Here is a 288,358-nt window from a genome sequence, read left to right on the forward strand (position 1 = left end):
AAGTCGACAAATCTTAAAACTTGCCAAGTTTGAAGAGCCTTGCTATAGTATATAGCAGGGGTCTCCAGCTTTGGCAACTATAAATCCTGTGGACTTCAACTCCCACAATCCCTCAGCCAGCAAAGCTGGCTGTGGAATTCTGGGAATTGAAGTGCACAAGTCTTAAAGTTGCCAAGGTTGGAGACCCTTGGTATATAGAATGTATATACTATGATATTTTCCCCATAATTTCCACCTGGTGCATAAGGGAACAACTAGGTGAAATGGGAGCCTCCAGATTTGGCCCAGTTTTACCTCTACCCCTCCAGAAAACCTGAGGGCTTCCTCGTGGTCTCCCATCCCAGCACAGGTTTTGACCCTGCTAAGCTTGCTGAGCTGGGTGCTGTCACCTGAGGGAAACTCAAGCTCACCTTTGGACCTCGAGGAAGCTTTCCTTGGAAACCAAGCCCAGCTCGTGCCGGGAAAGCTGGTGGTAATCCAGAGCAGCAGCGACACACCTCCACCGGGCAGGTGGGATCTCCAGGTAAAACAGGTGGCCCTCCTCACCTGGCCTGGCTCGGCCTGCCCTCAGCCCCCTCCGTCCCGCTTCTCCCTGCCTCCCCGCGAGCAGGGCCTTCCCGCGGCGGCCAGCGGGCCAAGGGTCCCTCCTTCCTCCTCCTCCTCCTCCCACCCGGATGGGCAGGTAAGGAAAGGCGAGACGGGACGGGCGCGGCGCCTTCCCTGGCCGGGGCGGCGGGCAGAGAACGAGCCCCGACCCTCGGGAAGCCGGCGGGGATCTGAGGGGGCGAACGCGGACAAGGCTGAGGAGGGGCTTTCTCGGCTTATCTTGGCCCGGCGTTGGGCTTTTAGGAAACGGGGAGGGTGGGGAGCTCCGTGCAAGAAGGCAGAGGGAGACCCCAGGAACAAGACACCTCCCGGGGGGTGGGGGGGTGGACGGACGTTAAAGGCCCCCTCCGGCTTCCTAGGAAGGTGCCCAGAAGAACCTGGGCGGCGCAACCAAGAGTGAAACCGAAGCAGAATCCGAATAGCGCCGAGGGAAGAAAGACACTCGGGAGTGGCCGACCTTTGAGTCTCTCGGTCGATCCGGAATCTGCTTATGGTAGCTGAAGAGTCCCTTACAACAGTTCGTTTAGTGACCAAAGTTACAAGGGTACTGGGGAGGGGGAGGGATTTCTGGCTGCTTTTTTCCCACAGCTGCCACCTTTGCAGCATCCCCAAGGTTAGGTGATCTGGATTCAGATTGGCTTGGCGAGGGTTCCCCATTTATGACCATGTCCCGATTTATGACCGTGTCCCAGGGTCATGCTACACCCCCCCACACACACCTTTTTCTTTGCGACTTTCCAACAGGCCAAGTCCATGGGACAGACTCATTCGCTTAACAACCGGGCTTGCTCACTTTATCAAGCACTTGCAAACGCTTTGCTTAACCACGGTGGCAAGAAAGGTCAGGCGAAACTCAGTTAATGGACGGCTTGCTTAACGACAGAAATGGTGGCCTCAATGGTGGCCATAAGTCAAGGACTGCCTGTAGTTCTATAGCGCATCCTCCCTGACCTAGCCTACTTTGCAAGGGTCACATTGTTCTCCTGATGACCACATAAGCTACACACACACACACACACACACACACACACACGTGTGTGTGTGATTGGGTGGTGATTTGCCAAGTCTTTTCCTGTCTCTGTAGCCATGCTGTAGTTGGTTCTTCTCTGCTTTCCTTCCACACCTCCACCATCCCTGGGTCAGAAAAGTCAAGATGGCCATCTCAATTGCAATCAATTTTTTATGTGTGGAAACGCATGCAAAACAGAGCCCAGGATCTTCATATATTTTGGAGGATTTGGGGTTTTTATAATTTGAAATTTGAACATATCTGAAGGAGTGAAGTTAAGTTATATGTTTCTCCAGACTGGTCTGCAGTTATTCTTTTTTTAAAAAAAAATAACAATGCAATTTTATTGAAACTGTTTTAAAAACAAGAGTAAGAATCATCTCTAAGAGAGTAAGGAGGAAAAAAACAAAGAAATAAAAGAGACAGGGTAGTGTAAAAAGAAAAGTAAAGAAAAGAAAGAAAGGCGGTAAAGAAGAGGCTTCCAATCTTCTTTACAGCAGTTATAGGAATGATTATAAATTTACCTCTTTCTCTAAAGCAAGGGTCTTCAAACTTGACAGTTTTAAGACTTGTGGACTTCAACTCCCAGAATTCCTGAGCTAACATGACTGGAGGAGAAATTCTGGGAGTTGAAGTCCACAAGTCTTAAAACTGTCAAGTTTGAAGACCTCTTTGAAGACCTCTTTACATTGTGACTCTATAATCTAGCTTGCCTAATTGTCAAATCAAAATTATAAATTCATTTTTTCCTGCTTTATGCAAAAAGTCCAACAAAGAGTCCGTAAAGATTTCCAGTCGGCATTAAATGTAGATTTCTGGTTGTAGTTGAACTACTGGCACACTCACAAATCATGATACTGCATAAAAATTGGCTGTACTTAGAAGAATATCAAAATGCAAACTCAGAGTAAAAATTCACATCAAGAAGCTGAATTGGAAAGCCAGCATTTATTAGAGCAAACGTGAGTTTATTCCACATGCACAAGGATTCTTATCTGATCTGAATGTACTTGCAAAAAGAGATTTTATCAGAATTATTACTAAGAGGAATGCACTGTTATTTCAGTTTTTTTCCAATCTGGACTTAGTCACCCCTGAATGACACCAAAGAAGCACATAGGTTATTTTTTATTTTAATGTTTTTCCTGCTTTCACTTTGAAGGACCATCTTGACTGTGTTTTGTAATTTAAAATTAGATCTTGCAAAGGAATTCCTTTCATATAACATACTGCGCAAAGATGACGTTTGTGATGGAATCGAGGGTTAAAAACAGGCATTGGTAAAATAAAAAATAATAAGGCAAGGCAAGGAATTAAATCTACAAGTCTTAAAGTTGCCAAGGTTGGGAAACGCTGAAATAAACAATAAAACTATCGCCACCACCCCCGATCAAGATGCAGTTATCAAGAGAATCGTACTAAGGTTCTGCAGGTAGTCCTCAACTTACAACAGTTCATGCAGTACCATTCAAAGTTACACCACTGAAAAAAGTGACTTATGACCATTTTTCACATAATCATTGCACTATTGTGATGGACTGGCAATTGAAAAATGATGGGAGACGCAGGGAAGACGTCTGAGCAACTGCCAGCCCCGAGAGCCCTCGGGTAGCAGTATTTATTAAGAAAATGCAAATACAAAATCAAAACAATGACTTCAACATTAGCTCAGCAACATTATCTAGCTAGGCCTCAGCGAAGGTGATAAAGTTCCCGTGAGAAAGCAGGGCACCAAAGGTCTCATGGGAATGGCTCGGATAGGTACTGTGAACTCCCACACAGATTCCTGGTCTCTGAGCTTTAGCAGATCATAACAGGATCAAACTCTCATCATAAAGACACTACTGCCCTCATGAGGAGCGTTTGTGATACCCCAGATCTTACAAAGCTGTACAAGAACTTGCAGAATATGATGGATATATTACCACATTCCCTCCTTTTTTATTTATTCAAAGATAGGGGGTGTTTCAGTGGCAAAATACACAGTTCCTCGCAAACTTGGTTTCGTACACTTAAGGCTGAGGCACACATTTGAAATAGATTAGGAATACATTGAATACAGCAACATAACATAATAAGTGTAATAACAATTATTACAACTAATTGAAACAATAAACGTAACCATGAGCTGTCAGGAAGCCAATCCCATAGCAAAGCCCAAAGTGACTTATTGAAGCCATCTTTTCCTGCTTCGTGTTCAGCTATGCGGTCTTCCATATCATGAACAGTTCTTGTAATGTTAGGCTCATAATTATGTATAAAAAACACAACAATGTAAATGAATTAAAGCACAAACTCCTAACATTATATCTAAAGCATAAAGTAACTTGGCGAATTTCAGACACTTCTTCATTTAACATCTTAATATTCTCAACAGTATCATAAAACATAGCAACAGTAAAATTATTTAAAATATGAATATCTCTATAGTTCATAGCTATTCCAAAAAGGTGGGTACATGCATACAAAGCTAACAATTAGTTACATTTAAACTCTTTGCTGCAATCCGAACGTCCTTGATGTAGGAATTTTCCTTCCATAAATTATCACCAAGGTCTCTAGTTTCTGAGATAGTAGCAGCTCTCCGCCTCCGCATTAGAGTCCGTGGAGGCATAAGACGAATGGAAAAAGAAGTTGTGTAAAGTAACTTAGGCAACTCCAATTGACACCAATATTGTCCATAGTCTGAAACAGAAACATTTAAAAGAATCAGAGTTGTAGCACAGGCTGAAGATATAATATCCTTATCAGGTCCCGAGTAAAGAATGTCTTGACCCTTATGCCAGGACCAATATGCTGGAAAAATCAAAAGATGCCGCTGTTTGCAGATTAATTTAGTCCGATTCCCCAAAGGAACCTGCTGCATACAAGTTGATAACCTCGGATAAGCAGTCATCTTTTCCCAGCTTTCACAGCGCCACGCCTGGACTGCCGGCATCAAGAGAATCAGGAACCACGGAAACGCCATCCTGAGAATCAGGAACCTCAGGAACGGAATCAGGAACCACAGGAACGCCATCCTGAGAATCAGGAACATCCTCACTGGCACCTGCGAAGGCGCTTGTGAATGATCAGGCCGGATACATCGACCAGGAACCCAACGAATTTGACCAAGATGTTCGACTGCTGCATAACCACGTCCCCACGTAATCAGCTCAGCGGGAACCCATGCCGGATCCGGAAGGAATCGCACCAACACTCGAGGCCTCACTGCATCTGTAGAAGGGGAAGAAAAATGCCTGCTGGCGCGCTGTAGGGGGTTACCAGACAAATTTAAAAAATTTAAAGTATACAAAGCAAGATTTAAATGATCTTGAATTGCGGAAGCCCCAGGAGCTTCCCTCCTTTTTTATTTATTTTAGCTAACATGTTCTTGAGCGTGCCATTATAACGCTCCACAATAGCTTGTCCTGTGGAATTGTATGGAATTCCAAATTTATGTTCCACGGACCACTGTTTGCAAAACTGATCAAAGACTGTGCTCCGATAAGCCGCACCATTGTCTGTTTTTAAAGTTTGAGGCGTACCAGCGACTGAAAATGTCTTAATGCAATGATTGATGACATGTTTAACCGCTTCACCTCTTTGAGGAGTAGCCATTAGAAATCCTGAATAAGTATCCACAGTCACATGTATATACTTCCAAGGTGCAAATGATGGATACTGAGTAACATCCATTTGCCAAATCATTGAGGTTTCAACCCCTGGGGTTGACTCCCATAGGAATAGCTGTGCCTTGCTTTGAACAAGTTGGACATTGTTGAATTATGGCAGCAGCTTCTGCAGCAGTAAGCTTGAATTGATGTGCCAACGCTTTAGCATTTTGATGAAAATAACTATGGCTGTCCCATGGCTGGACAGTGAGAACTGAAGTTACAGCACTGTCAGCTTTGGCATTGCCTTGTGATAAAATTCCAGGTAAATTACTATGACTACGGATATGGGCAATAAAACACACATTCATACGCTGCTCCAAACATTCTTGCAACAACAAAAGCAAACGTAGAATATTAGGTGATATTCCAGGAGACAAATAAGAACCTGCTACAAAGGGTAACAAATTATATACATACAAAGAATCCACTATTAGATTAAAATCCTGATTTTGAAAATTTTGAAAAGCCAAAACCACAGCAGCAAGTTCTGCCTGCTGGGCAGACTTCTGCTCTGATGTCACTTTTGTATGCCAAATTCCAGATTTATCTTTCCAAACACAAGCACCAAAAAAAAATTTTTTTTTTCTCCATCAGTAAAAACTGTAGGAGCATCTGATATACTGATTTACTGATTTAGGTCACACCCTGTCCCATTGATCTCTCATTTTGCTGACTTTGACCCCCAGGAGCCTGACATTGCGCTTTAAAATGTCCAGGCTTCCGCAATTGAAAAAAGTTTCTTTTTAGCATTTCCTGCCGGAGAGCCAGAACTAAAGTCTCCATGTTAAAAGTCTGACTCCCCACCTTTTGGCAATCTGCGTTAGCCTGATCTACTGCTAACTTCAAAAGCAATTCATTCCGGGCAAATTGATTGTCAATTTGCCTTTCAATAGCCACTTTCAATCTGCTAATGAAATTTTCATAGGGTTCATTGTTTCCTTGTTTGATGTTAGTAAAGGTCTTCTCACCACCTTCGCCGTCAGGGGAGGGTCCCTACGGCTTGTAAATTTAACTGTGGGAGAAGAACGAACCCCTCCTCAGGCATTCCATCTCTCTGTTGATTTAAAGCAACGTCCACACCAATTTCTACTGGATTAAGTTGAATCTCCACTCCAAAATCTACCAAATCATCTCCTGATAATTCCCCTCTATCTGTTGCTTCTTGAATAGCTGCAGTAACTGCATCTACTTGAACTCTTAAAGGCAAACTCTTCTCTTCTGACAAAGTATTTTCAGTGCCTGACAGCCCTCTGGATTTATCTGGAGGTGCTGTCGGTGGCAATATACGTACCGCATTGTAAGGCGGCAAACCTTCTTCGGGGGTGCTAGGAGCAGTTGTTCATGCGTAGCTAATGCATCCATAACCACCCTCCAGGTTAACAAAATTGAAGAAGGGCACGAGGCTCCTCGTGCAAAAATTTCCCTATCTTTCTCCAGCGCTCTACTTTAATACTACCTCCCTCTGGATAACACGAATATGTTTCCAAACATACTGTAATAAATCCTCAATTTCTTTCTTTCCTACTTCATGTCCTCTACTATGAACTCCAAACTTAAAACTATTCCCAGCGATCTCTCTCATTTCCCTAAGGTGCTTTGTCTGAGCTTTCGAGAGACCTTCCCCCATACTCACGAAAAGAATCTGTCTCCGTCCAGCGAAGAAGATGAGGGCCCAGTCGGCGTCCGCGACGATGAGTATAGGATGCGGGAAGCGTGTAGCTTTCAAGCTATCACGCCAAAACGTATAGCCTTCAAACTATCACGTCGGGGTCACCACTTGTGATGGACTGGCAATTGAAAAATGATGGGAGGCGGGGAAGGCGTCTGAGCAACTGCCAGCCCGAGAGCCCTCGGGTAGCAGTATTTATTAAGAAAATGCAAATACAAAATCAAAACAATGACTTCAACATTAGCTCAGCAACATTATCTAGCTAGGCCTCAGCGAAGGTGATAAAGTTCCCGTGAGAAAGCAGGGCACCAAAGGTCTCATGGGAATGGCTCGGATAGGTACTGTGAACTCCCACACAGATTCCTGGTCTCTGAGCTTTAGCAGATCATAACAGGATCAAACTCTCATCATAAAGACACTACTGCCCTCATGAGGAGCGTTTGTGATACCCCCAGATCTTACAAAGCTGTACAAGAACTTGCAGAATATGATGGATATATTACCACAACTATCCCCAAGTGATCAAAATTGAGATCCTTGGCAACTAACTCATATTTATGATGGTGGCAGTGTCCTGGGGTCATGTGATCCTCCTTTGCAACCTTCTGACATGCCAACCTTCTGACAAGTCAATGGGGAAGCCAGATTCACTTAATGTTCTGATCGAGGCTTCCTGAGACAATAACAATCACACGCTGTTCCCAACCTCCCCCCCTTTTTTTGTTTCAATGGCTGTGAATTAAATGAGTCCCCAACAGTTTGTGAATAGTCTAACAGAAGTTTACCACAGTCTTTTGGGGATAAGGCTGATAAGCACCCACCTTTATCTCCCTTGAAATGCTGCTAATGACTAAATTGCCAATTAGCTGTACAAGGCCAAACGGAGCACAAAGTCAACATGGAGCTTCAGAGTTTAAACCAACAGGAACGAACAAAGTTGCTTCCTGCAAAGGGCCATGTCCCTTTGCTACTCCTTTATGGGAGGGGCCAATCATCTCCAAGCCTTACTCCCGAGTTGCCCCCTTTATCTTAACTGTTCTTGCCTTCTGGCAGCTCTGCGCAAGTACACGCTGGGAACAGGCTCCCCCTGTTCTTCGGCCTCGCTGCTGTCAGATTCTGGAGGCTCCGGAGTCAGCACATAACTCCCAGATGGCCCTGGCCTCATCTCTGTGTCAGATGCAGATCCCTCATCTGAGCCTTCCCCAGACTCCAGGACTGGCCCATGTTCCTCCCCACTGTCCGACTCTGCTGCCAGCTCCGCAGGCCGCCAGCGGACCACAACACTTAGCAATTGTGTGACTCAGTTAACAACTGCAGTGATTCCTGTTAAAAACTGTGGCAAGAAAGATTCTAAAATGGAGCAAAAGTTACTTAAGAAATGTCTCACTTAGCAACAGAAATGTTGGGCTCAATTGTGGCCATAACTAAAGGATTACCTGTACCATAAGTACAATTAGCCTCCTCCTTGGATCTCACGGTATAGGAGTAAAGTTTGATTCATGCATTCTCCCGTCATGATTGACTGTTCCAATGTGGACAGCAAGATAAGATCTGACTGCACCAAACAATTTGTGTGCTTGTTAGGATTAATGTTTTTCAAACTTGGCATCTTTAAGGTAAGTAGGCTTCAACTCCCAGCATTCCCTAGATAAGCATATTCAGGGAAGTTGAAGTCAATACATCTTAAAGTTGCCAAGTTTGAAAAGCACTGGCTTAGACAGTTCCTTTATAGTGGATAGATGTGGTCTTATTTGTCATCTTTCTGAAAAATAAACTCATCAAGATAGTTTGCAATTAGTTACATGGTGCATATTAACCTAATTTTTTTTACCACACAGAACTGTTTAACCTATGATTGGTGATGTTGAGTTAGGCTGACAAGCAGAATTAGTTTTATCAAGTAAAATCTGCTGTCAGATTTTTTGCAATGAATGAAAGTTAACTACATCTAATTGTGGGAATAATTAAAGCTACAATTGTGCTGTCAAGTCTGTCTACCTTGTTATATCTCCCTTAATATATTACATATGCAGACACATAGCTCTAAATATTAGGTGTAGTGTATGCTACAGCAATGATTCTCAACTTTAGCAACTTTAAGATGTGTGGTAGATTTCCCCAGCATGCTGCCTGGGGAATTCTGGGAACTGAAGTTCATTCATCTTAAAGTTACTGAAGGTGAGAAGGCTACACCAGAACACCTGAAATTTGCAAAGTTGATGGAGTTTTGGTTGGGGGCTCTTGTAGCTATACCTCCATCTCTCTCTCTCTTTCCATAGTTAATGTGAAAGATATCAAGTTTCCTTCTCCACATATATATCTACACTTATCTGCTGGATTCTTGCTGTTTCCAAGATCTCGGAACATACAATTTTAAGGCTTGTTATATGCAGCAACTTCCTTCTACCATATAAAAACATTCCCACCATAATGCAATTGTGAAAAGTATTGGCCAGTTCATCATGAAATATTGAGGTGCCAAATGTTGAGGTGTTAGTCTTTCATCTCCATGATACCTGTATTTCAGTAATCTTCTAGAAATCTACCACCCATCTTCAGTCGTTTCTGCTGGTTTCTTTAGCTGTCCTTCTAAACAAGCTGTCACTTGGCAACACAACCTAAAACTTTTGAGGACAATCTTGACGTAGACACTGCTCACTATAAATTAGTTTTTCTTTCCTTCTGGATAAATAGACCATAATTTTTCAATCCCCTGTGTTTATCTTGAGGATGGCAAGCAATACACCTCTGTAGGAACTTTCTGCCCTTGGTGTCACTCCTCTTCAAATAATTGCCCCTTGAACTAAGCATCACACAATCTTTATCAGGTGCTCTGCAGCCTCTGACTTTATGGGTGCAAAAGTGAAGATTTTATGGTTCCATAACAGGCCACTTCTGGATAGTGGACATACCTGCACCAATAATGATCTATGAATTAACTTGCTAGTGAAACTGGAAAGATGCTTTATTAACAGGTCACAAAATATCAGCAGCCACCAAGATACCATAAAGCCATTTATTTCTGTTCCTTTAAGCTGGATTCTGAAAAACCACATTCAGATTAAATTCCACAAAGAATCTCTTAGCACAGCTGCAAAAAGAAAAGGCATGGCATGATTAAATAATGGCAAGAGACTTTCTAAAATTTAGATACTCACTTTTGTCTCTGTTTAGGTCTGATAGAGCATTATTGGAGCATCAGTCAAATACTAACCTGATAAATGAATTTTGTTCATCCAAAGGATGTCTGCAGCTGATTTTGAAAAGTTAGCAGAAATAGGTAAATATATCAATATCTCTATATTTTTTGAGCCATCAAGTGGTGTCTTCTGAGTAATTTGGAACATCAAAAAATTGTTTGATGGAATTGTGTATTATATTTGAGTTAACAAGCTCTGCTGTGGCCATATTATCAAAAGCTATTTGGGATGAAATTTAGTTTGATGTGCAGAGTGTATATGAATTATTGGTATGCACATCTTGTGAAATTGTAGGAGATAATATTGCTTTCATTCTAAACTGTGGTGCAAATGAAATGATTACTTTAAACAGGAACTTCAGAAAGCTGGAGATGTCACTTTCTCAATTACTTTGGATGGCATTAAGGTGAATTTAGCATGATGAATGGCCCATCATTTTGAAAAATTGCTCTTAACGTGTAATAATGCAGACTTTTGACTTCTTTAAAAAAGGCATCACTGAAAATTTAAAAATACACGCATGGAAAAAAGAGCAAGGGTGAATTCCAATGGTTTAATGAGAAAAACAATTGCTTGTGTGGTACCCCAAAACTATTGGATTTTATCCAACAAGATCACGTTCATGTTCATTAACATATGTTTAATTCAGACATTCAATTAAGAAGAGATTTTGTATTCTCCTTCATAAATGATAGTCAAACCAATCTTAAAACAAATTGAAGTAGATTTTCAGTAACCTCAAGTTTTTCCATTAAAACTTTACTCAGCAGTTATAAAACATATTTTTGCTTCAATAAGAATTGAATCTTTCTCATTATTAAAATATGCCATTCTGAATCTTCAAAGCAGTGGTTTATACTTTTAAACTTTCCACACATTGTATTTCTTATTTCTATTCAGGGCCATCTGGTACTCGGCTGTTTAAAAAAAAGGCAAGATGGCTGCTCTGATTGTACGATTGAAGTCACCATCTTGACTTTTTTGACCCTATTGTAGCTGCAATATGATGTGTAATAACGGAGGTGGTTAAGTATCCCTGGAGCCAGAAAATAGTCTTTTTAATGTTTTCAGCAGACAAAATACTGTACTGGGGACCAAACTAGATGAGATAGCTACCATGTTTCACTTCTCTGGTTGACTTATCTGAGCGGGAAGGCCTGCTTTGGAGAATAAAAAGAGGAGGGGGATATGAAAAATGGCCAGTTTGTGGCACCTACCACTAGCAAGATTAACAAAGATGTTTAAAAACATGTCTGCCAAATGTTGGAAATGTAATCAGACCCCAGGCATGTATTACCCACATGTGGTGGACATGTGAAAAAGCAAAAAAAAAAAAATTGACCACATACATGGTTAGAAAAAAAATATTAAAGCAGCATATAGATTAAAAGCAGAAATATTTTTGTTGGATATAGTACCAGAAAAATATGATAAAGGGAATATATATTTAATAATGCATGTTTCGACAACAGCAAGAATTATATTTGCACAGCACTGGAAAAATGGGGAAACAGAAGGAGACATAATTTTAAAAAATTATTAAACTATGCAGAAATGGACAGATTGACGTTAAAAATAAAAGAAAAAGAAGACACAATATTTTCAAACATGGGATTCATTTTACAAATGGATGGACAATAGAGGTAGAAATTAGGAACTGGAAAAGTATTATTATGTAAGCAAATTGATACAGACAATACGCTGTTCACAAAGCATTTATGTGCGTGAAGAGAAAAGGTATAAATAAACTGTTAAAAAAGAGAAAAAATGCCAGTTTGGTCAGCAAGATGAGAAGCAAAATAAAAGAAAGTCAAGAAAATCATAAGAACCTACTGTGCTGTCATCCAGTGGTGGGATTCAAAAAATTTTACTACCAGTTCTGTGGGCGTGATTTGGTGGGCATGGTTTGGCTTGGTAGGTGTGGCAGGGGAAGGATACTGCAAAATCTCCATTCCTTCCCCACTCCAGGGGAAGGTTACTGTAAAATCCCCCATTCCCTCCCCACCCCACTAACCTGCTTTCCAGCTCCATTCTCCTGTGCAGGGCAACCAAAGCAGATCCCAGCCGATCAGCTGGGACTCGGGAGTCAGAGAATAGATGGGGGTGGCAGCAACCAGAGGTGGCATTTGCCGGTTCTCCAAATTGCTCAACATTTCCACTACTGGTTCTCCAGAACTGGTCAGAACCTGCTGAACACCACCTCTGGTGCCATCTCGAGTCAAGGGAGATACAGGTAGTCCTCGACTTATGATCACAATTGAGCCCAAGATTTATGTTGTTAAGCAAGACATTTGTTAAGTGAGTTTTGCCCTATTTTATGAACTTTCTTGCCACAGTTGTTAAGTCAATCAATGCTATTAAGCTAGTAACGTGGTCATTAAGTGAAGCTGGCTTCTCCCATTCACTTTGCTTGTCAGAAAGTCTCAAAAGGGAAACACGTGACTCCCGGGACACTGCCACCACCATATATATGAACCAGGTGCCAAGCATTTTAATTCTGATCACCTGACCATGGGGTGGCTGCAACATGGTGAAAAATGGTCATAAGTCATTTTTTTCCAGTGCCGTTGTAACTTTAAATGGTCACTAAATGAACTGTTGTAAGTCGAGGGCTACCTGCATTAAGTGACTCTTCAGTGTTTGGTGTCTATCCAGTTCCTCTCGGGAAACAAGTCTTGTGTGGAGAGAACAGCTTTCCCTCGAAAGTTGTGGGAGCTTCATCACTTGAGACTTTCAAGAAGAGATTGGACTGCCATTTGTCAGAAATGATATAGGGTCTCCCGCTTGGGCGGGGGGTTGGACTAGATGACCTACAAGGTCCCTTCCAACTCTGATGATCTGTTATCTGAGGAAAGAAATTGAAAGGAAACCTGGAAACCATATTAGATGGCTTACTTTTGCTTTTAGGAAAACAGATGGCCTGTCAGCATTTGTAGGAATGAGAGGTTGCCATTTGCCCTTAAGGTGGTGCTGTAACAGTGAATCCACTATTATATATTTTATATAAAGGTATTCCACCACCCCCAAAAAAAATTTTTAACAGGAGGGGGTGTGGAAATTGTGATTATTTTTCTCACTGGAAAAGACAGTTGAGTAATCTCATAATCTAGCCTTGTCAACAGCTGTAAGGAAGTAGAAAAGTATGCTAAAATATTTTACTGAATGGACAGCTGCAGATTATTGGATTATTAACCGTCATTTTTGTCTTGTTTCCAAAAATGCGTCTCCATTTCGGTTTGCTTCAGAACTGCAGAAAGATGAAGCTGAATATACAGCAATGGCAGAAATCAGGAGCTTTTCTGCAACGCAGTCAAACCGAGAATTTGGAATAAGCCTCAGTCACCCATTCTACGATGTGGCTCGACACGGTATTGTTCACTCTGCAGGTACATTTGCTGCAAACATCACAAAGGTTTTTGCATCCTTTCTTGCCCCTTCTTTTTCCAGCTCAACCAGGAGTGGGAGGCAGGAATCAAATCTGCAACGTGGCAAGTGTGGTACCACAATTGAAAACATGCCTTTTGGTGTGTACGGATATATGTGAAGCACACAAACTTTTATCATTGATTCGATTTAATGTATTTGCATAATGCTTCCAATGCTGAAGCATATTCATATGCTTTGTCATAAAAACAACTAAAATAAAACTCATTTCTTAAAAAGATGAGAGGATATTGGGGGGAAACCTCATTTTTCTAATATCCATACCAGGAAAGTTCAGGATGAATGTGTGAGTTTTAACACTTACCCAAGAGATGTTACAATATTTGCTTCCTGAATTTTAATGAGAAGCAATCTAAAGACTGTGGCTGCCAACTCACACATGTAGGAAGACTTCCTGGATCCCCTCAGTGACCAACCAGTTCAATCAAATGCCTGAGTTTTCGTTTTAGAACTGGGGTAGATCATGTGGTGCTTCAGTGGCTAAGACTCTGAACTTGTTGATCAGAAAGGTTGGCAGTTCGGCGGTTTGAATCCCTAGTGTTGTGTAACGGAGTGAGCGCCCGTTACTTCTCCCAGCTTCTGCCAACCTAGCAGTTCGAAAGCATGTAAAAATGCAAATAGAAAAATAGGGACCACTTTGGTGGGAAGGTAACAGCGTTCTGTGTGCCTTCGGCATTTAGTCATGCTGGCCACATCACCATGGAGACGTCTTCAGACAGCGCTGGCTCCTCGTCTTTGTAACGGAGATGAGCATCGCCCCCTAAAACTGGAAACTAGGACGTATGTGCGAGGAGAACCTTTACCTTTACCTAGATCACATTGACCTACCTAAAACTAAAATGAAAATTCAGATCCTTGGCTGAAATCTGAAGAGAACTCAGTTACATATACCATAGCCAGCATGGTCTTTGCAGTCACATCCTTCATTTGAGGAGTAAGGAATGAAGAACAGAACTAGGATTAAGAAACATCAAAGAATATTGAAGAAGGTAAAAAAAATACCTCATGGTTTACCTCATGGTAAAAAAAAAAACACCTCATGGTTTAATCGAGATGAAATCTTGCCAACATACCAACCAAGGCATATGAAAGCAGGGAAGTTCTGCCAAAACTAGAGAAAGTGATAGAAATGCAAATATTTACTATCAGTTCAAGCAGAGATTCTCTAACAACAGTTAATAACTTTGGGGAGTTATTAATAGATTATTATCTTACATCTTCAATGAGCAACAAAACTTCTGATTGTTTAAAAAGCCAAATCAGCAGAAAATGAGTGTCGCATTCAAATCAATAGCACTGATTGCCTTCCATAAAACAAATTTTCTCCTTAATTGGGCCTGAACAAGGCAGTTTCCCACTCTATATTTTATTCCCATAAAAGTTCAGAGTTTGAAGATCTGCAAATGTTTCCATATCTGCAAGTATCCAGACACCTCATGGTTGAGGACTATTAAATGACACTTCCTGGCCTTTGATATACTCTCTCTCTCTCTCTATATATATATATATATTGTAAAGATCTTTGTAAAATGTGTGATCAAAAGTTGATTGTGACACTTCCAGGCCCCTGTGAAAACAATCAATGAATTGTCCAGGTTTAGCAAAACCCTTCAACACAGAACAATCAATATCCTCAGTATGTTTTGTGTTGTATTCAGTTGCCTGAATTGAGAAACGATTAGGGCTGCTTAGAGAAGTTGACTGAAGCCCATACATTCTCAAATTGCTTTGCTCCCAAAATGTGAAATCAGATAGTTGGTCACCCCAACTATTTTAGGGTCCAAAATATCCAGACTAGGGGCTGCAATGGCATAATCAAATATTTTAATATTGTTTTTAATATTTTTAATATTTTATCAAATAAAGGTAGTCCTTGACTTATGACTCGTTGCTTAGCCCCAATTGAAGCTCCGCCCATTTATTATCTGGTGGAGCTTGCCTGTTTGTGACCATCATCTTGACTTTTTTTTGAAACAAATTTTATTAATTTTAACAAGAAACAAACAAAACAAAACATCATTAAACATTAAAAACATAAACTGCTTTCCATCATAGATCTTTACAAATCAGGTAACACATTATTTTATGTCACATTTTTCTGGTTTATCCCATTTCCATGTAGATACATAAATTCCCTTTAACAGATTTCACATTATTTCTCTTTACTCTTATTCAATAACATTTCTTTTCTAGTTTATCTGCTATTCAATCATCACACTTATATTTTCCTCTGACTTATTTTTGTTTTTTTGTTTTTAAAAAAAAACAAATTTTGTTAGCTTTACAAAACATACAAACAGTCAAGGCATATTAACATAAAGAGTCTTTCTGGAAGAACCAGTAAAACGTGCCAAATGTAACATGTACATTTACATTATCTGCTCATCTTCATATCTTATCCCAATTTCTCCTTTTCATTCTATTGTCCAGATTATATTTCTTACTAATCAAATTTTTGCCTTTTAAAAAAACAATAGACAAAACATACATAACATAGAACATAAAAAACCTCATTTCTGAAAGCTGCTTAATCCTGGGTTAAAACTCTTCGCACAGACACAAATTCAAAAATCATATTTACTTTATATGTCAATCCATATCTTATTACCATTTTCAATTTTCTATATAACTTCTTCCCTCTTTTATCTTTCTTAATTATATTTTGTTTATCTTATCTCAATACAATTCATAGTACTTATCATTTTTTGTCTGTTCTTTTACAGTTATCCATTCATCTTTTTTCTTTGAATATACTTCTCCTGTACACCAATTGGAGTAACACCTTTAACTCTTTTCCCTAACTTAACAATACTTAATATAACACTTAAATCATATTGAGATTCTGGTTAGTACATTCTAGAATTACACAAAAAACTTTATAAGAAAAGCAAATACACTACAATTACAAAATGTAAGCCTATAACCCAGCAGAAATACCAAAAAAGAGCAAATCATACATACTAATACACATTTTACTCTAAATACACATAGAAAAACACACTTTTATGTACCTTCCAGAATCCCTTTTTCAATTAAATTTACCCATTGTCTCTAAATAAATTTTGTTTCTTAAAGTCTTGCTTCCACCATTAAGGTTTTTCATCCCCTCCTTTCTCACTTGTTTGTTTTTCTCCTTGCCTTTTTTACCCCATTGTCTCTCCTCCTCCCTTTTCTTCTTCTGCTTACCCACTTTCTGTTGTTTTCTAACCTTATATCCACCTTTCATCTCATTTTTCTCTTTTTGGATTGTTTTCTCTACCCTTAAGATCCCCTTTTTCTTTTCCTCTTCCTCCTCCTCCCCAAAGTAGACCTATTGCTCATCCAAAATGGCTTCTTCTTCTTCTTTGTTCCAGTCATCCTGCTGCGTAGTCAATTTTTCATAAGTGCGTACCGCCATTTCTAAAACTTGAAAAAGAGTGCCCAAAGTATCTTTTCCATCTTGCTCTTCTTTCTTATATTTTTGGTATTGAATTTTTAGTTCGTCCAAAAGCGATGCCATCCTGAAGAGAAAGACTTCTTCAAAAACAACCACCCAAGTATTTTTAATCAAGAGTAATTCCAAAAGAATTCCAAAGTCACTAAAAAGTCCAAATAAACTATTTCTTTCAATGCTTTTTTTTTTACCTTCTTCAATTTCTCTTTCTGGGGTTACTGATTGATCAAAAGGTTCCCATTAAAATGTATCTTTCTTTAAAATTCTAGGTAGTCTCCTCCTTTTTCAAGCTCTGCTCCAAAAAGTTTTTTTTCCTCTCTCCCCAATTGCAACAACAATTTCCCTTTAAACGCTCAGAAATCCATACCTCCAATGCGGGCTTTCCAATTTCTGAGGGTGTTAAGTCCAAAGTCCAAAGTCCTTTCTCTGATAGTTTTCAAGTTAAAATACCTTCGGTGCCCAATGCATTTTCCAGATCTGCATTTAATGTTTCTGTGGGGTGGGAGAGTAAGTAGAAAAAAAGTTTTCCCTTAGCGGCTTTCTCCGCCGCTCTTCTCTTCTTAGGGATACAATGTATCTTTCAGGCAATAAACAATTCCACTCCAGGGTTTTAGAAGCTGTTATTTTCCCGGCACAGCCAGCACTTTCACTTTTGAATTTTCTTTCTTCTTCTTCCTCCAGCACAATCTTTTCCAGCTGCCGGCTTCTTTGTGGCGGCCATCACTGACCGCCGCTCCACTGCCTTGAGAAAAGGAGGTTAAGCTGGGTGAGGAGGGGGTCTGCGACACCCCCAAACCCCTTCCCAGATCCTCCCTATCTTCGGCTGCCTCTACGGGGCAGCCTTATCCTCCAGATCCATCTGGATCGGAGGCACCAAGACGGCGAGCACAGCAGGGATCACGGAGAGACACGAATCCCTGCTGTCGCCGAAGCCCAGCAACCCGGAAGTTCCACCATCATCTTGACTTTTGTGGACCACATCCATAAACATCCCTTCTGTTGCTTCCACTGCTAACAACAAACACAGCTTTAATAAAGTGTAAAATTGACTTTGTGTGCAAAGCTGAGGTTTTAAACCAGTGTTTTTCAACTTTGGCAACTTAAAGGTGGCCGGCTGGGGAATTCTGGGAGTTGAAATCCATCCATCTTCAAGTTGATAAAGTTGAAAAACACTGCTGTAGACTTAAGACTCACCTTTCAACCAGCCCTCCTGAGTAGAAAACTTAAGCTTCTGACCACGATTTCACCTCGATACCCTTGTTGACTTTGCAGGTGACGACTCTTTGGGGAGAAAAGTGATCACCTTTAGTTCATGCCGCCTGCCTCCTTCTCACCAGATCAACCACTGCCAGTTATTGGAGTAAGTCTATATATTCTTTGCTTTCTGGTCCTTTCTGCTTTTTGCTACTGCACAAATCCAGTGTTTGCTCAGGTACTTCTCTCTTTTATTTTTATCTAGGCATTAGTATCAGCTTCAAGTCAGGCAGAAATAACAGTAACATAAGAATGTACAGAACACATCCCATCCAGTGGTGGTTTTCCAATTTTTTTCACTATCGGTTCTATAACGAGAGCTTGCTTTGTGCGCGCACGCTGAAGGCGCACTTTGCATGTGTGCGCAGATCTCAAAAACTGCCCTCTGTGTCTGCTAGTGAGGTGAGTAGTTTTTTAGCTCAGCTGAGGCGCGGCAATCTGCTCTACCACGCAAATCAGCTGAGCTAAAAAACAAGGAAATATAGGACAGGAAAGGGTATGGGCAGGTGGGCGGGGCCAGCCAGAGTTGGTATTTGCCGGTTCTCCAAACTAGTCAAAATTTCTGCTACCGGTACGCCAGAACTGGTCCAAACCGGCTGAATACCACCTTTGATCCCATCTGCTTGATTGTCTACAAGTTTTTATATTTTAAAAAAAAATCCCTCACATTTGTTTTCATTTTTGTTTATAGTTTTCTGTATTGGATGGAGTTTTGTACCCTGTACCTGAATTGATGTGTTAATATCCATTCCCATAAAAGCCATTTTTAATTTCTTTGACGTTCTTGGTTATATAGGCATGTCAGGCACCGACGGTGTACGTTTTCTGTGAAAAGTTTCTTATGTGCAGGTAGTCCTCGAGTTACGACCACAATTGAGCCCAAAATTTATGTTCTGAAGTGAAACATTTGTTAAGTGACATTGCCCCATTTTACGGCTTTTCTTGCCACAGTCGTTAAGGGAATCATTGCATTTGTTAAATTAGTAACATGGTTGTTAAGTAAATCTGGATTCCCCATTGACTTTGCTTGCTGGAAGGTCGTAAAAGGGGATCACATGACCCTGGGACACTGCCACTGTCATAAAAATGAGTCGGTTGCCAAGCATCTGAATTTTGAACCACCAGGATGCTTCAACGGTCATAAGTGTGAGAAAAGGTCATAAGTCATTTTTTTCAGTGCTGTTGTAAATCCAAACAGTCACTAAATGAACTGTTGTAAGTCGAGAACTACCTGTACATATTGGTTTTGTGGAGATTTTTGTCTGGAAGAAGAGAAATGAGAACAATCCAACTTGTTTTAGGAGGAATTGTAAGGATTTGAGGGGAAAGTCAACATCAGCAAGAGGGGTGTTGGATGTGGTGTCATAATAAAAGGCCCATCCCATTGGAATACGTACACCTAAAAGGAATGGGGCTTCAGTCAAAGTACCACAATGTCATCTTGCAGGTTTTGATGCTTCCCAGGGGTGGCCTTCAAACATTTTAGCAAAGGGTTCTCTGCCCAGTAGCTGGGCGGGCGTGGCCATGGCGGGCGTGGCCTAGTCTGTCTCCTGCACCATGTTGGGGGAGGCGTTTTTGCCCTCTGGGCTCCAGAGGTTTTCTTCGAGCCTCCAGGAGGGCAAAAACAGCCTCCCCCGAGCTCCGGAGGCCCTCCAGAGACCAGAAATGGCTCCATTTTCGGCCTTCCCAAATTTCCAGGAGCCCCATTTTCCCCCTCCCCAATCCTCAGTGCGTGCCCTGCACTTACCTGCATCCAAAACGGACCACGTGGGGACTCCTGGGAGGGGTAGGCAGGGCCAGCCAGGACTGGGATTTGGGGGTTCTCCGAACTGCATAGAATCTTAGTTAGGGGCTCTCTCGAACCCCTCTGAACCCCCAGCAGCCCAGCCCTGACACTTCCCCATCTCATCCCACACAGGGGGTCCCTGAATTGAGGGTTCTTATGTTCTCAAGAATGCCCTGAGCTCTCCTCTGCTAAGAAGGTGTCCGTGGCATTTGGCGCTTACTGAAATTTACCTGCACAAGTGTGTGAAAATGGTAAATATTCAGGATCAAGTACATTTCTTTCCTTTCTTAGATGGAATTGTTTTTAATCCCTTTATAAACCCAGAATGCGTCTGTTAATGCTGCATGTTGTTTTCTCCTTTTCCAAAATCCTCTTTGTAGATATTTGAAGTACACGCTGGAACAGTATGTGGAAAGCGATTACACGCTTGTTTACTTTCACTATGGATTAAACAGTCAAAATAAGCCGTCTCTCAGCTGGTTGCAAAGTGCCTACAAAGAATTTGACCGGAAGTAAGTTTTCATTTGTTTGCTTGTTTGTTTTGCAAATGGATTGCCTTACTTGTAAAAGCACAGTTCAGCCAAACTGAAATATTAACTTAGAACTAAGCAACTCAGAACTAAGGAGAAATTTCCTGACAGTTTGAACAATTAATCAGTGGAACAACTTGTCTCCAGAAGTTGTGAATGCTCCAACACGGAAAGTTGTTAAGAAGAGACTGGATAACCCTTTGTCTGAAGTGGTGTAGGGTTTCCTGCCTAGGCAGGGGGTTGGACTAGAAGACCTCCAAGGTCCCTTCCAACTCTGATATTCTATTCTAATTTTTACTGACTATCGAACTTCATCCTTTCTGCCTTCCAAATTGCTTTGGTCTGTCTCTTGAGATCATCTCAACATCCTTGTGAACGGAAGAGATGCTGAGAGGTAATGGTTAGAAGAATCCAGATTCCAAGTCCAATATTCTTGTGGTTACAGCTAAAGTGGCTCTTACAAGCCACAAAGCCTACAAACCACATGTAGTTTAAAGAACACAGGATCTGTATCACTTTTACATCACGCTAATGCTGGGTTGCTTCACCTCAGCAACTTTTAAACTGTGTGGATTTCAACTCCCAGAATTCCATGTTGACTTCAAGCCCCAGAATTCCTCAGGCTTCAAAACACAAAATTTGTGGAAGAAATGCTATATGATTGCTTTAGGTTCCCGAAGGAAGACTGGATATAAAATCTCATAAATAAGAGAAGTTCATAATCCTGCCATTGGGCCTTGTCATGTGTGCTTTTTCAGCTCTCCTTTTGATATTATCAGAAGAATGTTTGATTATTATAGGGCTGTTCTCTATAGAACTTGAAGGAAGAATCTTCCTGGGGTTCCTGACATTTGGAATATGAACTACTGAGCTTCCCTTCCATGCCTTCTTCAAAAAACTCATTTTCTTGCCCTTCTGTGTGGATATAGAAAAGTGGCAAACAGTGACTGCCAAAACTGACTAATTCTAAACAAGGATATCTTATATTTATGAGTTGGACTTCCAACTACCTTGAACTTGGAAAAGTGTGACAATTTTCACACTTTCAGATGTCAGATGCTACCAAAAAACATTGGCGCTTTTTTCTACTTTTTCCCCTGAAACAAAACCATAAAGAGGTTTAGCCGCCTCTTATCTGTTAGCATGAACAAGAAGGCCCTGAAAATGCCCGGCTTATCAAAATGCCAATTAAAACCAATCTTTTTAAATTGATTTTTTTATCAATTTAAACAAAATTGATACTATTTTCTACGTTATTTTTGCCCTAGTATGCAATCACTTTATCTTGTGCACCCGTGTGATTGTCACCAAAAATTTGACACTGACTAGAAGTTACATAATGATTCATTGATGCCGCCATTTTAATTGGCAGGGTTTTTTTTCAAGAGAGAGCAATTGGCCAACCTTGTCTGGTATTGGAAAGGCCGGGTTTAGTTAATAATTGGATGGAAAACCACTAGGAAATTTCAGGACTATAAATTACATTGGGAATTTGAAATACAACTTGGAAGAAATTGCTGGGAATTGCTGGATTCGTGCATTCAAATACCAGGAACAGGGCTTCTTTAGCACAAATCTTTTTTAAATATTTGTAAAGTAATAATTGCTACAATACAACACAAGTCACAGTATTTCTATAAAAATGAATAATAATGTCTAATATGAATAACAACTGTCACACTATCCAGAAGAGGAATTGTAGCTTTCTTTTCAGAAGAATTGCAACAAGCAATGTACAGAATCTTTTATACAGATAACTCACATCTCTTCTTAGCCTTTGGCTAAGATCGTGTGTAGTCACATATATTTTTAATAATTCTATAAGCTGAAGCATTAAGGCGTTCAATGTAGTCATGTAAAATAAAATATTAATATTATACTGATCCATTGCAAGGTTGCAGAATGTGTTACAACACAGTGTTTATAAAGTGTGTGGATAATGTTAGGCAATGTTTTTCCACCTTGGTAACTTGAAGATATATGGACTTCAGTTCCCAGAATTCCCCAGCTAGCATGCCAACTGCGGAATTCTGGGAATTGAACTTGTCATATTTTCAAGTTGCTAAAGATTGAGAAACAGTAATGTAAGTATATGATATAATAACTGCAGTCATTATGTCATTATTTTAAACAAAGAGGCAAATTTATTAACAATCTTTAGGGACCCACCAATTCCTGTCGAGCTCAGAGTAGAATGTATCTAGAACAATCTCCTTCCCGAAGCCAAAATGGACGTGCACTTCCTAAAGCTGAGGGAAGATGGAGTTATAGGGTGGAACCACTGTGGACTGCACAATTCAGCAACCACTCTAAACTTAAAAAAGAAATAAGGATTCTATGCCAGGTCGTGGTTGACTCTTAGTGACCGCAAAGATCAATTTTCTCCATAACAATTTATCCCTAACTGGCCCTTCAGCTCAGAGGTGGTATTCAGCAGGGTCTGACCAGTTCTGGAGAACCAGTAGTGGAAATTTTGAATAGTTTGGAGAACCAGCAAATCCCACCTCTGATTGGCCCAACCCCCATCCATTCTCTGCCTCCCGAGTCCCAGCTGATCGTCTGGGCCTTCTTCTGTTGCCCTGCACAGGAGAACGGAGCTGGAAAGCAGGTTAGTGGGGTGGGGAAGGAATGGGGATTTTGCAGTAACCTTCCCCTGCCACGCCCACCAAGACACACCACGCCCACAGAACCGGTAGTAAAAAAATTTGAATCCCACCACGGCTTCAGCTCCTTTAACTGTCACTGTACCTAGTCCATCCACCTGCTTTTCTTTCTTTCCATCTTTCTGCCTACTAGAACCTTCTCCAGATAAAAAGAGGAGGCAGCATTCACAGCAGGCTAGAAAAAGCAAAGTAGCAGGCATGCTTATCTCTCCTGAGCAATGTGTAAATGTTGACCCTCATTCTGCTTCGTTCCTCTCTGCTTCCAGCACCGTGGCAGAGTTCAAATTCACCTTGAAGGCAGGAGAGAGCGATCGTGCTCATTCAGCACGGCTTGGTTACTGAGTTCTCCCATTTTGTGGGTTGACAAAAGATCTTTGGATCTGCCAAAAGGGACAGGTTGACACGCCTAAAACAAGTAAAGTTTTTGAAGTGACAGGTTTGGGCTTTGAGCTATCCCAAAGCATCCTGCTTTCTGCAAATAACTGCAGGCCCCCCAAAAACATGGGGTTTAGGGGGCTGCACCCCAAAGACATGGGATGATTCTTCCAAGCTGATTTCTTTATTGTTCTCCCCCCGTGGACCAAATGTTGCTGAACTGAAGCATCCTATTATCTACAAGAAGCATATACTCTGAGGACTATGAGGGAGGACAATCTTCACCCTCTTTTTTCCACATAAACTAGAGATGGAGAACGATGGCTGGCTCGGGAATTCTGGGAGCTGAAGCCCACACATCATAAAAGGGCCATCGTATCCCACCCCAGACATACCCTGTTGAGCTGAGATGCTTCATAAGCTTCAGAAATTCCCTCCTGGGAATCCTGACTATTGTGGGAAGCTACCCCTCTCCTAGAAGAATTAAATATTTTGAGAAATATTTTTTTAAAAGGCAGGATAAAATATTTCCCCTAAAAGAGAAATAAAAATCTTGAGGGAGGCAGAAACAGAGGTGGTATTCAGCAGGTTCTGACCAGTTCTGGAGAACCGGTAGCGGAAATTTTGAGTAGTTTGGAGAACTGGCAAATCACACCTCTGACTGGCCCCGCCCACATCTATTCTCTACCTCCCATTGGGTCCCACCTGATTGGCTGGGTCTTCTTTTGTTGCCCTGCACAGGAGAACGGAGCTGGAAAGCAGGTTAGTGGGGTGGGGAGGGAATGGGGATTTTGCAGTATCCTTCCCCTGCCACGCCCACCAAGCCATACCATGCCCACCAAGCCACGCCTACAGAACCAGTAGTAAAAAAATTAAATCCCATCACTGAACAGAAACTTAGAGCGCCAGCTCTCCCTCCCAGCAGATATTTAGTGCCCACTAAAGACTAGGCCAGCCTATCTACAAAACAAAAGACCTTTCAGCTCTGGGGTGATGGGATTAAGACATGACCCTCTGGATAGGATTATCTAACAACAGAGTTCACTGCGTTGCAAACTCTCCTAAGGACATTGCATCAGCAAACTTCAACCAAACCTGGGACTCAGACAACCTCCAGAGCTCTGACCTCTACAACAGCCAGTAGAATACATGTTCTTGCACAGGAACAGGAAGCTCAAGTGCAAAGCCCAAGAGGAGGTGTAAATACCCCCCTCATTCTCTCAAACCCATGTGGCCGGCTGCCTAGAACCATGTGCTTGGTGGTTCTGCTTCACCATTAAACCCGTCTATCCCATCAGCCTCCATGTTTCAAGTGTCTTTCTCCCAGCTTGGAACTGAAGCAGGTGGATGTTTCTTCCAACACTTCCCTCCATCACAATAAGAGGGAAGAAAACAGCAACTGGACGTCAAAATTCTAATTTCAATGCCATTACAGCTGCACTGAGAAGTAATTCCCAGTTATTCAGCAGACTATGGTGATGCCAGCCACCAGTAAGGACACAGTACATCATTTACCTGCAAGGATCCTGGCTGGACTTGTCTACAAACACAGATACTGAAAAAAAAAATAGAAATGTCATAGAAAAAAATCGCTATACTTTGTTACTGCTGAACTGGCAAAACAAACTTCTCATTGGTTTATAAGGACATATTTTAGGGACATGCAGGGGGCTGCAGCCAATATCTACAAGATGGCAGGCATATCACATTGCCAGCTGTTTTGCAGATTTTGAGTCTCCTTTCAGAATGAAGACTGTGTGGAGATCAATTTATTTGTGCCAAGTTGTTTAGTTTTCATCACCTTTCTTCATTTTCTCTTCCAGCTCTCTTTACGAATTCAAAGCACAAATACGTCTGAAACATAAACATTAAGTCAAATTGTGTGTGTGATATTGTGTGTGTGTGTTAGCTGCATTTATAAAGATATTTTTCTCTTCTTCCTTTTTTTCTTTCTTTCTCCATTTCAGGCACTTCGCTCTTATCATTTGGAGAGATTTATTTTTCCCTCTGTCTTCATTATTCGCACCAAACAATTTAGGTAGTGGTTTGTAATGTAATAGCTGTATAATTTTCACCTACTTGAATTCCATCTAAAACTGACCATTTCCTCTCTTTATTTTGCATTCAATTCCCTTTAAATGAGATGTACTTGGAAGGCAAGTGCATAATATCCCAGTAATGAAAACTTTTGCTTTCATTCGCTTGGCAGCTGCTTCGCGCCACACCATTTGGAAGCCCTCTAAGCCATTTAATTTTCTTTTCTGCAGATACAAGAAGAATCTGAAAGTGCTCTACATTGTACACCCCACCAACTTCATCAGGATAATTCGGAACGTTTTCAAACCTCTGATGAGGTACAGAAGGAAAGCTAAGTTCTTTCTCTTTTGCCATTCTTCGGGGGGTGTCTGGAAACATCTGCATGATGTGAGAAGTACATAAAAATGAATCAACAGACTTTTGATAATCTGATCTCTTAATGTGATTTATAATGTCAGGGCACCCCAGCACATACCTCTAACTTATGCCAAGTACATAGTTTTGCAATCTGCTATAATTGTCCAGCAAAAACACATTTCACAACTGTTCTGAGCTTTAAAAGTTCAAACTGCAAACATAAAATGGCTTCAGTTCGGCTCTTTATATTCTCAGGTGTAATAACCAAATTTTTACTTATAACAATGATAAAAAATGAAGACTGAAATTGTTGGGGGAGTCAGTAGTCTTTAAACAATAAAGATGTGGTTTTCCTTCCAAGTTTCCAACTAAACCTGTTTAGACTAGATGTTTTTTCCCCATTTGTATGGCCTGAGCCTTCCAATTTCATTTGGCCTTTGCTTCCTGGCCAGGGGTGGGATTCAAAAATTTTAGCCACTGGTTCTCTGCCCAGTTGCTGGATGGGCATGGCCATGATCGGTGTGGCCTAGTTGACCTCCTGCACCATGGCGGGAGGGGAGGAAGCTGGTCATTGGAACTACCAGTTTGCCGAACCAGACGTAAAATTAACATCTGGTTCACATGAACCAATCTGAACTGGCTGAATCCCACCCCTGTTCCTGGCAATCGCCAAAGAGATTATCCCCAGAAACCATTTGAACAACAGCAATGCCAGTTCTGTTTTTTTCAGTATGGTGGCTCTGAGCTTCTGTAGCGGCCACTGGGATTCACCTGAAAAATGTGTTGTAATTATGGAGGAAAAGAATATCAGGTGCTTGTTCAATTAATTGAGCGAGCAAATGGGTTTATTGCATTGTGTTGCCACTATGAGGGCCACAAAGAACCTTGTTAGTCCTGTTCTTCTTTTTATGTTGAGGGTTAAAATGAAGTGTCAGCCCTCAGGAATTCCCTTGGCTGGTTGTCCCAGCAGGACTCAGTGGTGGGATTCAAAAGATTTTACTACCGGTTCTGTGGGTGTGGCTTGGTGGGCATGGCAGGGGAAGGATACCGTAAAATCCCCATTCCTTCCCCACCCCACTAACCTGCTTTCCAGCTCCATTCTCCTGTGCAAGGCCACAAAAGAGGACCCAGCCAATCATCTGGAACTCAATGGGAGGTGAAGAATAGATGGGGGGCGGGGCCAGTCAGAGTCAGAGGTGGGATTTGCCGGTTCTCCAAACTACCCAAAATTTCCACTACCGGTTCTCCCAAACTGGTCAGAACCTGGCTGAATACCACCTCTGCACCAGATGCCTTTTACCTCCAATTCAGAAGAGTAGGAATGGCAGAAGAACCTCAAAAATATCAGATTCCACCCATAATCTAAGCCATGGTTTATGGTCGATGCGTGCAGAGCAATAGGAGGTCAAGCCAATTGGGCTTCTTTTTCCTTGCCTTTAAATAAAACCATGGGCCTGAACTACCTCACATTCAGGGGTGCCTACAGAGTATGGATGAAAAAATCAATATCAACCTAGTTTCTGTGACATTAGAAAGATGTCCTGACCATCTTCCAACGATGTTATTCTATTCTGTTCTTTTCTGTTCCATTCCATTCCATTCTTCCTTCTGGCATCCTCTTACTTAAACCTGAACATTGACTTCATTTCTCCTCTCCATCTTTCAGTTGAACTTCTCAACTTCTTTCAACCTGTTCTCCTAGGACACATGTTCAAGTCTCTAGATCATTTTTTGATTAACCTGTGAACTTTGTCTAACTTGTCCCTCCTTACCTGGATATGCGTGTGAGATTTCCTAGGCGTTAATGTTTGGCAGAACCTAAAAGCACTTCCAAGATGAATAACAAATTACAGTAGAACCTCTGGTCACGAATGCTTCTGACTACGACCAAATTGGGTTCCGACCCAAAAATGCACCAAATTTTTGAATCTGGTCACGAATGCACACTTGGGTGGCAATCAAACCCAACACCTGACTCAGAAATTCCTGAAGGCAAAACATTAGAAGATGAAGAAATTGCCAAAGTTATGGAACGAATTATAATTATGACCAGAGGTTCTACTGTATCTGAACTGGATTTGGTTGATTGGATACCCATTTATCTGGAACGGTTTAGGGTCTCCTGATTATGCAAGAGTCTGGACTAGAAAACCTTCAACATCCCTTCCAACTCTGACACTAGAGATCTTATCTCTAAGGATCAATTTGGGGGCAGAGGGAACTAATTGATTAGAAATAGGTATTGGAAGGCTTATATAGGATTAAAAACATTGAAAATCAAGAATATGAATTCTGCAAAAGTGCTTCTTTCTAGCATAAACCTTCTCTTTGGGTCAATTAATTCTGTCTCTTGAAAGAATGAATTTTATTTATTTCATGCTACCTTCCAGTAGAGGGAGCTTGGATATACATATTTTCCACTCTACTCTGAGTAATTATGAAAGGCTTTTCTTCTCGCTAAGCTTTTTACAGAATAATTTCCAGAAAAGTCAACAATGCTTAAAATCCATTTTAATTCCAGTTTATGGCTTTTCTGATATGCCTGATATTGTAGGGAAAAATGGCTGTGTTTTTTTTTTTTTTAAAGACAATTTTTAAAAGGTTACTTTGACTAGTAAAATTAATGAGCTTGTTCTGAAAATGGCATGTTAACTTATAGCAGCTTTGCACATTCCTGACCAAATATTTGGGCATAGCTACTTATCCCCTCGATTTTATTTCTGGAACTCATAATAGCATTTTTAAGGAGGAAAGGAGACACATTTTCAAAGGACTTTAGTCTGAACACTATATGTGGGCTTTATAAGCAAAGTGTTCTAATGCTTTTCCAGTACTGCTTTTTATCGGTCCTATTTTTCGTTACTTTTTTCCCTTTCATCATAGATTTGTACAAATTAATGCATCCAAGCACTTTGATCTTCAGAGAAAAGTTTGATGATGAGCTGTATTACAGTACAGGTAGTCCTCAACTTACAACAGTTCATTTAATGACCGTTCAAAGTTACAACAGTGACTTACAACCATTTTTCACAATTATGACCTTTGAATCATCTCCAAGATCATGTGATCAAACTCAGGTGCTTGGCAACTGGTTCATACATATGACAGTTGCAGCGTCCTGGGGCCATGTGATCATCTTTTGCAACCTTCTGACAAGCAAAGTCAAGGGATAAGTGTTGTGGTTAGCTGGCAGCGGGTGCAAACGGATGAGGAGAGCGAGGACTCAGATGAGGGGCCAGGAGCATTAGGGAGTAGACTGCTGCCTTCAGATAATGTGGGGGCTGGCAACAGTGATGAGGAGGTTCCCGAGGAGCCTGTGCCAAGTGTGCGTGTGCGCAGGATTGCTCGCAGGAAAGAGCAGCTACAACAGCACAGGCGACTCGGGAGTAAGGCTGCAAGGTAATGGCCCTTCCTTCAAGAGTATAAAAGCCAGCTGTGAAACAAACCTTTGCAGAAGGCAAAGACATTTTGAAACTCAGCCTCGTGAACATTACAGTTAGTATTGGAAGACTCTTGGGTTTTAACTATTTCTGTTGGTTTTTGGCAGTCTTGTAAAAACTTGGCAAGGCTCTTTCTTGTCGGAGCTAATTAGTTGGAAGCAGCCTTTTTATCAGTGAAGAAACAAGATTCATAGATGAAACATTAAAAGGTTGTGCTGCTGCCTTTGTCTTGGGTTTGCTCTCTGAGAAACAGGTTGGGTCAGAATAGTAAGCCAGATTCACTTAACAACCAGGTTACTAACACATCAACTGCAGCGATTCACTTAAAAACTGTGGCGAAAAGATCATGAAATGAGTCAAAACTCACTTAACAAATGGCTCACTTAAGAACAAAAATGTTGGGCTCTATAAGTCGAGGACTACCTGGATTAATAAGAAAAGGGAGAGCAAATGTAACATTTTCTCAAAGAAAGGGAAGTTTCTTGGTCGCCATCAACTTTCTTTGAGTCTTTGGCTCTAATATGAGTCCATCATTTCAACATATCTTTTTGGGGGAAAATGATAGAGTTATGCACAGTTATGTGACAAATTATTCAAAATGATTGGTGTTTTACTACATTGCTTTGGTTCTGCTAGAGATAACATGTGGAAGGGCACTGTGGAATTGTATCTTCCCCATCAGCTGTGGTGGCACAGTGGTTAGAATGCAGTACTGTCGGCTAATTCTGCTGACTGCCAGCAGTTTGATTCTCACCTGCTCAAGGTGGGCTCAGCCTTCCATCCTTCCGAGGTGGGTAAAATGAGGACCCAGATTGTTGGAGGCAATATGTTGACTCTGTAAACCGCTTAGAGAGGGCTGTAAAGCACTGTGAAGCGGTACATAAGTGCTATTGCTGTTGTTCTGTTCGCTTTCCATGGGAAAATGGGGCAGGGCTTAATTGAGCAGCCCTGGGCACTGTTTTGATTTTTTAAATATAATTTTATTGAACTTTATCATAATATAAAATACAAATGAAAATAAAGATAGTAGGGAAATGAGGGAGGAAAAGAAGGGGAAGAAAGCTGTGGGACATTGGGGAAAGGGGAAAAAAAACCCAACTGACTTCCAACTGTTTTCAGTGCAGTAAAGTACAAAATACGATTGCAACTTCAGCTTTTTTACTGTTCCATACTTTAGCCATTTCTTTAACAGCAAACTAATGTAAACCCCAAATCAAAATTTCACTTTTTTTCTGTTTCAAGCATAAAATCCAGTAGCAGTTTCCAAGTAGAAATAAAACTAGATATGTTCTTTAATTTTAATTAAAGCAGTTAATTTTGCCATCTTTGCTATCTTTGTCACTTTTCTCATCCATTCTTGCTTTCTAAGGAATTGTTCTATCTTTCCATTTGTGTGGATATAAAAGTGTTGCTACAGTTGACATATATAATAACAGGCAGAGTTTTGATTTATTGACACAGCTGTTTCTTCCCCATGGAAGCCTCTGGGCCTAGCTGGGCTATCTAATTGGGACATCACTGTCAACCAAAAATCTTCTAACAGGGCATGCTTTCCCCTACATTCTTAAGATGAAGTTTTTGTCGAGTTCTTGAAAGAATAGTTTCTAATCTAAAAGTTCTACTCTGAAAGACAATTATTGTCATGCTCCGCTTGGAGACTGACTCCGAGGGAGAGGAGGAACATCCGACAGGGAGTGGAAGTGTGGCTCCAGACGTTGTGGAGGAGGCTGGACAGTCAGAGGAAGACCCAGGCCCATACCCTCTCCATCCTAGGGCACGAAAGGAAGAGAGGATAAGGGAGAGACGTGAATGGCATGATGTATGGGGGAGGAAGGGGCCTTGATCCTCTTCATGGGCTGCAGCTGTGAGAACTGGTTAAAAGGCCGGCATGCGTACGGGCAAGTGCTGGAAACAAAGCATGGAAATATCTCTAGTCTGTCATTCCTCTCTGAGTTTGGCGTCCTTCCCAGTGTGTGTTCCGATATCTGTGGAAGTCTTCAAGCCCTTATCTTGCCTGGTTCCCTTAATTGCTTCAATGTGGTTTGTGTTGTTTTTACTCATTTATAGGCATTTTTAGTTTAAACTGCATTTCCTCCTTTTTGTAACTGCTTGGGGGAAGTTTTTTGTCTCCAGTCAAGGATATTTGGAGCTTTGAAGCAAAGTGAAGGAATAAAAGGGGATTCACCTGTTTTTGTGACTGTGTTTATTTTGTATCCCACCCTGGGTAATCACAGTTATTTTCATCAGACTGATCACAAGCATGGTGCGTATACGTTTGATCATATGAAAATGGCTGCTGCCACTTTTTTGTGCCATTCTGGTACTGTCTAATAAACAATTCAGGTGTTCCTCCTGCTCCAGTTATTGATATTGATAAAACTTCTCTGTTTTCAGTCACAAGTTTGGAAAAAAGGTGTTCTATTTGAATTACTTAAGTGACTTGAGAGACCACCTGAAATACGAACACCTGAATATCCCTGAAGAAGTGATTCGGTATGTGATTTTTCTTCTTACTTTAATATTTATAGCTATTTTTATTTTTCTCAGAGGCCTGCATGGATTTTGATAAGACTGATTTAGATTAGGCTGCACTTTGTAGAGCTACGCACTTTGCATCATAATCAACATGAGCCTTTGAAGCTGATTCCTGGAGTGTTGTGGTGTCCTTGTCCATAGTGGGCCTGCCACTGAATGCTTATGAACATGCTTGGATGATCCATGAACATGCTTGGATGATCCCTCTGGTGAGATTGTATATCTGAGACACTGGAGGAAAACAAAACTTGCACTCTGACTGTAATCCTTAACCAGTGGCTATTGAGATTCTCAGCCATGGAGGTCATGGTTGTCCCAAAGGTGCTTTTTCAAGAGGCAACTGGATTTTCTTGTTTTTCTCTGAAGACATTTCCCTTCTCTTCTAATAAGCTGCTTCACCTCTAAAGAGCTGAAGAAGCTTCTTGGATGAGAAGCGAAACATCTTCAAAGAAAAACAAGAAAGTCGAGCTGCCTCTTGAAAAAAACACCCTTTGGGACATCAACCAGTGGGTTTGGCCTTTCATAACAAGCGGTCCATGATTTGTACTTTGTACATGATTTAGCAAGAAACAATGGAATTAAGGAGAAACTTTCTAACAGTGAGAACAATTAACCAGGGGAACAGCTTGACTGCAGAAGTTGTGGCTTCTCCATCACTGGAGGTCTCTAAGAAGAGGCTGGACAGCCACTTGTCTGAAACGCTATAGGGTCTCTTGCTTGATCAGGAGGTTGGACTAGAAGACCTCCAAGGTCCCTCCCAGCTCTATTCTGATTGAAATACTTGGCATTATCCAAGCAAGAAGACACACCTGGCAGCATACACAGATTATCCCATTGTTTTTCTCGGCCCTGGCAACTTTAAGAACTGTTTAGGAGGGGATCTGGGGTCTTCTAAAGCAATACTTCTCAACTGTTAACTGAGTGGACTTCAATTCCTTGAATTCCCCAGCCAGGATGGCTGGTAAGTCAACTCACAAAACATCCCTGACCTGCTCTTGAGTTGCCAGTCCACCCACCTTACAACCGCCAAGATTGAGAAACATTGGAATTACACTCTCAGTGTGATGAGCTCCATAGCCAGAAGATAATGTAGGAAAAATACAGGCAATGGGTATTCTCTTTTGCTTATTCTTTGGATGTTGGATTTCTAGTAATGCGTATGGGGAACCATGAGATTGTTTAATAAATAGAAAAACAGGCACTTTTGAAGCAGTGCTCACAAAGTCATATTCTCTGTTGTCCTGAAAGGAATATTAGCAAGAACAGCAAGCTTATACCCATTGTTAGCATCCTTTCAGGTCTCTTCCTCCTCTCCTCGTTCTCCTTCTCCTCCTCCCCTACCCCCCCCTCGTTCTCCCCTCCCCTCCCCTCCTCGTTCTCCTTTCTCCTCCTCCTCCCCCCTCCTCCTCTTCCTCCTTCTCCTCTCTGTGTCAGCATTCCAATGAAACTCCCCATCTTCATTCAGCACTCAGAAACAAAGTTCATCCAAGTAAGAATTTGTTAAAGAAATCATGTTGGCACATCTGGGAAAACCCGAATCTGAGAGTTCGAAGTTTTCCCTTCCCAATAGAAATTCAAAACCCATCCCCTGCTACCCACCAGTCCATCACAGGGTCCAACCAAACATCGTCCCAACTGGAAACATTCCTCCAGACACTCCTCTCTAGGTGCAGGGTGACATGTCCTTGACTTTATGAGAAGAATGTTGTTGAGTCTAATCTTCCACCCCTCTATGAAATCCCCCCTCCCAAATTCCCAAGCACTAAATGTGGCAGCCTTGAAGCTTCTGAGTAAAATATGGTTTCAAGGCTGACACTCTGCCTCCTTCTCCTCCTCCTCCTCCTCCTCCTCCTCCTCCTCCTCCTCCTCCTCCTCCTCCTCCTCTTCTTCTCCTCTGCTTCCTCCTCATCTCTTCACCATTTTCTCATCCACTAATGAGTTTGGTTTCAGTGAATATAAAGGGAACCAAACATTTTATCTCTTGAGCATTGAGATTGTGTTTCCCCACCAGACATGATGAAAATCTTCGGATGAAACAGAAGAGCGGATCCCTTCCTCCAGCAAAACCTCCTCCACCTCAGCTTCGGATGAAACAGAAGAGCGGATCCCTTCCTCCAGCAAAACCTCCTCCACCGCGGCCTCCTCTTCCAACACAGCAGTTTGGAGTCAGCCTTCAGTAGTAAGCCCCCTGCTTTATTTGACCGTGTTGCTGAATGGAACCTGCCCCCTTCCAAAGATCAACTGGTCCTCCTGGATGGCATCTTAGACATGCTATGTGCTATGCGTCTTATTGGCATGACCATCACCTCCACCTCTGGGCTTGTAAAGGAATGCAGATCGGGGATAAGGTCAGAGTAAACAAACGATTGGAGGGACTTGCAAATAATACTAGATAATCCTGAGGAAAAGGCAGTCCTGAAAAAGAACTCACACTAACCCCGTCTTGATTTTGCTTGGGATCAGATGGCGTACTCTAGAGAGAAACTCCGCCAGGTTTTCTCTTCTTCTACCCAGCAATGATAAAAAAACACATTCAGGAATCCCTATTGTGTCAATTCTTGACCCAACCCACTTCACAGGACAGGGCACTGAAAAATCATGAGCTTGGCTTTTTTTTTTTTTTTGCTACTCTTTTATTTTTTAAAAAAATGGGAATGAAAGAAAGAGAATTCAAAGAATGCATGAAGGGAATTTCTTATCACACTTAAAGAGCGGTCCAGAGATGCTTCTTTCTTGAAGAGCAATGCCTACTAATACAAGCTGACACTTTCTGCCTGTCTAAGTTATTAATAGCTACCGATGGTGTCACTTCTCCTTTGCTTAAGACAAATGCAGAGAGCCACAATGGCGAAAGAATAATCAGAGAAGGAATAAACATCCCATGTTTTCTGTCTGAAGCAAACTTAAAAGCTTTCCTTGTAACGGTGCTTCTAAATACGGTGTGGGGGCTTCTCCGCTGGGGTCATGGAACTAATCCTAAGTGGCCAGATTCATATTTCAAGCCAAACTCAATTATGTCTCCCGATATTGCTTTCATATCTGTTTTAGATAGATTTGTAACTTGTTTTAACAAATAGAGAGGGACTCCTTCAATGTAACCTGATAATAACTTTGAGGACTTGATTTGGCTGGGAGAAGCAGAATGGCCCAAAGTCAGCCAGAGACCTTCTATACTTCAAGATCAACAAAAACATTCGGATGAGTTGATGTTCAGGATGTTTTCTTGGCGGGAGCATTGTCATCATTTTTCTTGGGTTTATTTTAGGTCCCAGCTTGCGTTAGGAAATTGGGATTTTGGGATAGTGCCCCCCCGCACCATAGAGATTGCACGCTGCCTGAAATTCTTTGGAGTAAGCATTGTAGAAATCTTGTTACTAAATTATAACCTTCCTCAAATAACAGAATTTTCCATTTATGGACATCGAATTCGTTAAGACCAGTTAATTATCATTGTCATCTCACAGAATTCTCCTGTTGAACTTAAATTGGGTGTTTAATTTCCAGAAAGTGAGGGAGATCTATGGCTGTAACACACAACTTTCCACCTCTGAATCTTCAGATAATCAATACTAGGAATGATGTTGGTGAGAGGTGAATTCACGGTGACCCTTTCTCAGAACCTTGGTTTGTGATTGTATGAACCAGGGCGTGCCAGGATATTCCATGGCTACACAAGAGAGGGAGGGAGGGAGGGAGGGAGGGAAGGGAAGGGAAGGGAAGGGAAGGGAAGGGAAGGGAAGGGAAGGAAGGAAGGAAGGAAGGAAGGAAGGAAGGAAGGAAGGAAGGAAGGAAGGAAGGAAGGAAGGAAGGAAGGAAGACAAAATTACCTAAGGGATTGCCTTTTCTCAAGAATCTCTATCCATCCAATTTGATCTACCAGATTGGTCATGCTGCAGATCCTGTCTCCAAAGAATATCAGATGCCCTTGCTTTGTGGAATATTCTCCTTTTGGAAATTAGAGTGGCCCCCAACCTGGTTGGCCTTTCGTAAGGCTTAAAAACCTTGGCTGCATCCCTGGGCCTGGAGCTCTCAATATGTTAAGGATCCTATTTCTTGACTTTACTATTAATTGGTTAATTTATTTAAGCTGCTGTATATATCTATTTTGGATACTTTTATTGTTTTAATTTTTTAAATGTTTAATTGCTTTTATATTTTTAGAATAGTAAGCTGTCACTGGTTGAGACGGGTGGCTACAGAAATTGATTGATTGATTGTTTGAATAAATAAATAAATAATAAATAAATCATATTTCCTTAAACAAAGTTCAAAAACTCGTTCTGTGAAGATACATATTTTGCTTTTACCCTGCTAAGGAATTCTTCTGAAGTTATGCTGAATGAGCTCCAAGACTGATCTTCTTTTCACACTGGATGTTCCAAGTAACAATTTGCTATCAAATAATTTTTTTCTGTGTATGGGGGTATGTGTCAAAATCTGCAAGATGGCAGGCATGGCATCAAAATCAAAGCATTGCCCCCCTTTTTGAAACGTTTTTTTTAATGAAAGGAAGGTTAACAGATTAGAAGCAAGATCCCTTTTCCAATGCTGTGATTTTTTTTCAGCTCATGTTTCGACCTATTTTCTTTTCTCCAACAGCCTCCGTGCTAAAAACAAAGGAGAATTAATCCCACCTGTAATGAACCACATAGTGGCCTACTTGAAAAAAAGAGGTAAGGATTCACTTCCGTTTTAAAGCAAAGAATTGCAAATGTCAACACAGGCAGAATGTAAAAACCATTTCACAAACATTCAGAACCAGCACAAGAAAAGTGAAAAATCACACAGGTCTCTTTCAGCCATGGAAGCTGACTTCCTAATGTTAGTCCAGCCTTGACTCTCCCTGTTATTGTGGTTTGGAAAAATAAAGAGAGCTTTCCATTTAAGTTCTGAATGCCTGGAAGGAGAAGAAAAAGAGAAAGGGGGAGGAGTCTGAATCTGACATAAAAGTAAGCATCGGTGTGCACACATACTTTTCCTCTTTGGGATGAACAATGACATCAATGGCTATGAAGTACATAAGCAGGGCCCTTTCCTAATTGTCAGAAATGGTGTAGGGTCTCCTGCTTGGGCGGGGGTCGGACTAGATGGCCTACAAGATCCCTTCCAACTCTGCTTATCTGTTTATCTAATTCATCCAGAAGGTGCAGTAGGAGAACTTTGCCAGGGGTACATTTGGACAAGAGACACAACCACAATTATATCCAAATACAAATGGGTCGAGAGGGCTGGAGGCAAAGACAAATTTAAATAGGGTGGGTAGTTTCCCTGAGAAAATGTTTTTGGTATTTACTCACTTACTTATTTTTATTAATTTTTTTGCTACCCTGGCAACTCTGGGTGGCTTACAACATTAAAAGTAATAAAGCCATAAAAATAGATAATTGTAATAACAATAACAACTGTGGCAAAAGAAAGCAAAAGAAATACCAATAGTAATAGTTGCCTTGGGTACAACCCCAAAACAACTGGAGCACCATTTGAACACCAAAGGCATTGACAATTCACCACCAGTCAATTGCAAAAGGCAGTCGTACTCGGAACAGCTTACATCCTACGACGATACCTTCAACACCATCTAATATCCCCATCTGCCGATCTCAGGTCTTGGAGGCAGGACCCAATCATCCTCTTGTGGCTTTTGAGTGATGGGTCCTAATCTCTGGAGTGTCCTCTCCTGTAGAGTCCATCTGTTGCTGACCTTATCTTTTCTGCATCAAATGCTTTAATCAATTTAATTAGATTGACATATAGTGAGTTGATTTATAACTGATTTTGCTCTTTGGAAACTTTTTTCATCAACTTTTCATTGTTGCTTTGTTTTAATTACTGTCTGTCATTCATTTACCTGTTCAGAAAGCTAAACAAGATGGGGGTTGGCTAATATTTGTATGGGAAACTATATAGTTACTGCTGTTGAGCCAGGTATCACCTATTCTATACCTGTGCATTTGAAGGGAGGACAGTGAAAAATTTGACTGAATTTGAAAATCTTGTAACTCATAATACTGAACATTTGCTGGGTATAACATGTACTCTATTAGTGAAATACAATTCAGAACCTGAACAGATTAAAAAAGAATTGAATTAAAGTATAGAATCCTCCTTCCCCACCATTAGTGTAGGTCACATTGTCCAGTTAGATGTCCAGGTGTGTGCAGATTTGGTGGACACCAGCTAAAATGTCCATGAGACCATTTCTTGCTATCATATAGAACAGGGGTCAGCAACCTATGGCTCTGGAGCCGCATGTGGCTCTTTCATCCCTCTGCTGCGACTCCCTGTTGCCAGTCAGCTCCACAATTGATAGGGCTTTTGGTTAGGACAGGTAGAGGAAAAAGGATGCCGTGCTAGGAGGAGACTCTATGGTGGGGGAACCGCCATAGGGTCTGGTCGGCTCCAGAATTGAAGGGGGCTTCTGGTTAGGACCTTTGTGGCTCTTTGAGTGTTTAAGGTTGCCAACCCCTGATCTAGAATACACATTCTAATTTCTCCTTTCCTTTCCCCGATCTGTTGTTAAGCTGTGAAGCAGTGAGAAATGAAAGCAGTCAGAATACACTTGACAGTGCCATTGTAACTTCAAATGGTCACTAAACAAGTGGTTGTAATTTGAGGAATACCTGGGCTTTGATGATTGTACTTAGGAAGAACGGTGTAATGTGTGATCTATTATTTCGCTGATCTATTATTTCAGTCATGGCTTCTAAAATGAGTAGCTTCTTTTCCCAAAACAATAGAAATGGAATGAAGAGGTCTCAATAACGTGGAAAATTCACATTAGCCTGGAACACATTTTGAAAGACAGAATACCATTTCAACCTAAACACAAAGCATATTTTTCCCCAACAACCGTAAACTGGCTTGGTGTATAATAACAGCTGCAAAAGTATCACAGGTATGAATCAACGTATGACCATCTGTTTAACAACCATTCAAAGGAATGACAATGCTGAAAAAAGTGGCTTCTGACTGGTCCTTGCACTTAAGACCATTGCAGTCGTATAATCGAAACTTGAGCCCTTGGCAACCGGCATGTACTTATAACAGTGGCAGCATCCCAGGGGTTTCATGTCCACCATTTGCAACCTTTCCAGGCAGCTTCTACCAAACAGTGGGTGAAGCTAGAGTCATTTAACAGCTGCATCGCTTAGCCTAGGTAGTCAAGGACTACTGTATTTGCGATTTTCCTTGAAAAAAGATCTCGCGTTCCTCCAGTGATGGCGCAGTGGTTACAATGCAGGGTTGCAGGCTAATTCTGCTGACTGCCAACTGCCAGCAGTTCAATCTTGACTGGTTCAACCTTGCCTCGGCCTTCCATCATTCTGAGGTCGGTCAAATGAAGAGCCAGTTTGTTGGGGGCAAGAGGCTGACTCCGTAAACAGCTTTGAGAGGGCTATAAAGCACTGTGAAGTGATATTTAAGTCTAAGTGCTATTGCTATTGCTAGAAGAATAGTTAATCAAAGCATGAAAATATGCATGTGCTGTTCAGGGCCTGGATATTTGAAGGCCTGGATATTTGAGGAGAGGTGGGGGGTCAAGCTATTTTCCAAAGCAACCAAAGACCAGACAAGGAATAATGGATGGAAAGTGATCAAGGAGAGATTCAACCTGAAAATAAGGATAATTTTTTCTGACAGTGAGAACAATTAACCAATGAGACAGAAGTTGCCTTCAGAGGTTATGGGAGCTTCATCACTGGAAGTTTTCAAGAAGAGACTGACTGCCACCTGTCAGAAATGGTGTAAAGGTCTCCTGCTTGGGCAGGGGGTTGGACTAGATGACCTACGAGATCCCTTCCAACTCTGTTAATCTGTTAATCTGAACCTGTTAATTAAAAAGTTTTGGGTCAAGGCAAAGGGAGGTCTCAGAGCCCTGTCAGTGCAGAGGGGATTAAAAGCCAGTCTCCCAGGTGAAGGAGTCTCCACAGGTATCCTTAAGTGCGAACCTCTAACCCTGTAGGTCTTAACTTTGGCAAATTGAAGGGTTAGGGCAAATAGATTCAACAAATAAATTAAAGGTGCTTGGACTTCAACTCCCTGAATTCCATACATCTTCAAGTTGCCAGGATTGAGGAATTTTACACTAACCCATAAAGTGGTGACCAACATTGTTCTCACTCTTTGAAACCAACTACCAAATGTCTTTGTGAGCCCTTTGCTTCTTCCGTGCACCCAGCATCACATACAACCAGGCAAAGCAATAGCCTCATTTTCAGTTCTTTCCAGCTCATAAAATGGGAGATTGCAAATTGGAGCTTAGATTTCTACTGAAGTCTTACTGTGCTTGAGTAAACGTCTCTGCATAAATGCTTTTGTTATGCAAGAACACTGGCCTCGGATGATCACTCTTTGCCTGCAGAGATGTTGAACACTAAACAATCACAACAATACAGCAAAAGCAGAGACAAATTACTTTCACCAGATTTCTGGTGAAACAAGTGCAACAATTTGCTATTATGAACCCGTACTGGAAAAAAATGACACTTATATTCACAAGAATGCTGAGTAATTAATTTGGAAAGTCAAATGACCGATAGTGGCAAAAAGTAACCTTAATCCTTCCCTCTTCAAGGACTTAAAACAGAAGGGCTGTTTCGAAGATCAGCGGGCATCAAAAGTATTCAAGAGATTCAAAAACTTTACAATCAAGGTAAGTGGCTCTTTTATTAGCAAGAGGTAAAAAACCAAAAACAAAAAACACCTGGCATGCAAACATACAGTAGACTCATTTCCGTTACTTGTTTGATTAATCACCAACCCCTTTAAAAAATGAAATGCCATATTAGACAGGTGAGGCATAAGGGCATCTGTAAGTTGGGTGGGAGAGTGGTCAAACATTCAAAGTGAAAAATTTGTGCACACCTGAACAGGTGCAGCTATGAAAGGCAGAATGGGTCAACTCGCTGCAAGCAACTCACCATGGCCAGTTGGACACAGGACAGCTCACCGTGGCCAACTCTTCATGGAACGATTCAACAATTCCATTTAATTATTTAAAATTATTTTAAGAATTATTTTAATGTTTGTCATTCACATTTCAGTTTGTCCCTCCTTTGGCATCCTTTCTTTAATGATTATATTCCACCGTTTCTTTGATGTTAGTGTAACTCTTGTTCTGTAGTAAATTGTCTCGCAGTGAGTTAACCGTGGCGAGCTGTCCCAGAGGAGGAGTTATAGAGTCAAGGTGCAAAGCATAAGGAAAAACATTTCACCTTCTTAGAACCTATGCAGAGCATCAAAAAAGGCAACCAAGGCTCTCAGTTTGGGCTTGTGAATATTTGGGAAGTGGATTACAGAGGGAAGACAGGCAATTAAATGCCACCTCAGGAACACAATTTCTGCCCCCTTGATTCAAGCAGTCTCTCCTCCTTGATTTAATTACCTTAGTCCCTCATGAACACTGGTCTTTCGATCTCTCTGGTGCATATTACTGGTCTCTCATAGTAAAAGAAAATATTAGATAGATGATTTCTTAAACAAATGCCACTCTGTATTTTTATGAAGAAAGGATATCCTGATTCCCCCAATTAGATACGAAAAATGCAGTCCCCAAAAATATATACAAGGAAAATACTTTTCTTTTTAATTTAACCAGTTCGAATTGGTCCCCACCACACTAGGTCTTTTAATAGATTGGAGAGATGCCATCTTAACCTTAAATCAAGAAGGAAGAAGCTAGGATCAGCATTTAAAACAGTTCGAACAATGAATCGTGACCAGTTTATATTGATGGTTTCATAACAGCTATGAAATGACAAATTGTGAATCCTGCATAGCTTGATTTTCTCTAAACAGCAATATCACCTCCTCTGCTTTTTGCTTTATTTATTTATTTTTTACTGCTTTTTCCTGTAGATACAATGTCAAAAGAAATCATTTGGGAAAGACACGAGTCATTTTATGAAATGTTTTTAAAATGCAAATATCTTGCTGCTAGATAATAACATACCATTGTCACCACAATAAGGAAAAAAGAATAGGCAGTATAAGATTACTCTATCTCTTTTCTGATATAAAATCAAATTACTTTGAAAAAAATAAATATAGCTTTTGATAAACTTCACAAACTCTCTTAAGTGGAAAAGATCTGCTTTTGAGCCATCTTACAGCCAATGGAAATATGGAAATAATGTTCAAATTGTAGCTGTAGCAAGAAGGGTCTTGAAGTTATGAAGTAGGTGGGTAGTTGGATAGGTAAGGAAAATGGGGTGCTGCCCATCTCATTGCAGGGTGACTGTGGGAGACTTATAACATCAAAATAAGATAGATAGGTAGATGGATGGATAGATAGATTATGGGTGGGTGGGTGGATAGGTAGGTAGGTAGGCAAGTGGATGGATGGATGGATAGATAGATGATGGGTGGGTGGATAGGTGGAGGGATGGAAGGGTGGGTGAATGGGTGGACAGGTAGGTAGGTGGATAGATGATAGATAGATAGATAGATAGATAGATAGATAGATAGATAGATAGATAGATATGGATGCATGATAGGTGGGTGGGTGGGTGGATAGGTAGATAGATGGGTAGATAGTTAGATGTGTAGATAGATATGGTTGATGATAGATAGATAGATAGATAGATAGATAGATAGATAGATAGATAGATAGATAGATAGATAGATAGATAGATATGGATGCATGATAGATAGATGATGGGTGGGTGGGTGGATAGGTAGATGTGTAGATAGATAAACAGATATGGATGATAGATAGATAGATAGATAGATAGATAGATAGATAGATAGATAGATAGATAGATGATAGATAGATAGATAGATAGATAGATAGATAGATAGATAGATAGATAGATAGATAGATAGATAGATATGGATGCATGATAGATAGATGATAGGTGGGTGGGTAGGTGGATAGGTAGATAGATGGGTAGATAGTTAGATGTGTAGATAGATAAATAGATATGGATGATAGATAGATAGATAGATAGATAGATAGATAGATGATAGATAGATAGATAGATAGATAGATAGATAGATAGATAGATAGATAGATAGATAGACAGACAGACAGATAAGATGACAGATTTATTTTGATGTTGATGCCCATATATGTATTTAATGTACACACACGTGCGTGCACATACACACATACACACACACACACACACAAATGTGTAAAATCACAATAAAATTATAATATATACATTGTAACTACAAGGTGGAGAGGAAGAGAGCAGGGTGTGGGGGTGAGGTGGGAGCCGCTGTTAGGTGATCAACCCCCCCCCCCAGTGTACTACTCCCCGGTTGGAGCCCCAAAGTAACTGCCACAGCCAGATCTTCAAGCTCTTGCAGAAGGTTAGGAGAATGGGAGCCAATCTCACCTCAGGGGAAAAGATGTTCCAAAGGGCCATGTTGAAATGCCTTGACTGGCAGAATCTGCAGCATGCTTTCTCTGTCGGTATGAGTGGGGCGGGCCTGTCCCATAGCGGTAAGACAGTTCCTTAATTAACCTGAATCTATGCCATGCAGGGCTTCATTAGTACTAAACAACACCAGGGATTACATTCAGGAGCAAACCAGTTATGAGTGCAACTCATGGAAGAGTGATGTGACATGGGCCACTCTAGCGGCCCCAAGGATTGTCTATGCTGCTGCACTCCGCACCAGTTGAAGTTTCCAAAAGCTCTTCAAGGGTAGCCCCATGTAGAATGCATTGCAGTAGCCCAAGGGTGAGATTGACCGAGGCTTAAATCACTGAATTGACTCCTGACTTAGGAAAAGGGTATGAAGGGTGCTTGAATTAAATCCTCTTATTTACATTTTCTTATATTTATTCTCTGGAATTTTCTGTGGCAGGAAAAACTGTTGATTTTGATGAATATGGAGATATTCACATCCCTGGAGTAATCCTGAAGGCTTTTCTCCGAGAACTTCCTGAACCTTTACTGACCTTCCCGATGTATGATCAGATCATTCAAATCACTAGTGAGTCACTTTCCACAAATACATGGCTTTGACTCATTGTGTACTTTCTAGTGGTAACCACACGTTTTCTGAATAGCATAACATGGTGAAGCTAGATAGTTCTTAGAGATGTAGATCTCTGCAAAGGAGGTGAACGTGTCGTGATGCACCCCTTCTAACTGTGTGCGCTGGAAATTTGCTTTCACCTTTATATCAGATTTTTCAGGGTATTTATTGCATGTATTCCTCTGAGCTCTGTGAGACCTGTGCGAAGCCTACAAGATTTGATTGGCCAAGAACATAGGGACTTCTTTGGTCCTGCTCCTCACTCACATCTTCAGGAATTTAAAAAAGGGAAGACTGAAATTGGGTTGGGAATAAAGTTGAAGTGGCAAAGTGGGAGCAGAAAACCCCAGACAGAGAGAAGGTGGTTATGGAAACACAATGAAAAAGCCTTCCACATCCTGTTCTGGAAAAAAGGACAGCAACAATTCCATGACTGTTGAAAAGATGGAAGAAAGAAACCTGGGTTTTGAATTCTGGGATTGCTTGGAAGGAAGATGAACAAGAAATTCACTTTTTATGTTGTGACTAGAGCACCTCCTGACTTGGGAGAAGATGAAGGTTCTCAATATGGGTGTGGAGCTCAAGGAAAATAGGGGCATTCCCTGCTCATCTGAGTACGATTTTGCTAGAATAACCCAAAGTGGAAAGTTCAGCTGAAGTGCCATTGTTTAGGTGACAAGTCCAGAGTTCATGTGCCATATTGAGCCTCGGTGGCACAGTGGTTAGAGTGCAGTACTGCAAGCTACTCCAACTGCAATTTTTGGCAGATCGAATCCCACCAGGTTGACTCAGCCTTCCATTCTTCCGAGGTGGGTAAAATGAGGACCCAGATTGTTGGGGGCAATATGTTGACTCTGTAAACTGCTTTGAGAGGGCTGTAAAGCACTATAAAGTGGTATATAAGTCTAAGTGCTATTGCTATTGTTATATCCATCATCGGACATAGTGATCATGTTGGCGATTCTATTTTTATCAATAGCCGCATGAAAAAGTGCTGTTGAGTTTTGTCCAAACCAGTCCCTTAGACTTGGAAGCCATGATGATGTTGTTCTGCCTGGATCTCGTTTGCCTTCAATCTTTCCTTGGAGGATTAAGTGAAGCATGCCATATTTTGGGGGGTGTCGCATCACATGTCCAAAATATTGTAGCTTTCACAAAAGCGTAAGCTTCACTTACGCAAAAGGAATTGAATGACCATAGAAAGGAAAATTTCTAAAGAAACCATCTGCCTTGTGGTAGGGCCTGCATTGAATAGATCTTGGCAGATTTCAAAAAAGATGAGCAGGGTTGAGACATTTAGTAATTAAAATAAATAAGAAATTGGGAACAAGGGGAGTCAGGAGGTCTAAAAAGCCGAGATGGCGACCATACCCACAATTGAAGCCCTGTCCTCTTTTGCATGCTTAATGCAGTATAAAAAGGGGTGGAGTTTAGTAATAGCCATGCTTCCTAATAATTGAGGATTATCTGAGCGTGCTTCCTAATCTGAATATATTTAGCTATTAGTGAATGTGTGTACAAAAATACTTAGTGCATCTTCTTAATTAGGCAATGGGATATGGTATTATTTTCCAGTAGTCTTTCTTATATATTTAGATCTGCAGATTTTGCTGATCCTGTCTTCTTTTAGCTTCATCCTCTTTACTGTTGCCCCAAATATTACATGCATGTACCATGGAGGAATCAAACTCAACATAAGGGAGCGTTTATTTTTACCTAACTGAATTAGGAAGCAAGTTTCATTCACCCAGGCAACTTCGGGAGAAGGATTCAGCTAGAAGCGGTGAATGAAATGGTTAATCCCTTGTCTTTTCTCATAGGTGTGGAAAGTAGCTTGCGAGTGACCAGATGCAAAGAAATTGTACACAGACTTCCTGAGCACAATTATGTCGTGCTGAAGTTCCTGATGTGTTTTCTCCATATGGTTGGTACAAATTAAATCCCCAACTTTGTTGCTATTTTGAAACGGTCTCTTAACTGATTCTTCTGGTACCAGACCCAAAGTGTGCCTGCAGGGTATGGTCATAAAAGCCAAGATGGCTGATACAATGGGGTGATTGACACTGTTTATGATGAGTACCCCAGTGGTGTGATTCAACCGATGTAACAACCAGTTTGGTGATCGCACACATCGGTGGTGGGATTCAAATTTTTTTACTACCGGTTCTGTGGGCAAGGCTTTGTGGGTGTGGCAGGGGATGGATACTGTAAAATCTCTAGTCAGAGGTGGTGTTTGCCGGTTCTCCAAACTACTCAGAATTTCTGCAGTTCTCCAGAACTGGCCAGAACCTGCTGAATACCACCTCTGGCACGCATGCACACCATTTTAAAAAGCCCATTTTCAGCTATAATACTTAACCTTCTACTGCAGCTCCGGTGAGTAAAACAGCGGAGGCGCGGCAAAACCGCTCTGCCAAGCGAATCAGTTGTGCTCCAAAAAAAGGAAATGAAGCACAGAAAAGAACAGGGGCGGATGGGTGGGGCCAAATGATCACCAGAACTATCGGTTTGCCCCAATGGGTCCAAACCGGTGGAATCCCACCCTTGGAGTACCCCATCCTAGCAGCCAACAAGACTTTTTTTTCCCTTTTTTCTACCATAACCTGCTGAAAACCTGGTATCCGTAATGCCATGTAGGAATGATGTTTTGAAATAGGAAGAATAGCGACAGCCTAGGCCAAGGGTCTTCAAACTTGCCAAGTTTAAGACTTGTGGACTTCAACTCCCAGAATTCCTGAGCTAACATGACTGGAGGAGGAATTCTGGGAGGTGAAGTCCACAAGTCTTAAAGCTGTCAAGTTTGAAGGCCCATGGCCTAGACCAGGGGTCCCCAACCCCCGGGCCACGGACCGGTCCCGGTCCGTGGAACATTTCCTACCGGGCCGCCGGTTTGCTGGGCGTCACCATCTTGTTTGACGAGAAAGTGCTTCCAGGTGAGCTTTTCTGGTTGGAAAGCGGCGTTTGGGTCCTGAAGGAATCCTCGCGCCTTAGTTTCATCGAAGGGGGGGGCTTCGAACGAAACTAAGGCGCGAGGATTCTTTCAGCACCCAAGGCAAGGCGAGCCAAGCGACTGTCCCAAAGCCGTCCCAAAGCGAAGCCCATCGACAAAGGTACAAAGGAGGAGTTGAAGGTGGCGGGGAGAAGCGGGGGACGGCTGGCTGCCCGGTCGTTCGGCTCGCCTTGCCTTGGTCATGCGCACTGATGCCGGTACCGGTCCGCGGATCATTTTGTGATGCCGGTACTGGACCGTGGTACAAAAAAGGTTGGGGACCACTGGCCTAGACAATAATCCAATAAACAAAATTTGAGTCCAAAGGAGGGGTACAGGAAGGAGGATCTCGAAAGGACCCTCTCTAGTTCTGGGGAGAGTAAAAGTAAGGAAGGAACAAGTTAAGATTTGCTTACTGTAAATTTGCAATAAAGGCTGGTGCTCCAGATGCAACTTTTATTCTAGGTTTATCAATACATTTGCCAATCCTCATCCATTACTACAGACTGTTTCAGTTACAGCTTGTTTTGCTACAAAGAGTAATCTAAATGTGACTTTCATTTCTGCCATCATCCTCATCTTCCATTGATTCAAGAGCCCCCTGGGCTTTTCGTGGTATCATGAGCTATGAAAATCTTCATAAAATGGGCAGGACCAGGGGCTACTTGAATAGGATCCCTCCTCCTCCTCCTCCTCCTCCTCCTCCTCCTCCTCCTCCTCCTCCTCCTCCTCCTCCTCCTCCTCCTCCTCCTCCTCCTCTCATTCCAGGTTTAATAAGAACAAAGACAAGCAAAATGGAGTTGGCTCCCACTCTCCTTTTAAAAAGTCCATCAGAGAGCAATTTCTCTGACTTTTTTAGGCCATACTTCTTACAGATGTTCCTGCCCAGGAACCCAGGCTGACCACCTAACTACTTCACATCAAAACTTACCTGTACAATCTCCAAATTCCCATTCCTCTTCTGGTGGGTTTTTATTCTACCTGTAGATAAAGAAGAAATAGAGACCGTTTATTCATGCCCATAACACCCATGCCACGCTGAAGCAGATTTTTCAACATAGAATGGCTATTACAGACATGGAGTAAACTGGAAATGTATAATTAGTTCATGCAGTCACTCTTTATGTACTCTCTTTCCCACACAATTATGTATATTTATTTTATTTCTAAGAGTTCTGGCCAGCTGCCTAAAAAATAGTGGAAGAAAGCACAGGATAGTAGATAGCTCCAGGAGCTTTAGAGTTGAAATGTCAGGGCAGAGGACATTGCTTAATACAGTAACTTTATTGCTCCCATCACAAAAATAAAACATTTTCCAGACCTATTATCTCTCTATTTCAGGGGACAAACACACACATACATTTCTACATACACTATTAATCACAAAACGGCTTAGTTTATTTCTATTCATCGCTATGTGCAGATATTCCTTTTATTAAAAAAAAATATTAGGGACAATGGATCACTGTGGGATTTTTTGGGTGCATGAAAAGTGAACCCTAATGAATTTTCTTAGAAAAACAAATGGTGCTCTGTTGAAAATAAATTGAATCATATTCTTTAAGATTTTATTTTATTTTATTGAACCTTCAGCCCTTGGTTGATCAGGAGAGCTTTGGTGTTGTGTCAAAGAAATCAAGGGAAGTTGACTTCTAGGCATGGAAGCCATTAAGGTGGCTCTAGACCAGTCTCTCTCCCTCAACCCAATAGTGAAAAAAAATGTTGTTGAAAAAAATAAGAGTGGACTTTAGGTATATTCTTGACTTGATGAGAAATAAAGGCAGGAATAAAAATTGAACCACTACTGCAACAAGAAGATCAGGTCCAATTAAAACTTTGAAGAAAATACCAGGCTTCAGGTAGTCAAAAGTCTCTGGACGGGAGCAAGAGCAAGTCACCCATATTTTGTCAAAAAGCAACACTCATCACATAATCATCAGGAGCCAGGTTTGGTTGAAAAGAGACTCCTGTTCTAATTTTCCCTTTCCAGTGAAGAAACTGACTGAGATTTTCCTCTTCACCGAAGTTTTTAGGAAAAAAGAATATATATATATTTTTTAACTAGGGTCAACTAATGCTTTCTTTTAGAGATTACGGGATTATTGTTATTACTACTTTACAACCAAACCACAGTTCTAAATAACAAGTAGCCAAGGAATGGTTTTCAATGAAAAACATAGCAGCTCTTAGAACAGGGATGTCAAACCCACGTCGTCAAGTCATTGTCACATGACTTTTCCCCCTTCACTAAGTGGGATGGTCAGCAAGTGATGCATGCAGCCCGTGGACTGTGAGTTTAACACCCCTGTTTTAGAAGGTGGGCTCCATCTAGGAGTTTTTGTTTCTTTAACTGTGACTAAGTAGCTCTGTCATGAAATCTCTCTGTTCAAGGGCCAGCTGTAGAGTTTGGGGCTAAAACTGCATGATTCTGCTAAAGTACATAGTTAGCAAATCTCTACGATCATTCATAAAACATATCAGCTGTCATCTTTCATGATCTTCATAATTCCCTGCATTCTCTAACCAGAGCTAAACTCCAAACTCCTGTTGCACCAAAGGGACCCGATTCCCAATTCTGTTTCTCTCACTGTTAGAAAATATTAGCAATTCCCTCCGTGTTCTTGTACCAACATTACTGGTTGAGTAGATAGCAGATCGTTTTTGTATGACAAACTAGTTGTTAACCTATCATTTTACTAAAAGAGAACACCTTCCTCAAAGTTGGTTGTTTGACTGGTTCTACCATAAATAGAAGCTACTTCCTTTTCATGACATGTAAGTGGTTTAATGGTAGTATTTGCTTATTTATTAAATGTACACTGCTCAAAAAAATAAAGGGAACACAAAAATAAGACATCCTAGATCTGAATGAATGAAATATTCTTATTAAATATTTTGTTCATTACATAGTTGAATGTGCTGACAAGAAAATCACACAAAAATTATCAATGGAAATCAAATTTAGCAACCCACGGAGGTCCGGATTTGGAGTTACACTCAAAATTAAATTGGAAAAAAACACTACAGGCTGATCCAACTTTGATGTAATGTCCTTAAAACAAGTCAAAATGAGGCTCAGTAGTGTGTGTGGCCTCCACGTGCCTGTATGACCTCCCTACAATGCCTGGGCATGCTCCTGATGAGGTGGTGGATGGTCTCCTGAGGGATCTCCTCCCACACCTGGACTAAAGCATCCCCCAACTCCTGGACAGTCTGTGGTACACCATGGCATTGGTGGATGGAGCGAGACAAGATGTCCCAGATGTGCTCAATTAGATTCAGGTCTGGGGAACGGGCGGGCCAGTCCATAGCATCAATGCCTTCGACTTGCAGGAACTGCTGACACACTTCAGCCACATGAGGTCTAGCATTGTCGTGCATTAGGAGGAACCCAGGGCCAACCGTACCAGCATATGGTCTCACAAGGGGTCTAAGGATCTCATCTCGATACCTAATGGCAGTCAGGCAACCTCTGGTAAGCACATGGAGGGCTGTGCGGCCCCCTAAAAAAATGCCACCCCACACCATTACTGACCCACTGCCAAACCGGTCATGCTGGAGGATGTTGCAGGCATCTCCATGGTGTCTCCAGACCCTGTCACGTCTGTCACATGTGCTCAGTGTGAACCTGCTTTCATCTGTGAAGAGCACAGGGTGCCAGTGGCGAATTTGCCAGTCTTGGTGTTCTCTGGCAAATGTCAAACATCCTGCATGGTGTTGGGCTGTAAGCACAACCCCCACCTGTGGACATCGGGCCCTCATATCACCCTCATGGAGTCTGTTTCTGACTGTTTGAGCAGCCACATGCACATTTGTGGCCCACTGGAGGTCATTTTGCAGGGCTCTGGCAGTGCTCCTCCTGTCCCTCCTTGCACAAAGATGGAGGTGGCGGTCCTGATGCTGGGTTGTTGCCCTCCTATGTACTGGCCTGTCTCCTGGTAGGGCCTCCGTGCTCTGGACACTATGCTGACAGACACAGCAAACCTTCTTGCCACAGCTCGCATTGATGTGCCATCCTGGATGAGCTGCACTACCTGAGCCACTTGTGTGGGTTGTAGACTCCGTCTCATGCTACCACTAGTGACAGCACCGCCAGCATTCAAAAGTGATGAAACCATCAGTCAGAAAGCATAGGAACTGAGAAGTGGTCTGTGGTCACCACCTGCAGAACCACTCCTTTATTGGGGATGTCTTGCTAACTGCCTATGCTTTCCACCTGTTGTCTATTCCATTTGCACAACAGCATGTGAAATTGATTGTCAATCAGTGTTGCTACCTAAGTGGACAGCTTGATTTCACAGAAGTGTGATTGACTTGGAGTTACATTGTGTTGTTTAAGTGTTCCCTTTATTCTTTTGAGCAGTGTATATGCTACCAATCTCACGCTGAAAAGTAACTGTTTTTTATACTATTATCAAAATATATAATATATACTATTATATATAATATATATTATTCTATTTTATGTTACTATTTTATACCATAATGCAGTATTGAATGTTTTTAATATATATTTTTCTGGATGAAATTATTCATCTCTACTCTACTAGAGAGTTCTATTCCTAAGTCATTCTACAGATGTCATGTTCTTCCTGTATATTTAACAGTTACATTTTCTCTTATTTATTTCGAGCCTCAAAAGTATGAGTTTTATTGGTTGGGGAAATGTTTTATACATACGCATGCGCACATACACACACACACACACACACACACACACACACACACACATTATAAAAGGGCTTTGGTGCATTGTGCATGCAATGTAGATTTAAAAGAAGAAATCAGCTTTACTCGTGCAATTATGGCCGTTATTTCTGCTCAGCACCTACAGATGTCTTGTACATGTTTTGATTGGTATGTCTTTCTTTCTCCAGGTGTCACAGGAAACCATTTTTAACAAAATGACCAGTTCTAATCTTGCTTGTGTCTTCGGCTTGAATTTAATTTGGCCCCCCAACAGTGCTCCGTCCTTCAGCACATTGGTGCCTATAAATCTTTTCGTTGATTTGATGATCGATTTCTATCCCGTCATCTTCAGTTCGCGAAAGGTGCCCGGTGAACGCTTGCCTTGAAAATCAAAAGACTGGGACTGTAAGGCCCCACCCCTTCCCTCCCACACTTCTGAATGCAGGGCAGGAGGATGGATTCCCATGTTACAAGGAGGAGAGCAAATAATAATAATAATAATCAGGAGTCTAGCAGCTCCTTTTCCAATTTGTGCATTTTTATTAAATAGTAGCAGCTTTTATGAGTTCTGGGTTTTGGGGGTTTTTTTTGCACTCTCCACCACCCACTCGTTTGCTTAGCTCAGCATCAGTGCTCAAACAATTCTCTTCCTTGGGGCCAGCTTCCTTTGTAAGCCCTTTAAAAAATGCATGAAATCACTAAGCCGTCTGTTTTTTCAAGAACATTAATGCCTGAGCTGTGAGTACTGATTGAATGATAAACCCAGACTTCCTTTGCCTCGTTGGGAATAAGACAAGGATTCGAAGTGTGCATCTGTTGTGTCCCCCCCCGCCCCCCGAGTGTTAGTGGCTGGTTGGATTGATTCTAGGCACGACGAACACACGGTATTGTACAAGTTTTGAATTGCATTCAAAGAACATTGAGAAATTTAGTTCTGTGTTGTCCCTTTGCTTCCAGACGGCTACACCTTAAGAGAATTCTGTTTTCTATGCAGCACATGCCAGGAATTAAATGTGCTGTTAAATCAAGCCTCATGAATTATTCAGGAGAATTTATAAGAAAATTTCTGGTGTGAGGAATATGTGTTTCAAATTTCCCCAACTCTAACAGAAGTCCTGGAGATGTCTCCCGCAGTGACTTTGATAACAGTTTCTCTTTACAAATGATAATTGCACAATTCCAGCTTTTGTGAGGCAGGGCACCCAGCGAACTCATCCCTGATTATCAAAGAGCAATTTTCAGGCCATTTCCATTGCAGAAAAGAAAGTGATTACTAGGGGTAATCTGCAGAAACACACATTCTGCAGTTCGACGTAGGACAGTTTAAAAAAGAGAAATGTAGCATGCAAAATCAAAATTTTGCCTTTGAAAGCTGGTGACTAGCAGCGCATAAATGGAGGTAAATATTGCAGTTAAGTTAGACCATGGGGCTTGAAAATGGTTGCAAGATTTGTCTGATTTTTTTAGAAGCTTCCAGAAAGAATCGGTGGAATTGAATACTTTTACTGTGCCAGACTTGACAAGGAAAACGACAGAGTGGCTTTTTAAAGCATGTCCCTGCTGTTAGGAAAAAAAAAAAATAGAAACAAAGAGTGATCTCTCCTAAGACATTTATGTTCAATTGGGTAGATAGTGGACTATATTTTCATAAATTACTTAGTCCCTTTGTAAACAAAGATGTGGTGTTTATTGATTTTTTTTTCTGATACAGGAAAGAGTATTGTTGATTTTTTTGTGTGAGTTTTGAAGAGAAAGCTAGAATCTGGGCTTATTGTGGTCAGGCTGGTGATTTTCCACATTGTAAGAAGGGAGAAGGGGCAAAGTAAAAGCCCAAATCAAGGTCTGGATTTATTCGAGATTTGTAGATGCTCCTGGGCCAAAATGTGTCTGTAGACTAAGAAGATGGGGGTCTCCCCAAGCAAAAAATGATCCCAGACATCCAAACAAGTCTAACGAAAAGGGCCAAAGAAGAACAAACCAGAGTTTTGGATTTGCTGTGTTACAGTCAAGACCTAAACCCAGTTGAAATGCTGAAGCAAGATCAGAAAGGAGCAGTCCAGGCTTGAAAACAGCCATTTGTCAGGGATGGTCAAGGGGTTGGGCTAGAAGACCTCCAAGGTTACTTCAAGCCCTATGATTCTATAAAACTAGCCAAAGTTATTTATTGAATTTATATTGCCGCCTTCTCGCCCATGGCGACTTGGGGTAGCTTACAGAATGTAAAACCATATTTAAAACCAAAAAAAAAAAAAAACAACCCCAATACAAACTAACAAAAAGAAGCAAATAAATTAATAAAGTACAATAGAACAAAATCTGCAAAAAATAAATAAAAAATCACCCCACTACCCCCACCCACTGCCCCAACAACAGCAGATCACACTAGCCATTTAATGGGCTCTATCCCACTCTGGGTTCCCCAGGCCCACTGGCAGAACCAGGTCTTCAGTGCCTTCTGGAAGAATATTAGGGCCATTCTAATCTCTGGGGGAATGATGTTCCAGAGAGCGGGAGCCACCAAGGAGAAGGCCCTTCTTCTGGGTCCCACCAGGTGTATCTCCCACAGGGATGGGACCTGCAGCATTCCCTGCCTCTCCGCTCTAATGGGTCGGGTAGATGTGACCGGCAAGAGACAGTCCCTCAGATAACCCGGTCCCAAGCCATTCCTCACTCCTCTTATGTGGTTTATCATCAGTTACAGGAAGCAGCTGGTAACTATAAATACAACTAAAGTTGTTGTTGCAACCAATAATCTAATAATAATTTAATGTGGCAGTGCTTTTCCATTCCGGTGTATTGCATGTTCAATGAGTTTGAAAGGCATGCTGGATGTTGACAGGTGTTTGTGACAGCTTTAATAACATTTGGTCATGGGCTTCCAGTTTGAGCGGAACAGACCGAAACCGCGATTGTGCATGGTTTCGATCCGTGCTCACCGCTAGAGCGCCCCGAGCCAGCTGGTTTCAGGGCTAAGCCACCCCATAGAGGTGGTGAAGAAGGGGGAGACTGCCAGCAGGGTTGAGGAGAGCCACATCTCTCCTCCTCAGCTGGCCATTACTCCCTTTCCCGAAGGTGGTTGCAGCGGTGGTCAGAAATGGCCACCTCAAAGAAGAACTCAACCGGAAAAGAATGAGCAGGAGGAAGATAAGAAGAGAAAGTCTTGGTTGACCGGGTTAAATTGTAAAAGCAACAACTAAGGTACCCTGGAATTTAAACTACCCAAAAAAAAGTAACATTCCCAAAGAAGCAGCGAAGGAGAGAGAAGGGAAAGGATTTGGTTTTTTTTTTCTCTCCCTTTCCCTATATTGACAGCTAAGAGATTTAAGCAAGAAATTGGGGAAAAAATCCACTTTGACATCAGTACACATTGAAGCTGAAAATAAAATGTCAAAGGGATAATAAAGATTTCTGGACACTTAAAAGCTTTTAAAAGCAGGAAAGGAGAGAAAAAGAATAAAAGGGCAGGATCTGGAAAAAAGGGAGGAGACTGCCTGGAATTAAAAGGAATTTACAGTAAAACTTTAACAAGACTTCTAAAAGATACATTTTAACTGAAACTTGGCAACAAAATATTAGAACCCCAGGAAGAGAAAGTGGAAAAAAGAAGCAAAAAGAAACAGCTTGGGAGTATTTGGATTATTTGGTGATCTCTTTTTGGTTATTGCATTTGAATGACTAAAATCAATTGGGTGGTTGTTTAAAAGTTTTGAAAATGGCACCACTTTTAGAAGAATTGAAGATGGAACTTAAAAGGTATAAAGAAGATGCACAAGAAGGAAGTTCTTTTGGCTTTGTATTTCAATCTTTAGAAATGAAGATTTGGAACTATGAGAAACAACAAGAAACGCCTGCAGAACAAGAAGATTGGGACAAAGAAGAAGCCATCTTTAATGAACAAGTAATTTTATGTGGGGAAGAAAAAAGAAAGGGGGGAAAGAGAATGAAAAATTTAAGATTTAAAAAAACAACCAAAGAAAAGAAAAATAGTTTGAAAAACAAGTATAATATTGGAAAGCAACAGAAGAGGGGAATACGGAAGAGAGAAATAGAAGTAGAGAGACAAGGGGGTAAAAAGTGGAGGGAGAAGAAGAGAGGGAAGAAGGAAAGGAAAAGAAGTTACAAAGGACAGAAACAAAATATAGAGAAACAGGGCCTGTTTAGAGATAATGGGTGAAAATTTAATTGAAAAGGTGATTCTTCTAAAGGTACATAAGATTGTATTGTTATATTAGAAATAGAAATAATTTTAGAAAATTTGAAACAATGTATGATTAAAATGATGGATAAAATAGTTTTTGTAATCCAGTGAAATGTTCATTAATAAATAAATGAAATAAAACAAATGAGAGAATTGAATTAGGAAAGGATGGGAACATTTTGATTATTTAATGTTTTATAAAATATAAGTGAAGAGGAACAGGGGGAAAAATTAATTATGGAAAGCTTATAACTGTTCCCAAAGAAGTATGATATTTAATTGAAAAGTAATGTTAAAGAAGTTAAGATTTTAATGAACATTAATATTAATGATAGAACTGAATTGGAATGGAAGGAGTGTTTTAATTACATATATTTATAATCTTTTTTAAAGAATATAGTGTGTATTTTAAGAATGTACCAAGCAGAATTCAATTGGAAGTTATGTATTATATTGAATGTTATAACTTTAAGGTATGCATTGAAGCTTAAATAAGAGTTAAATGGATAAAACTAAAAGATATAAAGGTGTCATACTCCAGGCTTCCAGTTTGAACTTCTTCAGAAACAGACCGAAACCTCGTCTCTGCGAGGCTTCAATCCGTGCTCGCCACTGGAGCACCCTGAGCTGGCTGGCTTCAGGGCTAATCCACCCCATAGAGGTGGTGAAGAGGGGGGAGATTGCCTGCAGGGTTGAGGAGAGCTGCATCTCTCCTCCCCAGCTGGCCATTATTCCCTTTCCCGAAGGCGGTTGCAGCAGTGGTCAGAAATGGCCGCCACAAAGAAGAACTCAATCAGAAAAGAATGTGCAGGAGGAAGATAAGAGGAGAAAGTTTTGGTTGACCGGGTCAAACAGCAAAAAGCAACAAATAAGGTACCCTGGAATTGAAACTATTAAAAAAACAATAACATTGTTTCCTAAGAAGATTTTTAAGCTGCGAAGGAGAAAGAAAAGGGAAAAGATTTGGGTTTTTTTTCTCCTTTTCCTATACTGACAGCTAAGAGACTTAAGTAAGAAATTGGAAAAAAATCCACTTTGACATCAATAGGCATTTAATGCTGAAAATAAAAAGTCAAAGGGATAATAAAGATTTCTGGATAATTAAAAGCTTTTGAAAACAGGAAAGGAGAGAGGAAGAATAAAAGGATAGGATCTGGAAGGGAGGAGACTGCCTGGAATTAAAAAAGAACTTATAGCAAAATCTCAACAAGACTTCCAAAAGATACATTCTAACTGAAATATCACAACAAAAACCCCAGGAAGAGAAAATCAAAAAAGAAATAAGAAGATATAACTTGGGACTATCTGGATTACTTGATGATTTCCAGATTCTTGGTTATTGTTTTGAATGACTAAAATCGATCGGGTGGTTGTTTAAAACTTTAAAATGGCTCCACTTTTAGAAGAACTGAAAATGGAACTTAAAAAGTACAAAGAAGATGCACAAGAAGGGAGAGGTTCTTTTGGCTTCGTATTTCAGTTTTTAGAAATGGAGATTTGGAATTATGAGAAACAACAAGGAATGCCTGCAGAACAAGAAGATTGTGACAAAGAAGAAGCCATCTTTAATGAACAAGTAATCTTAAATGAGGGGGGAAAAGGGAAGGGGGGAAAGAGAATGGAAAGTTTAAGATTGGGAAAAACAACTCCCCCCAAAATAGAGTGAAAAATAAGTATAAAATCAGAAAGCAACAGAAGAGGGAAATGCAGAAGAGAGAATTAGAACTAAGAGAGACAAGGGGGTAAAAAGGGGAGGGAGAAGAGAGGGAAGAAAGAAAAGAAAAGAAGTTATAAAGGACAGAAACAAAATAGAGGGAAACAGGGCCTATTTAGAGATAATGGGTGAAAATTTAATGGAAAAAGGGATTCTGCAAAGGTACATAAGATAGTATGGTAAAATTAGAAACAGAAATAATTTTAGAAAATATGAAACAATGTATGATTAAAATGTCTGATAAAATAGCTATCGTAATTCAGTGGAATGCTTGTCAATAAATAAATGTAATAAAAGGTATATTTAATTATTTATAAAACATACGTGAAGAGAAATAAGGGAAAAATTAATTATGGAGATTATATGCGTTTTTAAGGAAGTATGATATTTAATTGAAAAGAATTGTTAAAGAAGTTAAGATTTTAATGATTATTAATGATAGAACTGAACTGGAACGGAATGAGGGTTTATAATTACATATATTTACAATCTTTTTTTTTTAAAGAATATAGAGTATAAGAATGTACCAAGCAGAATTCGATTGGAAGTTATGTATTATGTATTATATTGAAGGTCATAACTTTAAGGTATATATTGAAGTTTAAATAAGAGTTGAACCGATGTAATTAAAAGATATAAAGGTGTCATACTCCAATTAGTAAGTACAGGAGAAAACTTGTTTAATGAGAAAAGATAATATGAAATTGAAAAAGAACAGACAAAAGTATAAATATAATGATTTGAATTGAGATGAGATAATCAAATTAAAATCGAGAAAATCAAAAATGGGGAAAAGCTATATAGAAAATGTAAAATAGTATAAGATATGGAATAGAATACAAAAAGGAGCATAAAATTGAGTTTTGTGTCTGTATAATGAAGTTCATCCCGGGACCATGCTATTTTCAAAAAAGATGTTTTACTTGTATTTCGTATGTGTGAAAACCCAAATAAAACTTTATTTTTTTAGAAAAGGTGTCATACTCCAGTTAGTAACTACAGGAGAAAATTTGTTTAATGAGAAAAGATAATATGAAATTTAAACAGGACAGAGAAAAAGTATAAATATAATGATTCGAATTGAGATGAGATAATCAAAATAAAATTGAGAAAATTAAAAGAGGGGAAAAGCTATGTAGAAAATGTAAAACAGTAATAAGATATGGAACAGAACATAAAAATGAGCATGAAATTGAATTTGTGTCTGTACGAAGAAGTATAACCCGGAACCGTGCTACTTTCAAAAAAGATGTTTTATTTGTATTATGGTGTTTTTTTTTGTGAAAACTCAAATAAAATTTACAAAAAAAAAAACATTTGGTCACAAAGATGCACACATAAAAATAATGAGAATCTGAAAAGGAGTAAAGTACTTTTTACAAACATCACCATGACATAGAATCAATCCAGGGGTTCAAGCGGAACATGTGGTATCCATACGGCCCTGGGAATATGGGAAGTAGAACAGTGCCAGCCAGGAATTTAAGAAATGGTTGTCCTAGATCAAATGAAAACCTATATTTCTTGGAAATTGGAAAAATCAAGGTGGCTTTGGCTGAACCCAAACCAGGAAGCTGGTTTATTTTCCTGGCATTGTCTGTGATGAATAGGAGCAAGGAGATAAGATTCTTATTTTAGAATAAATTTATTGACAGAGATGCAGATGCTAAATGAGAGGATAATAAACAAAATGTTTGAATCAATGGCATCTATTAAGCAGGATAATTTTAGCTCGGAGAGTTCAATGAATGTCACCGTTGAACAAATGCCATTGGAAAGATAGGGGCTACTAATAAGTAGACTATGGAAAACAGCCGCTGCATTTCAGCTAAATCATTGTGGTTTAAGAATTTGAACAAATGAAGGCATGTATGAGGAACGGTTTTCAGTAATCTGATGTTTAGTTGTAATGACTAGGTCAACAATTTTTAAGTCAACACAAAATCAGTAATGTATTAAAACTCTTAAGCAAAGAATAAAAGAGTATCTCTTTTGTAAACAATTTTAGCAATACTGAAATTTTAACAGATCAAGGGAGATTCGGTGGTTTGGGTCCAGAAAAAAAGAGGAAAATAGCCTCAACTGGCTATCAGTGGCTTCATAGATATGTCCCATTTTTATTATTTTTTACAAATAACTGAAGGCAGCAAACAACTCAAGCCTATAAATGTCAGCCTTATCCTCTAGCTTAGAGTTCTCCGATCATTCCAACTTTGTGGACCGGCTTCCGTGGGGGACATTCTGCTTGGCAACCGGCTCACCTTTATGGCCAGTTGCAGCATTCTGCAGTCACGTGACTGCAATTTACAATGTTTTTAGCTGGTTATCAGCCTTTTCGGACAGTTTCTGGCCAAAAAAACAAACAAAAAACCCACCTATACAAATGCATGGCAATGACTGCAGGGTTCATTTAACAACCATGATGTTTAATAACGTTGCAAAAACAGTTATAAAATCAGGTCTGGTTATGTGGGCGTCTTGATTTACAATTGTCATGACTTACAACAGAAATTAGGACTACCTGTAGGCCTAATTAACAATGGAGAAAGCTGAGTGGGGAATTCTGGGAGTTGATGTCCAACATCTTAAAGTTGCCAAGATTGAGGAACATGAACTTAGAAGATCAATGGTTCTGATAGGAAGTAATTTAGTTGTTTGCATTCTTCTAAAACTTTTACTCTTTGATAAAACTTAAGATGAACCTGTAGTTTCTGGCAATCCAGTCCACTGTCACTAGTCAACTGATCTCCAGAGCATAAGATCTGGCTTCAAGCAGACCCAGCTCTTTAAGGTTAAATACTTTACTCTCTATTAACATACCCTGTGCAAAATGAACTTCTTGCCAGAATGCCTCTATTCCTTCTATGACTGAGACAAGGTTCTAGACCCTGAAAAACAGGACTTCTCTAGATACTTTATCTCTATGGTTTAATTCGACCACATCCATCAGTGACATAGAACTAGCAAAAAGGGGTAACGGTGATCCCTGACTGCCAGTTCTCTGCCAGGAGTGAGAGTGTGAAAGTAGTGGGAAGGGCTGAGTGAAAAATGGCAGTCTCTTTGCTTTGTAATAACTAGGAGAACTACTGGTAAGAAAAATATATGTTGGAATCTGCAACATGTTCTATAAATTTTAGAGTCAAATGGCTTTCAAAAATATTGGAATAGTCTGTTTTTCCTCAAAGTTCTAATCTACCAAATTTCCTTTCTGGAAATAAATCTTTTGGGGCAGGAAGAGGATTCACTGTGTTTCAGAGGTGATCTAACCCTATTGCCTGCCAGGGGGCTTCAGAGAAAAATTAGGGTTCACAAGATTGTTCTGTCCCTGAAACAGGATGTTTTGTATGCATCTCCTGAATAATAAACCAAGTTAATCAAAGTTATGAAATAAACCAAGATCATCTGCTTCATAGAACAGCCTAACTAAAATACTGCCTTGCACAACATTCTTATAACAGCTTATTTCCTACATTTTAAAAATACTTCATTGCATTTAAAAAAAAACAAAACTCAAAGAAGAGCATATTTTCCTCAATAACTTGAACATTATACGGAGCCTTGGTGGCACAGTGGTTTAGAGTGCAGTACTGCAAGCTACTCCCACTGCAATTTGGCAGTTCGAATCCCACCAGGCTCAAGGTCGACTCAGCCTTCCATCCTTCTGAGGTGGGTAAAATGAGGACCCAGATTGTCGGGGGCAATAAGCTGACTCTATAAACCACTTTGAGAGGGCTGTAAAGCACTATAAAGCAGTATATAAGTCTAAATGCTATTGCTATCATGTGATGACTATTAAACCTCAGGATGTATCATCGGTTTAGGAGAACTTGGATGTGCAAAAATATGTCTATTTTGTTTAACATCAGCTTTGACATTCTCCAATTCTGAGTAAAGAGTTTAGAAATTAAAGTTTCCTTAAATATTACTTGATAAAATGGCAAGAGAATGAAGAGAGATTGTAACTTCTTTATGATGCATCGAAGCCTTCCTAAATTTTCAGTGGTTGAGAAAATAGCCTCTTCTTCAGAAAGTGTAAATAAACCAATTTGAATCATTTGCACTAGAATTTCCACAGTACCTTCAAAGTATTGGAAACTCCTTGGTGCCCATGTTGATGTAATCTTTAATCATCTTTATTTGTTTAAAAGTGGATTGCAGGAACAGTGAAATGGCATCTCTTTTGAGTCTGTCTACAAACAGATAGTACATTTTATAATCAAGTTAATAAAGGAAGCAGATGAAAAGAAATAGCCTTCTTTCTGATGGGTTGGAATAATGCCTTTCTTTGTTGCATAATTTGTTGCCTTTTCATTTTGGTTTGTGTTTCCCTGTAAAATTATTCACCTGTTCTGGCTTTAGTTCCTCACACAATGCTGTTCCTATTGGGGTTTGGGGGCTCCAGTTTGTTCTGTTGGGTGAGGTAGAAGAGGACATCTAAAGTCAAATTTAGCACAAGATTTCAGCCCCGGGGCTGCAATTCAAATAAATGTGATTTTATACAAGATCAGGAGTGCATCATCCTTGGATGCTTTAATTTGTACAAATGGACAAATTAAATCATGCCAGGAATAAGCCATATTTTCATGCGGGATTTGGTTATTTTCTTTTGCAAATCCTTTGTATGCATTAACTATATGTTAATAAATAGGAAGCATTTTACGGTACACCACTCTCAATGCACTTTGACTCCTACCTCAAAGTCCCGACAGTTTAAGAAAAAAGAAAGGAAAAATATGTGAACTAGAATTCCTGTAAATTTTTTAAAAATAGAAAAAAATGATTTGTTTTAAATACAGGTAAGTAAATAGCTAACAAAATGAACAGTAATGGTCTTGAATGGAATAATAAGAAAAAACACACACATCAGGATGCTTTTCTCTTAGCATAATATCCAAAATCTCCATAAATTTCAGAATGTTAGAATTCTCAACCGCTTCTTTTTGTGTGAGTTCACTTGACTTGTAAACAAGTTACTGGCCAACGAAGTGCAGAACAGATTGTAATCACTTTACTTGCTCTCATCTGATCCATTGTAGGCTCCCTTTAAAGCACCTCCAGCTTCTCACTTGGATCATAGGAGAAAATGCTGAAATGGGTGTCAACGACTGAAATTATTTCCAGTCAGAGCCTTTTCTTGAAAGGACAACACTGACTAAAATTTTCTTTAGTAAAGTTTTGGGGTTGGGTAAAAAGAAAGCCATGGTAAACTCAGCCATGTTCACAATCCTGTGCAATCTAAATATGGCAGAAAATTCACTGGGAACCTGGTGTTGAAGCCTTTTGAAAAGTTTCAGTTCATCTGAGGTTTATTGAGACATCTCAGAAAATCTGTTTTTAATCTTCCAAATTTATAGCCCACCATTTTTTAAAACAAATTTTCCACATCAAAATGTTTATGATGTTTTTTTTTTAATCACTCATTTAAAGAACCATTTTAACCATATGGAAATGTCCCAGGCTTGAGATATGATTTTTTTAAAGCCTGGAACATTTCTAAAAGTATTGGAATAATGTCCAAATATTTCCAGTAAAGTTAGAACATTGTTTGACCTAAACATAGAGCATTTTGAATTTGAAAGAAAAAGTATATTTTTAATGTGCCAAACTCTTAACAAAGTCTAATTTTACTTTGCAATATTGCAGATTAAAGACATGTTATTTTTGAGATTATTGACATATAGAGAAAACAGCAAAAATCAAATATTAAAGACAACTAAAAGGCATGATAGATTTTGTTTATTACATTTTAAGTGCCTGGTTTATAAAGTTCATTTTTGTATGAATGGTTGTTCATCTGTTGTCACTTCCACTACCTGAAAATGTAGGAGAGTGCAAAGCAAAGTTCATTTAAGGACTGTTGGAGAGAAGAACTTTTCGTCTTAAAGGCTTAAGAAGAAAAAGGTAGAGAACAGTAGTAACAGAAACGATGGCAAAATAATTCTTATTTAAATTACAAGAGAACACATGCAAGGTTGGAAAAATACAAGTACACCTCAGTGACCACACCAGTTTTTAAATCTGTCAGTCAAGTTTAATTCATCTTATAGAAGTAAACTACATTGGTATATTTAAGACAAACAATTTGTTTTCTATGCACACTATCCACGGGACAGTCCCTTTTCCAAAATAACTACTTTTTAAGAGTCCCAGAAAAGCACTTTTTCAGAAAGTTTTCCCAATTTAAAAAAAAAACTTTCTATGCTCCCCCCCCCTTATTTTTCTTAAATTCATCTGAGAAGAAAAACATAAAATCCCCAAAACATTTACATTGCAAGCTATGTTCAAATGCATAAATTGATATATCTAACCAATGTATCGCAACTGTATTTTTACTTAGTTCACTTTTGTTCATCAATAAAAGAATATAAAAATCTTGTTCAACAGAGTGTTAAGTGTATTAAAATAGATTTGTATAGTACTGCACAGTTTCTCCCGGAGTTGTGAAAATGGATAAAAGGGCTTGTGTGCTGCCTTCTGTGGGCAGCTTCCAATCCATCAAAAAACAAAACAAAACAAAAAATTAGCTTTTCGGCACAGTATGAGAGGCAAAGGTGAGAAGCCTCACCTGTGGCACACAGAGACAGAGCCTGATTTTTGACAGAGCTAAATTTGGGGCGCCATTGAGGAGGGGGCAGGAGCCGTATTTCTCACTGCCCTTCTTGCAAGGATGACCATATTAGTTCTCAGGAGCACTTATATTTTTGGCCATGTCTGTGAATCCATAGGCTGCCTTAAAAAAAAAATTAAACAGCCCCAATTCCTCTGCTAAAAAAAAAAAGTAAACTTAACCAACGCTATTAAAATACTCTGCTACTTTCAATTTAATCTTTATTATATCCCTCAGAAAAACTTTGAATTTCCCCTTCAACCCTTGAATTCTGAAATTGGAGGCAAAGGAGAAACAGAGCTATAAAATGGGAAAGCCACACTGACCAGAAACTCATTTGCACATCAAAAACTTGAGAGGTTAAGCCTCAAGGCGCTAGCATAGGCTATCTGACCTATACTGTGCCCAATCTGAGCTTGGTTGCTTCAGGAAGACTAGCTAGTGAAAAGTCAAATGAAATATAGGCAATTTTCTAGCATCTTCTCAAGCTAAAGCTAATGTTTTACACGTGCTCAAATTTAACAAAATTATAAAAAGGTTTTAAAAAAAAGTTTTCACAATCAGATACTCCCACCCCCAAACTCCTGATATATCCAATAAAAGAAATGACCACTTGAGGCAGTTTATTTCCTTTCTTGTAAATTTTAGCAGATAGTTCTGCAAAGTAAGGGAAAACAACAAACAAACAAACAACATTTTCCCACATTTCCTATTTTACAATAAAAATGCAGTACAAAAGAGTTAAGTTTTTTGGCATATCATTTGTACTGTTTTGATAAAATAAAAAGCAGCAATAATGAATATTATATGCTTTCTTCCTTCAAAAAAAAACAAAAAGGAAGGAAGGAAGGAAGGAAGGAAGGGTTCAAAACCAGCCATGTGCTGCAGGATGAGGTAAAAAAAAAAAAATCAAAATGGCAGCCATGAAGTGCAATCAGTACGAAACAGATGAGCCCTGATTGCATTGTCCCAGCTGCCATCCTGCCTTTTTTGACCCTATCTATGGACAGCCCTGAAAAGACCCCCCCAACTAAAAAGATCCAACTGATTAAAATAATTTTTCACTACTATCATTGTTAAACCTCGAACAACAGCAGACCCCCCCCCCAAAAAAAAACCATCCCCAATGAGAAAAATACATCAATAGCAAAATAAGTTAAGAGGAGCCGCTGAAATGAAGGGTTTTATACAGGCATTAACTCTTTCAATACTTCAGAATGCATATACAGAAGCCTCAGCATGAAAATACTTCAATATTTCACTAGAAATGGTAAAATTTCATACATTTTTATTTAAATATCTGCAATTATAATACTGAAAAAAAAGATTTGATTTTGAAGGCTCTGAAAGTGTCCACAAATGTAACTTCTCTATAGCCCTGAATGAAGACGACACTTGATCCTTTTTTTTTAATTAAAAAAAAATCAGGAATCTATGCTATTTTTTTTAAAAAAAAGAAAAAGTCACCATTTTTCATTCTCGGTGCCTGTATCTACTATCTATCTGCCCTAGTGCACCAATGGTTTGCTTTTCAACCTATTTTCTCTTCCCAAAGAGCAGCTTCTTTGCACCTCTCTGCATCTTCTAGCAGGCCCCTTCCGCCTGTCCAGGCCGCCCGTCTTCCATCCACGCGGCATCCTTTTCTGCATTAATTACATTAAGGCCAAAGCAACCAAACGAAGGGAAAGGAGGATTGTAAGCACTGAGATTCCCAGCAATGAAAAAAAAAAGAGAGGAGGAAATAATGACATTGAGCTGCCAAGGGGGGTGGGGGTGTGGGGAACGGGACTCAATGGCGGGATTGTTATTACTATTTTTTCCCCCCACACAACTTTCAGTACATGGAAGAAGACCAATGTCACTTTCTTGTTTTCCCAGGTTTTTATTTTTCTGGATGCATCTTTTTTTTCTCTCCGTAGGCCTGCATGCACTTAAAAGTGTTCTTGCTGGCTGGATTGGTTTCTCTTCTGAAGAAAAGTGTGTTTTTTGTGGAGGGGGGGAAACCCACCAATGGGGGGGGAGGGGAGGGCAGCCCCCCCCTGTCAGTTGTTGCCCTGTGTCGACTGCAAGGGTTGGGGAGCAGCGGCAGCCGAGGCAGAGGATGGTTTGGTCCAGGGGACAGTCAGCAGGGAGGAGGAGGAGGAGGAGGAGGTGGTGGTTGTTGTCATGGTAACCTGAAGCATCTGCTCATTCTGTATCAGTCTAATGAGAGTTTTGAGGTGTTCCAGCGATGATTGAACCCCTTTCTGTTGGGCCAACAGGCTGTTTTTGATCTCTAGGCATTTCTGTCAAATTAGAAATGGAAAGACAAGAGTAAGGAATCACCCACAAGAAACGATCAAAGCATCCCTCAGCAAATGGACGCCACGGAGGACTTGCAACAAAGATAGTTGCCCTGCGACATCCTTATGGCTAGAATATCAGTCAGGGCACTTAAAAACAGATTTTCCCTCCCTTTCCTATTTCTTCTTGGCGGCACACCGACATAATTTAATACAGAGATTGTTTTCCAAACCAGTTTCACTCTGAAGTAACATACAGTTTATTAAGATCACCTTTATCTGACTGATTTCCTCATGAAAAAAGGCAGGATAGAAATTCTACAAATAAATAAATGAGCACAGCCCGCTCTGGTTATTATTTGAATGGGGCAACTGCCGGGATTCTAAAAATGAAAAGTCAAAAAAATCATGTATATTATTTTATTATATTTTTATTAAAGACATTCCTATTGCTCTTGGAGGATCACATGAAATATACAAAAATCAAAATGTCATAATGTCATAATGACAAATAAAACAAACACAAACTGACATGTAACAAAGAAACCTACACAAAAATAAAGCAATCAGATGCAAAAAGAAAAGTTTGTGGTACAGGTAAATTCAGAGGATACCTCCTGTGAAATTTCAACCATTGCAGGAGGTCAGCAGGGAAGGAGACAACCTGTCTCTATCAGAAATAGTTCCATAGCGCTGGCACCGCCAAAGAAAAGCAGTACCTTCTCGCTTCAGCCACCACCAACCTTAACTTCTCAAAAATGTGGGATCTGCAGCAGTTTTCTCCTGGTTATTCTAGTACTGGTGGAGTTCTGCAGGTATCTGGGTGCCAGTCTATAAAAAGTATTATAGGCCAAAAACAGTACTTTAAATTATACAGGGAAATGGATCTGCAGCCAGTGTGGAGTCTACAAAAACAGTATTATATGCTTCCAGTGCCAGGAGCTGAAAAGCACATGGGTTGCATTTTGGACAAGTCAAGTTTTTGAGTGCTCTTTAAAAGCAACATCAAGCAGTGCATGCTACCAAGTTGGTAATGAGGACATGAATGACTGTAGCCAGGTTCTGCCACATCAGGTAAGATCACAACTAAATCACCAGTGGAAGTTAGCCATGGGTCCCTCTGACCACAACTTCCACCTGCTGTTTAAGCAGGAGTCATGAGTGCCGAAGGTGGCCTCTGATGGGTAGGGCTTACTCGCCAAGGAACAAGTCTAGTGATGACAGAGAACTCTGATGCATCAGCTGCAACCCTAACTTACTAGAGTTCAGTTTCAGTTTATTATCTCCCGTCCAGATCCTGGTTTCAATACCATGAAAGAACTTTGAAACAGGTCCCTTCACAGCCCAGACTTCAATGTATAACGGAGTATCATCAGCACACCAATGATGCTCATTACCAAACCCGTCAAATGAGCTTTCTTCACAGCTTCATAAAGACGTTAAGAACCCTGCAGGGCCCCACATATTGCAGTAAACCGGGCAGTCTTCTCTTCAACTACTACAGTAGATTAAAGCCATACATTGAAGAAGAAGCAGAACCACCACAAAATATTGTTTCCTATCCTCCATGCCAGCAGGCTGTCCAACAAAATATCATGGCTGGTGATAGGAAATGTGGCTGAGAGATCCAATTAGATCAGGAACAGGGCATATTCCATCCAGGGTTTAACCCAGATCATCCAGGAGAATAACCAGTACCGTCTCCAGTCTGCACCTGGATTTGAATTCAGATTAAAAAGAGTCCTGCTGCTTGTGGGATACTGAGAAGATGATCACCTTTTATCTCGTCAACAACCTTCCCTACAAAGAGAAGCTAGAGACCAGCCAATAATTCCCAGGATTCTTGGTTCTAGGGATGTCTCTTCAAAAGGGGGTGAAACTTTTTTCAAGATGCAGATGACTCCTCCCTCCCACAATTGGAGACTTGGCATGGACAATTCCACCTCTTTTCCACACTAGTTGGAATTGGCAGGAGTCCAAACAGTAAGTGACAGAAGATCACAAAGACCCCTGTCATCCACTTCTGGAGATCACAGGCTAAAAGGGCGGCCAGAAAACAGCTCGTGACAATGCCCTGATCAACTTGTCGATGAAGAGGCAAGATTACAACAAATTTGAGCGACTCTGTGCACAGAGTCGTCTTAAGAGAGATGGGTGGCATATAAATTTAATAAATAAATAAATCTGGTCACAAAGACCAGGCAGAAGATTACAAGATTATCTCAGTGCAGCAATGAGTTTGTAACTCTGAACAAGACCACTGAACAACAGTCTTCCAATATATATATATATTAAATGGAAAAGAAGCAGCAACAATGCTTTGATTCCCTTATCACTATAGTGACATGTTCAGTCAGATTTCTTTTTCGCTTTCTTTATCTAACACTCCAGGTATCATTTCTGGTACTTTTATCTTTCTGAGAGCCTCCTTAGATTGGCCATCACAGGGAGGCCACTCAAGGGCAGGAATGTCCAGTGCCCAGTTCACCTCCTACTCCAGTTACTCAGCAGAGATTAAAGAAAACTGCCCACTAGAGAGCTGAGATATTCCACAGGGGCACTAGCCCAGCTTCTTTGTCTTCCCAACCTGATTCCTACCAACCAATTCTCTTGAACCTTCAAGTCCAAATGACCAAGAAAGAGCAAATCTTGAACAGAATAACAGAGTTGGAAGGGATCTTGAAATCTTCCAGTCCAACTCTCTCCTTAGGCAGGAAACTCTATACCATTCCAGACAAATGGTGGTCCAATCTTTTCTTTAAAGATCTCCAGTCTTGGAGCATCCACAATGTCTGGAGGCAAATCATTCCATTGATAGCCTCAAAGTCTTTACTCCAGAAGACCACTCTCCACTTATTCACCAGCAGGTCCAAAATTTGGAGGGGGAAGTGTCATCAGTAGCAACAGTACCCAAGCTAACAACCAGGTTCCATCATCACTCAACACCTGTCCCCAAAGCAGCAGAGATAAATGTACTCAGAGATCAGGAGATCTGTGCTGCAGACTCAAAAAGTCTCCGTTCCCAGGGAAGTCACATGTAAGCCCCAACCCATGCCACTGGAGATGGACCCTAACACAAACCACAAACTACCACCTTCCTCCCTCCCCAAAATTCTACCATTCATTATCTGACAGCCCCTGGGACATAACAACAACAAAAATATCATCTTTTCCTTATCAGAATCCAGCTGGGAAGGTTAGAAATGGTAATCACATGATTACCCTGGGATGCAGCAACTCTCCAAAAACATGCCCGTTGCCAAGTGCCCAAATTTTGATCAAGTGACTGTGGTGATGTTGGGATGATTATAAGGGGGAGGACTAGCCATAAAACACCTTTTTCCAGTGCCATTTTAACTCTGAACCATTGCTAAAGAAACAGCTGTACAAATGGAGGTATACATAGTATAATCTGGTTAGTAGACAGACCAGCAAGAAGCCAGAGAAATGTGTATGTGTTCTAAAGAAGTATTTTACAGCCAAGTAATCCTCAATGGCCTGTTGGTGGAGTAACCAGCATGATTGGCAAAAAGTCTCTTTTTTTTAACCTGCTAGCAATGCAGCATTGGAGAAGCTGTAAAGAAGTCAATGGTGAAAATGAAATGCCTAATAATGACCTAATGGGGCTTAAAGGACAATTGACTATAATGTCTTGCAAAGTCTTGTTTTCTTAAAATTGCTCTTGAAGGAGCATTGTCTTTGGCTACCATCTTCTAGCTCGCCTGAAATTCTGAGAAACCTTCCCATTTGTCTCTTTGTCTCCCGTGGGCCCTGAGATAAGAAACAAGCTGGGAATTATACCTTCATTGCATTATTAAGAAAGCATTCTTTTTCCTCCAGCTGTCTGTGTTCTCCTCTTAATTCACTGCTCCTCTTTAATAGCCTCCTCTTCTCTTCTTCTTTGACTGAAAAAGACACAAACAGAAGCAAGGAAGATAATGACACTTTCTACCAAACACAGCAGATGAGCCAAATGCATCTGGAAAGAACTGGACAGGTCCTTGGGGCAGCAACTAGGGGTGATGCAGAAGAGGCAATGGCCTTCCCCACTTCGACAAGATCTTCCTTCACTCAAGGCCATGTCACATGGCTGGCAGCTTTTCCTACCTGACATGGTTTTTGTGTATTAGACAAAGACTATCTCCAACGGGCCAGCCAGCCAAGATAGAAGAGTAGCCCCAGCCTCCAAAATTGTCCCAGAGAAGAATGAGTGTTGTTCTGGAGAAGGGACGAGGCTGGAGTTCTGCCCAAAGATTCTACCACAGGTAAAGAAGCTCAGCTAATTACTTATATGGTGTCAATCTGCTCAGCTTTTCAATATGGCTAGAAGCTAATTACTATTTAGGGTGTGTCAAATTTTTCAACTTTCAATTTCCAAACATCAGGGGTGCTCAAAAGTTGTGACTTGCCTTGGGGATTGTAAAGATATTTTGGTTACTTCAATATAATTTAGATGTGCTTGGTAAGGAACTAAATAAATATCATAACTTTTTAACATTTTAATTGTGTCAATTTGCTCAGCTTTTCAATATGGCTGGAAGCCCAACAATATGATAGGAACAAGCAAATGTCAGCACTGATCTCAATCCAGTGCCCGCTTTGCATGCAGACATGATCCAGACAATATACTCCAGATATACACTGCTCAAAAAAATAAAGGGAACACAAAAATAAGACATCCTAGATCTGAATGAATGAAATATTCTTATTAAATACTTTGTTCATTACATAGTTGAATGTGCTGGCAACAAAATCACACAAAAATTATCAATGGAAATCAAATTTAGCAACCCATGGAGGTCTGGATTTGGAGTTACCGTATTTCCCCATGTATAAGCACCCCCTTTGTATAAGCCACCCCCCCCAATTTTTGGACTGTGAAGTTTTGAAAAAAATATTTTATTAGAGAAACAAGTTATGAAGAAAGAAAATTTACAAAGAAACAAAATTCGACGTCTAGATCTACAACTTCGGTCATGACGCCGAAAGCGGTGCGGGCGACACTAGCAATCTACGCATTGGACGAGAGTAGGAACGAAGCATTCAGGCCGATGCCTAGCGTATGCATTTCTATCGCGTGCTCGCACTCGTAATCGTATCATCACGTACAATTTTTACAAAAAAGTATAGCATACTGCTGGAAAACCAGTTTATTCCTACTTTATTATTTTATGCATTTTTCACGTATAAAAGTGTACCTGCTTTGTATATGCCACCCCCTACTTTTGGGCTTGAAAATTTTGGAAAAAAGGGGTGGCTTATACATGGGGAAATACGGTACACTCAAAATTAAATTGGAAAAAAACACTACAGGCTGATCCAACTTTGAGGTAATGTCCTCAAAACAAGTCAAAATGAGGCTCAGTAGTGTGTGTGGCCTCCACGTGCCTGTATGACCTCCCTACGATGCCTGGGCATGCTCCTGATGAGGTGGTGGATGGTCTCCTGAGGGATCTCCTCCCACACCTGGACTAAATCATCCCCCAACTCCTGGACAGTCTGTGGTGCAACGTGGTGTTGGTGGATGGAGCGAGACATGATGTCCCAGATGTGCTCAATTGGATTCAGGTCTGGGGAACAGGTGGGCCAGTCCATAGCATCAATGCCTTCGTCTTGCAGGAACTGCTGACATACTCCAGCCACATGAGGTCTAGCATTGTCTTGCATTAAGAGGAACCCAGGGCCAGCCGCACCAGCATATGGTCTCCCAAGGGGTCTAAGGATCTCATCTCGGTACCTAATGGCAGTCAGGTTACCTCTGGCGAGCACATGGAGGGCTGTGCGGCCCCCTAAAGAAATACCACCCCACACCATTACTGACCCACTGCCAAACCGGACATGCTGGAGGATGTTGCAGGCAGCAGAACGTTCTCCACGGCATCTCCAGACCCTGTCACGTCTGTCACATGTGCTCAGTGTGAAGAGCACAGGGCGCCAGTGGCGAATTTGCCAATCTTGGTGTTCTCTGGCAAGCGCCAAACATCCTGCACAGTGTTGGGCTGTAAGCACAACCTCCACCTGTGGACGTTGGGCTCTCATACCACCCTCATGTAGTCTGTTTCTGACAGTTTGAGCAGCCACATGCACATTTTTGGCCCGCTGGAGGTCATTTTGCAGGGTTCTGGCAGTGCTCCTCCTGTCCCTCCTTGCACAAAGGCGGAGGAGGTGGCGGTCCTGATGCTGGGTTGTTGCCCTCCTATGTACGGCCTCCTCCACGTCTCCTGATGTAGGCCTGTCTCCTGGTAGCGCCTCCATGCTCTGGACACTACGCTGACAGACACAGCAAATCTTCTTGCCACAGCATTGATGTGCCATCCTAGATGGGCTGCACTACCTGAGCCACTTGTGTGGGTTGTAGACGGCGTCTCATGCTACCACTAGTGACAGCACCACCAGCATTCAAAAGTGACCAAACCATCAGCCAGAAAGCATAGGAACTGAGAAGTGATCTGTGGTCACCACCTGCAGAACCACTCCTTTATTGGGGATGTCTTGCTAACTGCCTATGCTTTCCACCTGTTGTCTATTCCATTTGCACAACAGCAGGTGAAATTGATTGTCAATCAGTGTTGCTAGCTAAGTGGACAGTTTGATTTCACAGAAGTGTGATTGACTTGGAGTTACACTGTGTTGTTTAAGTGTTCCCTTTATTTTTTTTGAGCAGTGTATAAGAGTCTATATAAACAAGATTCTTAAATTCTTCAATTAATTCACATTTTTTTCTCATACAATTCAATGGCTGCAATGAGATTAACAAGAGAATACAAAGAAGTCCTCACTTACCAGCTGCAGTTAGGACTGGGGACATTGTCAGTAAGTGGCATGGTCATTAAGTGAAATATCATAGCACCAAGCCCAAATCACAGTAGTATAGCACTTAGACTTATATACCGCTTCACAGTGCTTTACAGCCCTCTCTAAGCAGTTTGTAGAGTCAGCCTATTGTCCCCAACAATCTGGGTCCTCATTTTACCCACCATGGAAGGCTTACTCAACCTTGAGCCTAGTGAGATTCAAACTGCCATTTTAGAAGGCAGTCAACAGAAGTAGCCTGCAGTACTGTGTTCTAACCACTGCACCACCATGGCTCATAACTTTAGTTCTGCCAAGATTGTTAATCACAATTCACCCACATGCATTAAGTACAGTATCACTTTTCTTATCAGAAGCCAGCTGGAAAGCTTGCAGACGTTGATCATGTGACTGTGGGATGCTGCAACCATCACAAATGTGTGCCAGTTGCCAACAGTCTGAATCACAATCATACGACCACGGGGATGCTGTAAGAGTCCCATGTTCAAAGGTCGATCAATCAACTTTTCAGCATCATCCTAATTTTGAATGATCAATAAATGGAGTAGTTCTGAAGCGAGGACCACTTGTACTGTATAATGTTCCATTCCATAGTTGGCAAAGAGATTTCCCAATTTCAGGCCACTGACTGATCGATCTATACCAGGGTGTCAAACTCACATCATCATAGCATCGTGACACGACTTTTTCCCTTCGCTAAATTGGGCATGGGCGTGGCTTGTGTGTGATACATCTGGCCCACAGGCTATGAGTTTGACACCCCTGATCTATACATTTATATGCTGTCACCTTTTAGGATTCTAAAGGGCAACATCTAAAAAAGTCTAGAAAGTGCAAAAGACGTGAGAATTAAGGTAAAAACGAGCAAAACATGTTTTCAAATAAATACGTTAGGAAGACATCTGAATTCATCCACTGTCTGTCTCTCTCTCTCGCAAAATAGTTTTGTCTCCAGTGTAAATTGTATTAAGAACAGCTGTTGGATAAAAGTTCTTGTCTGACCATTCCTGTTACATTTAGATGGGCACATGCCTTCAGAGTAGCTTGCAATCCACCCCTGGGGTGACTTCAATTTTCAAGCTGCTGACATTTGAGAAACTCTATCTAATAATCAATCACTTCAGCACATACCTGTTTTATGAGTAACGTATGATTGCACCACAGCCAGAGTTCCAGACCAGGGGACATTGTCATCTTTCTTTAACACCTACAGGTTTCAGATAATAACAGCTTTCAGCAATTCAAGGACACAGCTAGGACACAACATTTGTGAGCACCTCATCTTCTCCTCCCCTCAGTTTTCTTAATCAAAAGTTGGTCATATCAGAAATACCCAACAGGTACACAACACTGGCTCAAGTGGTTTGCAAAATAAAAATTCATGGGAGATCTTATGGAAAAAATGTAAAAACTCTCTTTTCCTCTTTTATTATGGAGAATAGGAAAATATCCTCTGTTTTATCCATCTAGTAAATATCTCCCCAAGCCACTCAAACTGGTTGCCAGCCACCATATATGCAGTGCCCAAACTGCATAAAGACGTTCAACATGCCTGTGTTGACAATGAAATACTTTGTCATTATCATAACCACTAAAGGTATCTTTTGCCTTGTCTCAAGAGAAAATCTGCTTCAATAAAATCTGCTTCCTAAGAGATCTGTAAGGAGCGTGCATAAGTGCACAATCGTGCCTACTGTCCCTGTCCTATTGTCCCCATTTATTCACACCTGTTTCCTGTATTCTTATTCATGTTTATACTTATTCCTATTATCTTGTAAGCGATTGCCAAATAAAATAAATTAAAAAAAAGTAAATCTGGGAATGATAATCTCTCCTGGGATATCCCTGTGAGAAGCAGAGAGCCTAAAAAACAGTTGGAATCTCTCAAGCAAATTTTATTTCCTACACAGGTAGTCCCCAAGTTATATCATGTGACCGAGCCAACTTTATGACCTTTTGTGGCAGTTGTTAAGTAAACAGCACAGTTATTATGAGAACCAGGGGTTTACTATGGATGTGATTTTGCCTCAAAATGGAAGCAATGCTGGGTTGTTGGTTTTTTTTTGCAAAACTGTCATAAAACATAGTAATGTGATGTTGCAGGATGTTGCAAGTGTCAATAAACGCAGCTCAGTTGCCGAATGCCTGAAGTGCTGTCATTTGACCATAGAGTGAGAAACTGTTGGAACTTCAAATGTGGATCATAAGTACCCCTGAAGTAAAGCCATTGGAACTTTGAATAGTCACTAAGTGATCGGTTGTAAGTCGGGGAGTACCTGGATTCTCCATGGGGAAAACTTAAATTTCTATAATTCAAGAAAGGTCTAAGAGAATATTTATTCTTTATTTATTTGGTAAATTTATGCAGTCACCCATTTCTCTTATTTCATATGTATATTGAATATAATACAATATATGTAATACTCCCACACTTGGAGATATCCCCTGTCTTAAAATCGGTGAGAGATTCACAATTACTGTATATCTTTTAAGTACCTGCTAAAAGTGTTTAAGATCTAAGATTTCTCTGCAGGAATGTTGTGTCTTGGATTTTAAAAGAGCTGATTTTAATAAACTCAGAGAGAACTTGGGAAAGATTCCATGGATGAAAATCCTAAAGGGGAAAACAACTCAAGAATCTTGGGAAACTCTAAAAGGTATGATCATAGAAGCCCAGACCAGCATAATACCACTGAGAAAGAAAAACAAGAAATCCAAGAAGAAACCAGCATGGCTGCACAAAGATCTCTCTGGCAAATTGAAAGAAAAAAAGGACAAGTACAAAAAATTGAAAGAAGGACATACAACTAAGACAGATTATCAGCAGATAGCCAGAATCTGCAAAGACGAAGTCAGGACAGCAAAGGCTCAGAATGAACAAAGACTTGCAACAAAAGACAAAGATAATTTAAAAAAGTTTCTTCCAACATATAAATAACAAGAAAAAAATCAAGGAAACAGTCAGCCCGCTAAAGAGAGAAAGCAGAACTGCTTAACTCGTTCTTTGCATCCGTCTTCACGCAAAAAGAAACTATAGCTCAACCCACCAAAAACATAACTGTAAAAGACAGAACAGAAATAAAAGTTAAAATAAGCAAAAAAAATAGTAAGAGAACACCTGTCTGATCTTGATGAACACAAATCACCGGGGCCTGATGGATTACATCCCAGAGTTTTAAAGGAGCTGGCAGAGGTCATCTCAGAACCACTGCACTATATCTTTCAAAAGTCCTGGAGCACTGGGGAACTACCAGAGGACTGGAAAAGAGCTGATGTGGTTCCCATCTTCAAAAAAGGGAAAAAAAACCAGACCCAGGAAACTATAGATCAATCAGCCTAACGTCAATACCGGGAAGATACTGGAAAGGATAATAAAAACAGATCTACCAACATCTAGAAACAAGTAATAACTAGCAGTCAGCACCGGTTTGTTAAGAACAGCTCATGCCAGATCAATCTTATTTCATTCTTCAACAAAGTGACTAAATTAGTAGACCAGCAAAATACTGTGGACATAATATATTTAGATTTCAGCAAGGCATTTGACAAAGTAGACCACAACCTACTTCTTAGTAAGCTAGAAAAAAGTGGAATAGATAGCAGCACCACTAGATGGATTCGCAACTGGCTGGCAAACCATACTCAACGAGTAGTCTTTAATCGGTCTAAGTCTACAGGGAGGGAAGTAAGCAGTGGGGTGCCACAAGGTTCTGTCTTAGGCCCAGTACTCTTCAATATCTTCATTAACGACTTAGAGGAGGGAATAGAAGGGGAACTTACCAAATTTGCAGATGATACTAGGTTGGCAAGAATAACTAACACCCAAGAAGATAGGCTCAAGATCCAGATGGATCTTGACAGACTAGAACACTGGGCTGTATCTAACAAAATGAAAGTCAATATAGAGAAAAGTAAAGTCCTACACTTAGGCAAGAAAAACCAAAAGTACACGTATAGACTGGGTGAAACCAGACTCAATAGCAGTAACTGTGAGTCTTAGTGGACAACCAGCTAAATATGAGCCAGCAGTGTGCAGCAGCAGTCAAAAAGCTAATATAATCCTAAGCTGTATTAACAGAGGGATACAATCAAGATCAAGTGAGGTACTAATACCACTCCATAAAGCCTTAGTAAGACCACATCCAGTTTTGGTCACCACATTATAAAAAAGATGTTGAGACTCCAGAAAAAGTACAGAAAAGAGCAACCAGAATTAGGGGACTGGAGGCTAAGGCATAGGAAGAACGGTTACAGGAACTGGGCTTGGCTAGTCTAGGGAAGAGAAGGACCAGGGGAGACAGGATAGCAGTCTTCCAATATTTGAGGGGCTGCCATAGAGAGGAGGAAGGGGTCAAGCCATTTTCCTGAAGGCCAGACAAGGAATAATGGATGGAAACTGAACAAGGAGAGATTCAACCTGGAAATAAGGAGAAACTTTCTGACAGTGAGAACAATCAACCAATGGAACAGAAGTTGCCCTCTGAAGTTGTGGGAGCTTCATCACTTGAAACTTTCAAGAAGTAATTGGACTGTCATTTATCAGAAATGGTGTAGGGTCTCCCGTTTGGGCAGAGGGTTGGACTAGATGACCTACAAGGCTCCTTCCAACTCTGATTATCTCTTATCTGTTACTGTTATCTGTCTTTGTTATTTTTTTCCATTTTTCAACTCGAATATATAATTTTCAAGTTTTGTTCTATACTTTAAAATAATCTATCAATATATTAAATCAGCAAATAAATGAGGGAGATTCTTTTTTTCACTACTTTGATTGTGGCAAACATTCTGCAGGTCTGTCTTGATTTATTTATTATATTTAGGAACTGGCCATATCTTGACAGAGAGAGGCCTTATTATTTAATAATCATATCTGAAATGGCCATGGGAGTAGCTGTCCAAAAAATCAAGACAGTGGATGTAACAATGCAATTAAAGCGCCTTTTTAATAATATGCATTTGAAAAGGATTTTGGTAAGTACCAGGTTATGTAAATTGCTGTACTAAAGATGTTTTCCCACAGAAGAACGATCTAGAATTTCTTGAAGGAAGAAATATTATCACCTTTTCTATCACACAATACTTTGTTTTTTACATTCGGTATGACAATAATTCTAGAGTAAATAAATCCTAAAAAATTTCTGATAAGAAAAAGCAGGCATACTTCAGAAACAAATGTTTATGCCCATCCGTAGAAAGAAGAAAAGTGATTATTTATTTTGCACAACAGCTGATAAAATGAACAAGATATGGAAAATATTTTGCAAATTATAATGTGCAAAAAGTTTTAAGTCTTCATTGGTTCTAAGTGGAAACATCCCATTTTTGAGGCTGACTTCCTTGTTTCGAGCAAGTAGCAGCCGCCTTCTGGATTTTGGAATGGGATTTTCTGATCATATTGACAGTCTGGTGGCTAAACAGCTCTGTTTTCAACTCCAAATACTGTTTCAACTGAAGATATGAAACATCAGTCTTCATAGGAATCTTATAATGGGAGCATGGCTATTGAGGTCATAATTTATCCTCAAACGAGAAAGAAAGTTGTTGTGGAAAAGATGAATACATCATACAACTCTATCTTATCAAAATTAAATAGAGTTCACATCTCAGAGATTCTTTGTTTAGTACCTGCAGTGCCAAGTAGCTTACCTTTTCTTGGCACTTGGGACAGACCCATGCTCCTTTAGGAACGCTCTTCAAGGGAGGATCCAAGCAGCTGAGGTGATAGGCCCTGGAGCATGTTCCACAAGGTTGTAAGTTGGCACCATGCTTGCATGCTGAACAGTATTCCTCATGGCTGACCTCATTCTGAAACATGGCAAGGGTAAAGTTGAAGCGGTTCCTCAAAAACAGAAATAGATTTTTGTGGGGCCCGCATTTTACTAAACAAGCATTAATTAGGCCACCATATCCCTCAACATTTCACCAGTATGCTTGTTTATTCATCAGGGGTCCTTGATGCTCTCTGAGCTGGATTGTTTTCTTGCAGATGTTACTGCTAGCACTGATGGTGTTACCTAGTTTGGGTAACTGCAAGAAAACAACCTAGCTCAGAGAGCACAAGGACCTCTCATGTCAATCCTGAGCTACAAATATTCTCCTTTATTAGTACTTGTTTATTCACAAGCTTTCCTCCAAGGATCACATCAAAGACCACTAATTATCACTATGCCTTGCAACTAAATATGAATGTCTTGAGGCAGGTGTTCATTATTCTGAGGAACAGGGAGTGAAAGCCACTACAGGTGGCTCCCTTGAAGACATAAGACATACAACTTGAAGACATACAAGTCTGGGGAAGCCTGTTTCACTTAATAAGTGCAGCAAGAAAGCTAGTAAAATGGGGCAAAACTCACTTAACAAAAGAAATTTGGGGGTCAATTGTGTACACTGAAGGTTCCCAGTAACATAGCTGCTTTAATGGTTCAAAGAAGTGTTATTTGTTCATGGCCACATACTCTGCAAATGCCTGTATCTCTCAGATGCTTTAATCAAGGAAGGAATCTGGTGGTCCTGATTGACAATGCAATGAAAATGCCAATTTAGTCCACAACAGCTGTGAAAGATAGAAATTACACACTTGGAATTGTGATGAAATTAATCAAAAATAGAATTGCCTCTGTTGCATTGTCCTAATATATATAAACTATTAATCATCTATCTCAAAATGAGAACTTTCAATAATTTTCTTTTTTTAAAAATCTTTGCTTCTCAGAATGATAAAGGAACTGAAAAAGACCCATATCAGAATGGAAAGGCTGCAGCATTGCAGTTTGATTAAAGATTTATTTGTTTGTTTGTTTGTTTGTTTGTTTGATTTTCAAGGCTGCTTGACTCTGAAAATACACTGGGCAATTGCAGTATTTTAAATATATAATTTAAAAATACAGTTAAAAACCTATGTGCCCAAATTAAGCAGGACAAGATACAAAAGTCTGCAAGCAACATCAAATTATCCAGAGTCTTATATGTACATAAAGATAATGGACAGTGTTGATCTTTCTTTCTCCTAATAGTCATCCAGGGAAAAGAACTGAAGCTTCACGGCCGACCAAACTGAATTAAACTCCTATTTCATGGATGCACTTACAACAAAATATCAGAAGAAAAGTGTAATTGTAAGGCCGGGAATAGCAAATGTCTTCTTATTTATCTTTGCAAAGCACTAAGGGAGCTTTTTGGAGATTGAAGCCTGAAATATAAATGCTGAAAAAACAACCACAATATCTCAAAATAGTGTGTCAAATTAAATTGCTTTGCTAATCTATGGGCAATGAATAATTACTACTAGGAGAATTAAAAATCTATTAACTTTTGAATTCATATATTTTGCAGTTCAGAATAAATGTGACTTACTGACTTACTGAAATGAGACTAATTTGGTTTTTGGTTTTTATAGAAAGATAAACATGTTTTTTATTATAGAAAAGATTTTATGAATTTACTGTTTTGTTTTTGATTTAGGCAAGTTGTGATTCACACTAAAACCATCAGTTACATGGAACATCCAAATAAGACTGAATAAACCACCTCTGTCTTCCTGAAACGGTAACACAACCTCTTGCAATCCAACTTCAGACGCTGCCCTTAATCTGCCTATGCTGAAGTAGTGACTAAATTCTGGAAAATCCAAGATGTTTTTCCATTTTTGCAACTTTCAGATGTGTGAACTTCAACGCCCAGAATTCCCCAGAGGAGGAGGAGGAATCCAATCTAATGTAGCCCTTGGTCCTGTCCATTTTATGAAGCTTTTCTCGGGTCATGATGCTGTGAAAAGCCCAGGTGGCTCTTGAGTCAATGGAAGGTGTGGATCATGGCAGTAAGGAAAGTATGTTGCAGGACTCACATATAAATTACTCTTTGCAGAAAAACATGCTGTGATTGAAACAGTTTGTAGTAATGGACAAAAACATACCTTCCAACATGGATCCTCATTGGCTGGCATTGTGAGGAAGGGCAAAGACAGGTTAGTAGAAGTGAGGTTAGATTTGCAGCTTAATGGGTGGCAGTTAAATGATGATCCAAATGTATTATACAAAGTTGCAATCGATACAAAGATATTTACAATCAACTTAACTTGCAATTTCTTTGATTTTCATTTTTCCATACATAAGGGTGTTTTTCCAACTTAGCAACTTTAAGATGTGTGGACTTCAACTTCCAGAATTAATCAATCAGTGTGAAAAACATTGATGTAAAATCTCCATTTTTGTATGATTCCTATTTTGGAACCATGGCAATTGCTTAATGAATTGCTCAAATACTCAGTAACCATCCATAAAAATAACAGGTATAGGTTGATCAGCTAGGGTTATGAAAGATAGCAAGAGCAACAGCACTTAAGACTTATATGTACTGCTTCACGGTGCTTTGCAGTCCTCTCTAAGTGGTTTACAGAGCCAGCATGTTGCCCCTAACAATCTGGATCCTCATTTTACTGACCTTGGAAGGATGGAAGGCTGAGGCAACCTTGAGCCAACCAGAATTGAATTGCTGGCAGTGGGCAGAATTAGCCTGCAAGCTCAGAGATCAATGTCTTTTCTCAAAAAGTTTAGTAGAAGAAATGAGAAATGTGGCAATATATAAAGTAAGATATATAAAATCTCCTGAAATACTAGAGGAATAAGCACCCCATTCTGGAAGCATTTGTCCATGTTAGGCACAAGATTAGTTCCACTTGAATAACACCAAAGTTATACTTTCAAAAAACTGAAGGTAACAACAAAGAATTGAAGATTTGATGGTAATAAAAAAACTAACAACTGTGTCTTTGTGATACAGTCTTTAATACAGACTTTAGCAACTGCCTCATTTAGCAACAGTTCAAAGTTAGGATAGTGATGAAAAAATAAACTTGGTGACCAATCCTCACATTTAAGCAAATCTTCATAGGTAAGCAAAATTGAAGGGACTGTAAGCAGAGTTGTGGGTTCATTTAGCGTCCATTTCGCTTAATAACCAAGTTGAGCATCACAATTGTGGTCACCAAGCAAGGATTACCTGAGCTAGGGTTCTGTTTTCTTTCTAAATTTGTGGGTTTGTCTTTTTTGCTCTTGCTAAATAACTTCATAACTTTCTACTAGAAGCCAAAGTTATAGTTTATAGTACAATTGCAATACAGCTAGGTATTACTAATGGTATGATATCTACAACACATACTTCCTAACAAGAAATTGCAAAACTTATTCAAACAATGTTATTAGAATAAAACAAGAACTACCAGTTTTTTTAAAAAAACATTTTTAAGATTACTAACTTTTGCTATAATATAAATTTTCACATTTAGGGGTCAAGTGTCAGATATACAGCAACGCAGCTATATTCCCAAGTAAAATTTCATAACAAGCCCTTCAAATCTACTTTCTCTTGTCCCAAGTTTGTGGTTTCTGCTAGATTTCGATCTTTCTGAAATCTAACAGCACATGGGTTACAAGCAGGAGACACTAGAATTTACAAGAACTATTTTATTCATGTGTTTGGCGTGCTGATCTTCCATTCAATAACTTGAAGAGCTTACCTCTTGTGGAGAGGAAAAAAGGGTTGTTCAAATAATTTGATGCAAGGCGTTTCCGCTGAAAAAGAAGAAAAAGTCCATATTTATATGAATGGCAGTTCTTGCATCGATTTCTGAAAAATCGAAGTAGTTTTCTTCTAAAGAATTTAACCCAAAACTTAAACATATAGCATCATTAACATATATATGTTTGTGAAAAAGAATGAATATTTGTGATGTATTGTATTTTTTAAAAAAGTTTAGTCGATTAGTTTGAATCAACGTGTGAGCAATATTGTGGTTGTGCAGTAACTGGGTCAAATTTCTTTTGGGAATGACTCATGGGCCCTCAGGGGCTTTCTTCTCCTTGAGATAAGGAGACACTGTAGGACCTTTAGTTCAGTTGAGAATATCAATATCCACAGGATGGAAGTTGGTGAAGAGACAAGATGGTCTATACACAAAAGGAGTGGGACTGGTATCATGATAACATGTTTGCCGTCTTGCCCATTCTGGCACTTCCCCAGAGATACTTTGACAGAAAACATCTCCAAATTTCATTCCCTCAAGAGTCAGGGTCCCAGATTTTGGACACATTCTTTAAGTTAGCCTGTTGGAGGCACCTTGGTTCAAAAACTGTTGCCCTATAGTGGATCATATTGCCCAGTTAAAGATCATGACAATGAGAGTTTTAGTAGTATATAGATTCCTGTATTGTTTTTTTCCTAATCAAAAACATTGCTTCCCTTTCTATAAAATGTTGTACATTTTAAATATATATCTTTTTTGTTCTATTAGTTGACAAATTTAGCCTGACTTTAAATTTATTCATGGCCTAATTGCTCATGTGCTAATTGCAGGAACTGAAATGAAATCTAATGAATCTAAAACCATAAATTTACTTAGTTTCCTGTTCTAGGAATGACCCCATTGTATAAATCTTTTAAATAATGTAAACCTCTCATTTCCTAATAGTGGGTGCTGTCTAATTTTATCTTCATCATAAAAGGGATGATGAAATAAAAGGGCTAAAGGATAATGGGGGTGGAGTTGATAAGCCAGTCTTTTCTAAATGTTAATTTTTTTTGAAGAAACAGACTTTGAATATGTTACAGAACTTTATGTATGTTTTTGTAAAAATGAAGTGCCCTAATTTTTGCTACTGGCATACTTCTAGATTCTTTGCTTAACCTAAGTGTTAATTCTTGTGACTTTATCAAGCCAAAATATTGTTAATCATAGCAAGAGTTAATATTTTGAATTTCAAGGTCTCTTTCAATAGTGTTTTTGTAGATGATCTTTGAATTTAGTCTTGCTTTTTTCTATTATTTATCATTTATTTATTTTTCAAATTTTTGACACCCATCCTTTGGTTCGGGGACTCTTACTAATTACTTCTTGACATTATTTTTCAGATGTATTTACTCAGTGTTTGTTTGGAAGAGATATAGGAACTGAAGAAGTAGTGACATTTTTACTTCTTTCATTTCCTTAAGTGAGTAATTAATTAATGCTTTATGTTCAGTTGAAATAATTTGCCATTTTGCGCAATGGGTGTTGGATCACTGATATTAACAGCCTGGTCCAGTAACTTTTTCTAATTATAGAGCAAGAACAGGAAAAAAACCAATTTCAGATTAAGCAATTAGCTATTAAGAATTGCCCACGAGATCAAATTGTAAGTTAAATAGCCACAAAATGCCTGGAATGTCACTATAACTTTATCAGTATTGCTAAAAAGAAATAAATCAAAGATACTAACTGAGTAAGTGCTAAACAGCTGACTCTAATTTATTTAAAGCCACTTCTGGTAGCCAACAGCATTTCCTCATGAGGAGTTTTGTAGATCTCTCTCTCTTGGGGATTAGTAAGGGGACATTCCCACTTCTTTCCTGCTTTGCCTTAAATTAGCCAAAAAAATAAAGCAACAGGTAGGGTCAGCTTTATTCTTCTGTTTATTAAACATCCATAAAATAGTTGCAACCTAAAAAAATTTCTCAGATACCAGATTATCCTTAATTTAGAATAGGGCTGTCAAACTCCCAGCCCACATGCTGACCACGCCCACATCCAGTTTAGCGAAGAGGTAAAAAGTCCCGATATGTCGTGTGATGATGACATCGCCATGACGATGTGAGTTTATAATCCCTGATTTAGAAACTAATGATATGATTTAGAAGCCAATGATAGAATGATACACAAAGCAAAGCTGCTTAGCCAAGAAAGTTTAATAAATAAATCTAACCCTGAAAATCATCTGCAACTTTAGACAGAAATACATTCAGAGAAAAAGAACAATTCAAAACAATTTTCTCCCCACTTCTTATCATTTTTCCTTTGTGTCAAATTTGTTACTACTGTACTGAGATAAGTTTCCTGAACTGGAGGTATTTTTAAGTTAAAGAATGGAATAAGCAAATAAGATTGTTTCCACATTTAAATATCATCAATTCTTTCTCCAACCTTGTACCAGAACTGTGAGCAGAGAATATGTAAATCATGCATTTCAAAATCTCTACTTTTTTCGAAAAACAAAACCATCCCTGTTTCGCAGGTAGGTATCACCTACCATAAAGGTGATATCTTCAACACTCATGAAGACCAGCTGGTGTTCAACTCAGATCTCAATCAGCAGTATAAACAAAACATAAACTTGGTGATGCTTGCCATGCTTTTGGTTCAAAAAAGGTTCAAATTAGGACCATCAGTCAGAAGTATTTTGGTACACCCCATAAACGAGATTTAAATTCTTGTTGATCTGGAAAATCCCCGGTCTTTTAGGGAGCTGGACCAGGGGAGAAAAGAGTTCATTTGAAGTTACAATCCTGACTAGAGTCAACATTTTGAGTCAGGAATTACCAGGGAAAATAAACCTTCTTCAGCATGTTCAGCAGTCTCCAATGGGATTAGAGCTCTGTGAGATGCGAGAATAGTCATCTCGCTCAAACTCTGGTTGGCACCTTTGAAAGGAGACTAAGCTCACATAATTCTTTTACTAATTACTTTCGGAAATTGCTTATTAACTGCTTTTTAGCTATTAGGAATCTTTGGATTGACAAGTGTGAAAACACAAGGTGAGTTTCCTTCAATCCTTTATGAAAGAAGCTTTTAAATACAGTTTTAAAGACTTTGTCTTGTGGAATAAACATCAAAAGGATGATTAAAACTTCATGTTTATAAAATTATTTGATTTTTTAAAAATAATGACAGGAAGGAACTTTGAAGGTTGGACGCTAGAGGGAAATGGAAGAAACTAAAGATTATAGGAGAAGAACATATACATAGGACTTACTAACATAGAATGGAAGAAAAATATGTTAACATTCAACAAACTGAAAATTATTTTAAACAATACACCCTGAAATTAATTTTAAGAGTGTCTGCCTCTATAGATAGACTGTGTTTAAAAGTTGTGGAAGAAGAACAGGTTTTACAGGACTAAATTGAGACTGATCTGAAAGTGGATTTAAAAATGACAAGCTACATGAATGATATAGAAAAAGATGCTAGGCTCGACTTATAAAAAAAACCAGCTAATATTTTAATAATTAAAAGGGATATATTTATATCAAACCAAGAGAGTGAACTGAATAATCTTCCTATGTTAGATTTACAAAAGAGGGTTTAAAAAAAAAAGCTTAGAAGAATTTTGTCAGTAGGAAAAACAAAACAAAAAGAAAAATCAAGTTTAAAATATTATTTTAAGGGACTAAATATCAATATTGTTAAAAGTAAATGGGTTAGGGTTAAAGCTGGTTTATTTGAACAGGTCTAAAATAAATAATGTTGTTATCTCTAGTAACTCTTAACAGACTTTTGCTAATAAGGATTGAAAAGACAAGGTTCTTAAGATTTTATAAATATGAGGTGATGCTACTAAAATTGTTTATACTTGCTGTGATGAAATCAGAAATACACATACACACACACATACAAACATGCAGACAAGTTCATTATATGTATGCTATAGAATTAATCACATATATTCTTTAATATATCCTTTTCCCTTTTTCTTTTCTATGCCTTCTATATTTTCTTTTTAATTTTTTTTGTTTCTATTATCTTTTTTTATTGTAGCAGTAAACCTTATGTCTGATTGCCCATAATACTACTGCTTCAGATTAGTTAGTATTTTTTTAAAAAAAATCTTACTACATTCTTATTGATTTCATTAATAATATTTATCATCTTTTTGTCATTTTCTCAACTGATGTATTAGGTCTTGAAGGATTACCCGATACATGATTTTCTTTGCATTTATTCCCATTCTTGAAAGAATAATGTATTCTTTATCCTTTTTAAAAAGATTGTGTAATTTTATATTTTGTAAAAATCATAATATTGGGTGCAACTTATTTAACAACTGCCTTGCTTAGCAATTGATATTCTTCTCCCAACTGTGGTCATAAGTCAAGGATATCTAAAAAATAATACTCATGTGGTTCCAGGTACAATCCTGACTTTCTCACCTTCCTGTGACTTATAATCTCTTTAAATTTGCATAGGCCAGAAATAAAACCAAAAGTGCAAATGTTTAAATATTGGGCTACCTCAGTTTCCAAGAGTCCACTGTAAGCTGGATTGGCGGTACTTCTTCTTTTTCTTTCCTGACGTTTGCTCTGGATTTCTATAATCAATTTCAAAAGGGTTATTTTTCTGTACATAAAATATTTAGATGAAACTTATTTGATCAAATGATTTTTGTTACTTAGGCAAACCTTCTGATTAGACCTTATCTTCTATTACTCACATCTGATTGACTGGACCAGTCTGATTATCTTCTTGGCCTTTGGGTTTCTGAAGTTCTTCAGACTGATCCAGCAATGTGAAATTGATTTTCCTAGCAACACAAAAGCTTCGAAGCCCACGATATTTGGGGCTTCATGCTAATTTGATATTGCAAACCATGCAATGTATTTTGCTCACAACCTAGGGCCAATTTCTCCAATGGTAAGACTTGATTGTAATTCTGATTTATTTCAAGGGAGCTGTTCATTTCAAGCCAAAGGCCATGAATAGAAAAACTAAAACTCATTTAGTTCATTTCTAACCTTATTTAGAAAAAGAGGGAAAATCCAGATAGCAATCTTGAATTTTTAATCCTAATAAGCTTTTTAATTATGCATAGCAGAGCTGTTACCTTTAACATGTTTGCATAGCCTACTTCTAAGGATGCAAAAGGAAATCTGATTTCATTATAAAATGTTGGTTATTTGTGGTAATGACTTGCATAATCAGTTTACTCATCTTATAATGACTCAATAGGATTCATGTTTAAGATCTGCAAACAGGAGCTGTGCTGCATTTTTCAAGTTCTTTCCCTTGAGATCTCACTCCAATAATACAATAAAACACTTTAGATTAAGGTTTCCAATCTTCTTTTATAAAATAATCTTTTTATTATATTGAAATACATTGCTTTGAAAAACAGAAGAATTTTTTCTAGTAAGATAAGCCTTCTTACCTTCCAAGTATTCAGTCGTAACCAGGCCTAATGCTACCATAAAGGCAATTTTCTAGAGAAGAAATAAAGTGAATAAACGTTATTTATGATTATTCCCATAAAGAACATAATCTATAATTATTACATATCAGTAATTGATGGTTTATTTTAGTCCACCAAAGAGTTACCACAAATTTATATATTCTATATCATATGCATCCTTTTGGAGTTTATATGAAACAAAATAAAATTATTCAGTTAAATGTAGATGTTTGGGTTTTTTAAAAATTATTTGACAATGGTTTGATACAGTATTTTATATGCCTCTCTGGTCTGCTGGTACTGGGTTGTGAGTTCCAATTCCTGCTATTAATGCACACAATCTTTATTTTGTTTTTGTTTTTCATATTATAAAAAATAAATATTAAAAAAATATGGCAAATGCACCAATTTATTCTCAAAAGTATATCTGGGCCCCACAATCGTTCTTCAAAAACAGACTAATGGAGTGATGGGAGGAAAAAAGGAAATATATCAGCAATTTTAGGCTGCATGGGTGGAATCATAGAGTATATGGAAAGTAAATTAAAGATCACTTGTTTCAGGTATACTATGGCTAGTGACTATCAAAGAAGAGAATAAAGTTAGAAGGGTATAAAGCTTGTGAGAGTCCCTAACCCTCTACCAACATGGATTCCCAGATCCTCCTCCTTTCATCTTTTGAAAATTAAGAAGACACAATCTCTCCTCCAATCTTCTGGGACCTCACTGGTCCTTCAGGATTTTTCCAGGATTTCTAAGAGTGGTTCTTGAGTCATCTCTAATAGTCCTTTAGGACTCAGAGAGATCAACCAGTTGATCCTGGGGACTTGAATTCATTTAAATTAGCCAGATTATCTCTTAGTTCCTCCTTGTATATATTCTAAGCTTTAATTTCCTCCTCCTATCAGCAGTAAAAGGATCACCAGCCAGTGCCCCATTTCCCTTCTGACATATGAAGCTCTGCCTTCTCACATTGACAATTTATCCTTACAACAAGCCATATCTTTGACTGTTTATTTCTAATTTACCCAAAGAAGTGTTATTATTTTGGGTATTTTGTTCAATCTTCAATTTACTGTAACTAGATGATAATGATGATGGTGGTGATAATTACAACTATGATTTGGTCCAAGATCAAACCAATTACTGTAAAATATATACACCATTAAAATACTGTATATGCATAAAAATAACATAAAATTAAGAAAATCAAAACTGTGAAGAAGGAAAGCTATATATACAAATTTCACCACTGCCTTTTTATGCATCTAGAAATTAGTTGCTTAAAAGCGAAACAGTGATCTCCACATAATGAGGGAGATTAAAATTTCTAATAACTGAAATTAAGAGTTGAAATTCTCATTGCATATAAAGTGAACACTAATGGAACATGAGCTACAGATTCAATTTCTTTGCCTGAGCATATATAATTTTCAGAAGTAATTGAAATATTATAATATCTTCCCCTGTTGTGACCCTGATGAATAGTGCATAAAGTCAGGCCAGAGGAAAAAGCCTTCAATGAGTATGCATCATCATCAACATCTCCTTTTAACGACCCCATAATCCCTTGCGGGGTGGAGTCTGGGAAACTGAATGGAGTTGAGTGTTTACTGGCTGGATGCCCTTCCTGTCACCAATGCCAAGCTTTGTTCAGCAGATTTATTCTCATTGTGCCCAGAGAAAGAAATATCTGCCTCTATCGAGGATCGAACTCACAGCCTCCTGATTCTGAGGCAAAAGCTCCACGACTAGGCCACCGTACCCTCAATGAAGGAGCACGCACAGTCTTGGAAAAACAGTCAGGGAGCATCCAAGGAGAGGCTATTCTTCTCTCATAGAACTACGCTTCACATTGCTACTTTAATTGTAATTGTGCCTTTGTAGACTGTAGAACATTGTAAGCAACTAGATGTCCCGAAGGCTTTGGTCTAGAAAGGAATTCCAAGAAAGGAATTCCAAGAGTATCCTCATTTGGTAAGATTTCTCATCCTTCACAGATACCTTTCTCCTCCAGGTTTTCAAGCCATTGGATCTTCATTTCTTTAGCATGGATTAATTATCCAACAGCAAAGATCGACCAGAGATCTTTGAGTCATGGAAACGCAAGTGACTTCCCTAGTGCTTCATGGCAAGCTTCAGCCGCAGGAAGCTCTCTTCTTCCATGGTGCCTCAGGGTAGAGTCTTGTTTCCCAGACCTTTTCGATTTCCCTTTCAGTAGAAACCAAGCTTGTACTTGCAGCAGGTGTAGTTTGGTTCTTCTTCGGGCAGGAAAAAATACTTTGCACAGACACTGCAGGTTTCAGATATTCTTCTCTCACTGTCCATATTGTTTGGCACCTTTCCAGCAACTCTAATGTGTTCAATTCCTTGTATGTCCCCTTGAGCTGCTCGAACTTGGTTAAGAAGGGCAACGCTCCAATCAGACACAATGGAAAGCCATCAGCACTTGGAAAATTGTCATCAGCATTATTTAGGAAGTTGTCGTAGTTCCCGATCACTATATTCTACATTAGTCAGGTGCAAACCTTGAACTCTCTCTAGTTCTAAGTATCGCTCTCAAAGAGCAACAAGTATTGCAAAGAAGGAATTAGAAATCTTTATTCCTAACGGGGAAATAGCTAAAGAGATATATCACACTGAGGTTTTCTATTGCCCCAGAGAGTTTAATGCTAAAAAAGTAAAATCCAGTGGAATGTTAAGAAGACATTCCTAATGATCAATGCCTTTCACTAACAGAACTCATTAAATGGAGGTGGTTTCACCCAAGGTCTGGGAAACTTTAGTTTTCGTTCACACACAGAGCAGAGTTGCAATCTATGGTCCAAAATGTCCTTTCCAACTCTAGGGTCCTGTGACTACTTTTAGAATTGTTCTAATTCCCTCGAATTGGCAATCAGTGAGGAAAAACAAAGGTTGAAAAGATTAAAACTCCATGACATCCATGTTACTGAGACAAAAATAGGATTCAGAAATATCCAATGTACTCCAATGTACATGTCAAATTTAGCTCTAAGGGACAATGCAAATTAAATAAGTAAACTATTATTCATTTCTTTTTTTCAACCATTATATCATGTTGTAAAGTATGGTGGATTATTTGGTCTTCTGTTATCCAGTTGGAGTTATGCAGAACCTACAAGTATTTTATCTACTTTTTAACTTTTCTTTTAAAAGACTAGCATAGATATGGAAGGCTTTTTTGTTTCATGATGTGATAAAAAATATAAATAAATGCCTTAAGAAATCAGCAGCATATCTCTCTTTGAATAATTTGGTAATATATATATATCTCCATATATATATATATATATATATATATATCTCCACATATACATACATATATATGGTATTCAGCTTTGTTCGGGTATTTTCCCACGTCATTATAGTTGTGCTTTTAAAGTTGTAGCGATGTTTCGGCAAAATCTATCTATCTACATATATATAATCATGTTGTAATTATATGTTCTAGTTGTCGTTAACATGTGTTTATACTAATTATACAGTTAGGTCTAATTACACTAATTGCATAAATGCATGTTAATCAACTAAAGCTTATTCAAGGAACAAAATAAATTAACCCAAAGCTTATTTATCAATGCCAAGACAATAATATATATTTGCTTCTTTAGTACACCCATAAAAATTGAGAAGCAAGAAGCAGACCTCAACTTTATATCCCAGGTGATAATAAAAACGAAGGCTCCTGCTAAATCAACATATCCATAAACAGAAGGCAGGTAAAACTAAGCTTTGGAGTCCTGTTTTTTAACATTAGGATTAGGCTACAGCACCCCACATTAGTGTGAGGTCTCCTTACATTTCAGATAAGCACAGTGTGATGAAACATAATGAAGAATACGATGTTGGAGGTCAGATAATTGCATGCGAGGGAAGAAATGGAAGAAAGAGTGATATAAGGAAAAGTGCTTAGTTATGCTACAAATCCAGACAATGATTTACCCTGAGCCTTGTGACATTAATTTAGCCTGACTACATTTGTTTAAAGTCTTATATAGTATGACTCAATACTGGGCAATCAATACAGAAAATCCGCAACTTATGGCTGGTTACGAACAAAGTTACAACGGGACCACACAAAAACTACTTATGGCCCATTTTTGAAATTATGACACCCACATCCCCTGCAGTCACATGGTCCTATTTTGGGCACTTAGCAACTGGCTCACCTTTATGGTCATTTGCAGTATCCCACTGTCATGTCAGCATGATTTATGACTTTTTTGCCAATTTCCAGTATTTACTGCATTTATAACTGTTTGCAGCATTCCGTATTCACAATTTGGTACTAGAAACCAGGGCTTACTTCCAGTTTCCACCAAAAATGCCTATTGCGGGCAACACATTTGTTTAACGACCATGGCATTCACTTAACAACCACTGCAAAAAAATGTCATAAAATCAGGCACAATCACAACGATCCACATAACGAATGGCACAATTTGCGACCATTTCTGGGTTCACTTATATTTGTAAATTAAGGACCATCTGTACGTGGATGTGAACAGAATACAGGCAGAAGACCTTGGTAGCTCCAGGAGGGTATTAAATGAAGTTAATTAACATGGCTCTTGGCCACGGGATAGGATTTTCCTGTCTGTTGTAAATAAACTCTTCCCAAGTCAGTGTTTCTAGCCGGTTGGCCTAGCAACACTTTGAGATAGTACACTTGCTTAGATTCTTTCTTTCTTTCCATTTTTTCTTTCTTTCTCTTTCTTCATCTCTCTCTCTCTCCCCCTCTCTGCCCCGCCCCCATCTCTCCCTGTTACCCATAGCAATTATGAAAACATGGCTTTTCTCTGTGAATCTTTTGAGGCTTGTACTGGCCCAGTTTTGTGATGGAGTAATTTTCCTGGGGTTCACTGTGATATTAAAAAAAAAGCAGGAGCAGAAGATATCAAAATTAATTGTGGAAACTTGATTTAGCTAGGGCAGACTCCTTGAACAATTGGCAGAATTCCTTATACCTTCCAGGGATTTGTTCTTATGGCTATGAAAAATCTGGAAAATTATTAAAATTGCAAAATCAGCAAACTCATAATATAATAAAGGCATGCAAAGTATTGAAAATCAGTTTAGGTACCACAATAGAAATAATTTCAATTTCTGACTATTTCCACAATATTGTATACATGTTGTATTTATGGCACAGCATACAGATTACAGATATTATATTGTTTCAAATTATGCATTTGAAGTGACCCCAATAACAAAATAATTAATAACAATAATAGCAATGGGTGCATAGGTTAGTGATAGTAATTGGTTAGTATTAGTGTGTTGGCTCAAAGAGTGTAATTTGTTAGAGAGGAGATTCTTCATTAAAATCTGACTTCTGCTATACTTCCTAGCAGGGAACCTGATAAATTACAGTTTCTGAATCTTCCCTTCTGTAATGCACAGATAACACTAACTTTTCTCTTAATACCACGCTAAGAAATCCTGGGTAAAAATGCATGAATTGCCACAAAGTTCAGTGTGAATGTTAAGTGGTATTATTAATAAAATAATGCCATTTACAAGTTAAAAACAGTACAATGCTTCATGCGCTGCTCATCTTTTTCATTTTCAAATAGGAAATAAAGTGAAACTGATGATTTGATAGATGGATAAATGAATAGACAGACAGATATGGATTATTGATTGATTAGTCTTACGATCATATCAAAAATTAAAAATAAAGTTTAAATGCAAGGTCTGTTTCTAAGATAAAATAGGTAAAGGAAAATGCAATAACAAAATACACATTTGCTTAACACAAACAGTCAATATTCAGATAAGTATATCACCTTTATATGATAGTCCATTCAATAGAATGGATTCTTAGCCAAACTACCTTGTTTCTAAACTTAGCATTTCTGCTAAGTTTGTATACGTTAAAAGTCCTGTTTAAAACAGGACAGTTGCAGTTCAGTTTTTCAGTGGGCGGTTCTTTCAAGTAGAGAGTTTAGATATCTAATCAACCAGTCATGATATTTTAACAAAAGGGGCCATATTTGGCTATGAAATCCAATAACTCAAATCTTATTCCAAAATAGGCCTTTCTTAAGAATTGTATCAAGCTCACCAAGGTATTTCTCCATTTGGAAAGTGATTCTTAGACAACCAGTTTAAACATCTATTTTGCCAATAACTTCACATCTATTTGAACATTGGTATCTAGGACTTTCTGTTTAAACATCTCCTTTGCCTAGAAATGGCTGGGTATGGAGTGGATGCCTGTTTTTACTCTGATCATGGGACTGGCATGTCCTTGTCGGCTCCCAGGATCATTCTTAAAAAATGGGTTTGAACTTGGTCACAGGAAATAGAACAGATTTCATACAACAGAAGCAACGCTAAAAATATTCTATGTGGAAAGTCTTAGAGTGAAAAAGAAATGCCTAAGCCAAATATTTTTTCAAAAGCAGCGATTAAGCTCAAGCAGTTATATTGTGCCAAAGGGGAGGCTGACAGGAAAGAATATAGGATTTTATGCAATCAGGGGCAGAGATGTATTAATAAGGGAGATCAGGATAGCATAGAGAAGCTACTTCGAAAAGCTGAAAAATCAAGTTCTCAGCTAATGAACTAGCAAATGTGTGGAGAAGCCTGAATAATATCATTGGCTGCAACAGACCTCCCTCCTTTACTGAAGAGAACTGGCAACTGGCAGATGACCTGAATATGTTCTATTGCAGGTTTGAGAGGTGATCACTGTCATCCATGACTATCTTCCTCACCTCAGATGGATCAACAGTAGCCAAATCTCCTACACCTATCTCCAACTCTTTGGGTCCACCTCTGATGTATGAGGTCTATTTTTTCATAGACAAAAGATCATAGAAACACCAAGCCCAGACAGAGTAACTCCTTCCTGTTGAACTGGAACTGTGCTGAATAACTGGTCCCCAACTTCACGCACAGTTTGAATAAATCACTAGAGATCTATTATGTTCACTTCTTGCTCCAAATTCTCTACTATCATCCTGGTTCCTGAGAAACCCTCCATCAAGGAGCTGAATGACTACAAACCAGTTGCTCTGACACCTGTAGTTTTAAAAACTGTCAGAAGGATAGCGCTGGCCCACCAGAAAATTATCATGATCTGCTATTAGACCCCTAGCAGTTTGTGTACCAAGTAAATAGACTGGCAGATGCTGCTGCCAATATGGCATTGCACTATATCAATGGCAAACATCCTGCCTTCCACAGGAGAGCTGTATATTGCGCGGGTCAGAAAGAAGGTTAAGAAAATATCTACACATCCCTCACATCCTGGACATAAACTGTTTCAACTCCTCCCCTCAGGATGCTGCTATAGGGCATTGCATGCCAAAACAACTAGGCACAGTGACAGTTTTTTCCTCATGCCATTAAGCTGCTGAACCATCTAATGCTCACAGTACTGTCTTATATCTGTGTATATTTTCCCATGTTGTATAGCCATAATAATATTATTATCCTTCACATCTTCTTTACTACCCACTCCTATCATCATTATGTTTATGATTATTCTGTTGCTTTGCATATACACTGAGAGCTTTTGCACCAGAGACAAATTCCTTGTGTGTCAAATCACCCTGGACCGAATAAAGTATTCTATTCCTATTCCTAATTCCATCCCATCCCATCCAATAGTAATGATGGAAAAGGGGGGTAATTTGTGGTATTTCCTATACTTTTTTAGAATTTTTAGAATTAGTAACATTTTATAATTCACGTGTAACCATCTTTATCCAAAAATGAAAATTTCTAAGAACTATGGGTATGATTTTAAGATTAGCTGTCAAATATTGTCACTCTAGGAATTTTGTCTTGAGGCACTTGGCAAATGTGTAGCCTTTGAAAGTAAATTAATGAACAATGGTGGCTATCAGTTGGATGAATTTTAGATAATGCTCTATTTAAATGCAGCTCTGTAGACCAACTTGCAAAATCACCTTTGTATCTCAACCCAGCATGCTGTAGTCTAATTTTAAAACCAAATATAAGTTCCACTCAGCTATATTAGTAATGTAAACAATAGCTTTACACATGGAATAAAAAGACCATTTATTCAAAATTAAGTTCTGTTATTCCCAGACCTCTGATCAAAATTATTCTAGCAGATGTGAGAAAAGTAGTTTATATACAAGTTTAATTCTTAAGACAACCTCCCTTTATATTACCCATTTCAACTTTGTGCAGAATACAAGCGAACATCAATTTTCAACAGATTCTCCTTGAAGAATGGGAAAGGAGCTGTGTTATTTATCACAGCACCACATTTTCACAATAACCATTCTGTGTAGAGCTGAAGCAAGCGGATATTGGCCTATTTAACTTGTTATGGTGTGAATGCTTCCTGATGAATTCTTCCTGGCACAATTATTTATTGGACTTTGGAGAAGCAAGAGTAAATTGACACCCTCATTATTTCATTAAGAGACTAGCATAGTACAGGCACAACGTAAACTGGATGAAGGTTGAAAAGAGAAGAGTTCTTCTCAGAAGATAAAAAAATGGTGGGGAAAATAGTGCAGAACATTAAAAAAAAGTAATGCCCAACAAGAGGCACGTTACATTTGTCTCAGTTATATTTTGTGGTTATATTCTTCAGGAAGCTGTCACTAACAGAAGTTGTAAACAAAACAAAACTATCTGATGCATCTATTTCAATCTTTGATCTATTTTATATTTTGATTATTTTAAAGTCTTTATGTGAGAATAAAATAATTGAAATGGAAATGGGCTGGACACACAGCAAAAAGAATTAATGGCAGGTAGACTAAGGCAGTCATAGAATGAATCCCACTTGATCAAAAGTGTCCACAAAAGAGACCTAAAACAAGATGGATCAATGACATCAGCGAGTATTACGGACCCAACTGACAAAAAATATATATCTCAGGACTGTATTGGTTAGAAACATGTGGAAGAGGCCTTCCTTCGAGGAGGAGGAGGAGGAGGAGGAGGAGGAGGAGGAGGAGGAGGAGGAGGAGGAAGAAGAAGAAGAAGAAGAAGAAGAAGAAGAAGAAGAAGAAGAAGAAGAAGAAGAAGAAGAAGAAGAAGAAGAAGAAGAAGAAGAAATAATAATAGTACACAATAGGCATGTATTATGTTTTTCAAGATAATAAACTGGTCTTTTTACCTCAGGATTTTCATCTTTTTTCTTTTTGGTAGCAGGTCCCTGAGTTGACTCTTCAGCAGGTTTTTTTATCTCCACTTTATTTTCTGTCTGAGTTTGAACTTTAGGTTGAATGATGATGACCTGAAAATCAAGAGACAGGTGAAAATAAGACGTGAAAATAAACATGTGTATAGCTAAAGGAAAGGAAGTATTTGCCAATGTTGACACTTTCCAGATGTGACACCTTCAACTCACAGAATTCCTTAGCCAGAATTCTGGGTAGGGAAACTGCAAAGCCTTTGAGCTGATGCCTGCTCTGCAAATAAAACATGTAAAAATTAATAAGTTGTAATAAGATCTGAATGTCAGGTCAGCATCCTATAAAAGTATCCTTTGAGTTGAGCTGACAATTTCATCTATGTAGGCAAACATATCCAACACATCTTTCTATTTTCCCTACAACAACAACCTTGTGAGGGGGGTTCAGGAATGGTGAAGGGGTAAAATGGCTGCCTTACACATCTTCAAGTCTTAAACAATCATCACTACTATCCAACAGCAAAAAAGGGGTCAAAATTACACCACCACATCTCCTGGCCTGAACAGTCTGTATCCTTAACCTATATAAAGTTGTTGAAAGAACATTTAGATTGATGCAATAGTAGGTCATCAATCTGCAGATAATCGTTTAATCTATAATCTAGAATACATAATCTTATATTCTTTAGCACCTGTCAAGAATCAATAAAGGGCTAGATGAGAGTAAACTACAAAAGAAATTGAGAAAAGGCCTGCATTCCATCTAAAAGACCACCCAAGGAGCCCTGGATAAAATGGAAATATCTCTTCTGTTGGGAATCACATTCTCCATTGAAAATAAAGCTCTGGGCATTCTCCCTGGATTCTTAACAGTTACATCAGCTCTGTTGTTCGCATCTGTTTCCTGTTAATTTTAAGGGCCAATTTTGCTTTGATAGTATCTTGATCTGATTACCATTATGGTCACTTAATTGGTTTGCAATGAAAAGATGTTTCTGGACACTCAGCCCTTTTTGAATACACCTGAAAGCCAATAATGAATATGCCAATTCTGCAAAAGCTCTCTTGCTTAGCTTGCTAGCCAGCTAACCCTTACCCTCTTATATCGCCCAGTTCTGGGATATATGAACAAATCCCTTCATGACTGACAAATGAGGTCAAGTGATAAGATTTGATTATGAATCCCATTTACTGAGGCAAACAAGATTCTCACTTTATTCATCAGGCCAGTTACTATACTGAGAGACTCAGATCTGCCATCCTGATATTGTCTTAACTTTAGACACTTGTAATGTCTGCAGTTCCCTAATGAAACCTACCTTGCTGTCAGCACTGATGAGAAGTGGTTGCACTTTAATGCTGTCATTAACCACCGAGACAGCAGCGCTGGTGTTGATGGGCATTGCATTATTGGGAGATGTTGAGATAATGGCATATGCTACCCCAGCACTATTCAGGGATGAGGAGATGGCTGCCGTCTCTGTGACACTTTGTGATTGGTTGCTGGACGTCTGTACATGGCTAACAGTATTATTGGCAGTGGGGAGGGCAGGAGTTGGGTTCTTGATGCTGACCACTGTTGCCTTCTGAAACGTCGGAGGTTGCTTGGAAGGTTGATCTCTGCATGGAGAAATTGGGAGGCTGTCTGGGATCAGAGTCTTTGGCCTAACCTGCAGGAAAGAGGGAGGAAAAAAACTCTTCGACTTAACTCCAGAGGAAGCCATTTCAATAATCCTCTTTTAAAGACCCCACAATCCCTTGTGGGGTGGACTCTAGGCAACTGAATGGAACTGAGTGTTTACTGGCCGGATGCCCTTCCTGTCGCCAATGTGGAATTTTTTTTCAGCAGATATATTTTCTCAGTGTGCCCAGAGAGAGAAATATCAGCCTCTACCTAGGATCGAACTCGCACCTCCTGATTGTGAGGTGAGAGCTCCCTCTCTAGGCACGACAGGAAGAAGCCATTTCAATGCCATTTTTTAAAAAAAGTAGACCTGGGGCTTTTTTCAAATCATTTTTTTTTTCAACAGTTCGCTGAAATGCAGATTTCCAACCTTATTGTCGGTTCTGCTGACATGAAGGCAGCATCTCACAAAGGCATAAGCAGAATAGAGTTTAGGAAGCCTTTTCTCTTAGACCAGACATTCCCAACCCCCAGTCCATGGACTGGCATTGGTCCATGGTCTGCCAAGAACCGGTCCACGCCAGCAAGCGAAGCCCCACCTGCACACATGGGGAACCACGAAACCACACCTTCACCTGGTCTGTGGAAAAACTGCTCTCCACAGAAGGGGCTGGCTCTGTTAATTTAGGCTCTTTCTCCACCATAAGTTCCACATCAAACCCTGAAACGATCAGCTCTACAGAAAAGAGGAAGTTGCAATATATAACATCAGAGTTGAAAGGTTCTTGATCTGCTCATTCAACTCAGAAAGTCGAAAAGATGCAAGTGAAATTTCTCGTGTGTGTGTGTGTGCACGTGTGCATCACATATAACACATGGGCAGAAGTTTGATCACAATCTCATGGCACTCCTCCTGACTTTTTTTAACCATACCCTGTAGATATCTCTGCCCACAGCTAGGCAATCATGAATCTACAACAGCAGATAAGCATTATCTGGAATACATAAATGAACTAACGCCTCACTCCTTCCCACCCTCCATCTGCTGCTTTTCACCTCAACTAACATTCATATAAATGAACAAAAACACAAGACCTCTTCCAAATATTCCTTGTGAAAAGTTAGTTGACATCTCACTCGCAAAGTGCTAAAACTGCACCCACTTTTCAGAGTTCTGACCAACAAGCATTTTCTTTTAATTTCAAAACGTGTGAAGTTTTTCAATCGATTGAATAAGTTTGATGTAAATATTAAAAGTAAAAACCTGACTTCTGCTGATTTCATGAATAAAGATGTATAATTTCTTGGCAGTGTAATGGGTTGTGAGAATAAATTTCAGGAAGAGGAGGAAGATGATCTCAGATTAAAAAAAAAAATTCTGGGTCTAGCTCAGAACTGAAATTTGAGAAAGTGTCTCAGATACAGCTCTCCTTGAGACATGAATGAGACGAAGGGAGGGAGGCGCATTGCAAGATTTGGTTCATATAATCCTGTAACAAAAAGAGCAGTATCTTGCAATATTTTGGTTTCCTAGTCAGGTCTACCTTGAATGGCTGACAGGCAGAAATATGGAAGGGGATTTTTTTCAGCTCCCCAAATTGTTCCAAATCTTGAGATTTCCTAATAGTAACCTATCCAAGTGCTGATCAGGCCCATTCCCAATGAACTTTTTTGGATGGGCCAAAGTTATCTGTGTGATGCCACCTGCTCATGCTGAAATTACAGTAATACCTCCATTTCATCCATTTCATACTTGTGACTTAGAAAGAGATCTACTGTTGGAAATTTGATTCTGTTAGAGATGGAACCTAGTTCATTTGAAATGTGGACAGATGAACAGCATGAAAAAAGATCACTCTGGACCCAGTAAGTTTGGTTATATTGATCCGATATAGAAAAGCATTTGGAAAAAAATGGTCTACAAAGATTTGTCTATGCAGCAGAACACCATCATTTCTGAGAGACAAAGAAAAGTTCCTGCCAGCTCGAAACATATAGTGAATATTCAAAATATTCCATATGTATTATGCACTGTATACTGTATACTTTCTATCGAGGACAAATATAACTTGGGACACAGACTGAATGCCATTTGAAAATAAGCATCTTCCAGAATAATTGTTATAAATCAATTTTCTTGACCAAACTCAATGAAAGATTCACTGTGAGAAACGTCTGAAGACATACAAAGGCAATCACCCTTAAGATACCTTTTTTAGGGTAGAAAAGCCCTTGGCATAAAAATGAATGAATGAATGGTTTAGTTGCCATCAACATAAAATAGGCTACAGATGTAGAACAGCCATACAATAATGCAATAACAAAATAAATATTAAGATTAATGTCATAGATTATATATTATAAACAGGCAAAAAAAGAGACAGATTACTTGATTAGCTGACACTACTCATTATCTGCTGCTGTACTCCATTACCCCGGCACATTTTGATGCCTTTTAGCTGGGAACAGATTACTATCTCTAAGAAAATATTGGGAAGAAATGAGCCACAGTGGCACAGTGGTTACAGTACTGCAGGCTACTTCTGCTGACTGCCAGCTACCTGCAATTTGGCAGTTCGAATCTCATCAGGCTCAAGGTTGACTCAGCCTTCCATCCTTCCGAGGTGGGTTAAATGAGGACCCAAATTGTTGGGGGCAATTGAGGACCCAAATTGTAGGCTGACTCCGTAAACCACTTAGAGATGGCTGTGAAGCACTGTGAAGTGATATAGAAGTCTAAGTGCTCTTGCTATTCTGGATAGCCTGGAAAGTTTACGTAAAAGACAATACGGTTATCGCATTGATCTTTATAAAACCTGTATATAGCAGAGCTTGCCCAACTCTTTCACCCGTCTCTGAGTTAGAAGCGCAGCTGTATTCCTCAAAGGAGCCTATTAAATTTGCCTTTCAGCAAAGCAGATGGAAGGAGTCTCAACAGGGAGCCTGAACGCAACGATTGGGCAGCAGAGGGTTCACAGTTCAAGAAGCACCTAAGGTTGTGGTTCATGAATAGCAAAAACTGTGAAAAATGTTCACCAGTAGGAACAACTTCTAGGTGCAATGAAATTTATCGAAGATGAAGCCAGCCCCACCCGGACAGAAGTTAGTTTAACCTACAAAGCATCTGGACTGCAATTCCTGTTCTAACTGCAGATGAACTAGATGCACAAGAGAAATCAGAGCCCCTGATGTGGGATACAACATAAAATGCCTTCTGGAAGTTTGGATGTGAATCTGCCATATCACCTGGCAAAAGACAAGTGTGGTGCCCTATTGGATTGGGACCAGAAACCCCTTTCTCAGCTGCGGAAACTCACTGGGTTTTCTACAACATTGTACACCACCTTGAATTCCTTACTCTAGTAGGATAGTCTGTAAATCAGATTAATTAATCATCTTCCTGGGTAATAACAAGGATAGACCATCTGATCTCTCTGTTGATAAAACAAGTGAAATCCATCAACAAAGAAGATAGACATATGAGAGACAATTCAAAGTTTCGTCTGAAAGTCCTCCTCCATGATGAAGAAATATCCTGAACGTGAAGATGATTTTTTTTTTAAAAAAAATACTGCGCCTACAATTAGTGTATGGAAAGCTTGGTTCCAAGTTGAGGCCAAGAACAAAATGGATGTTATCATTCTGATCTTTTGCACCTTATTCATAGCGTAATCAGACTTGGTGCTAAATAATCTTCTCCTCTGACAGGAAGAAATTGTAGGAAGTCATCAACAGAACGCCAAGTGTGTCATTGAAAAATGACAAGCCAAACCATCACCTTTGTTTGTTCCATATTTGACAAGCATGTTTGCTGTAGGAAATATTCCTTGGAGTAGCTATCCTTAGACTATATATAACAAGGTGAATATTTTTTGAATGGTGCTGAGATTCATCAACAGAAGCTAAGTTTCCTACTTTATTTCTTTAAAGAAGCGAACAGAGGTGGAATGAGGAAGGCAAAAAGACAATCCAAAATAGAGAGAGAAAAATAGTTTTGTAAAAAAAAATAATAATCTAAGAACACTCCAGAGAGCCTTATGTGTGACATTCAAAAGACATTTTCCAACAAAGATGGTCTTCAGGTAACTACAATGCTTTCTGTGGATGTAATTAAGTAAACAATGTGCTGTATACTTAAGATCCTGCACGAATGATTTATTGTGCTACACAGTTACATTCAGTTTCTTCCAATCCACTTGCTCTCAGCACTGTTTGTTTCCCAATAATTGGATACTGAAAATAACTGCCTGTGCTGTTGCTTTTCAGCATGCAAAAGTAGATTTTAGCTATTGCAGTTTGAAGAAAAGAGGCAAAGACGGGCAGAAGGGCTGCCCTATTTGCACACACATCAGTACTGATTCTGGTAGTTCCAGCTCCATGGCAATACAATGTGATATAGCTCATATGGTAATACTTATAGATTACAGATTAACAGAGTTGGAAGGGACCTTTTAGATGATCTAGTCCAACCCTCCATCCAAGCAGGATACCCTACACTATTTGTGACAAATGGCAGTCCAACCTCTTTCTTGAAAGCCTCCAATGATGAAGTTCCCACAACTTCTGAAGGCAGGCTGTTCCATTGGTTGATTGTTCTGTTAGAAAATTTCTCCTTATTCCCAAGATGAATCTCTCTTTGATCAGTTTCCATCCATTATTTCTTGTCTGGCCTTTGGGTGCTTTGGAAAATAGCCTGACCCCTTCCTCTCTGTGGCAGCCCCTCAAGTATTGGAAGACTGCTATCATATCTCCCCTGGTCTTTCTCTTCACTAGACTAGTTATGCCCAGTTCCTGCAACTGTTCTTCATGTTTTAGTCCCCAGACCCCTAATCATCAAGACACTTGTGTCTTGATTTCTTAACAGAGAGGAAGAATCCTGCAGAAAGGATGTCTGTGTCCAGCTGCTGAACAACTCGAATTGGTTCCAGTCAGCTCAGCTAATGATGAATCACCTAGCAGTCATTCTTCAGTATTACCTGGAGGAATTCATGCCCTTATTACCACATCAGTACCTGCCTCCATCTTTTACCCCTGCAAATCATTTTTCCTAATGGAGCTCGTTTCTCTTGCAATCTCTTTCCTTCTTAGGCCCCATGCATGTTTGTCGCCTCCCTCAGATCTCATTTTAATGCTTGCGAAATTTTGGGGTCTACGCCTCATGGCAGTGTTTCTCAACCTTGCTAGCTGGGGAATTCTGAGAGTTGAAGTCCATGCATCTGAAAGTTGCCAAGATCGGGAAACACTTCATTAGGGTATATGCACAGCAAAGTTGGCATAGTACAATAGTAAAGATGTTTTAACTTTGAACAGCCACTAAACGAACTGTTATTATGTTGAGGATTATCTGTACTAATGATAAAATAATTCAATCTACATTAATGTACCTTATTAGCACAACAGAATGAATGCTATAATTAGGCTAGTTTAAGTACATTTGACAGCATTGCATTAATGTACATATGCAGATAAAATTTCACACTGCCTTGTACAAAATCCTAAAGAAATTCTATTGCATATGTGAACTGATAGCTCAGATTAACCCTGGGCCTTTGCTGCCCCCTTGTGAAAATTCAGCTACATTCTATCTACATCTTAAGTTTTCACCTGTTTTCAAACCATTTCAAAATAATTCATTTTTACATATAACAAATAAAGTGCCACTGTGTGCACAGCTTAAATTTTGTAAAAATGAAATAGTTGCCCTGCCCCAGAGGCTAAGAAAAATTAGCATAATTTTCTTACTGAACCGTTTTAATCCTCACGTTACACATTGTGCCAGTGAACTTTAACTAAGTGTTAAAATATATAATTAAAGGATTAGAGATTTTATTTTTAAAAAGGCCCCAACAATATATACTGCAAACATATGTTAAATGATGATAAAAGTATAAAGAGGAGGTTATGCACTCAAATCTAAAGTAGAGTCGAGTAGACATGATGAAATGTATGCCCTCTGCTTCTTCAATACTTATGCTCAGGAAATTTAATCAGATGGCAGTCTGAAATAATGTTTTTTGAAAAGAAAGCTGATTTCATTTCATTTCCAGATATGATTTTTTCATAGTCCCCATTGGAAATCTTTTGAGGTTCCTCTGTGAAAATTTGGAAGCGCTCATTAAAAAGGTGCATAAGAAAAACAGTAAAAATCAGCCATTCAGTACACATCTTTTATTAAATTGTATGTTCAGTGGTGATGTAAAGTTAAAGTCTTGCTCCTTCATTCTTGTCCTTGAAAACATTCTTCTTCATTAAAAAAGCATAAAATCCACAATTGGATTGTGATTTTCAGTTACTATCTGAACAAACGGCTGCTCAATATGTTTGAATGAAATAGTCTTCTGCAAAATTATGCTTGGCTGCACAGAGGATAGACAGACACAAGAGACTGCGGGAAGAGACAATCACAGTTCACAAACCAGCTTGTTCACATAACTACAGTTTAGTATTCCATGCAGTAAACTCCTTTAGAGTTCTAACTTCTTCAGCACTCATCCCTCCTACTCACTCTAACCTTGCATTGTAATTTTTAATTACAATCAACCAATGGGACAGAAGTTGCCTTCAGAAGTTGTGGGAGCTTCACTGCTGGAACCTTTCAAGAAGAGACTGGACCGGCATCTATCAGAAATGATGTAGGATCTCCTGCCTGGGTGGGGGGGATTGGACTAGATGACCTACAAGGCCCCTTCTAACTCTATTAATCTGTTAAATCTGTTAAAGGCAATAACCATTATCCTGTAGCTATTTCCACATCAAGGAAGAAGACTAATCTCAAAAATATTCACCCCCAAACAGTGCTTCAACAGCTTGGGTAGTCCAGTAATAAAGAGAGGGGAAGTTTTCCAGAGTGTTAATATAGAATGTATTGCATCATAATGACATTTATAAAAAAAGGAAGGGAAGAGGAAAAAAAAAACTTCCTTGAAAGAGATTAACATTAGAGCTGATCATAGTTTCTTTTTTAAAATGTAGCATTTATAACTAACAATTCAGGTACTCCTTGATTACAGCTTATCTTTTAACTGTATCTTTTTTGAAAGCCAATAAAATCAAAGTAATTAACTCTCCTACCTGAGGTAGCACTGCTGGTCTTTGTCCTGCCAACCTCTGCAAGGAACTGACCTGAGGAACTTTAATCGGCACTGAAGTAATGGTTCCCAAAGCCTGCCAGGAAAATTAAAAGAAAAAACAAAAGCATTTATTATACAATTCATCGACTTCCTTGGTTCAGGGCTCAAGACTTTGCCTAACCCAGAGAGTTATAGAAAACCCAGGCCGTGATAAGACAAGTTGTCACCTATAAAAGCCCAACCAAACAGACACTTTCTTTCTGGGACCAATCAGATAAGCAACCAATGTTTAAAAACTAAAATCAGAGTGAAGAAATATCTCCAAAAAACACAATTTGCTTCTCAATTGCCTTTCCTTCCTTGTCCCACTTTTCCTTCCCTGAAAAACCCAAATCCCAGTTCATTTCAGCAGCTAAATGAGTTCTGGAGAACAGAAAAACACTGAAGGAAAACCAAAAGCACAGAGAATTTTTAAAAAATAAAAAAGAGGAAAAGAACAACTCAGCCAAACAGTTTCTTTGTGTAGCTAAATTCATTTGAAGTTATCATTAGTTCTGTCACCTACATGCTCAGAAAATGCTACCAATTTATTTCCCTGAAGAAGTATGCTATTACTTCTCAGGAGAATGGAGACAAATTATGGTATTCTTCACTCATGAAATTTTTAGTGCTAAACAATATGTACTTAAAGTTTACCAACCTCTTAATATTAAAACTTGGCTGTTTAATATTTAACATGGGAAGGTATTAAAAAAAACATAGGGTAGATCATGTCTGATGTTTATTTCTATTATTTTCTGTATGCATATCTAATATGCAACTTCCATCTGAATTTTGCTGATGAGCTGTTCAGCAGATTCTGCACACAACTATCTTGGAATTTTATGTGTTGATTTTTAAAAAAATGTTTATTTTATTTATCAGTCCGCTGAGGATGGAGAAAAAGAAGCAGGTGAGTAATAATCAGGAGATAACATAATAATGTGAAAAAAACCAATGTATATTGCTTATTTATTTATTGTACCATCCAGCCAAACATTTTTAATACTATTGATTTCAGCTGGAATGAGTTACGCATATGCAGATGATATATCAACGTAACTCATAAGGGCAAAAACTGGTTATTTATGATGTAGCTCTGACCATTACTAAAATGAGGATAAAAACACTCTTCACACCCCACTCACCATGGGAGTTGCTACTATTTCAGGTGGAGGTGAGAAAGATAGTGCTCTATTTAACGTAGATAAATTTAATGTAGAGAAAAGTAAGATTTTACACTTAGGCAAGACAAACCAAATGTACAAATACAGATTAGGTGATACCTGGCTCAAAAGCAGTAACTGTGAGAGGGATCTTGGGAGTCCTAATGGAAAATCACTTTTACTTTTACTCTTATTTCTTTCTCTCACTCCTACTCACTCACTTGTTTGTTTATTTGTTTATTTATTTATAAAATGTATTGGCTGCCCATCTTACCATAAGGTAACTCTGGGCGGCTTACCGTCAAAATATATGTATGCACAGAATAGAATAGAATTCTTTATTGGCCAAGTGTGATTGGACATACAAGGAATTTGTCTTGGTACAAATAAAATACAATACATACAATACATTAAAATACAAATAAATCAAAAGCAAGAATTAAAAACAAAGACACCACCCCCCCGTTTTGGGGGCCTTCTGGGCCCCAGGGAAGCCTCCTGGGGGGTGTTTTTGCTCCCAGAAGGCTTCCCTTGGGCTCAGGAAGGAAAAAAACCCGAGCATAGAGGGGGGGCTCGCAGCACCACCACCCCCGCACTCCATTTTGGGACCTTCTGGGCCTCCCGGGGAGCCTCCTGGGGGGTGTTTTTGCTCCCTGGATGCTTTCCTTGGGCACAGAAAGGCAAAAAAAATGGAGGGGGCAGTGGGGCTGCAGCTCCCCCTCCCTTTTTTTTTGCCTTCCTGGGCCTCAGGGAAGCCTCCTGGGCGAAGCAGTAAGTAAGCGAGGGGAATCCTGGCACAGCTGATCATAGGAACAGCTGATCGTCAGGAGAGAGGCGGGGGGAAAAAGAAATACCTTAAGGAGTGACTGGTCAGGAAAGAACGCAATCAGTGAAGTCGGGCATGCGCGCAATGTTGCACATGCGCAATAAGGACTGACTGGGAGGAGAGGGGCGGGGCCAGCCAGGGGCACGATTTGCCCGTTCTCTGAACTGCGCAGAATCATAACAACCTGTCTTATAGAACCGGTCCGACCCGGTAGAATCCCACCCTTGCATGCATGGAGGCGTGCAACAGCCATCCTACATTTTCAAATCTCAGTGAGAAGGCGAGTTCTATTTTTCATCCTCAAACTCAGGAGAAGTTTTGACCTGGGTGGCTGGGGAATTCTGGGAGTTAAAGTTTACGCATCTTAGAGTTACCAAGTTTGATCGAAATGGTAGGTAATAAACTGTAGATGAACCTGCAGAGTGAAAGTGTTAAAAGAATTTAAAATTGCTATGTACAACTGATTGTGCAAATAAAGAGGTATGGTGTTTAGCTTGGAAATGCTTTTCCAAGAAGAGTATCTTGAAGCCCTGATTACTGCTTCCAGCTCTGTTTTGGTTAGGAACACAAAACTAACTTCCACATTTTGTTACTGATGCATTATGCACAGGGCTAATCTTGAATGTATTCAAGTGCCTCAAGTAGTACAGATTTTGGATACAGGAATTCCGTTTGCCTTGTCCAGGTGAAGGCACTGTGTGTAACCAGTTCAAAATGCTACTTTTCTATGCAATGGACAATGAGAACTAGCTCTGCTATTAAAATTTACCATCAGCCATGGTTTCTGCCTTGTCAAACTAAGTTCAGCCCAACATCTTGCTAGAATCAAGATAACCCCTTCCAATTTTCCCATTCCTTGCAACATTGTGATTATTTCTGGAAAGCTTCACACAGAAATTTGGCTACAGTTAATTATCCCAATAAAAAACTCTCAATGTATTTGGCTTAATATCTAAATAGAGAGCAAACAGCAAGTTTTTAGCTTACATATTAGCAAGAATTTAAGTAGCTTTATGTCATATCTGCTCAGTTGGAAGTTGACAAGAACAGAAGATAGAGCACTGAAGGACGCGGGAGCTTAAACCATCAAAGCTGTGGTAAAACTCAATTTCTTTGTGAATTCCCAGCTCAGAGGCTAAGCGGAATGGCCTAGTATCCGTTCTTTTCTCCTTTTTTGTATTTTTATGAGAACAGGTTCATAAATAAACTGGGAGTAAAACTCATTCACGATACAGGGTAGTCCTCGACTTACAACAATAATTAAGCCGGTCATATCCATCATCTGCACCTGAGTGTTTTTAGCCGGACACAGAAGTAAACACCACTTTCTGACAAAAAAAAATGTCATAAATCATGCTCAGATGACCACTGTAAACGATCATAAATGCTAGCCAATTGCTGAGCACCCAAGATGCAAGCATATAATCATGGGGGAGGGGTGGAGATGTAAATCAGACCTTCAAATCCAGGTCTGAAGTATTTTGGGGGGTAAACTATGTAACTCTGACCTCTTGCTAAGCGGCCGGTCGTAAGTCAAGGATTAACTGCATTTCTGCAAGCACCTGTCCAAGCTTTCACCCAGTAGTGGCATGCTGCTGGTTCGCACTGGTTCTAGTGATCCGATAGCGTTGGTCGGCAGTTGGCCCCGCCCACCTGCACCCTCCCTTTCCTGTCCTATATTTCCTTTGTTTGTAGTTTAGCTGATAGGCGCGGCAGAGTGGATTGCTGAGCCTCAGCTGTTTTACTCACCAGCGCTGTTAATAAGATAGGTTTTCATGCTTATAATTGCCCATTTTGAAATGCTCCGGACACGCCCCCCAGAACCAGTAGTAAAATATTTTGAATTCCACCACTGCTTTCACCCACCCTGACTTGAATCAGCCCCATCCCCATCATCTTTTAATGACCCCCATAATCCCAGGGTGGACCCTGGGCAACTGAATGGAGACGAGTGCTTATTGGCCAGATACCCTTCCTGTCGCCAATGAGGAGTTATATTCAGCAGATATAATCTCAATGGGCCAGAGAGAGAAATATCTGCCTATTGTGGTTCGCCGGCAGCAGGTGCGGACGGCTGAGGAGAGCGAGGACTCAGATGAGGGGCCAGGACCATTAGAGAATGTACTGCTGCCTTCAGAGATTGTGCAGGCTGGCAGCAGCGATGAGGAGGTTCCCAAGGAGCCTGTGCCAAGTGCGCGTGTGCACAGGATTGATCACAGGAAAGAGCAGCTGCAGCAGCATGGGCGACTCGGGAGTAAGGCTACAAGGTAATGGCCCCTCCTTCGTGGAGCCAGCTGTGAATCAGACGTTCTTTGCAGGAAGCAAAGACTCGTGGACATTTCAGTATCTTAGTTGGTATTTGAAGACTCTTGTGTTGTAAAATATTTCTAGGTAACCTGATCTGTTATTCTTGGTTGCCTCGCACAGTTTTGGCGAGGCTCGTGCTTATCAAAGTTAATTAGTTTGCAGCAGACTTTTAACCGGGGATTAATAAGAATCATTAAACTGTTTCTCTTCCCTTTGGTTTGTGTTTGTTTTATTGGAAAGGGGTTTGGGTCAGAACATTGCCTCTACTTAGGATTGAACTCACAGCCTCCTGATTGTGAGGCAAGAGCTCCAAGCTCTAGGCCACTGCACCACTCACCCACCCTGACTTGAATGGTGCAGATTACTTCTCCATACAACTGCATGGGCCTTCTTTTCCTGATTTCCTGTTCTGACTTTGCCTTCTATTTCTGGGAAGAAGACGTCTTTTCCTTTTGTTAAGAGAGTAAACCCGGTGCTTGTTCCTATGAACCTTTAATTAACAATTGAAAAAGACATTTTCCGGCAATGCCTGACCTTTAAGTGCTTTGCATAAATGTATGGATACCAGCAGAAACAATAATTTTAAAAGGTTATTTTATAATGGCAGAATAGTTTATAGTAGCACTTTTGTCAAGATAAATTCGTTTCTTATTACTACATTTATGATGCTAAGCTTTTTAATAAAAAAAAAAGAGACTGCAAGAGTCAAAAGATAACCTCAAATCTCTTGCATGGCTGCAGACTCCATGCAGTGCCCTCCTGAAGCCCCTATAATACTAGTGTTTGTTCTGCACTTCAGAAGAAAATGCTGTATGATTATGTCACTCTTCCATTTGTATGCTCACCACAGCCTGAGATGAGAGTTCGTATAAAGCAATATTCAAGAAAAACCCAGAATTGACACCAAAACTATTTTATAAAATAATGATGACAATCAGAAGTGAAAAAGAACAGAACTCATCCAAAACTGGCAATATCACTTATTCAACAGACTGATAACATAATAAGGATATTCAATCATGAAATTTTTAACAGACTGAAGCTCTCCAGTAGCAAATGTCAGTTAATTGAAGAAGGTCTGTCCATTTTAAAGAGAAATTATTTGGGGAATACTGTAGTAGTACCATGCATATACTATGAGCCTTTCAACAAAATAATACTTAACCAAGATAAACAGAGATAGTTATCGGTTAAATATACATTGCTACAACCTGATATATGAAAAGCAGGTTCCCAGAGCAAGACGAAATTATCTTAAGACTTCCAAATAGTTCAATCAAAATTTGAGAAATCAGCATCAAATACCAAATTTACAATAGGAAAAAATTACCCACTCCATCTCTAAATGAATAAGATTTGATGCATTTCCGTCTGATTCAAAGTTAAGCAAAAGCTAGCTAAAGAACCTTCAGGCAACTGAATAATGTTACGTAAGACAGGACTTGCCTGTTGTACTTCTAAAATTTTACTTGGACCATTAATTCCTAATTTAGTAAAGTTACACAAAATGTACTTGCAACACTTTCCTCTGAGTTGGCTTATTAAACATTTTTTTTGTCTGTAGTATTTTTAAACGACCTTTTTTTTTTTCCATTAAAAGTTTGCTGCTACATTACACCAGCCACCCACCTCTCCTCATATAAAAGCCAGTTCTGTTTTCTGTTGCATATAAGACGCTAAAGCTATTTTAAAGAATTTTTTTCCCCTGTTCCACACTCATTATTGGCAACTGAATAGATTTTTAATGTAGTAGAAAGAGGAGAACAGATTGCTATGGCAACCGCAAAGATGAAAATTCTTAACTTGAATGGACATTCAGAAAAGTAATTGCAGGGTGCTGTGTGTGTGAGTGCATTTATTTACAAAGGATGTTGCAAGGCAACCTTGAATTTGCTCTTAAAAACTTAAGGAATATGAACTCAAAGCTTTCTCCTCAATAAACATTGTACCCTCTATTTTTATATATGGTGGAAAAGCTGAGAAAAGAGAAAAGAAAATCCTCTTTTATGTGGAAACCCATATTTCCAGTACACATCTTTGCAAAACTTTTGATGAATATTAAGTTCTACTCTCAAACACCTTTGAGGTAAGCTTAGTCAATTGTGGATTTTATTTCATTTGCTTGTCTTAAAGGAGATGTTACTAGATCCTATTCTGAAAACAAATACAATAGACACATTCTTAAAAACAAGTTAAGGGGGTTTAAAATAATTTGCCAGATCTACCAGTGATGACCGAACTTCTGTTTAAAAAGAAACAAACAAACAAAAAGAAACAATGTGCTAATTAAATCTCTTCAGGCACAATATAAATTTTCAGTGCTGTTCATGAAGTAAACTCAACCACCAGGATTGGTATTTGCCAAATTAAAACCTTGATCCAAAGCTTTTCATGAAAGACGACTGAAATATTACTTACAGCGCTAGAATCATTAATCAAAAGCAGCCTTTAGATTAAAATATTTATATAGAAATAGCAGCTATTGCTTAATTTTTGGCTGGGATCCCCAGAAACTGTAAGTGCTTATATATTTTCTTGGCTCAATCTGAATATTTGTAAAGCAAAACTATTAACTACCTTTCTAGTGTTCCCCAACCCGTATGTCCTTCCACAAGGCTCTAAAAACCATGCTCCTTCCTAGATCACATATTTTCATTCCTTCAAATGAGGCTATTGTTATTGTTCCTCTGTTATTCTCATATTTCAAAGTTGTGTTACATAAACTGCCCAGGTGATCTTATGCACTGAGCAGTCAGCGAACAAATGAACAAATGAATAAATGAGATGGTCCTCACAGGAGACAGAATTTTCTCCCATTCACGACTGTTTTATGTACATTAAAAGTCATGCTTACCTCATCTAGCTTCACACAAACACATGAAATTTTCTCCTCTCATCTGCAGAATTATGACTTCTATGAGCATCCTGATAGATGTGTAACTAAACACCAAGTTTTTTTTATCTAGAAACCCTAGTACAAAAAAAAAGTATGGCACAGTGCCTAGAATAGCAGACTGAAAGCAAACCTGAATGTTTTAATGGAATACATTTAATTTATTCAATTTATGCACTGCCCAGTTCTAAAATAACTGTGTACATATATTGCATGCAGTAGAAAATAAGCAGGAATAAAATGCTTATGCTATATATACCAAACGAATTAACCTTAAGGAAAATGAAATAATATATTTTATTTCAGACATTTCTAGCACGGTGTACTACCTGGAGATGAGGATCATGCTCAGAGATACTTTCGGGGATAAAAATATAGACATTGGGAGAAAAATAGGAAGCCTTCATAAAGCAAACCATATAAAGGTTCTTGAGAATGGTCTCCATGCTCTCAGTGAATATGTTTTTTTCCAAGTGTTTAGACTGGAATGAAGGGAGGGGAAGGAAAAGAAAGGAAGGAAGGAAGGGAGGGAGGGAGGGAGGGGGGGAGGAGAGGAGAGGAAAGGAAAGGAAGCAATCAGACAACACACCATTATCTTGTGGACAGAACTACAGGCCCAATATTCCAAGTCCAACTACACATACCTAGTCAGAAAAGTAACACTCAGAACCTTCTACATCTTTTCCCCGCATTCTTTTGAGAGAGAAGCTGCTTCCACACTCCAAACTAATACATGAACAAACCTCTTTCTAATCCAGACTTTCTCAACCAGGTACCTTGCTGAAACTAGGGTTGCTTGCACCAGAAGTCACCCAGATTTCTGCAAGAGATCATGACTGAAAAATAAACTAACCCACATTACTTTCTAATTTTCCATGCTGTGCAGTGCTAACTGCAGACATAATTTTGACTCAGGGATTCAACGAAACCTGAAAATTATTTCAAGGGTCTCTCTGGGATAGAAAGGTTGAGAAATGCTGCAAACAACCAAATTATCTTTACCAGATAAGGAGTCTAACCATTCAGGCTTGAGACTGGAGCAACAGGGATGGGCAAAGTATATAGAGTGAGAATAAATTCAAAATAGGTTGTTTTGATCTGCCCAATGTACTTTCAAGGTTGCTGTGACCTTTTGGAAAGGTTTCAAGGCCAAAGCACCTGTTTCAATTCAGCTGTGATGTTACCAAAGCAATCTCTTGCCCTGATGTAGGTTTCCCTTAGCAACAGTAATCTGGAACAAAGCTGGCTGAGGAACTCTGGGAGTTGAAGTCCACAAGCCTTAAAGTTGCCAAAGTTGGAGACCCCTGATATGGAGGGTTTGTGGTCAGTCTCTATCTCCCCTGGAAGAACTTGACTCTGCCTCCTTCTTAGCAACTCTTAATAATATTAAAATAATAATAATAATAATAATAATAATAATAATAATAATAATAATAATAATAATAATAATAATAATAATATATTAAGTGAAATGCTGGCTTGATGTAGTAGGGTGAGATTGACAAATGCTTACTATTACTTGAATACAGGGATTTATGATAGAGAACCAACAACGGAGTAAGGCTACCTATTAAGCAGATTAAATTCCTTAACTTTGCCAACTACTTTCATTTGTTCGTTCTTATGGAATGAATTGCGTGGTCTTCATCTTCAACAACCGTATTTCCATTCCATTATATTAAATCTCTCCCTCCACTTGAAGAGTTTTGCTCTTGGCATATTAAAAACGTGGATGTTTGAAACAAACTAAATAGCGCAACATATTGACACTGGCCAGGTTGAAGTATTCTGAATTTCCTATACATATCAGTAACTTTTTTTGCACAAACCAATTGACACAACTATGCTTAAAGAAAAGATAACTAAAACTTCAGCACTGTTCAAAGGGAGCATTTCATTTCTGAAGCATTTGAGAAAACTCACCTATTTGTTTCGAGGATTGTCTGTGCATTTCTAGAAGCGAGCAGCTATGTAGGAACCACAAGTATATATTTCTTTCAATTAGAAAACAGTTTATTATGCACTGTTGAAATAGCTTCTCATCCGGAATGTGCATCAGGAATTCCTAGATAACCAGGCCTTATAAACCGATACTCATTCTGGAATATCACAAAGAAAGTGTAACCCCCTCTTAATTTCTTACTTGCTATTTTTAAATTGATAGGAAATCCAAGAATTCACATCTGAGAGTGAAAAGATAAAAGCTTTGGGCCTTTCTTCCCCTTCTGCCATTTCTGAATCCAATATTTCAAAGAGTGAAACTGTGAGAAAGGATAACATAAGGAATTAAAACATGGGAGACAGGTGAACATTTCATCTGAAGTTTTTCACCCTATTCTTATTTCATCTGATAGGATTTTTTTTTTAAAAAAAGAAATCTCATCAAATTGGGGGGAAATGGTTAAAACACTATGAAATACTCCGGTGGGAAATGAGGGGTTCCTGAACTGATTTTTTAAAAAGGCATCTTTAATTATCATCTCCTCCTCTGAACTGTGTGGTCTCTCCAGTTTCTCCATTTCAAGTGACCCTTATAGAAGATTTCACCAATTACCAATCTGGCACGATATTATTCCTTATAATAAATACTTTATTCCTAGGAATCCAAAGGATCTGCGATTGCAGAGATCCAGCCAAGATTCTGAAACATTTGTGAAAGATCCCAATTCCAATTCTTGATCTCCTAGCCAATACACACAACTTTTGATCTGCAAATGGTTTCAGATCACAAGCTGAACATAGTTTCTATTTCAAAAGTATGCTGCATTCCAGGAATAGCCTACATTAAAAAGTCGCCAATGGGTAACCACAATTTTATCAAGATTAAGGACTTACATTATTCTTTTGGCCTATCCCACCTTGGCTCCAGAGTTTGAGACTCATAAATACAGCACTTAAGCTAATAATATTTTCAACTTAAATTAGAAGAACGGGGTGAATTCCAGGGCATGGAACCTTTCTCGAAAATATATCTGAGCCTTGTACCAAACAGGGCTGTTAGAAAACATCATATTTAGAGTTGAATATTTTTGCACATGGGTGACATTAACTTGAAACCATTCTTTAAGACTAAATAGCCCCAATCAAAATGATAAAGCTCTTTAACGTCTTCCTTTTATATCCTTTTACTTTCTTCTTTATTATTTATGATTTTATGTACAGAAAAATAGTTGGAGGATGCTGTGGAAGAGATGTAATCCCTCTTTCAACTCAACTTTATTTGCAGAAGTGCTGTTTTCTATCATTCAGAAACGTATTTCCTGATAAGACTCCTTCTTTAAAAGAACAATTTAGAATAATTTTTACTTTTCTGAACAGTTGATCAACCAACGGAACAGCCTGCCTTCAGAAGTTGTGGGTCCCCCCTCCCCCACATTACTGGAGGCTCTCAAGAGACCGGACAGCCACTTGTCAGAAATGGCACTATAGTCTCCTGCTTGAGCAGGAGGTTGGACTAGATGACCCACAAGGTCCCTTCCAACTCCATTATTCTGTAACGTTGTAACAACTGGGCTTTTCTTCTGAGCACAGAGATAGACGGAGTCCTCGATCATAACTGAATCGAACATTTATGCTGCTAAGTGAGAAATTTGTTAAGTGAGTTTTGCCCCCATTTTCCAGCTTTTCTTTCCATATCTGTTAACTGAATCACTGCAGAGGTTAAATTAGTAACCCAGTTGTTAGGTGAATCTGGCTTCCTCATTGACTTTGCTTGTCAGAAGGTTGCAAAGGGGGATTACATGCCTTTGGGACTCAGCAACAGCGATAAATATGAGCCAGTTGCCAAGCATCCAAATGTAAATCACGTGACCAGGGGCATGCTGCAACGATCGTAAGTTTGAAAACGGGTCGTAAGTCATTTTTTTTCAGCACCATTGTAACTTTGAACAGTCACTAAATTAACTGTTGTAAGTTGAGGACTACCTGTATGAAGCACTTCAGACCTCAGTTCTCAATCGTTTGCAGATTTCTGGCAGTAGGCTTACAATATTAGGTTTGAAATTTTATTACATGGTTACAATTTTTCCTTAAAATTTTTCCTGGAAGGCAGAATGAAAGTTTAGCTTTTTCATTTAGTTAACAACCAAATGGATGCTAATACAAGGCAACAGCTCCCTATATACTCTTCTGTATACAGACACACACACACACACACACACACACACACACACACACACACACATACTGAGAGAGGGGGAGGGAGAGAAAGAGATGTAGATGTACAGATAATCCCGGTTCCCTTAGCATAAATATAAACAAAACTTAGAATTTAAGCAGGCACAGTAGATTTGCACCGTAAATAGTAATTTAAGCAGAAAAAAGACTTCTTTTTTAAAAAAGGAAACAGTGGTATGGGATAAAATGGGAACAAAAAGAAAATATATTTTAAAAAAACAAGCAAAATGGGGGGAAAATCCAAATTTCGTTACTCCAGAATGAAATATGAAATATTATTATAGTTTGCCACTATGGAACCTGCAATGAAGGCCTAGCCAAGAGCCATTCACAGCCAACAAACCCTCATGGATTCCTGAAGTATAACACTTGAAGAAGCCAGCGGACCTGTTTTGAGGACACAAGACTTCTTTTTTTACCAGTTCTACACAAGGTTGATCTTGAAGGTGACTCAGCAGTCACATCTGATCCAGAATGCAGAAGCTTGAATAGTGATGGATATTTTATGATATGCCTATGAAACACCACTGCTTCAAGAGCTGTATTGTTTCAGAAATGGGTTGTTTTCAAACCAACTTCTCCCAAATTCCCACCTGATGAGATCAGGTAGAAGAAGCTTATTCTGAATCTGTTCACTCAATGCTATCATCTTGGCCTTGGAAGCACGGTTTCCAATCACTTCTACTCTTCTTTGGAACAGCTTTTCCCAGGGATCACTGTGGTGCCAAAACTGTGGAGCCATTAAAACTTGGCTTTTTTCAGCAGTTTGTAGTGGCAAAAAATTTGCAACCCTTCTCTCTTGTAATCTGGGGCATAATATAGTGTTTAATATAGTATTAAGATACTGATCACTAGGATAAAACAATAGGTTGAATATGTTTTTTTCATTTTGCATTTTTAAACCTTATTTACAAAAATAGGTGTGTGTAAAGCTCTATGAGCTAGTATAAACTGGAGTGAGAAAGTCAACGTGATGCAGTGGTTAAGACAACAGGCGAGAAACCAGGAGACTGTGAGTTCTAGTCCACCTTAGGCACAAACCCAGTCATTCCCTCTTAGATCTAGATTCTAGAAAAGTAGCAATCACAAACGACTTCCAAGCTTTTGCCAAGAAAACTGCAGCGGCTGATCCAGGCAGTCTCCAAGAATCAAAACTTAGTTGAAGGCACAAAAAAAGAGAAAGAAAATGGAGTGGCACATAAGGGCAACAACTAACTCAATTAATTTCATACACTTACATTTATTTATTTCTGGGCCTGATAATAAAAGGGTTAAGTCAGTCTTCATGAAAGAAACTGGATTTGAGAAGGAACAGATAACAAGTTTAGGAAAAAAATTCAATCACATGAGTTTCTGCAAAAGGGGTACAATTTCAGTTTCTTTCAACACACAAGAAGGGCTGGGAGCTTTGATACACTTCATTCTTTACAGAAAAATTGTGGAGACACATTCTCTGTCACACACACAATTCCTAGACTCCAGGATATGTTTCAGCTTTATGGCAATGAAAACTTTACCTTCCTGCAATTCTGAAGAGAGGTATGAAATTCCTTTCTCAATGTACAAAGCATTGCATGTTTGTAGCTTGAAGGAAGGTAAATTCAGGTTTTGACTTAACTCCTGGATTTTGGAAGCAAAGAAGTTGGTCAAATTCAAACAATACTTCTTTTGGAGAGAAGGCTTCTGACTATCTCCAGTTTTTAATGGACATCAAGACTAATAAAAAATAGGTGGATTTCTCTGAAAGGGAAGCAGTAATCATTAGAAGTACAGAATTATAGATGATGATTATTATTATTGTTGTTGTTCCTGTTGTTGTTGTTGTTGTTGTATTTATCTATAGCATTATAATAGTATTATAATGCTAGTGTTATAGTAGTATTACAGTATTAATAATCTATTCTCCAAAACACCAGAAGGCAGGACAAGAAGCAGTGGGTGGAAACTAATCAAAGAAACAACCAACCTAAAATGAAGGAGAAATTTCCTGACAGAATAATTGATCAGTGGAACAACTTGCCTTCAGAAGTTGTGCGTGCTCCAACAACACTTGAGATTTTTAAGAGGAGATTGAGCAATATGAAATGTTATAGGGTTCCCTGTTTGAGCAGGGGTTGGACTAGAAGACCTACAAGGTCTCTTCCAATTCTGTTTTATTGTTATTACAGCTTCTAACAGAATTCAACCGTTAGTTCTTTGGTTCCACAAAATCCAGTAAATGCTGGAAGATTTTTACAATAGCAGAAAAATCTATGTAGATAAAAGAAAAAGAAAGCCAGTTTTCACAGTACTCTAGGAATATATTTCTGCAAAGTAAGTCTGAACATACTTACTCAGACATTCCCTGCAGCCAATGGAAGCGGGTTTGTTGCAGAATGCCAGGACACAACCCTAATCTTTTGTTCCATTTAACAAAACTACTACAAAATCACGATAAGATAGTGCAAATAACTTCATACTGACTTCAGTATATTATCATCAATACAGTTGCTTCAAGAAATCACCCTGACATTCTTACCGTATTAAAAGGCACAGAAAACAAATAAAGCAACTCTATTCACTCTAACTTTGCTCTCTGTGCATATTTTGACATCTGTGACCTCTCAAATATTTTAGCATTTACACGGAGCAGAATTCATGTTTTCTATCCTGCAAATGTATTTCTCAGGTAGAGCAAGGAGGATGCACAATTGTATAATTGACAGATGAGCATGTTTTAGTTCAGCAGGATGTAAACCCAACACATGAATTTTGCAACATTACCGGTAAATCAAAAAGAAGAAATCTAGATAACAGGCTTTGGACATTTGATGAGCCAAAACTGCCTAATCGAAGAACAACATGAACAGAGATTGCCGCAAAACCTTAGAGTTAGCCTTATGTCTAATTTAGTCAAATTTCCCAAATAATTTTTAACAGGCAATTCTGGAAATCTTAAGAGAATATAAGAACTCGTAAGAACTTATGTCTCTTTCTGCATTCTAAACTAACAACAAGCAATTAGAAGGAAAGACAGAACATAGAAAACAGGGCATGAATTCTACCTGTCTGTCTATCTCCCCAAACATAACCAGGGATGCACATGAAAAACTTTTATATTTGAAATAATAGAAAATACTTGTAGGGTTTTAGATTTTGGCAGTGGTTTGCTCTCCATGCGTGTTTCAATTTAGTTTCTGAATGTTTCATTACCAAACATTACAAAAAACATTCAGAAACTAAACTGAAACACGCTTGGAGAGCAAAACCACTGCCAGAAACTTTTATGTAGTACTGTAATTGTCTGCCATGAGTTCTATTTCATTTTGCATAATACTGACATGTTGCATACTTTAGGGAAGAAGGAGATGAACCTACAAGAAACCCTAATCACAAGAAACTCTAATCACCAAACATCTCATCCGATGGTAGAACTTTATCAAAGCTTATTTTTGTCCCTTGAAACTTGGCCTAAATATTTCAACGGCTAAAGACAGTTTTGGCTTGTCTACCTGTCAAGCCTTTGGTCCCCAAACCACACTGCAGATTCTTCAGTGATTCTGTATCACCTCCAGTTCCAACTGAATTATATGTTATCAGGAGACTTCAGTCATCCCCTTGACCGCTCCAGCTGCCCCTAAGTAAAAATGGATCAATGCTTTCAAATGTGTCCTTGCATTCAATCAAACTCTAACAACAATATTAAAACCAGGAGAAAAACCCAGTTGAAGTTCTCCCATTCATACTAGTCAACTGTCTCATTGGAAAGCTCTTCCTAGTAAATACTTGCCTTATATGGGAGGAACACCCTTTGAATGGTGTGGAAGTAAGACTGGATTTCCAGGAGGGGAGGGGAAAATTGTAGACAGAAACCAGGAGCACTACTCAGATGACCCCGAGGACACAGATAAACCTCTAAGTGCTTCAACAACCCTCTAAAAAGGATGCAAATGACCAGCTGTCCGCAATTATATTGACTGTTTCCTAGTATGATTTGATTGCTGATTGTACCCTATGACTATCAATCATTAAGTGTTGTACATTATGATTCTTCTATTTTTTAACAAATTTTATTCAATTTTTCACATTAAAAACAAAAATCTCTTTTTAGTCGACAACATTCTTGATTCTTAATGAATGTACCTTTTTTATGTATACTGAGAGTATTTACACCAAGACAAATTCCTTGTGTATCCAATCACAGTTGGCCAATAAAGTATCCTATCCTATCCTATGAATATAAATCCTTCCATTCCCCATTATCCTGACAGAGCCGAAGAAGCTTCTTGGATGAGAAGTGAAACGTCTTCAAAGAAAACACAAGAAAGTCCAGTTGCACCTTTGGGACCACCACAACCTGGATGGCTGAGAATCTCTACAGACTTTTAAGCTATACAATTTGGGATGAGCACCAAGTGCTTCAAGGACCCTTTAAAAGGATGCAAATGACCAGCTGTCTGCAAGGGATATAAAATCCTTCTATTCCCCCCACTATCCTGTCCGAGCTGAAGAAGCTTCTTGGGTGAGAAGTGAAACAAGGAAGTCCAGTTGCCTCTTGAAAAAAAAAAAAGGCACCTTTTGGGACAGCCATGACCTGAATGACTGAGAATCTCTGCCTTTATACAGAGCAACAGATTTCGTCGGGAACAAGCTGGGCAAGATAACCCTGCGATTGTCAATCTTGGATTCTGGAGAGCCGACGGCCGCTTGTTCTAAACCATTTGGGGCTGATGGATCCAGTCGGAGGGTCAGTCAGTCCAAGCCATGCCAACCACGCAGGACACCAAACCGCCCCCCCACACCGTTTTGACTTTCCCAGTAGGATTCCCTCCACCCCCCCGCCGCCCTTTGCCCTTTGCAGGCACAAACAGCTCCTTACCGGACCCGGCTCTTGCGCGCGAACCCAGGCTCCAGAAGGGCTCGGGGCTGACGGTCAGCCGGCAACGCCGCCTTCGGCCATCCGGGGAGCGGGGCCGACCGCTCTGCGCGGGGCTCTGAGGCTGCTCACCTGGGCGCCCCCTCCGGTCTCGTTCCGCAGGTGGCGGGCGCGCTCGGCGGGGGGCCGGCGCTGCCGCTCGGGCGGCCCAGGGGCTGCGTGGTCACCATGGCGACCGGGGCCGGGGGTCGAGAGGCCGCGGGGATCCGGGCTCGCCCAACCGAGAGTGGCGAGAACGGCGCGGCGAGAGCCCCGCTATGGCGCTTGGCGAGACCTCCCTTCCCAAGCCGCGGCGCCTCCGCTCAGGTGCAGCCCCGCACGGCGCCCGGCCCTCGCTTCCTCGAACCGGGGGGCGAGCGGGGAGGGACGCCCTCCCGCTCGGAGATGCCCATTTGGGGCGCCCGGCGTGGCGCTGGGAGGGTGGGTGGGAGGGAGAACTCCGAGCGCCTGCGCACATCGCTGACCGGTCGCCGGCTGACGGGGGAGGGGGGAGAAGCTTTGGGTTGGGGGGGAGGGGGCGTTTCGCAAAGCAGGTTGGGATCTGTGGGGGGGGGATTGGTGGGATGAAGGGGTTCCCCTCCCCCCCACTCGGCTCGGAAGGCGGCCTGCGCGTCGGCTGCTCCCCTTTCCGTCACGCGCTTTGGCCGCTGAGCCTGGGGAGGGCTGCGGAGGAAGCGGCCTCCCTCCCCACACAGACACATATACAACCCCGCGCCGCCTTTTGCCGCTGCAGCTTTGGGGGTCTCGTAGCCTGGAACCAACCAAGAAAAGTGGGGAGGCGGAGGGTGGGGAGAGGGCGGTAAAGAGGACCCGAAGGTGCTTTTATTAAGAAGCAGCTGGACTTTCTGGTTTTTCTTTGAAGACGTTTCGCTTCTCATTTCAAGAAGCTTTTTCAGCTCTGACTGGATGGTGGGGAAGGGGATTCATCATCCATCCATCCATCCATTTACCTATCTATCATCTCTTTATCTATCTCATTTATCTATATCTATCATCTATCTTTCTATCATCTATTTATCATCTATTTATCATCTGTCTATCTATCTCATCTATCTATATCTATCATCTATCTATCGATCATCTATCGATCATCTATCTATATCATGTGTCTTTACATCCATCCATCCATCTATCTAACTATCATCTCTTTGTCTGTCTATCTCATTATATCTATCTATCATCTATCTATCTTTCTATCATCTATTTATCTATCATCTGTCTATCTCATCTATCTATCTCTATCTATCATCTATCAGTCTATCATCTATCTATATCATCTGTCTTTCCATCCATCCATCTATCTATCCAGTATGTGTGTATGTGTAGTCAAATATACTCCCTTAAATTTCTTTAGCAGCAGCTAGTGAGTCCAGATTCCTGGGACAGGGAAGCCTAAAGCCCATCTTGGCAAGTGAAACTGGATGCTGCTGGACCTAAGTATGGTTTGAAACATCTGGAAGAATCTAACTACAATTCTAACTGATTCTAAAAAAATTAAAAAAAGGCCAGAAAGCATACTGCTCGTACTGTCACCTCATTTTGAGCTTTTAATTCCCGTCCTCTTTTTATCTTAAGTTTGCAGGTCAATGTGCTGCTGAACTTGGCCAGAAATGGCCAGTGTTGATGGCAGTGTGTTTCAGCCATCAACACATATAAGATAGAGATAAGCCACATTTACACACCATTCAGAAGGTACAATTAACGCCCCCCCCCCCGCCCCCCCAAGAATTAAACAAAAAGACCAGGATACATTCCCTCCAGCAACACTCAGATAAACGGAGATTAATGCCAGCCAAACAATCAAACAGAAAACTATCATCATGGAACTATAAAGGAGAAGATTATGCCCTCACCAACCCTGACAGGGCAACTGTGTATAAACAGGGAGCAAACCGAGATCCACCAGCACCGATGATGTCATCTACTTGGGTAATAAAATATATTGCAAACAAACCACCAAGCTCAGAGTGCACCAAGAACTCCACGTTCAACCTGAGTTACAGATACTCTCTTCTATTAGGTTATAGAACTGCAACCACAATTTATAAAAACAGAAGGACAGCTCTTCCTGCAAGCTATAGGTCCCACTTCTAACATCATATTCATGAGATAAAAGCTATAATGTGTTTATCAACATTTTTATTTAGCACAGGAACGGACAACAGCTAGATGACCTTGATTAATCTCAAAAAAAAAAATAAAGTGGGATCAATCTGGTGAACATCTGGATGGGAGATGACCTGCCAATTTCAGAGCTAAAGGCTAAATTGGAAAGTCAAAAAACCATCCTGTTGGGAGTCATTTACCACTTTTTGTATAGTTGCCAAAAAAAACTACATGGCTGTGTATACATAGTCAACAGTAGACCAATTGAATTCAAGACCATATTTACATTTCACCAAGTAAATGGCTGGCTGACCTTGAAAAATAAACAGATTTAATCTGGTTAGTAGTTGAATGGGGAAACCTTAGGATATTGATGAGTGTAAGAAATCCTGGAAGAAGGTAAGTAAGGTTCCAGACCATTTGAACTACTCAGGTGACCTTGAGGACACAGATAAACCTCCAAGTGCTTCAATGACCCTCTAAAAGGATGCAAATGACCAGCTGTCTGCAAGGAATATAAATCCTTCCATTCCTCACTGTCCTGTTAGAGCTGATGAAGCTTCTTGGATGAGAAGCAAAATGTCTTCAAAAGAAAAAAATAAGTCAGGTTGCCTTTTGAAAAAGCAGTTTTGGGACAACCATGACCTGGATGACTAAGAATCTCTACAAACATAGCAAGTTGAAGACTTGTGGACTTCAACTCCCAGAATTTTTGCTCCAGTTATGTTAGTTCAGGAATTCTGGGAGTTGAAGTCCCAAGTCTTCAGCTTGCCAAGTTTGAAGACCCTTGCTCTACAGACTTTAAGGTAAGTAAGATTACCAGAAGTCAACTCAAGATATTGTTTAAGGATGTTTGTAGAGTGTGGTTTAAAAAATTGTCAAGATGTTTGTATTTGCCAAAAACTGGAAAAATGAGAAAACACCATCACAGGAGGAAATCATTAAGAAAATATTGGAATGCGCTGAAATGAGTAGATTGACATTTGAAATTAGAGAACAAGAGGATAAACAATTTTATAAAATTTGGGATCTATTCTATCAATGGTTAGACAATAAAATACAGTAATGAAATATGTAGACTTTTAGAAAATAATAAATATATAAAGATGTACTTCTTTCTTATTATATCTACAAAATGATTTTAGGATAGATTTGGGATGATAATATGAACTGTTATAAAACAAACTAAGCAAATTATGATTATCTTGTAAAACATGAATGAATAAAAGTATACTCAAATGATTGATTAATAATGATACTAAGGTATTTAATTTTTGATTGAAAATACGAGATTATATGCAATGTAATTGTAATTGAAGACTACAAATGGAAGCACAAAACAATTTGTAAACCAACCGGCACACTGTATGTATACATATGGAAGATGGCTTGATGTTTTTATGTTTTGTTTGTTTATGTTTGTTTTTAAAAACCAATAAAAACTTGGAAAAAAATTGTCAAGATGTATTTAAAATCAAACAGCTTCATTTGCCCTGTTGTGGCCACCATTTTGGCTTTTTTTATCATACCCTGTAGGTAAATTACCCTTGGCAGTTTTATTATCATAAAATGATCTAGCTGACTACTCAAATATTGTTCATCAAAATCAAGTTAGCACAACAATAGATACATTTTAATAAATTAAATGTATTTATTTAATGTAGGTTTATTAAGTTTGCTTCTCGTCTACCCATATAAGAAGGGTAATAAAAAAAATAGCAAGATTAGGATTTCCTTCTTTGAAGGATGAAATAACTGCATTTAGCTATTTGTCTTTAAAACAAAATGTAACTAAATTTTAGTGTGAATTCCACATTTTACACTCAAATGGAGGTGTATCAGTTGAACCTTATGGCTGAATGACAGATGCATTTAATAGTATATCAAATTATTGTGATTGTGACTCAGAGGCCCTGTATTCATTTAGCCATCTCTATACAAAAAACATTGCCAGGAATAACTCATCATTAAGTATAATTCAGTCAAATTCAAAGCATTTTAAAATCATGTTCCTTCAAAATGGTTTAGCTTTGGCTAAATTCAGTAGGTCACTAAGATAATTCATTTTAAACAGACTTGGAATGTGATATGCTAGAAGATATTCTCCTCCTAGTATTGCACTTTATATATACTCATTCAGTTACAGCCAAAACAATTTGATTCCTCTATCTTTTTCTCATATACATTTAAAACAACCTTCCTTTTTATGGTGTGTATTTTTAATGGAGTTTTGAACTTTACATTTTGCAAGTCATTCTAGGCATGTTATCTTTCATAGAAAAAAATTAATGCAATCATAATTTAGTGTAAGATGCTAATCTTAGAACATGTTCAAATATTTGGGAAAACACAATAGGGAAATACTTCAGTTTTTAATATAAAGAATGCCAGTATTAAACAATTTCTTTTTAAGGTATTAATCATAATATATAGCTAGAATTCAGCCTTAAGACTTGTAGCTTTTAAACATTGCTTCTTTAGCTCTTTTTATCTTATATTATATTACTTGGACATTTATATATGTTATGATATCTTGTTAAATACCTTTTGTTAATAAAATCATTTGTTCTGGTTTGGTTTAATGAGAAGAAATTATGGGTATAAAATCACTTTTTTACTTATCAAAAATGATACTTTGAAGATCTCATACTACTTTGAAGTAGTACTTAATGAGCAATTTTCAAAGAAAGTTAGTGAGGAAAGTTTTAAGAATGAAGACATTCTCTGCAAAAAAAGAGAATGAAAGGCAGCAATTTCTGGAGGGGAGGGGCAGAATCAAGAGACAGGAGAATTCCCCAGAATAAAATAGAGCTTTTTCCAACAGCAAGCTTCTAAGTGTCCAATAACATTCCTGTTCAAAATTCAAATTTCCCTTCCAGAAAATTTTACAGACAATATCTATGGCTTGCATGATTTTGATTTTTATAGGTAGAGAGACACATCCTGGCAAATATTGGAAATATGACCAACCTGCTCCATCAAAAGGAATTCTGCTAAATTTCCTCAAGAGATCTTCCCTCAGAGAAAGAACACACTATTCCTCAGTGTACAAAGACTATTCAAGAATAGGTATGTGATGGATTTCCAACTCATTATCAACTAATTTTATATACATGGAGGTTGCAGCTCCTTCATATATAAATTATAACCCATTTATTATAAAATTAAATAAAGCTCTAAAGAGATGGGGATGTTACAGACGTTTAACATTACAAGAGGATATGAAATTAAATTGCTAGCAGAAATTAAAAGACTTCTTTCAAATGAACCTAATCTCTGGTGTTTTTTATTTACAAAATAAAAATGAGATTCCCACAAAGTATTTATGAAAGGACTGTTTATCTCTGCAGCATTCAAAAATGAAAACTCTGGAGAAACAGAAATTACTGAATAAAATAAAGTAACAAAAATTAAAGCATAAGCATAATCTATTTTGGGATTTAGAAGAAACAGTTAAAGCTGCTTCTAATCTATGAGATTGAACCGACATAAATAACCTTCTAAAATGGTGAAAAGTTAAATTTAGGCAAACAAATATTTTGGAAAAACCATGAGTTAGACAATTGCTGGTTTACCAACTGTAAAAGAAACAAAATAAAAGCATTACTATTATTATTTTGGTAAAACTAGATGTATTGTACAGTTAGGGACCTGATGGAACAATTCAAGATTGTATAGTAAATAGACATCTGATCCAGAAGAGACTGAATACCATTTATAAAATATATGGACGAAAACAAGAAATGCTTAACAGGCCATAACAGAAGATGAAACCAAAGAACTAATTTAAAAAAACAAAAATCCAAACTAGGCAAAGTTTAGGATTTGACCTTACAGTATACAATTAGTCATTCTTATAAACAGTCATTTAATGGCCATTCAAAGTTATGATGGCACTGAAAAAAGTGACTTACAACCATTTTTCACATTTATGACCATTGCAGCATCCCCATGGTTACATGATCAAAATTCAGACACTTGGGAACTGGTTCATATTTATGACAGTTGCAATATCCTGGAGTTGTGCGATCACCTTTTGTGACCTTCTGATAAGCAAAGTCAATGGCGAGGCTAGATTTAGTAAACAACCATGTTACTAACATAATCAGGGTAGTGATTCACTTAACAAGTGTGGCAAGAAAAGTCATAAATTTGGGCAAAAATGTAGTTGTGACTGTAGTCCAAGACTTTTAAAGAAATGTTGGTTAAACCAACCCAGCCAACACTATCCAAACCCTTTTTTTTGTCATGAAGAGAAGCTTTTTATCTCCTTGAACTATAAGGAATAAATCCTATTTGTCTAGAGTTGTACAAATCTATTTCCTTATTGATTGTAGACTACAAGATCTTTATAGCCTTGCTTACAAAAAGAATCAATGGTTTCCTAACCAAAGTATTGCGTATTGGATTTGTCCCAAATAGATACATAATAGACAATAACAGATTTGTTGAAAATTATTAAACAAATCAGGAGAAGGAGGAGGAGGAAAAAAGAAGAAGATTAGATTTGTTTTGATGCAAACAAAGGTCTTGATAATTTGGAATGGTCTTTCGTGCTTACACTCTAACATAGTGGCTCTAACCTTTTAACATGGATACAAAATATTTATAAAGAACAAGAAACAAAGATTATAATACATGGTAATTTAGCATCAAAATGCACCATAAGGAATGTGACAAGATCATGTTATAATCTCATCCCTTATTCTTATTGGCCGTTGAGCCATTGGCAAATAAGATGCATCAATAAAATAAAATGTCAAAAATTAAATCATAACACAAGTTACTGACTTGAAATCATATGCCAATGTTATCACACTACTATAATTATGCAGCCTAAGGATTTTCTAGAATTGGCAATGCCATACATTTAACCGTATAGTTTGCTATCAAAATGTCAAATCAATAAGGATAAAACTGAAACGTTGACAGAGAATTTAACTGAGGAAGAAAAATAATAATTGTATCAAATGATGGGGTTCAATATTACTGCTGAAAAGGTTAAATACCTCTTTATTTGACAAAAAATAGTAAAGATGTATTTTAAAATAACTATTCACCAGTCTGGAAAAATATATAAAAGCAAACACATTAAGCTGAAGAGAATTAAAACTGAATTGGTTAGGAAGAACGGTGCAAATGAACACTCTTCCAAAGCTTATATTTTATGCCAAATGATTCCAATAAAAATTGGAAACAAGGCACTCTACGATTGGCAGAGAGATTTTGTATGGTCTAATATAAAAAACATGGATTAAATTTAAGATACTACAGGATTTGATCTGATAGTTCCCAACTTTAAACTATTATCAAGCTACAGTACCCAATGTGATTATATCACATTATGGCTGGTAGGAAACAGGATGTTAAAAAAAAGCTTAATAAAAATAAAAAGGGGAAAAGCATGATACAGGTAATCTTCAACTTACAACAGTTCATTTAGCAACTGTTCAAATTTACAACGGCACTGAAAAAGTGATTTATGACCATTTTTCACACTTACGACCTTTGTAGCATCCCCATGATCACATGATCAAATTTCAGATACTTGGCAGCTAACTCATACTTATGACCGTTGCTGTACCCCAAGGTCACGTGATCACCTTTTGCAACCTTTTGACAGGCAAAGTCAATGGGGAAGCCAGATTCATTTAATAATCGTGCTACTAACTTACCAACTGCGGTGATTCGCTTACCAACTGTGGCAAGAAAGGTTGTAAAATAGGACAAAACTCACTTAACAAATGTTTCACTTAACCACAGAAACTTTGGCTGTATCTCCGGGCATGCCAGCCATTGCCCCTTGCTCTTCCAGGTTCCAGCATGCATATGTGTGCTGGCCAGCTGGTCTTTGCACACGTGGGAGTGCTGGTAACTGGAAGAGCAGCTGCCCAGCGCACATGCACATTGCTGGTTGTGCATGGGGGAGCACCAGAAACTGGAAGAGCAACTCTGGGAGCATATGCACATGCCAGCCAGCTGGTGATTGGGGGTTTGGCCAAATCCCCAACCAATGAGAACACCCCCCCCACCCAATCAGAACACAGCCAAGCCCCCACCCAATCAAGTCACACCCCCACTAGCAGTTAAACGGAAGAAGCAGCTGCAAGCTCACATTACTCTGAGAAGCACAAACCCGAAAACACAAGCCTGAAGATGATGAATGAGACTTCATCGAAATGTTACCTAGATACTTCCAATTTTACATGGGAGAAAACCCGAATAACCAAAGATCCACATACAAATACCCACGAAAACCTCAGAAAACAAATATTGCACCTCTACGGGGAGGAAACCCACCATCTGATCAGGACTTATGAAAAACTTGAAGTCCAAAGAGCTTCCATTTTATGTGACCTCGCATTCCTATGCAACTGCCGAGATCAAAATTTAATCCACATAAGCTTCCAATTGAAATTCTTAGTATACAAAAAATCCAATGGCTCCTTAGGACACACCATCTACCAGAAGAAAACACATACAGACCTCTATCTACACACACTCTCACAACACCACCCAGCACAGATAAATTCTGTAGCCGAGACACTCATCTCCAGAACAAAATCCTTAGCTGACGAACAACACCTAAAAACCAAACTACACACTCTCACTAACGTACTAACAGCCAATGGATTCCAAAGAAAGATGATTACCCACCTAATCCAAAAAGAAACCCCAACCAAAATCCAAGACAGAGAGCAAAAGAACGGCAAAGCCCGCCTCCCATATATAAAAGGCGCTACAGACAAAATCAGCAAGATCCTCCAAAAACACAACATTAAGACAGCATTCTGCACAAACAGAAAAATATCCACCATCCTAAGAAACCGTAAAGACAGAATCGAATTAGAAAACCAAGGAGTATACGAAATCCCACGCACCGCCTGCCCCACCACATACATCGGACAAACCAACAAGAAGAATAAGTGCACGCGTTGAACAACAGAAGAACTCAATCAAACAAGAAGAACCGACCTCTTCCCTGGTCCAACACCTCAAAGCCACAGGACATGAGATTGACTTTAAAAAATACCAGAACTAAACACTTCAACAACAGAATAATCAGAGAAGCCATAGAGACAGAAAAATGCCCACACAGCATGAATAAACGAGATGATACCTCCCGCCACCCAGCCATTTGGAAACTCACCCTCATTAATAAATGAGTACCTAACATGAAGAATGACACCAGACCCACACCCATGAGTGGCACACAAGATGCTACCACCACACTTCCACGTAGAAAGCAGACTCACACCCACACAGATGATGAGATACGACCACAGACCAGAAGCCGTACCGCAGCTGCATTACTACCCGCTTCAAACCCCTCCAACCCATACATGAAGCGAACGGACGCCCACCATGAAGATGTGGCACGACCACGAATGTGAAGCCAAACAACAGGATCACAGCTCACCAACTCAAATCCCCGGCAACTAAGACTAACCTGAGCACAACCAAGCCCCCACCTGAACAGAACACACCCCCAGCCAATCAGAACACAGCCAACCCCCAACCAATCAGAACACAGCCAAACCCCAACCAATGAGAACACACCCCACCCAATCAGAACACAGCCAGGCCCCCACCCAATCAAGCCACCCCCACTAGCAGTTAAAAGGAAGAAGCAGCTGCAAGCTCACATTACTCCAAGAAGCACAAAACCGAAGACACAAACCTGAAGACGATGAATGAGACTTTGTCGAAATGTCGCCAAGATGCTTCCAATTTTACGCGGGAGAAAACCCGAATAACCAAAGATAGATAGATAGATAGATAGATAGATAGATAGATAGATAGATAGATAGATAGATACACACACACACACACACACATTTATTTGCTCCTATCTTTATTCCAAGCAAAAAAAATATACAGATAGTCTTCCATCCATCCATCAACTCTACTAACAGGTACAGACAAATAGATAATCAGAGTTGGAAGGGACCTTGTAGGTCATCTAGTCCAACCCCCCGCCCATGTGGGAGACCTCACACCATTTCTGACAGATGAGAGTCCAATCTCTTCTTGAAAGTCTCAAGTGATGGCGCTCCCACAACTTCCGAGGGCAAGCTGTTCCATTGGTTGATTGTTCTCACTGTCAGAAAGTTTCTTCAGGTTAAATCTCTCCTTGTTCAGTTTCCATCCATAGTAACAGAATAACAGAGTTGGAAGGGACATCGGAGGTCTTCTAGTCCAACCCCCTGCCCAAGCAGCAAACCCTACAAAAGTATAATTAATGGTTGACAGTAGACCAGTTGCAACCCATACAGGATTCCTCGATTTACAACAGTTCATTTAGTGACCATGACCCCTTTTTACACTTCCAACCATTGAAGCATCCCCATGGTCACGTGGTTTAGATTCAGATTGCTTGACAACCGACTCGCATTTATGATGGTTGCAGTGTCCCAAGGTCAAGTGATTCCGCTTTGGCGACCTTCTGTCAATGGGGAAGTCAGATTCATTTCACACTTGTCTTACTCATTCAACAGCTGCAGTGAGCCACTTAACAAATGGGGCAAGAAAACGGGGCAAAGTTCACCTAACAAATTTCTCACTTAACAACATAAATTTTGAGCTCAGATGCAGTTGTAAGGTGAGGCTAACCTGTAGCTAGGACGGTAGCATGGACAGTAGTGGAAGGAGCTCAAAGATTCTAAATGTAGACATTTTCAGTGCAAGAAGTGATAAACCCTAAAGCCTAAACAAGTGTATTTGGCTCGACTTCAATGTTTTCATGTTAAAACAAAACCAAGAAGGGAAGTATTGATCAAACATAGCAGAACATCTTTCCTAATTAGATTCTCTTGCCAGGAAAAAAAAAATACACTTTGGTCTTCTTCTTTAATGAACTTCTTTCTTCTTCACTTTATACCCGATGGAAAGGCTGATAAAAAGGTGTTGGCAGAAGCAATGCATATTATGAAATGACAGGTGGGGGGAGGGGAGAAATCCTCCTCAAACAAGAGAGCTACATCTGCCCCGTTTTATTTCCACCAAATTTAATTAGAAGGAAAATTCTCAATTTTAAGAGAAGGGAAATCTCCATTTCGGAAACAGTCAACAGAATTCATTATATTTAAATAATGAGTACGGTGGCTTTGCAAAGCTTGCTTTGGTTCCAGCATTTGAAAAGCTAAAGTCATAAAAGGAGACCCCTCTCTCTATATAAAAACCCTCCTCAGCACCTGAAAGCAGCTTTTCCTCTGGAACCCATAGTCTGCATAAAACCACAGTTTTTGAATTGGCTTCTTTCAGAAACAGCACAACTATCATTTTCATGGTAGGATGCCACAGACAAGCTGGAGTTTTGGGAATAAATATGCTAGTCACACACTAATCCTCATCAATGTGCTGGAAAAGCAACTGCTCATTTGTGATTTCCAGCTTTTTTTTTTACACGGTGGAGTATAAAAACTATGAAAAGAAAAGCCAACGTTTTTCTCCCCTTTCATCAAAATAGCTTTACTGTTACTTGAACAATTAAAATGCAAATGGCATGCCATCTCAAAGGTCGCTACTACTAAAAATATTTAACAAAGGTGGTGAAGGGAAAGACAACTTTCTCTAAAAGGGAAGCAAATCTCAACCATGAATTATGAATTAAATAAAGAACGATACTATTTGCTATTTGTTAAACATAATCACCTTTCATTTAAAAATACCTGGGAATGAGGTTTTTTTTTTTAAAAAAAAAATCAAATTTCAAGAATGCTGCTTTACAGAATTAAGGATTAAGTATTTGTAATATTTAATTATAGGCCAAGAAAAGTTTCTCTTCTTGTATATGGAAATGAGGGGGAGTGTCATGTCCCTGTTAGAATCTGAGTCCAAGGGAGAGGTGGAACAGCTGATGGAGTGGAAGTATAGCTCCGGTGGCTGTGGAGGAAACTGGGGAAGGGCACAGTCCGGCTGGGCATTCAGAGGGAGACCCAGGCCCATCCCCTCTTCATCCTAGGGCACGCTGGGAGGAACAGAGAAGGGAGCAATGTGGGTTATGGGGGAGAAAAAGGCCCTGATTCCCTTCATTAGCTGCAGCTGGGAAAACAGGATAAAGAGGGTGCTTGTGCTGGAAGCAAAGAATGAATTATTTTGGTTTGTCAAGTTTTATCTGAGTTTTGGCATCCTCCCAACTGTGTGTGTTTTGTTATCTTTTGAAGTCTTCAATTCCTTATCCTGCCCTGTCTTGTTAATTGCTGCAGCATGGTTTGTGTTGGTTTTTATTTATAATTTAGATGTGCTTTGAGTTTGGATGGAATTTCTTCCCTTTAAAAAACTGTTCTTGGGAGAGTTTTTTCTCCAGCCGATGATAACTGGACATTGGGGCCAAATTGGAGGTATTAAAGGAACTTTACCTACTTTTGTGACTTCGTTGCTTTTGTGCTATGCCCTGGGTCATCACAGGTAGATAGGCAAAAAGACAGCATAATTTGGCCCTACTTACAAACCATGAATACTAGGTTAATGCAGGTGAATTGTGAAGACACCAGAAAGAAATCAGCTGACCCACACAACTAATGCCCAGGGAATTAACCCCAAAACAGACATCAGGCACAAAGTTAACCCATCCATCAATGGGACTATGGTTACACGCTTAAATTTAACTTCTTTCCTTACTTAGTCCTTCACAAAGCAGAACTGGTGAGAAAGAAGATATGAAAATATTGGTCTCTCCATTACAAAACTCACTATTGAGACGTGGCAGCCCAAATTTTATTTTATTTGTTTGTTTGTCAAACATGTACAAGATAACAAGTATAAGTATGAACATAAACAGGAACAAAGGAAATAAATATAGATAAATGGGGACAGTAAGACAGGGATGGTAGGCACGCTGGTCCACTTATGCACGCTCCCTTTAAGGACCTCTTAAGAATGGGGTGAGGTCTACAGTAGACATTCCACTTTCCAAACATAGAAGAGCTGTAGGGACCAAGGCAGGCTTACTCCTGCTATCTTAGCTATACATAGTGTCCAAAGTTAACACCCACCCCTCTCCTAGAAGAATGAAATATTTTGGGAAATATTACAAAAGGCAGAATACTATATTTCCCTAAAGGAGAAACATGCTCTTGGAAAGCAGCCCCCACCTTTCTTAGTAGCCCCAGCAGGACTGGGCCAACCTATGTACAAGACAAAAGACCTTCCGCTCCAGGATGATGGGATTAAGACACGGCCCTTCAGGTCATAATTTAGCAGAAGACAAAGAGCTCACTGCATTGCAATCTCCTAAGGACATTGCATCACCCAGCAAACTTCAACCAAACCTGGGAGCTCAGACAAACATGACCCCATGGGAATCTGACAACAGCCAATAGAACACATGTTCTTGCACAGAAACAGGAAGCTCAAGTTCAAAGCCCAAGAAAAGGTATAAAAGCTCCTCATTCTCAACTCCATGTGTTCAGCTGCACCAGAGAAGCAGGTGCTTGATGGTTCTGCTGTCAACTCATAAAACATTCCTAGGCTTGTTTTAGTAGTTGCTATAAAAAGGGCAGGGGGGAGGAAATCTGGAAGAGCAGTGCAGCAGTTTGAAAGCGACAGTACATTCCAACTCTTATCTTTAAAATAGTGTAACTAAAATACCAGAGCTTTGGGGCATGAATATATTTAATCGGAGAATGTGAATGATGACACCCACCCCGTGAACGTGCTCAATTGGAGAACCTGGTTTATGAGACACCCAGGGAGGAGGGGGGAAACAGGGTCACAGGTGACTGTAAATTATATATGTCAGAGTTGGCTTCATGCAGGGCAGTGGCAGTATGTCGCCTCTAATGAATCCTTTGAAGTTTTTTGAAGTTTGGCTCGAGAATCATGATTTAATCAGAGAGATTGCTGGAATCCTGACATCTGCTTTCCAATCAGCCTCCATGTTTCCAGGGTCTTTCTCCCAGCTTGGAACTGAACCAGATGGATATTTCTCCCAACAATAGGGAAGGGGAACATGCTGTTAGGCAGCCTCACCAAAGACAAGGGTTCTGGGGACATTAAAGGCCTCCATCCCCCAAAATTTGTGGCAGCTGTCTTGCCAGAAACAACAGGAAAATGATTTGATAGGATCAAACTACTTGCAGGACTGGGTCTCTCCATCTCTTTGCAACTATGGAAGCCTTCAAATACCCATCAGCCACTGGTGTTGACTATCAGCTGTTTCCCTCTGGTCCAAAGTTGGCAGAAGTTACCCAGATGCCAGGCATGTCACAGCTGGATTATATTCTAATTAGAGGAGAAGATCTTGACCAGGATTGGACTGTGGAATCCTTGGTACTCACTGAGCTGGGTTGTTTGCTGGCAGACCTTGTATTGCCCAACTAGGCAACAAATGTCACATTCACCTGATGATATTACCTAGTTGGGTGATGAAGCAAGCAAACAATCCATTTCACAGAGTGCCAAGAACCCCACCAATTATATTTTTTTATTGAGTGTGCCAGAATGGAGCTAATTTAAATCACTTGTCTCCCTCCTCAATCAAATGTCAACGGCTGGTCATCTTATTTCCACCGTAGTTTCAATCTCGTATTTCTTTCTTCCTTCTGCGCTATGTGACTGAATAGGAATGGGTTGCTTTGACCTTACGGGCATTCCTGCCCTGGGAAACACAGCTCCTCACTTATCTTCCATCATACTGGTTTGAAACACTGGAGGTGCAGGATGAAGGGTGCTAGTCTACTGAGGAAATAATGTATAATTTCAATGTGGCCCTTGTTTATCCTGGCTTATCAGACCCACAGTATCTACAGCTCCAAAAGGCTTTATATACTGATAAATTAAATATATTTTAAAAATATTTTAAAAGTGCACATTTAAATATTAAAAGTACTTCATATCCTATGTTAATTCAGAATGATATTTTCTGCTCAAGATTCTGATGTGAAAACAAAGATTTTAAAATTCTGCTGATCTTTTGCTCAGTAAAATCCATCCCTGCTTTGTTACCTCCTATGTAGCCAATTCTAAAAATATTGTGCACAACACAAGAAGTGAATGGAAGGATTGATTAATAATTCAATATTTTCAGATCTCTGACAAGCCGTTTCTTCAGCATGAGGGACTTGACCTCTGTTAATTTACCTTCCGCTCATTCTCAGTAAACATATTTTAACTAATTTAGGAGCTTTAATGGCAAAATCTACACGAACAGCTTCAGTTCAAGTGTTTGAACCTTTCATAGTTAAATCTTATTTCTCATACAATCCAGAATTCTTTCAACATATTAAGATTTACACATAAATCAACTCTTATCACAGTCATAGACCAGCGTGGAGATTTTATAAATAAGAAAAACAGAATAGAATAACAGAATAACAGAGCTGGATAGGATCTTGGAGCTGTTCTAGTCCCCTTTCCAAGCAGGATACCCTAGACCAGTGGTTCTTAACCTGGGCGATATTGGCCCCCAGGGGGAAATTTCATTTTTCAGGGGTACGATGGAACAAAAAGGGGCAACGCGGGGGTGAAGGAATGGAAGGGGGCGATATGGAGGCAATGGAGCGAGAAGTTTTAGGGACACTTTTGAGACTTTTTTCGTACAGTGAACCACTGTATATCCGTCATACAAAAACATCAGATCGCTCGCTATTAGTGGATTGAACTGTGTTTTAAAATGTTCCTCCAGCTAGCTTCAGTACAGAACGCCGTACATATTGAATACGCATCGCTTATCTTCATGTGTGTTATGCAGCAGCCTCTATCACTCTACCCATTAAATTTGTCGCTCTGATTTTTGTTGCTTTCCTTCTGTAAAAAAAAATTTTGTGCCTTTTTAACCCTTTTTACAGTGTGCATGAATATATATTTTCCTTGAATCTTAATTTAGTTTCAGAGTTTTCGTCTTGAAATTCTTAGTTCCTGCATTGCGGTTTGTTCTTATGCCCTTTTTATATTTCTTTTTGCGTCTTAAAATTCACTTGTAATTAAATCATTAAATGTTACTGTTTTTTTCAGGCATTTCATTTTCTTGCAATTGAATTTTGTTTTCAGTGGTCATTGCATTTAAGTGTCTTGAATAAATAAGATAATAATGAAATACATGTATCACGAAGCTTGGGAGTAAAGTGACGGGTGGCATCAGAATTTTTCACACAGTTGAGATATGGGAAAAAGACTGGAAATAAATTATTTGCATCGATATGTCCTGATGACAATTTTAAAGAAAACAAAAGGCGTGTCTGTATAAATTGAAGAATTATTTCCCAGTGTTGTGATTGAGAGGTTATTTGGGGGGATGGGGGGGGGGGCGATGATAACTTCCTCAATGGCTCAAGGGGGCGATTCTTTCAAAAAGGTTAAGAACCACTGCCCTAGACTATTGCTGTCCAATCTCTTCTTAAACCTTATAGGCATCTGTAGAAAATCCTAAAACCTGCTTATCTACTGATTGAGATACAGTATCACTGTATTGAAAGAAAGAAAGCGTAGCTTTTCCAGTGAATGTGATCACAGGAATAATGTAACTTCTTTCTTTCTTTTTTGTCTTATCTTCATTCTTTATAAAGATCTTAGTTTGGAACGCAAAGAATAAGTGCTAAAGAAAACCTATTAGATACAAACTAAAAAGTCATGCATTTAGTGTTTAGGAATTGGGCAAAGACAACAATAAAAACAACCCTACATATATGTCTGAATGAGCCACCAATTATCAGCACTACTGTATACAATTCGCAAGTGTTTTTCAACCTCAGTAACTTTAAGGTGCGTGGACTTCATCTCCCAGAATTCTCCAACCATGATGGCTGGGGAATTCTGGGAGCTGAAATCCACTCATGTTAAAGTTACTCAAATTTATAAACTGCCATAGAGAAACAAGGTGGGGAATCACCAGCAAAACATATTAGACAAAGTTTATTGAAGATCATCTGATGTCTATTAATATTCCATCCACACAACTTCAACAGCTGAGTTTTATTCTTCATGAAGAAGGAAAGAGGTAGTTGCAGAACCATCCAGTTTTTCAAAATAGTTAAGATAGAGGTCACCACAACGAGATCAAAGCTCTGCCTGCATGGAACACATACTCAAACTAGGTAGCGCATCAATTGCCTTGTTGCAGATGCCGTGTTGGCTTTTTTGACTGCATCCTATGGACACCCCAAGCCAGTTGAGTTGGCAAGTCTACGGAAAGACTGGAAAATGTTTTCTTGCAAAGCAAAACTAAGTAGAAGCCCCTCATTGCTTTCTGTAATTTAATGTTACCTGGTCCATAACAATGGCACTTAGACATATACTGTTTTATACTGCTTTACAGCCCTCTCTAAGCAGTTTACAGAACCAGCCTATTGCCCCCCAACAATCTGGGTCCTCCTTTTACAGACCTCGGAAGGATGGAAGGACGAGTCAGCCTTTACCCAGTGAGACTTGAACTGCCGAACTATCTATTCTCACAACTTTTCTGCACATGTGAGGTTTCTTTAAGCTGATATGTTTTAAAATAAGTCCAATAAAATAATAGTTTGTGCCCAGTTCAAAATACAGGCATGTTTCTAATTTAGCTTTTTCTAACTGCAAAAGGACATTAGGCTGAAAATTCACAAAGCATACAGAGGCTCAGTCAAATATTTTACCGAGCAATGTTACGATTTCATTATCCAGCTGCAAAGCAAACTTTTTTTGTGTGTATTTTTGCAAGGTACATCTTGTCAATTTTTGATAAATTAGATCCATGCGGCACAATGGCCCTGAGGCCCACCTTTCTTAAAATCCTCTGTTTCTCTTAAGACACAAATGCATTGCTCACTTTTTCCCGCTCACTGTGCATTCTGCTGAGCTTTGTATTTTAATGTTTCCAAACCAAATAAACTTGGGTTTATATTTCCAAGTGTGCAACCTTTTAAACTGAGACCTGCAAAAAGCAACATTCTCTGCTCCGTGGAATTAATGCACACTTAGTCATTTATGAAATTTAATTTCAAGTGCCTACCCTTTTGAACAACAACCCTTATAACACCCTGGGACCTGTTTGAAAATAAACAGACCCGGACTATTTTTCCACATTTTCTCTACCCTTCCATGCTGAATTTGCAAATACATTTCTCTCTTAGCTATATTTTGTCAGTATAAAAATCCAAGCAGAAAGCAAGATATGAAGATTTTAAGTCCTTAAATGAAGCAATAATAGAAAAAAAATTCAGCGGACTGAGTTAGATAGTATGACATTAGAACTGAAGGAGTGAGACACTTCAAAATTCTATGCAATATGGGAAAATTTTTATAAATGGAGGGATGTGAAAGGAAGTCTAAAAAATGTGAAATAGAGTTTAAGAGATTATATTGCAACATAATATCTAAGATAGAAATTGATACAAAGATTACAATGTAAATATATATATATATATAGCTATATATATGTGTTGTGGCTCCGATTCCTGGGCCTGTGCTGTTGGAGGAGGGGGGACTTGGAAGATGGGGGGGAGGAGCTGGGAATGCCTTCCTCCTCGGGACCTTCCTCTCTGGCAGTGCCTCGAGTTTTGCTGGGCAGCCGAGGGGAGCAGCCTGGGATTGATCAGGAGGAAGGCATATCGGAGCAGCCCCTGAAAGGGAGTCAAGAGGAAGAATGTTGGCTTGATCCTAAGCAGCGTCGTAGGGAGAAACGTGAGCAGCAACGTAGGAGGCGTGGGAGGGTCAGAGAGTGAGCTGAGTCATTGAGCCACACCCCACAGGGGATAAAAGTGGGTGTGTTGTTGGCTGGAACTCTGTACGGGACTAAGTTTAATCTTACTTCAGGTTTTTCATTGTGAATGATTCTTGTGGTCTGCCTTGTAATTCTCTGGGAGTAGCTTTTTACTTGTTATCACTTCAGACTTGGCAGGCAGAGTGTGTTGGTATGCCAAGGACATTATTAGTTCCAAAGAATTAACTCTGTGAAGTCCGAATCAGCTTGCCTGCCTGTGTTTGTGTGAGTTTGTACTCTTTCATTTTTTGGGAAAGAAGAAAGGTGAGCCAGAACATATATGTATATAAATGTTTATACTGTTTGATGATATTTTGCTCATATAACAATGTAAAGACTGAGATATATGTCAAAAAGATCACCACGTTCAATGTTTTTAAAACCTAATTTTCAATAAAAATTTATATTATAAAAAAAAAGATTTTAAGACCTTGATCTTTTACTCTGTATTTAGTCTTTTGTAATGTTAGTCTTTATATTTATAACCGTTTTTATATCTCTATTTTTTTTATTATTATATTGCAAGCTGCCCAGAGTCACCTCAGACAGTAAGATGGGTGCTATACAAATCTAATCAATAAAAATAAAATACATTTTGAAATGGAACACAGGTAGCCCTCATTTAACAACTATATTCTTAGTGAAAATTCAAACTTATGATGGACACCCCCCCCCCCAGTATTTGTGGTACTTATGACCTAGCCTCCAGAATTCTGACAGTAACACACACACACCCTGCAGCCAGATAACCACAGGATTGGCACCTGGTAGCTTCCTTGCCTTTATGGCTGGGCATAATTTCTGGCTTTTTTTTTTTGCTGATACTGGGGTTTTGGGGCCCATTTCTGGCCAAAATAAAATCAAGCCACTCACCTGGGTACCTCAGCTTTCAACCCTCATGACTTATGATGGAGATTCCAGACTCTATTATGATTATAAGTCAAAGACTACCTTTAACCAGGAATTGAACAGATGTTGGTTTTCCAAGAGGACTCTCAAGCTTCTCAGTATGTATCTTTAAAAAGGAAACAGGAAGTGGACTGGAATGGAATGGAATGAAAAATTTTGGGAGTAGCTACTGAACTGAAATGGTTCTTTTTTTTTTCCCATTATAGCAAATTTACAAGACACTTGGAATCAAGAACTGCAAACGGCAGTTCTTTTCAATCAATGGGCTCACAAACATGAAGTTTGTATTCAGTGACTTAAATTTGAAATTAATCCATCAAAATATTGTTTTTCATATCTGCTGGACACCATCTTGATTACAGTGTTTCTCAAATTTGGCAACTTTAAAATGGGTAGACTTCTCTGGAAGTTGAAATCAAGCTTGAGAAACACTGATCTAGAAAATTTCAAAAAAGATTATTATAACTATTTATGTTGCGGTTGTAATAACTTTGAGGGTCCCTTACTTAACTCATATGTTATCGTCATATTCTTCCTTCTGCCCCTTTTGGAATAATGTTGTACAATACATTGTTGGTATTATGGAGAAAACTCTGGTTTTTAAAGGCATGTATCTTGAACTGAATATAGTGACTATTTGGAATTTAATATGTTCAGAACAAAGATTGGTTTTTCATGCTCTAATAAGTAGCAAAAAGAATAATTCTCAAGAAATAGAAAAATACTATAATCCCAGATATAGAAAGATCAGGTTTTAGAGATGTGTTACTTAAGAATTTTTGAGGAAATTATATGTTTGCTTAATCAGAAAATGTCACATCATCCTTCCCTTTGGAAAAAAATCTTGGACAGGCTTGTTCAATATTAAAAGCTTAGTTATTGTTTAAGATTTACAAGAGTGGGTGAACTGGGGATATAGTTATTTTTGTCGCTTTTTAATTTATTTTTCTATACTATAATGTTATTCTTTTCTTTGGTTTTTGTGTATATTAAATTGTTCATTTTTATTTTACTTCATGTTATTTTTTGTTCATTTGTTTGAACATGGATTAATAAAAACTTTTGGGGGAGGGAAAGGCATAACCTTTTGTGCAGCTCTCCTCCTATAATTTCACAAGCTTCCTCTTCAATAATTCACTGGGGCAGAAAGAAAAATTGTGTGTACTCTACCATGCCAAATGATACACACAATCCAGTTTTGCAATGCATGCTACTTGGCTTGTATTGGCAAATAACACAGTCACACCGTGCCCATTTCCCCACCTCTATTAGCATACATCTGCATAAAGTCAGTCTTATTTTGAATGTTCCATTTCCATTTTCACATTTTTCATTCATGTGTAGCTGCATAACAACCATGCAACATTATGTTGAGTGGCTTAGTAAATTCTGCAGATTACTGAAGATCTTTTAGTTTAGAGGAAATCCCTTGTGGACTTTCTTGCTAGAAAAAAAAATGAAATGATTTATAGATTTGATGATTAGAAAGGGTAGATAATGAAAGAAAATTTTTTTCATGTAACCTTAAAGAGAGAGGTTAAATATACATGTACTTATAATTGCTGTTAAGAACTTCAGAAGTCACCTCTCATTATTTCTTCATTCTTTTTTCCTCCTTTTCTCTATCTTTTTCTTTATTTCTTTTTCCTTTTTCCTTCATTTTTTCTCTTTCACTTAAAATTAGTATTATTTTTACTCTTTGGAAAACTAATAAAGTTAGATAATTACACACAGAGACAGAAACAAACACACAATAACTCTTTAGAAAGAGAATATTGACTGAACCTAAATAGGCTTTCTATCACTATTAGATTTACTGGAATACAATTTATAATGCAGATGAATGGCTCACAGGTAAAAAAAGAAAGAAAGCCAATTTAATGAATTAGTCACAATATGATCCACATAGTACTTAAGCTTTTGGGTTACTTGTCACCCAGTTGACTGCAAGATGGATTCGGCACATCGCTACATTTTTCTTTTACTTCTGAAATTGCATCGTATGTCTGAAATATTTCTCAATTTTATCAAATTTTAAAAGGCCCCAGAGGAAATAGGTTATTAGAGATGAATTACAAATTAAGAACAAATGATGGGTATCAAATTTACATAACTCAAGCAAAGCAGTGAGGAAGCTGCTATTAAAATCCTGTGTTTCTGCTCTAGAGGTTTAATATATAGAAAACATCTACCTTTATGAAAACATATTGCAAACTTCTGTTTAGTTTGACCCTGAACTTGCAGGCTTTTCTTAATCTTCCTAACAAGATATATGACTTTCTCAAGATAGAGTTCAGCATAGCTCTCTTGTTTTCCCGGGAATTAATCCTTCTTAAAAGAGAAAAATAGAGCCAATTTGGTACAGTGGGTAAAGCACTGGGAGAATGTGGGCTCTTTATTGTAGACTATAAACCGGTTGGGGGACTTTGGGCTAGTCCTTCTCTCTTGGCCCTATAAGAAGAGAAGAGCAAAGCACTTTTGAAAAAGAGTGCATGGTACAAACCAACTCTATGGAGTGGCCCAGGCTGTCACCAGAGTCCAATACTGATTTCAATAAACATTAAAAGCTCTGTGGCTCTATCAAATTTAAGATGTCTGGCATCTATTTTAAAGTTTAAAAGAGTGAGATTTCTAATTAACATTCCCAATAGATAAAGGAGATTGAAAACTAGCATCCCATTTGCTTTTTAACATTCTGATCTTATTTTCTTTCTTTTTCTTTCTTTCTTTCTTTCTTTCTTTCTTTCTTTCTTTCTTTCTTTCTTTCTTTCTTTCTTTCTTTTCCTTCTGCCCCATTTTCATATCTCCTGAAAAAACTGTGAAATTTGTGTCTTCTGTAAAAAGGTAGAGGTTCCCTTCGCACATACATGCTAGTCATTTCCGGCTCTAGGGGGCGGTGATCATCTCCATTACAAAGCTGAAGAGCCAGCGCTGTCCAAAGATGTCTCTGTGGTCATGTGGCCGGCATGACTAAATGTTGAAGGAGCACAGAATGCTGTTACCTTCCCACCAAAGCGGTCCCTATTTTTCTACTTGCATTTTTACATGCTTTTGAACTGCTAGGTTGGCAGAAGCTGGGAGAAGTAACAGGAGCTCACTCCGTTACGTGGTGCTAGGGGTTCTTGATGAATGTATCTTTTCTTTTATGTACACTGAGAGCATTTGCACCAAGACAAATTCCTTGTGTGTCCAACCACACTTGGCCAAGAGAATTCTATTCTATTCTATTCTATTCTATTCTATTCTATTCTATTCTATTCTATTCTATTCTATTCTATTCTATTCCTATTTCTTATTCTATTTCTTATTCTATTTCTTATTCTATTCTGTTCCGTTCCATTCCATTCCATTCCATTCTATTCTATTCTTAACAATATAACTGTGGTTGTAAGTCAAAGACTACCTGTATTCAATCATAGTCCCTAGGAAGTGTCATCTAAGTCAAGGGTCCCCAGACACTCAGCTGTGGCCGCTACCAGGCCTTGAGCTGTTTGGAACCGGGCCATGGTGATGGGGGTCAGCCATTCGCGCAGCACCATGCTCCCGACCCCCACCAGCCGGTCCACAAAGACGGAAAGTTTGAGGAACTCTGATCTAAACGATCGTTAGAACTATACCAGCTCTGCGATCAAGAGAAAGAAAGTCTTCTGAGAGACGAGACATTTATAGCAATTCAGCCTTGCTTTCTGAAGATGCAGTTCGCAAAAGCACGTAGCTCCTAAGGTTGCATTCTCAGAACATAAAGTATACATTTAAAGGGAGCTCAGCGGAACAATGAGATCGGAGATGCCAAAGAGAAACGATCAGTATTAGGTGGTGTGGGGGGGAGGAGAAACCCTTTTAAGAATGAACAAAGGAGGGGAACTAATGAAACTGAAGGGCCAGAATGCCTTGCTATTGAGGTCCAGACCATGAAGAAGGAGGTGGAGTAGGTAATGTTGTCCATGTCAATGGCACCAAATGCGTGTGGAATGCCAAAGCGGTAAAAAATAAAATAAAGGGATGGCTCCAATTTTCAGCAACAATGAGAATGGGAAGACAAAGCTAAGCGGAATGCAAGGACATCAGCGCTTCTCTTTCCAAAGCTGTAATAGGGAGTCACACTCTCAAGGCAGATAAAACATCTAAAAAAACCCCCCCAACAACCTGGAATTCATTCTGAGATTTTGATGTGAAACTGAATGACCCATTAATCAAGGCCCTCCTCCTAGAAGGGATGGATAGCAGGAGAAGAGCCTTCTGGTCTGTCTGCCTTTTTTATCTATTATCTTAGAAAACTCTTGAACAGAAACAATGGGGAGAAACTATGCAAGGGCCTAGCCATATCTTGGAAATGATGGGTTGGTTGGTTGGTTGGTTGATTGGTTGGTTGGTTGGTTGGTTTATTTATTTTCAAACAGCCCGCCAGCAAAACAAAACATAGAACAGGTTGTTTCAAAGTGTTGGCAAGGCATCCATATTTTATTTTTAGTATACACTTTCACCCAGCTTGGATTTTTCCTCTTGTTTCAAATCTCTCATCTTAAGTCACCCTGGCCAACATGGCCAGTAGCCACCCTGAGCATGGAAGGGTAAGGAAATGTCAACATTATTAGCACCATATATTTTATAGGGGTGCTTGGGTTCCCAATTCTGAAAGCCAGAGCGTATTTTCTTTTCAAATTTCTGTAGTATTGGAGCTCAGCTTTGCCTTTTTCAGCGCAAATATTTTGCTTTTAGACCTGATCTCAGCGGAACCACTTCAGCTTAAATCTACTTCCTCAGAGCATGTAAAATTGACTTGATTGACTAGAATAGAATAATAGAGCTGGAAGGGACCTTGGAGGTCTTCTAGTCTAACCCCCTGCTTAGGCAGGAAACCCTACATCACTTCAGACAAAGGGTTATGCAATCTCTTCTTAAAAACATCCAGTGTTGGTACATTTGCAACTTCTGGAGGCAAGTTGTTCCACTGATTAATTGTTCTAACTATCAGGAAATTTCTCCATGGTTCTAAGTTGCTTCTATGCACTCTGTGCCATCAAATCCCTGTCAACCCTTACTGACCACAGAGGTAGATTTCCTCCAGGAGGATCTGTCCCTAATCTGGTCCTTCAACTCTCTCCATGGTCCACTCATCACCACCGCAACTGAATTCATCCCCCTTGCTGCTGGTCTTCCTCTTCTTCTCTTTCCTCCCACATAGCGTGCAAAAACCTAGGTGAAAATGTGAACAAAGAACAGTCTCTTCCACCTTCTTCTTCTTGTGTCATATCCATCATCGGATGTTGGCGATCGTGTCGGCGATCCTATTTTTATAAACAGCTGCCTGAAAAAGTGCTGCTGAGTTTTGTCCAGACTGGTCCCTTAGATTTTGAAGCCACAATATTCTTCTTCCGCCTGGATCTCGTTTGCCTTCAATCTTTCCTTGGAGGATTAAGCGAAGTAGGCAGTATTTTTCCAGGTCTCTCATCATATGTCCGAAATATTGAAGCTTTTGCTTTTTAATAGTTTTGATGATTTCCCTTGGCTTTCCCAGGTGGCTTATCACTCCTCATTTCTGATTTTGTCAACCCAGCTTATACATAATAGCCACCTGTAAATCCACATATCAAATGCTTCTAGTCTTTTCAAGTGGCTTTCCGTGAGAGGCCAACTGTCCACTCGGTAGAGCAAGATAGAAAAGATGTAACATCTTGAGAAGCCTGATTTTCAATCTTAGGCTCATGTTGTGACTGCAGAAAACCTTTTTTTCATTTTGAAGAATGCTGTTCAAGCTTTCTCTATCCTTGTCTTTACTTCTGTGGTCATGTCCCAGCAATTAATTTTGCTGGGGCAGCATGGAGAATCGGGGCAAACTACTAACATCCTATTGAGGCTTGTGGACGGGGGGAGACCAAAAACAGTGCTTTTATAGCTGTCTTATACACTAAACTAAGATAACTCCCACATTACTTAATGTGAAAAAAGAAACAGCTATTTTTCGTCATTTCTATTGATATTAGAGTCCTTAATGGTCTCTCTGCTTGGCTCCATGTTTTCTTACAGATACATCATTACCTGGCTAGGTAACCCCTTCAATGCTAGAAGGCTTCTAGCATTGATTATTTTACCTAGACAGGTACTGAAGTGTCCAAACTCTAAGCTCAGGGAGCATCAAGACTGCACATTCAATCCTGATCTACAGATATCTTCTTCTATTAATATTAGAGTATCAGAAATGGGTGGGCAGTTCCTGGCCAACTTTGTGTGGACCTGGAAGAATTGGATCTAACTATTAGTAGAAGACACCACAGAATTCCAGATTGATAGGTTAGATTAGGAGGTAGTTAAAAAAAAAAACATCCCCAAAGGAAATGGCAAATTCTATTAAATTTATTAAACATTAATAAAGTTTATTAATATGTCCATGATGTCACCAGATGACAAGACAGATTTTTTACTGATGCTAGAAATTAACTCTCTAAGAGAAAAATGTTTGCGGAAACAAGGTGCAGACTCAGCCCCCTTTTCCTGAATCTGGATTAAAATTCAGAAAGTAGATCTACCATGTGTTTGGGGGGCGGGTTTGGTATCAGAGATGGTATTCAGCAGGTTCTGACCAGTTCTGGTAGCGGAAAGTTTGAGTAGTTCGGAGAACCGGCAAATGTCACCTCAGTATCCTTCCCCAGCCATGCCCACCAAGCCACGCCCACAGAACCGGTAGTAAAAAAAAAATTTGAATCCCACCACTGGGTGGTGTGTGTGTGTGTGTGTGTGTGTGTGTGTGTGTGTGTTTTCCAAAAATACTTTTCTTTACACGATTCCAAAAGAATTTCATTTTTAGCGCAATTTCTAAAGCAGTTTTTACATTCCCTGCTGATTTACACATGAAGAATTCTATCATCACTCTCATTTGCTATATGGGAAAAAAACGGGTAGAAAGGCTCCGATTTTCGGTTTTCAAAAAAAAAAAAGAACAAAAAAAAAGACAAACTCCTCTGATGTTTCATTACAAGCTGCCTTTTTACTGATTCCACGGCCGAGATTCAGTTAGCATCAGAAGGGGATGCCTGATACCGAATGCACCAGAAAACTCTACACAAACCTACAACTTGGACAACTGTGAGCAAAAGATGTTCATCTAGTTTTTAATCTCCCTTAGAATGACAAAGAGGCCCCCCCATTTTCGATGTGCAGTTCATGCAAAATACATGTAAAAATGGGGCAGGACTTAGTGCAGATCAGCTGCCATCTTGTCTTTTTTTGACCTCAGAGGCTCCTAATTATGGAAAGTACTGTGTATATGAAAATAATAAAATAAATGCATATTTGGATGTCAGTGGCAGGATTCAATTTCTTTTACTACTGCTTCTGTGGGTGTGGCTTGGTGGGCCTGGCAGGGGAAGGAAACTGTAAAATTTCCATTCCCTCCACACCCCACTAACCTGCTTTCCAGCTCCGTTCTCCTGTGCAGGGCAACCAAAGAAGACCCAGCCAATCAGCTGGGACTCGGGAGGCAGAGAATAGATGGGAGCAGGGGTAGGCAGAGGTGGTATTTGCCAGTTCTCCGAACTACTCAAAATTTCAGCTGCCGGTTCTCCAGAACTGGTCAGAACCTGCTGGATACCACCTCTGGTGGATGTGTATTTATTTTATACATATATACAGCCATAATGGTTAATGCAAATGGCGCACACCCATTCCAGTATTTCAGTATTTGAGGGGCTGCCCCAAAGAAGAGGGGGGTCAACCTATTTTCCAAAGCATCCCAAGGCAGGACAAGAAACAAGGGATGGAAACTAATCAAGGAGAGAAGCAACCTCGAACTAAGGAGAAACTTCCTAACAGTGGGAATAGAATAGAATAGAATAGAATAGAATAGAATAGAATAGAATTGAATAGAACGGAATGGAACGGAATGGAACGGAGTAGGAATAGGAAGTTGGAAGGGACCTTGGAGGTCTTCTAGTCCAACCCCCTGCTTAGGCAGGAACCCTATTCCATTTCAGACAAATTACAATTAGAAAAGAACAATCAACCAGTGGAATAGTTTGCCTTCAGAAACTGTGGGTGCTTCATCACTGGAGGTTCATAAGAGCAGACTGGACAGCCACTTGTCTGAAATAGTATTGGGGTTAGACTAGAAGACCTCCAAGGTCCCAAGCTCCTATTCTGTTGTGTTCTAGTCTAGTCCATTCCATTCCATTCCACATTGTAATACCTGTTTCTGGTAATAAAATTTTCTCCTGGAGTTGATTCCACAATTTAAATAGATAGGGACTTAAATATGCTACTTTAAATAAGTATGCATAGTTTTGCTACTTTGATGCTTTTTTGTATTTCAAACTAGGGATTGTCTCTAATTGTATTTACCTCTAATGTTAAACCGGGAGGATTAGATGCCTGTACTTCAAATATACCAGCTACACGCTCAGTTTGATGCTCTGGGGGCTTCCTCCGTTGCTTGGTATAAGATTAACTCATTACATTAACTAATGGTGTGTACATAAAAGCCTCTTCACAGTTACACATAATCTATATCCAATGAACATGTAACCCGAGCAAAGAGTCAGGCGGGAGAAACATCCCTCCAGCACTAAATTAAGGATTCAGAGGAAAAATGCATCCATTCTCTCAGTAGATTGGTTTGGCAAAATCTCTTGGGTTTCTCTCAAAGTTGGTCACTTGGACCGTTTGACAGGAGAGAAAAGCCTGGACAGAATCACAGAAGAGAAGAATTGGCCGCAGGAAAGGTTAAAAGAGGCACAATGGGGGCTATGCCTGCAGGATCAAAGTTTCGCTCGTTTGGAGTGGTCTTCATCTTGAGTTCTTTGATTTCCCGCCTCTGATTGGAAGGCACTTTGGGAACAGTGAATGCTAGCCTAGTGCAGGAAACCTGAAGGAATTGCAATAGCACTTAGACTTATATGCTGCTTCATAGTGCTTTACAGCCCTCTCTCTAAGCAGTTTACAGAGTCAGCCTATTGCCCCCAACCATCTGGGTCCTCATTTTACCCACCTCGGAAGGATGGAAGGCTGAGTCAAGACTTAAGCCAGGGGTGATGTGAGGTTAGTCAGTGGATGACATCCCCCGAAAATAAGACCTGGAGCCATTTTGGGTGGCAAAAAAATTATAAGACAGGGTAAAATTATAAGACGGGTATGTCTTTCTATCTTTATCATCTCTATCTATATGTCTGTCTGTCTGTCTGTCTGTCTGTCTGTATCTCTCTCTCTCTCTCTCTCTCTCTCTCTATCCTCTCTGCCTCTTGTGAATTTTTCAGTAAATTCCTAATGCTTGCTGACAGCTTTCCTATTCAAAGAGAAGACAAGACAAAGTCAGGTGTTTACTGCATTACACACACACACACACACACACACATCTCTGTCTGTCTATCTATCTATCTATCTATCTAGCTAGCTAGCTAGCTATATCTAACTATATCTTCCTATTCCAAGTTGCATTCTTGGCTATGAACAATGAAGAACTGACACCAAGTGAATTTGCAAAGGCATTTGGTGAAAAGAGTTAACACTGTGCCGCAGCTGTAAAAGTGGAACTTAGTAATCAATGTGTTAATTAAAAGGCCTCACATTGAGTGGCTTCAAAAAGAAGGAAACAACTCAAGGCCATTTTTTTCCCTTTTGTCGAGAGCCCAACGGTCCTTTCCTTTAGATGTTGCAGAGAATGAAAGTGAATGAAAGAATCCATGTAGCACGTCAATAATGTATTCTTCCTAACACAATGTATGCCTTAATAATTGGCGATAACTATTAAACACCTGCATATTTCAGATACAAATCCACTTTAGCTTTGGTTTTCTAGCTAAAGGTTACCGTGCCCTAATGTTCGCTTACAGCACGCCACAAAAGTATTTGAACATCACGCATTTATATATTGAATGAAATCTGCAGGCCATAAATTCTTTCATGTATGGAATGAAGAGCAAAGGGTCCTTAGAGGGCATCAAAAAAGTGAAATTCTAACTGCAATCATACAATCGAAGCTCCTGCCCTTGTTTACATATTTTGCATGCAACTCATGTTTAGAAAGGGACAGAGCTAACAAATGCAGATGCTATCTTGATTTTCTTTGTATCTTCACCCTTCCCAAGATGCCCCTGGAAGAATATTATTCAGAACATAGAAATATAAGATAAGGGATTTTTTTTTGGGGGGGGGGTTAAATTCAAATTATCCGAATGGCAGTGAATAAAACCATGCATTGCTGCATTGTATAAAACAGGGGTCGCCAACCTTTTGGATGTCAGGGACCACCAAACTCATAATTTTAGATCCCAGGGACCACTAACAGGATCTGTGGGAATGGCCTAATTTATGGGTGTGGCTTGGTGGTCATGTGACTGGCTGGGAATGGCGTGTATGTAAATATTATAAATATTTATATAAATATTGATTTTTTTATAAAAAAAGAGCAACTTTTACCCATAATCAGGCAAAGCAGGCAGGCAGATTGAGTTGCTCACAGAATCACAGATTCATTCAGAGATCTATCTATCTGCCATTGGCTAGCTCAGTCTGTCACATAAAATTTGCTAGCAAGCAAACTCACAAAATTAATTCACAATACACCATGCATGTAAATATTGAATTTTTTATTTTAAAAAGGAGTAACTTTTACCCAAAATCAGGCAAAGCAGGAAGATTGAGTTGCTCACAGAATCATTCAGTAATCTATCTATCTGCCATCGGCTAGCTCAGTCTCTCAAATTTGCTTGCTGTGAGTCTGCACTGAATTTGCCTGCAAGCAAACCTTCAGTCCTAAGGGAGGTTCAGCTGTGCTTACCTAGAAAGCAAGAAATCCAACCATTTCCTGCTTCCTAGCTAATCTAAATCTCCCGGCACAAACAGATGATGGTCGGAAAAAGGAAAAAATAGCAACTTAGCAGGCAAGTTTACTGGGTAAGGAGTGAGTAGGCGGGAAGGATTCCCACGGGCCATGTGGGCAGCGCAGCCTTGTGTTTCTGCACAGCCTGGATTAATTGCTTTGCGGGGGTGAGATTTCTCTGCAGCTCACCAAAATTTTCTCATGGCTCACCAGTGGGCCGTGGCCCACCAGTTGGCGACCACTGGTATAAAATATATAAGGCAAAGTAAATAAAATAAAAGCAATAACAAAAAGCAAAAAGGGTAGTATAAAATTTTACAAAACATCACAGTGGAATTAACAGATCGTTAAAAGAGCTGGGGGAAATTTAGTGCCTTTAAGTAAAGGTAAAGGTTCCCCTCGCACATATGTTCTAGTCGTTTCTGGCTCTAGGGGGTGGTGCTGATCTCCGTTACAAAGCCAAAGAGCCAGCACTGTCCAAAGACGTCTCCATGGTCATGTTGCCGGCATGACTAAATGCCAAAGGTGAACGGAGCACTGATAACCTTCCCACCAAAGTGGTCCCTATTTTTCTACTTGCATTTTTACATGCTTTCGAACTGCTAGTTTGGCAGAAGCTGGGACAAATAATGGGAGCTCACTCCATTACACAGCGCTAGGGATTCGAACCGCTGAACTGCCGACCGTTCTGATCGACAAGCTTAGCATCTTAGCCACCGTGTCCCATTTGGTGCATTTATCTGGAATAAAACAAATCATTAAAATAGCATCAGTTTCGTTGGTGTCCCTAAAACAGCAAATTACACCCAAGTAATTTAAATCTATCCTCCCTAAAGTCATTTTACTGAGAAATACTTCATCAATGTTAAATATGAAATAAATGTCCAATGAGTTCAGAATCATATTCTCGCAGATTCATAGTACCTTGAATACTGGTCTGTTTTTCCAGGCATGGCGGTCAGGAGAGCAACTGAGGCTGTGCTGCTGGTAAACAGTGTTTTGGGAAGCCATTTTGTGTTAATTGGTTAGATATAATAATTTTATACTTACGTTCTATATATTGAATTTTTAACTGTCTAGAATCACACTTGTGAGATGGGTGGCCAACTAAATCAATATAAACATATCAATAAATAAATCTAACTATAGATTGATCATTCTTTTGATCTGTCTCATTTGAAATCATAAATCAATATTTCTAATGATGTCAGTTACAACCATTGGAAGAAAAGTAATTGCAAAGTGATATACAGACAAAGCGCTTATTCAAATATACAAATTCACAAATATTTATCATGAAAATGCATTTTAAAGGGGTCATTGTAATTATTGTTAAATTATTGTGCACATTTTAACTGCCAATCAGTTCAGGATCTCTCATATTCTTCTAAAGGAAAAGAGCCGGGGGTCCCCGCAGGAAAGAGGTAAACATGTATTTATTTGTCATATTTATATGGCAACCGATCTCACGATCATGTAATTCTGGGAGGCATATCACAAGGTTGATATACAAAATCATATCATTATTAACATTGAATACTTTAAAATGATAAAAGGCAGAAAACAAAAACAAAATTTAAAAAAGATTGGGCGAACAGCAGATGTTGATATCAAGACGGTGGCTACAATAACAATAGCTCTTAGACTTATATACCACTTCAAAGTGCTTTACAGTCCTCTCTAAGCAGTTTACAGAGTCAGCATATTGCTCCCAATAATCTGGGTCCTCATTTTACCCACTTCGGAAGGATGGAAGGCTGAGTCAACCTTGAGTCTGGTGAGCTTCGAGCTGTTAAATTGCAGGTAGCCGGCAGTCAGCAGATGTAGCCTGCAGTATTGCATTCTAACTTCTGGGTCACCATGGCTCTAATCAATCAGTGGCCTGCCCATTTTTAGATGCAAGGTGTAGTCAGGTCAATCAAGGCAAGGTCTCATTTTAAATATTTCATGTGGCTGGTGGTATCAGAGGAAGATGTGAGATTATAGCTGGTTTTCTTCTGCCTTCTCTACTGATTCTCCATTTGTCTTATGCCTCACTAGTGGTAAAGCAGAAAACAGGATTTTTATTTTTAACATGTCGTGCGGCGTATTACTGATAATAAAATACCTCTTGCATTAGGAGAGCAGGCTGTTCACACCGTGTCTTTACAGACATTAATCAAAGGTCTGTCCACGGCAGATGGCATGGGTTCTTGACAGATGTAGGGTTTTTGATACTAACCTTTAATATAAGATGTATCTTGCTGTTTCTATCCTGGTGCTTAACTAAACTTACAGGAAGAACATTTATCAAAGAGTGCATGTAGTTAGTAGAACAACAAAGAGACTAAGCTATGAACCATGAAGTTCCAGTTCAACTCCAGCGTCTGCTCTTAACTCACTTGGTGGCATGGGGCAACCTGCAGTGTCAAACCTCATCTCCATCCCTATTCATAATCCAGAAATAATAATGTTTGTCCTACAAGTCTGTTGAAAGAGTTGTGAGATACAATATAATAAGCTGTAATTTTCCCTAATGTAGTCTAGTATATATAGCTTATGAATGACATAGTATACAATTTATATAAGATTTATGCTTTGTTCAAATTACCTAGAGTTGGTATTTTTAAGTATAGCCACACTAATACATACCCAAGGCACAGCCATATTTGCCCAATGTATGAACCCTGACAGGCAATGACGTACACAGCTTCTGGCTTGAAATATGTACCAGGTACTGCATTATACAGAAAAACAAGAGAACTGATAAGGGAAAAGAAGTGAGAAATGAAGGGGGCTGAGTGCTTAGCAACAAGGGATTAAGTAATTTTGAACTTTTAGGTGGAATAGTAGATTAAAAGCAGACTGTTAGCATGTGACTGACCCGGGCCTAGGAAGGAGGGACAAGCAGTCCAGTGGTGAAATGCTACCGGTTTGGCCCAGTTCAGCTGAACTGGTAGCATTTCACCACTGGGCCGCTTGTCCCTCCTCCCTCAGTCACATGCTAACAGTCTGCTTTTAACCTACTATTCCACCTAAAAATTCAAAAATTGCTACCAGTTCAGCTGAACTGGTAGTAAAAATAAGCTCCAATGATCAGCTGAGAAGAAAAAGAAGAGATAAGTGCAGGATCGGCCCTCTCACCCGCCCCTGCGCTTTTCCGTTCTTTATCCTCTCAGATGATTGGTGTGGCAGAGCCTCAGCTGGTGTTTGGAAAGCTGTGCATGCGCAAAGTGCACAATTACTGAACCGGTAGGGAAACTGGTAGAATCCCACCACTAAAGCGGCCAGTGATAAGAATGTATAAAATATGCTGAGATCTGTAACTGGGTGTGATTTCTCTTGCTTGTTTGCTTGGAAATCCACCAGCCTTTCCAAACACTTCAATAAATTGTTTTGTATTCCAACAACAATGGAGTTGAGATTTTACTCCTCAAGGGTCAGTAGAAAGCAAGATTTCTGGGAAATATTTGAAGTGTTTCAAAGTTCATCATGCTGTTAGGGAGTTTTATGTTTCTCCAATTCTCCTTCCAGAGAATTCAAATTGACGATCGATCTTATGGCCCAATTTTAACAAAAATGTTACAAAGAAAGGCCTGCGTTCACTTAATTGCTTTCTCACAACTGACCTCTGTGTTTCAACTTCATCTATAAGATCCCACAAAACAATAGTTTCAGAAATTTTTATAGCCAGGCACAAAGATACAAGGCTGCAGAAATACTCGGGAAGGAGGAATGGATGAAGATGGATGACTTGGCTAAACTGACTTGCTTAAGGAAGGAGGTATGATTGTTTTTAACAAAAGACTAGAGATCCTTTAGGGACTTTCAGCTGAAAATGGATAAAAATTAATCACTGATTTTGGGAGTTACTGATATAAAGGGTTTGTTTATGGGAAGACAAGAACTATGACAAGCAATATGGAAAACTGGAAATGGTGAATGCTGGTTTTGTAATTGCTGCGAAGAAATTAGGCAGTTGCTCCTTTAAGATATCTTTTTTATTACCTTTCATTTTTCCTTTTACTCTTTTATGTGTTATTTCATTTCCTATTATTTAATTTATGCTTCTCTGGGAGTTTAAAACTAATGTAATGGTAAAGTCAGTGTTTTTTAAAAAGAGAATTGAAAACTGTATGAACAAAATGATTTTTTGTTTTTCTGAAATTATGCCACCTACGTTATCATGTCACCAATATTTGTTCTTATATGTTCTTAGCAATGTTATGTTCTTTTATTCTTAGCAATATTTGCTTATAAACAATTATAAAGAAGAAACAAGTCTGAACTGTCACATTACAATAGTTCTCAAATTCCAAGGGTATCTGGAATAAGGGGCAAAAATCATAAAAGATGACTTAAGACTTGATGGTTAACCGGGTCACTACAGGACCATGCCTGATTTTAAAATATTTTTTGAGGCAGTTGTTAAGAGAATGCTGTGATTGTTCAACAAACCCATTTTCACCAATGGGCAATTGTTTTGCAGTAAACCTTAAGAAAACACTGAAAACATTGAAAATTGTGGACCACAGGACTCTGTAAATGAGAGCTGATTGCTAAGTGCCCCAAATGCAACCACAGACCTACACTATGATAGCGTGTGTGGCCATCGTAACTTCAAAAATAAATCATAAGTAACTCAGGGGGTGTCTTTTGTAATTTCAAACAGTTGCCAAGTGGCCAGTCATTAAACAAGGACTACCTGTAAGTAAAAAAATGCTTCTTGGAGGACACCTCTTTCTTTAAGCCTCCTTTCATTCAACTTTGACTCTTAGGAATTTAATGGATCCATTCACATAGATTTTTGGGCAATAGTTTATCAGTGATTGTCCGTGGTCCTAGATTTCCCATTCTACCATACAGTTAAAGTTTTTCAGGCTGCTTCAAATTGTAAAGCACCTAGCTGAGCAGGCAATAATTAGATCTTTGTATTGGGTCTTTCAGAGATCCATATTTATTGGCCAGTCTTTAGCCTTCTAGGGTTAGTTAATTCTAGAAGCATACTATTTTCACCCATTCCAAAGTGGTGTTAACAAGGGGTTAGCCTGATGATGTGACTGCTGTTTTGACCTGTAACCTGTGGGCAACTTCTAAGGTGGTCTCTATATCTGTTTATAATGACTCTATCATTATAGAGATTTATCTGATAGAGACTGAAGAGAATATTTCTATCTTAGGGTTGAACTATGGAGACCCCACAGTTTTATTTGAGTCTGTCTTTAAATGTAGCCCAGAAACAGAAATTTCTGCCAATTTCCTTCTGATTGACACACTGATTACAGTTGCAACAGCCTGCCATGTCTGGACTTGAGGTCATGTCTTGTCTGTACCTTTGAGTAATTCTTTGGTATCTTCCCGCTACTGAGTTCAGCAGTTTAAGCTCTTTGATGGGGCATTGTTGTCCTGAGCTATTTTTTTTTAATATCATGTTTTATTGTAAGCCACTGACAGACTTCAGTAATCTATGATACAATAGCAACAAATTAATGGTATGATAAAATCATCCGAGTAGAAATAAATGTCAATGCACTCATCTCAATGAATATTTCTCATCGTATTATGCAAATATACAGAGAGAGCGCATACACCGAATATTAGTATTAGATTACAGTATTTCCAGAAGCACAAAAATTCTGAATTGTATTATACTTGGTATCAAAGACATCCCGATTACCTGCAACAAAATTGAAAAATGAAAATGTTTATCTCACTTGTAGATTAAGAAATAAGAGAATAACTCAAAGCAAACATTCCCAACCCAAATGCCCACAGAATTCACTGCAATGACCATACCGGCTGGGGAATTTTGGAAATTCACATAGAGCAGGGGTGTCAAACTCAAGGCCCATGGGCTGGAATTGGCTCGCAATGAGATCTGGCCTGCGGGGCCAACCTGGAAAATATAAGAGGCCGGCCTGCATTGCTTTAGCCCAGTCTAACCAATGCGGCTTCGGCACGGTTTACCCAGTGCAAAGAGGAAACATCAGGCCAGCATGGCTTTGGCCCCATCTATTCAGTGCAAAGAAGAAACATGAGCAGTCTGGGGAGTGACGTCAAGTTGGCCACGCCAACCTAGTTGGTCATGCCCAGTGAGTGGCATCAAGCTGGCCATGCCCACACAGTTGGTCACACCTGCTCACCCCACCCCCTGAGGTCAACAACAGCCCTGATACATCTCTCAATGAAATTGAGTTTGATACCCTGACATAGAGGGAGGCAAACAAGATAAGAGATGCCATGTTTATCATGACATCATGCAGATTACTTACACTATAATATCCTAGCGTCTGTGATGACACCCCAGCTTGTAATAGAGACCTGTTCCTGAAATGAATGCTGTGGCTGGCTGAAACAATGGAACTGAAACAGTCTCTGTACTGCAGGGGTCTTCAAACTTGACAGCTTTAAGACTTGTGGACTTCAACTCCCAGAATCCCTACTCCAGTCATGTTCGCTCGGGATTTCTGGGAGTTGAAGTCCACAAGTCTTAAACTTGCCAAGTTTGAAGAACTTTGGTCTACTGCATGAGCTTAACCAAGCATCCATCCTAATCTAAAGGGGAAATACAAACCAGGTAGATTCAGAGGCTGACAATCTCATCAATCTTGTTATGTAACACAGGAAGCACGATAAGCATGACTAAGCAAAAAAACCTTCTGATTTCCCGGGAAGGTTCTCCCACTTGTGTTTACTAACACAGGAAGTCCCCTTGCAATGAAACGTACACTGAAACTCTGGCATGATTTGAGCCATGCTGCCGAACAACATAAATAATAAAGTTTTTGTGCCTCAATAACTGCCTGGTTTGGCACAGCAACCAAACAAATACAGATTTCAACAACCAGACTGCGTTCCATTTGAGGACATGCCTACTGCACGAACCAGAAAGAGGGCTGAGAAAATATCTACAGATCCCTCACATTCTAGACATAATCTATTTCAATATATCCCCTCAGGATGCTGCTATAGAGCACTGCATGCCCAAACAACCAGACATAAAAATAGTTTTTCCCTCATGCCATCACTCTGCTGAACACTTAATTCCCATAGGACGGTCTCATTTCTCACCTTTTCTCATCTTCTCATCAATAGTGGGATTCAAATTTTTTTTATTACCGGTTCTGGTGGGCATGGCAGGGGAAGGATACTGTAAAATCTCCAGTCAGAGGCGGTATTTGCCGGTTCTCCAAACTACTCAAAATTTCTGCTACTGGTTCTCCAGAACTGGTCAGAACCTGCTGAATATCACCTCTGCTTCTCATCTTTCCTATTACTATTGGTTGCTTATGATTTATCAATTGTTTTGTAACTTATGATGATTGTAACTATGATTATGACCTATGATCTATTACTTGCTCTTTATATGTACACTGTGAGCTTGTGCGCTGGAGACAATTTACTTGTATGTCTGATTACATCTGGCCAATAAATAATTCTATTCTATTCTATTCTATTCTATTCTATTCTATTCTATTCTATTCTATTCTATTCATTCTATTCTATTTTCTTATTCTGTTCTATTCTGTTCTAAATTCTTATTCTATTTTATGCTATGCCATGCCATGCCATGCCATGCCATGCCATTCTACTCTATTCTACCCTCTTCTAATAAATTATAGGATCTTCAGAGAGAAATTCATTTTCCAGTAGCTGCTGATGTTCAAACTCTATTTTAAAATAACTGCATGACGCAAAAGAGGATCAACGTCCAACAGCCTTGTCATTCTTCTTCCGAACACAGCCAATATTGTACAGCTAGATTAGAAAAATATAGCACCCTTGAATGTAAGGACTAAGTTATATATTCAACCTTGTATAATAGTCTCCTGAATGAATTATTAAGCTGGAATGCATTGTGAAGAAGCTGCCCCTTATTTAAATAAATTCTGCCAGCCATGCATAGTGGCCCATAAAGATGGTAATAAACTTTTGGAGGGTGCATTAATAGAAAGGATGACAACCAGAGTGGAAGCCCCAAGTCACAGCTGATTAGCTACCATGCAAACTTGTTTCCAGAAAGAGCTGAGACAAAAAGATGTTGTCAGTGTATATTACGTTTCTGAGGCAGACACAAGGATGTTCACAAAAAATCCAGATGGTGTCCAGGAAGGTAGGACTCAAGTGCCATCTATTTCTTATGTTTGCCACAATGACGTAAGAAACAGGTGGACTTTCTATCATTCTATCATGGCCACCCTAATTGTGCAGTGGCCTTCAGTAGGCAAGAAGCAGACCAGCATTGCTGCAACAGCATTTATTGACTCAAAACTGGAATTGAGGAACAGCAGGCAAATGCCTGTAATTTATACTCTAGGACCACAGGCCCTTAACCAATTATGATACTTGTAAAAGCCCGCCCAAATATGAATGTTCTAAGTTTCCTTCCAACACTTGGAGTTAACAGTTAGGGTCATCTAAAGGTTAGTTTCACTTTAGCAGGGCTTTACACAACTATATATTTTGACCAAACCCTGTGGACAGACCAGGGGTAGGATTCTACCAGTTCGCACCTATTCTCTAGAACCGGTTGTTAACATTCTAAGCAGTTTGGAGAACCGGTTGTTAGAAGAAATTACTGGCCTAATCCTGTAAGGAAGGCAGGAAGGAAACATTCTGGTGTTGCTTACAGAAACTGCCTCTCCATTAACCCTTATTACATTCTTGGCAGGACTAGACTTCCTGTCTTTGGAACTTCTCTGGAGTTATTTTTCCCTCCTTTGCTGGTACTTTGCTTGTGTGGAGTGACCATTCAAAGTTACAATGGCACTGAAAAAAGAGACTTATGACCATTTTTCACACTTACGACTGTTGCAGCATCCCCACAGTCATGAGAGGCCAGGGGAGGAGATGCGTGCCTCGATGTGAGTGATGTTGAGTTGGCCACACCCAGCCAATAACATGACCACCAAGCTATGTCCACAACCTAAGCCACGCCCACAGAACCGGTTGTTAAAAATTTGAATCCCACCCCTGGGATAGACCAACAGTTTATCTGGTCAAACAGCATCAGCTCAGTTCTATAACATTTCAGATATTTCCTCTGACTCAAATCAGCAGTATATTGGTAATCCTCGACCTTACGACCGTAATTGAGCACGAAATTTCTTTTAAAAAAAATATTGATTTTTTTTATTAATTACATTTCTTAGTGCTTAATAAACACCATGTTGTCTGGGAATTTAATTTGCTTAATGATACAGGTTATATTCTTAAACACCACCCCTTTTTTTTCCAACCACTGGTAAAATAGATTCCATGTTTGATAGTATTCTGTGTCTTCTTTCTACTTAATTTTCAAGGTCAATCTATCCATTTCTGCTCAGTCTAGTATCTTCTTAATTATCTCTTCATCTTGTGGTATTTCTCCATTTTCCCAGTGTCACATGAATATAATCCTCGCTGCTGTTATGACATGTAATATTAAATACATACTATTCTTATCTAATTTTTCTGATATTATACCTAATAAAAACAGTTCAGGTTTAAAATGAACATATTTCCTTATTATCTTTTCTGTGTATCTTTGCCCATTTTTTTTTGTATTAGCACAAGTCCACCAAATATGTTAAACTGTTCCCGTCTTTTGCTAGACATATTTTTAAACATTTAATTGAACCCAAAATTTCTGTTAACTGAGACATTGATTAAGTGACTTTTGCCCTTTATTGCCACAGTTGTTAAATGAATCACTGCTGTTGATAAGTTAGTAACCCGGTTGTTAAATGAATCGGGCTTCCCCATTGACTTTACTCTTCAAAAGGTTGCAAAAAGTGATCACATGTCCTTGAGACACAGCAATGGTCGTAAGTATGAGTCAGTTGCCAAGCATCTGAATTTTGATCCCGTTATCATGGGGTCATAATTGTGAAAAATGGTCATAAGTCACTTTTTTCAGTATTGTTATAACTTTGAACGGTCACTAAACAATCGTTGTAAGCTGAGAACTGTATTTTCCATATAAAGAGTGATCTCCACTATTGAGGCTTTTCTCCTTTATATTTTTAAATATCTGTGAATTCAAAATGCAAAAAAGAGGACTTTAAAAGAAAACATTCTAATTTCAAGTTCATTGTCTGCTGACAGCAGCACCCTTGGATTTTTATATATACTCCACTGGTTCCTTTGCATAGACAATAGTTTATGTATGATTGATGCCACTCAATGTACATAAAATAAAACAGAATTCTTTATTGGCCGAGTTTAAACTTAAAACGGAAATACTCTTTCTTTGTGGTTATGAAACAAGTAAGAAGTAAGAAGTAAGTAATTAAGCATCCCTGAGTTTTCACCCATTTCATAAAAGAGATAGCAAGCATTTAAAAAAGAAGTAAATGCTGCATCTGGCTAATTTTTAAAAGAGCACGAAATGGCTAATTTTGTGATCTTTCTGGCAACAGGGTTCAACAATCATCGAAGCGTGAACTGTAGTCTTGGAAAAAATAATGCTTGCTGTTAGTACGGAATTGGGGGACTAAAACTGAAGAAATTGATAGCATACGTACACAGCAGAAGTCTAACCAACTACCTTATATATTAACGCTTTGCACAGAACAGTTAATTAAGACACTTAGAATATATTCTTTTGACGAAAAAGAGAAACTTAAAAAATTATTAAAACAATCCAAATAGACATGAGCAATAAATCATAGATGTTCCGAAGCATACTATATTTTTTTTAAAAAAATGTAATGTTAATTAAAAGTGTTTATACTAATATATTATATTAATTATATTTTAATAGCTCCTTAATTAGCACCTGGGAAAATGAGGAAAAAAGAAAAAAAAGGAGAGACTATTAGAATACTTCTTCTTATGTCTTTTCCTCTTTTTGTTTAGAACTACTTCCACCCCACTGCCATGGAAACTTCAGGTTATATCAAGAATAATCTCTGGGAGACCTTCTGCCTCTTCTTATTTTGTAAATCAAGGATAGAAACCCTAACCATTCCAGCACAAAACAAAAGGAAATGAATTTTATTTTCCTGAAAAAAATCCACTGGATGATTCTTCTTTGGGTGAGATATTGGCAGTCAAACTTCTGCATGGGGGTTTTAACCCCCTAAAAATACACCAAGTCATGCTTTCACAAAATGCAACTCTCTATTTTCCAAGCTCAGTTCTTCCACATCAGTGGTTCACCAACTAGTGGATCAGGGACCATTGGTGGTCCACGAGAAAATTTTGGTGGTCCGCAGAGAAATGTCACCTCCAAAGCAATTAATCCAGGCTGCGCGGGAACACAAGGCTGCGCTGCCCACATGGCCCGCAGGAACACAAGTCTTGTGTCGCTTGCATTGTGAACAAACTGAGGAAGTGAGGGGAGGGGGGAAAGGGTGGAGGGGGGAACTTGCCCTATACGCCTGGCCTGGCCACCGGGCTGCTTCTTTCTGCTTTTTTCTTCTTCTGCTTTTGGCTGCACACAAGGAAAGCAGCAGAAGTCTTTCTTTCTCTCCCCCAAACTCTGCCAGAAATGAGTCTTTGGGACCCTGCAAGGCCTCCTGCTCCAGGAGGCTGTGCCAGCAGATTCATTTCTGGCAGAGTTTGGGGGAGAGAAAGAAAGACTTCTGCTGCTTTCCTTGCATGAAGGCAAGATTCTCTCTCTCTCTCGCCCCCTGAGAATGGAGCTGGAGACGGTATCCTGCGATCTCAAATAAAGAATGATCGATCAGTCGGAAAACGGGGTGGGGAATTTTCCTGCAGACTTTTGGGGGGATTTTCCCAGGGTCTCTGGTCCGCAGGGTTTAAAATTATGAGTTTGGTGGTGCCTGAGGTCCAAAAGGTTGGCAACCCCTGTTCCACATCAACATGTCCAAGTTTAAAGACAGGCCAAAGGAAGGGGGAAGGAGTAGCACCAAACCCACCCTAGACATGAGATAGGAAGGTGGGAAAAGAAATTGAACCACTTGTGTACATCTCAAGCCCGCAGCATCAACCTGTTAGGTTTTCTCTTCCCTGGAAGAATGGCTCCCCATTGTTACTGTCATGCTAACAATATGCCAATAAAGTCCCCTTGCTTCTCACTTGTGAAGTACAAGAAAAGGGTGTGATCTAAAAGGGCGGTGGGGAGGGGAGAGAATATCAGTATATATTTTTAAAAATACTTGCGCTTGATTTAACTGATACAAAATCATCCTCCATTGCATTTTTTAAAGAATGTGGTTAGACCAAGGGTCTTCAAACTTGGCAAGTTTAAGACTTGTGGACTTCAACTCCCAGACTTCCTGAGCTAACATGACTGGAGGAGGAATTCTGGGAAATGAAGTCCACAAGTCTTAAAGCTGTCAAGGTTGAAGACCCTGGGTTAGACCAATCAAGATCACGTGAGTTACTAATACCACTCTATAAAGCGTTAGTAAGACCACACTTGGAATACTGCATCTAGTTTTGGTCACCACATTATAAAAAAGATGTTGAGACTCTAGAAAGAGTGCAGATAAGAGCAACCAGGATGATTAGGGGATTGGAGGCTAAAACATATGAAGAACAGTTGCAAGAACTGGTCATGGCTAGTCTAGCCAAGAGACACACCAGGGAAGATATGATAGCAGTCTTCCAATATTTGAGGGGCTGCCACAGAGAGGAGGGGGTCAAGCCATTTTCCAAAGTACCTGAAGGCCAGACAAGGAATAATGGATGAAAACTGAACAAGGAGAGATTCAACCTAGAAATAAGGAGAAACTTTCTGACAGTGAGAACAATCAACCAATGGAACAGAAGTTGCCTTCAGAAGTTGTGGGAGCTTCATCACTGCAAGCTTTCAAAAAGAGACTGGACTGCCATCTGTCAGAAATGGTGTAGGGTCTGCTTGGGCGATGGGGGGGTTGGACTAGATGACCTACAAGGTTCCTTCCAACTCTGTTAATCTGTATAACTATGAAAACGTCAGTCCCAGAAATAATAAACAGCAAGGATGGGTGTGTGGAGGGAGGGGGAGCGATGCTGATTGAAGATAATGGAAATTGTAGCCCAGCCCATCATCAGACTGGGGAGAACTGCCAAGCTTACTTTCCAGCTTTGTACCATTTCTATCAGAACTATTGCAAGAAAAATACAAGTTGCATAATATTTCAGAGAAGTTTATCATGTCCCCTTCCTTTGCAAAGGTGAGCATTCAGCACTGTGAAACCTCATACTATTCAAACAATTGCTACCAACCTGCCTTCCATTGAGGACCTGTATACAGCACAAAAAGAGGCTGTGAAAATATTTACAGACTGCTCACATCCTGGACACAAACTGTTTCAACTCCTTCCCTCAAAACAGCGCTATAGGGCACTGCACACCAGAACAACTAGACACAAGGATGGTTTCTTCCCAAATGCCATCACTCTGCAAAACCACTAATTCCCACAACATTGTCAAACTACTTAGTAAGACTATTATTCTTCTCATCCTTACTATTACCTATCTCTTCCCACTTATAACTACTGTATAACCGTGTTGCTTGTAACTTTACGATTTGTATGGTTTGATTTAGTTTCCTAGTATGATTTGATTGCTTATTAGTAACTGCTTATTTTGATTCTTGATGAATGTATTTTTATTTTTATTTTCTTATGTACACTAAGAGCCTATGCACCAAAGACAAATTCCTTGTGTGTCCAATCACATTTGGCCAATACAAGAATTCTGTTCTGTTCTGTTCTGTTCTATTCTATTCTATTCTATTCTCATTCTCTTCTCATTCTCATTTATTCTATTCTATTCTCATTCTCTTCTCTTCTCTTCTCTTCTCATTCTCATTTATTCTATTCTATTCTCATTCTATTCTATTTTCCTTTCCTTTCTTCTCTTCTCTTCTCTTCTCTTCTCTTCTCTTCTCATTCTCTTCTCATTCTCATTCTCTTCTTTTCTATCTCTCTTTAACTAGCGCTTTTAGGGAAGGGGAGCCAGCTATTTGCAAGGGTTGTTGCCGGATCAGACATGACCGTTTCCTTACCACCACACACCCTGTAAAGAGCAAACCATCATCCCCTATAAATCTGTTACTTTTAGAACTGCATCTGCCCGTGGCAATGGGGAGGAGGACGTCCATCTGCGCTTTGCAAACCCCTTTGCAAGCTTCCATGCAGGGGGTGGGGGCCGACAGCTCCCTTGATGGCCCCCTGACCACCATTTGTGCAACTTGCCAGCTGTTCCTTTCAACGGCTCTCTCCCAGTTATTATCCTCCAGGAGGGGAGTTCAAACGGCGAAACAGAGAGAGGATAAAAGATCAGGGGAAAATTGGGGAGGTTGTGGTGGGGTGCGGGGAGGGGGGGGGGCTTTTCTTTCCTAGTTTATTTGGCCAATTTGGTTCTTCAAGAAATGGACTGTTGGAAGAATCAGGTCTTCAGAGGAAAGATACAGCAGAATGGAATTTGGGAAGAAGGGAGGTGCCAACCTGTTTTTTTTTTTCCCCCCTTTGCATAATTCTAGAAAAAGTGTGCACGTTTTGCAGTATTTACAACACCCTGTTTCTGATCTGGAGTTAAAAGGAGAAAAGCTAAAGGAAGCTTAGATCCAAACAGCCAGCCTGCAGGATTTCCATAAGGAACATAGGCAAAGTAATGCCCTTAATTACATCAACATTAAAGTATTCTGCTCAAAAGTGGAAGGCTGGTAGGAAATAAAAGAACCCCCATTCCTTTCATAGACAGGAGGCATAATTTCTCTTTGAAGCAGAAATCCTTCACTTACCACGAACTTCATCAAGGCTTCGCTGTGGAAATGTCCATATATGGAATCAGAATGCTTGTACTTTCAGCTTCGGCAAAAAGCAGGGGAAACTTGAATTGGGTTTTCTTTTCTCTAATACAGGGGTGTCAAACTCGATTCCATTGAGGGCCGCATCAGGGTTGTGTTTGACCTCGTGGGGTGGGGGGGCGGGCATGGCTGGGAGGGCGTGGCCAGAGTGACCGTGGCCAGCTCAAAGTCGCCTGTGTCAGGGGCATCTGTAATCGGGGGCACCCGAGCTCCGTTTTCAGCTGCAATAGCCACCTGCAGCCCTCTGCCAGTGAAAAAAGAGCTAGGGAGGGCCACAGGAGGCCCTCCCAAGCTCCATTTTTGCTGGCAGAGGCACTGCAGGCCGGTCTTCGCTATTTCCAAGGCGGCCCCATGGGCCAAATCCAGGGATGGGATTCAGCTGGTATGGACCGGTTTGGGTGAACCAGTAGTTCCGGCGATCAGTTGGCCCCACCCACATGCCCTAGTCTATCCTTTATTTCCTTGTTTTGAAGCCCAGCTGATTCACACAGCACAGCCTATTTACCGCACCTCAGCTATTTTACTCACCGAGGCTGCAGAAGAAGGTAAGTTTTAGAGCTGAAAATGGCTGGTTTTAAAACGCTGTGCGCGCCCACAAAGCACATAGTTGGCACGCGCGCGCAAAGCGTGAACTCACCGAACCGATTGTTACCCTGGTTGAATCCCACCACTGGCCGGATCTAAGCACTCCGTGGGCCAGATCTGGGCCCCGGGCCTTGCGTTTGACATACCTGTTCTAATAGTTTCAGTTCAAAAGCAACAATCACCTTACAAGCTCTTGTCTAGGGTTGTCCTAGGGTGTGACAAAAAGAGACAGGAGGACAGCCAAGGAAGGGTTTTGAATGCGCCAGGAGGATCAACTGTTGTGAATTTTTTGACAAGCACTGAGGACACTCCTGCTTTTGTGGAAACTAACCGGCAGCTGAGGCTTTCCTAGCAGAAGTTCAACTTTTCAGTCAGGCGATGCTTCAAAAGATGGACATCATACTAGCCCAACTTCATAAAACCACAAGGACATGGCCCAACTCCAGATGCTCACGTAAGGAGAATAATCTTTCCCAAGAAATCAAGATAGCGCCTTGAAATCAGTCACAGGGCAGGACATTGCTTTTGGTTTACAAAGGCATGAACTTCTTCTTCCTGGTTTTCTTGTTTTCATTCAATCTATATTCCTTCATCTTCAGGATTAACGCAAGGTCCAGAGCAAATAATGGTGCTGTTTAGCAATAGAGAACATCAAAATCTAAGATCCTGCACAGCCAGCCATCCCACTTCATGGCCCAGACTTAAGAATAACCAAACCAGAGAAAGGCAACAGGCCTCATTCATTCCTGGTTCCGGGCAGAGGTGGTATTCAGCAGGTTCTGACCAGTTCTGGAGAACCAGTAGCGGAAATTTTGAGTAGTTCAGAGAACTGGCAAACACCACCTCTGATTGGAGACTTTACAGTATTCTTCCCATCACGCCCACCAAGCCATGCCCACCATGCTCACCCGCCACAGAACCAGTAATAAAAAAGTTTGAATCCCACCACTGGTTCCGGGGCATAATTTTGGAGAAAAACAGAACTCCATTCTCCTTGAATCATTTAAAGCAGGGGTCCCCAACCACCGGTCCGGGGACCGGTACCGGTCCGTGGAACAATTTCTACCGGGCCGTCGGTTTGCTGGGCGCCGCCATCTTGTTTTGATGAAAAAGTGCTTCTGGTGAGCTTTTCCGGGTAGAAAGCGGCGTTTGGGTGCTGAAAGAAGCCTCGCGCCTTAGTTTCATTGGGGGGGGGGGCGGCTTCGAACAAAACTAAGGCGCGAGGATTCTTTCAGCACGCATGGCAAGGCGAGCCAAGTGACCGTCCCGAAGCTGTCGTGAAGCCCATCGACACAGGTACAAAGGAGGAGTTGAAGGTGGCAGGGAGAAGCAGGGGACGGCTGGCTGGCCGGTCACTCGGCTCGCCTTGCCATGCATGCTGATGCTGGTACCGGGCCGCGGATGATTTTGTGATGCTGGTACCGGGCCGCGGCACAAAAAAGGTTGGGGACCACTGATTTAAAGAAATCCTTCCCCCTCAAGGTTGAGTTTCTTCTTTCAGCTGTTTCCTTTAGATAATAGTTGGGGGCTACATGCTCTTCTTAAGCCAAAAAGAAAAATTACTTCAGTATAGTTTCTCTCAACTTTGGTGACTTTAAGATGAGTGGACTTCAACTCCCAGAATTCCCCTCCTAGCAAATCCAGGCTGGTCCATTTTTCTCTCTCTTTCTAAGCACATAGACATCTGCAAGAAGGCAGCTGTTATCATGATTTGTATTGGATATCTATAAAACTGTAATTTTATTGAACAACTGTGGCAAGAAAGGTGGTAAAATGGGGCAAAACTCACTTAACAAGTGGTTCACTTAACAACAGAAATATTGGGCTCAATTGTAGTCATAAGTCGAGGACTACCTGTACTCCCTATTGGCTATTGCCCGAAATAAACAGAAAATGTCAGGACAGCAATCCAGGTCTAAACAACCTCACCACAGGCTGTAGTGGCAATTGCACTCAGTTTTGTGACATCTCCAGAAGTCATTGTTGACTTATCTCCTAGAAGCAAAAGGATAAATTGATTGTCATTTTGAAGTTCACAATGATTGTGTAGAAATGGCATAATTCTATCCTTAGGCTCAGGTAAGTAAAAAAGGAAAGTGGACAAGGATGTGGCCAGCAGTGCCATCCAGCAAGGGCAAAGATACTCTATCAACATGATAACATTAAGCTGGGTTTCTATCGTAAAAGGTGTTCTGGATTTGAAGCGGAGGTTGTTGGAACGCTGTCAAAAAGATAAGCCACTGCAATAAAATACTCTATAGAGGCTGCTAAACGTATTTTTTTAAAAATAAAATGCTACATGCGTTAAGACACCCTTCCTTTGAACACTGTAGATGTTTTATTTTTTTGAAAAGAGCAATGGATATTGATTGTACTGTCTGTTCCTTTTTACCCGGTTCAGTATGCAATTCTTAATTTGCAAAATTGAACAGCATTTGTGTTGATCGCAGCAAAAAATCTCACCTAGTGCTAAGCAGTGGGGATTTTTCAACACTGTGTCAGCAACACAGATTTTTAACTGCATAAGCTTATATATTGTTTTAAATGTATTTTTTTTCACTGTGTAAGCTAACTATGCCATTATTAGTACAGGTGCAATGAGAATTGCCGATAATGGATTTTAGTAAGAAATAATTATAACCCTTCCCCATAGAGGGTCTGGCTTTTGCTTTTGGGAACGCAGATATATTAATAGCTGTTTGTTTTTAACTTACACATTTCTTAGTAAGCCGCAGTTCTTCTATAGTCTAAAGGTAAAAATCTTGACTCCTGCTGATTTCATGGACATGGTGAGATATATTTTCTTGGCAGCCCAAAAATAAATAAATTTCCCATTGTCTTCTTCCATGGTGTTTTAATTAACTTCCTAGTCTTGTTTACAGATGATCTTTCCAGACAGCCATCCAACTACAAGCCAGGGCATATCTTTCTTTATTGTGCAGATCACCTATGGTCCAGTGGTGAAATGATACCGGTTCAACCCAGTTCAACCAAACCGGTAGCAAAAAAAACTGCTACTGGTTGGCCAAACCTTTAGTAGAAAAAAGCTCAGATGATCAGCTGAAAGGCGAAGGAAGAGAAAAGTGCAGATCGGCCCTCTTACCTGCCCCTTCACTTTTCTGTTTTTTATCCTCTCAGATGATTGGCACGTCAGAGCCACAGCTGGTGTTTGAAAAGCTGTGCACACACAAAGTGCGCTATCAGTGAACCAGTAGGGAAACTGGTAGAATCCCACCACTGCTATGGTCAGCTATGGACTGTCAGACTCTATATAAGCATATGCTTTAGGGTGATGATTTTCAACCATGGCAACTTTAAGATGGATGGATTCTGGGAGAATTCTGGGAGTTAATATCCATGCATCTAAAATTTGCCAAAGTTAAAAGACACTGCTCTGGAAGGAAACTTGGGAGTGGTAAACAATTCTTATATTTGTAAACAGAGACGACACAAAATACAGAATTAATGTAGGTGTACTTTGTACTCCAAGAATATAAACTTTTATTCTTTAAATCTAAACTCTTTCAGTAGAAGTATAATCTTGGTAATGTTCTGATGTCATCATTCCTCCCTTGATAATTCTTTGAAAATACTGACTTTCTCACAGATAGTATAATTATAACCTCTATGTTTGCAGCCTCTTGAGGGTTCATACTCTGAAAACTGCATATTAACAATTAATATTTTGCTGTGTTTCAGAGCTAGGAACTCTGCATTCCAGGATGGGCTAAGAAGCAATTCCACCTTTCAAAATACAGGTAGTATCTTTCTAGACATGAAGAAGATCATCTAATGCAGGAGTCTCCAAACTTGGCAACTTTAAGACTTGTGGACGTCAACTCCCAGAACTGCCTAGCCAGCATGATTAGCTGAGGAATTCTGGGAGTTGAATTCCACAAATCTTAAAATTGCCAAGTTTGGAGACCCCTGATCTAAGGAGGCCCTCTTCAAAATCCCCTCACCAAAAGAGGAGACGTGGGTCTCTTCAAGAGAAAAAAAAACTTTTCAATGGTGGCCCCTCTTTTATGGAGCTCCTAGCTTAGAGAGGCTTAAGTGGTGCCCATTTTGGCACAATTTATATTCTTCTACCCTTTTAAATTGTATTTTAATTCATAATGTTTTCAGTTATGAATGTCTTGCTGTTTGCCTAGTTTACATATGTTCTCATTTTGCAATTAGCTGATTTTATTATATAGGTTGTTATTCAAATTGTATTTTTAGAGTGTTCCACTGAAAATCACCAGAGAGCTTCAGCTATCGGGTGGCTTAAAAATTATAATATATAAATAAATTAAAGAGTTGATGATTTGATATCTCCCCGGAATGGGATGAAACCAAGGCATTCTTTATTTTACCTATTTACTTTTGTGCATTGCAAAGCAATTATTCTGTCAGTTGTAAATATCTGTTGCTTTGTTGCATCCTTATCTCGAAGTTCTGCCTTTAGCATGCAGTCTTTACTCCAATTGCAAAAGACCAGTGACTCACTGTAAGCCTTCCAGTTTTTCACTAAGAAAATAATTGTCTGGATTCCCTCCAGTTGCTGGTTTTCTTTTTAAGCAAGATTTTTTTTCCACCACAAGACATACAACAATAGAAGAGGCAGCCAAGGCCTCATCTAGGGAGGAAAATCCAGGCTGAAAATGATATAGTACCTAGGGCCATATAGCATTGGGAAGGTGGGGACAATAAAATCAGGATTGTATCTTGATTCATGCAACTGTTTTTAGGTGCAGCATAAAAAAAAAACCAATTACAAAAACCAGTTTGTGTCTGGCTGTTTTATCCTTGGGGTGGACAAGCTTCTGCCTTAATGCTTCTTTGGCTTTAAAGTGTGCATGTATATTGTGTTGGCTTTCCAGATACTCTTTCCAGGCATTCTTGGAATGTATGGAATGACAATGTTGCTTCATTTGAGGTTCTCTTCTTTGTAGGTTGTAGAGGATCATTTTTTTAATTTGATGAAGGCCCAGTTGGGAGAGCTGTAATTTCTGAAGCTTGCTTGACGTTGTTTTAGTTCTTTTTCGTTTCTATCTTTGCTGGTAGGCAAACTTTCACCCCAGTGATGTAGAGTTCTGGTCACTCCCATTTTGTGTTCCAGTAAGACAGGGGTGTCAAACTCGTGACCCGCGGCCCAGATGCATCACCCGCTGGCCACGCCCACCCCCGATTTAGCAAAGGGGGGGGAAAGTTACAATACATCACGTGACGACATGACTCCGCAAGTTTGACACTCCTGTGGTAGGTGGCGAGAATCAAAATGTATTTACTGATCTGTGTGTGGAGGTTTTCTGTAAACTTCAGTGTTATGGCTTCTGTCTTCTTTAATATGTACTGCATGTCCAGGAAGGCCAGACTATTTTCAGTCAATCAATGCAATTAGAGTAGAGCTGGAAGGGACCTTGGAGGTCTTCTAGTCCAACCCCCTGCTCAAGCAAGAGACCCCTATACCATTTCAGACAAGTGGCTGTCCAGTCTTTTCTTAAAAGCCTCCAGTGATAAAGCACCCACAACTTCTGACAGCAAGCTTAATCATTTACCTTAATCATTTTAGTCAATTGTTGAGACTGAGCACCAAGGTTTCTTAACATTTTCCGCTAACATTTTAACTTAACATTTCCCTTAACATTGTCCTTAATGTCTTCCCAAGTGAACTTAATGTATCTGTCCATAGGCTTGATGTGTTTGAAGAAGGCTTCCAATTCCTGTATTTTAATCCTGAGCCCCAAGTATTCTCCACATACCTATACCAGTGAGTGGGTGGAATTCCTGTGAAGGTGTTTAGGGCGTTGGTTTCTACCTCCTCCATGTAGAGACTGGCCACAATGGGGGACACAGGTCAACCACTGGCACAGCCAGGTTTTTGTCTGTAGAAACCTTCATTGTATTTAAAATAGGTAGTGGTCAGGCAGAAGTCAAGCAAGGTACAAATGTGGTCTGGGCTGCAGTTGGTTCTGTCACCTAATATGCCGTCTTTGTAGCAGTCGTTTCTTTACTACGGTGACCATTTCAGCTGTTGAATGCAGGTGAAGAGTGAAGTCACATCATAAGAAATCATAGCAGTTTTGTTCTGACCCAAACCTTGTTCCAAAGAAACAAACACCAAACGGAGGTAACAGCAAAAGCTTTTCATGATTCTTTATGAATTCCGTTCCTTCCCAGTTAAAAGGCTGTTTCAATCTAATTGTCTCTGATACGAACGAGCCTTGCCAAGGTTCTGCAAGGATGCCAAGAACACTAGATAGTCACCAAGAAATATTTCAAACACAAAGAGTCTCCAAGCACAAACTAAGATAGTCCGAACGTCAACAAGGCTTGAGTGCAAAAACATCTTTGCTTCCTGCAAAGAACTCTGGTTTCTCAGCAGGCTTTTATCTCCTCAGGGAGGGGCCATTGCCTTGCAGCCTTACTCCTGAGTCACCCGTGCTGCTGCAGCTGCTCTTTCCTTCGAGTAGCCCTGCGCGCACGCGCACTTGGCACAGGCTCCTCAGGAACCTCCTCATCACTGCTGCCAGCCTCCACAATCTCCAAAGGCAGCATTCTACTCCCTGATGGTCCTGGCCCCATCCCTGCATCACACGCAGGCTCCTCATCTGAGTCCTCACTCTCCGAGACCTCAGCTGTCCATACCTGCTGCCAACGAACCACAACAAGTTTTAGTTTTGAAACCTTGTTGACACAGTCCCGTGAATTGTTGATGTGATGGGTGACGTTGCCAACCAGATATTCTAATAAGGTGGTTAGATGTTTTGCAATCTTGTAGGCGATGGAGTTGATGTTGCTGACAATTGGTCTGTGTCGAGTTCCCTTCTTTGTGTATTTTGGGGTGTCCATATATGCATGGAGTAGTTTCCCCAGGGTAAAGGCAGTAGTATTGTGGCTTGTCAGTGGCATTGTCCTTCAGCAGTTGTTGCAGGAAATCAATGACCTTTTTCTTAAAACTGCTGGGAGGATCTCTCTTCAGAATCTCATACGTAGCAGTGTCCTTCAGAAGAGTGTTCACCTTGGCACTGTAGTCATCTGTGTTCAAGATAACTACATATCTTCCTTTATCAGCCAGCAAGATGGTGATGTTTGGATCTCTTCCCGTTTGCAACATAGTCCTTTCAGCAGTTGCGAGAAGATTCCACACCCATTTGCCCTCTTCAGGTGACCCCGTGGGCACAGATAAACCTCCAAGTGGCCTCAACAACTCCCAGAAAGAATGCAAATGACCAGATGACTGTAAAGCATATAAATCCTTCCATCCTCCACCGTTCAGTGAGAACCGAAGAAGCTTCTGGGATGAGAAGTAAAGCATCGTCAAGTAAAAACAAAGTCCTGTTGCCTTTTGAAAAAAAACACCTTTGGGATTGCAATCCAAGATGAGCGAAAGCAAAACCTGCGTACAAGTATTACAAATTATCTTGAAAGCTTACTATGAGTATAGCTAATTTTGAAATGAAATTAACTACGTGTGATTTTACATACTAAGTAGAACTTCAGGGATGCTCCTAGTAACATCAGACCTGTGTGTAACATGAACTTTAGTTTTGCAATGGTTGCAACACCAGCTCCTAGTTAAGAATTGTTGGAGGGAAAAGCTTCTAAGATTAGGAATATTAAAGAATGTCAGCTACAGTTCATCTTTGTAACCATAACATTAGAAGATGTTAAAAACAGAATGTCTAGAAATGATATAATAATAATGAGCCACGGCGGTGCAGTGGTTAGAATGCAGTATGCAATGGTTAACTCTACCCACTGCCATCAGTTCGAATCTCACCAGGCTCAAGGTTAACTCAGCCTTCCATCCTTCAGAGGTCAGTAAAATGAGGACCCAGATTGTTGGGGGCAATCTGCTGACTCTGTAAACTGCTTAGAGAGGGCCATAAAAACTCTATGAAGCGGTATATAATTCTAAGAACTATTGCGATTGTTATGAGCTATATGTTCTTATTGCTGAGGCTGTTGAGAGCTGAGTTTTAGCAGAGATCTGTTATCTACTTAATCAATAGAAAAAGAAGACATGAAGTATATCTTTAACAATTACCAGCTATAAATCACAATGAAGTGAAGAAATGTACATTTTTTAAAAAAGAAAAACTGACTCCTATTTGTCATGGTTTCTATCGACTACAGCAATTATACATTCTCTGTATTCCCAAAGCTGACTTAAGAAAGGTGATCACCAGATTTATGTCAGAAAAGTCACAAAATTAGGGAGTCATACATATAAAGGAGTTTTCTGTTTAACAGCACACTTGAATCCTGTTTTTAGATGTCTGTTATATCTAGTTATTAGTTATTGCATTTTTTGTTAAATTTGTTTCATCTATTTTTATTTCCTTTTATCTATACGGACAAACACACACATTAAGCAGGTGTGTGTATGTGTGTGTGTGTGTGTGTACATTACTTAATATGTATATATATATATATATATATGTGTGTGTACATAGAGAGGGAAAGTGAGATACACACATTAAGCAACAATACAATGGAAATCTCAATATTAAGTAACTGGTCCAAGTCTGAAATTATTATCCTATAACTAATATTTTGATGTGAATTGCAGTGATAGTTTTTTATCTTATACTCAATTTATACTCTGAATAAAAAGTTAAATAGGCATGCTTGTAACAAAGACATCCTAAACAGCAACTAATATTGTTGTACTATATATTTTTTTATTTTCTCTTTTTCTAGAATGTTAATAATTTTAATCATATTATGTGAACATCACTGCACTGAAATCTGTATTAAAATAATACAATGTATCATGATTTAAAGCATTCCAATAAAAAGAAGAAAAATTCTGAGGATAGTACAATTTACGTGTTTACATTTGTATTCAAATTTTTAAATGTAATCACTGCAATATACATCTTTATATCATACGCAGCAAATTGCCAATTTCTCTATTAAGCAGGATTAGTTTCCAGCCAACAAGAGACAGAATTTATTTTGCCAAGAGAAGAGAACATGAACGTGTATAATTTGATTGTCATGCAACTAAATTCTTTAGCTTGTTTTCCCATTCTGAGACTAAATTATGCAAAAGTGTGGGAAAGGATATTTTTTAAAAGCACAGAAAACTAAATTCCCTTTGTGTCAGACAATGCTGCACCAAAGAAGCAACAGCAGGAGTTTTTTCCCTTGTTATGAACAGGGCAAAAACTGCACAAAAAAGCTTTGCCACACCAGGTTTATAGAGGAAGATCTTTCTATGTTAATGTATCAGGTTGAGTTGAATAATTTTCTCCTATGTCCTACAGCCCAGAAATTTCAGGGCTGCAGGACAGAAGGATAAATACAAAGAAATCAAATAACAATTAACAAAAATGAGGTAACATGAGGTGTCACAGACAATGTTGCAAAAGTCAAGATGGAACTATAAGGATGTGATCGAAGCTCTATCTGTGGCCCACATAAAAAGAGTTTTGATCAAGTCTTAATGTCTCAAAGTTCTTTGGATAACCTCTAAAGCAATGGCTAACTTCTTCCATATTGCCACCAAGAATAGAATAGAATAGAATAGAGTAGAGTAGAGTAGAGTAGAGTAGAGTAGAATAGAATAGAATAGAATAGAATAGAATAGAATAGAATAGAATAGAATCTGGAAGGGACCTTGGAGGTCTTCTAGTCCAGCCCCTGCTCAAGCAGGAGAACCTATACTATTTCAGATAAGTGGCTGTCTAGTTTCTTCTTCAAAACCTCCAGTGATGGAGCAACCACGATCTCTGAAGGCAAGCTATTCCATTACATAGATTTGTCCATGAAGTGTACACGCAGTCAGCCTTGGCTATTCTCAAACAGTAGGGCCAGAACTGGCTTATACTTGGATAAGAGACAACTATGGTATCTCAGACTGAACTAGGAAAGTTTAAAATCTTTCTGGGAGACAGGTATGGAAAACCACTTTTTTTTTTATCGTTGAGAAGAAAACATATGGAGCAGTCCAGAAGTTCAATCTTATCTTGAAGTGGACTTTACTTCTTAAAAAATCATTTTACTCAGCTTAATATTAACACACCGAATGGAACTAAAGGCACAGAACGGTCTAATGCTGTGCTTCTCACCCTTGGCAACTAAGGTGTGACTTTCAACTACCAGAATCCTCCAGCCAGCAAAACTGCACATCTATTGTCGGACCGCAATTTGCAAATTATTGGAGCAGAGTACTAAAACAAAATATTTTATTTGTTTCCTGCCTTTATTATTTTTACTATTAACTCAAGGAGGTGAACATCCTCCTATTTTCCTCGCAACAACAATCCTGTTGAGCTGAGAGAGAAAGAACAAAGTCAACTAGCTGGCTTTCATGTCTAAGGTGGGACACAAACAAAGCAAAAAGCTTTCTAGCCTGGTGCCTTAACCACTAGAGCAAACTGGCTGTCTATTGCAACCATATAAACATTGTCTTTCAGGAAGAAAAAGAGGGAAAAACAGAATGTACTTAAAAAAAGGAAGCCGTTGTGGCTGCTAATGTGAGGTTTTTTTTGGCACACACACATACACCACCACCATGTCCCCACAACACTGCCCTCTTTGGTGCTTTGTTTTACAATATTTTTTGCTTCTTTAAGAAAAGGAGAAATACACAAGAAAAATAATTATAATTGCTTGCCCGCTGCACTTAAGCCAAAAGGAGATATGATATTGACTCTGGCTTAGTGCAGTTGTGATTTCTAAATCACAGAGAATGCTTTAGTGTTATAAGTCAGCTCAACCACTGTGATTTGTTCAACAAACCATGATCAAAACAAACAATGGCTTAGTGTAATGTCTGTGTTCCTAATCATGCTAACTCTCGGTTAACAGCTTATTCCAATTTACTTGGGTCTACACGACACAAGCCATAAACCAGCCATGCCAGATGGGCTTGCACAGCTCACCAAGGTCAGCCCGTGAATAATTTACTTTAATTTACCAATGTTGTAAGCCATTGCTACTCCTTTGGACAAATCCGGAGCCCCTCTTATTTATGCTGAAGCCAAGGGGAGAAATTAGGATGGTCTAACCCACCGCTCTCCAAAAGAATTAAGGAAAATCACGGAGATAAATCTATCAACAGCAGTCAGCCCAGTAGAGATAAATTGCAGCTCCATCAGACCATACTAAGCAGGATGGGAAGGCCATCATTTTCATGTCCTGTTTATGAGGAACCAGAGGGTCCTGGTAGAAAACCTGCAGTGCTAAACATATTGTTAGACATAAATTTCCTTTGTCACCCACCAGATGGGCCAAAGATGTTGGAGAGTCCTGATTCCCCCCACCTTCTATTCGAGATCCTAGTGATGAAAAATTGAAGCTGAGTTACCCCGGATCCTGGTTTGCTCTATTAAGTTGTTGTAAGGAGCAGAGCCGATTTCTTGCTGCACCCGACCGAAAAGGTGTGCAAACAGAAAAGGAAGGTGCAGCCGGCGACTAGTGGAGACCATTGCAAACAATTACCTTGAAATTGAATCAAGTGGGAGAAGAGCATTGTTCACCCACCCTTGGCTGCACAAGACAAGGCTGAATGTTACTTCAACAGCTGCTGCCAATGGCTTTATGAAGTTGTGGTCCACCCTGACACAGAAGCTGGAGAGGAAGTGAATTCCCTCCTTCTGTCAAGTGTGCATTCTTTTTCTCATTATTCAACACTTAACGGGGACGACAGCCAAAATTAAATAGCCAGTCATCTTCTGTGCCATTATGGCTCCTGCCTGATTGCTTCAAATTAAATCTAGCAGTCAATGAAATAGTCAATATTTAATTTACTCATTGCAGGTGGCCATGTAACATTGGTTATGATACGCTTTAATGGCAGAGATACTAGTATTTGTCACTTTTTTCCACTGGATGAAAAAAAAGGCCTTGTACTTTGAGGGATGTGTGTGAAACATTTTTTAAAAAAATCACTTTTGCATTACATGTTGGAAAATGCAGATTGTGGCAGAACTCACTAGGTTGCTTGATGTGCACTGGCTGATCTATGCAGCGGGTAAGAGGAAGGCAAGAGAAATTGAAAGTCGCATCCCAAAAATCCCTGCGTGTATGTGTGCATCTGAAACTGCGTGTATGTGTGCATCTGAAACTGATCTTCAATTGATTACAACAAGAATGAGAAATAAAATGCCACTGTATGTGACACCTCCGTTGCATTCATTTCCCATCTTCTGCTATTAGAATTCTTCATTCTTTATTGGCCAAGTGTGATCGGACACACAAGGAATTTGTCTCTGGTGCATAGGCTCTCAGTACACACACAAGCAACAAGTGATAAATCATGATCACAATTATAAAGTACAGTCATCACCAATCATAAGGCACAACATTCAGTGATAGTCATAGGATACTAAATAAGCAATCAACAAAAATCATAAGATACAAACAACGAAGTTATAGTCATAAGAAGCTAAGGTAATAGGAAAGATGAGAAGGATAATATTAATACAGCCCTATTAAATGGTTTGACATCCCAGGGCATAAGATAGTATTGTGGCAATTAGTTGTTTAGCAGAGTAATGGCATTCGGAGGGGGAACACATCGTTGTGTTTAGTTGTTTTGGCATGCAATGCCAAATCTTCTGCTATTCTGGTGTGAAACAAGAATTTAGAAAGTCTCAACATCTCACAAAGAAGCTCAGCTTTTTCCAAGACGAATATCTCGCTGCTCTTTCGACCTCTTGAATGTAATTAAAGAAAAAAAAAACTATTACTCACAGTGGGGAAAAAGGTTCCATTGGAAAGTATATCAGTAACGTTCATTATTAACTTTCTGACTACTTAAGAGCTGCTCAAGAAGTGGTATACATTTTGGGCTTCTGGTTTGAAGTCTCTTCGGTGACAGACAGAAATCCGCGATTGTGCGTGGTTTTGGTCTGGGCTTGCCACTGGAGCGCCCGAGCCGGCTGGTTTCGGGGCTAAGCCACCCCGTAGAGGTGGTGAAGAAGGGGGAGACTGCCAGCAGGGTTGAGGAGAGCCATATCCTTCCTCCTCAGCTGGCCATTACTCCCTTTCTTGAAGGTGGTTGCAGCGGTGGTCAGAAATGGCCACCTCAAAGAAGAACTCAACTGGAAAAGAATGTGCAGGAGGAAGATAAGAAGTGAAAGTTTTGGCTGACCGGGTTAAATTGTAAAAGCAACAACTAAGGTACCCTGGAATTTAAATTTACAAAAAAATAACATCGCTCCGAAAGAAGAGTCGGAAGCAGCAAAGGAAAGTGAAAAGGGAAAGGTTTGGGGTTTTTTTCTTCTCTCTCCTTCCCTATACTGACAACTAAGAGACTTAAATAAGAAATCAGAAAACTCTGCTTTGACATCAACAGGCAATTAAGCTGAAAATAAAACAAAATGTCAAAGGGATAACAAAGATTTCTGGACACTAAAAATGTTTTTTCATAAGCAGGAAGGGAGAGAACAAGAATAAGGGCAGGATCTGGAAGAGGGAGGAGACTGCCTGGAATTAAAAAGAATCTACAGTAAACCTTCAACAAGACTTCTAAAAGATATATTTTAACTGAAACTTTGTAACTAAACAGTAACCCCAGGAAGAGAAAGTGGGAAAAAAAGAGCAAAAAGAAACAGCTTGCGTGTATTTGGATTATTTGGTGATCTTTGGATTCTTGGTTATTACATTTGAATGACTAAAATTAATCGGGTGGTTGTTTAAAAATTTATACAATGGCACTACTTCTGGATGAATTGAAAATGGAACTTAAAAAGTACAAAGAAGATGCACAAGAAGGGAAGGGTTCTTTTGGCTTCATTTTTCAATTCTTAGAAATGGAGATTTGGAACTATGAGAAACAACAAGAAACATCTGCAAAACAAGAAGACTGGGACAAAGAAGAAGCCACCTTTAATGAACAAGTAATTTTATCTGGGGAAGAAAAAGGAAAGGGGGGGGGAAGAAAATGGAGAATTTAAGACTTAAAAAAACAACCAAAGAAAAGAAAAATAATTCAAAAAATAAGTATAATACTGGAAAGCAACAGAAAAAGGGAATATAGAAGAGAAAAATAGAGGTAGAGAGACAAGGGGGTAAAAAGGGGAGAGAGAAGAAGGGAGGGAAGAAGGAAAGTATAAGAAGTTACAAAGGACCGGAACAAGATATAGAGAAACAGGACCTATTTAGAGATAATGGGTGAAAATCTAACTGAATAAGGGGTTCTGTAAAGGTACATAAGGTTGTATTGTTATATTAGTAATAGAAATAACTTGAGAAAATTGGAAACAATGTATGATTAAAATGAGGGATAAAATAGTTAGTGTAATTTAGTGAAATGTTTGTGAATAAAATAAGTGAAATAAAATAAATGAGAAAATTGAATTAGGAAGGAATGGGAACATCTTAATTAGTTAATGTTTTATGTAATATAATTGAAGAGGGGGGGAATTAATTATGGAAAGCTTATAATTGTTCCCATAGAAGTATGATATTTAATTGAAAAGTAATGTTGATGAAGTTAAGATTTTAATGAATATTAATATTAATGATAGAATTGAACTGGAATCGAATGTGTTGTTTTAATTATATACATTTATATTTTTTTCTTTTTTTAAGAATATAGTGTGTATTTTAAGAATGTACCAAGCAGAATCCAAATGGAAGTTATGTATTATATTGAATGTTATAACTTTAGGGTATATATTGAAGCCTAAATAAGAGTTAAATGGATAAACTTAAAAGATATAAAACTTTGCATCATACTCCAATCAGTAACTACAGGATAAATTTTGTTTAATGAGAAAAGATAATAGATAATTGAAACAGGACAGACAAAAAATATAAATATAATGATTTGAATTGAGATGAGATAATTAAAATAAAATTGAGAAAATTAAAAGAGGGGAGAAGCTATGCAGAAAATGTAAAATAGTAATAAGATATGGAATAGAATATAAAAATGAGCATGAACCTGAACTTGTGTCTGTACGAAGAAATGTAACTCGGGATTACACTACTTTCAAAAAAAATGTTTTATTTGTATTTTTTTTTCTTTGTGAAAACTCAGATAAAATTTACAAAAAAAAAAGAAGTGGTATACAATTTAACACCATTTGAATTTTAAAAGCTTCTTTCTTTCCTTTCAAAGGCTGTGTTGAGAATTTTGATTGGGCTAGTTGCTAAACTACTAACACAAACATAAGCAAAAGGCTGGGCATGGATTTTAGAGGAGGAGAGACAAAACACACAGAATGTCAATAAAAATTGGGCTTTATATGTTGGAAAGTTAATAGGAAAACATTGATGCATTCAGCTGCACCTCAATAATACCCCTTGTGATTATAATTCCTGTGATATGTAGAAATTACATATTATGAGTTACACCTGTGAAAATGAAGAACAGAAGGGAAGCCATACTTATCCAATATTTGAACTATGAAGTGATTATTGGACAGTTATATAACTATATCTAATAAACATGTACTGTTTTGTAACTTGTTATGCTTTAAAAGTTCAAATGTCAAGTCCTTGGCTGGAGTAGGGGTTTGTAATGTTTGGCTTACAGATATATGTGAGGGGTTCTAGGTCATTCTGACCCAGCGGAAACCTGTTAATGATCCATCGTGTTTAGATGGTCATAACAGGAAGACAAGCCATGAGAACAAGGGTAGTTTCCAAGGACAAGGAAACAAGTGTTACACTACAATAATATGGGTGTGGCATAGGGAGATAGGTAGCTTGGATAGATTGTGAACCCAGGAAAAGGGCAGAGACTGTATATTTGAACCTGTATATGGTTATGAACCCCAGCCCTCCTAGGGAAAATGTCTTCTGCTATGAGCAGAATTCCCTTTTGCAAAAGCTTAATAATAAAGCTCTTCTATATTGTTCACATGTATCCAGCTGGTTTTTGTGATAATTATCACAATTTCCATTGGTTACTGCTCTTCCTTTAATGTAAGTCTCTTTTTTTTCAGTATTTCAAAGTTACAATTTCAGATTTAGGAACGGGGAAGGTGTCGTCTCTTCTCAGTTTTATAATTTTGAACAGTTCATTTAGTGACCATTCAAAGTTACAACGACACTGAAAAAAGTGACTTATGACCATTTTTCACACTTATGACTGTTGCAGCATCCCCTTGGTCCCATGGTTAAAATTCAGATGCTTGGCAACTGGTTCATATTTATGACCGTTGCAATGTCCCGGAGTCACGTGATCAGCTTTTGCAACCTTCTGACAAGTAAAGTCTATGGGGAAACCAGATTCACTTAACAACCACATTACTAATTTGACAACTACAGTGATTCACTTAACAACGGTGGCAAGAAAGGTCTTAAAATGGGGCAAAACTCACTTAAAAAGTGTTTTGTTTAGCAACATACATTTTGGGCTGAATTGTGGTCGTAAGTCGAGGCCTACCTGTACACAGCTCTGAGAAGGTTGTTTGTTCTGATCCAAGTTTCTCCACAAAACTCGAAGGTGCAATGACAGCATAAAAAAACAAAGACTAGCAAATAGTTGAACCTTGATTCTTGCCTTTCCCACAGAAGCCGAGATCCCAAATATTTATTTTTATTGATATCCCATCTTTATTATTTTTTATAAATTTAGGAGAGGTTCAAGCATTTCTACTTTCTTCTTCTGCTGAGATCATCATACCTACAAGGAAAAACCAAGCGTTGCTTTGCACAGATTCATCTTCTTCTACCTCATTGTTTCTCAAATTTAGCTACTTAAAGAAGTGTGAATTTCAGGGCCTGAATTCCACTGCCCGCATGAGTGGGCTTCAATTCCCAGAATTCCCCAGTCAACATGGCCGGCTGGGGAATTCTGGAAGTTAAAGGCCATACATCTTCAAGTTGCCACGGTTGAGAAACATTCAGCTAGCTACTTTGCCTTATGGTCTTATTATGGTAACTTGCCTCTCCTGGTGTACAGGAGGAACGGGCCTTTGTTCACACTCTGGGCACATATGTCCTTCAACATAAACCTCCTTCAATAAGCAGTCAGGATTGATTATGTAAGATTGGCAGCCAATGCTGGTGAAAAAAGAAAGAGGAGAAAAAGGCAAAGCATGCAGATAAATGACTTTTCAGTCAGAAAGAAACTTGGCAAGGTTGGAACACTCCATATAGCTTAATCTCCTGCTATTTCTTTATTCTAACATAAAAAGATCACTCATGTGTATGTTAAAATAATGTAAAAATTATTACATTATACTACAATACATATTTATTACATTATACAGTAGTATTATACTATACTATACTATCATTACTATTCTATTCTAATATATTATTATATATAAGATAAGATAAAATAAGATATGATATTATATTATAATAATCCAATCACTTGGATTCCAGTTCCAGTGGAAGAAAATGCTGTGTGATCAGTGACAGGCATGATGAAAATACTTATTTAATTCACAACTACTTTAATTTGATGGAGTCTATAAAATGTGGCGGTAAGAAAAATGACAACCATAGAAATCTTTTTATCAATGAATGATATAATTCATTTAATGATTAAAAAGGAAGACTTTTTTCAAATGAGTTTTTTTTTTTAAAAAAAAACACCCTGTCAGTTATGGCAAAAAATGCCTTCCTAGAAGATGAGAAAAACCCCTCCCCAGAGGTGGTCTTCAGCAGGTTCTGACCAGTTCTGGAGAACCGGTAGCAGAAATTTTGAGTAGTTCAGAGAACCGGCAAATCCCACCCCTGGCTGGAGATTTTACAGTATCCTTCCCCTGCCACGCCTACCAAGCCCCGCCCATAGAACCGGTAGTAAAAAAAAATTGAATCCCACCACGGCTCCTCCCCACATCTCCTCTGTCCCACTGGAGAAAATGCTTCTATGGCACACCTATGCCTCATCAAACAAATCCTATTTTATATCAAAGCCTTGCTCTAGGCCAGGGGGAGCTCCAAACTTGACAACTTTAAAACTAGTAGACTTCAATATTGCTGGTTGGGGCAATTCTAGAAGTTGAAGTCCACCAGTCTTACAGTGGCTACGGGGTGGAGACCAGTGGTGGGATTCAAAAATTTTTACTACCTGTTCTTGGGCGTGGCTTGGTAGGCATGGCAAGAGAAGGATATATGCAAAATCTCCATTCCCTCCCCACCCCACTAACCTGCTTTCCAGCTCTGTTCTCCTGTGCAAGGCAACAAAAGGAGACCCAGCTGATCATCTGGGATGCGGGAGGCAGAGAATAGATGGGGGCAGGGCCAGTCAGAGGTGGGATTTGCCGGTTCTCTGAACTACTCAAAATTTCCGCTACTGGTTCTCCAGAACTGGTCAGAACCTGCTGAAGACCCCCTATGGTGGAGACCCCTCTCTAGACCAAAGACACACAACAAGAAAGTTTGGCCAGAGTTTCAGAGGACTGCCAAAAGTTCTTACCAAATCAGACATTGGAAATGGTTAGACGTGTAGCAAATGCTGTCATATTATTTTAAAATCCTATACCCACATTTGCTGTTCAGGTTGGCCTACCAAGCCATTAATCAATTAAGATTTTAAGTGGGAGTGCACAGTAACAACTCTTATTTAATCAGAAGACTACCTTAGGTACTACTCAGTGTTTTCTTTCTCCTACAGTTTTCCAGAGCAGATTTGGAGCATATGGCAGAGTTAGAGGGAAGAAAGTCAGGCCAATACCCCCTTCCCCTCCCTGGTTTGAGTCAACCTATTGGCTCACACATTTTCAGAGATACTTCCCCACACAGTTTAATAATTCCACCTCCCAATTTGATAACCCTGTTATCTTGACGTGTATCGCATTGAGTGTCAGGGATCTTCTTTCTGAATAAACAAGTATAGGATTGCACTTGAAAATATCAAGAACCGTGGTGGCGCAGTGGTTAGTATGCAGTATTGCAGACTAATTCAGTTCACTGCCAAGAGTTCAATCCTGACCAGTTTAAGATTGACTCGGCCTTCCATCCTTCTGAGGTCGGTAAAATGAGGACCCAGATTGTTGAGGGCAAGATGCTGACCATGTAAACCATTTAGGGACGGCTATAAAGCACTGTGAAGAGGTGTATGAAGTCAAAGAGCTATTACTATTGCTGTTAGGGTAACAATCCATATTCTAATATAGATAACCTCTCTTTTACAAACAATAATTCTTCATATAAATTATCCTGTTTAACTTACAGTAGTATCAGAAATAGATCCCAGTTATTATTCCTCTGAAATGAATTGGCTACAGAAACTGATTAACAAGTGATTTCTTTTTTGATCCAAAGGAAGCATTTTACAAACAAGATATTTAGGCTACCCTAACAAGAAGGAAACCCTGGAGGTGAGGAAGGGGGGTGGTGGCATTTTTGTTCATAACTGAGTGAATAAACTAATACTAAAGATGAGCAAACGATTTTCTTTCAAATTTAGCCAGAGTGAGAGTGAGAAATGGGAGTTCTTTTTAAAAGAAAATGTTTCCAGTGTACTACACTGCTGATGACTTACTATGGTTGGAGAGGGGACATTTTTTTATTGGTATAGAGATATTCCATAATCCCTGGATTGCAGTGAATTAAATGTGGCTTTTAAAAAAAATAATGCCTGTGTAGGGATTGCATTGTTAATCTTCATATTATATTGCTTTGTATTGGATTAAGCACATATTCCTAAACAGCTTTTTGGTTGCCTGCACCTCCTGGATTTTTCCTGGCTATCACCAAGATATCTGGAAACTGGTGGTATGTTTCCCCTGCTATATTGAGGCAGGAATCACATTAAAATCAGTGTAAGTCCTAAAATTGGCTTAATATTTTTGAAGAGTATGGCTTCCCCCAGAATCCAGGGAAAATAACGTCATTTACACGAGCAGTTTCTTCACTCCAAAATATTAACATCATTTGCACAGCCACCCAAAAACTGCCTAAAGCCCGAAGCAGACTGTTGAGACCTGCTGGAGGAAAAACCAAAGGGACTGATAAGAACTAATTGTTTGAGATCCAAATTGGATGTTATCATATTGGAGGTATCTGTAGACTAGCTCAAAACACTTACATTTTTTGAAAAGATTAAAAGATAAAAAGGTTCCCCTCACACATATGTGCTTGTCGTTTCTGGCTCTAGGGGGCAGTGCTCATCTCAGTTACAAAGGTGAAGAGCTAGCGCTGTCCGAAGACATCTCCGTGGTCATGTGGCTGGCATGACTAAACGCCAAAGGCGCATGGAACACTGTTATCTTCCCACCAAGGGGTCCCTATTTTTCTACTTGCATTTTTTACATGCTTTCCAACTGCTAGGTTGGCAGAAGTTGGGACAAATGACGGGAACTCACTCTGTTATGCGGCGCTAGGGACTCGAACTGCCGAACTGCTGACCTTTCTGATCGACAAACTCAGTGTCTTAGCCACTGAGCCACCGCGTCCCTATGAGAAGATTAATAATACACTATTTAAATTGTAAACAACGGTGAAGTTTTATAGAATCTGGAAGGGACCTTGGAGGTTTTCTAGACCAACTCTCTGCCCAAGACAGGAGTCCTCAATTACCCCAAATTTGCAAAGTACTTGGTGCAGCAATTTTCACAACAGAGTGACTGGGAAAACAAATTATACGAAGCCCTAGATTCATTGGTTGGTGTCCAACGTTGCCAATGTTCTGAATAAGAATTCTGTTTTCACTTGCCAGGTTTCAAGAACTATTGATTTAATGCTATTTTCCATTCTTTTAAAAAATGGAAACTAGGCTGTTACAAAGCAAAGCACCAATCTCCAGGACTATATACATTTCCATACAATCTCTGGATGCCTCCTAGATAGTAAATGAAATTTAGCCCTGTGCTTTCTTTAGAAGGATGCTCATTACCAAAAGTCAGCCAAGGCAATAATGAAGCAGAAGAGTTGGCTGATGTCACATCAAGGAGAAAACTTTTAATAGTTGTTTTTTTAATTGCCTCATTCCTAAGTGCTAGAAATGTGTTTTAATCATTTTGGAAAAAAAAACCAATATAAGTACGTACAGTCTGTTTTCATGAGTTTGGAGACTCAAACATATGAAGAATGGTTGCAGGATTTCTTAGCATGTCTTAAAAAAACCTACAATTCCCCACAACCTGAGAGGTTAAGGATGTGGAATGCTAGATGTTGATTCAGCAACATCTGGCAAGCCAAAGGTACCCCATAATGCCATGAACATAGACCTTAATTTGATGGACCATCAAATGATACATGCTATGATTTTGATTGGATAGACCAGGGGTCCCCAAACTTGGCAACTTTAAGACTTGTGGACTTCAACTCCCAGAATTTTCCAGCCAGATTATGCTGGCTGGAGAATTCTGGGAGTTGAAGTCCACAAGTCTTAAAGTTGCCAAGTTTGGAAACCTCTGGGATAGACCATCCATGTGACTTATACCACATCCAGCCTAAAAAAGGGAGCAAGAAACTCTGGAAGGAGAAACAGTATAGGAGAGCAATGCCTATTTTCAAAAATGATAACATGAAGAAGGAAGGAAATTGCTCTGTAGAAAATGCATTTGTTCTGGCTTCTAATCCAAAGTAGAATCTAAGAAGTACCTAGAAAAATCCTTATTTTCATTGCAGATATTCCTGCTGATCGAACACATATAAAAATGGGTGTCCAATGAGTTAACGGTAGCGATTCTAAAAGTTTTTAGTTTTGTGATAGCACTGTGGGGTAAATCACCTGCATCTCTAACTGGAAAATGTTTCACAACTGGTTTCAGAAGGCAAGAGGAAGTTGAAAATTTGTCTAGTGCCATCTTCTGTCTCTTCCACCATGTAGCGTTTGGTGTTAATGAGGAGGATTATGTTGTCCTGGAGCAAAAATGCTGTAAAAAAGGACGGATCAGCAGGGCAGTTAAACACCAGATCGAGACATTTTTAAAAGGCACCCCATGTGGATGCCTTTTCAAACCCATTCAAATGAACCCATTTTGCATTCCCAATTGGCCAGCTGCAACCTTGATCCATCAAATTACCGAATGCTATTAAACAAAAAAAAAAAAAAGAGGTCATCATCAAATTGCTGTCAATGTTATAGCTTGCTGTCAGCGCCTGTAAGTGTCATGCTCTGTAATAAAAGAAGTGGGGTGCGTGTGTGAGAAATACCCTGGAATCTGCTTTGTAGATAAGATTGATGCAGGATCATGCCAGAGTTCTCGGATGAAGGTCATTCCCGTGATGTTTATTCATCGGTTCAGAAAGAATTGCTCTGGATCCCATCAAGGAGGAAAGAAAGCATCCCAGGCCTTCCTCCGGCCAATTTTATGCGATTCTGCAGTTGCTCCTCTGGGACCCCAACGAGTGACCTGAGTGAGATGGCGCCGAGCTGTATTTCAGAGCTGGCAGCATCTGGAAAAGGGGGGGTGGGGGCGGTTGAGATGGCTCCCTTTGTTTTGGTGTGGCTGCCATTTCAGAATTTAAATAAGAGCTGAAGGACAAAAGCACACCCTGTATCTTCATGGCCACGAAGCCAGGCCAGGGGGCCCTGAACAGAATGGGAAAAAGAAAAGAGAAAAAGCATTCGGGTAGAACGGCGACCGACTGAGGCAGAGAAACGAACCGTGAAAACATTCACGAGAAGTTTTTGAATGTTCCGTGGCTCTTGTAAAAAAAAACAACAACAACACATAGATAAAGATTGGAAGACAGTGTGTCTCCAAAAAAGTCAAGTTGTAGTAGTAACTGGACAGTTGAAACCTGCCCCTTTTTTTTTATGTGTGACATTCCGGAGCCCAGGCTAACAACAGTTTCCAAAGTGAAGAGAACTCCCATTTCTCACCGTGGACTGCATTCAACAATTATAACACTTGTGTTTTGTTTTTTTTTAACATGTTCTATCACAGTGAGGTCTTGATTAGATCCAATAACTTTCATTCTCATTTGACTGCTGGAAAACCAGCTTTTTGAAAACTTTAAAAAAAAAAACACTATGAAAGTTCTACCTGGAACGCTGAATTGTTGTAGCCACCAATGTTCCTGACTTTCCCCTGGAGATGATCCTGAGTCCCCACAGTATTTGTCAGGCAAGGAAGCAAGAATTTGGTGTTGGAGAGGGAGCCATGCCCACAGAACCGGTAGTAAAAGTATTGGAATCCCACCACTGGGGCTGCCCCAGTTCTGGGATTCTGCTTAGTGGGTGGGGCAGGGGAAAGATACTGTAAAATCTCTCCGAACTACTCAAAATTTCCACTACTGGTTCTCCAGAACTGGTCAAAACCCGCTGAATACCCACCTCTGAGCAGCCCCCAACCTTTTGGGCACCTCGGACCGGTTCCAGGGGCGGGCTTCAAAAATTTCAGCAATGGGTTCTCTGCCCGGTTGCTGGGTGGGCGTGGCCATAGTGGGTGTGGCCTACTCAGCCTCCTGCACCACGGGGGGGGGTATTTTTGCCTTCCCCAGGCTCCAGGGGCTTTCCTCGAGCCTATGGGAGGGTGAAAACTACAACCCCTGGGCTCCAGACGCCCTCCAGAGGCCGGAAATGGGCCCATTTCCTGACTTCTATAACTTCTGGAAGGCCCGTTTTTCCCCTTCCCTGAGCTTCCACGCGGGCCCTGCACTTACCTCACATCCAAAATGGGCCACATGGATACTCCTGGGAGGGACATGATAAGGTGGTAGGAGCAGAGTGGGATGGGCAGGGCCAGCCAGGGGTGGGATTTGGTGGTTCACCGAACCAGCCATAATGTTAGCTATGGTTCCGCCCTGGACCCAGGTGAACACATAGCAGCCCACCTCTGACCAGTTCTGTGAACTGGTTCTCTCCACGGACATTTTTCCATGGATCAGAAGGGGCGTGGTTTCATGTGCTGCTTGCATCCTGTGGATGGGGCTTTGTTTGTTTCTGTGGACTGGTTGCTCACATGCTGTGGACTGGTGCCAATCCATGAAACGGGATTGGGGAACCCCTGCTGTAGATCCTGGGTTAAAGAAAAGGGACTGAAGCAACCTGGTATGGCCAGTTCTCTCCACTTTCCCTGCTCGCTCATTCAGCTGAGGAACTGGTCCATCTGGATCACCATTTGGCTCCAATACTGGAGTAAGACACCAGCAAGTAATCCCTAGTGACAGAGTTACGACACGTGGGAACCCATTGCATTGGGAGTACAGGCTTTCTTCCCAGTGCTGGGTGTGGCAGTACTTTGTCTCCCTTGCCAACATGGTTTGGGCTAAGAGCAAAACTTTCAAGAACTTTCAAGATTAAACACAATCTTTATTGAAACTGGATCTGTGCAGATTACCAGCTACTGAAGAATATAGTCATAGAGTTGGCTGGGTGAAAGAGTTTAAATCCTAGTTCTCTTTCAGAGAGACTTTGTTGGACTTTTCTCTTCCAGAATGGAAGGTGAAGGACATCAGGGCCATGTTAACATAATGATCTGGCTTGGTCTTTGCTTCTTACCTTCCTATCTTCAACTCTCTCCATCTGTCATGGTTGACTGTGCAGCCTTCGTCGGGCATTGCACTTGCTGCCAACGCAATCCAGATGTGCACATTAAATAATCGCTGTTGTGCAGATTTCAGGCAAACCCAGAAAGATTTGAACTTCTGAAAATAATAGCACATGGGCACTACTTTTTTGAGGACAATGGAAAGTAAAAAAGGAGGATGGGGTGGACACCCATGCAATTTGTTTAAACCAAGAAGCAAACAAACAACATGGTGCAAAATGTTTCCCATATTGGAACTATTCCACCAAGTCCTGGTAGATGCTCCAAGGTCTCCTTCATTCTCTATTTCTTCTCCAACGCTTGGAAATGGAGCAAACGTTGGCTTTGTCCTCAATTCCGGCATGCCATCTGACCAGTCTACTTCAACCATCCACCAGTCTTTGCAGGTTTGTTCCCAGTGTGCCAAAATTTCGGCAGCCACCATCTAATGCATATGGTTGTATTAGTACAAGGAAAGTTTTCCTTGGGACCTGCTTTCTCTACTCTACAGGGGTTCAAACTCGTCAGGTTGCCGTCACATGATGTTTCATGATTTTTTCCCCCCTTCGTGGAGCAGGGGTGGGTGTGGACTGCGTGTGATGCATCCAGCCCACGCGCCGGTAGTTTTACACCCCTGCTCTACTCTGACTGCTGGTGTTGTGTTTTCATTATCTGCCTTGAATGCTCCAATGGTGGCTTCCTTGATTGCTTCCTGTTCAAACAAAGTTTGAATTGAAAAGATGGAGAGATGGCCTTTTTCTGCAACTATAGAAAGGCAGGGCTCCTTCTTATCCTTGTCCTGCATAGTTTTCTAAAACTATGTTTTCATAAAACTCCACCTTGCTGGTGTTCAATCAATCAATCTGAACTGGAGACTATATCCAAGGCCAACGTTGTGAATTCTGCTATCCTGCTTAAAGCGGCCCAGGTTGGAGACCCCTGCTTCAGAGGATCTGGGCTGATTCAGAATCAAAAATAAATGAGATTATGCAGATCCTAGATTTACTTAATTCAGATTTCTGCTGGTTGTGCACTCTGAACATTACTATGGAAAGCGAGTGCAGGATCCACAGATGCTCATTGCGAACAGTATTGTTGACTTCACACTGAGAGCTAGTCTATGCATGAAACAAAAGGAAGAGGTGGGCTCAGGTAGTAGAATTCTGCACTGGCCTACACCGTTTTCATTTTTAAAAAAAAATAATTGATAATATAAAAATAGAATAATGCAAAAGAAAATAGTAGGGAAGATAGGGGAGGGAAAAGGAAAGGAGAAAGTGTAAGAAAAAGGGGAAAAACAAAGAAAAGGCATTGTGTTCTGACCCAAACCTGGTTCCACGAAAGTAAACACAAGACAAAGGTACCAGCACAACCTTTTACGTTTCGTTTACAAATCCTGTTTCTTCACAGATAAAAGGCTGCTTTCCAACTAATTAACTCCGATAAGGAAGAGCCTTGCCAAGTTTTTGCAAGTCTGCCAAGAACAACAGATAAAGTTCCTAAACAATAAATCAAAGAGTCTCCAAACACTAACTCAGATTTTCTAACGTCCACCAAGCTCGAGTATCAAACTTCTTTGCCTTCTGCAAAGAACTGCGGTTTCTCAGCTGGCTTTTATCTTCTCAGGGAGGGGCCATTACCTTGAAGCCTTACTCCCGAGTCGCCCTTGCTGCTGCAGCTGCTCTTTCCATCAAGCAGCCCTGTGTCTACATGCACTGGGCACAGGCCAGTGGTAGGACTCAAATTTTTTTACTACCGGTTCTGTGGGCATGGCATGGTGTGGCTAGGTTTGTGTGGCTTAGTGGGCATGGCAGGGGAAGGATACTGCAAAATCCCCATTCCATCCCCACTAACCTGCTTTCCAGCTCTGTTCTCCTGTTCAAGGCAACAAAAGAAAACCCAGCTGATCAACTGGGACTCGGGAGGTAGAGAATAGATGGGGGCGGGGCCAGTCAGAGGCGGTACTTGCCGGTTCTCTGAACTACTCAAAATGTCCGCTACTGGTTCTCCAGAACTGGTCAGAACCTGCTGAATCCCACCTCTGGCATGGGCTCCTTGGGGGCCTCCTCATCACTGCTGCCAGCCTCCACAATCTCCAAAGGCAGCATTCCACTCCCTGATGGTCCTGGCCCCATCCCTGTATCACCCACAGGCCCCTCACCTGAGTCACTCTCCGAGACCTCAGCTGTCCACACCTGCTGCTGGTGAACCACAACACTTTGACTTCCAACACCCTTTGGTGCAGTAGAATACAATAATAACATTGAGCCTCAACTTTTTATTTTTACCTAATACAGGTAGTCCTTGACTTACAATTCATTTAGTGACCATTCAAAGTTACAACAGCACTGAAAAAAATGTGACTTAGGACTGTTTTCCACTGTTATGACATTTGCAGCATGTTCACATGATCAAAATTCAGATCCTTGGGCAACTGGTTCATATTTATAACCATTCAATGTCCCAGGGTCACGTTATCAACTTTTGTGACCGTCTGACCAGCAAAGTCAATGGAGAAGTCAGATTTCCTTAACAACTGGTTTACTGACATCAACTGTTGTAATTCACTTAACAACTGTGGCAAGAGAAGTCGTAAAAATGGGGCAAAACTCACATAACAAATGTCCCACTTAACAACAGAAATGTTGGGCTCAAATATAGTGGTAAGTCAACTGCTACATGTGGTATAACCTAGCCATTTCTATAACAACAAACTTATCTAATCGGTAAAACCCAAAAGTTTCATTTTTTTTCCATCTCGAGCAGAAGTCCAGAAGTAGAAACAGAAGTAATTGTGGTTCTCACCCCACTTTAATCAAAGGAGTCAATTTAGCCACCTCTGCTAACTATATCAAATTTTCAACCATCATGGACTACACCATTTCAAATATCAGTTCTTTGGGGCATCCAAGGGTAAAAAAAAATAAAGACGGCATTGGCAGCTACGCAATCCGAATCACGCTCCTTTTTCTATGTCTGTTAATCCTACCATTTCTTTTTTAGAACTGGGGATTTACGTTTAGGAGCCGTGGTGGCGCAGTAGTTAGAATGCAGTACTGCAAGGCTATTTCTGCTGCCTGCTGGCTGCCTGTAATTTGGCAGTTCAAATCTCACCAGGCTCAAGGTTGACTCAGCCTTCCATCCTTCTGAGGTGGGTAAAATGAGGACCCAGATTGTTTGGGGCAATAGGCTGACTCTGTAAACCGCTTAGAGAGGGCTGTAAAGCACTGTGAAGCGGTATATAAGTCTAAGTATTATTGCTATTGCTGTTATTTCACAATAGTTTTTACTTTTTTACACTTGGCATTTTATTGTACCTGTGTTTGCTTATAATTTCTTCCGGGGGGGATCTGTAGAGTGTGGTCAAATATGTCTGAATGATGCCATGATGAGAAACTTTGATCACACTATTGTAGCTACCATCTTGTCTGATTTTTTTTAACCATATCTTGTAGACACCCCAATTTTCTCATTTAAGTGAACTGCCAATGATGTATGTTCAGTGGCGGTGGTAAGAAAGGAAGCAGTGTCTTCTGAAAACAGTGATTCTCCATTTTCCCTGAAAACAATCCTACTAACTTGTTTCCAAGTTGGCAGTTGTCATCACACCTTCCTTTTGGGTTGGGACTCAAATCTACAAATCAATTTTTGGGTTAGACTACTAATCATACTGTGACCACCCGGTTCCAGTTGCCATCTTGATTTTTTTGACTTCCATGAGAAGATGAATGCAAATTGTGTTTTTTTTCCCTTCAAAAAAGCTTTAAAAGAACTCTTACCTTATTGTACTCTACAACTATCATTAAGTGTTGTATCTTATGATTCTCAACTCTTGACGAATGTATTTTTTCTTTTATGTACACTGAGAGCATTTGCACCAAGACAAATTCCTTGTGTGTCCAATCACACTTGGCCAATAAAAGAATTCTATTCTATTCTATTCTATTCTATTCTATTCTATTCTATTCTATTCTATCTCCAATCTGGGCCCAGTTTGGGTGTCTAGAGCAGTCTATCTCTTTCTCTTCTCTGTTGTCTAGGTAATTCTGAGAGTTGAAGTCCACACATCGCCAAGATTGAGAAACACTGATAGAGAGATTTCTCATAATTCAGCCAGAATAGCCATGGCTGAAAGATTGGCTGTATATTTTTTAATCTCTCTCCCACTTCCTTTTGCTTTCTTTTCTAAAGAAAAGTGACTGAAATCTCGGATTTTTTTTGCCATGATTGCCAAATAAAAATACTTGTTCTTATGGATGTTTGATTTTTATTTTTATTTTTTTTGCCCTTGGCCAACACAGCTTCTGACTTCTTTCTGCTCTCCTGTATTTCCCACACCATCAACTAAACTGAATTTAATTAGCTGTATCGCCTGACAAAGCACTCGGTGCAGACATCGGTGCCCTAATGTTCATGATTGTGCATTGAAGAGCACACTTGACATGTATGCATTTGCTCCTGGTGGGATTTATAGTTGATTGAATCATTCTGAAGGTGAAAACAACAAGCAATTCCGGGACATGTGCTCACATATTAGAATTAAGTTCAAAGGCACCTCCTCAATCTGTCCCAAGGTCAAAGAAGAGGCTAATAAAAAAAAAAAATCAAGAGCAATCCAGTCATATCCACAAATGCAGGAGGAGGCATTGGTTACATCAAATAAAATACTTTCTCAGCCTTCTCAGCTAAGATCAACCATCCATCCTAAGCATGCTGGGTTTATTTTAAATTTGATGCCATTACTTCTGAATGTTGAGGATTCCAACTTCACGGCTGTTACTCAGCTTTATTTTGTTAATAATTGCAACACACCCACCTACCCCAAACCTGACAAAACCAGAATGCTTATCTGAGACACATAAAAAGAAACAGGGCTTCAAATTTGTGCACGCCCTGGTTTGTTTTATTTTTAACTGGGCTGATAACTTCTCATAATAAACAGTCACTATTGTTAATTTCTTACATCTCCCAAAGCTAAACCTTAATACCAGTATATAATGCCTTGGTAAGGCCACACTTGGAATACTGCATCCAGTTTTGGTCCCCACAATCTAAAAAAGATGTTGAGACTCTAGAAAGAGTGCAGAGAAGAGCAACAAAGATGATTAGGGGACTGGAGGCTAAAACACACCGTGTTTCTCACAAAATAAGGCCGGGCCTTATTTTTTTTTTTTTTGTATATTTATTTATTTTTTGACCCCTGAACGCTAGGGCGTCTTTTCAGGGGTGACTTAATTTCCTCCCCCACCTAGAGCGGCCCATACGCACGTACCTTGCCGTGAGGCCGCTTCTATCAGCAAATGAAAGCTCCCCGAAGGCAGAGTCCCCAGATGCTTCAGGGCGTGGTGTGGCTACCCATGTCCCCTCGCCTTTAGGCAATCTCTTTCGGGCAATGGAAGCTCCCCAAGTGCAGTCACCAGCCACTTCGATCGGCTGGTAGAAGCAGCCTCGGGGCAAGCGCACACACGCACTGCCCTCACCCCGAGGCCGCTTCTAATGGCCGATTGAAGTGGCTGGTGACTGCACTTGGGGAGCTTCCATCGCCCGAAAGAGGCTGCCCTAAAGGCGAGGGGACATGGGTAGCCACGCCACGCCCTGAAGCGGCTGGGGACTCTGCCTTCAGGGAGCTTCTATTGGCTATCGGGGTATTCTAGCCTAGGCTACCTGCAGGGCACTCCTAAAGGCAAGTTTTCTCCCCATCCCTCCCCACCCTTCCCCTCCATTTCTCTTCACCTCGTGTAGTTCTAACGAATGATGTGAGAAATGGCGGGGAAACACACGGTTTTAATAGGCCTAAATTTTGGGGGTGGGGCTTAATTTCACCTCATACCTAGAAATCATGCTGGGCCTCCCTATTGGTGGAGGCCGTATTGTTGGAGAAACACGGTATAAAGAACGGTTGCTGGAATTGGGCATGTCTAGTGTGATGAAAAGAAGGACCAGGGGTGACATGATAGCAGTGTTCCCATATTTGGGGGGCTGCCACAAAGAAGAAGGAATCAAACTATTATCCAAAGCACCAGAAGGCAGGACAAGAAGCAATGGATGGAAACTAATCAAGGAGAGAAGCAACCTAGAACTAAGGAGAAATTTCCGAACAGTTAGAACAATTAATCAGTGGAACAACTTGCCTCCAGAAGCTGTGAATGCTCCAACAACGGAAGTTTTTAAGAGGAGATTGGACAACCATTTGTCTGAAGTGGTGTAAAATTTCCTGCCTAAGCAGAGAGTTGGACTAGAAGACCTCCAAGGTCCCTTCCAACTCTGTTATTCTATTCCATTCCATTCTATTCTATTCTTACTTTCCAAACTTTACAGGAAAAAATGCATAGTGACATTCAGCCACTTTTTTTTTACATAAACAAACTTGCTCTGCACTTCTCAAAATATGGGCTGAGATTCAGATATCAAACTGACTTTACACAAACTTAAATTTTGTGCATTGGCTTTCTTCGTTTCCTATGCATTTTTGAGCCAAGATGCACTCTTAAAAATGCGTGTTTTAGAATGCAATGGATACCCAGATTCCTACTTTAGAATAAAATGCCTATTGAATGGAGAACTTGTTTATTTTAAAAAACAACATATTTTATGGAAACAGAACTGATCCATGCACAATATACAAAACTGATAAACACTAAAAACAGATCCATTGATCTGTTTCTGAATTGATGTAAGATTTAACTGTCCTGCCTCCCCCATTCCAAACTCAGACCCTATTCTGAGCTAAATTCTGGCCATAATTCTCCAGCTGGCCAAAGAAAAGGAGGATCATTTTCCCCATCCTCTTTTCTTTTCATATTAGCAATATATTTCCCATTGTTCTGTTCCTCCAAAGCAGAGTTTCAGGGTGTCCATAGGAAAGGGGGAAAACTATCAAACTTGGGGCTTACTTTATCAATGGTTGGACAACAGAGATAGAAATTAGAAACTTGAGATATAATCCGAATTAAGAGGTAAGCTTAATTCATCTGAAAAACAAAGTGTGAAGCACAGAACACATTTCCCCTAAAAGAAAAAAAAAATGGATCCATTCACGTGACATCGTATCATTTTCATACTTGCAAACAATTTCTCTTTTTTAATGAAGGCAGTGACGATCCCAGTCACAAAGAGCATTATTTTCCGTCCTACTTTAATGCACGGTGGGCTTTTTCGAAAGACATCATTTGATTTCTGAAATCATGCAATTTGCACACTACTGCTGAAGGTGATGAGATATCTGCAGGGTACCAATTTATGCAAAGCTGTTCTAAATTAAGTGCTTTGATACAACACCTTAGAACAGGAATTTCCAAATTTGTGGACCGTCTGACATTTTTTTTAGACCATGTACAAGAGCTGGAGAGGGCATAGTTGAAAACTAGGAGTTTGAGAGCAGAGGAAACAGGCCCCCTCTGCACTCCAGTGTCAGAATGGGGTACACTCAGTCCAGGATAATAAAAGGTGGGTTATAGAAACAGAATAGGCTTTATAGACTTGGTTAAGAGCACCTGGTATTTTTTAAATATATTTTTAAATAATAATAAAACACTGTTCCCTGATATCTGCCGTGATCTCTATCCAAGCCTTGCCCTTGCATCCACTACAAAGCCTATGTGCAATTGCATCCCCAAACAAAATGGGGTTGATTACTCTGCCTACAAGAGCCGTGGGGGCGCAGTAGTTAGCATGCAGTACTGCTGGCTAATTTGTTGCTCGCTCCAGGAGTTCGATTCTGACTGACTCAAGGTTGACTCAGCCTTCCATCCTTCCGAGGTGGGTAAAATGAGGACCCAGTTTGTTGGGGAGCAATAGGCTGACTCTGTAAACCACCCAGAGAAAGCTATAAAGCACTGTGAAGTGGTATATAAGTCTAAGTGCTCTTGCTACAGTATAATTCCTACTAAATTGCTGGAGATGCACTAAAAATGGCTTCTGTGGAGATCTTTCCTCTTCACACAAGAAGTGCTGCAAGATGTGGCTTCTCCTACAATACCCACCAGCTAGCTAAGGGAACTGGGCATGTCTAGCCTAATGAAAAGGCAGCTTAGGGGAGACATGATAGTCGTCTTCCAATATGTGAAAGGCTGCTGCAGGCAAGAGGGGATCAATTTATTCTCCAAAGCACCTGAGGGCAGGACAAGAAGCAATGGCTGGAAGCTCATCAGAGGAAGATCCAACTTGGAACTGAGGAGAAACTTCCTGATAATTAATCCGTGAAAGAGGTTGCCTCCCGGAGCTGTGGGTGCTCTATCACTGGAGGTTTTCAAGAAAAGATTGGATATTCATTTGTCTAGGATGGAATAAGGGCTCCTGCCATGGGTGAGAGGTTAGACCAAAGTCCCTTCCAGTCCTATAATCCTATGATTCTGGGTTACTTCCCACCATCTTTTTCTAGCTTCCCAAGATAGGTATCAACCCCAGCTTCGTTTTGTCTTCTTCCTCTTTTAGAAGATGGGGGCTCATGGACAAACCCAGCTCGAGATCACTTTGCAGACAATGCCTCTTGGAGCCAAATCTGGAATTCAAGAGCATTTTGGGAATCAGCATAATTTTGGATACTGGCACCAAAGGAGCTTCTGCAGGCGGGTCACAAACGTCAAGATGACTATCACAACAACCTCACAATTGCAATGGCCATGGTGTTTTGTTTTGTTTTTTTGGTTATCATCTTCAACTCTTGTCAGAAGTCCCGCGTGGTGCTTACCTTGCAGGAGCTTCCCTTTTTTAAAATTTTGATTAAAATCGATTGTTCACATTTGGATTAAAACGAAACTCACATTTTTAAATTTTAAAAGGTAGAGCAGAGCAGCAGGCACAGTGAACAGGGACATGTGGGTGATTCTAACTTTAGGAGACTATGGAAGAAATCAATCCAAATGTTAAAAAGTTATATGTATGTAATTGCTTACCAAGCACATCTAAGTTACACTAAAGTAACCAAAACGTATTTACAATCTCCAAGGCATGTCACAACTTTTGAGTACCCCTAAATGTTTGGAAATTGAGAGTTAAAAAATTTGACACGCCCTACTAGAAATGCTGTCTATAACTACCAAATTGCAAATGTTGATATTTGGGGATCCTCATAATTCTGATATTTTCTCTGTTGCCCAATCTGCCTGTAAAGATGGACACAGACTTTCGATATCTGTCTCCCAAACTCATCTGTGTCTGTTTCTGTCAAACTCCTACTACATTTGTCACACAATGAGCCACATAGACCAAAAAAATTCAAATGTTGCTTACTTTATATTGGCCAGAAATTCTTTTTTTTTTAAATGAGTTTTCATTCCCCTCTACCTGCAAATACCTTGAAGTTGGACAGTCATTCATCTTCTCTTCCCCATCAGGTCTCATTCTCTGTCCCAGAGCTGTCAGACAGTGGAAAGTTAGACCGTATGTGAATTTTTTCTCACCAGATGCCTGTCAAGCGAAAAATCTCACACCTTAAAATATAATGCAGAATTGTCTTGCAGTGCAAGCCTCGGCAGCATTGTAATTTAATGTGTTGATCGATTTTTCTCCCCAGTCCATACATACATGAAGGTTTTTATTTGGAGGAAAGAGACAATGGGCTAAATTCTTCCTGATTTTGTGCCATTGGTCATAATCTATAGGATGGATGAAATTTCAGATGCTGTTGATGGCCATGGAGAGGGTTAGAGAAACACGAAGTGTGAAAAAACACAACCAAATGACAACACCTTGTTTAAAACAGTAACAGCTCCAGTGCAAAGCAGCATGACATGCTATCTTTCCTGGATGTCACAAAAAAAGTCAGACTGTGTATGTTACAGGCTGGCAGCACTGCTTCTCACATTAATGAGGGCCCTGACATAAAACATCTGAACTGCCTTCCATGTTGAGGCAAATGACATGGGCTTTGTAATTTGTTAACTAACATAGTTACTTTGTATTTTAATTTGATTTATTTCCTCTCTTTTAAAATGGTGTTCAGATTTATTAGCTTTTAACAGTCCTAAACTGATAAACAAGCTGGAGACTAGCTCCAGATGAGAAAAGTTCCTTGGTACAAATTGGGGTGTGCTGTATCTCTTTTGTGAACCCCAAACAGCCCTTTTCCTTACAGTTACACTCCTTCTGATGTCACCCATTTTAATGAACATGTGTGATATTATGGAATGCAAATATGTAACATATTTGACTACGTGTAACTGATTTCCTATCCAAAGGGGGGGTTACTTTTATTCCGTCCAGTCAACTTTCCTCTTGCATTTTCTTTGTTGTGTTAGCTACCAAAAGGAGGGAAACATGGGACTCGAGGTTCTCCCTTCCTTTTTTTGATAGAGACTCCATGTTATCAGGATTCCCTAATAAACTGCTTGTAAATGATCTTCCGACTCAGTTGCTTATTGGGAAGATAAACTGAGGCAGAACTTAGAGCCAGACTTGGCTTTCAAGACCCTGGCACAAAACTTCTGAACTGCCTTCCATGTGCAACATTTTCTTTGTCAGTTTATTTACTGAGTGGCCCAAGTTTGTAACTGCTTACCCAGTGTATGCTGAAAACAATGTCTGGCATTTGTAAAAAAATCAAATATCAGCAAAGAAACAAAAAAAAAACCCATGCAAATCCATCCAACATACCAAAAAACAAAACAAAACAAGTGAGAAGTTAGTTAGAAAAGGGTGCCATCAGAAGAACCCAAGGGAAACAGAGGTAAAACAAAATTCAAAATGGTGGATCTGCACTTTGATATGGCCCAAGGGCTAATCAGTAAATAAAGATCAAAATGGAGGCTCTCACCTAAGGTGACCAACTTTTTTACAATGAAAAGGAGGACACAAATAAATTGAAGAAAAAAAAACAAAGGCACTTGCGCGCGATGCACTCTTGCACACAGTGCATTCTTGCGTGCGGCACATTCTCTCAAAACAATTCTCCTGTGTGGAGTGCATGCGTCTCATAATGGCGTCTCACCACACTGTACCGAGCCTTGTCAAATCATCATGTTAAATACAAATACGTCACATCTCACACAATGGATCAGATCGGCATCGATCAAATATGGAGATTTACAGATTAGTCTTCAAATATCAAAAAGGAGGACAGGTAGGAGGACACTTTTCAAGAGAGGATAGAACTTACAAAAGGAGGACTGTCCTCCTTAAAGGAGGATGGTTGGTCACCTTACTCTCACCTTTGCCAATACGCAACCCTTTTTTTTGTAAACACACAGCAGGGCTTTGATTGAATGATTGTGGTCACTCGTCTCGATTTTGTCGATATACACACATCCTGTGGAAACCCCTGTGTGCCACCATGGAGAAGAATTTCATATCGTGCTGTATCCCATCTATTGCACTCTTCATAATATGAACAAGAATGTATTTCTTTTAGAAAGGAATAGGATACGCAGATAGTCCTTGGCTTCCAATTGAGCCTAACCTTTCTTGCATTAAGCAAGGCAGTTGTTAAGTAGGTTTTGCCCCATTTTACGACTTTTCTTGTCAAGTTGGGAAGGGAATGGCCACCGTTGTTAAGTTAGTAACCCGGTTGTTAAGTGAATCTGGCTTCTCCATTGAATCTGCTTGTCAGAAGGTTGCAAAATCCCCGGGACACAGTAACCGTCACAAAAATGAATCAGTTGCCAACAGCCTGAATTTTGATCATGTGAACACAGGGATGCTGCAACAGTGGTAAGTGTGAAAAAGGCCATCATTTTTTCCATTGTAACTTTGAATGGTCGCTCAATAAATGGTTCTAACTCGAGGACCACCTGTATACTGTATATAAGTCACTTTTTTTCAGTGCCGTTGTAACTTTGAATGGTCACTAAATGAACTGTTGTAAGTCGAGGACTACCCATAAACCTGTTTATGCCCGGGGACCTTTGCTAAAACAAATCAACTATTTTATGGATAGTCTTGATCAGCCTTTAGATCCGGGGTCAGCAACCCGCAGCTCTGGAGCCACACGTGGCTCTTTCATCCTTCTGCTGTGTCTCCCTGTCGCTCAAAATATGTGTCACAACCACCAATATGTGTGACACCCACTGTCATGCGATTTATTGAGCTTTTCAACTCCTGGTAGGCCAACAATGGGTAAATCCAAGAAAAGAAAAGTTTCAGAAGAAATCAGAACGTATAATTCAACTATTGGTACATATGCTAGTTTTGTGTCTGCTCAGGAAATGGTCAGGCACGGGACGGGTTTTGTGGCTCCCAGTTTTTTCTTTTCTGTGGGAAACGGGTTTCAGTGGCTCTTTGAGTGTTTAAGGTTGCCAACCCCTGCTTTAGATGCATAGCATCCATACTGGAAGGGCAATGTGATGACCCAGGGTGTGGCACAAAGGCAACACAGTTAAATAAGCAACAAGAGTCCCTTTATTATCTCCAACTTTGCCCCCAATATCCAGGTTACCTTCAGGCTGAAAAAAACTCTCTTAGGAACAGTCTGTGACTGTAGAAAATTCAATCCAAAACAAGGTATGCACAAACTGTAACTTAAAATCCAAACAAACCAAACTGAAGTAATTAGCTTGACAGGGCAGAAGAAGGAATTTCAGACTTGAAACCACGGCAAAACTCACACAGTTGGGAAGATGCCAGGAACACAGATAAGCCATGACAAGATATAGTCACGTTTGCTCCCAACAGCTTGCTGCGCGCAGCTTCCTTTTTTATACATTGGGTTCCCAGCTGCAGCTAATGAAGGGAATCAGGGCCCTTTCCTCCCCCCTAAGCCATGCAACCCACGTTGCTCTCTTCTCCATTCCTCCCTGCATGCCCTAGGATTAAGAGGGGGTGGGCCTGGGTCTTCCTCTGAATTCCCTCTCCCTTGCTCTGCCCAGCTGGACTTTGCCCTTCCCCAGTTTCTTCCACAGCCAACAGAGCTACACTCCCACTCACTATCAGCTGTTCGGTTTCCTCCTCCAAGTCAGATTCCAACAGGGGCATGACAGACAAATGGGGAAGCAGCATTGCCCGCGTCATATCATTACATAAATGATTTGAATTGTGTAATTGTCCTCAGGACCAGGACCACGTGACGGTAATTATGTGATGATTAGATCATTTGTATCTCTTGACTGATGACATCATAATACAAACGACACCATTATGGCTTCTGCCAGGTGGGTGGGTTTGGTTGCTTTGAAAGATGAGTAGCTGTGATAACTTGCAACTGAAACACCAATTAGGAAACTGTGTGTAGCTCAAAAATAATAAGCCTATTATATTGAGCCATTGTTGTTACAACAGCTATTCATAAATGATCACTCAAATACATTAATTAGAAGTTCAAGACTACAGAGAGGTGTGCTATAAGGACCTTAAATGCCTGTTACAGGAACCTTAATGTAAAACCAGTTAGGCAATTAGATGGCATATTCATATAGATTTAAAACTATTATTAACTCTCCCCAGCATTTTAATTTTGCATCTATTGGAAAACTAATCATCGTTTGGAGGAGATGTAGGCTTAGCACCCAGTTAGAAATGTGGTGTTTTCAAGACGACGTGTGATCTGGTTATATGTACAGCAGCTTCTGGACATAATTAAATCTCTCATATTTAGGTTTCTTTTGGAAGAGTCACTGGAATTTGTAAATGCTCATTTTTTTGATAATTACTCATACATACACACATACATACATACACATGCATGCATGCATGCGCACACACACACACACACACACACACACACTCCACGTTTTCCCCCTCCTTTTGTTCAACTGAGTCTGATACGCAGAAATTCCCCTGATGACCCTGAGATTTTCCTGCAGGGTTTTTCAGAAGAGGTTTGCCACTGTCTCCTTCTTATGGCTGAGAGAAAGTGACTGGCCCAAGGTCACCCAGCTGGCTTTGTGCCTTAGACAGGACTAGAATTCATGGTCTCCCAGTTTATAGTCTAGTGCCTTCACCGCTAGACCAAACTAGCTCTGGAGAGAAATTTATAGGAAGGAAATAAAATTATATAGCATGCATTTTTATAGTTACACCAGTAGAATAAAGTTACACTAGGCTGAAGGGCCTTGGGGTGTTTTCTTCTATTTTTGACCAATGGAAACTGGATAAGTATTTAGATTTGGACAGCATGTTTCAATTTATATCAACTTCTTGCTTTTTAATTGTTATGATTGACAACAATGTGAGCACATGGATATGGCTTATTGTAATTATCAGAAAAATGACATATCCTTTGGTGAAACTTTTTTCTTTCTTAAAAATAAATAAATAAATAAATAGCTGCATATTGCTTATGGATGGGAACATCCTTTCTTTTTTTCTTCCTCCAATATACCTGTATAAACACATCATTCTCAGAGGAGATAGGCTGATGATCTTTCTGAAACCAGGCCATGAAATTAGGCTAAATAGATTGACATTAAAATTTGTGAGGGAAAAAATGAAATATTCGGGGAGGGGTGTACTTCTAGTCACTCTAAATTCAGCTTGCTCCTCTTGGGAATGCAGAGTATACGTAACCCCTGTGCTCATAAAATGTGATTCCCTGTGATTTGAGTAATGTGTTCGGGAGCGCTATTGAGTGAGCCAAAAAAAATACCTCAAAAAAGTTGTGCAAGATTGAAAGATGTGGAGAGACCACCAGGCCCATAGACTCGTCAAGAATCACATACAGCTGAATGAATAACATTATCATCATCACTATTGAGTGAGTGATGTTGCTGTAAAATACCAATTGATTTAAGAATTCAGTTTGGCCACATGATCGTAACTTGTTAAAACCTGTCGCAGGACTGTGAGATGGAGGGCAAATAAATTTAATAAATAAAATAAGATCAGATAAAATAAAAACTGTCTTGCCTCTGCTCCTTTGGATTGTCAGGTGCAATAACCAGGAATAGGAGTTGAGTTCAAAGCACTAGAAGTTTATTACGTGCTATCTATACACAATAGCACTTAGACTTATATACCACTTTATAGTGCTTTACAGCCCTCTCTAAGCCGTTTTACAGAGTCAGCATGAAATGCTGTTAAATGGGCACAGATGTGGAAGGAGCAGGACTCAGGAATATGAGAAACTCTTTATTGACAAACCGGATTCAAAAGCGGACAAACGCGGCCAGCGCTGGCTTTTTATAGTCGGCGCTGTCCGACACTTCAGCCACTGATGGGAACTCAATCTTCCCACCAGCGGCTGAACCAATAAGTGGAGTCTTACCTCAGACTCCACTTTGCATATAACGTAGGCTCATGTAAATGTGGCGTCATGCATATTTAACAATATTGCCCCCAACAATTTGGGTTCTCATTTTACCCACCCTGGAAGGAAAGAAGGCTGAGTCAACCTTGAGCCTGGTGAGATGTGAACGGCCAAATTGCAGACAACCGACAGTCAGCAGAAGTAGCCTGAAGTACCGCACTCTAACCACTGCGCCACCACAGCTCATCACAAGAATCTAATCTATTAACAGTCAAGCCAAATTGACACTAGGTAAGACTTCATGAGGGAGGGTCTGAACTTAAGTCTCTTGTGATTACATAAGAATTCCCAGCTGATGATACATTTGACCACGGCCTCAGGCTCTGCCCAGTCATCTATTACACAGATTATGAAAACCCCAGACTGAAAATGATCTCAGCTTTGCCCATTGAACTGTAAAATCCCTCAAGACATGCCACTGAAAAAGGAGATCCATCCAACTTTGTGTAAAGCGATGTCTGGGTGGTCAAGGTACAATACTGTTCAACTGTGGTGCTGCTGGATTTTTAATAGCATTTAATAGCTTGGATCATCAGATATTCCAGACTTGACTTGTTTGTTTTCATCCCAACCCTACCTCTTCCTCTCCTCCTGATCTCCGTCTGTTTCCAGGATTCTTCAGTAGCCTCCATCTTGAATATCAAAGATTTGGAACTTTCAGCAATAATAAGGCATCTTTTCAGCCATTTATAGCAACGATGGCTAAAGTCTTTCCGTCCAATATACATTTGATGGATCAGCTTCTTGTTGACAACAGATACAATGAGGCAGGCCCTCCTTGCTTAACCCCTGGACTACTGGAAGAGGCCACCTTCAACTGGACCTTTCCTCCTGGATTTGGATCCAGAACATTGTCATTTGCAACATTCTTGATCTGCCAAGGTTTCCTCATATCTCAGGGTACCTGGATCCAAAGAAGAGACTGAACCCAACTGAAGCTTGGAGAAGCCAAGTTTGCTGCTTCAAGGAGAATATTGGGGTGATTCCTCTTTCCCAGCGTTGTCAGGGCTAAGAGCTTTGGCCATCTCCTTCTAGGCTGAAGGATTCGTTGTTGTAATGGCCTTTGGCTCAGACCCAATTTTAAAGATAAAATGAACTTATTTCAGTCTAGAGTGCCTTTGAGGGGAACTGACTAGGTAGTACTTCAAAATCTGAGCCTTTAGCCAGGCTGATATTTTGTTGACGCTTTGATGCTTATTGATTATTTCTTGAACTGAATTCTATTCGTGGCAAATGTATAAGGAATGGGATTATCAGTTCAACCAGCTGTGGTATTTTGGAGACTTTAAATTGATTAGTTTCTATTACATTCTTGTGTATTTATAATTTGGGGGAATCTGTGAAAAAAAATCGGCATTGATTGGGTGTCCTGGTGTTTTAATGATTTTGAATTGCTTGTTGCTTGTTGAAAACCGCAGTATAAATATTATTATTAAATAAAATATTTGTGCATCATATACATGCAGGTAATCCAAAACTTATGAACCACAAATGAGCCCCAAATTTATGTCGTTAAGTGGGGAATTTGTCATGCGTTTCGCCCCACTTTATGACTTGTCTTGCCACATTTGTTAAGTGAATCACTGAAGCTGTTAACTTAGTAGCACGGTATTTAAATGAATCTGGCTTTCCCCATTGGTTTTTGCTTGTCAGAAGGTCGCAAAAGGGAAACATGTGACCTTGGGACACAGCAACCATCATAAATGTAAGTCACGGTGATGCACCAAAGTGTAAATCACGCGACCATGAGGATGGTGCTACGGTCGTAAGTGTGAAAAATAGTCATAAGTCATTTTTTTCACTGCTGTTGGAACTTTGAATGGTCACTAAATGAACTGTTGTAAATCGAGGACTTCCTGTACCCAATCCTCTACTGATTTAGAACTTTGCAACTTCTATTGTGAAAATATCTGCAGAGCAAAAGACAGTTAACATTAGCATTGATTATTAAGACAGAAGCTCACTCACATTTCTGTCCATGTTGCTTCTCCGTGGGCAGAGATCTGGCTTTTCTCCTTTTTTTATTTTTTATTTTGCTTGGGGCAGTCAATATGTGTTGCCCACTGTTTGGAATTAAAAAGACATCTGTCATGCTTCTAAAATTTAAAACCTGCCTTGCCTTCAAAGATCCCTGCAAAGTCAAAGTTTTGTGCTTCACGAGTCAATTTGAGCTTGGCAGCGTATCAATATTTTTAATGAAAGAAATCAGGTGTTCTCAAAAGTTTGCGCTACCTTGACCCATTAAAATGATAAAAGATTCCTGATCACCTAGGAACGACTAATATACTAATAATACTAATATAAAATAAATAAATCATCTAGGAACAATAATAATACTAATATAAAATAAATAAAATAAAATAAATCACCTAGGAACGACTAATATACTAACAATACTAATATAAAATAAATCAAAGTATAAAATACATAAGATGTATAATACATAACATACAGATATAAAATACGATAATATGAATACAAATTCCTCATTAGGGTTGACTAATAAATAAAAAGACAATTTTAATATACAGGTAGTCCTCAACTTAAGACCACAATTTGGGACCAGAGTTTCTGTCACTAAGCAAACCTATTGGAGAATAAGTTGTGCCCAATTTAAAGACTATTTTTGCCATGGTTGTTAAGCAAATCATTACAGCTGTTAAATGAATCACGGGGCCATTAAGTGAATCCGGCTTCCTCATTGACTTTGCTTATCAGAGGCTGACTGGGAAGGTTGCAAAGGATGATCACATGCTGACTGCCAAGCACCCAAATTGATCCCATCACCACTAGATGGCTGTGCATCGTAAACGTGAGGAGCGGTCATAACTTACTTTTTAAACCACTGTTGTAACTTTGAAAAGTCACTAAATGAATCACTGCAAGTCAAGGGCGAACCATAGTAATGAATTTTAGCTGATCTTTCAAATAAAAGAATGTCGGAGCCTAGCAATTTTATAAAAGGTTTCATTCCAAATCTATCTCTATATAAAAGCGAAAGACCACTCACACGCATCATCACAAAATCTCCAGAACCGTAAAGTCTACAAACTTGAAATTTGGCACTTATGGTCCTCTTGGCTTCTAGGTGCTCACTAAGAAAGGATTTTTTGAAATGACCATCAGAGCACTGTCTTAGAGTATTTCCTATATTATTATTATTAACACGCTCTGATGCTAAGGAGTTCTACTCCCCCTCCCCACCTGAAAAGAAATCTCTTCCAAATGCAAAACACAAGCAGAGGAGAGGAGTTTCAGTTTCAGTTTTAATTTCACAGCAGCAACCAGCTTTAGTACACAACAGTTGAGCTAAGCCACACCCAGGCTCCTTGCTGTCTCCTTGCTCACACAGCAAAGACTGCTTCAGTTTCCAAACAGCCCTCAATTCTCTCACACACTGACAGGATGGTAGCCAGATGAATACTGATGAATGCTGGTAGCAGAGGCACAATTTTTTCCCTTATTTTCCTCCCCAAAAACCTAAGCCAGATCACATAGTTTCGTAGCAAAGCACTGGCATAGAGCTAGTAAAATAATAAAACTATCATGTTTAATTTAAAGAAAACAAAACAAAACATGGGAAGGATGAGCTGGTTTAGCTTTGGACATTTCTGAAATTTTATTTTGAGGCAGGCACTGTCATTTTACATTTATCCTGGCTCAAACATTTCTTTTTTCTTTTTCTTTTTTTGTGGCAGTCACTGCAGAAAATGTTCTTGGCTTGTTTAGGTCAATCAGGAACATTTGGTGGCAGTGATCCCCAGGGCGGGATGAAAAAGGCAGAATGGAGAAGTCAAGTTTCTGCCGGATTTTTCGATGTGTTGCATGAGTGGCATCTGCCATCTTGACTTTTTGACCATAATACCATGTGGACACCCCTGCTCCTTTAAGAATCTTTTTATATTTCCCCAAGTTTCACACACTCCCACACTCTCAGATTTGCTCACAGTCTCCCAAGTGACCGGTTATAAGTTGAGGTCTGCCTTCTTTCTGTATTTTACTATGGACATACCATATTTTAAAAATCCTTAAACTGACTCCTCCACTTTTTTAGTTGCACCTTCATCATAACAAGACAAAGAATCCTTTAACCAGGGAACCAACTGAAGAACAATGATGAATGGGTAACATCTATTTCTAAGTAGTTCTCCGTAGTATTAAAAGAAATAAGTCAAATCTCCTTCAAATTAAGATGACCTCTTAGTGACTTTATGGAGGCCTCCATGCAGTTTTCTTGGCAAAAATATTAAAGTGGATTGTTAGGCCCATTATCTGGATATTTTTTTTCTTCTCTTTGTAGCTTCGGACCTGCTGATACTTGTATTCCCATCCAAGTCCTAACTAGATCAAGAAGGCCTCCAAGGTTCCTTCCACCTCATTCATTCTAGTCTAATCTAGATCAGCCAGGCTTTTAAAAGCAAGATTGTTACAAATTAATGGAAAAGAAGTATATCAGTGACTACGAACCACAAGAGTCTAAAAGCTGAGAGAGCACTTGAGATTCTCTTGGTACCAAAACCTGCTAGCATTTTATAACAACTTGAAAACCTGGATGTTCCATCAAGATGGGACTTGGAGGGTTGAGTGAGCCCACCCATGTAGTTTTTCTTCTTAGTGTGATTGTGGTTATAGTCTCTGGATTCACTGGTCCTCAGACGCCAGGATGTTGTTACTGTTCTTATCACACATGGGGATTCCTGGGAGGGGCAGGGTGGGGTGGGCAGGGCCAGCCATGGGTGGGATTTGCCGGTTCACCAAACTGGCCATAAAATTAACCATCAGTTCACCTGAACCAGTGCAAACCGGTAGCAGCCCACCTCTGGATGTGCCATATGCTCACTATATCTATCTCTGCCAAGTTTTCAGCTTCTTCTGGCTATGTGACCATCTTGGAACCAGGAAGTAAAAACACATCCCAGTCCTATTTCCATATTTTATATTCCATTAGATTCCTATGAGAATGGGCACAGGATCAATAGATGGTATTAAGAGCCGCGGTAGCGCAGTGATTAGTGTGCAGGTTACTTCTGCTGACTTCTGGCTGACTGCAATTTGTCAGTTCAAATCTCACCAGGCTCAAGGTTGACTCAGCCTTCCATCCTTCGGAGGTCGGTAAAATGAGGACCCAGATTGTTGATGGCAAAATGCTGACTCTGTAAACCACTTTAGAGAGGGCTGTGAAGCACTGTGAAGCAGTACATATAAGTCTAAGTGCTATTGCTATTAAGAACTGCATAATATTAGCCTCTGGAAATATTCAGAGAGCCGTATTTGTACCATCTGATAACATCTCATGGCAACTGACAGCAGATTCGCTGGCATCTTTTAAAAATATACCTATTTTTATATTCTGTGACCTTTCCGTTCAAATCCACTGCCATCTATTGGGAAATATGCCCACTAAATCCCCTTTACTTCTGAGCAGGCACCTCCTAGTCCCATCTACTGCTTAAGTGTTGTGTTTCCTATTTCACTGTCATTGACTTGTGTGGGTCTGTGGTTTTGTCTCTATTTATGCACGCTGGATAGCAAATACCTGCATAACAACTATTCTAGTTTCATATCCAAGTCAGGACTTCTTGTTTTAAATGGGCTGGTGTTGTGCATAACTCAGATTGGTGATTTGAAGCCTACGTTTGTAGGAAGGAGGGTTTAAGAATATTTCTTTTTTTAAAAAAAACTGTAGGGGGGAGAGTTAGCATTTGTACAGTCAATATGGCATTCTAAAACCATTGGAATTTCATCACTATGGTTATGTTCTTTGTGCAGCCGGGGCTTAGCTTCCCATAGTGCAGCTCAGTTCTTCCATCTTTAGAAAGGTTTAAAGCAATGATTGTTAACCTTGGCAACTTTTAAGATGTGTGGACTTCAACTCCCAGAATTCTCAAATTAGCATGCTGGCTGTGGAATTCTGGGAGCTGAAGTCCATACATCTTCAAACTGCCCAAGGTTTGACAAACTCTGGCTTAACCCAAGAGTGAAAAGCTTAGATTTGTATTTTAGATTTGTATTTCATTTATTATGAAATTTCAAAATGATGTGGAAATTTGGGTTCATATGCTCTTTCAGAAATGATTCTATCCCTTTCCAGGGATATACAGATTTTATTTGTAAAAATAAAAAGCAGAAAACAGGAACTGCATGGAGTTGGAATCGCTTGGAACTTCGAAAGAAATCCTGTTACTCTGGTTCAACTCCTGAAACAATCTAGGCCCTATTCTAGGGGTAGAAGCAAGGGACTCTGTTACATGCATTGGAGCTCTTCTATTATGCAGACATTTTTTAATCTTCTGGATCAGTGGTGTGATTCAAAAAGTTTTACCACCGGTTCAGTAAGTGTGGCTTGGTGGGCGCGCTTTGTGCATGTGCACATACTTTGTGTGCATGCATGCATGTGCCAAACACGCACTTTGCGCAGGCACAAAGGCCTTCCAGCTCACCTCCAGCAAACCTGCACTCTCCTGGTCGCTTCAGCAGCTGCCACGCAAAGCAGCTGCCCTTCAAAAGCAGATAATAAAGGTGAATATGGGAGCCTGGGAGGGCAGGTGGGCCCAACAGCAGAGCGGTGGAGAGAACCAGTTTGGTCCGCTGCTCATCGCTGCTACCGGCTCTGCAGAACCAGGCCGAACCGGTGGAATACCATCACTGTTCTGGATTCTTTCACCAGAGGACTAAAATAACATCACAGTCTTATAAACCATCAAAGAGGAACAGCAGGAATCAAAAGACTTGTATAGAAGTTTGTTGTATCCTTGGCCATAGAAACATTACCATGGAATTTAAAATCATCATCATTTCAGCCATTGTCTACCCACTGCAGGATGAAGGCCTCTTCCACACTTTTCCAACCAATAAGGTCCTGAGCTTTCTTTTGCCAATCAGTCCCTCAATAATGGACGTCATCAATCCATCTGGTTTCAGGTCTCTTTCGTGGACACTTTTGATCAAGTGGGAACCATTCTATGACTGCTTTGGTCCACCTGCCACTGGTTCTTCTTGCTCTGTGACCAGCCCATTTCCATTTCCATTCTTTCATTTAAATTTTTTTTATTTAATTTTTTATTTTGAATTTAAAATATATTTGCCAATCCTCGTTTTTGCTAAAGAAAGATTACAAAGAATGTTCTGTTCACAATGGTATCGTCCACTTCTATCAGGTCGTTTTCCACCCAGGAGATCTTCAGGTAGCAATCTTCTCCAGATGTTTACCCTACAAGGATACTACATGGTCTCCATGCAAGTCATACCTATACGTATAATGTCCCATCTTTCTTTTTCCATTCTCTTCTTCTTTACCATCTAAATCAGTGGTCCCCAACCTTTTTTGTGCCACGGCCCGGTACCAGCATCACAAAAACATCCGCGGCCCAGTACCAGCATCAGCATGCATGGCAAGGCAAGCCGAGCGACCGGCCAGCCAGCCGTCCCCCGCTTCTCCCTGCCACCTTCAACTCCTCCTTTGTACCTGTGTCGATGGGCTTCGGGACGGCTTCGGGACGGTCACTCGGCTCGCCTTGCCTTGGGTGCTGAAAGAATCCTTGCGCCTTAGTTTTGTTCGAAGCCGCCCCCGCCCCCCCGATGAAACTAAGGCGCGAGGATTCTTCAGCACCCAAACACCGCTTTCTACCCGGAAAAGCTCACCGGAAGCACTTTTTCATCAAAACAAGATGGCGGCGCCCAGCAAACCGGCGGCCCGGTAGAAATTGTTCCATGGACCAGTACCGGTCCCCGGACCGGTGGTTGGGGACCCCTGATCTAAAGAGTACTACAGTTAGAATTTTGTTCCTTTGGAACATGATGAGGGACACGGAAGCAGTACAACTTTGCTAACGTGCCCTTCCACACTTGTGTGATTCCATCCTATAAATATCTTCTCTTTTCATTTTGAAACAAAAGCTCTCCCCCCGCAAAAAAGCTTAGTCATGCTAAGCAATCCTCCAGCTACTTCATTAAGTCCCAACCAAATCAGTCTTGACTGCTTGATTAGAAACTGGAGGAAGGTGCCTGAAGATCCAAATCGACAATGTTTCACAACCGATGAGAAGAACCAGGGTTACCAAGAGACGGGAATCTACAGTTGGAAAAGAGTTTGATATTTGTCAATGGCAGAAAGCCAGTGAAGAAGAGAGAAGCCAGAAAGGCAGGGATATCAAATGCAAACAAACCCATCAGTTTGGACGATGAATTAAAATCACCTGAGGCAAAAATGCCTGTGCCTTGTGATTGTAATAGGACTACAGGAAGTCCTCGACTTACAACCGTTCATTTAGTGACCGTTCAAAGTTCCAATGGCGGGGGGGGGAAGTGACCTATGACCATTTTTCACACTTACAACCACTGCAGCAGAATCAAAATTCAGATGCTTGGCAACTGGCTCACGTTTATGTTGGTTGCATTGTCCCGGGCTCATGTGATCCCCTTTTGCGACCTTCAGACAGGCAAAATCCATGGGGAAGCCAGGATTCACTTAACAACCGGGTGACTAACTTAATAACTGCAGCGATTCCCTTTGAGAGCGTTGGCAAGCAAAGTCGCAAAACGGGGCAAGATTCACATAAACAAATGCTTCACTTAGGCCAAGGATCTTCAAACTTGGCAAGTTTAAGAGTTGTGGATTTCAATTCCCAGAATTCCTGAGCTAACATGACTGGAGGAGGAATTCTGGGAGTTGAAGTCCACAAGTCTTAACGCTGTCAAGTTTGAAGACCCTTCCATGACTTAGCCATAGAAATTTGGAGGCCCGCTGTGGTTGTACACCGAGGACTGCCTGACCAGTATTCAGACGATGAGGAAGGAGAGCAAGCGATTGCAACTGCGTTAAACCCAATTTACCCATTCGGAAGTGCAGCCAACCCTCTGCTGGTTTTTTCATCCAGTAAGAGAGGTGGGCTTGTCTTTGAGATCACAAATGCTATTTTCATCAACTAACAAGGCCGAGCACATACAAATGAACCAATCAGGGATTTCAAGTGAGCTATCCGAGTTTGGAAGCTATTCTGCATATTTTAGTTGACTCACTCACTACAGAGCAAAGAATGGAGGAGGGGGTGACGGTGGAGAGACTGGGCATAGTAGAAAGGGAGAGAATAAATTATTGTGTGTGATCCATCTGCAAACTGCTTCTCCTGCACTGCTATGTAATAAAATGTGTTGCTAAGAAACAAGCTGCTAAAGAAGTTCATTAAAGGACACTTTAAACAAAGCTGCCCGACCCCTTTTTCTTTTTCTAGATAATCTAATTGTCATCAGAAGGGAGATTGAAATTCTCCTCTCCCTCCTGATGACAATTAGATTATCGATACGGACCCGGCACTTCATTCGAGCCTCCTAATCAAACAATGTTAATAAACCCAATCCTGGTAAATAAGTCATTGTACACATCGTGAGTGCATGTGTGTAGATTTGCGTGCTGCACATATGCACACCTGCACAAATGCATGCATAGAAATCCAAAGTGAAGAGGCACAAAGGTCGAGGAGAAAGCGGGGAAATGAGCTTTGGCATTCTGAAGAAATCTCAAACTTCGTGGATAAGATTTTGCCTGAAAAATCTTTTTCCTCAAAAGCCTTTTGCCTGAAAAGCAGCCATAGATTTCCTACCGGCCCTCTAAGCTTGGAAATGAAGGTCAACCTTATTTTTACTTTATTTATTTTTTTTATAGCGGGCCAGTTATAAAACAGGCCAGTTCAAAACTGTCACTCTTAATTTATTAATGCCACAGCCTCTTTGAATACATTATCTATTAGCCAAAGATATACTAGCAGAGGTAGTTTTCAGTGACCAATGCAATCATTAGCCTCTTTCGAGACTGTATACAGAAGGAAAGTGGGAGATCTTGAACAATAGCATAAAGACATTAACTATTTTTGAAAATGATTTATGTATATGACTTATGTTGTCTCCCAGGGATCAATCAGAATAGAGCTGGAAGGAACCTTGGAGGTCTTCTAGTCCAACCCCCTGGTCAAGCAGGAGACCCTATACCAGGGGTGGGATTCTACAGATTTGCACCTATTCGCTAGAACCGGTTGTTAACATTCTAAGCATTTCGGAGAACCGGTTGTTAGAAGAAATTACTGGCCTAATCCTGTAAGGAAGGCAGGAAGGAAACATTCTGGGGTTGCTTACAGAAACTGCCTCTCTGTTAACCCTTATTACCTTCTTGGCAGGACTAGACTTCCTGTCTCAGGATCATCTCTGGAGTTTTTTTCCCCCTCCTTTGCTGGTACTTTGCTTGTGTGGTGTGACCAATCAAAGTTACAATGGCACTGAAATAAGTGATTTATGACCATTTTTCACACTTACGACTGTTGCAGCATCCCCACAGTCATGAGAAGCCAGGCGAGGAGATGCGTGCCTCGATGTGAGTGATATTGAATTGGCCATGCCCAGCTGATAACATGACCACCAAGCCACGTCCACCCAGTCACATGACCACCAAGCCACACCCACCAATTGAGCCACACCCACAGAACCGGTTGTTAAAAAATTTGAATCCTACCCCTGCCCTATACTATTTCAGACAAGGGGCTATCCAGTCTCTTCTTTAAACCCTCTGGTGTTGGAGCATCTACAACTTCTGAAGGAAAGTTCCACTGGTTAACTGTTCTCACTCTTAGGAAGTTTCTCCTTAATTCTAGGTTGCTTCTCTCTTTGATTAGTTTCCATCTATTATTTCTTGTCCTGCCCTTCTGGTGCTTTGGGGAATAGATTGACCCCCCCCCACTCTTCTTTCTGGGCAGCCCCTCCAATACTGGAACAATGCTAATACTTCTTCTCTCTAGACTAGCCACACCCAAATCTTTCAACCGTTCTTCAGATATTTTAGTCTCCAGACCCTTAATCATCTTAGTTGCTCTTCGTTGCACTTTTTCCCAAGTCTCAACATCTTTTTTGTGATGTGGTGACCAAAACTGGATGCAGTACTCCAGGTGTGGCCTTACTAAGGTTTTTTTAAAGCAGTACTAATACTTCATGTGATTTTGATTTTATGCCTCTATTTATACAACCAAGGATTATATTCGCTTTTTTGGCTGCCGCTGCACACTGCTGGCTCACATTTAAGTGATTGTCAATAAACATATAAAAGACAAGAAGTCATGGACATGTGCTATGATTTAGCTGGACTAAAGCAAAGTTTGACAGTGGGGTAATCAACACAACGGATTTACAGAGGCCCCTGCTTTGTTTCCTTTATATATTTCTAAATCATATCCTTCTGTCCAGAAAGTACCGGAAGGCAGAAAGGATAGGAGGATAAGAAATGGCACAGCGAAAGCAGAATTTCAGTGGCGCTAAATCAGAATAACAGTATGCATAACAGTAGAAACTAGGAAGCAAATTATGCGAACTAATAAAAATCATGCAAATGGATCATTTTGCATATTCCACTGGTAACAGAATTCAATTTAGAAAGGAATTAAATTTAAAGAGGAATTGGGATTACCTGAGTACAGAATTTTACCCAATGCCTGGCAGGAGATAAGAGGTGGCTTATCTGAGAAATGGGGTCTGTTAACTGTCATGTTGCAATTAATTCTACGTATTGCAGTCAGCAATAAACACTATACATTTTTCATTAGACTTACGGATTCATTTACATAAGTATATTAACTTTTGAGAAATAATTTGTATATTTATATCACAGACACTTGTGCATACAGACACATATTTGCATAAGCATACGTGCAGAAAGTGAGCCTCCGGAACTGTTGCCATTCCAAAGCATCCTTCCTCATCCAGTTTTGTAAAGAAAATTTCAGTCTTATCAAGTTCTCTTTAAGCAATCACGGTTCAGTCAAAGAGCTCAGGAAATTAAAAAAACCTGACATCAAACACTGCTTTTAAGTGCCGCAAAATATCGAGCTACTTTTCTTTTCCAGCTATGGCGACACTGAATGCAACTGGACACCTTTTTTAAAAAAATTAAAATTTGGATAATACATGGATCTCCAGAGTTACATTGCCTGCACAAGTAAATCACAAGTAAATACACAAGAACTGCAGTGAAATGTAAGCTACCCCCCTGAAATAAAAGTATTCCGTCTCATACAAAGCATATAAACCGCTGTTAATTTAAATAGCTTTGGAAAGAAAAGCTTTTGTAGCCCAATTACATGGACTGGTTGATTCAGTGTCTGATGAATATTACATCCAATTGCTCCTGTTACAGCTGCTACATTTAACCTCCTTGGAGTAAATTTACTCCCCCATGAAAAAGACCTTTTTTGGAAGACCACAGATCTTTCAAAGCAGTCTTCCTGAGTCTACTGAAAGTTTCTCCTGTTTTTCTTTTTGGCCGAGAAATCTCCTTTAATTTTCCATCCTAACCTTGAGCTGCACATTTAATTTTTCCAGGGCTTAAAATTGCAATTGTTTTTTTCCTACTGGGGTTCCTTTGTTAGATGAAGCATAAGAACAGCAGACTCTAGGCAAAAGCATAACAGTTATTAGGTTTCAAAATCTGCTTCTTATTGGGTAGCAGAATGTAGCTAGAACTTTGCTACCTCAGCATTTTCATATGGAAATTCTGGCATTTCTGTTCTGGAAATTGCTAGTACATAATAATATTGACAAGAGAAGAGAAGAGAAGAGAAGAGAAGAGAAGAGAAGAGAAGAGAAGAGAAGAGAAGAGAAGAGATAAATAAAGGGAAGAAGGGGAGAGGAGAGGAGAGGAGTGGAGAGGAGGAGAAGGAGAAGGAGAAGGGGAGAAGAAGAGGATATTTCAAACTGAGCCATAAAAAAAGAGAGCAAATAACAGGCCAATATTCACGACAGCAATGACACGTTCCATTTTCTTCCCCTCTGCATCTTCAGGATCCTGAAATGAAAAGCTTCTATTCAACAGAAATAAAGTCTTGGCCTTAATCTCTTTCGGAAGCTACATTTGGACATCTAGTTAGGTGTTAAAATCCTGGAGAGGAGAAGCCTCTTATCTTACTGATATACTCAGCTTTATAAATCAAAGTCAACATATGCAAGGAAACTTTTAGACCTGTACATCTTTGTTTAGTTATGGGAGGGTTAAAAAAAAATCACAATGACAATCACCAAGGCTGTCAAAGTCCCGCCTCTTTGAATTATGCCATGAGGGCATCTTGACTTTTTAAAACTCCTGCTCATTATTTCAGCACAAAAGCAACAGCTTGACTTTCGCTTCATAATAATTTTTTTAAAAATGCCTGGGTGAGGCACTTAAATTAAGAAAGGCTAGGGTCACATTGCAGAAAGGGCTGAAGCTCCTACAAATGATTTTTGTGGGGGGTTTTGTTGTTGCTGTTAACATAAAATGAATCCAATAAGCCTGAATTTTAACCCACTTTTAAGACAAACCCTTATGTTCACAGATGTGTGCAATGTATGATGATGATGATGATAATGATGATAAAAGTAAAGATAGCAGCAGCTATGATGGTGCAGTAGAAACTGCATGTTTTTTGGAGTTAGCTGAAATGGCAAAATTGACTATTTTGATTAAAGAAAAGAATATAAGTACTTTTGTTTCCATATGGAGACTGCTTCAAACTTTGTGCTTGAAGAAACTTTGTTCTTGAAGTAGAAAAGAATGGAATTTTGAGTTTGAGTTTTACTAATTAGATTTGGTAGATCTTTATAGAAATGGCTTGTTCATATTATTATAAAAAAAACAAAAAGTTGTGATGTCAATGTTCCTTTTTCTTCTTCTTTTTCTTATCCTTCCTCACTTCTCTTCCCCCTCTTCCTCCCCACCATTTTCCTATTTACTTTTGCATTTTGTAACTTATTCTGTCTTATAACTCAATAAAAACATTAAACTGAAAAAGAAACTCTGCATGTTTTTATGGGCAATGCATAAAATTGCCATCTTGATTTTGCTGATGGCGGAGCTGAAAGTAATGTAAGCATGATATTGTCTTCCAAGGAGGAACGTTCAAGCATTAAACTTCCATACTAAGTAACATATGAGGTTCTGAAAAACGTCACCAGATAACAGAGAGAGGTGCGATTGCAATGGTTTTAAGCAAAGTTCTGGACAAAAAAAAATTGATTTAGTAATTTAACAGCTAGTTACACAGCAAGCCTAGACAAGTATGGAAAATTATTTTAAACTTACCCATGTTCCCCGAAAATAAGACTGGATCTTATATTAATTTTTGTTCCAAAAGTTACATTGGGGCTTATTTTCTAGTTAGGCCTTATCTGGGGGGACATACAGCATTAAATGTGTCGGTTTGGGTGACAATCTTAATTGGGGCTTAGTTTGGGGTAGGGCTTATTATTATGAAAAATCTTGCTAGAACTTATTTTCCAGTTAGGTCTTATTTTTGAGAAAACAGAGGCACAAGAGAAGATTAAGCATCTCCCAACCTAAATCAAGATCCATGTCATCAAAGCATCAACTATTTAAGGTTCAGTTTGGGCTCATTGCCAGATGAGAAAAAAAATCATTCCAAGATGTAAGACACAACAAATGTCTTCCCGCACAGGGCAAGAGATGGCACCTGTGGCCAGAATTTAATTCTTTTGGGGAGACAATGGCACTGCATGGAAACCAGCTCATGAAAAACCATAACCAGGGAGAACTTTGAGAATTGTCAGTAACCCCTAATGAAGCATCCTGTGATCACTCTAGTCATCAGATTGAATAAATTCCAAGTTCATTTAAATCAATTATCCTGTTCTGACAGCAGATTTTTGAAATGATCCAAAATATCACAGCAAACACTTTAAAATAGTTCCAAAAAGTGCTGCGTTCACTTTTCTGGCATTTCCAAATGCTGCATTACAATAGAGACTTAAAAAAAAACCCTTTCCTTGTCATTTATGGAAGAAATACTGGATATACACATATGTACATACATGGACACATAGACACATATGAACACATACTTATAGACCTGGGTACAACAACTAGGCATAAAAGGGAACTATTCTAGGATTTCAGAGAAAAATATTTGTTTTCACCTGCAACTGGTCTCAAAATTCTCAGGATGTGCTTTCCATTTTAGTGTAAATATAATCTTATGATTCACAACAAGCTGCTAAGGATGAAAACTGAAACGAATATCCCACTGAAAGTATAAAAAGGTGATGGAAGAACTTCATTCCGTGAACCAACTTCATTCATTTTGTACTAAGGTCTATAAGTATGTGTGGGTGGGTGGGGGGAAGTTATTTAACTGAAGCTTAAAAGTTTATTGAGCTTTATAACTGTTTAACATGCAAAATTCCCAAGGGTAGCTATGTACAAATTACAAAGTTACGCTGCCTTTGACTCTTAGCAAGTTTTACCTGCGGGGAAAATCTGCTTCTAACCAAAATTTAAATATTAACTTGCTTATTATGTGAATAGCAAACAACTTAATGAATATGAATAGCTTTTAAGAGGATCAGTCAAATCTTTGTCTTTCCACCGCTCTTTGAAATGTTGAAATTTCTTTTACATATTTGAGTAATGTGTACAATCTTGCTATAAAATAGCTCTTTGCTACGACCTGTATATTCCAGGACGTGGAATTATTCCACCTTTGCACTAGACCAGCATATGTTTCAACTTGGCAACCTTAAGACATGTGGACTTCAATTCCCAGAATTCCCCAGGCATCCATGCAAATATTTGCCAAATATACTACCCTCAATGTCAAAACCAGCCAGTATAGTTGATTTCTGTACAGATAGTAAATAATAGCTAAGAAAAGAAGAGAACACCCTTGAGTGACGTATAGATTATGCCATTTAGTGAATGTACTTTTAATGTTCTCTTCTGGGATAGGCTTGTCTGAATCTGCAGTTCATCACAGCAAGACTTCCACAGGCTTCCCAAAAACTGAGTTTAACAGGCAATACTAATTGTCAGGTTAGAGTTTAATCGTAGAATTACTAAGTCACATATATGAGAAAGATGCAAGGACTGTTGACAACGCTTGGAAAACCTATGGAAAACATGAAACTGGGCACTTCAGATGTGCTGTGAAAGAATAATTCTGCATTTTAGGAAAGGGTTTTTATTTACAGACACAAGCTTGTTTGGCAACAGCATAGATAAAAACGTTACAGCTGCTTGGCTGGCAGTGTGGTTTCAAGATGTAAAGCAATTGGAACAACAAAAGAGCCATCACACATTCTGTTTGGTTAAAGAGAAAAATGCCTATATTATTATAATCAACTGATGTTACATTTCACCAAAGTTTTAAAGACGCAGGCTCAAGAGTAGGCAAAAAAGTCAAGGTGGAGACTCCTAAGACTAACCCCATGTCCCATCAGCTCCAGGCAGCATGAAATCTACCTCTGCTCTCCAAAAGGATTTCAAGCTCAGAAGATAAGGGGAAAGGTTTAGAGCAGTGTTCCTCCACTTTGGCAGCCTGAAGACACACGGACTTCAACGTCCAAGATTGACTTCCAAAGTTAAAGTCCACATATCTTCATGTTGCTCCAGAGCAGGGGTCTGCAACCTGGGGCTCTGGAGCCACATGAGGATCTTTCGACCCTCTGTCAGCTGATTCCATCACTGCCTGGTCCCACCCCTCCCCTCCCCGTCACTCCTCGGCTGGCCTGAGAAGGTAAGGGTGATGGTGGCCGATGGAGACCTTGCTCCATATTCTAGACCAGGAGGTGACTGGGTGGGAGTGAGTCACACTGGATGTTAAATCATTAGCTCCCAGTCAATGGTGGGATTCAATTTTTTTTTACCACCGGTTCTGTGGGCATGGCTTGGTGGGTGTGGCAGGGGAAGGATACTGTAAAATCTCCAGTCAGAGGTGGGATTTGCTGGTTCTCTGAACTACTCAAAATTTCCGCTACCAGTTCTCCAGAACTGGTCAGAACCTGCTAAATACCAGCTCTGCTCCCAGTGTTTTTTTTTTCCTGTGGGAAACGGGTCCAAATGGCACTTTGAGTGTTTAAGGTTGCAAACCCCTGCTCTAGAGAGAGATCAATAGCAGTGGGATGGGTAATCATCTGATTTTGCCGTTTGGATATTATATTATTTCAGTTTGTCATATTTCACCGTTTCAAAATCTGTCAGACAGAAAGCTCGCCATAGGCCGTTCTCGAACAATAATACTGAAACTATGTAAGGCTTTTTAAAAAGTCTATAAAAGTAAAACATTTAAAACCCTCTTAACTATGGAAGCTAATAACTGTCCAATTTCTGCAATAAATGCACATTTTCAATAGCTGTCCTCCCTCAAAATACTTTACAACTGTCCCTGGAGACCATTCACTCTTTTTTTTTGTTGTTTTTGTTTTCATCATAAAGTCCATTTAACAAATCAGATTAAAATCCTGGAGACAAAAGAAAAAGTGAACCCCGAGTGTCTCATAACACCTGTACAGTGTAGGATTAAGTGAGCTTTCACTAGTATAGATGGTCAAGAAAGTCAAAATGGCCGCTATACTTTTATGCTCACACAGCAAAAAAAAAAAACAGGCAGAACTTCAGTGGTTGTATCGTCTATCAAATCGTGGCAACGTTATCTTTCTGAAAAGTAGTTTTACCTCAGTCCTACAGGAATAGCAATAGCACTTAGACTTATGTACCGCTTCACAGTGCTTTTACAGCCCTCTCTATGCAGTTTACAGAGTCAGCATATTTTGCCCCAACACTCTGGGTACTCATTTTACTCACCAGGGAAGGATGGAAGTAGGGGTAGGATTCAAAAATCCCAGCAACCGGTTCGCTGCCTGGTTGCTGGGTGGGTGTGGCCATGATGGGTGTAGCCTACCAGAGGGGAGGGCCATTTTTCACCTTCCCCAGGGTCCGGAGGCTTCCCTCGGACCTCTGGGAAGGCAAAAACAGCCTCTCCCAGAGTTCAGAGGCCCTCTGGAAGCTGGAAACAGGCCCATTTCCAGACTTCTGGAAGAGATGTTTTTTATCCTCCACATGGACCCTGAACTTACCAGCATCCAAATGGGCCGCATGGAGACTCCTGGGAGGGGAGGGGCAGGTTGGGCAAGGCCAGCCAGTCAGTTCAACTACTGGTTCAGCGAACCAGATGTAAATTTAACATCCGGTTCCCTCGAACTGGTCCAAACCGGCTGAATCCCACCCCTGGATGGAAGACTGAGCCAACCTTGAACCAGTTGGAGAATTCATTCATGCCTTAACTTATATACTGTTATTTTCCAAAGAAACAAGGTGCAAAGACACTGTATAAACACCTATCCTCAGTGTTCACACGCAAGGACCCAATCTGCAGGACGGTAGGCCCAACACTGCAATTCGACTCCATCTCTTTTATGTACATGGGGTGTGCATTGTAGGTAGGCACAAAAGGGCAGGACTTCAGTCAGGATGCTCCACCATCATTTTAGAGATTTTGGATCTCCCTCGCAACTGATATCCCAGAAAGGAAACAAACGAGGACTTGTATCGTTACAAGCATAGAATAATAATAATCCGATCGATTATTATTCGATTATTATTCGATTTAACAAAATACCACACAAAAAATACAAAATACAAATCCAAAGACCTGCCAATAAAAATAAAAGGACTGTGCAAAGATAAGAAAGGCAAAACAAAAACAAAAACAGCCTGGGTAGTGGTTGTGGCAATACTTGGAAACAGCAGAAGGGAAGAGAAAGGACGGAGAAGATAAGAAAAACAAAAAGAGACCTGCAAATAGAAATAAAGAAAGGCAGTACCAATACCGGTAGTCCTCGACTTACGACCACAATTTAACCTAAAATTTATGTTGCTAAGGGAGACATTGGTTAAGTAACTTTTGCCCCATTTTACGACTTTTCTTGTCATGGCTGCTAAGTGAATCACTGCAGTTCTTAATTTAGTAACACGGTTATTAAGTGAATCCAGCTTCCCCATTGACTTTGCTTGTCAGAAGGTCACAAAAAGGGATTGTCTGACCTCGGGACACCACAACTGTCATAAATAGGAGTCAGTTGCCAAGCATCACATGACCGGGGGGGATGCTGCAACGGTTGCACGTGTGAAAAACAGTCACAAGTCACTTTTTTCTGTGCCATTGTAACTTTGAACAGTCACTAAATGAACTGTTGTAAATCGAGGACTACCTACAGTAATAGGTGCCTTGGGGGAAATCCCAGAACAGCTGGAATACCATTTGAACACCATTGGCATTGGCAAAATCACCATCGGTCAATTGCAAAAGGCAGTTTTCCTTGGAGCAGCTTACATCCTATGACAAATAGCATAGAATAGAATACTTTATTGGCCAAGTGTGATTGGACACACAAGGAATTTGTCTTGGTGTACATACTCTCAGTATACATAAAGAAAAGATACATTCGTTAAGAATCAAGAATCATAACGTACAACACTCAATGATAGTCATAGGGTACAATTAACAATCAAATCATACTAGGAAAATCATGAAACCACACCTACCTATCCCAGGAAAGGACTGGATAATGAATAAAAATGTCAAATCCAACAACCGGCTGATTATACAATCAACAACAACAACAATAACAACAACAACAACCAAAACGTGATACTGACCAGTTGAATTTGCCTTAAGAGTTTAAAGGGGTAGGAGTGGAACCAACTGTGGAGGAAGGAAAGCATGGCCTGAATGAAAACATTAAGAAAATCCAAGAACCTTTGGCTGAAGGCAGTCAATCCAGGAAAGTTCTTGAAAACAACAAAGGTGACGAAGCCAGCAAAGAAATAACTATAAATTGATTTGCTGACTAGAAGAACAAGACAGTCAAAACTTCGAAGGATATAGAAAGAAAAGTTGATTTTAAAAAAACCCACACAGAGTTTGTTAAGATGAGGCGGGTTAAAGAAAGAAACTGAAGGTTTTATTTTAGCAGTTCAAGAATAAGCTTAGCCAACTAATTGCATGGAGGCAAAAATTCAATCTTTTAACAAACAACAGCAAATATTGCCTTTGTAAGTTAAAAAAAAAAAAAGAATGAAGCAATATATTTGCAGCAAAATATCACAAACTGACTATGAGCAGCACCATGGGTGAGTTGTCGGAATTATTCGTCAGAAACTTTCGCCAGAGGTTTGGATAGGAATGTAGTTTTGAAACACCTTCAAGTTGAGAAGGTTTGGGAAACAGAGTGAGCTAAGATCTTATGCAGGGGTGGGCTTCAAAATTTTTAGCAAAGGGGTCTCTGCACGGTTGGTGGGTGGGTGTGGCTATAGTGGGCGTGGCCTAGTGGCCTCCTGCACCACGGTGTGGGGGGGTGTTTTTTCCCTACCCAGGCTCCAGAGGCTTTCTCAAGCCTCTGGGAGGGCGAAAACGGCCTTCCCGGGCTCCGGAGGCTCTATGGAAGCTGGAAAAGGGCGCATTTCCGGTATTCCCAAACTTCCGGGGGGGGGGCATTTTTCACCATCCCCAAGCCTCTGTGCACGCCCTGCACTTACCTGCATCCAAAATGGCTGCATGGGGGAGGGGAGGGGTGGGCGGGGCCAGCCAGGAGTGGGATTTGGGGGTTCTCTGAACTGCACAGAATCTGAACTAGGGGCTCTCGCGAACCCCCAGCAACGCATCCCTAATCTTATGGGACTTAAAGATCCAAACAGACAGGCCTCTTATTCATAACATGCCAGATATAACAGTTATTGAAAAGCAGAAAATCTGGTTCATCAGTTTTGCTATTCTGGGAGATGCTAAGATTGAGGAAAAAAACATTGGGAAAAATTATGAAATACTGGAACTTGCCGATTGAAACTGAGTGCTTATGAAAAAGGAAATCCATTATCATCAGTCTTAGACTGTGAATCTAAATGTAGGTATCATCAACATCATCACCATCCTATAATTCCCGCCATGGATAGGCACAACACACCATTGTTGTGAGGGAGGAGATAATGAAAAATCAGTCATTCATAACTGGGAAAAAAATAGTTGAAAAAGTAATCAAAAATGAGCAGATTAAAATACTGTGGATTTGCAAAAGAAACTGATAAAATCTTGGCTCCGAACACACAAAATTTAATTGCCCAGAGTCACGTTGAACTGCAAGATGGGCGGCATATAAATTTAATAAATAATAATTGTGGTTGAAAAGAAGAAAGTGAAGATACCTGATGTTGAAATACCAGGAGATGGTAGAATAGAATAGAAAACAACAAATGGAGAAGATCACAAAATATCAGGATCTGAAAATGGAAGCTGAAAGCTTATGACATAAACTGGCCAAGAATGGTACCAGGGATTATTTGCACACTGGGTGCCATACTAAAAAATCTTGGATGTCACTTAGAAAATCTGTGCATTGACAAAATTTCCATCTGTCAAATGCAAAAGGCCACACTGCTTGGGTTTCCACATATACCATGCTGAAACAATATCACATGATAGGTTGTTGGGAAGAATGTGATGCATATTAAGGCTTACACCAGCTAAAGAACTGGCAGCTGTGACTTCACATTGTTGTGAACAGATAATAATAAAATACGCTTTTGATGCATCAGAAGCAAGTATGGCAGTTGCACATTTAAGCAAAAATTATTATAAATAGATGCTTAGCTGGCCAAAATATATTCAGCTCTGCACCATAAGATGGAAGATCACTGCCTCAGCTGGGTTCTCAGAGAACAACCGAGAGAAGAAAGGCATGAAGACAGGTGGGGGTTTCAAAGGGTGACGTCTAGATCCTACATAGACATATTTCAAAGGAATGAGCCTCCTGACCAGGTAGGCAAGAAAAATACGCCACATGCCTCACAAACTTTACTTTCAAAACAGCAATAATCAGGCAGTTACAGGTAGTTCAATAAATTTCATACACTTGGACATTTGAAGAGCCATCCCAAATTCCTAATAGGTTGGGATAAAGAGGACAGTTTGAAGACAGTTTTAATTTGGTGGGAAATGAGAATTAGAGGAAATTGCCCATAATTTATTAAAATTGTGTGGAGAAATCTTAGAGCCTAGGGTTATACAGGAAAGTCAGATGGTGGGTCATTCAGAAGAGAGAGAGGAAAAAATATGAAATCTCTTGATACATTTTAAAGCTTTTTTTAAAAAAAATGATATAAATTATTGGCAAAGAAATTACTACAATCATAGTGGGGTTTTTTATTTTTTTGAAGCATTAAGCATTCAGCCATCAGATCAGAGTTTCTCAACTTTATTAACTTAAAGATGTGCGGACTTCAACTCCCAGAATTCCCCAGCCGACATGACTGGTGGGGGAATTCTGGGAGTTGCAGTCCTCACTTCTTTAAGTTGCTGAGTAGAGAAATATTACCCTAGGTATGAGTGGACAGTCCCGTGGGGTAAGGTAAAGGCATTTAATTTCCTGCAGAACTTTGCAAGAGTTAGACATTTTATTTTTGCTTTAAAAAAAAAATCCATGCCAGTCCCCCAGATCATCTAATGTTTTTTTATATATATTTGGAAAAACAATGTCAGTGAGAAATAAAACCGATTTCAACCTCCATGGGTTTCAGGATGCCTCCAGTCCAGAATATTTCCATATTGACAATCTCCACTCACAGGGAAACTCTGCATTCATTCAACACCAGCATGGAGCTCATATGAAGCATCCTCTTTCAGGGGGAAATTAAGGAAATTAGGCTTTTTATCTTTCCTCCAAGAAAAAGAACAATCATTTCCATGCCTTCAGCCTTAAAACTGATGGCTCCTGTCCCTGGGATAGGCTTGCTGCTTGGCTTGGAAATGTGAAAATATTCAAGACTTATCTTTCACCACTGGCAATAAAACAAGCGGAGAGTAACACATGACACTTTTCAACCCAAGTAGTGGTTGTTTGTTCTATAATTGTTCATTGAGTATTTGCCTGTAATGTGAGTGGCAGAGAGCCACAATTTACTGTTTAGTCCAGGAAGTATTTCACGATGCTAAAAATGTCCCTTCCACTTCCAAAGCTTGCATCAAGTTCTCTTTTCCAGCTATGAGTTCTTTGCTTTATCTAAATTCCAGCACAGCGTGTAAAAATTGCTTCTTTTTGACTATCGGCATCAAAAAAAATGTAAATTGCCTTGAAACCGTCGCAATCGTACAAAGAAGCGCAATCCAATATATGTGTCCATTTTAAGGCAGCCAAACTCGTTCCTTATCAAACGGGAAAACATTAACATGCATTGTTTGCGGTATAAGGCTGTTGCCTTGTTTTAAATAAATCCTTGGCTCAGTGCAAAATCAATACAACACGTTGTTTCATCCTCCTAGAAAGAGAACTAATAGCTCTAAGCTACCGTCTTGTTTTCTACGATTCTCTCCCCTCCCCCCACTCCATAAAAGAAACTATCCGGTTTGATTAAATATCTTTGTTTATCTTTGTGCTCTGCTGACAGGGGTCTCCTCTCCCCACCCCCACCCCTCCAAAATGGCATCAAAGCAATCAAAATGGTAATGCTTAGCATGAATGGGCCACCAGCCCCTCCTCCTCCTCCTTCTCTTCCTCCTCCCCACCCCGCGTTAAAACTCTGCAGACTTTTCTCCATGTTAGGAAGAAACCAACACCCCCTTTGTCACAAAATGGAAGCTTCCACTACAAACTGAGAGCGGTGGCAAATTCTAGGCGAGGATCAATCAGGGTTGCGGGGAGGGGGGGGGGAAGGAGGAGGAGGAGGAGGAGAATAGTGGAAATGCTGAGATTTCTAATCCCGGGAACTGAAAACATTCATCCTGCGGGCAACATTTCCAAACACTTCCGCATGCTTTCCAGCTACGAGGGAGGAAGACAGACATATACCCTTATCGCCGCATAGAAACTAATGCACATCTTTCATAATACAGATCTTTTATCGAACGAAACATACGATCTAGATAGCCCCTCCACCACCCTTTCCCTTTCCTTCCCCCCCCCCCCATCTCTCCCCTCTCCCTTTGGGAAGGGGAGCATGGCACGAAAAGTCGATCCCTGAATTATTTATTTATTTGTTTTTCATTCCTCCCCCCTCCCTCCCCGTTACCACCCCCCCACCCCACCCCCAAAAATGTTTTTTCCCCCAGAAAGAAAGAAAAAAAGAAAAGACGAGGCGCTGTCCCAAGTTTGGGTGCTGAAAAAACGTCTGCGGCATTCCGAAGGAATCGCGGCATTGATTCCGCCAGAGGAAGGGGAAGAGAAGGTGGGAAGGAGGGAGGGAGGGAGGGAGAGAGGGAGGGGGCGATCAGGACAAGAGGGGCAGCCCCGGGGAAAGTTGGCTTGTCGAAGCGGGGAGGGGTGGGGGAGAGAAATGCATAATCCGGCAGATCGCAGGCACGTCGGCTTAAGCCGCCGCTGTCGGTTTCTGCACGGCCAGGCTCGAGAGTGTTGGAAGGCGGAAGGGGGAAGGGAAGGGGGCTGGGGAGGGCGGCGGGGGAGGGGGGCGAGGATTGGGGACGGGGGGGTGGCGGGCGGGGGCGCGTGCCTCCTTTGGAAGCTGCCCAGCCGCCGGCGGAGCTTTCCTGGGCATCTGTTCGTGGTGCTGAAAACCCGAAGCCATCCGAGCTCCGGGGTCCCTCCTTAAAGAGACGGGCAACAAACTCATCCCCGCCGACCAACTTTCTTTTCAGCTGGGAAAGCCGCGGGGGAAGGTGGCGCGGGCTGGGGGATCGGGGTGGGGATGGGGATGGGTGGGAGGTGGGGGTGAGGTGTGTGGGGGGGAAGAGGCAGCAGCCTCCGAGCCAGTCATTACACGGCAGGCACATCAGGGTCATTCGCCGCAATAGCAGGAGACATGCTGACAAAGATCACACACGCGCGCGCATAACACACACACACACACACACACACTCAGGCATGCACACAAAGAAAGTTTGTTTGAAGAAGGGTGGGGAAGAGCAGCCCAGGTTTGCTTTCGGCATCGCTTCACTTTCCTGCTCAGATTTGCCTAACTAGGTGGAGGGAGGGGGGAGGGGGAGGAATGGAGCCTCGAGCAAAAGCACCCTCAGAAAGCCAATGCATCAGACCGTCCAAGGGGAAGAAAGAAAGAAAGAAAGAAAGAAAGAAAGAAAGAAAGAAAACAGCAAGTGTATGGACGGACGGTTGGAGAAATATACACATCACATACCAACAAAATAAACATTTCCGACCTAATCCGGATCCGCAGACGTTCCAGGGGGGCTGGTCTCAGCCTCCCAATTCCCAACTCTGAGTTATTCCACGCTGGAAGGAAGTGAACACAAACTAATTCAAGACCCAAGAATTTTCCATATTCCTAAAACATGTCGACGAACTCAAAATGGACGCCTGAGTGTGTGTGTGTGTGTGTGAGAGAGAGAGAGAGAGAGTGTGTGTGTGTGTATGAGAGCGAGGGTGAGTGTTAAAATAAAACGGTTCCAACCACAGCTTCGTTCTTTTTCCTCTATAATGAATTATCCGTATAAAGACATTTCAAGGCAAAGCAAAGCAGAATAAACCCCGACCTTTACATCGTTTCTCACTTTAGCCAACCGAAAGTTAAACACACAAGCACCCCGAGAAACAAATCAAGAAACAAAAACAATAAAATAAAAATAAACACCGGGTATTTTATTCACATGGAAGTATTTCTCAGCCAACGCGGACTTTTCAGATGTTTAGAAAGTGTACTATTAATAGCAGGAGAAAAAGAAGAAAAGAAGGGAAGCCAAGGAAGAGGAGAACAGAAGAAGCTCAGTGCAGAGAAGAAGAAAAAAAAAGAACCGAATTGATTTGTTCTTACTTGTTTTTCATTAAGAGCTGCTATTCTCGATTGCCTCTCTTGGATTTGTTTCTTAAGATCCCCGTTCTGAAAAAATGGCAATAAAATGCAGATTAAAAACCAAGTGCAAACTAAAGCTAGTTAAAAGTAAACTTGTGTCTAGGAATGGCTCCGACCGAAAGCTCAAGAAAAAACAGGCACAATGAAGGAGAAGGGGAGAGAGAGAGAGAGAGAGAGATGGAGATAAAGTAACAAAGATCAGCCCGGACTTCAAAGGGATCTCCTATTGATAAAGTTTCTCCTCCTGAGGTCAGAGCACTTATTGCAACACAACGAAAATCCGGTGGAACCAGGACTTTTCTTTTAATTTAAGAAAAAAATACAGCCATCTGCATTTACCTGTGGATTTTGCTTCATCTGTGCAACTAGTTTCTGTTTAAAGCGGGGGGGGGGGAAGTACCCCGAAAAAGAATGAATTAAAAGTCTTAGAGGTGGAATGGATTTTTTTAAAATGTGCGTGTGTGTGTGTTTGTGTATGTTCTTGTGTGTGAGTGTGTGTGTGTGTGTGTGTGTGGAGGACGGGAAGGGAGGGGTGTGGAACAAAGAGGCAAGTAAACACAGCGAGTCAGTTTCAAGCAAAGCTCATAAATATTCAAGTCTCGTCCTAATCTCTCCAACACACACACACACACACACTCACACACGGACGGACGTCTCCATATAGACACATTCATACGCGCGCGCGCTCGCTCACACACACACACACACACACACACACACACACACACACACACACACACGTACAAGGATCAACCGCAAGGGTGACTCCGGATCGAAGCCACGCAGATTCCCTCGTCGAAAGTCAGCTAAACAATCCGGAAAAGTACTTCGCCGAAGTGCTCCGGGCGGCGAGCCGGAGCAGTGAGCGAGAGAAGCGGGAGGGTCTCCCCGCCCCGCCATGCCTCTTCCTCCCTTTGCGCGAGCCGGACTCTGCCCTCCTCTTCCTCCTCCTCCTCTTCCTCCTTCCCCCCCCTCCCCTCCTCTCCCCAGCCCGATCGATTCAACCTGCGGCGGGGATCCAGAGCTCCCCGGGAAAACCGGCAGGGCCAGACTATCCTCCCCGTCCCCGGTGGGGGGCTGGTGGTGGGGAGGGGGCGGCTGCCTTTTCTCGCGCCCAAATGAGGGGGGGGATGCTCCCGGCCCGGGCTGGCTCGCCCCCTTGTTTTTTAATTTATTTATTTTGCTTTGGGGGCTTTTTTACCTGCTGGCGACCCTGGTGGCTTTCCACTATTAACGCCTCTTGCAAACCGGGCATCTCCATCCTTGCACAAAGTTGCGAGGCACTTTTTGTGTCTGTGTGCGTGTGTGCGTGTGTGTTGTTGGGGTCTGTTTGTTTGTTTTTGGTCCTTCCCCCTCTCGAAGCCTGAGGAAGTTTAGGGAGAGGGAGCTTGGGTTTCTCTCTCTCCCCCCCCCCCGCAACTCCCTCCCCCGGGGTTGGCTCAGACCCTTTCTTTTCCACCCCCCCAAACACACATACACACACTACTACTCCCTCCCCCCAAAAAATCCCAAGCAAGGGCCCCTCCTCAGGAAAGGGAAACGTTTGCACACACACACACCCCAAAAAAGAAGAAAGTCCCCCCCCCCATAACAATCCAAAGAAACGGCAACTCAGCAGCAAAGCAAGTTCTCTTTTTGCCTCTTGGCGAGGGGCACAGACACATCACTCACTTTCCGCCAAACTGGGGGCGGGGGGGGGGTCCCGGGCCGCCACCCCCACCCCCGTCCCGGGCTTCGCCGGGGGGCACCTCCTCCCGGGGGCCCGTGGCCCTCCCCCCCCGCGCCGCTCGGAGACCCCGGAGACTTTTATTCCTTAAAAAGAAAAAGAAAAAACGGCAGGGACTATATTCTCTCCGAGCGCGCGCCTTGATTTCCCTTCGCCTGAGGAAAAAGTTGTGCCGCGGCTGTCAATGCTAATTCGGAGGTGCCCGGATGGAGCCGGCCGCCTCCTCCTCCTCGCCCCCCTCCCGCTCGTGGGGGGAGGAAGAGAAGAGGGAGAGGAGGAAAAGAGAACGGGGGGGAGAGACTATGAAGGGAAAGGCTTGGATTGGAGCATGCGCGGTGGGCGGCCTTAAAGGGAAGGCAGCGCGAGCGAGAGAACAACGGAGGTAGGAGGAGAGTAACGGCGGCGGCGGCGGCTTGGAGCCTGCAAAGGGGCCGAAGGTTCGGGAGAGCGGGGAGCCCTCCCCCCCCCCTCCGGGCGCTGCGGCTCCGAGAGATGCTTCGGGGCCTGTGGGAGCAGAGCGCTGCCATCGCCCTCTTGGAAGCACCGAGACAAGAGGAAGCCGAGATCCCGCTCCCTGCTTTCTTCCCGTCGCCCCTCCTGCATGCAAGGAGTCTTCCAGAGCAGAACAAACCAGACAGATTCAAGAGGGCCACCTGCACTCCAAAAAAAGGGGGGGGCTGAGGGGGGCAGGGCTCTCGTTGTAAACTTGAGGTTGCCATCTTGACTCTTTACACACACACACACACACACCACACCACACCCACACCCCTCACTGGCAACTCTTGAGCCAATGGATTGAGTTTCCGCAGGCCTCAGAAGTCCCATCTCCCTCTCTCACTCTTTCTGTGTCTCTCACTTTCACGCTCTCACTCATTCACTCACTCAATCTCTTCCCCTCTTTCTTTCTGTCTTTCACTCTCACTCTCATTCACTCTCTCACTTGCTTCTCCCCTTTCTCTCTCTCTTTCACTCTCATTCACTCTCTCTCTTCTCCCCTTTCTCTCTCTTTCACTCTCACTCATTCATTCTCTCACTCCTCCCCTTTCTCTCTTTCAGTCTCACTCTCATTCACTCTCTCGCTTCTCCCCTTTCTCTCTTTCAGTCTCACTCTCATTCATTCTCACTCGCTTCTCCCCTTTCTCTCTTTCAGTCTCACTCTCATTCACTCTCTCTCTTCTCCCCTTTCTCTCTTTCACTCTCATTCATTCTCACTCGCTTCTCCCTTTCTCTCTCTTTTCAGTCTCACTCTCATTCACTCTCTCGCTTCTCCCCTTTCTCTCTCTCTTTCACTCTCATTCAGTCTCTCTCTTCTCCCCTTTCTCTCTTTCACTCTCATTCATTCTCTCACTCGCTTCTCCACTTTCTCTTTCACTCTCACTCTCATTCACTCTCTCTCTTCTCCCCTTTCTCTCTTTCACTCTCACTCTCATTCACTCTCTCTCTTCTCCCCTTTCTCTCTTTCACTCTCATTCATTCCCACTCGCTTCTCCCCTTTCTCTCTCTTTCACTCTCACTCTCATTCATTCTCTCGCTTCTCCCCTTTCTCTCTTTCAGTCTCACTCTCATTCATTCTCTCGCTTCTTCCCTTTCTCTCTCTCTTTCACTCTCACTCTCATTCACTCTCTCACTCTCTTCTCCCCTTTCTCTTTCTCTCTCTTTCACTATCATTCATTCACTCTCTTCTCTCCTTTCTCTCTCTCTCTTTTTCACTCTCATTCACTCACTCTCTTCTCCCCTTTCTCTTTCTTTCACTATCACTCATTCACTCACTCAATCTCTTCCCCTCTTTCTCTTTCTCTCACTCTCACTCATTCACTCTTTCACTCACTCTCTTCCCCTCTTTCTCTCTCTCTCTCTGTCTTCCACTTTCACTATCACTCACTCTCTTCTCCCTTTCTCTCTTTCACTATCACTCATTCACTCATGCAATCTCTTCCCCTCTTTCTCTTTCACTCTCACTCTCATTCACTCTCTCACTCACTCTCTTTCCCCTTTCTCTCTCTGTCTTCCACTTTCACTATCACTCACTCTCTTTTCCCCTTTCTCTCTCTTTCACTCACTCTCTCATTCACTCTCTCACTCCCTTCTCCCCCTTCTCTTTCACCATCACTCATTCACTCACTCAATCTCTTCCCCTCTTTCTCTCTGTCTTTCACTCTCTCACTCTCTCTTTCACTCTCACTCTCATTCACTCTCTCACTCACTCTCTTCTCCCCTTTCTCTCACTCTCATTCACACTCACTCTTCTCCCCTTTCTCTCTCTGTCTTTCACTCTCACTCATTCACTCTCACTCTCTTCCCTCCTCTCTCTCTCTCTCTCTCTCTGTGTGTGTCTCACTTTAACTCTCACTCTCTCTCATTCACTCACTCCCCCCCAGCTCCCTCTTACAATCTGAATTGGAGCTATTCATCTCATAAGCCTGTAGAGATTCTCAGTCATCCAGGTCATGACTTCTTGAATGAGAAGCGAAAAGTCTTCCAAGAAAAAGCAAACTCCAGTTGCCTCCTGAAAAAGCACCTTCGGGATATTCATGCCATACTGCAAAAGTCAACTGTTTTGAAACCCCATTTGTGGTTGTCCCTGTTGTGTAAAAAAAGCACGCCCTTTGGACCGAGTCCTTCTGCTTTAAAGCATTGGGACAGTTGAAAAGAAGCTTGATCTAAGGATTTCAAGTGCTGGCCCAGCAAGGGGTGAATTGGAGCTCTTTGAGATTTTAGGTTGCTGAAAGGCCTTGAATCAGACATGACCTGGAGGTCAAAGTTCCCTCTTGTAGCTTTGCCCTTTCTGTCTTTTCCTGCCACTTCCCCCTTACACACAATTCAACCTGTGCAATTCATCCCAAGTGAGAAATAGGCTGCTTCAGAGTTTGTGAAGCTTGACAACTTTAAGATGTGTGGACTTCCAACTCCCAGTATTCCCCAGCCAGCAGAAACTCTGCTTTAGAGGTTTAGGATATGGATGATGCAGAGAGCCATCTTTGACTTACTGGGTTTTGATCTGTCAAATATATGCAGCAGAGCAAATTTTGGGGTTAGGGCAAGACTCAGTAGCACCCATGTAGTGTGCATCCTGCATCTCCAATCTTGAATTTCTTTCTGCATTCAGAAACTCTTTTCATACAACATGCTTAACTGGCTGACACTTGCAGTGGTTCATTTCTCAGAATTTTTTTCAGTTGTGTAAATGGAAATTGCTAGGTTCCTTTGTAGCTGAAAGTATTGTGCAAATGAAAAAAATAATAATTGGCAAACTCGGTTCCTAATGTTAAAGTAGTTTGTGTGAATACTTACTCTGGGTCATTTTAGCTTTAGGATTCATCCTCCCCACGTTCACGTTGAATGTTAATTATAATTAAGAGGTTGCCACAAAGAAGAGAGGGTCACCTTATTTACCAAAGCACCTGAAGGCAAGACAAATATCAATGGATGGAAACTAATTAGATAGATAGATAAAAGATAGAATTCTTTATTGGCCAAGTGTGATTGGACACACAAGGAATTTGTCTTGGTGCAAATGCTCTCAGTGTACATAAAAGATATATTTGTCAAGAGTCAAGAATCATAAGGTACAACACTTAATAATAGTCATATGGTCCAATAAGCAATCAAATCATACTAGGAAACAGTCAATAAAAATTGTTAGGATACAAGCAACAAGGTTACAGTCATAAGTGGGAGGAGATGGGTGAAAGGAACAGCGGGAGGAATAATAGTAATGCAGACTTACTAAATAGTTTGACAGTGTTGAGGGAATTATTTGTTTAGCAGAGTGATGGCGTTTGGGAAAAACTGTCCTTGTGTCTAGTTGTTCTGGTGTGCAGTGCTCTGTAGCGTCGTTTTGAGGGAAGGAGTGGAAACAGTTTGTGTCCGGGATGTGAAGCGTCTGTAAGGAGAGAAGCAACCTGGAATAAAGGAGAGACTTCCTAATAGTGAGGACAATTAACCAGTGGAACATCTTGCCTTCAGAAGGCATGGATGCTTCATCATTGGAGATTTTTAGGAAAAGACTGGACAGCCACTTGTCTGAAATAGTATAGGGCCGTGATGGCGAACCTTTGGCAGGGCCACAGGTGGCACACAGAGGCATTTGTGCTGGCACGTGAGCCGCAGGCAGACTTACCTCACTGCTCATGCGCACGCCTCACAGCTGATTTTTTGGCTGGTTTGAGGCCTTTTGGGGCCTCCCAGAGGCTTGAAAAAAGCCTCTGCAGGCTTTGCAGGACGAATAATAGGCCCGTTTCATAACTTCCTGTAATACCGGAAGTGACAAAACGGGCCTATTATTCATCCTGCAAAGGCTTTTTTCAAGCTTCTGGGAAGCCCCAAAAGGCCTCAAACCAGCCGAAAATCAGCTGTGAGGCGCAGTGCAGGAAGGGGGCAGTGGGGGGATTGCATGCACATGCACAGGGGGCATGGAGGGGATGCGCGCATTGCTTTCTGGGTGCTGGCATGTGAGCGCACACAATTTTTGGCACAGGAGCCCAGAAAGGTTAGCCACCACTGGTATAGGGTCTCCTTGAGCAGGGGAACTAGAAGCAGAAGACTTCCAAGGTCTCTTCTGATTGATATGTTCTGATTGTCTGATTCATATGTTAATATATTTAGTGTCATTTACCCTCTATTCCTGGACATCTCTCTGTTTTTTTCTATGAATATGACAGCAGCAACAATGACACAGAAAGATCAACAAGAAAGACATTTTTTTAAAAAAAAATAGGGATACATGAAGATTGTGCCAACGTGAAAAAAGAAAGTCATAGTGACACCAGTGGATGGTTGGTGGCCTTGGTGCCACACCAAAACATCTGGAAAAGCACTTGGAGATGATTAAACTGGATCAAATTTCAACTCATCTATCACAAAAAGTCTCCCTGGTACCTTTATCTATCCTAGATTCTTGGAAATAATCTAATAATCAGAAGTACCATATCTGGCTGTAAACAACAACAATAATCCAACAGAAGAGAATAACTATTCTTTTTTTTAATTAAACATGAAATAGAAATATAAAAAATGTCAATTTTTATAAATATAAAAATGTCAATATTTCTTATACTTGAAAGGCCCAACCAAATTCTCGTTCAAATAATTTAAGAAATAGAACAACAGCACACAGGCATTTGTCGACTTGGAAATATTAATAATTGAAAAATGAAGGACTATGTGCTGATACAGATATGTATAATAACATTAGACCCCGTAAGTTTGATTAATGCAGTAACACTTATTTGTATTAATATTACTTTTGTACCAAAATGAATGTACCAAATGCCACACTGTCCATGCAATGATATTGATGTATGTTTAAAAATAAAAAATCTTTAACACACACACACACACACACACATGCGCGCCATATATTAAACTTTCAGGGTGAACAGCAAAAGAAATATAACAAATAAATCAGAAAAAAGAGCATGTGAAAAAAATTGGCAAGGTTTACCAATCTGAGAAATTTTATGTTAATTTCCTCCGATCTGATAAGAAAAGCTTTATTATGCAAGCAGTAATACAATTCTGCCCAGCATTTGTGAATATATGCAAAGACCCGTCTCTTGTTGTTTGTACAATGAGCAATATCTTTATATCTCTTCCATTAATCCTCGGTCATACATGAATGGACTATTGGTTGTAACTTGTCAATATTTTAGATTATTAGATTTTACAGTACCCTTTATATTCTTTATTCATTGCCTGACACTCGGCCTCTAGTTTTAGATTTCACTCATAATTAATTTTAGAGTTTCTCCCCCTCTTCTCCTGTCTTAGCCAGATTTAACCTTTAATTTTAATCTTCATCTTAAATAGAATGTCATGCTGCACACCATATTTTACTTACAGAGTACTTCGGTATAATATTTTTCTATGACTAGATCTTGTTATATTTTGTTTCAAGCTAATCATTGAGAGAAATAAAGTTCCCTCCTCATTTTAAATTAGATGAAGGCTTCAGTCAAAAGTAGAGACAAAGAATATCTGACATTTACATTCTGGATGATGGAATTTTCAAGATTGATTGACAGCTAAACAGGTCCTTGTTTGACAGAGCACCCTGAAATCTGAGTAGGCTTCAGCTATCTCGTCTACATGGACACCCATAGTATGTTCCTGTGTATCTCTGCATATGACAAAAGTGAAGTTGGTAGCCAGAGTTATATGATTGTGAACATCTTGATTTTTTTTGTTTGACTACCAATTCACCCACAGATGCCCTTAATCATATGGGTACAAAAGACCGTTCAACCAAGGAAGGGCAGCAGGTACCATTTCTAAAACTCTCTAGTTCAGTGTTTCTCAACCTTACTACTATAAGATGTATGGACTACAACTCCCAGAATTTCCCAGTCAGCATGCTCATTTGGGAAGACTTAAAGTAGTCAAAGTTGAGAAACACTGATCTAAATAACCAAATGTGATCTAGGAGCAGTTGTAAGGTTAAGTTCAAATCTCACCAGGCTCAAGGTTGACTCTGCCTTCCACCCTTCCAAGGTGGATAAAATGAGGACCCAAATTGTTGGGGGCAATTAAAACCGCGTAGAGAGGGTTATAAAGCACTGTGAAGTGATAAGTCTTAAGTGCTATTGCTGTTGTTATAAGTCTCCTTTGAATGAAGCCTGACTCCTAGGGACTACTTTGGTGTTTTCTCAGCCATACTAGAGAAGAGGTGGCTTGTGGACTTCTTCATTTAACCTATAGTTCTGGGATTTCCTAAGCAGGTCCAACTTGCTTAAGCTTTGGAAGATCCATCAAAGTCAACTATGTGATGACATAGCTTGTTTCACCAAAGTCAAGTCTCAATTCCTGATAATTCTGTGGACAGCTCTTATCGTGTCTTCTTTCCCAAATAAAATAATTTGTTACTGTCTTCTCGTGGATGGTGTTGAGTTCCAAATTATCCACCAGTCTTGGGATTTACAATCATAGAATGGCGGGGTGGAAGAGAACATGAAGAGCATACATACAGATACAGATAATCAGAGAAGGAAGGGACCTTGTAGGTCATCTAGTCCAACCCCCCCGCCCAAGCAGGAGACCCTACACCATTTCTGACAAATGGCAGTCCAATCTCTTCTTGAAAGTCTCAAGTGATGGCGCTCCCACAACTTCCGAGGGCAACTTCTGTTCATTGGTTGATTGTTCTCACTGTCAGAAAGTTTCCCTTGTTCCCAGGTTAAATCTCTCCTTGTTCGGTTTCCATCCATTATTCCTTGTCTGGCCTTTAGGGGCTTTAGAAAACAGCTTGACCCCTTCCTCCCTGTGGCAGCCCCTCAAATATTGGAAGACCACTAACATGTCTCCCCTGGTCCTTTCTCTTTACTAGACTAGCCAAGCCCAGTTCCTGCAACCGTTCGCTGTATGTTTTAGCCTCCAGTCCCCTAATCATCCTGGCTGCTCTTCTCTGTACTTTTTCTAGAGTCTCAACATCTTTTTTATAATGTATAACCAAAACTGGATGCAGTACTCCAGGTGTGGTCTTACTAAGGCTTTATAGAGTGGTATTAGTACTTCCCTTGAACTTGACCGTATGCCTCTTAATACAACTTAGGATTGCATTAGCTTTTTTTGGCTGCTGCTGCACACTGCTGGCTCCTATTTAGCTGGTTGTCCACTAAGAGTCTAAGATCCCTCTCACAGTTACTGCTATTGAGCCTGGTTTCACCCAGTCTATATGTGTACCTCTGGTTTTTCTTGCCTAAGTGTAGGGCTTTACTTTTCTCTATATTGCATTTCATTTTATTAAATATGGCCCAGTGTTCTAGTCTGTCAAGATCCATCTTGGGTGTTAGCTATTCCTGCCAGCTTAGTATCATCTGCAAATTTGGTAAGTTCCCCTTCTATTCCCTCATCTAAGTCATTAATGAAGATATTGAAGAGTACTGGGCCTAAGATGGAACCTTGTGGCACCCCACTGCTTAATTCCCTCCATGTAGACTTAGATCCATTAAGGACTACTCATTGAGTATGGTTTGCCAGCCAGTTGCGAATCCATCTAGTGGTGGTGCGATCTATTCCACTTTTTTCTAGCTTACTAAGAAGTAGGTTGTGGTCTACTTTATCGAATGCCTTGCCGAAATCTAAATATATTATGTCCACAGTATTTGGCTGGTCTACTAATTTAGTCACTGTGTTGAAGAATGAAATAAGATTGGTTTGGCATGATCTGTTTTTAACAAACCCGTGCTGACTGCTAGTTATTACTTTACTTGATTCTAGATGTCAGCAGATCTGTTTTTTTATTATCTTTTCCAGTATCTTCCCGGTTATTGATGTCTATAGTTTCCTGGGTCTGTTTTCTTTTCCTTTTTTGAAGATGGGAACCACATCAGCTCTTTTCCAGTCCTCTGGTAGTTCCCCAGTGCTCCAGGACTTTTGAAAGATATAGTGCAGTGGTTCTGAGATGACCTCTGCCAGCTCCTTTAAAACTCTGGGATGTAATCCATCAGGCCCCGGTGATTTGTTTTCATCAAGATCAGACAGGTGTTCTCTTACTATTTTTTTTGCTTATTTTAATTTTTATTTCTGGTCTGTCTTTTACAGTTATGTTTTTGGTGGGTTGAGCTATAGTTTCTTTTTGCATGAAGACCAATGCAAAGAATGAGTTAAGCAGTTCTGCTTTCTCTCTGTTACCTGTTACTTCCTTGCCATCTTCTTTCTTTAGTGAACGGACTGTTTCCTTGATTTTTGTCTTGTTATTTATATGTTGGAAGAAACTTTTTTTATTATCTTTGACTTTTGTTGCAAGTCTTTGTTTGTTCTGAGCCTTTGCTATCCTTTGTCTTTGCAGATTCTGGCTATTTGCTGATATTCTGCCTTAGTTGTATGTCCTTTTTTCCATTTTTTGTACTTGTCCTTTTTTTCTTTCAATTTGCCAAAGAGATCTTTGTGTAGCCATGCTGGTTTCTTCTTGGATTTCTTGTTTTTCTTTCTCAGTGGTATTGTGCTGGTCTGGGCTTCTATGATCATACTTTTTAGAGTTTCCCAAGATTCTTGAGTTGTTTTCCCCTTTAGGATTTTCATCCACGGAATCTTTCCCAAGTTCTCTCTGAGTTTATTGAAATCAGCTCTTTTAAAATCCAAGACTGGTGTCATTATGTTCTGCTGCTTGTGTTAGTGTTATGTTGAATTCTAGTATGACATGGTCACTCTCACCCAAGGTTCCTGCAGTTTCAACTCTCTCTATCACTTCTTCTCTATTTGCAAGACTTAAGTCCAGTATGGCTGTCCATCTAGTTTCACCCTCTACCTTTTGGACAACAAAGTTGTCAGCTAGGTTGGTAAGGAACCTATTTGATTTCTCACTTGATGCAGAATTAGTTTTCCAATTGATATCAGGATAATTGAAGTCTCCCATTACTATTGTTGTGTGTTTCCTGCATATGTTTGTTAGTTGGCTGGCAAAAAGGACATCTATTTTTTTCCGCTTGATTGGATGGCCTATAATTTACGCCTATGGCCATGTCATTCTTTTTTTCTTTTATATTGACCCATATGCATTCTAGGAGGTTTTCATCTTTGGTTTCATGCATTTCTGTAGCAATATAAAGGTCCTTTACATACAGTGCAACTCCACCTCCTCTTTTACGGGGTCTGGTTTTTTTAATAGTTTGTATCCTTCTACCAGTATATTCCAGTCATGGGTTTCATCCCACCAAGTTTCTGTTATTCCAACTATATCATATTTACCTTCATGTATTCGTAGTTCGAGTTCACCCTGCTTGTTCCCCAGACTTTGTGCATTTGTATATAGGCACTTGAGATCTTTATGTCTGACACTGTGTTTCCTGTCTACATAACCTCTGTTGTGCCTGCCTGCCCCTACTTTCCTGCCACCTGTTTGATTAGTGCACATGGTATGGCATTCACTATTAAATGCTTGGTTTTGGTTGGCATCAAGGTTGATAATCTTACCTGCACAAACATCTATTTTGCATGCACTATTATCCTTATCAGTTTTAGGTTGCTGGGGACAGAGATGTTCTGAATCCATTAATTCTCTGTCCCCGGTGTTCAGTTTAAATGTTTATCCAGGAAATCTGTGAATTTAATGCCAAGTAACTCAGTCCCTTCCTTTGATGGATGCAAACCATCTCTTTTGTACAATTTTTCATTGGACCAGCTGCAGACATCATGACTAATAAAACTAAAGTCTTCCCTTTTACACCACTCCTTTAGCCACACATTAAACTCTGCTACACGCTGCCCTTTCCCTTTCTGTTTCTTGTATACTGGTAGAACCTCTGAAAAGATAACCCTACAGTCCATATTACTAAGTTCATAACCCAAACTCTGGAAGTCTTTCTGAACAGAAAGTACATCCTTCTGGGACAGATCATTTGTACCAAGATGTATAATAGCATCAACATCACAGCCCTTGCTGGCATTCTTGACTATCTTAAGAATACGCTTCTTGTCTCTGCTGGCAGTAGCACCTGGTAGACACCTGACCTCTTTCAAAACCTCAGTATTCTTTCCTAAATTTACATCCCTTACAATTGAGTCCCCAACCAGAAGGTGACTTCTCTTTTTGGATGCCTTGCTCTTCTTGTGTGACTGGTGCGTAATACCTGATTCACACTTTCTCCTTTCCAAAGTAAGTTCTTCTTCTAGGACCACGATCCCTGGCTTAATTAAGTTATCATTATCACAACTACCTTGACTTGTCACTTTAGTGTCCCTATTAAGGTCAGCAAGGGCACTGTATCTGTTATGCTGGGACACAGCACAAGTTTTGTGTTCATGAAGATCATCAAGTACAACCACATAGCTGGCTGAGAAATTTTGGGAGTTAAAGTCATTGCCAAGGTCGAGTAATATTGCTCTACAGAGTGCAGCACATCCCGTTAAACCATTCTTGAAAGGTGACTATCCCCCCCTCTTTCTAAAAAATCTCCTGCTTTTTTCAGGTGGCCACTGGACTTTCTTGTTTTTGTCTTTTGAAGACATTTCGCTTCTCATCCAAGAAGCTTCTTCAGCTCTGACTGGATGGTGGGGAATGGAAAGATTTATATTCCTTGCAGACAGCTTGTCATTTGCATCCTTTTAGAGGGTCATTGAAGCACTTGGAGGTTTACCTGTGTCGTCCTCAGGGTCACCTGAGTAGTGTTCCTGGTTCCTGTAATCTGCAATTTTCCCTCTGGAAATCCATTCCTACTCCCACACCATTCCAAGGGTGCTCATCCCAAATTGTATAGCTAAAAGTCTGTAGAGATTCTTAGTCATCCAGGTCACAGTTATCCAAAGGGTGCTTTTTCAAGACACCAGTGGACTTCCTTGTTTTTTCTTCTGAAGATCTTTCACTTCTCATCCATTCTTTTCTCAAAACAAAAAACAAGAAATTCCAGCTGCCTTTAGAAAAAAAAAAGCACCTTTGGGACATGGGGCAGATTGTTCCACTGCTGTACAAATCTTGGGGTTCTATGCAAATGTTCACCAGATCCGACCTTGTATAGATTTTTTGAGAATAACATTATACCTGCTTCAATTCAAGACTATCTATGGTTTCCTCCTTTTCCTGCCCTGGATGCTAGCTTTTGCCAAAATGAAAATTCTAAGAAGTTCCTTTCACAGCTTATTTGGTGGGTTTTTTTGCAGATTTCTTGTTGGGCCCACTTTTCTGTCTGAGAGATTTGCTAAGACTCAAGTACGTGGGCATATGGTAACGTGCCTATTATAGGAAAGGACTTGTTTATCCTGCATTAATTAGAAAAATATATTTATTTGCCTCTTTATAACTTGGCTTCTTTTAACGTTGTTGTTTTTTTTGCTAGAAAGAACTGAACCCCAAGGCAAAGAGCGATTTAAAAACTTAAACTAATAAAACAGCAAAAACAAAATTTAAAAGTTTTTTTTTAAAAAAAATAGAAGAAAGCTAATTTGAAAGTATGATAACCACCAGCAGAAAGAAGCCTTTCTAAAATTTATTTAGGAAATAAAAGTTAAAACCTTAATTGATTAAGTTAGGAAGTAAAAAAATGGACATCTCTGAATTCAACTCAACCCCTGATACCTTCCAAGGACATGCTGTTTTCCTAGATATAAACAGAAAAAGATCACTATGGCCCTATTTCAGATTTTTTAAAAATCAGTCTAGACTACAAAAGTCTAGAGTCTAGACCCTATATTGGTCTTCCATATAGGCACAAACAAATCCAAGCATAGCTTACCTGTTAAGCTTTGCCCAGGTGAGATAAGTGAGATAATTCTCTATATTTCATTTATTTATTTTCAAGCGTGCCTTCCGCCACATATATCACATCACTGAGCTGATGCTGCCCATTAAGCAGGAGAAAATGTGTGATAGTAATAATAGTAATGCTTTACAATCTCTCATAACGTTAGACTAATTTATAATAAATCCATGTCATTTCACTGTGTAATAATGACATTCGCATTCGTATGACTGGTGGTGATGTGTAATGAAGTTTGATTAACAAGCAAAATATCCCTATCTCTGAGATATAAACACAATAATGTGTGCTGTTAAAATCATATGAACAGTCATTCAAGTGAGTATTTGGTTTGGTTTGATTTATTTTTATGTGCTCTGCATCTTGCCGATGGTAGCTTCAGCTTTTTTTCTTGATTAAAGCTGGGGAAATGACTTCTCATCCTGACATTATACTATCCCGTATGAGATGCCCTAGACCGGATTCTTCTGCAGAAGAGTCCTGGTTTTTCAGAATGAGGAGGGAGAATTGGTGAACATACCTTGGATCTGTACAGAAAAGGAACTGGTTTAGGATGTCAGAAGTATGCATCTTGGTTATGGAATTCTGGAAGTTGAAGCCCAGATATCTTCAAGTGGCCATGGTTGAAAAATCCCACACTATCTTAACTTGGTTCATGAGATGTGTATCCTCCCTCCTCTAAGACTTTTCATCGAAACCGTCATCATTTAACCCCAACAGCAACCCCCTGTTGGTCTAAATTAGTTGGTCTATAAATACATAAGTAAATAAGTTGGTCTAAATGAGAGTTCAGTGGCCACAAATCATCCAGTACGTGGTCTAAAGCTGGATTTGAACCTGGAACTTCCTAGTTGAAGTCCATCACTGCCAGTGGTGTTCTTGTCCCTTTCTTTAAAACAAAAAAGCAACTCGTCTGCCGGCCTCAAACTGTGTTTCTGTGAGTGTGAATCAGAGGTGGCATTTAGCAGGTTCTGACTAGTTCTGGAGAAACAGTAGCGGAAATTTTGAGTAGTTTGGAGAACTGGCAAATCCCACCTCTGACTGGCCCTGCCCTCTGACTGGCGCTGCCCCTATCTATTCTCTGCCTCCTGAGTCCCAGCTGATCGGCTGGGTTTTCTTTTGTTGCCCTGCACAGGAGAACGGAGCTGGAAAGCAGGTTAGTGGGGTGGGGAGGGAATGGGGATTTTACAATATCCTTCCCCCAGGAGTGGGGAGGGAATGGAGATTTTACAGTATCCTTCCCCTACAACACCCACCAAGCCAAGCCAAGCCCACCAAGCCACGCCCACAGAACCGCTATTAAAAAATTTGAATCCCAACACTGGTGTGAATATGTGTAGTTTTTCAATGATTCGATCTGCCTTCTTGCCAAGCTACTAGAACTCTTGATTTGATCTCAGTCTCAGACTTACCTGATGCAATCAAATCTCCTAGCTCACAGGTAGGACAATAGAGATGACCATGGCTGATGAGGACAGAAATGTCACTTGAAACATCAGAATATTGCACAAATATGCACCAAAGACAAATTCCTTGTGTGTCCAATCACACTTAGCCAATAAAGAAGTCTCTCTATCAAATGAGGCAAGTAATCTGTACCAGTTGCATCACATATCAATTGTTCAAGGGTCAGGAATGGGATTCTACCAGTTCTCACCTATTTGCTAGAACCGGTTGTTAACATTCTAAGCAGTTTGGAGAACTGGTTGTTAGAAAAAATTACTGGCCTAATCCTGTAAGGAAGGCAGGAAGGAAACATTCTGGGGTTGCTTACAGAAACTGCCTCTCCGTTAACCCTTATTACATTCTTGGCAGGACTGGACTTCCTGTCTCAGGAACTTCTCTGGAGTTTTTCCCCCTCCTTTGCTGGTACTTTGCTTGTGTGGAGTGACCATTCAAAGTTACAATGGCACTGAAAAAAGTGACCTATGACCATTTTTCACACTTATGACTGTTGCAGCATCCCCACAGTCATGAGAGGCCAGGCAAGGAGATGTGTGCCTCGATGTGAGTGATATTGAGTTGGCCACACCCAGCCCATAACATGATCATCAAGCCACACCCACCAACTAAGCCACACCCACAGAACAGGTTGTTAAAAAAATTGAATCCCACCCGTGTCAAGGGTGATGTTTGAAACACCATCGTGGCTTGTACATCCATGCCAGGGAAATCAGAGGAGAAACCAATTCTTCCTCTAGAGCAAAGTGTCTCAATCTTAGCAGCTTTAAGATGCATAGATTCCCCACTCCAGACATCTGAAAGGTTGAGAAAATTAAGAAACAGACAATCTCAGAGCTTAAAAAATGGTTAGCAGTTCTGCAGCCTGGGAAATTCGGGAAGTTGAAATCCACACACATTTTAGAACTTCCCAAGTTTAAAAAAAACCACTGAGTTAAATTAAGGTAAGTGTGGCTGAGCATTCTAAACCCATGGCATTTAGTTTTGCTTTTCCAAAAAGCACTTTGTTGCATTTTATTTCAGCCCTTTGGAAAGTTGTTCAGGATTTCCGCCAAGTCACCCTGCCCATAGGGAGAAAGGCTTTTGGAAGTCAGAGGGCGTGAAAGAAAAGAAAGGGAAATGGCATACTGAATGCCAGCATTGGTGCCATCTTGGGGCATTCAATTAAAAACAATGAAGCCAAAGCATAGCACAGGTCATAAGTCCAAATGGGCACTATATTTTTCTCCTGTCAAGAGTGACTCTGAGTAACTGATTGATATTCCAGCGTGTCTCTTCCTGAAAAATAAATGATGGCCACTGCCTTCCCCTTCAGGCACACGTGTGCAGACACACACACATAAAACCCCTCTACACACCCTAAGCAGCAAATATGGAATTTGTTAGGCTCCTAATGCATTACACGTTCACTAAATGGCAACAGCTAGCTGACTAGGATCGGTTTTGAAAAAGTAAGATAAATTACTTAGGGATAGATCTGATTACTATTTGGACGATAGTCTATAAGAAATACCAGAAATATAGGCTAGATTGTGGGTGGGGGCAGTGGTGGGATTCAAAAAATTTTATTACCAGTTCTATGGGTGTGGCTGGTGGGTGTGGCAGGGGAAGCATACTGCAAAATCCCCATTCCCTCCCCACTCCTGGGGGAAGGATATTGCAAAATCCCTTTCTCTCCCCAGCCCACTAACCTGCTTTCCAGCTCCGTTCTCCTGTGCAGGGCAACCAATGAAGATCCAGCCAATCAGCTGGGACTCAATGGGAGGCAGAGAATAGATGGGTGTGAGGCCAGTCAGAGGTGGTATTTGCCGGTTCCCTGAACTATTCAAAATTTCCGCTACCGGTTCTCCAGAACTGGTCAGAAGCTGCTGAATCCCACCTCTGAGTGAGGGGAGATCTAGGAAAAAGGCCATTTTTGTACTGTTGCCAAGAAACCCATGTAGCTGTTCCTACAACCTTGTAAGAAGTCAAGTGGAAATTTTCGTGTGGAAAATTCACTTAGCTACATTTTTTCCCAATGTATAATAATCTCTTCCCATAGTATGATAATATTACTTATATTTTACTTTTACATCCAAAGCCATTTAGCTTTAGAAATAGGGCGGAGCACCTCGAAAGAGGTGGGACAAAGGTGGCATTGGTGGCTTCTCAATTTAGAAGACTCCACTGAGGCCACATTATCTTTCTTCCACTCCTGTCCTTCTTACTGGCCCTGCTCTGGTCAACATCTTGACTTTTTCAAGATTCCGCTGATTGCTTATTGAAATCTCAGGCCAATGAGTGTAAGGAACAACTTGTCTCCAGAGGTTGTGAATGCTCCAACACTGGAAGCTTTTAAGAAGAGATTGGATAACCATTTGTCTGAAGTGGTGTAAAATTTCCTGCCTAAGCAGGGGGTTGGACTAGAAGACCTCCAAGGTCCCTTCCAACTCTGTTATTCTATATTCTATATATGGAGCAACGAGCCCTTTGCTTAAAGGTGACAAGAGCTCCATATCTCGGAAGGGGTAGTTTTGACAAGACACTTAGTAAAATCCATTTAATGTAGGAACAATAGGGCAGTAACTCTATTGAATTCTACTGTACAGTGCAATATGAACGCAATATCGGGTTTTCAATTCAATTGCATAGAATGTGAAGGATGTGTGTTTGTGTTTTATTTTTATAGTTATAATGTACACTAAAGATGGGATTTAATTTTGTTGTACGAGATGCAATGACAATAAAGTAAACTAAACACCTTTTTTTAATCACTGTTGTGGCCTGCTGGCAGCTAGCGGAGCTGGCAGCAGTGTCAGACAGTGAGGAGGTTGGGGAGGAACAAGGGCCAGTCCTGGAGGCTGAGGAAGGCTGGGAGGAGGGCTCTGCATCAGAGGCAGAGATGGGGCAGGGCAGGCTGGCAGTTATCAGCTGCCTTCAGAGTTGGACAGCAGTGAGCAGCTGGAGCCGGTTCCCAGCCTGCGCATGCGCAGAGCTGCCAAAAGAAAAGAACAATTACAAACTAAGGGTCAACGTGGGAGTAAGGCCACAGGTGAACGGTGAATGGCCCCTCCCATAGGGATTAAAAGAGGAGCCAAAGGGGAGGGGGCTTTTGCAGGAAATCATTCGTTCGTTCGCTGCAGCAGTGTGAAGATCTGTCTGTGCATCTCAGAGAGTCTGTGCCGAGTCCTTCCTTGTCAGCACTGCGTTTGAAAATATTTACTTGGCAGCTCTCCAGACTAGATAAGGTCTGTGCTCCTAATTAGACCCTTGAAAGACTGTTTGCCAGGCCTTTGGCTGATTGTGAATGCAAGAAATTCACCTTCGTTTAATAAAAGGGGTTTTGCCGGGACAAAAAGTCTGCTTAGTGCTTTTGGGGGAAGCCTAGGTCAGAACAATCACTCCCTTTCTCCATCTCCTCTCCATCTCTCATTCCCATTTCTCCTTGTGCGCAGACTTGTAGAAAGTTAGCACCCACACCTCTCCTAGAAAATTGAAATATCCTAGGAAATATTTAAAAGGCAGAATATTTCCCCTAAAAAGAGTAGAAACTCAAGAGCAGAAAGTCACCTCAGAAGCAGAAGCTCATCCCCACCTTTGTTAATGGGTGGGGCCATTAAGGCCTGGGCCAGAATACTTTACATAACAAAGATCTCCAGGTAAAGGTATAGCAGTTGCCCAAGAGCCCTTTCAGTGCATCATCATTCAGCAAGGCTCAACCAAGCCTGGAACTCAGGAAAGCCTACAAAGTTAGCTAAGACCCCTGGGAGTCTGACAGTCTATGGGATACATTTCTTGCACAGGTACAGGAAACGCTAAGGTAGGGCCCAACAGAGGGTATATAAGAGTCTCTCAGCATCTTGGTCGGCCCTTCTTTCTCTTTTCCTTCACCTGGGAGCATGTGATCATCCTTCTTTGGAGCTTCAAGCCATGTGGTCCTGTCTACCATTAAACCATCTTTCCAAATAGCCTCCATGTTTCCAGTGTCTTTTTACCCCACTTGGAACTGAACCCAGAAGGACGTTTCTTCCATCAGGCCCAAGGGGCAGTTGAGTATCCCACCGATACAACTTTAAGGAGATATAGCACTTCCAAGCCCCAGGTGCCTTGAGGTGGGGGCCCATGCAGACCCTAATTGTGTTCCCTGCTCCTGATGTTACCTCTGCTTTCAAAGGGTACGTATTCATCCACTGCAATTTGTGGACCAAGTAAACATGGGGTTTGTGGTTAGTTCAGGAAGTATATCCAGCCAGGAAATGGCAATGTCCATAGCAAAGCCAATTCAGAGCAGGCATTAAAACTGTTAAAATATTTGTTAGTGCCTGAAAAATACTTTTTTTTAATTTTATAACTCCCAGGGTAGGCTGGACAGATTCTTCCAGAATGTGTAATTAAAGGTCACATTGTTGCTTGCAAGCTAAAAATACACACGCATAAAGTACATTGGTCTAAACCTTATTTATTTTCCTCGGCTTTTCTGGGTATAGAATTTGAATCGCTTAACATACATTTTGGGTGTTTTGGTTTTTTCTTGATTACATTTTTTAAAGGATGCTGCAGAACATTTTGTTACTCTAATCTAAGAAATACCATCATGCGAACGTATTAAGAAAAAAAAAATCAAACATGGATCTGAATGCGGAAGACTTTCCTAAGAATTATTGGCACAAGCATTAATCTCTCTTTGGGTGTCTATAGTCAGCCCCATTCTTTTGCAGTTAATCCCGTCTAAATCCACAATTAGACAAAGTGCGAGACAGAAATGCGTGCTTTATCGTTAAAATTATAAATCACCCCCACCATCAGACTCTGAATAATTTCACTGCTATTATTCAGAATCTGCAACATAGCAATGTACAAAGTCCTGAGTTTTGCTTGTTTCTAAAAAAGATTTGAACATTCTTAAAAACCAGGAGGCGTCTGGCAGCATCTTTTCCAAGTGGCAATTTTATTAAAAGGCTGAAGCTGCAGCTCGTGAAAGTTTGTGCCGTTTAATGGAATGTATTAATTAACAATGGTGCAACCAGGTCGTTCTGATTTTCCTGGCCCCTCCCCCAGACTAACATGGCTCTTCTCCCGTCATCCCTGCATCAAAGTATTTTGCTCCCTCGCGTCCCGTGGACCTGTTTCTATAAACGGGAGGCAGGAATACAAGAGAAATGACTTGTAAGTTGTTGCTAATACATAAAAATATATTTTCGTCAGACGATAACAGATAACAGATAATCAGAGTTGGAAGGGACCTTGTAGGTCACCTAGTCCAACCCCCCGCCCAAGTGGGAGACCCTACACCATTTCTGACAAATGGCAGCCCAATCTCTTCTTGAAAGTCTCAAGTGATGGCGCTCCCACAACTTCCGAGGGCAACTTCTGTTCTATTGGTTGATTGTTCTCACTGTCAGAAAGTTTCTCCTTATTTCCAGGTTGAATCTCTTCTTGTTCAGCTTCCATCCATTATTCCTTGTCTGGCCTACAAGCGCTTTAGAAAATAGCTTGACCCCCTTCCTCCCTGTGGCAGCCCTTCAAATATTGGAAGACTGCTACCTCAAATATTGGAAGACTGCTCTGAGAAAGAGAACAGAGCTGGAAAGCAGGTTAGTGGGGTGGGGAGGGAATGGGATTTTGCAGTAACCTTCCCCTGCCATGCCCACCATGCCCCACCCACCAAGCCATGCCCACTAAGCCACGCCCACAGAACCGGTAGTAAAAATTTTTTGAATCCCACCACTGGGGAGGGGAAACAAAATTTCTTTGCATCCTTCATGAACAAGCAATCTAGACAAAGATGAAGAAGTTTGATTTATTTCAATGCTCCACACCAGTCCACAGATCTCCTAGTGGTCTCCATTCCAATATTAGCCAGATAAAAGTAATCCTCGACTTACAAGAGTTCATTTACTGATCATTCAAGGTTACAACAGCACTGAAAAAAAGTGGCTTAGGACCATTTTTCACAGTTACAATCTTTGCCGCCTCCCCGTGGTCACATGATCAAAATTCAGACGCTCAGCAACTAACTCACATTTACGACAGTGGCAGTGTCCCAGGGCCATATGATCGCCTTTTTTGACCTTCTGACAAGCAAAGTCAATGGGGAAGCCAGATAAACTTAACAATCAGGTTACTAACTTATTAACTGCAGTGAGTCACTTCACAGCTGAGTCACTTCACAAATCTCTCACTTTAACAACAGAAATTCTGGGCAAAATTGTGGTTGTAAGTCGAGGACTTCCTGTCTGATCCGCTTGGCTTCCACATCCCTGGCAGTGAAGGCAATGGTTCCTGGTTCACTTATACTGGTGATTTCAAACCAAAAGAGAAAAGTTTGCCAGTGCTGTGTCGCCAATCTGTTTTGGCAGCTTGACGGATCTAAGAAAGGCGAACTAACCGCCTTTGTAACCTCAGCATCTACCCTATCAGTGTGCATTATAAAGGCACGGGGCATTGATTGCATGGATGTGTTTAAGCTGAAGCTCTATTTTGGAGCGAAGCGATCAGTTTGATAGAATACATGAAGATGTAGCCTACTATGCTGATTGAGAGCAGAGTCTATAGAGAGTATGATTTGATTGCTTATTGTACCCTGTGACTATTGTTATGTGTTGTTCCTTATGATTCTTGACTCTTGATGAATGTATCTTTTCTTTGATGTACACTGAGAGCATTTGCACCAAGACAAATCCCTTGTGTGTCCAATCACACTTGGCCAATAAAGAATTCTGTTCTGTTCTATTCTATATCAAAATTTCATTTCAAATTGCAAATAGCATCAAAATTGATAGAAAAGATAGAGACATATGGAAAGGTGGCTGGTTTGAAAATAAATAAAGATAAGACAAAGATCTTGACAAAGAATATGCTATCAAAACAAAAGGAAGAACTGGCAGATCTGCTGAAAATCCAGGTCACGAATAAGATCAAGTACTTGGGGATATACTTGACAGCAAGATGCAGTACACTAAAAGAGAATAATTATATCAAACTTAAGCAGCAGATAGTGCTAGATTTGGCGAAATGGGAAAATCTACAACTGTCATTAATAGGGAGAATATCAACAATCAAGATGAATATATTACCCAGAATTTTATATTTGTTTCAAACAATTCCAATTAGGCTTGGAAAAGATTACTTTGAAGATTTAAATAAAATTGTGTTGAAATATATATGGCAAGGTAAGAAAGCGAGAATAAAGTTAAAACTTTTGCAAGATGCTAGAATTAGAGGAGGATTTGGTTTGCCTAATTGGGAGTTGTATTACCAAGCTACAAATTTGATGTGGGTTAAGGAATGGATAACATTAAGAAATACTAGATTGTTGACATTAGAAGGACATGACCTGTTGTTGGAGTGGCATGCTTTTTTATGGTATAAAGGAACTAAAACACAGGGGTACTTTAGAAGACATTATATTCGGGAGTCTCTGTGGTTAAATTGGGAGAAGATTAAAAGACAATGTTATTTGAAAATTCCAGTCTGGCTATCGACTATTGAAGCATTTTCTTATCTTATAATATACAAAAAGGAACAAACAGTTAGATATGGTGAAATATTGAATGAAAAGGGTGAACTTAAATCTATACAACAACTAGAGGAACAAGATATAAAGATGAATTGGTTTTCATATGCGCAAATACATTCAAGGTATGATAAAGATTCTAAAACAGAAGGTTTCTATGATAAACTGACTGACTTAGATAAGATTTTGACAGGTACTGATGAAAAGGTGATTAAAAAATTGTATGGATATTTATTAGAAATTAAACTAGAAGAAGAAGTTAAAGAAACTATGATTGCTTCGGGAAAGAATTTTGACTATGGGATTGACCTTGAGAAATGGCAAAAATTGTGGTCTCAAAATTATAAAATGACAATGTCAACAGCATATAAGGAAAATTTGTATAAGATGTTTTACAGATGGCACTTTCCCCCAACAAGAATAGCAAGAATGTTCAAGAATAAATCTGAAAAATGTTGGAAATGTCATCAGACACCTGGCTCATATTACCATATGTGGTGGACTTGTGCGGATGCAAAAAATACTGGACTAGAATCCACACGTGGTTGGAAAAGATGACAAAAAAGCATATAGATTTGAAACTAGAGATATTTTTATTGGGAATTTTACCTGAAATATATAGTAAAGACTTGAAATACCTGACTGTAAATGTATTAACAGCGGCTAGGATTGTATTTGCTAAAAACTGGAAAAATGAGAAAATATCATCACAGGAGGAAATCATTAAGAAAATATTGGAATGTGCTGAAATGAGTAGATTGACATTTGAAATTAGAGAACAAGATCATAAACAATTTTATAAAATTTGGGATCTATTCTATCAATGGTTAGACAATAAAATATAGTAATGAAATATGTAGAGTTTTAGAAAATAATAAATATATAAAGATGTATTCTTTTCTAACTATATCTACAAAATGATTCTAGGATAGATCTGGGATGATGATACGAATTGTCATAAAACAAATTAAGTAAAGTATGATCATTTTGGAAGAATGAATAAAAGTATAGTCAAATGATTGATTAATAATGATATTGATTGAAAATACGAGATTATATACAATGTAATGATAATTGAAGACTATGAAATAGAAGCACAAAACAATTTGTAAACCAACCGGCACACTGTATGTACATATATGGAAGATGATTTGATGTTTTTATGTTTTGTTTGTTTATGTTTGTTTTAAAAACCAATAAAAATAAAAAAACAATAAAATAAAATTAAATTTTATTTCAACAATGAGATGAAGGGGGCCGCACATAAATTTAATAAATAAATAACTAAATAAAACCTGCAGTGTGGTGGGAACTGCATTGCAATCAAAGAAACGCGTCTTTGGTCATTTCAAGTGCAACATCTTACAGATTTGGATTCACCGGGAATGTTACTATTGAATGCATGTGTCAGGCTTGCCTGGGCTAGGTCCCTAGGAAAGAAAGACCCTCGACTCCCATTTGATTGAAGTGATGAGTTCTTTTACTAGAGATTAGTGGTTGCAGCAAAAACAGGCCAGAATTAAAGTTCCCTCGCAAAAGTTTACAAACTTTTCCCCTTCGTCCTGGTCCTTCCTCCCCTTGACCGGTTTGTCTTTGACCAATGGTGTGCCATTTAGGTGTTTTTTGAACTACTCGGGTGTTTGGTGCAATTCACATTCTTTTCTCAGGCTCTGTGGCAGCGGTGGGATTCAAAAAAATTTATTACCAGTACTGTGGGCATGGTTTGGTGGGCATGGCTTGGTAGGCATGGCAAGGGAAGGTTAGTGCAAAATCCCATTTCCTGCACACCCCACTAACCTGCTTTCCAGCTCTGTTCTCTTGTGCAGGGCAACAAAAGAAGACCCAGCCAATCAGCTGGGACTCAGGAGCAGAGAATAGATGAGGGCAGGGCCAGTCAGAGGTGGTATTTGCCAGTTTTCCAAACTACTCAAAATTTCCACTACCAGTTCTCCAGAACTGGTCAGAACCTGCTGAATACCACTTCTGCTCTGCGGCCTTGAGGACTGGAATAAACTTGTTCTCACACCTCTGGCTTCCATCAAACCTTTCATCCTTTCCTTCTAGGTCATCTCTACCTTCTACATGCCAATTGCTTATTTCTTCTCTCCCCTCCCCTTAGCAGTTGATGCCAGCAAGGCTCCAAGCCTAAGATGGCAGATCTGACAGGATAATTGTTATTCTTGGTCTACGAAGTCAATATAGAATAAAAGCTGGAGGAAAAGATTGCAGAAACAAACAGACACACACACACACCCTGGCCCAACAAAACAGTGAGGGAGATCAGCCAGAAATATTCTTCTATTTTGGATCCCAAGGGCTTTCAGAACACTCCTTTATGAAGGATGCTGGGAAACACCACTATTTCAACAACTTATCCCATTTTATCTGGGTGAAAACATCCATCTCTATAATAAGAAGGAACACATTTTAAAATAAATGATATTTTATGATTCTACTTGTTCTCTCTCTGAGATACTATAAAAAATAAACATGTCAAATAAATTGGAGTAGCCATTTACAGATATGAAAGATGTCCATTTTTAGGGAGAAGAAAGCTAAACTATTTAAATTTGTGCTTTAAAAATATCTCCTTGACTCATCTTCATCTTCATTTCTTTCCTACGTTTTACCTTGTCCTATGCAACTAAATGAATTTACAGCATCAGTAACAAACCCCACCAAAAGTTTTTAACTCCCTCCCCCCTCGTTACTAAGTATAAAACCAAAGAGGAAAGGTTCGGTTTCAAAAATACATTTATCTTACCTGCGCTTACCATCTAAAAACATTCCAAATAGAAGTCTGTACAAATGGATTTAGAAGAAAAAAAAACCCAATACAAAACTTCACAAGTGTTTTAAACTCTCATGTTAATAGAGAGAGTACTGTCTACGGAAAAAAAAAATTTTTTTTTTAAAGGAAACCAGCCTACATGAATTCTTAGAACTAGAAAAGGACTACATAATTTTGGGGAAACTGAAAAATCAGAACTACAACTCTCCAGTGTGTGTGTGTGTGCGGGGGGTGAATCTGATTTCACAGCTATGTTGGCCAGCAGAACACAGCAAAAGTATCAGCTGGGAGACAAATGTCGGGGCATGTTAGCAGAAGTGGTTTTCAGAAGGTTCTGACCAGTTCTGGAGAACCAGTAGCGAAAATGTTGAGTAGTTTGGGGAACCAGCAAATCCCACCTCTGGCTGGCCCCACCCCATCTATTCTCTATTTCCCATTGAGTCCCAGCTGATTGGCTGGGTCTCCTTTTGTTGCCCTGCAGAGGAGAATGGAGCTGGAAAGCAGGTGAGTGGGGTGGGGAGGGAATGGAGATTTTACAGTACCCTTCCCCTGCCATGGCCACCAAGCCACACCCACAAAACCACACCACACCCACCAAGCCACGCCCACAGAACTGGTAGTAAGAAAATTTGAATCCCACCACTGCATGTTAGCCAAAATTATGGGCACACATTGGTAAACATCATAACACAAGGCTGCAATTTAGGTTCTTAAACCCAACATCAGGAGACAAGTAATGTCAGGCTTAGAATGATGGTGATACCATATGCAGGACCTCTGTTTGACACATGGCATCTTTATTGTGAAAATATAATTTTCATATTGTCAACTGATAACTGAATCCACATGGATTAAATAGAGTGACATCAATATTTACCCTTGATTAGATTCTTGAAGACTGAAGTTTTTTTTCTTTCTGTTTGTTTTTGTTTGTTTGTTATTTTGGATTCCCCACTTCCTGCTATTTTTCCTGAGGGAAAAAAATATTTCTTTCCTGCAAAAGAAAATGCATTTTTTTCCCAAGCTGAATGTTCTGTTTCTCTGGCCATTTCAAGCTGACTTCGCTTTAAGGATGCGGATGCAGTTTCAGTGGGAAGCCATTTCTACATCATTGCCAAGAGAGCTCTGGGAAATGTCTAAGAGTCGGAATTAAGGGAAACAGGAAGTTTTTAATGGTCCCTGAAACACAGAACACTTCCCATCCTCACTTCCCTCAACAAATATCATTTTTTTCATCCATATGAAATCTCCTTACTATTTAGTTCACTGATAGTTCATATTTAGATTCTTTCTGCTCCTCAAAATGGCATGTTGAGCTCATGTAGAAGACAAAGATCATGGGATAATTTCGCCCACTGCACAGACCGGAGTGGGATTCAGCTGGTTCCGGTCGGTTTGGGTGAACTGGATGTTAAATTTATATCTGGTTCACCGAACCGGTAGTTGAACCAACAGGCTGGCCGCTCCCACCCAACTGTGCCCCTCCCAGGAGTCTCCACATGGCCTGTTTTGGATGCAGGTAAGTGCAGGGGACACGCAGAAGCTCTGGGAGGATGAAAAATGGCTCTCCCAAAAGTTCTGGAAGTCCAGAAACAGTAAGGTGACCGACTTTTTTACAATGAAAAGGAGGACACAAATAAATTGAAGAAAAAAAACAAAGCCACTTGCGTGTGGCGCACTCTTGCACATAGCGCACTCTTGAACACTCTTGTGCACGGTGCACTCTTGCGCGCAGCACACTCTCTCAAAACAATTCTCCTGTGTGGAGCACATGCATCTCATAATCGCATCTCACTGCACTGTACCGAGCCTTGTCAAATCATCATGTCAAATACAAATACGTCACATCTCACACAACGGATCGGATTGGCATCGATCAAATACGGAGATTTACAGATTAGTCTTCAAATATCAAAAAGGAGGACATATAGGAGGACACTTTTCAAGAGAGGATAGAACTTACAAAAGGAGGACTGTCCTCCCTAAAGGAGGATGGTTGGTCACCTTACTCTCACCTTTGCCAATACGCAACCCTTTTTTTTTTAAACGCACAGCAGGGCTTTGATTGAATGATTGTGGTCACTCGTCTCGATTTTGTCGATATACACACATCCTGTGGAAACCCCTGTGTGCCACCATGGAGAAGAATTTCATATCGTGCTGTATCCCATCTATTGCACTCTTCATAATATGAACAAGAATGTATTTCTTTTAGAAAGGAATAGGATGCGCAGGTAGTCCTTGGCTTCCAATTGAGCCTAACCTTTCTTGCATTAAGCAAGGCAGTTGTTAAGTAGGTTTTGCCCCATTTTACGACTTTTCTTGTCAAGTTGGGAAGGGAATGGCCACCGTTGTTAAGTTAGTAACCCAGTTGTTAAGTGAATCTGGTTTCTCCATTGAATCTGCTTGTCAGAAGGTTGCAAAATCCCCGGGACACAGTAACAGTCACAAAAATGAGTCAGTTGCCAACAGCCTGAATTTTGATCATGTGAACACAGGGATGCTGCAACAGTGGTAAGTGTGAAAAAGGTAATAAAATCATTTTTTTTCAGTGTCCTTTTCAAGAGAGGACAGAACTTACAAAAGAAGGACTGTCCTCCCTAAAGGAGGATGGTTGGTCACCTTAGAAACAGGCCTGTTACTGGCTTCTGGAAGGCCTCTGGAGCCAGCGGGAGGCTGTTTTCACATCTCGTGCTTGAGTAGGGGGTTGGAATTAAAAAACCTCCAAGGTCCCTTGCAACTCGGTTATTCTATTCTATTATTCTATTATGTCTTAAATTTATTAATCAAATCAATCAAATTTATGTGCCACCTGATTATCAGAGACACTGGGCAGCTCACAACAAATGGATAAATATTGCATCTTCTTTGAGGGAATAGAGTTGTTGATATGCATAATCTATTTTGAGAGATTGCTGTTTCCTGGATATTAATTTTAGCTATTCTATTAATTGTCATCAGTTTAAGACAAGCACACTATGGATATGACAAATGTGCACTCTGTTATGACAAGATGTTAGAATGCTTAAATGATAATGTTTAGCTTCAGAAAAAAGTTGAGGTATCTTATATTATTTGTAGATTGAGTTTATAAGCAGTAGCATTTTTATATCAAGGTTTTTTTTTTGAAGTTCCTTCTTAAAATTTGTCATGACAGGAATGAAAGAGTACCTTGATCCCAAGTAATGAATTCCTATTTTCATACCTTGAATTGATTTTTCTTGGCTTGCTACACTGTTTACAAATATGCTTTTTAACACATTTTAAAAGGCTTTGCAGCACAATGGTTTCTATGAAGATGTCAAAGCATCTCCTTCAGCTTAATTTTACAGTTCTTCAAATTTTGAATTAGTTGACTGAATAGGCTGATTTAAGTAATTTGTCAGTTATCCCACTAGATTTTTTTGGGGGGGGAAACTGGTGAAATGCACATATTCCCAATCCTCAAGATGAAACATTCTATTAAACCAAAAGTTTGCAACATAAGTGCTAGCAAAAACTTAGTTATATATGGAATATCATGCTTTCCTCTTTAATAAAAATGCCACCAAAATGCTTTACCGCACTCTTTCTTTTTTTCTTTAATTATTGAGAATAAAACCAAAGAGGAGCTGTGGTGGTTAGGCTATCTCTGCCCTCTGCCAGGAGTTTGATCCTGACCAGCTCAAGGTTGATTCAATCTTTCTGAGATCAATAAAATGAGGAGCCAGATTGTTGGGGGCAATATACTGACTCTGTAAACTGCTTAGAGAGTCCTGTAAACAGTGGGATTCAAATTTTTTTACTATCGGTTCTATGGGCGTGGCTTGGTGGGCATGGCAGGGGAAGGATATTGTAAAATCTCAGGTCAGAGGTAGTATTTGCTGGTTCTCTGAATTACTCAGAATTTCCGCTACCGGTTCTCCAGAACTGCTCAAAACCTGATGAATATCACCTCTGCCTGTAAAGCACTATGAAGCAATATATAAGTCTAAGTGCTGTTTTGTTTTTTAAAAAACGTTTAGTTCACCAGCTAAAACATTTTAGTTGAAATCTTTAGCAAACTTACTTCCAAAAAAAACAAAACAATAAGAATTCCATAACTGTTTTAACTTTTTGTCCTAATGTGGAGGATGGAATCTATGGAAAATGTTATATTCTTAAAAATAAATTAAATCACAAAGTTTCATTAGCTGCAAATATATGAATTCTGTATATATAATAGTGTCCATGGAGAAAAACTGTATTTCATTACAAAATGCAACTTATCTTGAAAATAAAATGCCTAACTATTGAAAAGGGGGGAAATTATCACTTTGTTCTGACTTTACATGCCTGTATCCAAATTGCAAAGTTAAATCTCAAAAACAAATTCAAAATATCCTGATCTCATTTTTCTCTTTCCTGATTCTCCATTTCCTATTTAAGAATGGCAATAAAAGACCTGCAAAATTTTACATAGTGTCTTACTCCTCCCAGCTCTTGTTATAAGAAATGACATTAAAATTCCTCTTTTTTTCAGGAAGTTGGAACTTGCCTCCAATTCGATCTCCTTGCTCAAGAAAATTGGTTTGGATCAGTGGTGGGATTTAATTTCTTTTTTCTACTGGTTCTGTGGGTGTGACTTGGTGAGCATGGCGTGGCTTGGTAGGTGTGCTTGGTGGGCATGACAGAGGAAGGTTACTGCAAAATCTCCATTCCCTCCCCACCCCACTAACCTGCTTTCCAGCTCCGTTCTCCTGTGCAGGGCAACAAAAGAAGACCCAGCCGATCAGCTGGGACTCAATGGGAGGCAGAGAATAGATGGGGGCGGGGCCAGTCAGGGGTGGGATTTGCCGGTTCTCCGAACTACTCAAAATTTCCGCTACTGGTTCTCCAGAACTGGTCAGAACCTTCTGAATGCCACCTCTGGTTTGGATGCATCTTCATCTGCCAAATGTTCTAGCTTTCTGAAGTCCAGGCTAAGCCTATCAAGAAACAAATTGAAGAAGAAGCATAAAACACCTTTGTCTGGCATAAAACACCGTTGAAACTTTTGTTCTGAGGAAGCTTATGGAAAGAATTGCTTTAAGGTGAAGTGGTAAAGAGGTATTTTTCTTCCATTTTGATGGCCAGAGTTTGGCACAGTTTGTTCAAATACTGTTGGGTGATACCTCTGAATTGGAAGTTCAGTCTTTAGTTTAACTGCTATCATACATCTCAAAAGAGCTTTTGAAGAATATTGCCAAGGCTTCCTTGACTTAATGTCTCAGGGATTTAAATGCTACTTATTTATCTTGAAATCTTTCTCAGAGGTAAACAGTGCCTTACTTTATTTTTTAGATAAACAAAGTTCTATTATGAATTAAAACAGATTACAGTAAATGATTATCAAAAGATTAATTCAGCAGAGCACCATATTTCCCCACGTTATCGAGTAAATTTAATTTACAGAAAGATCTATGAGCAAGATTTTTCTCATTATCCTGGACATCTATTAGAATATTCAGTGGTGTGGAAGCAAATTCTTGCACTGGACAGGGTTTCCACTCAGTGATTTCCGAGATCTTTCCGTCCTTTAAATTCTGTGAGGCTTTCATTGGTATCAGAATGGTATCAGATATTTGTTGAAGAGAGAATGTTTGCAAAAAAACAAATAAATTTAAAAAAATCCCACAAGCCTCGCTGTTTAAGAACCATTATATTCATCTCTCTCTCTCTCTCTTTCTCTAAATGCATTTTTAGACTTTGGTGTGTTAAGGCTTTTTATAACTTCTGTTGATGTGTTTTAAAGGGCATGTAATTATAAATCTGTTACCAAGGAGCAGAAAGACTACAAATTGTCTACAGTATCTCATCATGCTTAAATTAAATTTGTATTGCACTTCATTATAATACAAGTATACTATAATGACAAAAATAAATGTTTCTTAATACATTACAGAAAGTTTTTTTATCCAGAGATATAACATTTCTAAACTCTCGTTTATCTACTTGCTTATTTTAACAAATAACATTTCTTACTTTTCTTTCTTTTCTTTAAGTTTTCAGCTCCCAGCAAAAACAGCTTCAAAGCTGTTCAAAACTTCTCTATCTTCCCCTGTGAGATGTCCTCTTTTTAACTTTCAGCTAAATGGAAATAAACAAAACAAGAAAGAGGGTAAAGAATTACAAGGCACATTTGAAAATGCATCCAAGTATTTGCCTGTGAACTAGTTGGGAAAGTTTTACAAGATGGCTTAGGGAGTCTTTAGCTACACAATACCATTACAGAAACAATCACAAGGAAGTTGTTCATTCGTGGAAAATGGCAAGTCTTATATTTGACATCTCCAACGTGTAGTGTTCAAGGTTGTAGGGATAAAGCTAAGTTATGCAGAATCCAGCTTTGATACGGCACATCACTTAAACTCCCCATATTCTTAATAATCTTAGGTGAGTGAATCTTCATCCCTCCACCAAGAACTTCCACAGGGTGGGAAATATTGAAGATAGGAGGCATCAAAGAAAGGATCCATAATTCTCAGTTGGGTATCTGAGCCTTCAGTGAATTGAAAGCAGTAGATATCACAAACAACTTGGCTTTGATTTTACACTTGGCATCAAGGCAAGAATGATCACCTTTGATCATTAGATCACCTTCTAATTAAGTTAGGAAAAAGAAGTACAATCACCCTAAGGTTCCATGATTGCTCAACACCCTTCAACAATGATGATGATGATGATGATGATGATGATGATGATGATGATGATGATGATGGGTGAATTTAAAATTTATACGCTGCCCAACTCCCAGCAGCTCTGGGTAGCTAAAAATATATTTTAAACATGGAAACAAAACAATAAAAACAATGAAGCACAACAAAAAGTGTGTCCTTTTTTGTCTGCCTCTGATGTTTGGGAACTCTGCGGTTGTCCTCCTGCTTAAGGTGTTGGTTCCAGTTGGTGGAGGTAGCAAGGAAGAGGTGAAGCCCTGATTCCTCACCTGTGAGAGGCTACAGACCGGCCATCTCTTCAATCCTATTTAACACCTGTACGAAGCTACTGGATGTTTGTTTATAAAATTCAGATTTGCCGATGAAACTCAAATTTGCAGCCTAGGCTGAACAGTGTATTGTGTAGGTGCTATTGTGGTATTGAAGACTGTTAGGCTGTAGAAAGTGGTGGGATTCAAATGGTACCACAACCAGTTCGCATTTGAAAAACGCCCATTTTCAGCTCTAAAACTTGCCCTTCTGCTGCAGCCCCAGTGAGTAAAACAGCTCAGGCGTGGTAATCTGCTGTGCCATATGAATCAGCTGGGCTGCAAAACGTGGAAATAAAGGACAGACTAGGACAGGGGCAGGTGAGCAGGACCAACTGATCTCAGGAACTACCGGTTTGCTGAAACCAGACCGAACCAGCTGAATCCACACACCCCTCCCGGCTATAGATGGGGAGAGGAGTAGGCTTAGGTTCAGTCCCAGCAAGAGTGTCCCCCAGTTCCATGAATGGATGGAGAACCGGTCATTGAAAGCCATCCATGGACATTCTAATTTTACTTCTAGAAGGGACAGTCTTCCCTGTACAAAACTAGGACATAGTAGAGGGCCTCCTTGATTCACAGCACCTGCTAGCTACATGAAGAGGTAGAAGCTGTTGCCTAGGAAGGCCTTCCTACTTCCATCTTACACTATGTCATTTATGAGCCTTTCTGGAGCAGGATACATTTATGCTGTGTTTTAATGTCATGTCTTCTCATGATTCAGAAGTGATTTTGTTTGCTGTGATTTCTTAGATTGATATAATTGGAAACCTGAAGGCTGTTTCCCTGGATATTTTCCCTTGGTTTTAGCTACACAATAACTCTGGGAGATGAGCGGGGCTGAAAGAATGACCAGACTGGTTGAGTCATCATGTGACTCAATGTTGTCCTCCTCCTTAAGGCGTTGGTTTCAGTTGATGGTAGTAGCAACCGAGCCCTGACTTCCTCAACTGTGAGAAGCGAAAGAGCCAACATTCTCTTCCCTCCTATTTATCATCTCCATGAAATGACTGGATATTCTTGGGTTCACGTCTCATGCAGTTGATATAATTTACAACTTGACCCTCAAGCTATTACTAGCCCACAGTCACCACAACTGAGGATGGCCAGAGAGACACTTGGTACCAGCCGCAATGCAAATGACATCAATTATGTTGCGAGGAAGAAGAGGTCACATCCCTTCACTCTGAGACACCCATCATAGACTTGGGGGGAAGGAGAAGAGTGGCATTAATAATATCTACCAGAAGCATGTTGGTGAGTCAAAAAAAAGACATGATGGCTGTTGCAACCAGACAACTGAGGCCCCACATATTAAACAGAGGTGATGCTTTGATTTCATGGTCACAGCCTCCATCTTGATTTTTTAATGCCTGGCTACCCATGGCCCCCTTAGAGAATGCTGTCAAGCCAATACAGAAAAGGTGCCCCCTCAGTCTGTAACAAAGTGGCTTTTCTGGTTGTAAAAAAGTGGGCCCAACGTTCATTTCAACACGGAGGGAGGTATTTCTTCCAGAGCTACCCTTCTTCTTACTCTGCTCTGTTGTTATACAATGAAGGAGACAGTAAGAGGTTATCCTAGAATTCTTCATTTTAAGAGCCATGACATTTCTGTATTCTTTTTTTGGAAAACATGGCTGTGATTGAACCATCAGAGCCCTCTGTGATAAAAGGGCAAAAGGGATTTCCATTGCTGCCATCTTGACAATTTACTAGTATTGCTGCCATCTTTTACCCGGACAACATGCACCAATACACATCAGCAAGGTGAATTTTGGTGCAGAAACAGTGCTGTGCACCTCACTGAGGCATGGTATTTATGAGATTTCTTTCCCTGCACCACATTGTGTCACTTCCACAGCCTCCTCTGGTTCATCTAGAAAGTGGACATATTTTGCATCTTCTGAATCTTTTACTAGATATAGAAGAGAATCCTCTTCTGACTCTTTTACTAGCTCTCTGATGTCAGGCTTCACAACAAGCTGGGCTCTCCAGATTAATCCTTTAATCACGACTTGGTTTCCTTGACAGAAGGCTCACAATTGCAACATAGCAAACTAAGTCCTTCTACTGCTGACACAATGAAGGCATAGATACCCAGAAGTGGGGTCCATATAATCTGCAGAAACCAAAACTCCTCTCTAAGTTTCCACCCCTTAATTTTTAGAATAAAAATTAAGTTTACTTCCCATCTTCTGCAATCAATAGATATTTGGCCATTCCTTTGATCTTGACCTCACAGTTCTTCCTAGCCAGGACAGCTGACGGTTATTTACCTCACTCTCTCCATTCTTGACATCTGGAAGTAGTGGAAAAATCTTCTGATACCATGTTTCCTTGAAAATAAGACCCAACCAGAAAATAAGTCCTAGCATGATTTTTAGGATGCTCCTAATATAGGCCCTACTCCCCAAAATAAACCCCAGTTAAGATCTTCGGTCAGACAGACACATTTAGTACTATATTTCCCTGAAAATTAGACCTAACAAGAAAATGCACCCTGATGCGTCTTTTGGAGCAAAAATTAATATAAGACCCAGTCTTATTTTCAGGGAAACACAGTGGAAGCTCAGAATTCAGTTAAGGTCCAGAAAGTGTCGGAAGAAGAAGCTTTTTCAAACAATACCTCAAAATGAAGCCATTTTGCCTATTTAGAAGCAAGGTCCTTCTCTATCTTTTATTCTGAAAGCAGGTAGCTACAGGTAGATCAGTCTGGCTAAATTGTCCTACTATAAAAACAATGCTACAACACAAGGCTCATGGATTTCAGAAGAAAATTTTGCATTACTTGATGTCTAAAGCTCTTCACCAGAGAAATCCATTAAAGGGGTAAGGTAAACACAGCTTAGTTTGCTCCCAGGTGTTCTGCATGAAAGCATTTGTGTCCTTTGATATTTCTGGAAAAAGTGAGGGAACAAGTAAGGCATGTATCAGTGGAAAGCAATATATATATTTAAACCCCCTGCTCCATATAAAGAGTAGGTGGTGAAATAACTGTTTTAATCAGTATGATGTATGACTGAATTAGAAAATCTACTGGAAAGATATTAATTTAAACAAACCTCTTTACTACTGCTTTAGATCATGCAGGGCTTCAGCGATGTTTCTTGCAGCCAGTGAATCCAGTGCTGTTGAATGAGAAGTTAATTCTGGTGTATTTTAGAAGGTTTTATTGGATTAATGTGTAACAGGGCAAATTCTCATCTTATTTACACACTGATGAAGTAATCCTATCATAGCGCCATCTACTTAATCAGATTTGTAACCAATGAATGTGTAGAAATACGTTTCTCTCTGCAAGGAAAGATTTAATTTTTAAAAAATCCATTTCATCTTTTCAGTTTATTATCTTCAGGAAATGCATGTCACTCTATTAAAAGGCTTCCTGGTGATTTCTTCTTTCTCAGTATCCATTCCTGAACGTCAGCAAAAGACGAAACGTCCAAGTTGGAAGAGAGGAGCCAATTTGTACCCTCTGCAAACCTTATACTTGCTTTATGCCCTAAATCACAATACTGAAAACTGTTTATTTAAGTGCTACGATAGTAGACAGTGATTACTATTTTATTTTACTCTACAAGATTTGACAGGGATACGCCAAGCATTCTGTGCAGGCACCATTCAGCGCACGCAGCCATCAGTTTCAGGTGCTCCACGTCCAGATGCTGAGATTGTGCCTTTGGTCCTAAGCATGTCGCTGAAACATGTGTATATCAGGCAGAGATGTTTCCAGGTAGGAAGCACAGGAAACGGTCAATGCCATGGGTGTGGTGGGGAGGAATGTCTGTTGGTGGCTAAAGGGTAGAAAATGAAGAAGTTGGGAAGATCAGCAGAAGGGCTGGATATGCCAACCTTGAATTCCTGGGTGGTATATCCAATTGGTCAGCCTATCCAATTCCCCAGGTTAGCCCAGGATGGGATGGATGGGCTAGTTGATATACTGTGCTTGAATGCAAAGAAAACACAGCAGATAGAAAGGTGGTTAAAGGGAAGGGGGCGGAAATGTTACCAGATTTATCCTATTCATCCCATAAGACTGCTGGATTCTTTTTTTTTTTTAACAAAAGCAAGAAATAACCTAAATATTCCTAGTTTTGACTCAGGCAAACCATGCCAATTCACATCTCTTGACTGCTTGGGCCAAACTTCCAGTTTACAACATGTTTGCTTCTAGTTTGAAATAAAGCATCTTTTCTGATTTGGGTTACCCTCCAGTACTGAGTTCTAGTTAGCTCTAGAGGTAGTCCTTTCTCTTATAACAGTTCATTTGGTGACAGATCAAAGTTACAAAGGGGACTGGAGGCTAAAACATATGAAGAACAGGTTTCGGGTACTGGACATGGTCTAATCTAGTGAAGAGAAGGATCAGGGGTCACATGATAGCAGTGTTCCAATATTTGAGGGGCTGCCGTAGAGAGGAAGAGGTTAAGCTATTTTCTAAATCCCCTGAAGGCCAGACAAGGAATAATGGGTGGAAACTGATCAAGGAGAGATTCAACCTAGAAATAAGGAGAAATTTTCTGCCAGTGAGAACAATCAACCAATGGAACAAAAGTTGCCTTTGGAGCCATGGGAGCTTCATCACTGGAACTTCCATCTGTCAGAAATGGTGTGGGGTATCCTGCTTGGGGGGGCGGTTGGACCTGATGACCTACAAGGTCCCTTCCAACTCTGTTAATCAGTTACAACATCACAGAAAAAAAAATGACTTATGACCATCTTTCACACTTACAACCGTTGCAGCACCCTCATGGTCACATGATCAAAATTCAGATGCTTGGCAACTGACTCATATTTATGACGATGGCAGTGTCCAGGGGGTACGTGATCCCCTTTGCAACCTTCTGGCAAGCAAAGTCCATGGGGAAACCAGATTCACATAACAACTGTGTTACTAACTTACCATCTGCAGTGATTCACTTCAAACTATGGCAAGCAAAGTCATAAAATGGGGCAAAACTCATTATTTAACAAACATTTCACTTAGCAACAGAAATTTTGGGCTTAATTGTGATCATAAGTTGAGGATACCTCTACTCAAATATAAATAGCATGGGGGGGAAAATATTTTTCAATATTGTAACTTTTGTCTGACAATCAACCTTTTTTTTTTTCTGAAATGGTTGTGATGGGTTTGGAGAATTGGTCAAAAATTATCCATAGCCACCTTCCAGAGGTGGTCTTCAGCAGGTTCTGACCAGTTCTGAAGAACCAGTAGCGGAAATTTTGAGTAGTTTGGAGAACAAGCAAATACCACCTCTGACTGGCTCTACTCACTCTATTCTCCGCCTCCCGAGTCCTAGCTGATCGGCTGGCTCTTCTTTGGTTGCCCTGAACAGGAGAACGGAGCTGGAAAGCAGGTTAGTGGGGTGGAAAGGGAATGGGGATTTTGCAGTAACTTTCTCCTGCCATGCCCACAAAGCCACACTATGCCCACCAAGCCACACTATGCCCACCAAGCCACACTATGCCCACCAAGCCACACTATGCCCACCAAGCCATGCCCACAGAACCAGTAGTAAAAAAATTTGAATCCCATCACTGCCTCCTTCCCTTCCCCAAACATACAATCTCAAATCCTCACCTTCCGGTTTCTGTCATTTGAGTTTGAAAAGTGTGGGCTCTGAATCATGACCTCAAAAGACTGAAAAGGACCTCCCCCCCGCACCACGTCTGAACTGAAGTTCTGCCCATTCATCCTTGAGTTAGCAGAAAGCTAGACTGGCATGAAATTGGCTGTCACTATCACCAGTCTGTCTTCTGGCTGCCTTGGTTGTCTCCCCAGCCCTCCTCTCTTCCTGCCAAGTCTAAACAATCTTTCATCTCTGGAACGTTGGAATACGGGGGGGAAATACTCACTCCATAACTAAAGAAAACCTACCTTCAACCTGCCTTCAGACACAGACTTCAGAGGATAATTAGTACTGTAGAAAAAAACAATTACTACCAACCTGCCTTCCATTGAGGACCTCTCTACTGCACGAGTCAAAAAGAGGGCTGTGAAAATATTTACGGATCCCTCACATCCTGGACATAAACTGTTTCAACTCCTTCCCTCAAAATGACGCTATAGAGCCCTGCACACCAGAACAACTAGACACAGGACAGTTTTTTCCCGAAGGCCATCACTCTGCTAAACAAATAATTCCCTCAACACTGTCCAACTATTTACAAAGTCTGCATGACTATTACTATCTCATCTTCTCATCCTTCCTTTCACCCATCTCCTCCCACTTATAACTGCATGAATGTAACTTTGTTGCTTGTATCCTTATGGTTTTTTAATTGACCATTTACTAGTATAATTTGATTTGATCGCTTATTATTATGTTTCCTAGTATGATTTAGTTATTTATTTGTACCCTTTGACTACTATTAAATGTTATACCTATGATTCTTGATGAATGTATTTATTTTTATTTTTAATGAATACTCAGAGCATTTGCACCAAAACAAATTCCTTGTATGTCCAATCACACTTGGCCAATAAAGTGTTCTATTCTATTCTATTCTATTCTATTCTATTCTATTCTATTCTATTCTATTCCATTATTCCATTCCATTCTATTCCATTCCATATTTTCTATTCTGTTCCATTCCATTCCATTCTGTTCCATTCATTCCATTCCATATTTTCTATTCTATTCTATTCTATTCTATTCTATTCTATTCTATTCCATTCCATTCCATTCCATTCTATTCCATATTTTCTATTCCTTTCCATTCCATATTTTCTATTCTATTCCATTCTATTCCATTCCATATTTTCTATTCTATTCCATTCCACTCCATTCCATATTTTCTCTTCTCTTCTCTTCTCTTCTCTTCTCTTCTCTTCTCTTCTCTTCTCTTGTAAGCCAGTCTCCTGCCTGGGATGAGGACAAGATGAAAAAAATTCAAGAGAACACCGAGGACAAATCATTTGCCATGGCATATCTATAGTGTGCTTGCAGACCAAGTTGGCAAGGTCCTAAGAGACAACTGAGAGGTCAAATAGCCCTGCCAGAATATACGGTCAAAGATGGATGAAGCTTATTTACCTTTTTCCTTCTTGGAAACTAAGGAGAGGACACGGTAGATGAAAATGTGGGAGGAGATCAGGTTCTGCTGGACTGGAGAGGGGACACATGGCTCCCTTGATGGCTCTCTTAGAAAAGTCCTTTGCTCTGAGTGGATTAGAAATCTAACTTATAATACGGATCTGTTGTTAACACAATGAGCTTTGATGTTCAGCCAATCCAGGCATGCCAGTAGCTTACAGTATCTTTGCTAGGAAGGAGAATCTGAGGGCAATAAAAGAGGAGTTGGGATAAGATGGGTGACAAAGAACTTTTGGTTGATTGAAGTCAAGAATTGGTTGACTTCCACTGTCAACTGTCTTCAATCTTCAGAGTCAGACTGAAAATGTAATTTCTTCCAGTTTTTCAGTTTTAGGCCTCCTGCCTTTCTACTTAGGGATCTCTGGAAACCCATCTTGCATTTGAAGGCTGCCTGTTTTCTCTCCAAGGGCATTTCCATACTACTCTTTCAGACACTTCAGGATTAGTACAGGACACATTCATTTATTTCCTGAGGCTAATTTTGTTCATTTGTTCAGTCATTTATATGCCACCTGTTTGCCTGATATGTGGCAGCTTATGGTCATAAATATATGATAACCAATAAATTAAAATAACCATAAATAAACTCTCACAACTGCTTTCTACTTACTTGGGGTTGTCTTAGTCAAAGGTCTTGGGGAACAGTGTTACTTTTAGAGCCTTCTTGAATGCTAACAGGTCATCGTTATTCTGACTGTGGGTGCAAGTTGTCCCCAAGTGGGAGCTGCTATGGAGAAGTTCACCTTATGGAGAAGCCCACAACCAGCACCATGAACTTAGCTTGGGTCAACTAATGTTCAGTGGTAACTTCTGCAACTTAATCTGGTTATCACTGGTCAATGGATGAGCTGTGGCATTCTGCACCAGGAGCGTCTTCTAAGTGACCTTCAAGGGTAGCCCAGATAGCATGCATTGCAGTGGTCTAATCAGGATATGGCAAGCTTCTAAGTCTCTGATATCTCTGGTCAGAAAAGTTGCAATTGGCAGTCCAGCCAAAACTAACCAAAGATATGGTTCTCCCTATGGTTCTAAACTTCTAATATGAGTCATGAAGCCAGAATAATTGGGTAGTCCATGTTCCCACACTCTTCCTCCTTCTATAGGCTTTTACATTCTGGATGTCCAGTCTGTGACTTTGAATCTTGTTTCCCAAGGCCATTCTCACATACCATGACATTCTTCAGTGGAGAGCAGAGATGGTATTCAGCAGGTTCTGACCAGTTCTGGAGAACTGGTAGGGAAAATTTTGAGTAGTTTGGAGAACTGGCAAATACCACACTGGCTGGCCCTGCCCCATCTATTCTCTGCCTCCCATTGAGTCCCAGCTGATTGGCTGGGTCTTCTTTGGTTGCCCTGCACAGGAGAACGCAGCTGGAAAGCAGGTTAGTGGGGTGGGGAGGGAATGGGGATTTTGCAGTATCCTTCCCCAGCCACATCCACAGAACCGGTAGTAAAAAAATTTCGAATCCCACCACTGAGGATAAAAATAGAAGTTGATGGTTTCAACCACATGATATACAAAAGGGGGCAAGGCTTCAACAACACAATCAGAGCCACCATCTTGAGGTATTTGAGGGGGAGGAGATGTACATCCTTTTCCCTGCCAGAAACTACCTTCTTATCTTCATAGCAAAGACAAAGCTAAAAGCTACCCACCCAGAGCTGCCTTTAGTGAAATGGGTAGCCATATAAATTTGATAAATTAATAAAAAACAAAGTGTTTGGGGAGCTAGTCTGTCCCACCTAATTCCCATTCTAAAGTTCATGCAGATGTGTGCAGACTCATAATAAATCAGTACTGGAGCAGGTTTATCGCAAAATTTCAGTAGGAAATTTTCTTCACCGGTGAGTACCACCTAGGCAATATCAGTTCTTCGAGAGCTTAGTAATAAATCCATTCCATCATCTTTACACATCACTTTAGGAAATGTTTTAAAAGCCTGTACATTTGCATTTAAATTAAGCCCATTTTTCATCAAAATGCACAATTTGTTTACATTTTCTATGTATTTTTCTATGTATTACCTCCTGTAATATGCACTTTTGTGCGCAACAATACGTATTATAATCTTTTTTCCCAAAGCATAATTGTGTTCTAATGTAACCTAAGAAGCATGAAGTGGTTTAGTGAATTTTAAAATGTGGACCAAACAAAATCCCTGAACATTTCTTGATTTAAGCTTACTCTTCACCCCATTTTCAAGAGCGATTAATTTATTCTTCTTTCAATTCATTCACTTTGTCACATTTGAACCCTCTTAGACATAGGATACGTTGTCTTTGCTAACTTCATTTTGGATTTCATTTGTTATCATAGAATAAAACTGTAGCGGGATGCTAAGAGTTAGCATTAATCTATATGAAGATAAATATATGTGTATGAGGGGTAACAACATAACACCTTATTTTCATTTTTATTTCCAGAGATAGGGGTTGAGCCAACTCCTTTCAAAGTCCTGTTTATTGAATAGGAGAAAGGAAAGTTGAGATTGGGAAGTTTTAGAAGCTTCTAGTAAATGCTACTTGGATGAAGGACAAATCCTATGGCAATTAAAACGGACTGTGTTAGGACTTCAAATTTCAAGGTTTGCTCTAGAGCAGGGGTGTCAAACTCAAGGCCCGTGTGCCAGATCCAGCCCGCAGGATAATAATAAAGTGAGTCAGATAACAGATAATCAGAGTTGGAAGAGACCTTATAGATCATCTAGTTCAACCCACCCCCCTGCCCAAGTGGGAGAACCTACACCATTTCTGACAGATGGGAGTCCAATCTCTTCTTGAAAGTCTCAAGTGATGGCACTCCCACAACTTCCGAGGGCAACTTCTGTTCCATTGGTTGATTGTTCTCACTGTTATGTCCTGAGGACTCAAAACCCCCCCCCCCCCCCCCCCCCCCCCCCCCCCCCCCCCCCCCCCCCCCCCCAAAAACACACAAAACACCCCCCCCCCCCCCCACCCCCCCCCCCCCCCCCCCCCCCCCCCCCCAAAACACCCCCCCCAAAAAAAAACCCCCCCCCCCAAACCCACCCACCCCCCCCCCCAGTCAGAAAGTCTCTCCTTATTTCCAGGTTGAATCTCTCCTTGTTCAGTTTCCATCCATTATTCTTTGTCTGGCCTACAGGCGCTTTAGAAAATAGCTTCCTCTCTGGCAACCCCTCAAATATTGGAAGACTGCTATCATATCTCCCCTGGTTCTTCTCTTCACCAGGCCCAGTTCCTGTAACTGTTCTTAGATACTTAGATCTGTACTTAGATCTGGCCCACAGGGCTGCCCTGAGCTCCGTTTTCGCTGGCAGAGGGTTGCAACCTGAAATGAAGCTCGGGAGCCCGTTTTCGCTGGCAGAGCGCTTGGGCCACTACAGACGCCCCTGACACGAGTGACGTCAAACTGGCCATGCCCACCTTGGCCATGCCTACCCCATCCCCCTGAGGTCAGACACAACCATGATGTGGCCCTCATTGAGTTTGACACCCCTGCTCTAATTCATAGGAGTGATCAGCTAATGTTACACGTGAACAAAAATTTAAAATAGAAAGGGAGGAATCAACATTCATCCATAGTCTTCTAGGCCACCATCTAACAACCTGCTGGCTCAGTGGTGGGATTCAACTTTTTTTACCACCAGTTCTGTGGGCATGGCTTGGTGGACGGGCTGTGCGCATGCACTCATACTTTGCGTGCATGCAAAGGGTTTGCTATTGACCCTCTTCTGCAATCCTGCACTCTCCCTGTGTCTTCAACAGCTGATGCGCGGCAATCTGCTGTGCCGCATGAAGCAGCTGAGCTTCAAAACCAGGAGATAAAGGTCAGTATAGTGCTGGGGCAGGTGGGAGGGCCCAACAGCTGATTGTCGGAGCAAATCGGTTCACTCACAGTTGATCCTTGGAGCTACCGGTTCAGCCAAACTGGGTTGAACCGGTAGAATACCCTGTGCTGACTTCCAAATAACAAAAATGTTATCCCCATTGTCCCTAGCAACCACAGTTCATCATTTTTGGAAGGTTAATTCATTCAGCCTAGCTTAAGACAGCATCCAAGACTGACATCGTTTTAGTCAATGAGGGACAATATTTTCTTAAAAGAACTTCTTAAAAATGGTTCTTGGGCTTATCAATAGGTAACTCCATAGGGCAATATTTCTCAATCTTGGCAGCTTTAAGATGTGTGGACTTCAACTTCCAGAAATTACCAGATGGTTGGGAAGTTCTGGGAGTTGAGGTCCTCACACAGGGATGGGATTCTACCAGTTCGCACCTATTCGCGAGAACTGGTTGTTAACATTCTAAGCAGTTTGGAGAACCAGAGAATAGATGGGGACAGGCAAGGGTGGGATTCAAATTTTTAACAACCGGTTCTGTGGGCGTGGCTTAGGTGGTGGGCATGGCTTGGTGGTCATGTGACTGGGTGGGCATGGCTTGATGGTCATGTTATTGGCTGGGTGTGGCCAGCTCAATATCACTCACATTGAGGCATGCATCTCCTCGCCTGGCCTCTCATGACTGTGGGGATGCTGCAACAGTCGTAAGTGTGAAAAATGGTCATAAGTCACTTTTTTCAGTGCCATTGTAATTTTGAATGGTCACTCCACACGAGGAAAGTACCAGCAAAGGAGGGGGAAAAAACTCCAGAGACGTTCCTGAGACAGGAAGTCTAGTCCTGCCAAGAATGTAATAAGGGTTAACGGAGAGGCAGTTTCTGTAAGCAACACCAGAATGTTTCCTTCCTGCCTTCCTTACAGGATTAGGACAGTAATTTCTTCTAACAACCGGTTCTCCGAACTGCTTAGAATGTTAACAACCAGTTCTAGAGAATAGGTACGAACTGGTAAAATCCTACCCTTGGGGACAGGGCAGTCAGAGGTGGTATTTGCCGGTTCTCTGAACTACTCAAAATTTCCAATACTGGTTCTGCAGAACTGGTCAGAACCTGCTATGTCAGCATGCAGGCAGGGCCACAATGCCATGCACAACCATAGCTATTCTAATGATAATTAAATGCCATCAAGAATCCTTGTTTTGAGAACAAAATAAAAATAATACAATTCACTCATGGTATGGATGTCCACCAGGAGGAGGAGATAAAAAGTCAAAATAGTGGTCAGATCTGCACAGCGGGAGTTGCCATCTTGGTTTTTGGCACTTCCCTTCCACGGACAACCCTACTTGGTTAAAGAATTTTGCTTCAGAAATCTTCAGAGACCTATATGGGTCTTCCACTAGATCCAGATTCTAAACCTGTTTATCCTTGAGTGGTATTTGCAGGTCATGGTCAGAAACAACAATATGACAATCACAATGGCACAGCTGAAGCTCTTCCCTGGTATCCTGTTTTAATTATCCAATCATTTTATGTGAATGCCGTTGTGTTCTCTTTTACAGACTGCTTTGAAAGGCTATCAATTAGTCAGCAGTACATCAAATTTTTTTAAAAATGAATACTGTAAATAACACAGTACAGCAGTAGAGTGCTCTTTATGGCTCTTTTCATATGTTTGGGAGTTGTATTATGTGTCTGTCAATAAATTGTTCTCTACTACAATAATTCCTAGTTTGCCTATATGATTTCACAGGGAAATCTTTTCCCTTCAACTCAGGAGTCAATTCTATGGACTTCAGTGACCCTCACACTGAAGTAATTATTTTTAGGACCGATATACTCCAAACTTATCTCCATTATGCTCAGGAGTTTTCCTTCCAGATAGATATCAAAGTGCTGCTGTCTAAATTTACTTCAGCAGGGAAATACGCTGCAAGTGATGCACAGAGAGAAGGGAGGGGTAGTGAGTGTCAGGCTTTCCCCAACTAGATCCCTAGGAAAGAAAGACCCTCAACTCCATTTATTTGAAGTGATAGTTTCTTTTATTAAGGATTAGTGGTTGCAGCAAGAGCAGGCTAGAACTGAAGTTCCCACACAAAGCGTTACAGAGTTTCCTCTTCTCCCTGGCCCTCCCCCGCTTGGCTGGTCTGTCTTCATCCAATGGCTTGCGGTACAGGTGTTTTAGAAACCCCTGGGATCTTTGGTGTGCCACTTGTTGCAATTTGCATTCGTTTCCAGGCTCCTTGGCCTTGAAGACTGGAGCGGGCTGGCTCTCACACCTCTGGCTTCTGTCAAACCTGTCACCCCCTCCCCTTGGCTCATTTCTCCCTTCTACATACCAATTTCCTACTTCCTCTTCCTGCCTCCCCCCCGCCCCTAACAATTTATGGCAGGGTGTCAGCAAAGTGCTAAGCTGAAGATGACAGATCTGACAGAGACAGAGAAAGGGACACCCATGCATGTGCACACATGCACACACAGACGCAGGGTGCATGGCAGGGAAAGGATACTGCAAAATTCCCATTCCCTCCCCAGCCCACTAACCTGCTTTCCAGCTCTGTTCTCCTGTGCAGGCCAACAAAAGAAGACCCAGCCGATCAGCTGGGACTCAGGAGACAGAGAATAGACAGAGGTGGTCTTTGCCGGTTCTCCGAACTACTCAAAATTTCCACTACCAGCTCTCCAGAACTGGTCAGAACCTGCTGAATCCCACCTCTGACACAAACACACACACACACACACACACACACACACACACACACAGAGGTATGTTGAATTTTGAAGAGATACCACATCCGATTTTACAAACTGAAAATCTGTATTTATTCTTTTGGAAATTACCTCCAGTTCATATCCTGGCCAGAGTGGAGTTTGACTGAAGAAAAATCATTCCATGACTTATAGAGATAGAATCTAAGATGTCACATCTCGAAAGAAACCTGTCTGAGCTGCATAATAATGTTCTTGTTTTGGAAGTGGCAAGTTACAGGGAATCCTTGATTTATGATTAGAGTTGGGGCCAGAACTTCTGTGGCTAAACAAGGCGGTTGTTTTAAAAAAGGTAATTTTATGACCTTTTTTTAAAACCACAGTTATTAAGTGAATTCCTGCCATTGTTAAGTCAATCGTGGAGCTGTTAAGCAAATCTGGCTAGCCTCAATGGTGGTCCAAAGGTGGCTGGGAAAGTTGCAGATGGTTACTAACTTGTCAACGGCAGTGATTCGCTTAGCAACAGAGGGAAGAAAGGTCATAAAATGCGGCAAAACTCACTTAACAACAAAATGTTGGCTCAGTTGTGGTCGTAAGTCGAGGACTACCTGTCCTCCTTGTCTAGACAGTTGCAGAAGGCAAAGCATGGTCTCAAGTTGACTCGTTTAGATGAAGTTGCACCGTTTCCTGGGCAGCTTTACGGAAGTGTTACCTTTCACGCTTTAACTTACCCTGCTGTTATTCTCTGGCAAGCTCCCATCAGGTACTAAACTGGGTCTAACCTGGCTTAGTTTCTGAAGAAGGCTGTACAGGTGCTGCCACCTGCTGAGAATGAAGAAACAGCAACATAAAAATGGAGTGATCCTCCTTCCTTTTCTAGTCCTCAGTTGTTTCTCTTCCTTATGACTAGATCTGACTGCCCCCTCCCTGTCCTCCTTCCCGCCCCCCTTCTCTGTTTTAATCTCCTTCCCAGCAGGGAGTGAAAAGAGAAGGAGAAAACGAACATCACCACTCTTCTTCCATTTTACTTGCTTCTACAGTAGTTATGAAGTTACGTAGCTGAGAAACTTCACCTGCACTAGTCTCTGAAAGCTAAGAAGATTGGATGGCACAGAACAGAAGCTAAAATGGTTGCCCAAAGGTGGCCTGTGATGGAAAACAGGGTTAAGCTTATCACAATCAGCAAAGCCATTTTGTTTTGTTGGAAGAAATATCCATCTGGTTCACTTCCAAGCCGGGAGAAAGGCACTGGAAACAAAATGGAGGCTGGAGGCTGATTGGAAAGATGGTCCACATTGATTGATAGAAGCACATGGTTGTCGTTCTGGTGAAGCTGACCTCATGGGGCTGAGAGTGGGAGGTATTTATACCTTCTCTTGGACTTTGAACTTGAGCTTTCTGTTCCTGTGCAAGAACATGTATTCTATGGGCTATTGTCAGACTCACATGGGGCCATGTACAAATCCTAGGAGTTTGTCTGAGCTAAGTTTGGTTGAAGTTTGTACTGCTGGGGGTGGTGCAACTGAGATGATGCACTGAAGAGGAAATTCCTATTGTGGCTGAGGGCTAATCTTACCTTTGTTGGATCTTGGGTGAGGGTATTTGCTTATGGATAGTGCTAGCTATCTCTTCTTTATCTCTTAAGTGCTGACATCTGCTGTGGGCTATTAAGGAAGATGGGGGCTGCTTTCCAAGGGCATGTTTCCCCATTTCTCATCCAGGGAAATATAATATTCTGCCTTTTCATTTTAATTATTTTATTTATTTATTAGAATTTCTCAAACAAAAACAAGAACAAGAATAAAAGAATAAAAATACAATGACAGGGATGGTAGGCACGTTAGTGCGCGTATGCACGCTCCCTCTACTGACTATTTAAGTATGATGTAAGGTTTTTAATGTTTCTGAAAATATTTCATTCTAGGAGAGGGTTGGGTGCTAACTTTCTACAGTTTCTTTTCAAATGTGGAAGGGAGGTTGCACGGAGGAGGAAAAGGCAGCATGGTCAACCCCCTTGGTCCATGGTATACATATTCCCTTCAGTATGTTCTCTAACTAATGCTGCAGACCCATTGGAACTCTAACTTAGGATCATAGGGTTGGGGACCTTAGGGGTATTCTAGTCCACCCCCCTACCCAGGCAGGACACCTTATATTACTCTGCACAAATGGCTGCCTAATCTCTTCTTGAAAACCTCCAGTGATGGAGCACCAAAAACTTCCAGTGGCAAGACGTTCCACGGATTCATTGTTCTCTCTGCCAGGAAATGTCTCCTTAGTTCCGGGTTGAATCTCTCTTGAATGAGCTTCCATCTGTTAACTTCTTGTCCTGCCCTCAGGTTACATGAAGACTTATGTCAGGGGTCCTCTAGGCCCCACAGGGCAGATACGGCACGCCAAAGCCATTAATCTGGCCCATGCGCGACCACGAGGCTGCCCTACCTACATTGATCCACCTGCCTGCCTGCTGGTCCCCCACCCGCCTTCTGGAGGCCAAAATGGTTCGCAAAGGCCAAACACGGGCCCCGTTTTTGGCTGGTTCAGTGTTTCTGGAGGTCAGCAAGGCCAAAAACAGGATGTTCAGAGGCCTCTTAAACAACTTTTAAAAACGATCTCGTAAAAAGAAGTCAACCAAAAGAGCAACATGCCAACAAAAGCAAATAAAACACCCCCAAGAGCAAAACAAATTAAAGTTTAAGTTGTGTGCATTGTTTAATGGACTGCTAAATTGGCCACGCCACCACTCACATGACCACCTAGCCATGCCCACCCAGCCGGTCTGCCCCCCCCCGCCCAACAGTCTGAGAGACTGTGAATTGGTCCCCTGTTTAAAAAGTTTGAGGACCCCTGATTTAGCTCTTTGGAGAAGGGGCTAATTCTGGGATAGGTAAAAGGAAAGAGAAGAGGATGTCCCAGAGCAAAATGGATGGACATGATTACGGGTAGTCCTTGACTTACAACAGCTCGTTTAGTGACCATTGAAGGCTACAGCGGCACTGAAAAGGGTGACTTATGACCATTTTTCACACTTACAACTGTTGCAACAATCCCCGTGTGATTTACGTTCGGACGCTTGGCAACTGGCTCATATTTATGACAGTTGCAATGTCCCAGGGCCATGTGACTCCCTTTCGCCAACTTCTGACACGCAAAATCAGTGGGGAAGCCAGATTCGCTTAACAGCTATGGTAGTATGAACGTTGGAGCAGGGGTGGGATGCTACCAGTTCAGACTGGTTCTATAGAACCATTTGTTAGGAGTCTGCGCAGTTCGGAGAACTGGCAAATCGTGCCGCTGGCTAGGCCCGCCTCTCTCTGCCTGCTCCTCCCCTCCTCTCCCCGCCCAGTCAGTCCTTATCATGCATGCGCAACATTGCGCACATGCCGACATCACTTACTGCGTTTTTCCCCGCCCAGTCACTCTTTAAGGTATTTCTCCTTTTTTCCCCGTCCTGACGATCAGCTGTTCCTATCATCGGTTGTGCCGGGATTCCCCTCGCTTACTTACTTCCCTGAGGCCCAGGAAGGCCAAAAATGGAGGGGGTGCAACACCCCCCCTGTGCCCCGCTCCATTTTTTGCCTTCCTAGGCCCCAGAGAAGCCTTCTGGGAGCAAACACACCCCCCCCAGGAGGCTTCCCTGAGGCCCAGAAGGCTCAAAAAATGGGGGAGAGGTGCTGCCAGAAAAGCCAAGTCCCTTGGCCACACCCACCTGGCCAAACCCACAGAACCGGTTGTTACAAAATTTGAATCCCACCCCTGCATTGGAGGGCTGTCTGTGTTAATTTCTTCAAATCATGTTTACTTTAAATATGATTACAAAATATCCTTTCTTAAATGAGATTCATCTTTTTGTGGTTATAGATTTGGAAATGTTTAGCGGACTGAAGGATGAAAGATGTGTGTTTTTTTACATGCTAAACACTAGGATTTTTTCCCCCTAAATAAATCCTTTTCATGCTCTAAGAAAATTAATATAATTGTTCAAGACATCTTTTGAATAATAGACATAGCTTGATACGATGGCACTTTATCAGTGTTACAATAAACAATGAAAGTCTTTTTGGAAAAAAATACATCTCTAAAAGTAGATTTTTTAAAATATTCTATTTAAAAACAAAGGAAAGAAGCAGCTTTTATTTAAATAATGTATCTGGCTATCTTAATATATTTATTAAAAAATATTTAGAACTTATAACATCGGAGCTCCACCCGATCCTTTAAATTGTCCTAAGTCACATTTTAAAAAGGAGCTTTGCTAATGGCTAAACCTTAATATGATAAGGTTTCTGTGAAAGCTTGATCATTTAAATAAACTTTCTTTAAACAGTGATTTCCTATATAATCCCATTAGTTAAAACTTGACATCTCATTATTTTAAATGATTGAAACAAGCAAAATGCTCCTCTTCATTAAAGCAATAATTTAAAATGACTACCTAAATTCAGCCAAGGTAGGCGTTTAGATGGCTAATTTTGTTTCGAGGACAAATGCCACTTTAATCATTTCATAACACATAACAAAAGGGGGAAAAATTCTTAACCCTAGGTGAGTCTTTAAGAAGATAAAGCCATTAGCAATGTGGTGATTATAAGGTTTTCATAACACGACATCTGCTGGCATCTCATGTTTATTCAGCATTGTCAAATTAAAAGATACAGTGAAATGTTTGGATTTTTTTTAATTCTCAAGTAAAAATATAAACTCTTCTTCACATCAGGCTTGGTTCCTGGTGATTTCAAGAAACATTTGTGTTAGAGGCATTTAGTGGTGATTGTTAAGTTTGAGCAATGAGAGGCTGAACCAGAGCATGAGTGCAACAATACTTTATTATACAATAAAGGGCTGACCGTGCTTGCCACGCCTGGAACTGGCTCGCAGCAATCAGCAACTGGTTGGACCCCGCAGCCTGCTTTTATAGCTGGCTGCTGGAGAGAACCAACCAATGAGGATGGGGGAATAACGCCCACACAAAGTGAGTGGACCTGATTGAGAACTCCTAGAGTCCTCAGGACATAACACCCCTTCCCCCCAGATGCGAACATGCATAGTCCTTGAGGTAGACGGGGGTTGTGTTGGCGCCGGAACGGCGCAGCTCGGGAACATTGTCTGTCTGTTCGGTATCAGTCTGTGACGGTTGAACCGGCATAGTGTCGCTAACGCTCTCTCCGGACTGGGCATCCTCGGAAACCACCGGGTTGGTTACTGGGGTCGAGCTCTCGTGGGTTGGATCAGGCTGGTCAACTCCCTGGGCGCTGTTGTCCGAGTTCGGGCTGACCGGAACGACTGTTGGTGCAGACTGGTCGTTGGGTGCGATGTGGCTGGGCGGCGGATGAGGCGGTTCCCCTTCGACTGGAGACTCTGGATTCTTGTTGGCAAGGGTGCTGAGGCGCCTTCTAAGCTGGTCTATGTGTCTCCTCCAGACGCGACCATCCTCCAGCCTGACCCTATACGATCTTGGCCCGGTGACGGCGATGACCTCGCCTGGAATCCAAAGTGGGTCCCCAGCGAAATTCCTTGCGAATACTGGCTCCTGTAACATAAAATGTCTAACCCCCAAGTAGAAGCGAGGGGAGAGTCAGGGCAGTATTGTGGGTGCAGTCTATCTAATACAGTCCTCAGGCGCCGGCCCATCAGGAGTTCCGCTGGGGACTTATTGGTGACTGTACAGGGGGTTGAGTGCTGGCTCATCAGGAACCGTGAGAGTTTGTGGTGCCAGTCATCCCTGCCAAACCTAGCGAGGGCCTCTTTGGTGGTCCTGGAGGCCCTTTCAGCCAACCCATTACTGGCAGGGTGAAATGGGGCTGTGAAAATGTGGCGAATGCCCAGGTTGGCAGCAAAACGGCTGAATTCTACTGATGCGAACTGAGGGCCATTATCGGAGACAATGGAGTCGGGTAGTCCATGTGTAACGAACAGGCGTGTTAACACGTTGGTGATTGCTAGTGTGGTGGTCGTGGATAGCTGCGCCACGTCTATCCATTTGGAATAAGCGCCCACGACCACTAGGAACATCTTTCCATGCACGGGCCGGCCAGATCGATATGGATCCTAGACCAAGGGGCGCTGGCGCTCTCCCATCTGGTAGGGGTGGCGATGGGGGGCAGGACGGGATTCCTGGCAAATGCTGCAGGAACTTACCCAATTGACAATGTCCTCGTCTAGACCCGGCCACCACATGTAGCTGCGTGCTAATGCCTTCATTCTCACGATGCCGGGGTGTCCCTCATGCAACGCCTCCAGGACTCGGGTCGCAGCGAGGTCGGAATGACCACTCGAGTGCCCCACAGTAGACAACCCTGCAAACTGGACAGCTCCTGCATGCGAGTCTTAAAGGGTGCGAATTTGTTATCAACGTTGCCTCCCGGCCACCCCCTCCTCACCCAGTCGAGCACCTGGGCGAGCGTTTGGTCTGCCTTGGTTTTAGCGGCGATGTCAAGGGCGGTGATAGGTAGGTCCAACTGGGCGATCTCGAAAATGGCGTTGACAGGAGCTGGGTCTTCAGCTGGAGCGGGTAAGGGGCAGCGACTGAGAGCGTCGGCGTGGGATAGAGTTTTGCCCGGGCGGTGAATAAGTTTGTATGAGTAGGCCGCTAGGAAAAGTGTCCACCTTGTCATCCTAAGGGAAAGGACTTGAGGAGTCTGTTTGTCGCCGGCCAGTAGGCCCAGGAGGGGCTTATGGTCGGTGACCAGTTCAAAGAAGTGGCCAAAAAGGAATTCGTGAAACTTTTTCACGGCCGCAACAGCTGCTAGGGCTTCCTTGTCTATCTGGCTGTAATTTCGCTCCGTGGCCGAGAGCGTCCTGGAGAAAAAGGCGATGGGGGCCTCGGCGCCATTGGGGAGTCTGTGACTAAGGACCGCCCCAATTCCAAAAGGGGATGCGTCTGCTGCCAGTACTAGAGGAAGGTTGGGGTCGAATTGGATGAGCACTGCCTCTGACGTAAGTAGTGATTTGATGGCGTTAAACGCCTGGTCTTCTTTGTGCCCCCAGTGCCACGGTGACTTTTTGTCTAGTAATCTGTGTAGGGTTCGGCTACTGAGGCTTTATGGGGCAAGAAGGATGCATAAAAGTTCAGCAGCCCCAAGAAGGCTTGTAGCTCCGTTTTGGAGGTTGGTGTGGGAGCTTCGTGGATTGCCCTAACCTTGGACTCCAGGGGGTGAATGCCAGAGGCGTCAATTTTATAACCCAGAAAGTCCACCTGTCTAGTGGCAATGGCGCATTTTTCTTTTTTTAACTTGAGGCCATGCTGTCTGAACCTCTCTAACACTGCTCGCACTCTCTGGAAGAGTTGGGGTCTGTCCCTGGCCGAGACCAAGATATCGTCAAGTATGGTACTACACCAGGGAGGCCCTGTAAAATCCGCTCCATGAGGGATTGAAAAATACCCGGGGCAACGCTTACGCCAAATTGGAGATGCTTGCATCGGAAGGCACCCTGTGAGTGACGATGGTCTGAAGTTCCGCTGTTTGGTTATCAACAGGGAACTGCTGATATGCTTGAGACATGTCCAATTTAGCAAAAATACTGCCCGGCTCGAATGTGTGTAATAAGTGCTGAATGACGGGCACAGGGTAGGCGCTAACTTGTAAATATTTATTGATTGTTGTCTTGTAGTCCGAGCAAATTCTCAGGCTACCATCTTTTTAAGGGGTGTGACAATGGGCGTCTCCCACTTGGCGAAATCTGTTGGTTCAATGACCCCTTGTTTTAATAGTTTATCCAATTCAGCATCTAGTTTTGGCCGAATAGCAAATGGAACTCTACGTGGTTTTAATCTGATTGGGACTGCCTGGGGGTCAACGGTGAACGAGATGGGGGTTCCATTATAACACCCCAGCTCCTCGCTGAACACATCTGCGTAGTCAGCGAATAAGGAGTCAGTGTCTGAGGTTGAGACAGCATGGACTCCTGTTAGCTCTAGGCCGAGGTGGGGAAACCAATCGAGCCCCAATAAGGTGGGTAGATTGCCGTTAACTACCACTAGAGGTAGGTGGCCTTTAAAAGCTCTAAAACTGACAAAGAACTTGCCTCTGCCGATCACGGGAATGGCCTTCCCCTGGTAGTCCTTCAGACCGAACTGGCATCTCTGAAGCCGGGTAGTAGATAGGCTGGGGTGGAGTCTCTTGAGGGTGTTCCACGAGATTATTGAGAGCGCTGACCCTGTGTCAACCTCCATGTGGCACGGTTTACCTTCTAGGGAAACGGAGAGAGAAATTTTACTAACAGAGTGGCAAGTACGCCTGGCAAGGCGGTGCGTGCGACAGTTTAATACTTGCCTCTGTGGTCCCGAGTGCGAGGAAGGGGTCTGTGTGCAGCGGTTTGGGGGCTTGGCAGACTCTCGCGATGTGCCCCTCTTATGGCAATTGTTGCAGGTGGCTCCTTTAAACTTGCAGGTGGCCTTTGATGCGATCCCCACAGGCTAGGCACAGTGTGATGTGCTTGGGTGGACCGGTGTTTTCTTGTTTGGCCCCTACCTGCGACCGTCTGTCGTTGGCGAGGCGGTGGACGTCGTTTTCATCGTTGTGGGTTTCCTCCGCTTCCACCTCTTCGGAATGGACTGGGAACGATGCCAGCTTGGCACTTGGGCCCTGAATTTCGGTGGCTGAGTTCGTTGCTAGCTCGGCTGCTAGGGCCTCCTCGACCGCTTGTGCGAGGTTGAGGTCTTTTTTTGCTAGCAGGCGCCTCTGTAGGTTGAGATCCTTGACCCCACAAACTAATTGATCGAGGAGCATGTCCTCCAGGTATGT

The 288,358-nt window shown here is 40.4% G+C and overlaps 2 protein-coding genes across 3 annotated transcripts; one reads left to right on the forward strand and one right to left on the reverse strand.

Moving 5' to 3' along the window:
* The first annotated feature begins 431 nt into the window (after positions 1-431).
* On the forward strand, positions 432-53,918 carry ARHGAP8 (Rho GTPase activating protein 8). The gene is made up of 13 exons (XM_026702581.2): positions 432-682; positions 10,115-10,220; positions 13,386-13,526; positions 18,290-18,377; positions 20,438-20,569; positions 25,893-25,979; positions 31,854-31,952; positions 34,006-34,173; positions 36,594-36,667; positions 40,567-40,644; positions 43,809-43,937; positions 45,803-45,906; positions 51,849-53,918. The coding sequence occupies exons 2-13, from the start codon at positions 10,184-10,186 to the stop codon at positions 52,044-52,046; spliced, it is 1,335 nt and encodes a 444-aa protein (XP_026558366.2). The 5' UTR covers positions 432-682; positions 10,115-10,183; the 3' UTR covers positions 52,047-53,918.
* An 11,715-nt stretch (positions 53,919-65,633) lies between these two features.
* On the reverse strand, positions 65,634-234,646 carry PHF21B (PHD finger protein 21B). 2 transcript variants are annotated; one of them, XM_087934198.1, is made up of 13 exons: positions 234,547-234,646; positions 233,307-233,372; positions 106,096-106,188; positions 98,720-99,070; positions 97,383-97,502; positions 88,229-88,280; positions 87,315-87,391; positions 82,789-82,843; positions 81,187-81,209; positions 78,921-79,079; positions 74,406-74,481; positions 70,263-70,366; positions 65,634-66,464 (listed from the first exon to the last, which is right to left on the reverse strand). In XM_087934198.1, exons 1-13 carry the CDS (start codon positions 234,604-234,606, stop codon positions 66,222-66,224), a joined length of 1,479 nt encoding a protein of 492 aa, XP_087790324.1. In that variant the 5' UTR covers positions 234,607-234,646; the 3' UTR covers positions 65,634-66,221. The 2 variants fall into 2 exon arrangements, with proteins under 2 accessions (XP_087790324.1, XP_026561954.1); XM_026706169.2 differs by lacking the exon at positions 234,547-234,646 and adding an exon at positions 233,685-233,849.
* Between the last annotated feature and the right edge of the window lie 53,712 nt (positions 234,647-288,358).

The sequence above is a fragment of the Pseudonaja textilis genome, chromosome 5 (assembly GCF_049901715.1).
Source record: "Pseudonaja textilis isolate UNSWEBS1 chromosome 5, rPseTex1.2, whole genome shotgun sequence".
In the NCBI taxonomy this organism is placed as follows: domain Eukaryota; kingdom Metazoa; phylum Chordata; class Lepidosauria; order Squamata; family Elapidae; genus Pseudonaja; species Pseudonaja textilis.

What these genes read in the sequence shown, in the direction of transcription:
- ARHGAP8 (XM_026702581.2), top strand. Translation starts at nt 10,184, where the DNA reads ATGTCTGCAGCTGATTTTGAAAAGTTAGCAGAAATAG. An exon ending in TGAAAAGTTAGCAGAAATAG is followed by an intron (nt 10,221 to 13,385) that starts GTAAATATATCA and finishes GGTTTGCTTCAG; the next exon opens with AACTGCAGAAAGATGAAGCT. An exon ending in TCAGATCATTCAAATCACTA is followed by an intron (nt 43,938 to 45,802) that starts GTGAGTCACTTT and finishes CTTTTCTCATAG; the next exon opens with GTGTGGAAAGTAGCTTGCGA.
- PHF21B (XM_087934198.1), bottom strand. Translation starts at nt 234,606, where the DNA reads ATGGAGATGCCCGGTTTGCAAGAGGCGTTAATAGTGGAAAGCCACCAG. An exon ending in CAGCTCTTAATGAAAAACAA is followed by an intron (nt 106,189 to 233,306) that starts GTAAGAACAAAT and finishes TTTTCCTGGCAG; the next exon opens with GCTTTGGGAACCATTACTTC. An exon ending in AAAAAGATGAAAATCCTGAG is followed by an intron (nt 88,281 to 97,382) that starts GTAAAAAGACCA and finishes TTTCTTCTCTAG; the next exon opens with AAAATTGCCTTTATGGTAGC.